Source organism: Panthera uncia, assembly GCF_023721935.1.
Source record: "Panthera uncia isolate 11264 chromosome B2 unlocalized genomic scaffold, Puncia_PCG_1.0 HiC_scaffold_24, whole genome shotgun sequence".
Classification (NCBI taxonomy): domain Eukaryota; kingdom Metazoa; phylum Chordata; class Mammalia; order Carnivora; family Felidae; genus Panthera; species Panthera uncia.
The window spans coordinates 69229640-69517997 of record NW_026057580.1 but is presented as its reverse complement, the minus strand read 5'-3'; the positions used below and the strand labels follow the sequence as shown (position 1 = coordinate 69517997).

General features: G+C 39.2%; 3 protein-coding genes, 1 long non-coding RNA gene and 1 other non-coding gene across 13 annotated transcripts in view; 3 read left to right on the top strand and 2 right to left on the bottom strand.

Moving 5' to 3' along the window:
• Positions 1–56884, top strand: part of REV3L (REV3 like, DNA directed polymerase zeta catalytic subunit) — a 174418-nt gene extending 117534 nt beyond the window's left edge. For 3 of the 4 annotated variants that reach the window (XM_049654182.1, XM_049654185.1, XM_049654184.1), the window contains 14 exons: positions 5911–6026; positions 8704–8822; positions 15426–15544; positions 24394–24535; positions 26424–26668; positions 28126–28234; positions 30053–30259; positions 38909–39018; positions 43788–43902; positions 48245–48382; positions 49312–49502; positions 50377–50623; positions 52265–52474; positions 55977–56884. In XM_049654182.1, the coding sequence (XP_049510139.1) occupies positions 5911–6026; positions 8704–8822; positions 15426–15544; positions 24394–24535; positions 26424–26668; positions 28126–28234; positions 30053–30259; positions 38909–39018; positions 43788–43902; positions 48245–48382; positions 49312–49502; positions 50377–50623; positions 52265–52474; positions 55977–56117 (2209 nt within the window). In that variant the 3' untranslated portion in view covers positions 56118–56884. Of the gene's footprint in view, positions 1–5910; positions 6027–8703; positions 8823–15425; positions 15545–24393; positions 24536–26423; positions 26669–28125; positions 28235–29472; positions 30260–38908; positions 39019–43787; positions 43903–48244; positions 48383–49311; positions 49503–50376; positions 50624–52264; positions 52475–55976 lie in introns of those variants that run through there. The other variant, XM_049654186.1, reaches the window with a different exon arrangement.
• A 30608-nt stretch (positions 56885–87492) lies between these two features.
• On the bottom strand, positions 87493–93960 carry MFSD4B (major facilitator superfamily domain containing 4B). Its single transcript, XM_049654190.1, is given in 5 exon segments — positions 87493–87554; positions 87556–88760; positions 89977–90093; positions 91792–91960; positions 93564–93960. Coding segments are annotated over 5 exon segments (1578 nt in total). The 5' UTR covers positions 93615–93960; the 3' UTR covers positions 87493–87518.
• A 71-nt stretch (positions 93961–94031) lies between these two features.
• On the top strand, positions 94032–152247 carry LOC125938811 (uncharacterized). Of its 6 annotated transcripts, none has more exons than XR_007462823.1 (9): positions 94124–94212; positions 117017–117176; positions 127790–127864; positions 127992–128217; positions 134590–134743; positions 135098–135161; positions 140595–140736; positions 141346–141474; positions 152062–152247. It is a non-coding gene; the product is annotated as an uncharacterized LOC125938811 (long non-coding RNA). The 6 variants fall into 6 exon arrangements; XR_007462819.1 differs by having other exon boundaries at positions 141297–141474; XR_007462824.1 differs by lacking the exon at positions 117017–117176 and having other exon boundaries at positions 94123–94212; positions 141297–141474.
• SLC16A10 (solute carrier family 16 member 10) lies at positions 122327–236742 on the bottom strand. The gene is made up of 6 exons (XM_049654191.1): positions 235903–236742; positions 163830–163974; positions 161183–161648; positions 134564–134707; positions 126259–126487; positions 122327–123462 (listed from the first exon to the last, which is right to left on the bottom strand). Exons 1-6 carry the CDS (start codon positions 236234–236236, stop codon positions 123230–123232), a joined length of 1551 nt encoding a protein of 516 aa, XP_049510148.1. The 5' UTR covers positions 236237–236742; the 3' UTR covers positions 122327–123229.
• A 23856-nt stretch (positions 236743–260598) lies between these two features.
• LOC125939225 (small nucleolar RNA SNORA42/SNORA80 family) lies at positions 260599–260728 on the top strand. Its single transcript, XR_007462977.1, has one exon. It is a non-coding gene; the product is annotated as a small nucleolar RNA SNORA42/SNORA80 family (small nucleolar RNA).
• Positions 260729–288358: the final 27630 nt, after the last annotated feature.

Below are 288358 nucleotides of genomic sequence, written 5' to 3'. Positions count from 1 at the left end.
ATTTCCAGCAGACTAGGGACGGCAAAACAATATTCTGTTCTCAAGATTGAAGAAGAAATATTGGTTTAGCAACTCTGGCTTTCCCAGTTGGATTTTAGTGTGATTTTTCTATGGTAGTGAAATAATGGGGAACTGTACTAAACTTAAATTGTATTATTCATTAAATAGGCTTCTACCTTGGGAGTCAGCCACATTTCAATACATTTTTTTTTTATGTTTTCTGAGTTCTAAACCAATGTTTTCAAAAAGTGTTAGTATGCAATCTATTCGTAAATCTAGGATTATGTGGTCCATACTCTTTTGTAATACATAGTTCCTTAAAAATCTCTTTTGATCATTTGATGGTTGGCCTGGATGATTGATAGTAGAATCTTGTCAAATTTATGAAAAGGATTTTTTAAAACAGAAGTATTTTAATTTAAAAATAATTAAGTGAATCTTTTGCATTTTCTAAAGACTATAACTTTTGGTAACTATGGACCCTTCTGTTAAAGGCTTCATTTTTCCAGGCACTTAAAATTTCTGCCTATTGCTAGGCTTAGGTTTTTAAATACCTAAAGCAGGCTGGAAAATAGCCTTTGTATCTTTATGTGTGGATAAAAGCTCTCCTTGAGCGTGTCGTTACACTCACCCCTTTCTGTTTTGCTTTCTGTGGTTTGCTTTCTGTAGTTGAACTCTTTCCTGTAGAACTGAGACAGTATTCTGCATGAAAGATCAAGATGATATCCTACAGACTGAATATCTGATTCAGTCCCACCCAGATGCGTTAGCATAAACCATTTTGAAATTTAGAAAACCAGAACATGTTTTCAACAAAACAAAATTAAATGTCAGGACGTCAAAAATAATGCACTGCTTACCCACCACTCTAGGGAGGAAACAAGAGAAAAATATTTTTACTCTTTATAGTACTGGTGACTGGATGGATTCCGATCCATTTGAGTCTTGCCATTGTCATTCCTACCTTTTATCTTCTCACAGAGGTTGTCATCAACATGTCAGATGCTTCAGTGCCCACACTTTTATTTCTGCAAGCAGCTTAGCAAAAAGAACATGCAGAGTTTTAGTCAATACCATTTTGTGTGCCAGCACATGTTCAATAATGTCCCTGGGCTTTGTATGCTTGTGTACTCCTTGTTAGATATATTCCCAACAACAGCTTATCTGCCAACATTGAGAATTTTAGCAATCATTTGCAAGTGTAGTAACTTTCTTCATGTCCATAACATGAATTATATTAGTCATTAAGAAAAATGTAGTAAACAAAATAAAACTAATTTCTGGTTCTTACACTAGAAGATCATATGGTTATTAAGTGCCTAAATAACAACATTTCAGTTCTGTAATGTCCTTTATAATTATTCTAAACGGGCCCCTAAAAGATTATTTTATTCTTTCAGCCCCTTTGTTGAGTACCTACTCAACACAGGCTTTGTTAACAACATAGATTTTGGTTTGGGTTTTTTTTTTTTTTTTTTTTTTTTTTTGAAAATTAACAAATACATTTATTTTTTTTTTTATTACTTTTTTTCAATATATGAAATTTATTGTCAAATTGGTTTCCATACAACACCCAGTGCTCATCCCAAAAGGTGCCCTCCTCAATACCCATCACCCACCCTTCTCTCCCTCCCACCCCCCATCAACCCTCAGTTTGTTCTCAGTTTTTAAGAGTTTTAAGAGTCTCTTATGCTTTGGCTCTCTCCCACTCTAACCTCTCTTTTTTTTTTTTTCTTCCCCTCCCCCATGGGTTTCTGTTAAGTTTCTCAGGATCCACATAAGAGTGAAAACATATGGTATCTGTCTTTCTAAGTATGGCTTATTTCACTTAGCATAACACTCTCCAGTTCCATCCACATTGCTACAAAGAGCCATATTTCATTCTTTCTCATTGCCATGTAGTACTCCATTGTGTATATAAACAACAATTTCTTTATTTATTCATCAGTTGATGGACATTTAGGCTCTTTCCATAATTTGGCTATTAACAACATAGATTTTGAAGTCAGCCAGCTCTGTTTGTTTTTTTTTTTTTAAGAATATGGCTATTTTATATGCTTCTGCATCTATATTTTAAACTTATATATCTTAATGAATGGAAGATGTTACTGGAAGGACAGGGTTTTTTTTAAGTTTTTATTTTAATTTCCAGTTCGTTAATATATGGTGTAATATTAATTTCAGGTGTACAATATAGTGATTCCATAGTTCAGTACATCATCCCTTGCTCATCACAGCAAGTGCGTTCTTTAGTCCCCATCACCTATTTCCCCCATTGCCCCACCCACCTTCCTTCCACTAATCATCAGTTCTCTATAGCTAAGAGTCCATTTCTTGGTTTGTCTCTTTTTTTCCCCCCTTTTTTCATTTGCTTTTGTTTCTTAAAGTCCACGTGTGAGTGAAATCATGTAGTGTTTGTCTTTCTCTGACTGACTTATTTTGCTTAGCATAATACTCTGTAGCTCCAAGTCATTGCATATGTTTTTTTTTTGTCTTGAGCAAGTTACTTATCTCTCTAAGCTTTAGTTTCCTCATCTGTAAAATGGGTAATAGATATGAAAATTAAATGAGATAATGCACATAAAACTCTTAGCCTGGTCAGTACATAAATGTTAACTCTGAGTGTAAGGTATAATAGTAGGTGCTAAATTATAAAATTGAATAAAATATAGATGCACACTTTAAGAGTTTTATTGTTTGTATTTTTCCATTCTTAATATTATATGTCCTCAAATGGCAAACATAAAAAGTAGTATGAAATTATATTAGACAAGTAAAACCAAATCCATTGTGTTGTCACAATCATTTTTTTCCTCTGTATTTCCTTGAACTTATTAATAATTTTCCATTTTCCCCAGCCTTCCTAACTTGGATATAAGCTTTGATTTCTTCCTTTTTCTCTTTCCTGCATGCATATATTACATTTATCTAACCTCAGAATTATGTTTCAAGATCATTCCTTTCCCCCACCTCACCCTGCCATTGCCACTGCCTAGTTAAAACCCCCTCATCTCTCTTCTGTACAGATGTTAATGGGTTATTTAAAATTTTAGTTGCGGAAACAGCTTTTTTTTTTTTTTTTTTTGCCTAAGCAAGTAAATCATTTTCATATTTCTGCTGCTTCTGTTTTCTCCAGTTTTATTTTTTCCTTCACCACTAATCCCATCTACCCAACCTTGTTCTTTCCATAACTTTTAGAAACCAGGTAGAGTTGATAAAAGTCACCAAAATTGAAGAACAAGTCACAAAGATTTTGTTATTGTCACCAAATGTTTTCACAGAAGAGATGAAATTCTTGTGGTTTTGAACTTGAGTTGAGACCTGTCTTATCAGCCTTAAGAGTCTCTTTAGATGAAATGGCCTCTAGGTCAAAAAATAAATATACATAATAGATCTGGAAAATATTGAAAGGACTAAAATCTAATCAGTTAAGAGAAGCAGAGTGTTTTCTGGTTTTTTATTTTTTCAGCAGTCATCTCTGAGCAGTAGCAGTTTATAAAATAGACAACTTTTAAAAATATACATATTTTTTCAAAACATCAGAAAGTAAGTGTACTTAAAGAACTCTGTTAGGTGCTGCAACATAGCAAATAGCTAACTGGAATAATAATCCTTGCAGTAATAAGATATTTTATGAATCTGGGAAATTCAGATAAAGAAGTCAGAACTGCCTTTATAGAAGAAGAAGGGCTCTGTAACCATCTGGCATCTTCTTCATGTACCTGTGCTTAGAAATATATGCAGTAGGCACTCCAGCAACCTTCCACATTCTTAAGATCAAGGCCAACTGTGGCCATGTTGTAATGCCTGTTCTGGTCGTTCTTGGTATTGAGGCAGTCAACTGCATGGGTTCTGGTATATGTGTATGGGAATCCTTCAAATCTCCTATCCCTGATAATCCTTAGAGCCACTTGATACAGTATTTCTGCCCCAATTTCTAAAATTTAGACGGTGCATAGTTTTCAGGAAGATGCACTTGTCTGTCAGATAACTGCCCTGAAGAGAGTTTAACTTAATTGAAGAATTGATGAAATTGCTATCAACAAAGATATGTTAACCTATTAGATGTTATGTTAGAAGACTAATGAGCAGGAAGAGTGTTGAGAGACTTCTGTTTTCTTGGGTCCCCTAGGATCTTTCTGGACTTTTTGTTTAAGAATTAGTCTACCTTTTTAGCTTTTAATCTCTGAGATTAAATATTTGCCTCATTGTTGCTTATTGCCTTATTTTCCTTTGCTTCCCCGTACTCATGTCTTACCCCTGCCCTTTGTTCCAGAATTGCCAGCCATGAGGCACTTTCTTCCAAGAAAACACTTTTTTGTAGGTTGGTGAAAAGGTCCATTTGGCTGTTCTGTTAAATTGATCAAGTGGTTTTCTCAGAAATTTCAACCCTATTTGTATAGAGAAAAACACATGGATAATATATACATTATCTTTTTCTCCTGACAAGTTTGAGAGCTATTCTGTAAGTTCATGGTATAATAGCAGGTCACAAGCAGATTACCAGATATTGAAATTTATATTATAGAATGTATTTTGATAGGGCCTTTAAGGGATGGAGAAAATAAAAAGAATGATGTTGCAAATGTTTGAACCTAATTCTTTTGACATCAGCCATTTAAATATACTCCAGGATTAAAAATGAGACATTTTTGTGACATTCTTGTATTCGTTGACTAAGTGAAAACTAAAGCCATTCAACCCCATCATTTTAAGAAAGCAGTTATGGAAATATGGTAAACTATTAGCAAACCTGTTCTAAAAATAGATCTCATGATCTGCTTATGATTCATTGTTATACCAGAGACTTCCAGAGTAGCCATTTATAGCTTGCATCAGTAAATTAGTAGGATCCTACTACTAGGATACTTTGAGTGATACTTCAGGTGTTAAATAATACAATATGGACAGGCTGCACATTCCCCAATTCAGAGTGACTATAACCAATGAGGTAAAACCCAAATTTATAGGTTTTTACGATTTTTCACTCTGCTTTTTGGCTTTTATCAATAAGAAAATAATCAGTAATTTAGAGCTTCTAATTGGGAGCATAATCATAGCTTTTGCTCTCAAAGTTTTTGTTCTCATACAATTTTTCCATCGAAGTAAATCTTCAAGTTTATTTTTCCTTGCACTGTAACCAAACATTTTTCTGTGGTGGTCACTATGAAAGTCCTAAGAGGAGCCACAAAGAGGCTCTTTCTGAGTTGGATGCACATTATCAGTGCAGTTTTACCAGTGCAACTGTGTGACTGCAGTGAGCACCTTTTTCCCTAGTTTCTGTTGCTTAGCTTCCCCACATTAATCTCACCCCTGTTAATATTTCATTCTTCCATTAAGCTGAGTCACCTTCTTAAGTTTAGAGGACAAACTTGTCATTACCAAGGCCTTACTTCCTGTAAGGAACAAGTCATTAATTAAGTGGGAAAAGGAAGATGTTTTCATTTTCTTTCTCAGCATTAAAACTGTTTAAGGACAATATAGGTTAGAGGGGTAGAGAAGTAGCAACAAAATGACCTGGGGGGGATCTTTTTCAAAACATGTGTCCACACATGCCCTCACACTTCACCCTGCCCCTACCCTCATGATATTCTCAATCATTCTCTCATTCTTGTACTTCAGTGGTAATGCCTCTCTCGTCCCAATTTCTATCAGCTTCTTTCCTAAGTCATATCAAATGAATATGTAGTCTCAGTAAAAACTATGTTTGCTTTATAAAAGTAGCTTCCAATCAGAAACTCTAATCTATTCCTTCTTATATAGAAAGTGTATAGGTGCCATTGTACCATCCCTTCTCCATCTGAGAAACCGAATAGATTTTTATCTTTTGCACTTTATATCACAAAGAAACAATTCTTCTGATTAAAGCTTCAAATGTGTGGTCCTTCTTCAATTTTTTCATTCCTTTAGGTATGATCCTGATATTCTGCTAGGATATGAAATTCAGATGCATTCCTGGGGTTACCTCTTACAAAGGGCTGCTGCCTTAAGTGTTGATTTATGTCAGATGATCTCTCGGGTGCCAGGTACGAAGCCTTGTGAATATTTTATGGTTCAACCACAGAGTAAATTACAAAGTGAATAAAGACAAGGTGTTAAAAAGTACTATTGTTCTAGCCTGATTTTAATACTAAATTATGTAAGCTCTAGATGTATCGTAACTCCATTATGGACAAATTCAAAAATCAAGAAAAAAGAAAAAACACCTCCATGTTGCTGTTATATATGCTGTTAATATATTTGTTGGTATCTTTTCTTTCAGTCATTTTTCATATACATATGTAAGCCTCTTTTATATAACTTTAGTCACATATTTCTCCCATTTTTATTATGCTTCTTTCATCTAGTATCTTGTGAGTATTTTTCTGTATTCTGAGATAGTCTTCATAATCATTATGAAGCACACAACATTTCTTTGGTTGATGTACCATAATTTTATTTTGTCTGGTTCTATGTTTTATGCTTTTGGTTGGAACGCTGTTTATTTTTATTTGGGTATCAGGCTAAAAAATTTGCATGAATTTTGAAGGCTGTTTCCCACAAGTCTGATTCTGTTCGAAGGAGGGAGGCAATAACATTCATACAAAAATTAAAGTTGATAAAGCACCTTTCAGAGTTATGTTTTTCCTTATAACTGTAGAATTTTTAATAACTTGGTTTTAAAGTCACAAGTCTGACTAGGACAACAGCATATACTTTGGGTATATTGATGAAAACTAATCAAGAGAACTCCTGGGAGAGGTTATGACTTCAGTACAATGTCTTAAGTGTTAGTAATTTTAAAGGGAAAGGCTGAAGCTAGAAGATTCAAAGACCATAAATATTTTGAACTATGCAAAAAGCTTGGAATAAAAAGGCAGAGATAATTTTGGGTTTTCACTGCATAAATTTCTTGTAGCTTTTGTGTCCCTTGGATGCTAGGAATAGTGTGGTATATCTCAATTTTCTCAACATTCATTTGGGATAGGTTTCTGAATATTCAGGAGAGGCAGCATGAATGTTCAGGTGTACATATTAGTTTAATTAGCTGTAACAGGTAAGGTATATGACTTAAGATCAGAAGAGTGAATGAAAGCTCGTCCTTTATTTATACACACACACACACACACACACATATATATGTATATATATACACACATATATAGACACACATATATATACACGTGTGTGTGTGTGTGTGTGTATATATACATTTTTTTTTTTTTTTTTAAGTAGGCTCCATACCCAGTGTGGGGCTTGAACTCACAACCTTGAGATCAAGAGCCCCATGCCCTACTGACTGAGCCAGCCAGGAGCCTCAAGGTCTTGTCCTTTAAGAATACCACAGAAGACATTTTTATGAGGCAACATGGTACAGTAGAAAGGGGATGGTTAGGAAGGCAGTAAAGAGCACAGATTCTGGAGAAGGACTAGCTAGGTTCAAATCCTGGTGATCCTGCTAACTAGCTATGTGATGTCAAACAAGTTACTTAACCTATTTATACTTCAGTTTGTTCAGCTGTAAAACGAGAATGATAATACAACTTATCTCATAGAGCAATTGTGAAGTACTTAGAACAGTGCCTAAGACCACAGTAAACATTATGTAAGTGTTAGATGAAAAAAACTTGTAAACATCATCTCTTTAAATTAAAGAAGAGGGATGAATGTGTGTACATGGTCTCTCTGGAATCAGGTAACCCTGGTTTATAGTACTGGTTCTGTTTCTGTATGACCTGGGACAAGATATAACATTTCTGAGTAAAATTTACTACAATGCAAAATGCAAATTATACTAACATAATAAAGTGGCTAGGTTAAAGTAAAAGAAACAATAAAGTTCTTAGAACATAATAGACATTCAGCATATAGTAAATATATTTATTATTCCAGATCCTCTAATGAACAACATTTGTATATATCCAGTGTCATATAAGAGAAACACATTTTAATTTCTATTCTAGGTAAAGTCATCACCTAAGAAACTAGACTTAGAACTCTACTCTTCATCTAGTGGTCCATGCAAAGTTAGAATTTCATTCTGAATAGGAATGTCATTAATTGATGTCAACAAATTTTCAGAGAGGTTAGGTTAAAAACTCTACCATGTTTTCCAGGAAGTGACCAGTGTAGCTATAAACATATTCATCCTAATACTAAAGGAATGCTTTAGTGTTAGGTGTTCATAAAAATGGCACCAAAAATTAACCAAATTTAAAGTAAAAAGAGTATTATTTTTAAAATATGTGTGTATACACATTTTTATTATTTAAAAATATATAATTTTCAATTACATTTCACAAAATTCCTTCATAACTTAGAGTCTTTTTTAAGTTTCATTTGTTAGAGCATGAGCAGGGGATGGGCAGAGAGAGGGAAAGATCACATCCAAAGAGGGAGAGATTTTGCCAAGAGAGTCCGCTGATAGTGTTGAGCCCAGTGCGGGGCTTGAACTCACAAACCATGAGATCATGACTCGATCTAAAATCAAGTCAGAAACTCAACCAACTGAGCCACACAGGCTCCCACTTTCATAACTTAGAGGAAAGAAAATTGTTTTATTAATCAAAATAGTGATTATTCACTCTCTAAGTCTAATACAAAATAGTGAATTATGTTTCGTCTTTAATCTTTCTCTTTCATTTTTATTCTCATTTTATTTGGCATAATTTGCTTGGAAATTTGGTTTCTGTGAGTCCTGATACAGTCTATTCATTTCTGTAGATGACAAAGTTGAGAACAGATTTGCACCTGAAAGGGATGACTATGGATCAGAAACAATGAGTGAGATAAATATTGTTGGCCGAATTACACTAAACCTTTGGAGAATCATGAGAAATGAGGTAAGGTGCTTCATCTAAAATTTCATTGGAAATAAGAGATTAGGTCAGTATAACTGTTTCATTTATTGTAGAGTATTAGTATAGTCCGCTATGTAATTTATGCTTCTTTGTGAATTATTTTTATTATACTTAAGTAGAGTTACAAAAATAAATACTACCTTCTAAAATGCAAAGCTACAAGAGTATTTAATGTTGTTGATGTGTTAATTTTTTTTTCCATTTGTGTCTAAGGTAGCAGTAGCTAGGAAAGTCTACAACTATCATGAGGTATTATGTTGTATGTGTCAAATGTTATATAGTTTCATCATTTTTTTCACTTAATACCAGATAAATTCAGCTTGGCCTTTCTGATTTATTAAGTAAGAAAAATTTAGTTTACACATAAGAAGGAACTAAGGATATTTAAAAACTGGGTCAGACGAAGAAGGTAAATTGGAGAGACAGTGCTTGGAAATAGTTAATAGCAGCTTCCAAGTGAGGCTTTGGGGGTCCAGATAAGGATTTTTCGTAGTATAAATTTCAACAAATTATCTCATTAGTTTGCAGTCACTCAGAAAAATAATTCTTTCACCAAAAATGTAAGATCATAGGATCTTAAAGTATGTTTGCATTCTTGAAGTTGCTTGAATGTAAACTTCTATTAAAATGTAAATGTAAAAAATGTAAAAATGTAAAAAATTTTATTAAATGTAAAAAAGGATACCTACTGTAAATTGGTCTATTCTCAAATTTTGGACTTTAGGTAATATTAATACAGAATGTTTATATTTAAAAGAAAGCTGTGTTCTTCAGTCGCTTCTCTTTGAAACTACTTTCTCATTATATACTTTTATTATATACTCATCATTAACTATGATTTTTCTGACTCTTCTAGATTTACATAAAACATTTGACTTTCCAAACATGCCCTCTGCAGTTCTTTTGGGCACCAAGACACAGTAATCCTTTCACATAAAGAAATATATTCTTTATATAAAATTCAGGTGTCCTTATTTTTCTTATTTCCTCTCTATACCGTGAACCTAACATTATTCTCACATTTCATCCAATTTGAAAATGTTTAATATATGTAACTGCTTGAGGATGATTTTATGTTATTTTCTTTTCAAAATATTATCAGAGCATAAGAATCCCTAATGACTTCAAAATAGCTCCTAATGACACAGCATAGGATATGGAAGGTACAAGAGATTGTGGTGTATTTGGTTTGTTTATTCCATTATATAATTTAAACTGTGGTCTCTGATATTGTCTGTGATGAACACATAAATTATGTAAACACAAAATTAAATTCTTGAATCTTAGTTTTATCCTTGAAGATCCAAAAGGCAGCTATACAGTTATTCACTATTAGCTTAAAATCAGAAATTGGAGAGTAATTTTTTTTTTTTTAATGTACAGCTTTCTTTAGTCCTTTCAGAGGCCTCCTCTAATTTTAATCTGATCTTTATTTGTAAATAAGGGAACGACTGTGAGAAAGTATGAATTGGATAATTTCCTAGATGGGCCAAACTGCCAAACCGGATAGTCGTTTTTGTGTTTTTGTTTTTTTTTTTTTTGCTAATCCAAAGTATTCCTGATAATTTGGAAATTTCCGGGAAATCCTGAATGAACCTGTGGGAAGTACTATCTTATAACTTAAATTGTTTTGGAACTTTAAGGGTTATGACTTTGGACAGAAGCTGGCCCTGAGAACTTTCATATTAGAGATCCTCAAACTATTTTTTTCTGGATTTAAACAGTTCCAGAAACTCCTTTTTTTAATCTTTATTTCTTTTATCTATATCTTCCTCATGACACTTAGCAGTTTCTAACTAATTGATTATAATATGCTTTTTATTAAAAATAATTTGTATCCACTATTAAAACAAAATGAATGCAGACAAGTATGCAAAATGAAAGTGAAATCCTTTTGTCTCTCTAGGACATCTCCTCAACTGTTACACTCCCCTGATATAGTTTACAGTTGAATGAATATCTTTGCTTATATGCCTAGTTTGAGTTTTTTAAATTTTATTTTTTAATATAATAGTTTTCACTCTCCTGCTAACTTTAACATAAAATTACTGCTAGACTTTGAATCCTCAGTAACAAACACAGTGCCTCTTAAATAGTGCTCATGACGTACTTGTTGATTGCTTGAATAAAAGAATAAATGAGTCTTTCCCCAGAAGATGGTGTTTAGAGGCCTTCTGGATATCAACTGAATCTAGACCTTTCAAGAAATTGCCACCAGATACTTATTACATGCCATCTCTACAGCCCAAATTTGAGCCAGGGGTTAGATCAATTAAGAGCTTCCTCTATTTTAATAGGCAGAGAGGCATGTTATATGGATGCAGATGTTGGTAGGTGGGTAGATGTAGCAATGTGTGGAAGTTCTCTTCTGACTGCTTCAATTTCCTCAGTGAAATAGCAGTCATGGTTCTCAACTGAGAGTGAGCATAGTGGAGGGACTTGATGGGTTTGAGGGGAGAAGAAGAGTATGAACTAGTTATCTAGGAGAATTTGAGGATAGTTATTTAAGAAAATAAAGTATAAAAGCTAGGCAGTGTGGACAGCACATTTGAGATTCACATCAGAAAATTAAAGTGATACCTGCCAGCTATGTTCAGATTCACAGATACAAGCGTAGATAAGACAGGGTTAGATTCAACCACCACTCATAAGCAAAGGATTATGACTTTGTGAAAAAGTAATTAATTAATTGCAGAGCAGGTGAGGGGCAAAGAAGGAAATAGTAGTGGAAGGTTGTGATTATGATTGTGCAAATTGAGCTAGATGGGAGCTCGGGGTACTAGAGGGAGTAAACTAGAAGGATGAGAGATGGTGGTCAGAGAATGGGATGAGGAGGGGGTAGTTATTGGTAATAATAGAACTTGGAGTATGATCATGGGAGTGGATGGCTAAGGTGGGATGGAGGCAGTGACAGGTGAATTTGCCTCATACCTCGCTCTCTGGTAGCAGTATGGAAGGGGACAAGAACAGAGGTAAGGAAACCAGGGAGAAGATTATTGGGGTAGCTCAAATGAAAGTTGGCAGTTGTGTAAGGATTTAAAAAACAATTTAGAGGATAAATCCACAAGAAAAAGATGAAGAGGAGGAGGTGTCAAGAATGAGGATCAGGGTTCTGACATAGATCATGTTTAGGTGGGAAAATGATTTAAGAATATAGAGCATGAGATATCAGTCAGATAACCAGGTGAAGGAAGATGCGCAGCAGGCATATACCTAAGTCCCAAGTATGGGGTAGAAGTCTAGATTAGAGATCTGATCTTGGAAGTCACATCAGAGTAGATGTGCTCACAAAGAAGCAAATACAGGGAGTGATCGAAATTGAGCCAAGGACATTTTTGTGAATGAAACCCTTTGAGTAGACAGAGGAATCGGCTCCTAAGAAATAGTCATAAGATGAAGAACCTGGAGAGAACATTCCTAGCAGAGCCACTAAGGAAGTCTGATGTTTCCACATAAGCATGTAAGCCTCCCATTATCTCAATTTGGCAACATCAGAATCTGTTTGTAATATGTCCTATTAAAATCTCAGTCTGTCAATAAGCATGTCAGGTGCTTTTAAAAATGTTTTTTAACATTTTATTTATTTTTGAGAGACAGAGAGCACAAGCTAAGGAGGGACAGAGAGAGGGAGACACAGAATCTGAAGCAGGCTCCAGGCTCTGAACTACTAGCACAGAGCTTGACATGGAGCTTGAACCCATGAACTGTGAGATCATAACCTGAGCCAAAGTCAGATGCTTAACCGACTGAGCCACACAGACGCGCCCAGCCTGTCGGGTGCTTTTAAATAAGACAATGTGATGGGCAATGAAGATTAGGTAGAAGTAAAATAATATACTTGCTACCATTCATATATTGTTTTATCATTTATAAGGCATTTTTTACAGACTTGTCACTTTTACATTTTGCTACAAACTTGTGGTATAAATAAGACAACAGAGTAGTGAGGTACTATTCCAGATAGAGAAAACTGAAATTTACGGAGGTTAAGTGACTCGTCGAAAGCCTCATACCTAGTAAGGGGTCGAGACTCAGACTCATTGTAGGCATGCTGTCTGTCTTTAGAGAGCTTAGTGTACATTTTATTTTTAAATATAAATATGTATAAAATATAAAATAAAATATAAGCTCTCTGAAGATAGCCTTCCAGTGTCCTAGAAATTTCTTACATCTTCATATTGGTACTGGTTACATGGTTGTGTGTGTGTGTGTGTGTATAAATGTGTGAGTTGTTCACTTTAAATTTTAATACAATTCTTTATATAAAGTATGTGTCAGTCAAAAAAATTTTAAATTGGAGACTCAGGAAATGAGCAACTGAGGGAATAAAGTGATGGAGGATATAGGGCACAGGTGCTTGCTTATGATCTTCCATTTTTCTTTGATTTCATCTTTATTTCCTCTATTCCCCTTAACTAATTCTCTGCCTCTCCCAGTTCTGAGTAAGTTTATTTCTAAAGTGATTAACCATTGTGTTATGCACATTGACTCTGTGAATGGATAAGTGTAACCCACCTCTGTCAGACCATTACCTACCAATAAATAAATGGACAAGCATTGTAACACTTTATTTATATCAGTTCTGACTTTGATCTACATATTACATTTATTCAGTGTTGAAGTTACTTAGATTTCCCCTGAAAACAAGTTGCAAACTCCTACTTCATATTTCTGGATTCATGTTCCAACTTCCAGAGTAAATCACTCTCTATAGATTAGAATATTCCAAAGATAGATCATCTTAGAGTTCACGTTTCCTTCCTTTAGTTTTACTCACAGCTGAGATTATATAGCTAAGTATATTTATGTTCCTATGAACACCAGGAAGACTCAAAGTAGAGTGGGTGTCATAAAGTTATATTTGTGTAGTCTTAATTCAGTTTGTGAAATTGTTCTATTTGAAATAAAATCAATCCAGAACATAGATCTGCCATCTGCCTCAGATATTGGGGACCAGTTTCTTAAGATTTTAAGTTTACTTTGAGTCACAGAATCCCCTAGTTAGTACTTATAGGTCAACCTACATGGCAAGCTTCAAAATGTTCCCTAATGAGAGAGCTACAGGACAAGAGGACCTTTTCTGAAGAGGTTTCTTTCTTTCTTTCTTTTCTTTCTTTCTTTCTTTCTTTCCTTCTTTTTTTTTTTTTTTTTTTTGATTGCTTGTGTTAATGAGGATATATACTCCAGCAGAAGTTTAGATTTGTTCTAAAGTGATATATGTGTATTAGGTAATCATGTAACTACCTGAAATCAGATGTTTGGCTACATTTTGTATAACATTAAATGGGAATTTTTTTAAAAAACAAAAACCAAATGAAAATATTCACTAGAAAGTAGAAGAGTCACTCAAATATGGGGATTTAATAATAAAAGGAGTTATTCATTTATTTTTGAAAGAAATATTCCAGGTCATTACTGATTGTTGAAAAAAATGATTAACTTCCAAGGTGATGGGTTAGTATCTGCTTTATACTGGTGACTGTGTGTGTGTGTGTGTGTGTGTTTGCAAGTATACTAATTCCAGTGCTGTTGAAGTAAGACCAAAGATCTTTTGATTCTTTTGGAGATGAGCTTTTAAAATTCAGTCCCTGTTTTACACCTGCTGGGTTATAGAAGTGGAAAAGAAAATATTTTAAAATTATAATACACAAATGTGAAGTGCTTCTGAACTATTCCTCAGAATCCCAAGCTGACCTGAGAATGAGGACTGCTGATTCCTCAGTTTCCATTATGCATTGAAATACCTGCCATTGTCTAGATTGCTTCTGTCCTATAGGTATTTTTGAGACATTGTCTAGGTAGAGGTATGTTTCATGAATTTGGACTTTTTTAAAAAAAGTATTCTTTTCCCATTAACATACTTTTCCCTACATATTTTGAAGATGGGGAAACATTTCTGCCATTTCCTTTCATCTTTTGCTTTTGGAATGAAATTAACTGACTCTATAATGTCCACGTATTGGGTCTTAGTACCAGTGTAATTCTTGGAAGCAGAATGAATGCCTGCCCTTAACTAGATAATTCATTCTTGAATCTGTGGAATTCTGTTAATCAGCATGTCATCACAGACCAAAAAGTAGGTGTGCAAAAAACAGAAAATTAGTGTGTTTAAAAATGCTTCTTAATGTAAGAGGCGCCTGACTGGCTCAGTGGGAAGAGCATTCAGTTCTTGATCTTGGGGTCATGCATTCAAGCACCACATTGGGTATAGAGTGCTAAAAAGGATAAACTTAAAAAAAAAAATTTAATGCTTCTGTCAGTATTTGCATTGGTATAGAGTATAAAAAGAAGTGATGAAAACTGAGATCTCTGAAGTATGTCATGACCAAGTTGAACTCATCAGGTGTGATTGTTTTCCAATTAAATGGTAATTAACTCTAGACAGAATATTTCTCTCTAGAAGGCTATATATATGTAGTTTTAAACTATTTATAGTTCACTTGTAACATTTTTGCAGGTAGCTTTCATGCCTAGTATGAAAAGCTTCAAGTACTATTTTGGATTTCTTAGAACCAAATTTGCTTGTAAATACAAACATTATTATAATGAAGTCTTGGTTCTTTTGGTTTTTTGTTTTTTTTTTAGGTGGCTTTAACTAACTACACCTTTGAAAATGTGAGCTTTCATGTTCTTCATCAGCGTTTTCCCCTCTTTACCTTTCGAGTCTTATCAGATTGGTTTGATAACAAGACAGATCTGTACAGGTAATGTTTTATAACTCTGAAGAGGATAATAACTCTTTGTTAGTAAAATCAATATCATTAGAGTATGATTTACATATAATAAAATGCACACATTTAAATTGTATTGTGCAATGACTTTAAAAAAATGTATACACCCTGTAGCCACTACCCCAATCTAGACAGTGAACATTTCGAACACCCAGAAAATTCCATTGTGAGCTTTGCAGTCAACCTACCTATCCATTAATCACCCAGGTAAGTGCTAATTGAATTTCTGTTACGATAGATCTGTTTTGCCAATTCTACAACTTCATATAAATAGAGTTATTTACAATCTACCACTTTTTGTCTGGCTTATTTCAAGAACTCAGCATGCTCTGTTTTGAGATTCAGCCTTGTTGCTGTGTAAACCAGTAATTTGTTCAGTTTTATTAAGAAGTAATACTCCATTGTGTGGATATACCACAGTTTATCCAGTCACCTATTGATGGACAATTGAGTTGTGTCTTGTTTGAGGCTATTAAGAATAAAACTATGTGCAAGTCTTTGTGTGAACATACATTTTCATCTCTCAAGGAGTGAAATTGCAGGGTCCCATGGTTAGTGTGTTTAACATTTTAAGAAACTGCTAAATTGTTTTCTTTGGCAATTCTTCTAGTGCAAGTCCGCTGGCAAGAAATTCTCTCAGCCTTTATCTGTAAATATCTTTATCACAACCTTATTTTTGAAGGATATTTTCAGTGTCTAATTCTGGAGTTGAGTTTTTGTTTTTTGTTTTTTGTTTTTTTTTTCTTTCACCATTTTAAAGATTTCACTCCTTTTTTTTTTTTTTCTGGCCTCCATTGTTTCTAATGAGAAATCAACAGTCATGCTCCTCATTTTTCCAGTGTATGCAAACAGAAGGAATTACTCAGCTCTCCTGGTCCAGAGTCAGGTTTTAGAAGTTTCTATTCTCCTGAGGCTCAGGGATGAGTCTTTCTCAACATTCCTGCACTTCCCACAGTGCAATGGACTTCTGCTTTGTACCCTTGCCAGGTCTTGGCCCCAAGCAGACTTCTGACTCTCCCCCAGGGGGAGAGTCCTTCTCTCCTTCCTCAGCAGCGCTGTTTCTTTGCCTGGAATCTATGATGGGAGGGTCTCCTGCCTCTTTTCCAGTGGTAGACAGCTGCTGCTTGTTACTTAGTACAAGGTACACAGTTGGAACAGGGGAGGTTGCCTGCCCTTCCCAGCATTAGACATCTTTTGCATTTATTCTTTCCCCAGAGATAGTGGATCTCTGCTTAAATCCTGAGGATTAGAGTTTCTTGCCAGTCCCATAGCACCTCAAGCCTTTGCTTCATATGAGAGGTGAGTCAGAGGAAGATTTCAATCCTTTGTGCCCTGCCCCCAGTTTTCATGGGGGGCCCATGGAAAACTACTCTTCTGGTATCTGGGGTTCCTAGTGATTCTAAACTATCATGCATCCCATGCATGACCTTTAAGAATTTATTAATATTTTAACTTTCATTCTTAAATGATTTTATGGCAGCTGCCTTGGCTGCCAGTGCTCTGCCAAAGATGAAATAAGTTATGTGTCCTCAGATGTGTTTGTCACCCTGTGAAATTTAGTTCACCTGATTCTCTTGTAACCGCAACTGTCAGATGGCTTCCAGAAAACATGATTGTGTAGATTTTCTTGCTTTTTATTATTGTTAGACTGGAGTGATGTACTTTATAGCTTTCAATATCTGAAGCAGAATTCTGTAATTTTTTTTTCCTGGCTGCTTTCAAAGTTTTTCTCTTTGCTTTTGGTTTTCAATAATTTCACTATTGTGAAATTTTAAAAATTTACTTACCTTTCTTGGTGTTTGCTGTGCTTCCTAGAGATTTAAGTTGATGTTTTTCATCAAATTTAGGAAATTTTTGGCTATTTCTTTAAATAATTTTTCTGTCCCAATCTCACTCTTTTGTAAGACTCCAATTACACGTGCGTTAAACTATTTGACAGTGTCCCACAGATTTTTGAGGCACTGTACAGTTTTCTTCAGTCTTTCTCTAACGACCTATCTGTCATCAACTTCTGTCATCACCAGTCTGCTGTTAAGGCCAGCGAATAACCTTTTTGAATTTCAGTTACTGTATTTTTAGTTTCCAAATTCTCACTTGGTTCTTTCTTTTCAGAGTTTCCATATTTTGTTTCCCTATTCATTTGCTCATTAAGACCTTATTTTTCTTTTAATTTTTTGAATATTTTTTTCCTTAGATTCCTGAACATACTTGTAATAGTTACTAAATACAACATCTGGCTCTCTCTGTATTAGCTTCTGTTTAACTGCTTATTCTCCTAACTGTGGATCATATTTTTGTTTGTTTCTTTGCATAATTATGTAATGGATATTTTTGATGTTCTGTTGTACAGATTCTGGAGATTTATTATCTTCCTGTGAAGCATGTTTATATTTGCTCTAGTTTGCAATTCAGTTATTGGCTGATCACTTATTGAACTTATGCAAACCTAGTTTTTATTTGTTAAGGTGGTTTTCTGGAAAGCCAAGGTGTTTCCTACATCCCTCAAACTTGGCAGGACTCTGTCTCCAAACTCTATCCTGTTGGCATGTTGCTAGTGCTTAGTTTGAGGTTTGTCTAAAGTAGGCCTTGCTCTAGGACAAAGGCCTCCGAAGGCACGGTTTTTCTGGGCTCTCAGCTGGGTGCCCAATTGTTAATAAAGGGATAATGACATCTCTCCTCTGGCATTGCTAGCCCTCCAAACCCAGCACTGTCTGAATAGTTTAATTCCAAACCCAAGCCCACAGCAGCTCTCCTTAGTAAGCTTCATATGGTTTCATCTTCCTCATTTTCAGTGCAGCCCTGGGCCAGTCACTCACAGGAACCCCCCACCTGGATTACTGACTGCTAACCTCTGCTTCTTGCACATATACCCTGTCCCATAGATTCCAGCTACAAACTACATAACTCTAATCTCTGTCTCCGTGGCTTAGCAAGACAGCCACACTATACTTAGACTGTAGTATACTGCAGTATATTTTAGGAAGTTTTCTCCTCGTGGGCTAGGGTTCACCTCATGGGTTTTTCTTCTCTCGAGAAGCACAATCTTGCATTGCCTATTGTTTGTTGCCCAGAAACAATCATCTCAACTGTTATATCAAAGCAGCTTCAGACTAGTCCAGTACCAGTTGTTCTGTCATAGTCAGAAGTGAAAGTTCCCACCTCTACTTTTCCTTAAGTTGAAAGTAAAATGATAGTAATAAGCTTAAAAAATAGCTATATAAAGAAAAAAAGCCATGAAATTAATGCGTCTGATGTTTGAAAGGAATGAAGCTCTGCTTATTGAATTGGAAGGCCACATGATGATGAGGCTGGAAAGATGTAGCCTTAGAAATAACTTGATGTGTTTAGGGGAACTGCTTTCTGAGCATGTCATCTGCAGTCTCCTTTGAGGAATCTCAAGTAAACTGAAATCACAGAAAGCACTAAGCTTATAATGAAAGCCTTATGGAAACAGAAGTTTAGAAGAAGTTATCTACCCGTAAATAAAATGAAACTTTTATTATTTTTTTAATGTGTATTTTGGGGAGAGTGTGCATGTGAGTGGGGGAAGGGCAGAGAGAGGGAGCCAGAGGATTCCAAGTGGGCTCTGCGCTGACAGTTCAAACTCCCGAACCGTGAGATCATGACCTAAGCCAAAGTCAGATGCTTAATCGACTGAGCCACACAGGCACCCCTAAAGTGAAACTTTTAATGGTAATATTAAAGTTACCATTGAAAACTACATTTATTGGTTTATTTTTAAGCCCTAAAGTGCTGTAAATGCATGTTTTGCTACCTCTAATTAGGATGATAAATAATTGCTCTTGCCAAGTGAAATCAAGAGCTGGACCTAACATATTACATAAGGGACTTGAACTAGACATTAGACCATTTATGTTAGATGGCTTGTGTTACATGGAGAGTCCATACAGTCTTTCTTTGGAGATACTTTGGAAGATCTCACAATTTTATTTTAAAAATTTAAGTGGATTTTTACCAACAAAGTGAGTCATACTCTTTAATTTGCATTTGCTTTGTACAATATATATGTAAATATATATATATTTGTAAATATATACATATTTTATAAATGGTCTCAGAAATTAGAGTAACTTGCTAGTCAAGAATTTCTTGTATTAAATCTGTTTGTAAAGCTTGGAGGAGCCCTGATTATTATCACTTTGTTTTTATGAATTCACATTCAGTCTCCTGAAAACCCTTGATTTATATAAACAAGTTATGTTCCTGAAGTTTTGTTGTTTGGGACTTAGAATGTATTTTTCCATAAAATATTATGTTTCGTGATTAGATTCCTCTATCAGTCTATAAAACCTCTCCTAATCCCTAATATTACTGATCTAGAGAACTCATAGTAGCATTCTGATTTCATCTGCTTTCCAAGCAATAGTTATTAAATACTATCCCAGTTTCTGAGGTAGGAGCTCTGTGTTGGTAGTAGAGTTACGTAGCTCAAGAAGATAACGTTCAAAATGTTTTTCTTCATTTCCTGGATGTAGATAGAGCCAATCCAAAGAAAAAAGTTCAGAATAAGAAATCTGTACTTAGAATTCTTAAATCTCCTTTTTTTGTCACCTTCTTACATGCCCTGTCCCAAAAAATACCCTGTACCCTCAAGATGCTCTAAGTTCACCACCTACCCAGGCCTGTCATGAATAGCTTATACTTTATATTTCCCTTCCTCTTCCTCTTTTGTGTTGCCTATCACACTTGAGTTTCACAAAGTGTTAGGAGGATGGCATAATTCTTTAACGACAACAACAAAATTACCTAACAGAATTCTGCATTGTCACACTATGTTTATTTTTTTTTTAAGTCCACAGTGTAATTCCATTCTCTTTTTATATCACTTGGCTAACCAAATAGGTCTAGAAGTTAGGGATGAAGGTGATTTTATGTTAAAAAGATTGCTTTTTTAATTTAAAAAGTCCACTTTTTAAATACTTTAAAAATATACATTAGGAAAGATACAGAGTGACATCAGCAAGATGGTAGAGTAGGAAATCCTGGGCCCTCCTTCCCCTATAAACACACTGATTCAGCAACGCTTCACAGACAGATTCCCTTTATGAGAAATCCAGAAACTGATTGAAAGATTCTTGCACCCTGGGTGAATGCAGGACCAGACTCAACAAAGCTGGTTGGAAGATTTGGGACACCCTCTTGCCAGGGACCCTGCCTCTGGCGCAGAGCCATATGATCAGGAAAAGGCCCCTAGCTTCTCTAAGGGAAGGGTATGGGAGGGTGGTTTGCATGTCCAGCACCCCAACTTTTCCAAGGAGTTTCTAACAACCAGCACAGTCTAGCTGGCAGAGCCGAATGGAGATGGTGGTATGGGCTGGTAGATGCCATAGATCCTTCCCCCTGCCCACAGAGTGAGTGGATGAAAAATCCTACCTCTCAGCTTACCCCTGGGGAGAGAAAGAGATACATGCATCCAGTGCCCCAACTCCTCCACAGCTACACAAAGAACTTCCATCTGTCTTTCTAGTCTTAGAGCTCTGACAAGTAGAACATGGTCCAGCTGACCAGAGGAGAACAAAGATAGTGGTTTGGACTAGCAGATAACATAACTCCCCCTTCTCAGCACAGTGGATGAACAGAAACCACAGCTGCCTGCTTCTTCCTGGGAAGGGAAAGAGTTGGTAGAGTTCCTCAGAATCTCTGGCAGGGATGATTGGACTATAAGGCTAGTCCATGAAGACTGGGAGAAACGCCTGCTTTGTCTAATGTTGGACACCAACATAAAGAGTCAAGGAAAATGAAGAATCAGGCAAAGATGCTCCAAACAAAGGAAGAAAATAAATTTCCAGAAACTGACCATAATGAAACAGAGCTATATGATTTACCTGACAGATGTCAAAATAGCAGTCATAAAGATGCTCACCAAGGTCAAGAGAACAGTACATGAGCAAAGTAAGAATTTTATCAGAGATAGAAAATATTTAAAAGTACTAAAGAGAAATCATGGAACTGAAGAACATAGTAACTGAACTGAAAAATTTATTAGAGGGGTCCAACAGTAGACCAGACTAAGCAGAAAAAAGAATCTGGGAACTCAGCAGGTCATTGACCATCCATGACCACAGAACGCATGAGTCATTAGATCTATTTTGTTTTATTTTAAAGGGACTGACTGAATCCACATATAATGTGTTATCTCAGATTCACATTTGCCAAATCTGTATTATTGAAGGATTACCTTAATCTGAAACAAAATACATTAAAATGTGATACAATTTTTTTGCCTATAAACTAGTAATAACTTAAAAAACTATAATCCCCAGTATTGACAGAGATGCAAGAAAACAAGTACTTTATCATCTCTAGTTTGAATGTAAATTATTAAAACCCTCTGGAAAGTAGTGTGAGACTAATATTAAAAACAAAATCAGGGTTCCTGGGTGGCTCAGTCCGTTGATCCTGATTTTGGCTCAGGCCATGATCCAAGGTTGTGGGATCAAGTCCTGCATTGGGCTGAGCATGAAGCCCACTTAAGATTATCTCTCCCTCTTCTGCCCCTCTCCCCTGCTTGTGCATGCTCTGTCCCTCCTTCCCTCCCTCAAATAAAAACTTTAAAGAATTTAAAAACTAAATCATAGCAGACCTTTGACCATATTTAGGCATTTATTTTAAGGAAATATTTCAGCATTTGTACAAAGACTCAACTGCAAAGATATTCATTATAGCATTGCTTATAGTAATAAAAGATACTCAAAACCAAGCCACTAAATTATAAATGATGTAATAGTCATGTAAATATCATAAACTCATATAATAGTCAATAGCTATAAAATACATAAATATGGGGAAACAGTCACAATATATTAGGTTAGAAATACAAGTTATAGAATAGTATTTCTGTTTATTTTATTTAAAAATTGAATAATTATATAAAGTTTTTAGGATAGGTTTTTGTTATTTCTTTTTAGCTGTTATTCAGATACAATTCACATACCATATAATTCACCCATTTAAAGTGTACATACATTTAGGGGTGGTGAGCGACTCAGTTGGTTAAGCACCCAACTCTTGGTCTCAGCTCAGGTCTTGATATCAGGGTTTTGAGTTCAAGCCACGTGTTGGGCTCTGTGCTGGGCGTGAAGCCTATTTATGAATAGATAGATAGATAGTACAGTTAGATGCTGTTCGTATATTCAGTTGTGCAACCATTACCGCAATAAATCTTAATATTTGCATTATTCCAAAAAGAAATCCTGCATCTCCTAGCCATCACCCTCCAGTCTTCCCTTCTCTACCCCCACCCCTACTAATCTACTTTCTGTCTCCATAGATTTGCCTATTTTGGACATTTCTTATCAATGGAATCATATAATGTGTTGCCTTTTGTGACTGACTGCTTTCAGTTTATGTTGTCCAGATTAATTCATATTGTAGCATGTGTCAGTACTTCATTTCCTTTTGTTGCCAAGTAACAATTCCATTGTATGAGTGTAATACCACATTTTATTTATTCATCACTTGATGTATACTTGGGTTATTTCCACTTTTTGGCTATGAATAGTGCTGTTAAGAACATTCATGTACAAGTTTTTGTGTAGATGTATGTTTTCACTCCTCTTGGATGTATACTAAGGAGTGGAATTGGTGAATTACATGGTAACTCTATGTTTAACAATTTGAGGAATTTCCAGACCATTTGCCAATGCAACTGCGCTATTTTACATCTAGTTTTTCTACATGTATGAATCATGTATCATGACTTTTAAAACTTTATTGAACAGTTATGACTATTCTAAAAGGTATACTTAAAGGTTGCAATATATTTGAACCTTAATAATCATTAAATGAATAAATTTTATTCTTTAAAACTTCTGTTTATGGCTTTGGGGGAAGGTTTATTGTTGTTATTTGTTTTCTTAACAAAAAAGGTAAGGAAGGAGCACCTGGCTGGCTCAGTCGGTAGAGCATGTGACTCTTAACCTCGGGGTTGTTAGTTTGAACCCCACGTTGGGCTTGGAGTCTATTTAATTAAAAAAAAAAAAACATGTTAGGGTAAAGAGTTTAATTTTTGTAAAGGTTTAAATCAAAGAACAGAATATTAGTATTTTCATAGAAAATACTGATTTGACATATTTACCCCATGTATAACCTCACTAAAGCTATTTTCCTAACTCACCAAATTATTGTATTTTTTCCCATTAACAGACAATGCATGCTGTTAGACTGGTAGTTACGGTGATATCCCAAAGCCCTTTTTTTAAATTATTTTTTAATGTTTTTATTTATTTTTGAGAGAGAGCGCAAGTGGGGAAGGTCCACAGGAGAGGGAGACACAGAAACTGAAGCAGGCTCCAGGCTCTGAGCTGTCAGCACAGAGCCCTACGCAGGGCTCAAACTCAGAAACCACAAGATCATGACCTGAGCCGACGTTGGACACTTAACCGACTGAGCCACCCAGGCACCGCCCCAGCCTTCATGTTCTTTAAGAACGTATATGTGATAAATTATAATTGTGTAATTATTGCATCAGCAGCAGTGGCATCTAAGAGAGAATGTTAATTTTTTATAACAAAAATAGAGCAACATCAAGCAAAATACTGAAAATAATTACCCTTAATCTTACCACCTTATCACAAGTACTGTTTTAAACTTTGATATTTTCACTAGGTTTTATGCCCTTGAAGTATATGAAATTTTCTAATGTTTAACTCCTTTACATATTTTGCTAAAGACTCACACCATGACTCCCTCCTTAAATCCTCATTTTTAATGTGTAGGTTTTGGTAAGAATTAAAACAGTACTAGTTTTCAAGTGTCCAAATTTTTTCCTCATGTTCATAGCATGGATTCTCTTTTAACAGATGGAAAATGGTTGATCACTACATTAGCCGTGTCCGTGGAAATCTCCAAATGTTAGAACAGCTGGACTTGATTGGGAAAACCAGTGAAATGGCTAGACTCTTTGGCATTCAGTTTTTACATGTACTCACAAGGGGTTCACAGGTAGGAAATCAGTTTTCCCTATATACCACGAAAGTTATGTGTGAGTGATAACTTGTGAGATGTTTGAGGTGATTTGATATTTTGAACTTTCTATGTGGTACGAACTAATATATAACTGGTTAATCATATCTTGTAATTTATTTTCTGGAAAAGCTTTAATTTCACTTAACAGCTCCACTTTTTATTTTCTCTCCATACCAACTTTCTGGCTACTGCTAAGTTTTTTATGCTGTTGAAAAACTCAATGGCTGTGTCCGTGAGAATATTTGTGCCTGAATAATATCAGTGTCATCAGGGATGCCTTCAAAGGCCCCTTAAAACTAGGGAAGCATCAAAGAAAGTCAGCCTCTCTTTTGTTTTATATTCCTAATTTCAACGTCTCCTATTTCCCAACAAATAAGTTTGTGTTTTTGTTTTTTTTTTAAGTTTATTTATTTTGAGAGAGAGAGAGAGAGAGAAAATCTCAAGCAAGCTCTGTGCTGCCAGCACAGAGCCCAATGCAGGGCTCAAACTCACAAACCCATGAGGTCATGATCTAAGCTGAAATCCGGAGTCAAACACTTAACCGACTGAGCCACCCAGGCGCCCCACAAATAAGTTTAATATAAAAATAAAGAAGAGGATTTGGGATCAATATAAGTGGCTGTATCACTTTTTTAAGAAGTTAAAAATAGGATCATAAAGTCATTTAATTCATATCTTTTTAATTAATTTCCCAGGGATATGAGAGATTTCGTCAGATGCATCACCCAAAAGGATTTCATGCATTCATTCAACAAATACTGATTTGAATACCTTTAGTGTGTTAAATAAACACTGTGCTAGACATCAGGGATACTACATTAATTCACTTAGGTTCCTTAACCCCACAGAGCTCTAATTTGGCGTGTTTATTAATAAACAAGTATGTTTATGGGGCGCCTGACTGTCTGACTTCGGCTGAGGTCATGATCTCACAGCTTGTGAGTTTGAGCCCCGCATTGCGCTTTGCACTGACAGCTCAGAGCCTGGATGGAGCCTGCTTTGGATTTTGTATCTCCGTCTCTCTCTCTCTGCCCCTCCCTGACTCGCACTGTGTCTGTCTGTCTGTCTGTCTCTCTCTCTCTCTCTCTGTCTCTCTCAAAAATAAAATAAACATTAAAAACGTAAAATAAACATGTTTGTTTATTTAACTGTATTGCTTATAAGCTTTTTTTTTTTAATTTATATCCCCACACAAGTTTTAATAACAATTTGAAAAGGCAAAGATACCTTAAAACCACATGAGAACATTTCTGTGATCCATGCTGGTTCTTGTGAGTGCTTTCTTTTTCTAATACTCCAAACTATCTGCTTATTGGTGGATGTTACAAACAGTCAGTAATTGCTTGATTCAGCTTTGTGAGGGACCATATTAATCTGACTACTGTTCAATCCTTGTGTTTCCTTCCTTCTCGGAAAATTGGAGTAACTTGAGATTTATCCATCTCAAGTCTCCTGACTTTCACTCTCTAACTTTCTCAAATCTGTCAAAGACCACTGGCCAACTTTTCAAATGAAATTGTTAAACTATACAGTCTTTCCTGTATCTGTTTATTATTAAATAGATGTATTTAAATATAAGAAGAAATCTAATTGTGTCTCTTTCCAAAATTGACTTATAAGATATTTAATGTATTTTACAGTTTTTATAAAAGTTATAGGACTACGAGAAAAGGATTTATGAATGCCTTCTCTGGCACCTGAAAGCTGACTAAGTAACCTATATTATATAACTGCATTGTAAGAAAGCAGCCTTCTTCTGAAGAGCAAAACATCCCCTTAAATAATTATCAGATATTCAGAGACCAATATATTTTTATTTAAACTGTTTCTTCTTTTCTTCCTACTTCCACCTCTCTGCCTGCAGTACCGTGTGGAATCAATGATGTTGCGTATTGCTAAACCAATGAACTATATTCCTGTGACACCTAGTGTTCAGCAAAGATCCCAAATGAGAGCCCCTCAGTGTGTTCCCCTAATTATGGAGCCTGAATCCCGCTTCTACAGCAATTCTGTTCTCGTTTTGGATTTCCAGTCACTATATCCTTCGATTGTGATTGCATATAACTACTGCTTTTCCACCTGCCTTGGCCATGTGGAGAACTTGGGAAAGTAAGTTTTTTTTTTCATATTTATAATTATGTTGTGCTTGTACTTCTTACTAAAATTAGACTTTCTTTGAGTGTCTCTTTGCATTTAAGACTTTCCTTTTGAGCAAGGTGAATGGGCTGTAGCATAGCTAATTCATTCTTTGTTGTTACCTTACTAATTGACCTGGATTTGGGTAACTGTATGACTAATTCAGCATCAAGAATGGATAATTCATATGAAGAAGATTATGAATAGATCAGTCTTGCAGCTCATTTGTTTCATTCTCTGTGCATATCTATGCATGCTCTCTCTCTCTTTTTTTTTTTTTTTTTTTTTTTTGAGAGAGAGAGTGTGAGCAGGGGAGTGGCAGAGAGAGAGAGAGGAGAGAGAGAGAGACTCTTAAGCAGGCTCCACACTTAGTGCAGAGCCCGACACGGGGCTGAATCTCACCACCACGAGATCACCACCTGAGCAAAAATCATGCTTAACTGACTGAGCCAGCCAGACGCCCCCTGTGGTCTCTTCAAATGAGAGTTAAATTTAATTTGTTGATATAAATCACTTTTCAGTGGAACAGTGTAAGGATTATGATCTTCTGTCTCCAGCTATCACCTCTTCTTGACTTTTCTTAAAAATAGTCTATGATTGGGGCACCTGGGTGGCGCAGTCGGTTAAGCGTCCGACTTCAGCCAGGTCACGATCTCGCGGTCCGTGAGTTCGAGCCCCGCGTCAGGCTCTGGGCTGATGGCTCGGAGCCTGGAGCCTGTTTCCGATTCTGTGTCTCCCTCTCTCTCTGCCCCTCCCCCGTTCATGCTCTGTCTCTCTCTGTCCCAAAAATAAATTTTAAAAAATGTTGAAAAAAAAAAAAATTTAAAAATAGTCTATGATTTTTTTTAAGTTAAATTGTTAAATGTTAGGTTTTATATATTCATGTCAACTGAATTGTATACTGAATGAGAATAACATTTTTAATACTCAAAGGAGTATGTATTTTTCTCATATAAGAAATAGTCTTCCTTTATAATGATTATTGTATGTGTAAAACCAAGCATTGTAGTGTTAACCTAGAGTATACTCATTCCTTTCTAGAAAGCATTTGTGGAAATTATATTGGTAATCCTGTCTTTTTATTAAGAACAGAATTTGGAAAAGTTATTTATAATCTTTTTATTTAAGGCTTAAAATTTTTCTTTAAGGAACTTAGTGTAAGGTGATCATATGTTGAGTTGAAATCTGGTATTTCAATATAGATTACCCATAAATTTTAGGATAATGCCATTTAAGAAATGTTTCTTTTAATAATTTGTGAAAATTTGAAGAACTGCTATTTGGTAATTAAATAACGATATTGCTAAGTAAATAAATTCATGCTTAGATACTTGAAAATGAATTTCTAATGGAATCAGATTCCTAAAATTGTCTAGTATCGCTATTCTATGATTTGAGAAGTATTTGCTTAATGTTTTCTTTCTTAATAGGTATGATGAGTTCAAATTTGGCTGTACCTCTCTAAGAGTACCTCCAGATTTACTTTACCAAATTAGGCATGATATCACAGTGTCCCCCAATGGAATAGCTTTTGTCAAGGTAATACTCTCTTATAAGTGAAAGGTATCAACTGTGGCTTAACCTTTGGAGAGCTAATGCTTTAGATGCTGTTGGCATATAATACAAAGAAAAAAGCCCAAGTCTGCTTGAATATCTTATCTTAAAAAGTAAAGATTATAGGAATTTTCTAAGAAATTATTTTTTAAAAACCAGTTGTCTTATTTTGCATGAATTTAGATTTAAAGTCTTTTGTTAGAATTTAGTTTTTAATAAAATACTGAAAGAAATGTGCATATGTGCCTTCTGACCTCTATTAGAATCTGAGACTAGCTAATTGACGATCACAACAATGTTAAAAGATTTAAATTGCTCTAATATGTAAATTCTAATTGTCCTACAGTATTTTAAAGTAAGACTGCCTTAGAAATGATACTCTAATATATTTACTGATTGCATTTTTAAGATACCCAAACCAGTAATAGGATCTCTTTTTTTCTAGCCCTAATCTCCCCATAAAAGAGACAAAGAAGAGCCTCATAAATGAATAAATTAAAGACAAATAGGAGAGATTCTAGGAGAAGAGTATATTGCCTCTTTTATGCCAACTTCATTCCTTTTTTGTTCTATTTCCTTAGCAGTGAGTCTGTATTAGAATCACGGTACAGTAGGATGGTTGATGGTAGCATGGACCCCACAAGCCCTCAGATTCATTCTGGTGTACTTAGCAAAAGTAGCATCATTTTCTACCAGTAAGAGGATGCTGTGTTTAAAGAGTACCTAAAAATTAGCTATTTAGATAGGAGAAAAATTCTCACCAGACTCATGACATACTCCTCTTTGAAAAATATTACCTCTTTAACATGACATATATTACATCTTAACAAAAACATTGTGACTGCTTCATAAGGTACACAGAATGAATTAGAGGTTAGAATATGTTTTCGTTGTCACATATGTAGTGGCTTGTTATATTATCTCCCTTTAACAGCATTTTTAAAACTTGCATCTACATTTTGACCCAATATGTAAAGCTTAATAAAACTAAGATTTTTTAATATTCAGGAGTGTGATTATCCTATACCTAAGGTTTTAATTGTTCAGTCCGACATGCATTACCTTGCACGTGTCTGTGAATCATCTTCAAAGTTAATACTGTTTTGTGGTTTTCATTCCTACTGGAGTTCTCATAAATTCTCCCTAGTCTTGATTAATACAAATGATTTTTTTTTTTTGGCATCAACAAATTTTATCACCTCACTATTCATCCCCTCTTCCAGATTGCTAATAAATATAGGCCGGAGGGGATGGCTTAGTGGTCTAAGCATCAGATTTGAAATACCTAGAGTCCCTGGAACTGCAGGTTTGAATGTCAGCAGAGTCAACCCAGCTCATCATTCTTCCAAGGTAGATAAATGGAGTTCCATGCAGATTACTGTGTGGGGTCATTAGGATGAGATCTTTAAAAACTGAGGTTTGTTATGAGTGATACAAATCCCGTGTATCTTTCTGAAAGAGTGGGGGTTTGGATCAAATTTTTGGACAAAATTTCCCTCTGAACTTGTTGTATGATCTCTTATGCGCTAGCTTGACATCCTCCTTTCTGGAGGTCTCTGAACTCACATAATAGTGCTACATTAGATTTATAAACATTATAGGAACCTTTTAGGAAAAAAGTGCTCTTCAAAAGAAGGAAAATGTGATGATTTTGTATTGATGGCCACTGGCCCTGTGGCCACTCAATTGTTAGTATGTTTCAGTTCATGACAGTTGGCCATTGTTATACTTTGTACTTCCTTCTTAATTATCTAAATCTATAACTATTAAGGGATTTTAAATATTCCTTTTTCTTTACAATAGCCTTCAGTAAGAAAGGGTGTGCTACCAAGAATGCTTGAAGAAATTTTGAAGACTAGACTCATGGTGAAACAGTCCATGAAGGCTTACAAGCAGGACAGAGCCCTTTCACGAATGCTCGATGCACGTCAGCTAGGACTTAAGCTTATAGCAAATGTCACATTTGGCTATACAGCTGCAAATTTTTCTGGGAGAATGCCATGCATTGAGGTAAGTCATAGAAATCTGTAGTTTTTTCAAGATACTAAAGCAGCATTAAATGAATATCTGTTCATTAAAGTATTTTGTTTTATTTTAAAACTTGAAAGGTTTTCATTTCCGTGACATAAGATCAGCTTTTCTCAAACTGGAACTTGTATACATAAAAAAATCTTCTGAGTTTTGGGCTTTTCTCTATGAGAACTCTTTATCATACATCTATTTCTACATAGCTCGATGAGCATACTGTAGCAAACTATTATGAGATTTTAGTGCTGCATTTATAGCAGTGTTTACAACAACCTTGGTACTGAATAATTCCTTTTAATGTGTTGACAAATCTGATGTTAGGTTGGCTTCTCCAAATGTCAGAATGACCAAACATTCCATGTTTAATAATGTACCTACCAATAGATGTAAAACAAAACCTTTCTTTTGCCGAGGTAGTTGCAATTGAAAGATACTTTTCATAGAATAAGGCTAATTTCTTGCTACTCACTAAATTAGGGTGTAAATTTAACATGAATACAATATAGTGTGACAGAGTAATGCAATAACTTACTAGTGATTGAGAAAAGAACAGAGTAGTATTATTTTATTGGTGCTCTTTTTATGCCAGATGAAAGCTAGAACATTGCAGTATACCATGTTAGTAGTTCAGGAAGGGAAAAGCAGTGGAAGGATAAAGTCCCACATAGCCCACAATAGGCAGAATAAACTTCAAAAACTTGTGCAAGGGACTTTCAATTTCAGGTCCAGCATATAAGAAACTCAGAGGAGCCACTCTCTCCCCACAAGTAAAAAGCTGAACATACTAAAAAATCAACCATTCTGAGATCTGTCAGAAGTGAGGTCACAGGGCAAAGTACTACCCCCAAAATTGAAAAGACCCAACAGGTAAATACAAAGAAGCACAGCTCACAAGAGCAGAAACCTCTGCAGGAACCAGTGCTTGAGGTAGGGAAACATCAACTGATGAATTGCTGGAAGTTCAGTGTGGACAAATCTGAGAGACTAAGACTCCAAGGGACCTAGTCATCAGGGCCCCCACACTTTTGTGAGTCTTACCTCTAGGAGCTCAACCAAGTTCTCACAAGTTTTCTCTCACACAAGAAAAATTCCCTTGTGCTTCTGACACGGAGAGGGGAAAGGAACCATTTTGAAATACACCAGAGCATCCTGTCCTTAACACGGTCTGCCTTCAGGAGAAACTTTAACTGGAGCCTAACCTGCTAGCGTTCTGTCAGAGCCTAACTGACCTGAGAGAAGGGAAATACCCAGCTCCGAGTGCTCTGGCCTTCCATGTGGAGGAAGGGAAATACTCCAGCCTCTTCTAGCCATCCTGTCCCACCAAAGGTGGGGAAAAAGACTGAGAAGCACATGTAAAGTACATAGTCCAGAGGTACAGTTTCACTGAAAGACTTAAGTCTTACTCCTAGAACTATAGAAGACTTCCCCTCCCCCCGCACAGATTACCACCGTATTACTAAAGGCCTATTTCTAGCAATTCCTTTTTACTTGATACTTCATGTCTAGCTGTCAAAAAAAAAAAAAAATTACAAGACATCTCTAAAGTAAAAGACACAGTTTGAAGAGACAGAGCAAGCATCAGAACCAAACTTAGATGTGGCAGAGATGTTGGAATTATTAGACTCCAAATTTAAAACAACTATGATTAAGGTGCAAAGAGCTCTAATGGATAAAGTACACAGCATGCAAGAACAGATGGGCAATGTAAGCAGAGAGATGCAGATTCTAAGAAAGAACAAAAAAGAAATGCTAAAGATGAAAAACACTTGAACAGAAATGAAGAATGCCTTTGATGGGCTTATTAGCAGACTAGACATGGCTGAAAAAAGAATCTCTGAATTTGAAGAAATCTCAACCCAAACTGCTAAAACTGAGAAGCAATGAGAAAACAGACTAAAAAAAAAAAAAAAAAAAAAAAAAAAAAAAAACAGAATATTCTAAAACTGGGACAACTACAGAAGTTATAACATACGTGTAGTAGGGATTCCAGAAGGAGAAGAAAGAAAGGAAGGAACAGAAAAATATTGCAAACAATAGTGACTGACAGTGTCCCCCAAATTAGTGTCAGACACCAAACCACAGATCCAGGAAGTTCAAAGAACACCAAACAGTGCAAAAAAATAAACCTAGGGATATCATTTTCAGACTACAGAAAATCAGTAAAAAAATGTTAGATCCTGAAAGAAGATGGGGGTCAGGGATAACTTACCTATGCAGAAACAAAGATAAGAATTACATCCAGCTTCTTTCCTGAAACCATGCAAGCAAGAAGAGAATGGAGTGAAATATTTAAAGTGTTGAGAGGAAAAAGTACTCCAACCTGGAATTCTGTACCCTGAAAAATTACTGTTCAGAAGCAAAGGAGAAATGAAGACTTTCTCAGACAAACAAAAATTGAGGGAATTTGTGGCAGCAGAACTGCCTTGCAAGAAATGTTGTAAGAAGCTCTTTAGAAAGAAGGAAAATAATATAGGTCAGAAACTCAGATCTACATAAAGAACAAAAGATCCTCAGAGAAGGAATAAGTGAAGGTAAAGTAAAATAAATACTTTTATTTCTCATTCCCTTTTTCTTTTTTTTTTTTAAGCTTATTTGAGAGAGAGAAGGGTAGGGGCAGAGAGAGAAGGAAAGGGAGAATCCCAAACAGGCTCCACACTGTCAGTGCAGAGCCCGACATGGGCCTTGATCTCACAAACTAAGATCATGACCTCAACCAAAAAAAAGAGTTGGACATTCAGCCGGCTGAGGCACCCCTGTTTTTCTTATTTTTAATTGATCTAACAGATAACAATTTGTTCAAAATGATAATAGCAACAATGAATTGGATTAGGTATATATATGCATATGCTTATGTATAAGTAAAATGAGTGACAGAAATGACATAAAGGCTGGAAGTAATTAGAATTATTTCATCATTATGAAGTACTTGCCCTGCTGTGAAGTGGTATAGTGGTATTTCACAGTGGTATATTGAAAGTAAATGTATTATAGCAAAATTGAAGGCAACCACTTTTACAAAAAATAAAAAGAAATGTGATTGATGTGTAAGAAAAGAGAAAAATGGAATCCTATCAAATAGAACCACAAGAGGAAGAAAAAGAGAAGAAAACAAAAATAGGAACAAAAAACAAGGGCAACAAACAGGAAAAAATAAGCAAAATCAGTAAGAATGTAGTTGAACTCAGCAAGACAACCAAATGAATATAGTGGGCATTTATATATAGACTACTTCATTCAACACCGGAAAATGCATTCTTCTCAAGCTTGCATGGAACATGCACCAAGACGGATCTCATTCTGGGTCATAAAACACACCTTAACAAATTTGAAAGAATATGAATCGTATAATGTCTGCTCTCAAATCATGTTGCAGTTGATAGGCTAGATATCAATAACAGAAAGACAGCTGGAAAATCCCCAAATGCCTAGAGACATTCTAAAAGAAATTTTAAAATATTTTGAACTAAATGAAAACACAGTTATCACAATTGGTGGAAATCAGCAAAAGCAGGTGTAGAGTGAAATTTTTATAATATTGAATCCATTATTAGAAAAAAAAAAAAAAGAGAAAGATCTAAAACTAATCCTCTAAGCTTCCACCTTAGGAAACTAGAAAATAAATTCAAAGTGAACTGAAAAAAAGTAATAATAAAAATTATATCAGAAATCAGTGGAATTAAATTGAGAAAAATCAAAGAACCCAAAAGCTAGGTTTTTTTAAAGAATAATAAAATCAATAAGCCTTTAGCCAGCCTAAGGAAAAAAAAGAAAGAAGACACAAATTACTAATATTAGAAATAAAAGAGGAGACATCACTTCAGGCCCCATAGGACATTAAGAAGATAATAAAAGAATACTATGTACACATATTTGATACCCTAGATGAAATGAACCAATTATTTAAAGGACATAATCTGCCAAAACTCACACAGGAAGAAATAGCCTGAATAGGCTTTATCTATTAAAGAAATTGAATCAGTAATTAATAACCTCCAAAATAGAAGGCACCAGGCCCAGATGGGTTCCCTGGTAAGTAAATTCTACCAAACATTTATGGAAAAAATTATACCAATTCTCTACAATCTCTTTCAGAAAATACAAGCAGAGGAAATACTTTCTAAGTCATTCTGTGAGGCCAGCGTAATCATAATACCGAAACCAGGAAAAGACATTACAAGAAACTATACACCAATATCTCTCATGAACATAGATGCAAAAATTTTCAACAAATATTAGCAATTCAAATCCAACAATATATAAAAACAATTACACACCACAACCAAGTGGGATTTATCCCAGGCATGCAAGGCTGGTTTAACCTTTGAAAATCAATTAGTGAGATCCATCACATCACATGCAGGGAAAAGCCACATGATCTTAACAATAGATGCAGAAAGAGCATTTGCAGAATCCAATATCCATTCATCATAAAAAGCCCTCTGTAAACTAGGAAGAGGGGAACTTTCTCAACTTCATAAAGAATATCTACAAAAAAACCTACAGCTAATACCATACTTAGCTATGAAAAACTTGAAGCTTCCCTACTAAGATCAGGTACAAGGCAAGGATGACCCCTCTCACCACTGCTTTTCAACATCATAGAAGAACTGGAAGTTCTAGCTAATGCAGTAAGACAAGTAAAGGGCATAAAAAATACACAGATTGGGAAGAAAGAAATAAAACTGTCTTTGTTACATATGACACAATCCTCTATATAGAAAATCCAAAAGAATTAGCAGAAAATCTCCTAGAACTAATAAGCAATTATAGCAGGGTTGCAGGATGCAGGATTAATACACAGAAGTCAGTTGCTTTCCTATATACCAGCAATGAACAAATGAAATTTGAAATTAAAACTGTATCACTGTTTATATTAGCACCCCACAAAATGAAATATTTGTTATAAATCTAACAAAGTATGTATAAGATCTGTATGAGGAAAACTGTACAGCTGGTGAAAGAAATGAAAAAGCTAAATAAATGGAAAGATATTCCATGTTGATAGATAAGACGATTCAGTATTGTCAAGATGACAGTTCATCCCAGGGCACCTGGGTGGCTCAGTCGGTGAAGCATCCAACTTCGGCTCAGGTCATGATCTTGCGGTTCATGAGTTCCAGCCCAGCATTGGGCTCTGTACTGACAGCCTGGAGCCTGCTTCAGATTTTGTCTCCCTCTCTCTAACCCTCCCCTGCTTGTGCGCTCGCTCTCTCTCTCGCGCGCTCTCTCTCTCTCTCTCTCTCTCTCTCTCAGTAATAAATAATAAACATTAAAAATTTAAAAAAAAAGTCAGTTCATCCCAAATTGATGTATAGATTGAATGCAATCCTAGTCAAAATCCCAGCAAGTTACTTTGTGGATATTAACACACTGATCTTAAAGTTTATGTGAAAGGTAAAAGACCTAGAAAAACAATACAATTTTGAAGAGTAAACTCAGAGAACTGACAGTACCTGACTTTAAGCCTTACTGTAAAGCTACGGTAATCAAGGTAGTGTAGTATTGGCCAAAGAATAGACAAATGTATTAGTGAAACAGAATAGAGGTTACAGAAATAGACCCACGTAAATATAGTTAATTGATCTTTAACAGAGGAGCAAAGGCAACACAATGGAGAAAAGCAGAAGATAGTCTTTTCAATAAATGGTGCTGAGATAACTGGATATCCACAAGCAAAATAAGTGAATCTAGACACAGACCTTACACCCTTCACAAAAATTAACTCAAATTGGATCACAAACCTAACTATAAAACACAAAACTATAAAACTCCTAGAAGATAACATAGGAAAAAATCTAGATGACCTTGAATTTGGTAATGCTTTTTACTTGGCAACACTAGAAGCATGATTTATAAAAGAAAGAAAGAATTGATAAGCTGGACCTCATTAAAATAATTTTCAGCTCTGCAAAAGACAGTCAAGGGTGAAAAGACAAGCCACAGACTTGGAGAATGCAGGAATTAGGGGCACTGACCCTCCCCACAGAGTTGAAAATCCACATATAACTTTTGACTCCCCAAAACTTAACTATAAATAGTCTACTACTGATTAGTAGCCTTACTGATAACATGAACAATTAACACATATTTTGTATGTTGTGTATATTATATGCTGTATTCTTACAATTAAGTTAGAGAAAAGAAAATGTTACTAAAATCATAAGAGAAAACACATTTACCATACTATACTGTATTTATTGAAAAAATCCACATATAAGTGGACCCATACAATTCAAACCTGTATCATTCCAGATGATTTTCTTTGTGCATTCATCTGTCAGTGGCCACTTTGGTTGCTTCCATGTCTTAGCTGTTGTAAATAATGCTGCAGTGAACATAGTGGTGCATATATCTTTTACAGTTCGTGTTTTCATTTCCTTCAGATATATACCCAGTAGTGGAATTGCTGGATCATAATGGTATTTCTATTTTTAATTTTTTGACGAACTTCCATATTGTTTTCCATGTTAGCTGCACCAATTTGCACTCCCACCAGTGGTGCACGAGAGTTCCCTTTATTCTTCATTCTTACTAACACTCTACTTATTTTTAGAAATTTTGTACTTAAATATTTTTCTTATTATGACTTTTCAGGATCCCAACCATTGCCTAAACTGTAAAACCAGTTCCTTTCCTCTTTTTAAATCTAATCTCTTAGCCCTATAGTGGAGTAATGTTCAAATTAGGAACCATGGCACATAGTAGCAGAATCACTTTTAATTTAATTATCACTCCTTCCTTCTTCCATCTCCCACCACTAAATCCTTCACAATGCAAGGTCTTCGGGACAGCTGCAAGAGTTCTCTTTAAGAACAAGAGTTCTGTTCTTCCAGGTGTAACTTAAATGGGCCAGAGTAGGTAGCAGGAGGCAGACATTTAGGGTCAGTATGTGTATTTATTCATATGTGTGTAGCTTAAAAGCATATTTGATTCTGACACTAGATGGTTCACCCTTCCAGCTATTTGCCATCACATATTTTTAAAGTTTATCTTGTTTTGAAAGTGGCAACAGATGACAAATTGACCATTTTATTCAAACATGAGTTTCAATTAGATAACATGACTTTTTTTAATGTGTCAGGATATATATAGTTTACATTCTCAAGGTTTTCTGATATACTAAAGGTCTCCATAGAATTCATGGTTCTTAATTTAAACCCAATAAGTTTCTGCTACCAGTTTAAATCTATTCCTTTGTTCATTTAACATTTCCTTTGTAAAGCAACTATAAAGAGCCTTTTAAACACTTACTCAGTCCTACATTTAGTTCAGGTGATTCAAATTTTACAGTAAAAAGAGAAAGATCATTATAACTGTTGTTGGCTTCTTAATACAAAGAAAAAGTGCATAATTCTTACTTTAAAATTTTAAAAGGAATGCTCCATTTATGCCAAATGGCAGTTTTCCCCAGCCCTTAGTTTTAATGAGTTTAGTAAATGGAGGCACCTGGCTGGCTCAGTCTGTAGAGGATGTGACCCTTGATCTTGGGGCTGTGAGTTCGAGCCCCACGTTGGATGTAGAGATCACTTAATATATATATAAAGCAAGCAATAGTCCTATGCTGGTCTCCTTAATTTACTTAACTATAAAATATAATTAGCTTGTTGTATTTGTCAAGATCTATCATCTTTTTGTTTTGTCATTATGCCATGATCTTTGTTTAAACTCACTAATCACCAATGAAACTGTCCTTGTTAGGAGAGCCTTGTTGGCTCAGTTGGTAGAGCATGCAACTCTTGATCTGGAGGTCACGAGTTCAAGTCCCATGTTGGATGGAGACATTACTCAAAAAAAAAAAAAAAAAAAAAAAAAGAAGTATTCTTGTTAGACATATCTGTGTACTTGATTTAAATTGAACACTTATATTTTCCATCATAGAATTATACATTTTTCATTATATTCTGTATTATCTAAAAATTATGTATAGCCAATCACTAGGATTGAAGTTCACCATTAACTTTAATGATATTAAAAGAAATTATCCTAATACTCCAATAGAAGAATTTTGAAAGATATACACACACATACTCATGCACATACACAGTGTAATTTCCTTCTGAATTGGTTATAAAAGCATATATGAGGGGCACCTGGGTGGTTCAGTTGATGAGGTGTCTGACCTCAGCTCAGGTCATGATCTCACGGGTTGTGAGTTCGAGCCCTGTGTCTGGCTCTGTGCTGACAGTGCAGAGCCTACCTGGTTCCCCTGCCTCCCTCTCTTTCTGCCCTTCCCTCACTAGTTTGTGTGCCCTTTCTCTCTCCTCAAAAATAAACATTTTTTGGAAAAAAAAAATATATATATATATGAAAGTCCTTGAATAAACCAGACTTATTCTTCCAGGAATCAGATGTAACTGTATACCTTGTATAAAGTATAATCCATTGTACTTACTGATACACTCACAGGTGAGTCTATATATCGATTGATTCCTTTCTTTATATTCTTCACCTCATTTTCTTCATGAGTACTTGTAGAAAGAACTGACACTAATGACTGTTTTCTTTTTTATGTTCTTTTCTCCTTGTTTCGTATTTAGAAATAGTAGTGAAAATTAAGTATTATATGTTAAAGTCTACTGATATATACTAAGCTGTGTTAAGAAATTACTTCCAATGTGTTTGTACCAACAGGTTGGTGATAGTATTGTTCACAAAGCCAGAGAGACTTTGGAACGAGCTATTAAACTGGTGAATGATACCAAGAAATGGGGTGCCAGGGTTGTATATGGAGATACTGACAGGTGATTAACTTCCTACTTTATAGTTGTCTTTTTGCATCTCTTCAGATATTCATTTCAGTGTTTGAAATGGCTTAAGGGTAATCCTTCCTAAAAACAGAGTTCTACTTAAGTCTTCCTCAGTCCTTATGATCTTGTGATCAGAAGTAGCACAAGTCCTGAATTACCAGATATGATCTTAAGAGACAGAAATTTTAAGTGTCCTGAGCCACAGACTTATGGAGATTCCCATGGCATGCCTGCAGGTAGCAAAGTAGATAGTGATCTGCAAAAAACTGTATACACAGGGGTCTAGTCTAGTCTTTTTAAAAAACAATAGCTCTTAATGTAAATGATTCTTCATATAGCTTCAGCTCTGTGAATTTAAATACATATCTTAACTTTGGAAGATACCTGCCAAAGCTATGAGTGTTAACTTTCCTTGGCCCAAAATATTTTTGACCTTCTGCAAAAAGTGCATGTAGGCAGATACAATTTTCCATTTGATTCCAGAGGGCTCACAGACTTCCTGAAGTCCATCATCCATGGGCTGACAAAGAATAGGACTGCCTCTGGGTCCTGAATTAATAACCTCAGCTTGGTTGCCTGCCTTGGTATTTTTTAGGGCCCAGTTATTGATGTAACATCTTATTTGTATGACTTCATAAATTCTTCTAGATTATAAGTATTATGCAGATTTCTTAGAGTCTGATATTTTTCATATTGAAGGCTTAGATTCACAGTGTGATCATGCTTAGAGCACTTGCCTCAGGACCTCTGATGACTTTACAGCCCAATGAAGCTGTAGGACATAATGCTTCTAATCATTAAAAATAGCTTCTAGGTAATCTTTGAAGAGCACTTAATCTTCTCCAGTTCTTTAATGCACGTATAATCAGCATAATCATATTAATGCTGAATGAGACTTGTCTCATACAGCAGCTGTTTCATTACTAACAGGTGGGTATACTTTCAAGTTATCCAGGCCCCAGCTATCCATAGTGTCTACTGTTCCCCATCAAAAGCGACTCTTCAGCTTGACTTTAGTATTTCACTGCTCTGTAAAACCACTTCTGCTGAGTAGTCTAGCAAAATAAAAGTTACTAGAACATGGTTTTGTACCTTGTTAGCAGACCTCCTTGCAAAAAATTTAGGGAAGAGGAAAAAATTAAACATTGAATTGTTGAGTTTAATTCAGGGTCATACATGTCATGGTTGATGACACACACAATCAGAAGTTGGCATGGTTCTCATTGTAGTTATCTTTGTTTAGCATATAAGATCTTTAAGAATTCAAACCAAAAAAACACAGACGCACAGAATGTCATAACTGAAAGACAGCTTTGGTGCTATTTAGGTCAGCAGTTTTCACACTGCTGGAGGGAACCCTTAGAAGCATATTCTTATGTGCTGCTTAAAAGCACATTTCCCTAAGATAAGAAACTTGTCTAAGATCACCTGACTAGTCAGCAGTGGAGCCATAAATTAGTATTCAGTGTTTTTTGATTCCTAGCTGGTACTGTTTCATTACATCAGAATTCACAGGTGTTTTATGATTCCAGTCAAAGAATTTGCAATATTATTAGAACTTTTGCTCTCCATTCACTAATTCATTCAACAAATGATAATTGAAATATACTGTATGAGGGCAGTTCATTCTTGAGCATGCATTATCAATGGTAACAGTATCACCCTAACCCAGTACAAATTGGTTCTCAGGGAGCAAAACCTGTACTATCTAAGTGGATAGTACAATGGATTTTTGGCCCTACAAAGTTCAACCACCCAACAATATTTTATTTCTTAATAATTACTTTCTCTTATTAAATTTACTTTTGGGGCACCTGGGTGGCTCAGTCAGTTAAGCATCTGACTTTGGCTCAGGTCGTGATCTCATAGTTTGTGGGTTTGAGCCCAATGTCAGGTTCTATGCTGACAGTGCAGAGCCTGGAGCCTGCTTCAAGTTCTGTGTCTCCCTCTCTCTTTGCCCCTCTCCTGCTCACTCGCGCGCTCTCTCTCTCTCAAAAATAAAATATTAAAAAAATCTTAAGTTAAAAAAATTTTTTTAAATAAATAAAAATAAATTTTAACTTTTTTGAGAGAACGATAATGATAAAAGATTGAGAAATACTGCTTTAGGGATAATAGATAATGCTTGGTGAAATGAAAAAGTTCTTAACTGAGAGGAGATCTGGATTTGCTTTCTAGCTATACATCTATTCGATGCATGGCCATTAACAAGTCTTTTAGCTTCTCTGAGGCTCAGTTGCCTCATGATCAGAATAAAGGAAATCTGATAGATGATGGTGAATGATCATTGCCTCCCTCCGATTTCAAGACTGCTGATTTTATGAATCTTGGGATCTAGCTAAGGGCAATCAGTTACCAAAGCATCATAATTACTGTTACAGAAAGGTGTTTCTGTCTCTAAAGCAGTTATGCATTATTGTCCATTTAGAAAGTATAATAAACACACTATTTCTTTTTTCAATTAAATGATATTTTTTATTAAAATATAACTGGGAGTGCTTGGGTGGCTCAGTTGGTTAAGCATCTGACCCTTTTTTTTCCCCCCACATTTATTCATTTTTGAGAGACGGAGCATAAGCGGGGGAGCGGCAGAGAGAGAGAGGGAAACAGAATCTGAAGCAGGCTCTAGGCTGTGACTGTCAGCACAGAGCCTGACGCAGGGCTTGAACCCACAAACCGTGAGATCATGACCTGACCCAAAGTCAGATGCTTAACGGACTGAGCCGCCCAGGCGCCCCAGGTGTCTGACTCTTGATTACAGCTCAGGTCATGGTCTCATGGTTCATGAGTTCAAGCCCCATGTTGGGCTCAAGCCCCACGTCATACTACACACTGACAGTGCAGAACCTACTTGAGGTTCTCTTTTCCTCTCTCTGCTCCTTTCCTACTCATGTACTCTTGCTCTCTCAAAAATAAACTTTAAAAAATAAAATTGATATACAGTATTAGTTTCAGGTATACAATACAGTGATATGACCATTATATACATTACAAAATGCTCACCATGATAAGTATAGCTACCAGCTATCACCATACAAAGTTATAATATTACTGACAAGTGGTTTAAACAGTTATTTTATAGAAGAGTGGTTCTCAGTCATATTTACTACACCCTAGTGGAATATGACCTACTCCCATCAGTTATAGGAATTCTCTATGGTAGTGGTAATAGCTCTTATATAGAGTGGCAGCAGAAGAGTGGTGTGGAGCTAGAATCCGAATGTCTAGAAAAAGTCACCTGAGTATAATTGAGAAAGGCTTTCTAGGTTGTTCTAATATCCCCACTCACGCCCTACTATGTGAAAGTCACACTCTGTATGTGTGCTTGGATCTCTCAACCCAAAGATGATTGTTACTTAACTAGATTAAAAGCACCAGTGACAGAGAAACTTATTTTAAAACAGTCTTTCTCTTTTTGTAGGATAGTCACCTCCATTCTGTTAAGTGATCAAAAATGTCCATTAATCTTGGCCAGCAGTCTTGAAGCTTAGCTCCAAATAAAACTGGCCAAAGCAACATAGATGGACTCAAACCCACTAACTACTGGGTAAAATCTCATATATGTAGCCTATAATAATATTTTTTAAGATATCAACTTCATTGAGGTATAATTTTTAACAAAACACATAATTTTAAAAAATGTAATGTTTGTGTTTGAGAGAGAGACACACACAGACCATGTGAGCAGGGGAGGGGTGGAGAGAGAGAAGGAGACACAGAATCCCAGCAGGCTCCAGGTTCTGAGCTATCAGCACAGAGCCCGACATGGGGCTCAAACCCACAAGCCTTGAGATCATGACCTGAGCCCAAGTCAGACATTTAACTGGCTGAGCCACTCAGGCACCCCAGAAATCCTTCCGTCTTGACCTGCATATACTGCTGGTGGAATTGTACATCAGAAATTTCTTTCTGGAATTCAGTTTGACAGTATCTTTCAAAAAATATTTTTAGAGTATACCATTTACCCAGAAATTTCACTGATAGAAATTTGTTCTAAGGATACAACCAGAGGTGTGCCAAATTATTATATGTGAAATATTAGCAAAAAAAATTTTAAGTAACCTAAATTTCCAGTGATTGAGGTTTGGTTAAATTATGATACATCTGTACATTGAAATACAGTACAACTGTTAAAATAATGTAAAAGAACTAAGCAGTGTGAGAAAATGTTATGATGTACAATTAAATGAAAGAAGAAAGTTATCCAACAATCTGATCTGTGATCCCGAAGGAGAAGAGATTTACAGATATACAGAAAGGTTTGTAGTGCCTATTTTCTGAATGGTCAGATTAGGGGGCTGTTTTCTTCTTTGTGCTTTATGTTTTCTGACATTGTCTTCAGTGAACATATATTACAAAATATATGTGTGTCTTTTTTAAGTTGGGTGGTTCTGGAAGGAAATTTCCTCCCATATCACAAGTAAATTTTTCATTTCTTTATAATCACATTTTCTTTTATTTTATGACTGATGTAATGGTGCATCATATAAAGCCATTATTGTCTAGGAATGACCCAAGACCTTCTTGGCATCTCTGACAGCTGAGCTGGTCTGTGTGAAGCTAAACTAGAAATATTAGATGTTTTTTAAAATCTGTAATAATACAAGGAAAGTATGATAAAGCAAGAAAGCTTAAACAGGAAGCAACTTCATAAGGAAAAGGGGCGAAAAAGCTTTCTTTGGTATTAGGGTATTATCCAGGAAAGTAAAGTTACTCTTGATGAAATTTTTTTGTTACAACGATCTCGTTTTTAACCCTCTTAGTATGTTTGTGCTACTGAAAGGAGCTACTAAGGAGCAGTCTTTTAAGATTGGTCAGGAAATTGCTGAAGCTGTAACTGCTACCAATCCTAAACCAGTGAAATTGAAGTTTGAAAAGGTAAGAGAAATATAATTAATACTGGAAATAACAGATGAAATGCACATACCTTCTGGAGATTTTGGTCTTGTATAATACATTTTCAGAATCAGTAACAGTATAATGCCTATAAAGTGTTGTATTTAAAATATTTTCCCTGAGTTTTGTATAATTTTCTCAAAAAAAACCCCTTTTGTTCCAATTAACTATTGCTGTGTAACAGACCCCCCCCCCAAACTTAATGATATACAACAGCCACTCTTTTATTATGCTTATGGATTTTATGGGTCAGGAATTCAGAAGAGGTGCAGCGAGGACGCATGTCTCCGCTCCACAGTGTCTAGATTCTTAGCTGGGAAACTTAATGGCTGAAGGTGATACAACTTGAAGCCTGCTCACTCTGCTGTCTGGGGGTTGATGCTGGCTGCTGTTGGGAACATCAGCTGGGGCTGTCAGCTGGAACACCTACATTTGGCCTTTCCCTGGGATTATTTGTTCTTCCTCACAGCATGATGGCGCTGAGTTCCAGGAATGAACATCCCAAAGAAAAATAGACAAAAGCAGTTCTGTTTTTTATGACCTAGTCTCAAAGTCACACCACATCACAGCCTGTCTAGATTTAAGAGAGAGCATAGATTCCCATCTCTTAATGGGAAGAATGTCCCATTATCACATTGTAAGGTCATGTGGAATGGCAGATATTATTTATTTGGACAGTACAGTCTGCCATAAGGACCTTATTAGACTCTTTTCACTTTACCTTCCATATCATATATGTATTTAGTTCTTTCCATATAAAAGCTACTAAGCTAGGAGAGGTGTGGAATGCAAAGAAGCATAAGACACAGTCCCACTAAGAGCCAATAATCATGAGAGCAGTCTCCCTAAACACTGTAAGAGCACAAAGAAAAGGAGGTATTATGTCATCTTGGGCTGGATGAGGAGACTCCATGGAGGAGTACTTCCATGAGGAGGTAATATTGCACTGTGTCTCAGAAAATGGTTAGAATTTCAATGGGCAGCCATGGGGCTGCAGTCATTCTGCATAGAAGAAAATGGCATGTAGGAGGATAGGGAGTTGGAAAAGCACAATATGGGAATATAGTGGGAGAGAACTCTAGAAAATAAACTTAAGACCAGATTATAGAGTGTCTTGAATACCAAACTAAAATGTTCAAACCTGATTCAGAAAAGTGTATCAAACAAGAACATGACATGATCAGAGCTGTTTGGGGAGGATTAGTCTCACAGTGGTATACAAGATGGTTTGGGAAGGGGAGAAGCTCAGGACAGGATGCAGCCTGTATAACCTGAACTAGGGAAGATAAAGAGCAATTCAGGAGATACTGAGAAAGAAGGATCCGTAGGAATTAGAAATGGTTGATTTAAGAAAACGGGTGTGGAAAAAAAAAAAAAGAAAAGAAAAGAAAACGGGTGTGGAAAGGATAAAAGTACCTACTTTGAAGCAAGAATTGTCATAGAAGAGATTCAAAGAGGACTCAGATATGGTATCTGCCCTGAAGAGTGAGCATTCTGATTGGGGCAGAGATGGGGAGAACAGTTAGAAAACAAAGTAAGAATGAAGTACATGTATGGTACTATGGACACAACCCATCTGGCACAAATGAAGAGTATGGCCTGCTTAGAAAATAGCACCAGACATGAAAACTTACCTGAAATAGATCACAGACCGAAACATAAAAGCAAAAAACTGCAAAACTTCTTAAAGAGAATAAACATTAGTTAAGAATTGTGATGTATAGGTTCATGATGAATATTGTAGTTTTTTTCTTGTATTGTCTTTGGCTTTGGGACAAAAAAAGGAGGGGCTGGTTTCATAAAATGAGTTGGCAATATTCCCATCTTATTTTCTGGAAAAAAAAAAATAAGATTAGTACAATTATTTCTCTTAAAAGTGGTTGATAGAATTCATCAGTGAAGCTCTCCAGTCCTGACATTTTATTGGGGGAAAGGGTGGGTCATAGATTTTTAATTACAAATTAAACATCCTTGATAAATATTGAAATATTCAGGTTTTCTTATATCAGTGTTGATAACTTGTGGTTGTCAGCGAATTTGTCCATTTCTCCTAGATTGTCAGATTTGTTGGCATGAATTATACTTCCTTAATGTCATTTTGATATCTGTAAGATCCTTAGTGATCTCCCTCCTTTCATTTTTGATATTGATAATTTTTTTTTGTTTTTTTCCCCACAATCCTCTACCTAAAGGTTTATCCATTTACTGAACTTTTTGAAGAACCATTTCTTCAATTTCCACTCTTTATTCTTTCCTTCCTTATACTTACTTTGGGTTTAGTTTGCTTTTATTTTCCTGTCTTCTTAATTTAGAAGCTTGAATCTTTGATATTAAACAAATATTTTTTAATGTAAGTGTTTAAAGATATAAATTTCCCTCTAAATACTACTTTAGCTTTGGGGCGCCTGGGTGGCTCAGTCGATTGAGTGTCCTACTTCGGCTCAGGTCATGATCTCGCAGTCCTTGAGTTCGAGCCCCGCATCAGGCTCTGTGCTGACAGCTCGGAGCCTGGAGCCTGTTTCAGATTCTGTATCTGTCTCTCTGCCTCTCTCTCTCAAAAATAAGTAAACATTAAAAAAAAATTTTTAAATAAATAAATACTACTTTAGCTTCAATTTTTGGTATCTTGTATTTCCATTATTATTCATTTGTTTCAGTGATAAAGACCCATACATCATTTAGACTTGTGTTAAGTTCCAAATATTTAAGGATATTCCAGAAATAATACCATTATTTCTAATTTAATTCCATTGTGGTCAAAGAAGACACTCCGTATGATTTTAATGCTTTTATTAAGTTTATTGAAATTTGTCATTTGGCCCAGCCAGTGGTCTATCTTAGTGATTATACCCATGTGACCTTAAAAGCTTTCTGTATCCAGCTTTTTGGAATGTCCTATAAATGTCACTTAGGTTAAGGTAATAGTGATGTTGTTGAAGCCTTCTGTATTCTTAATGATTTCCTGTCAATTTCTAAGGGAGAGGTGCTGAAGTTTCCAAATATAATCATAGATTTGCCTTTTTCTTCCTTTTAGTTCTGCCAGTTTCTATTTCAGATATTTTGAAGTTTTCTTTCTAGGTACATACACATTTAGGATTATGTATCTTCTTGATAAATTGTTATTTTTATCTTTGATAATACTTGTCTTGAAATCTACTTTTTTCTGATGATAAAACACTCTTGTTTTGATTAGTGTTAGCATGTGTATCTTCCATTTTTTATTTTTAACCTTTTTATGTCCTTGTATTTGAAGTGGATTTCTAGTAGTTTATTGCTTTGTTTCATTTTTTGATCAGATCCAATCTGATCACTTCTGCCTTTTAATTGGGATGTTTAGACCATTTTATACTTAGTATAATTATTGATAATGTTTGAGGACAGAAGAAAGGACCAGTTTGGTAGGTCCATTGGACCCTTAATCTAGGAATTCAACTTCAGGGAATTCAGTAGATTAATCCATGCAAGATTGTTCACTGGAACACTATTTGTAATAACAAAAGATTGGAAACATCCTAAATGACCCACAGTAGTATGTAACTGGTTACATAAATTGTGATATCCTCCCATCATGGACTACTATACCTACAAAATAAAAGGAGCTTTCTGTACAAGGATGGAATATTCTCCAAGATAAATTATTAAAATAAGCAAAGTACAAAATGATGTATACGGTAAGCTACCATTCATATGTATAAATATCTCTGGAAGGCTATACAGGAAATCAATAGAGGATGCCTCTAGGCATCTCTAGGTCAAAGACAGTAGAGGCTGGGGGATGAGGGCTTTTCATTATATAGTCTCTTATAACTGTTAATGTTGTACTTATTAACTTTTAAATATATAAGTGTTATTTAAAGTGATTTTTAATTTTTAATAGACTTTTGAGAGAGTAGCATCAGTTGCAGTAGGGACAGAATTTGATAGTGCAAACAAAGGAGTTGAGTGGGAAGGAAATAAAGACAACTAACTAATTTTGTGTGCTTTATGTTTAAATGTTATATCATGAATTTCATTGGTGCTAAGCAATATTTAATGGGGGTTTTTGGAATTGATTTTTTATTAATTTGGTTAAAGAGAGAAAAAGGGTGCCTGGGTAGCTCAGTTGGTTAAGGATCTGACTGCCTCAGGCCATGATCTCATGGATCATGAGTTCAAGCCCCACATTGGGCTCTCTGCTATTAGCACAGAGCCTGCTTCAGATCCTCTGTCTCCCTCTCCCTCTGTCTCAAAAATAAACATTTTTAAAAAAGAAAAAGACATAAAAATAAGATATTCATGGTAGGGAAAAATGGTTATTTAGAAGCGTTTTGTTAATCCATCACAGGTATATTTGCCCTGTGTCTTACAAACAAAAAAGAGGTATGTGGGTTACATGTATGAAACACTGGATCAAAAGGACCCGGTATTTGATGCAAAAGGAATAGAAACCGTCAGAAGAGATTCCTGCCCTGCCGTTTCTAAGGTAAGGTTTATCTATCTTGTGTTCATCTTTAAGAAATAAGTAGGATTTTCACCAGATTCTTTATCTTAAACACACATGAGGTGGTCCTCCTAGTCTCTTTGTGTGTAACTATCAGTGGAGGAACTATATGATTTTGAGAATTTCATTTCTAATGAAAATGACTTATTTGATTTTAGTCCTTAGTTTCTGACTTCTTCCCTCACCTTACCTTTTATCACAATTACTGAAAAACAACACATGAACTTGACAAGAATTTCCTGCCTATCACCTGGATGATGATATGTTATCATATAACAACACCCAAAAGCTAGGGAGCAGGATAAAGAAAACTAGCAATGGAAAAATTTTATAAGTAATCCATTCTAGATAAACTGAGTTATTAACACAAGTTAGAAAGATTTCTGAACAGTGGTACCATAAATTACCTAAATTTCTCAACCACGGTAATTTTACCCATAGTATTTTATATTTTTTATTTACTCAGGTCCAGACTCCTGTAACAAACTAAAAATAAATGGTATAAATGGGAATAGTACTCTACACACTGAGTTTTTTAAGAGCATAAAAAGCGTAATAGATGGACTATTGTCAGTGTGTCAGTATGTTATGCTATATATGTAATGTTATGTGAACTTGAGATATTATTTAATACTGGTCCTTGGAAGAGAAATCCACTGCATTCTTTCTCCAAGGGTAGAATTGTGCTTAAGCTAAATTAGCAAACTTAATGAGTAAATATATATTGGTTCCAGTATTCACAAAATACAGAACTTTCACCCAGAACTAATTTAAATTCAATCCATTCCATAAATCCACTGCATGTCAGTCATTTCCTAGTAGAAATATTTCCAGAAAATATAGCAACAGTGATTAAATATACTAGGGGGTATTTTATCTTTATGAATGTATCCTTTTTTTTTTTTTTTAAGATACTTGAGCGTTCTCTAAAGCTGCTATTTGAAACAAGAGACATAAGTTTAATTAAACAGTATGTTCAGCGACAGTGTATGAAGCTTCTAGAAGGAAAAGCCAGCATCCAAGATTTTATCTTTGCCAAGGAATACAGAGGAAGTTCCTCTTATAAACCTGGAGCTTGTGTGCCAGCCCTTGAACTTACAAGGTAATGATGGGGGCACCTGGGTGGCTCATTTGGTTGAGCATCTGTCTTAGCTCAGGTCATGATCTCACAGTTCATGGGTTCAAGCCCCATGTTGGGCTCTGCACTGACAGTGCAGATCCTACTTCGGATTTTCTGTTTCCCTCTCTCTCTACCCATACCCTGCTCATGCTCGCTCACTCTCAAACAAACATTAAAAGGTGGGGTGGGGGGGGCAGTAATGATGCATACAACAGCACAACTCTGTACCTAACAAGTGTTGTCCTAGGATGCTGAGTGGTTTGAAATAGATGAAAAGATACCTAGTCCACAGGCACATAATTGTTTCTTCACCTGCCCCAATGAAGCCTCACTAATGGTAAATAGATGCTCCCCCATACTTTGTAAGCTCTGAAGAGGAAGAAGGAACTCCTTTTCTGGGCTTCTCTTGGGAAACTAAATTCAGTGAAATTTTAATCTTGTACAGAGCTTGAATTGTCATTTTCCCACATCAAAATCCCTAGGTGGTCCTTAATAGGGATCTACCAAAGCACTTAGATGGCATCATTCTAGAGTCAGATCATCTAACGAGCTAAATTTCTCTTTCACTGTTGGATTTATGATCATTCTGACTCTTAGGAGATAGAAATTAATACATTTTAAGCTAGTTGATATATGGCAACTCATGTTGTTTTTCACAGCAATGATTTACAGATCAAGTTTTAAACTCTTAACATTATATCCATTTGGTGCTGAGTCAAATGTATATAGCTCTCAAGAAAGTTGTAACTTGAAGTTGTAATCTCGTGGTTTCATAATTATTTCACTCTCCCTTAATCTGCTAGTAAGATGCCTTCCATAACAGCCTTTGAGTGAATATTTATGTGGTTTTAAATAGGAAAATGCTTACTTATGATCGGCGCTCTGAGCCTCGAGTTGGAGAGCGAGTGCCATACGTCATCATTTATGGGGCTCCTGGAATACCACTTATCCAGTTGGTGAAGCGCCCAGTGGAAGTGCTGCAGGACCCGACTCTGAGACTGAATGCCACTTACTATATCACCAAGCAGATCCTTCCACCCCTGGCAAGAATCTTCTCACTTATTGGTATTGATGTCTTCAGCTGGTATCATGAATTACCCAGGGTAAGCCTACTAAATAGTATATACCTGTGCTGTGACTGTAGAGAGAATTCACTTGCAATTTCTAGTAGAACTAAAGATTTTAGTTCTGTGCTATGAGAGGCAATGTGGATACTCTATTATCCTAAACTGACAAAGGTGCCACACTCTTCTGGTTTCCTAAAAAAAAAAAAAAAAAAAAAACTTTTAAGTTTTCTACAAACACCTTCCCAGTTTCTGTCAGACTAGCCAGATTGTAGAATATTAAAATAAATCCCACCACTATGTCAGTAGTAAATACTTAATAAACCAGCTAATAAATAAATGGAGAACCAAAATTCCTTAAAAGTGGGTGTTTAGTATATAGAATACAATGTCTAGACATAGTGCTGAAGAAATAAAACTAAAGAAGTAATGTTAAAATAGCATTATACTAAAGTAAAACATGGAATGTGGAATCTTAGCAAAGGGAGTTTTGCTTGAACTCTTCTTAGTTAGCTCATTGGAAGCCTGAAGGAACTATAGGTGATTGTGTAATAATCTGCGCTACATTAGTCGAGGAGAGGAGCAGTTTCAGTCTGCTGTTGAGAATTAGATCTGCTCAGTCATTTGCTATTATCTCAGACTGTGAAAGACTGATGGTATTCAGGGAAACTGGTGAAAGTTGATCTTCAAATTACTTTTACTTTCTCAGCAAGCACATATGGCCTCAAGGAAACTAATACTGAGGTTGAGGCTGTGCTTCAGAGAAGCTGTGCTGGCCAACATCTGTGATGCTGTATCCTGGCTTTGCACTGGAACGCTGTTACTGATTTTCATTTCGTCAGCAGGAAGAATGTTAAACCAATGGCATTTGTTAACAGACTGACATAATAATCTCTATGAAGAGTGATTTGTAAGATACAGGAGGAGACACCAAGGGTATAATAACCACATGATAATGTTATTTCAGTGTAAAAACAGTTCCAGAAGTCAAGTCTCTGAAACTAGTATTAGCTTCAAATGAAGAATGCTTAGGTGACACAGCCTAATTACATTTGAAATTCTCCAGGTTTACTTTTGCTTGAATTTTGCACCCTACTGCCTACCAAGTTACTTTTAACCCTTTTCTTGCCTTGTTTCCATGGCCCAGTTGTGCAGCCTTAAACAGTATCCACTCTCAATGTGGATTTCTTCCATTGCCCTCTCCAGTCTCCAGTGCCCTGGATGATCTCACACATCTATGTATCTCAACCAAAAAACTGAGTGGCAGGAGACTGTTTTTTTCCCAAAAGAAAAAAAGAAAAACATCATATCTGACGATATTAACACATAAGCTCTGTAAAAAGGATTTAGTCCATTTCTGTAGCCCCATTATCTAGAACAGTACCTGACATAGAGTAGCTACTTAGTACTTGTTGGAAGAAGGAAATAGTGCCTTCGTAAACCTGCAGTTAGCATGAGAGCAGTGGCTCTGTGAAGCTGGATCAGAGTTTCATTAACTTTTTAAATTTTTATTCCACTATAGTTAACATACAGTGTTCTTTTATTTCAGGTGTACAATATAGTGACTCAACAATCCCATACATTACTCAGTGCTCATCATGATAAGTGTGCCCTTAATCCCCATCACCCACCCCCCCCCCCACTTCTCCAAAACTTATTTCTGAATTAATGTTTTCATAGATACAGAAAGCCACCAGCTCCTCTCGAAGCGAACTTGAAGGGCGGAAAGGCACTATTTCACAGTATTTCACTACTTTGCACTGTCCTGTGTGTGATGACCTGACTCAGCATGGCATCTGTGGTAAATGTCGGAGCCAGCCTCAGCATGTTGCAGTCATCCTCAACCAAGAAATTCGGGAGTTGGAACGTAAACAGGAGCAACTTGTAAAGGTACGGCCTTCTTTGCTAGACCTTTCCGGGAAATATCATCAACCCTTGAGGTATAGTTTGAGATACGAAACTGGTATGAAAAGTAGGAGTAAAGATTCTAGTATCAAAATATATAATTTGATTATAATATATAATCAAAATATCAAAAATATAATTGAACTAAATTACTTAAAGATGGCTTGGTAAAGATTTTGGATACTAACCCTTTATCAGATATGTAATTTGCAAATATCTTCTCCTGGTCCATACATTGTCTTTTAGTTTTGTTTTCACTATTTTTGTTTTTATGGAATAGTGTATTGTTTATTAAAACCTAGAACTACAATGTACCTCTACCCAATTTCTTTTATAATATTTACCAGTTTCTCTATCATGTCTATTTACCATTCTCATAAAAATCTGGTTGTCCTAGAGAATTGCTGGTAAACTTGAAAGGTTCACAGTCTAAGAGTCTAGATAGAAAATTAATAGTTAACATGATTGAGTCTTATATGCTAGAGACCTCTTACAAATGAGTAAACAGACACAAGAGGGCTAAGTATTTGCCCTATGTTATGCTGCTGATAAGTAGCCAGGCTGGGATACAGACATAAAATACAGAGATGCTTTTTCAAATGTGGGAATTCTACCAGTAATAAACAGCAGAAACCTCTTTAAGTTGGAAAATGAAATCTGAGGAAACATTATCCTAGCACATTAAAAAAAAAAAAGTATTTCTTAAAGGAGCGATTGTACCTTTTAAACCATTGTATTGCCAGTACATTTTTTGCTTTCAGGCTAGAGAAGAACAACTTCGGAGTGAAGTTTATTTTGTGTTTATTTTGTGTTATAAGAGCAATATATAAAGTTATTGAAATGTTTAAAAACCAACCAGATAATTGAGAGGCAGTATGATTTAGTGGAAAATGAACCATAGGGCGCCTGGGTGGCTCAGTCGGTTAAGCGTCCAACTTTGGCTCAGGTCATGATCTTGCAGTCCCGTGAGTTTAAGCCCCGCATCGGGCTCTGTGCTGACAGCTCAGAGCCTGGAGCCTGCTTCAGATTCTGTGTCTTTCTCAAAAATAAACATTAAAAAAAAAAGGAAAAAAATGAACCATGCTGATAATAAGGAGGGACATCAGGATTCTAGTCTGGACTTCATTATACTGGACTTGTCCTTCCTTGGTTTTATCAGAGTTCTTTCACGGGTCCTGTCTACTTCCGACGTTGTAAATTCTCTTATAAAATCATTCCTCACAGTCCTAATAGAATTCAAACCAGGATGTGAAGGCCAGCCTCTGCACCTTGTCCTCAAGGTAAAGAAGCTTTTGAACCAAGACAGAGTATCAAACTTAGCTGCCATGAAGGTGAACAGGGAGAGAAACCATGTCTTAGGAGACTAGGCTCTTAAAAAATTTGAGCATCATATGAAGATGATTAAGGATTGATAAAGCATAGACTATTTGCTCTGTACCATTCTAGCTGCCACATTTTGTACTAGCAAAATTGTTAAGTTTTAGAGAATATACCCAGTCATCTAGAATTCATTAAACATTTCATTAAGGATGGTAGAATCTTAAAGGTATGATTATTTTGATGCAACCACAGAAACCTAGCTGTTGAAATAAGTTGATTTTTTTCCCCCTCTCCCCTTTCATCTCCTATATACTTCTTAAATACCCTCACTTTTCTCCTTCCTTTCTTTTATCATCCTAGTCCAAACCACCATCCTCTCTGCCCTAAACTCCTGCAGCAGCTTCCTAGCCTGACCCCCTGCCGCTGTCTCCATTCTTAAAAAAATAGATCATTCTAGCCAGCGTTAAGTTTATTTTACCTATTTGGGGGGGGGGGGGGGGGGGGGCCTAGAATCCCAAGCAGGCTTTGCACTGTCGGCGTGAAGTCCAATGTGGGGCTCGAACTCAAACTGTGAGATCATGACCTGAAGAAATCAAGAGATGGATGCGTAACCAACTGAGACACCGAGGCGCCCCTAAAATTACATTTTAAAAGTACAAGTCTGGTACTTTCTCTTTCTGTCTGATAAAATTCAAACTCTTTAGTATGCTTTATTAGTCTTTCTCCATTCTAGCACCTACGTGCTACCTTTCGGTCCATTGCTTAACCTTCTCCCTGTTACACTCTTCAATACAATGCTATAAAGCTAGAAATTCATTATAAACTCAAAACAAAATGATTGTTGCCACTTGGGGAAATTTTAACTCCCAATTAAACACTACACGTAAGATTCTAGACAGCCATAGCAAATCTCAGAGAAAATTTCCATCACCTCAAACACTTTTAATAATAAACAGAAAAGAATAAGGAATGAAATAAGCATCTGATTGGCTTATTTTTTCAAAAATTTTCAGAGGATAGCAAAAAGAAAGACTAAAGCAGCCTTTTTTTTTTTTTTTTTTTAAATGAGCTAAGTAGGTATCCCGGTTGTGGTGTTTTGAGTTTTTAAACATAAGCTGAATTTAGCTATAGTGCTCAGGGTTGAAATCACCAGTAACAGATCTTGAAACTCAACATTGAGTTAAATTTAAAGAAGCAAGTAATTCCATCCTGGCTTATTTATCAGACAAGCACAGAGAGTTGCATAAACATTTATCAGTTTGTCCTGACACCTGAATATATCTGCAGTACGTATAGCCTCAATACAGAACTTCTGTATTTGGGGATAGTTTTGAGTCTCGTGGCAGAGATCTCCTTAGTGAAAGACTTCATAGAAGAACAGCATACTTTGTCATCAGAGAACACAGAGTAAGTACACAGTTTCTCAGCAGTTTGTTTGGACAGCATCATAATAATTGGTACAGTAACCTCAGGAAAACTCCTCTTCACTTGACTAATACAGATGAGAGAATGAACTAGAGCAGTTTGATTTTTCTCTCAAAAGACAAATCTAGAGCAGAAGCAGCTATTTGGTATCCCCTTTGGATAACTTTTTTATTGGCGTCTGAAAAGATAAATCTGAGTAATGTGAGAAAAGATTGTTTATGGCTCATTTAAAAGACGGTCTTTAATGGTAATTGGGTAGCTTATTATATGAATCTTAATATACCCTATGAGCTACATAGGAGTTAGGGGTAACTACTCTCTCCTAGACAAAAATCCACATATGAATTTTGACTGTCCAAAAATTTAACTAATAGCCTGCTGTTGACCGGAAGGCTTACTAATAACAAACAGCTGAGGAACAATATTTGTATGTTACATGGATTATACACTGTATTTTTTCAATAAAGTAAGCTAGAAAAATCATAAGTTAGAGAAAAAACATTTATAGTACTGTACTGAGTTTATTGAAAAGAAATCCATGTATCAGTACTTACCTGTTAGAAATGCCTCAACATAGGGTAGGTGAGGCTTCAGGGATGAAAAGTAATGAAACTTCTTGTAATAAGTGTTATTTGTCTGCCAGTAATCTGTGGTGGGTCAGAGAGGAGGGACTATAAAAGTTTGTTAACACATATACATAGGACCTCTCCTATTGTTTTATGTATTCCTCTTATACTTTCAGATATGCAAGAACTGTACAGGGTGCTTTGATCGACATATCCCGTGTGTATCTCTGAATTGCCCCGTACATTTCAAACTCTCCCGAGTAAATAGAGAATTATCCAAGGCACCATATCTCCGGCAATTACTAGACCAGTTTTAAATTGTCAGTATCACAGAATTCCAGGTGCTATTTTTTCAGTGTTTACCACTAAACTGTTGTGCATGGTGCTTTTTCAACTTTCATCGAGTCAAGTATGTTCACTGTCTATTATCTGAAGACTATGAAGGCTTTTATGCTAACTGAATTAAAAATTGTTCTTATCGATCTCTGAATAGCTCACTTCTTACAATGTACAAAGTCTCCATCCTTACACCTTTTTAACATTGTTTTATAACGTATGTGTTGAATTTGCTCCGGTATGTGTAACATCTTGTAAATCCATTTGCGTAGATCATACTGACTTCCCTGTGGAAGGAGCACTGAAAACCTCTTTAAAAAAAAACAAAACAAGACAAAAGAAAAAAAAAAAAAAAACCCATTCGTGTGTTTTCCTTGAACTGTCTGTATCAAGACGTGTTACTTAGAGATACTCATTCACTTTATAATTTTGACTGCGAAATATTTTGTAAATACACTTTTTTACTTTTCAGACAACTGAGTAAAATAATGTGCAATGAATTTTATACAAATGATTTTCAAGTTGTTAGGTATATTTCCTCTAGGTTTTGCTTGGCTCAGAGTAGAGTTGTTATTTTGATCAAACTGTGCAAACAATAGTACCATGTGTAGCATTTTGAAACCTTATTTTCTAAAACCGCTGTCTTGCTTTAGCTATTAATGGGGCATTGTGAGGAACTGTGCAAAGACATTTTTGTTACAAACCTGTGGGCCTGTTGCAATACTTTAAAAATAAAAATTTTATTCCATTTTTGCTTGTTTTGTATAGACATTTCTATTGCTTCTAAATATGCTTAAAATATTTTCTTTCCTTATGTACTGTACAGTTAATCTTATTTGCCATCATCTTGAACACAAAATGTGTATTTAGAATATTTGTATAACTGTATAAAATTAAAAAGGAATTATGTGGTCAGTGCATTGTTTTCTAAACTGGAAATCATTTTGTTTTAAAAGTTAATAATGGAAACCATATTAAAATTGAATAAAATATGAAATATGGCAGTGTGATTTTATCTTGGTCTAAGTGGTATTTCTCCACCTGTTGTATTAGCCTGTGATGGTTGCATCTTAGTAATGAGGTAAACTTAATTCATTGTTATATTCCAATTGATGCTACAAATTCCTTCACCAAACCATGCAGATTAAAAGGGAGGAGGGCAGCACAAGTAGTCTAGTCTAGCTCTCATCCTTTTATAGTTGTAAGAAGCTACTTGTTTGGGTTTCTGTGTACATTTTCATTTAGATATGACTAGTGTTGAAGCCAGGACTTTGCAGAGGGAAAACAATAATTACATTATTCCTTTTAAAAAAATTAAACACCAATTTTTTTCAATAGAAAACAATATGGAAATAAGAATTACTTTCTCTTTTCTAAGTTCTGTGCTATTAGGATTCCCACTCACATCAGCTTTCCCCTTGAAACTGGACATAGTATTCTCAACAGAATAACCATTCTTAATATCTTTATTAACTGAACACTTTATAACTGAACACAACCAAACTAATCGTTGTTAAACCACAAGTGCCCAAAGCTAGCTAGGTTTACATTCTTCCCCTATCTCTGGATCCCTTTTCGGTAGGGAAGTATGTCCCTTGTAACACCGTCCTCCGAGTCTGTTAGACTACCTTTTTAAAGGAGACCCCTTTGCTGTTTAGTAACTGTCACCTGTGAGGGTACTGAAACTTGGACTTCTTTAACCAAAAAAATATTTTGCAAGAAGCTTGCGGCATACTTTCCTAATTACTTTCCCTGCCTTTTTGATCAGCTGTTAATACAAGTTTTGTATTTCACCCAGACCACAAAAAGAAAACATTCGAGTAATGCTGGAGAGTGAATGTCATTAACATTGGCTTAAGTTTGCCCACTTCCCACCAGTGTGTTCCTTTCCCTAGATGTGAACTCTTAACAAAAGTTACCCACAACTGTCTCTCTTCCCCATTCCCACAGCCCAGTCAAGAGTGGGAAACAGGCAAATGCTGAACCTATAATACTCCATTCTGTATGAACTTCAGTTTCCTTAGTGTTTGTGAAGAAGGCTAAGACACTGGGAAAAACTGATAAAAATGTGAACAGAGAGCAAATTGGAGAATTTTGAGAGGAGGTAGTCCTGTGAGGGCTGAAGCAGGCCACCCAGAGAGTCTGTGGACTCTATTCAGCCCTAATTGTCACAGGTACATCTCCATTAGTCTCAGGAGGCACACAGTCCCTGCCAGCAATCACACTGCGCTGATGACCTAAAGGTCTCTTCCAGAGCTGTATTTTATCCAAGTAAAGTCTTATAGCTATGTAATCTTTATCCTTCCATTTCTGTTGTTTACCTTTTCAAAATAACTATAGGGATATTCCTTGAGAGCCTATCAAATAAGCTTTCAAATTGATTTCTCAATTTCAGAACAGTATTTCTTAAAATATACATATGTTTGATTTTATAAAGTAAAACACTTGGCTACAAATGACATTAGGGCTCTGCCATGAACAGAGGGAAGGCAGTGGTACACCAGTAGCTATTTTTAAGCTACATGTGTTCCATTCTCTCTCAGCAAGACCTACATCTCTTAGAGTACAGTCTGCCTAGGGCACCCCATATGATGAGACATGTTACCTCTAGCCATTTGGGGTTTTATAAAAGTGAATGAAATCTAATACCATTAATGCCCCTGGGTTCTGTTCACAATTGCTCTATATAGGAAAATTGTCATGGATTGCTTCTAGCATTTGAGATCTCAAGAAGTCGTCAAAAGACAGCACTGAGTCCACTGTGTCTTCCTCGCCCATACCTATAGCTGTTTTCTCACTTTGGCAAAGCTCCAAGGGGGGCTAAAAAGCAAAATATCTTGTAGAGGAGCTCTCGGGTTTATAAAATCAGGTTTCTGCGTATATTTGGGGAGACGAGAATGTGACCAGGAAGATAGTCGAGGCATTGTTAAATCAAAATACCATCTTATTGGCTCAGAGTCTTTACCTGACTTGCTATTAATACCATCACAGGTGCCTTTGTTGGAGGGAAGCACTGGGAGGTTCCAGGAAAATAATATGCTTGGAGTAAAGAAACCCCATGCTCTGGTCTTTCTCATGATTGCTACTGGAAATGCAGCCCTTTTGAAAAGCTACGAATTTGGTCATAGAGATTAAGAAGCTTAAAAATAATCATTCTTTCGGACTTCAAGCTGTATTACAAAGCTGTAACCATCAAGACAGTATGGTACTGGCACAAAAACACATGCAGATCAATGGAATAGAACAGAGAACCCAGAAATGGACCCAAAAACGTACAGCCAACTAATCTTTGCCAAAGCAGGAAAGAATATCCAATGGAATAAAGAACAGCCTCTTTAGCAAGTGGTGCTGGGGAAACTGGACAGCAACATGCAAAAAAATGAACCTAGACCACTTTTCTTACACCATACACAAAAATAAACTCAAAATGGATGAAAGACCTAAATTTAAGACAGGAAGCCATCAAAATCCTCGGGAAAGCAGGCAAAAAATGTCTTTGACCTTGGTCGCAGCAACTTCTTAACACGTTTCAGGAAGCAAGGGAAACAAAAGCAAAAGTGAACTATTGGTACCTCATCAAAATAAAAACTTCTGCACAGCGAAGGAAACCATCAGCAAAACTAAAAGGCAACCGACAGAATGGGAGAAGATATTTGCAAATGACGTATCAGATAAAGGGTTAGTATCCAAAATCTATAAAGAACTTATCAACCTCAACACCCAAAAAACAATCCAGTGAAGAAATGGGCAAAAGACATGAGTAGACACTTCTCTGAAGAAGACATCCAGATGGCCAACCGACACATGAAAAAAATGCTCAACATCACTCATCATCAGGGAAATACAAATCAAAACCACAATGAGATACCACCTCACACCTGTCAGAATGGCTAACATTAACAACTCAGGCAACAACAGATGTTGGCAAGGATGCAGAGAAAGAGAATCTCTTTTGCACTGGGGGTGGGAATGCAAACTGGTGCAGCCACTCTGGAAAACAGTAGGGGGAGGTTCCTCAAAAAAATAAAAATAGAACTACCCTACGACCCAGCAATGGCACTGCTAGGTATTTATCCAAGGGATACAGGTATGCTGCTTCAAAGAGGCACATGCACCCCAATGTTTATAGCAGCACTATGGACAATAGCCAAAGTATGGAAGAAACTTAAGTGTCCATCAGTGGATGAATGGATAAAGAAGATGTGATATATATATACACACACACACACACACACACACACGCACACACACAATGGAGTATTACTTGGCAATCAGAAAGAATGAGATCTTGCCATTTTGCAACTACATGGATGAAACTAGAGGGTATTATGCTAAGCAAGATTAGTCAGAGAAAGACATCATATGACTTCACTCATGAGGACTTTAAGATACAAAACAGATGAACGTAAGGGAAGGGAAGCAAAAATAATATAAAAACATGGAGGGGAACAAAACCTGAGACTCTTAAATATAGAGAACAGGTTTACTGGAGGGTTTGTGGGAAGGGGGAATGGGCTAAATGGGTAAGGGGCATTAAGGAATGTACTCCTGAAATCAGTTGCACTATATGCTAACTTTAAATGTAAATTGAAAAATAAACAAAAAGAATAAGTGAAGCCAAAAGAAAAAAAAAGCGACATGAGATATCACTCCATACTTCTTAGAATGACCAATATCCAGAAAACTGACACTACATCCTGGTGAGGATGTGGAGTGACAGGAACTCTCATTCGTTGCTGGTGGGACTGTAAAAATGGCACTGCTACTTTGGAAGACACTTCAGCAGTTTCTTACAACGCTAAACAATACTCTTACCTACAATCCAGCAATTGCACTACTTGGTATCTACCTAAAGTTGAAAAATAAAACCCACACAAAAACCTTCAAGTGGATGTACATAGCAGCTTTATTCATAATTGCCAAAGTGTGGAAGGAATATACCCAGACAATGGAATGTTATTCAGCACTAAAATTAAATGAGCTATAAAGCCATGAAAAGACACAGAAGAACCTTAAATGCATATTACTAAGTGAAAGAATACAATTTGGAAAGGCTACAAACTGTATGATTCTAATTATATGACAATTTAGAAAAGTTGGGGCACCTGGGTGGCTCAGTCGGCTAAGCATCCAACTTCAGCTCAGGTCACGATCTCGCGGTTCGTGGGTTCGAGCCCCGCGTCGGGCTCTGTGCTGACAGCTCAGAGCCTGGAGCCTGTTTCAGATTCTGTGTCTCCCTCTCTCTCTGACCCTCCCCCGTTCATCCTCTATCTCTCTCTGTCTCAAAAATAAATAAACGTTAAAAAAAAAAAAAAAAGAAAAGGTAAAACCATGGAGGCAATAAAGACCAGTTGTTGCCAGGTTGGGAGGAGAAGGGGATGAATAGGTGGTGCAAGGAAGATTTTTAGGGCAGTGGAACTACCCTGTATGATACTACAATGGTATATATGTATGTCATTATACATTTGTCCCAATCCATAGAATGTACAACAGCAAGAGTGAACCCTAATGTAAACTATGCACTTTAGGTGATAATGATGTGTCAATGTAGGTTCATCAGTTGTAACAAATGCACCACTCTGGTGGGAGCTGTTGAAAATAGGTAGCTATGCATGTGTATGGGGCAGGGGATACATGGGAAATCTCTTTACCTTCCACTCAATTTTGCTGTGAACCTACAATTGCTCTAAAAATAAGGTTGCTGTACACACACACACACACACACACACACACACACAATCAGTCTTTGAAAAAACACCTTCTGCCCTGATTACTTGATGAGGCTTTATGAAGGGGAATATGAGTGAATGCAAAGATTTACACAAATGTAAATTATTAGCTGTTCAGTAAATATTTATTGAGCACCTAAGTTGTGCCCTGCATTTTGCTCATTTAAAGATACCAAAGTAACCCACTGCATCAAGTATGTCACACTATTGGGAGAGATAGATAAGTAATGACATTATTTTCAAGATGATGACATAAAGATGTTTTTGTCTCTTCCTCTTCTGTTGGATGAACCCAAAAATAAGAAAGAGAAAGCCAGCATTAGAGAACTCCAGAAAAGTTTAGGAACAGAAGACCCCAGATGTGAACTAATTATTTATTTATTTATTTATTTATTTATTTATTTATTTTTTATTTTTGGGACAGAGAGAGACAGAGCATGAACGGGGGAGGGGCAGAGAGAGAGGGAGACACAGAATCGGAAACAGGCTCCAGGCTCCGAGCCATCGGCCCAGAGCCTGATGCGGGGCTCGAACTCACGGGCCGCGAGATCGTGACCTGGCTGAAGTCGGACGCTTAACCGACTGCGCCACCCAGGCGCCCCAAGAACTAATTATTTAAAGGGAGAAGTTAGACCTCACAGATCACCTAGACTCCACATACTCAGGTGACCACACCCTACCCCCCCCCACCCCCCGCCACACACACACACAGTTGACTTTAGTCCTACTCTATAGCAAATGAGAACCAGAGAGGCACTGAACTTGAGGATGCTGGGCACTGACGGGGACAGGACTAGGTATATACCACTAAGAACAGGGAGATGAAGTCTGAAGTGAGACCCTCTGCCCCACACCTCGCCAAGGTGCAAAATACCGAAAGCCAAGTCCACGCTCCCATATCACTGTGTGCTTCTTTGGCTTATAATAATTACAGTTGCTTATTTATACCAACTTTTGATATCAGTCTCTCCATTAAATTCTATATATCATGAAGTCAGAGATCATGTCTGATATGCTCCCCAACATAACCCACCACCAGCATAACACCCTCATATTACTGATAAATAACAGTGAATTGAAGGGTTTAAAATGCCCATCTGGTGAAAAACTGACAGTATTTCCCCTACTGTTATTCAGCAGAGTACTGGAAGTCCTAGCCACAGCAGACAAGAGGAAGGAATAAAAGACATCCAAATTGGTAAGGAAGAAGTAAAACTTTCACTGTTTGCAGATGACATGATGCTATATATACAAAACTCCACCCAAAAAAAAAAAAGAAAAGAAAGTAAAAAATAAATATTAAAAACAAAAAAAATTTTTTTAAATAAACTCCACCAAAAAAACCACTGAAACTGATAAATTCAGTAGGGTTCCAGGATACAAAATCAATATACAGAAATCCATTGTATTTCTATACACGAATAAAGGAGCAGAAAGAGAAATTAAGAAAATACTATTTATAACTGAGTCAGAAGTAATAAACCACCTGGGGATGAACTGAACCAAGAAGGTAAAAGACCTGTACTCTGAAAACTATAATGTTGATGAAAGAAATTGAAGATAACACAAATAAAAAGATATTTCATGCTCATGGATTGGAAAAACAAATACTATTAATGTGGCTATACTACCAAAACCAATCTACAGATTTAATGCAATCCCTATCAAAATGCCAATAGCATTTTTTCACAGAACTAGAATAATCATAAAATTTGTATGGAACCACAAAGGACCTCAAAGAGCCAAAGCAATCTTCAAAAAGAACAAAACTGGAGGTATCACAATCCCAGATTATAAGGCATACTACAAAGCTGTAGCAATCAAAACAGTATGGCACTGGCACAAAAATAGACATATAGATCAAGAGAACAGAACGGAGAGCCCAGAAATAAATCCCCCATTATGTGGTCAACTAATCTTCTAAGAAGTCAAGAATATTTAATGGGAAAAAGCCTCAACAAATGGTGCTGGGAAAACTGGAGAGCTACATGCAACAGAATGAATCTGGACCACTTTCTCACACCATACACAAAAATAAACACAAAATGGATTAAAGACCTAAATGTGAAACCTGAGCCATAAAAATCCTACAAGACAACACAGGTAGTAATTTCTCCAATAATGGTCATACCAACATCTTTCTAGATATGTCTCATGAGGCAAGAGAAATAAAAGCAAAAATTGTTGGGACTACATCAAAATAAAAAAGCTTCTACACAGCAAAGGAAACAATCCATCAAACTAAAACACAGCTTACTGAATGGAAGAAGATATTTGCAAATGACATATCCCATTAAGAGTTAGTATCCAAAATACATAAGGAATTTATATAACAACACCAAAACAAAGAAATCCAATTAAAAAATGGGCATCAAACATGAACAGACATTTTTCCAAAGAAGACATCCCCATGGCCAATAGACACATGAAAACGTTCTCATCACTCATCATCAGTGAAATACAAATCAGGGGTGCCTGGGTGGCTCAGTCAGTCAAGCATCTGATTATTGATTTGGTCTCAGGTCATGATCTCACAGTCATGAGATCAAGCCCCAGATTGGGCTCTGTGCTGACAGCGTGGAACCTGCTTGAGATTCTCTCTTGCTCTCCCTTTCTCCCCTCTCTCTCTTCCCCCTCTCCTGCTGTCTCTCTCTCAAATAAACATTTTTAAAAAATTAAAGAAACAGCAAGTGTTGGCAAGGATGTGGAGAAAAAAGAATTCTCATGATCTGTTGGTGAGAATGCGAACTGGTGCAGCTGCTGTGGAAAACAGTATGGAAGTTCCTCAAAAAGTTAAAAATAGAATTACTATTTGACTGGGTAATTTATCCAAAGACTGCAAAAACACTAATCTGAAAAGATAAATGCCCCCCTGTTTATTGCAGCATTATTTACAATAGGCAAATTATGGAAGCAACCCAAGTGTCCATCAATACATGAATGGATAAAGAAGTACATACATACATATATACAGACATATACACACACATATACCTACAATGGAATATTATTCAGTCAAAAAAAGAATGAAATTTTCCCATTTGCAACAACATGGATGGAGCTAGATAGTATAATGCTAACTGAAATACGTCAGTCAGAGAAAAACATATGATTTCACTTATATGTAGAATTTAAGAAACAAAGAAAGAAAGAAAAGAAAAGGGTCAAAAAACCAGCGGGAGGAAGGGAGGGTGAGAGAGAATCCTAAATGTATAGAACCGCTGGTTACCCGAAGGGAATAAACTGGTGGGGGAATGGGTGAAATGGGTGAAGGGGATTAAGATTACACTTAATGTGATGAGCAGTGAATAATGTATACAGTTGTTGAATCACTGTATTGTACACCTGAAACTAATGTAACACTGTATGTTAACTGACAACCAAGGCCTAGGAAGGGTTGAACAGTAAAGATCATCTCCTACAGGAGACCACCCCTTTAAGAAGTGGCTGTTTTATCTAGAAACCAACACAGAGAGTCAAGGAACATGGAAAATCAGAGAAATGTGTTCCTAACAAAAGAACAAGGCAAAACCCCAGAAAAAGTCATGAAACAGATGAATGATTTACCTTGTAAGGAGTTACAATAACAGTCATAAAGATGCTCACCAAGATCAAGAGAATAATGCATGAACAGAGAATTTCAACAAAAAGATACAAAATGTAAGAAAGTACCAAACAGAAGTCACAGAACAAAAGAATACAATAACTGAACTGAAAAATACATTTAGAGGGGTTCAATAACAGACTAGATGAAGCTGAAAAAGAATCAGCTCAAAGACACAGCAATGTAATCCATCCAATTACAGTAGCAAAAAGTAAAAAGAATGAAAAACAGTGAAGCTAGTTAGACTGATGAGACAACATCAAGAAGACTAATATTTGCAGTACGGGGAGGAGGAGGGAGGGGTCCAGAAAGAGGAGAGAAAGAAAGGAACAGAAAATTCATTTAAAGAAACCATGGTTGAAAACTTCCTTAACCTGGGGAAGGAAAAAGATATCCAGGTCCAGAAATCACAGAGAGTTCCAAATAACATGAACTCAAACAGACCCCACACCAAAACACATTATACTTAAATTGTCAAAAGTTAAAGACAAGGAGAGGATCTTAAAAGCAGCAAGAGAAAAACTTGTTATGTATAAGGACATCCTACTAAGACTAAAAGCGGATTTTTCAGCAGAGACTTTGCAGGCCAGAAGGGAGTGGCATGACACAAAATGCTCAAAGGAAAAAAAAAAAAAAACTGCCATACAAGAATCCTCTACCCAGTAAAGTTGTCCTTCAGAATTGAATGAGAGATAAAGAGTCATCCACACAAGCAAAAGCCAAAGGAGTCGGCAACACTAGACCAACCTTACAAGAAAATTTAAAGGGACTTCTTCAAGCTGAGATGAGGGGGTACTAATTAGTAAGAAAAAATATATATGAAAGTATAAATTTCAGTAGTAAAGATAAATATACAGTTAAATTCAGAATAATCTAATGTGATGGTGATAGGCTAATCATTTGTAAACCTAGTATAAAGGTTAAAAGACAAATATAGTAAAAATAATTATAACTACAATAATTTGTCAATGGGTACACAAGATAAAAAGATTTAAACTATAGGGCACCTGGATGGGTTAGTCAGTTAAGCATTCAACTTCAGCTGAGGTCATGATCTCACAGTTTGTGGGTTCAAGCCCTATGTGGGGCTCTGTTCTGACAGCTCAGAGCCTGGAGTCTGCTTTGGATTCTGTGTCTCACTCTCTCTGCCCCTCCCCCACTCATGCTCTGTCTCTCTCTCTCTCTCTCTCTCTCTCTCTCTCGAAAATAAACATTTAAATTTTTTTTTTTTTAAGATTTAAACTGTGACATCAAAAACAAATGTGGGATAGGGAGAGTAAAAATATAGAGCTCTAAAATGCATTCAAATGAGACTTAGAGGGGAAGACGGTGGCACAGTAGGAAGACCTTGGCTCACCCTGTCCCACAAATACAACTAGACAACTATCAAATCATCCTTAAATACCCCAGAAACTGATCTGAAGATTGCCAAATCTCTACAACTAAAGATAGAGAAGAGGCCACATCAAAGAAGGTAGGAAGTGTGGGGATGGGGCTTAGGAGAGAAATAGATTATGGCCGCTGTGGTGGGAAGGGAGCCACAGTCATGGAAAAGGGCAAGAGGTAGTCTAACACACAGGGAAGTACATGGGGGAAATAGAACCCACAGCACTGGCTTAGAAAGCAAGAGGGGCCAAATTTTTTGAGTTCTTGAAACCAGTGGGGCATAAAGCCTGGAGTTTTAAAGGTCAGCATGCTTGCCTGTGGGAGAACTTGGAAGACATTGGGGCTGCTCTTGGAGAAAAGGCAGGGCAAACAGCCCAGGGACTGGGAAACATGGAAACAGCAATCTGAAGGGCACCTGTTGCACACAGTGGGGAGGTTAGTTGCCCATCTTGGAGCATGTCCCAGAGAGGCAGCATTCACAGAGAGATCTCTCTGGGATCAAAAGGACTGGCAGGTGCTATTTCCCTTCCCTGCCCCTCAGCATAAATAGAGCCATCCGTGGGAGCCATCAGAGGGCCAACACTCACTACCTAACTTGCTTACACCAAACCCGCCCCACTGCACTCCAGAAGAACCATGGTTCCCAGTCATGTTTGCCTCAGTCCCAGCATGACTGGATCCTTCCCCGAGAAGACCAGCCCAACCCCTGCCAACACTACATCCCCTGACTGGGGAGTTTTGCAAGGCTTCAGTTCCAGTGGCAGTGGCAGCAGGTCTCATTTCACAAGCAGACCAGAGCACACCTATTTAAAACGTACCACATTCAGGTCAGGGACCAAACACTGCCCATAGCAGGCATCTGTAGATGACTGGCCTGAAGGATAAAAAGGCCAGGACATAACAGTAGAGTGTAGGCAGCACACATTAAAGACACTCCCAGAATTGCCAGGGCCTGGAGAATAGCAAACACTACACAGAAAGGCACTATAGAACCTCTTCTTCACAAAGCCATTACCCTTGGGGTGCCTAGATAGCTCAGTTGGTTAAGCATCTAACTCTTGATTTCAGCTCAGGTCATGAGTTCACAGTTGTGAGATCAAGCCCTCTGTCGGGCTCCACGTTGGGCACAGAGTCTGCATAAGATTCTCTCTCTCCCTCCCTCTCAAAAAAAAAAAACAAAAACCAAAACCAAAACACCCAAAGCCTTTATCCTCAAGAACAGGAGACATAGCTGACTTTCCTAACACAGAGAAACAGGCACAGAGACTTAGACAAAAGGAGAAGACAAAGGAATTTGTCCTAAATGAAAAAACAGGGTAAGGCCACAGCTGAAGATCTATAAGGACACTACAAGAAAAGAAAATTACAGGCCAATATTCCTGATGAATGTAATTACAAAAACTCATTAATATTTTTTTTTCTTTTTTTAAAGCAAGGGTGTGCCTGAGTGGCTCAGTCAGTTAAACGTCTGATTTCAGCTCAGGTCATGATCTCGTGGTTCATGAATTTGAACCCCTCATCAGGCTACATGCTGCCAGCTTGAAACCTAGAGCCTGCTTCGGATCTGTACCTCCCTCTCTCTGCCTCTCTCCTCCTTGTGCTCTTTCTCTCTCTCAAAAATAAACATTACAAAAATTTTTTTAGCAAATTGAATTCAACAGCACATTAAAAGGATTATACACCATGACCAATGTACCTATCAAGTGGGAGGCAAGGATAGTTCATCATGTGCAAATTGATCAATGCAATACACCACATTAGCAAAATGAACGATGAGAATTATATGATCATCCCAATAGAAACAGAAGTATCTGACAGTTCAACATTCATTCATGATAAAAACTCTCAACAAAGTGGGTACGGAAGGAACATACCTCAACAGAGTAAAGGCAATATATGACAAGTCCGTGACTAACATCATACTCAATGGTGAAAAACTGAAAGCTTTTCCTCTAAGATCAGGAACAAGACAAAAGATATCCATTCCCACCACATACTACTGGAAGTCTTAGGCAGAACCATTAGGCAAGACATAAAAGTCATCCAAATCAGAAAGGGAAAGTAAAACCATCTCTATTTGCAGATAATATACTGTAGAAAACCCTAGACTCCACCAAAAAACTGTTAGAACTAATAAATGAATTCAGTAAAGTTGCAGGATACAAAATCAATACACAGAAATGTGTTGCATTTCTATATACTAATAATGAACTTTTAGAAAAAGAAATTAAGAAAGCAATCCCATTTACAATTGCACCAAAAAAAATAAAATACTTAGGAATAAGTTTAACCAAGGAGGTGAAAGACCTACTCTCTGAAAACTGTAAGACATTGATGAAAGAAATTGAAAAAGACACAATAAATGTACAGATATTTCATGCTCATGTGTTGGAAGAATTAATAATGTTAAAATGTCCATATTACCCAAAGCAATATAAAGATTCAATGCAATCCTGAATTCCACATATGGCATTTTCACAGAACTAGAACAAAGAATGCTAAAATTTGATAGAACTGCAAATAGCCAAAACAATCTTGAGAAAGAACAAAACCAGGGGAATCATGATCCCTGATTTCAAACTATTTTACAAATCTGTAGTAATCAAAACAATATGGTATTGCCATAAAATCAGACACATCAGTCAATAGAACAGAGAAGGAGCCAAGGTGGCAGAACAGCATGGAAGTTGTTGGGATTTTTTGTTTTTTGTTTTTTGTGTGTGTGTCTCATGCCTGAAATGCAGCCAGATCAACACTAAACCATCTTGCACACTTAGAAAACTGATTTGAGGATTAACACAACAATCTTCACAACCTGAACCACAGAACTCAGCAGGTACATGGTGCAGAGAGGTGAACTGGGGGAGAGAGAAGCCACGGAGGGCAGGGAGATGTTTTTGCTTGTGGAGAGAGGATGGAGATGGGGGGAGAGTATGAGAAAAGCAACCCCCCCAAAAGCAGCTGGAGAGAAAGTGGGAAATGGAAACAGCCACAGGGACTGAACTAAAAAGAGAGAAAGGAGAGAGTTTAAATTCCATTAAGACTCTATAAACAGGAGGAGTGCAGAGTCTGGAACTCCACAGCTCGATACCTGGCAGTGCTCTGGTGGGAAAAGCAAATCACCAGGAGCAGAGAGCGAGTTCCGAGGGGTCCTCCGGCCACACGGGGAGAGGTGGTTTCCCTGCTGGGAGGGCATTTGGAGAGGCTGTGTGACCTCCTCACAGGCAAAGGTCCCAGCGGACCCCAGAGAACAACCACATTCACTGGTGTTGGAACAAGGACGTAAAAGGTGAAGCCTGGTGCCAGATGTGTGTTGTCATTTGCCATAATCCCTGAAATGCTGTAGCTACATGATCACAAGAACTTTTTCTGGGATGGGCTGGAACCCACCCACAGTCTCGGCATCAGCAGCAGCACAGTCTTGTGAACGTTCCTGGGGGTGGGCTGGTACCCAGCCATTGCTCAGCGAAACCCTCCCCCAGAGGGTCTGAGTGTGTCAAAGCTGCAGTCCCTCAGAAGTGAGAGGTTGGGAAACACAGCTGCATCTGAGATAAAACTCAGGAGGGAGGTGCCACCTAGCAGACTGACAGCCTGGTCACAGACAAAGTAGAAGCAAGAAGGAGATGGGAAGCCAGAGACAAAGGAGGGGTGCTTGATTGCCAGTCGGGGAGAGCACAAGAGTTCTGATACTAGAGACTGGGTAGCTGGGTGACGCCATTTTCACCCCCCCATGCATGTGCATACATGCCTACAGGCACCACAACAATTGACCCCAGTAAGTTAAGCAGCACTATATAGTGGAGAATGGAGCCATTACACTAAGGCCCGCCCAACTGGGCCAACCAGACTCTTAAGGAACACCACAAGTCTCTCTGCCTGCTTAGTTTATGGACTATAAAGTGCTTCATAGTCTGACTTCTAAGGGAAACCAGATGTAATCTCAATTGTATTTCATTCTTTTAGCTGGTCAATCTATTCAATAGTTTTTTTTTCTTTCTTATTCTTGAATACAGAAAGAAAAAATTTTTATTTTACATTTTTATTAAAACTATTTTTGTTTTCTACTATATTTTTTACTTTTTTGTAAAAATTTTAAATTCTATTTTACTTCTATTATTTCATTTTATTCTATTTTATCATATTCATTTTTGCAAATTTTCAAACGTTTTCCCTTCCCCCCTTTTTTTCCTTATCTTTCCCTTTTTTCTCTAATCTATCAAGCTTATTTCAACAACCAGACCAAAACACACCTAGGACCTAGCATCATTTATTGATTTTTTTTGTGCTGTTTTTAATTTTTAATTTTTTTTACTTTATTAATTCCTTTTGTTCCTTCAAAATGACAAAATAAAGGAATTCACCCCAAAGAAAAAACAGGAAGAAATGACAGGGATTTAATCAACACAGATACAAGCAAGATGTCTGAACCAGAATTTATAATTATGATAATAAGAATACTAGCTGGGGTTGAAAATAGATTAAAATCCCTTTCTGCAGAGATAAAAGAAGTAAAAGCTACTCAGGATGAAATAAAAAATGCTATGATGGAGCTGCAATCTCGACTGGATGCCATAGTAGCAAGGATGGATAAAGCAGAGCAGCGAATCAGTGATGTAGAGGACAAACTTATGGAGAACAATGAAGCAGAAAAAAAAGGGGGACACTAAGGCAAAAGAGCAGATATAAGAATTAGAGAACTCAATGACTCATTAAAAAGGAGTAACATCAGAGTCATAGGGGTCCCAGAAGATGAAGAGAGAGAAAAAGTGTAGAAGGTTTATCTGAGCAAATCATAGCAGAAAACTTTCCTAACCTGGGGAAAGACAAAGATATCAAAATCCAGGAAGCACAGAGGACTCCCATTAGATTAAAAAAAAAAACAACCATCAACAAGGCATATCATAGTCAATTTCACAAAAATACTCAGGCAAGGAAAGAATCATGAAAGCAGCAAGGGAAAAAAAATCCTTAACCTACAAGGGAAGACAGATCAGGTTCGCAGCAGACCTATCCACAGAAACTTGGCAGGCCAGAAAGGAGTGGCAGGATATATTCAATGTGCTGAGTTGGAAAAATATGCAGCCAAGAATTCTTTATCCAGCAAAGCTGTCATTCAAAATAGAAGAAGAGATTAAAAGTTTCCCAGACAAACAAAAATTAAAGGAGTGTGTGACCACTTAACCAGCTCTGCAAAAAATTTTAAGGGGAACTCTCTGAGGGGAGAAAAGATGAAAAACAAAAACAGAAAGACTAAAAGCAACAAACTCTAGAAAAGACCACAGAACATCACAAGAAACTTCAACTCTGCAGGCAACACAATGGCAATAAATTCATATCTTTCAGTACTCACTTTAAACATCAATGGACTAAACGCTTCAATCAATAGACAGAAGGTAACAGAATGAATAAGAAAATAAGATCCATCTATATGCTCTTTACAAGAGACCCATTTTAGACCTAAAGTCACCTTTAGATGGAAAGTAAGGGGCTGGAGAACCATCTGTCATGCTAATGGTCGCCAAAAGAAAGCCAGAGTAGCCATACCTATATCAGACAATCTAAATTTTATTTTATTTTTTTAATTTTTTTAACGTTTATTTATTTTTGAGACAGAGAGAGACAGAGCATGAACAGGGGAGGGGCAGAGAGAGAGGGAGACCCAGAATCTGAAACAGGCTCCAGGCTCTGAGCTGTCAACACAGAGCCCGACGCGGGGCCTGAACTCACGGACCGAGAGATCATGACCTGAGCTGAAGTCGGACACTTAACCGACCAAGCCACCCAGGCGCCCCAGACAATCTAAATTTTAAAATAAAGACTGTAACAAGAGATAAAGAAGGGCATTATATCATAATTAGCAGTCTATCCACCAAGAAGATCTAACAATTATAAACATTTATGCTGCAAACGTGGCACCATCCAAATATGTAAATCAATTAATCACAAACATAAAGAATCCATTGATAATACCATAGTAGTAGGGGACTTCCAACACCTCATTTACAGCAATGGACAGATCATCTAAACAGAAAAGCAACCAGGAAACGATGGCTTTGAATGACACACTGGACTGGATGGACTTAACAGACATATTCAAAACATTTCATCCTAAAGCAGCAGGATATGCATTCTTCTCCAGTGCACATGGAACATTCTCCAGAATAGATCACATACTGGGCCACAAATCAGCCCTCAACAAGTACAAAAAGATCGAGATCATACTGTGCATATTTTCAAACCACAACGCAATGAAACTTGAAATCAAGCAAAGAAAAAATTTGGAAAGATAACAAATACTTGGAGACTAAACAACATCCTACTAAAGAATGAATGGGATAACAAGAAGTTAAAGAGAAAATTAAAAAGTACATGGAAGCCAATGAAAATGATAACACCACAGCCCAAAACCTCTGGGATGCAGCAAAGATGGTCATAAGAGGGAAGTACAGAGCAATCCACGCCTTCCTAAAGAAGGAAGAAAGGTCTCATATATACAACCTAACCTTACACCTTAAAGAGGTGGAAAAAGAAGAGCAAATAAAACCCCAAAACAGCAGAAGATAGGAAATGATAAAGATTAGAGCAGAAATCAATGCTATCGAAACCAAAAAAACCAGTAGAACAGATCAATGAAACCAAGAGCTTGTTCTTTGAAAGAATTAACAAAATTGATAAACCCCTAGCCAGTTTGATCAAAAAGAAAAAGGAAAGGGCCCTAATAAATAAAATCAAGAATGAAAGAGGAGAGATCACAACCAACACAGCAGATATACAAACAATAATAAGAGAATATTATAAGTAATTATATGCCAATAAAATGGGCAATCTGGAAGAAATGGACAAACTCCTAGAAACATATACACTACCAAAACTGAAACAGGAAGAAAAAGAAAATTTGAACCAATTCATAACCAGTAAAGACATCAATTTAGTAATCAAAAATCTTACAAAAAACAAGGTCCAGGGCCAGATGACTTTCCAGGGGAATTCTACCAAACATTTAAAGAAGAGTTAACACCTATTCTTTCGAAGCTGTTCCAAAAAATAGAAATGGAAGGAAAACTTCCAAACTCATTCTATGAAGCCAGCATTACCTTGATTCCAAAACCAGACAAAGACCACACTAAAATGGAGAACTTAAGGCCAATTTCTCTGATGAACATGGATGCAAAAATTCTCAACAAAATGCTAGCCAACCAGATCCAACAATACATTAAAAGAATTATTCACCACAAGCAAGTGGGATTTATAACTGGGGTGCTGGGCTGGTTCAATATCTGCAAAATAATTAATGTGATACATCACATCAATAAAAGAAAGGACAGGAAGCACATGATCCTCTCAACAGATGCAGAGAAAGTATTTGACAAAATACAGCATTCTTTCTTGATAAAAACCCTCAAGAAAGTAGGGATAGAAGGCTCAAACCTCAAGATCATAAAAGCCATATATGAAAGACCCACTGCTAGTATTATCTTCAATGGTGAAAAACTAAGACCTTTCTCCCTAAGGTCAGGAACACGACAGGGATGTCCACTCTCGCCATTGCTATTCAACACAGTATTGGAAGTCCTAGCCTCAGCAGTCAGACAACACAAAGGAATAAAAGGCATCCAAATCAGCCAGGAGGAAGTCAAACTTTCACTCTTCGCAGACGACATGATACTCTGTGTGGAAAACCCAAAAGATTCCACCAAAAAACTGCTAGAACTGATCCATGAATTCAGCAAAGTCGCAGGATATAAAATCAATGCACAGAAATCAGTTGCGTTACTATACACCAATAATGAAGCAACAGAAAGAGATATCAAGGAATCAATCCCACTTACAATTCCACCAAAAACCATAAAATATCTAGGAATAAATATAACCAAAGAGGTGAAAAATCTATATACTGAAAACTATAGAAAGCTTATGAAAGAAATTGAAGACACAAAAAATGGAAAAATATTCCATGCTCCTGGATAGGAAGAACAAATATTCTTAAAATGTCAATACTATCCACAGCAATCTACATATTCAATGCAATCTCTATCAAAATAACACCAGCATTCTTCACAGAGCTAGAACAAACAATCCTAAAATTGTATGGAACCAGAAAAGTCCCACATAGCCAAAACAATCTTGAAAAAGAAAACCAAAGCTGGAGGCATCGCAATCCCAGACTTTAGCCTCTACTACAAAGCTGTAATCATGAAGACAGTATGGTGCTGGCACAAAAACAGACACATAGATCAGTGGAACAGAATAGAGAACCCAGAAATGGACTCACAAATGTATGGCTACCTAATCTTTGACAAAGCAAGAAAGAATATCCAGTGGAATAAAGACAGTCTCTTCAGCAAATGGTGCTGGGAAAACTAGACAGCAACACGCAGAAAAATGAACCTGGACCACTTTCTTCCACCATACACAAAAATAAACTCAAAATGGATGAAAGACCGAAACATAAGACAGGAAGCCATCAAAATCCTAGAGGAGAAAGCAGCCAAATACCTCTTTGACCTTGGCCGCAGCAACTTCTTACTCAACACGTCTCCAGAGGCAAGGGAAAATCAAAGCAATAATGAACTATTGGGACTTCATCAAGATAAAAATCTTCTGCACAGCAAAGGAAACAATCAGCAAAACTAAAAGGCAACCGACAGAATGGGAGAAGATATTTGCAAACGACATATCAGATAAAGGGTTAGTATCCAAAATCTATAAAGAACTTACCAAACTCAACACCAAAAAACCAAATAATCCAGTGAATAAATGGGCAAAAGACATGAATAGACACTTCTCCAAAGAAGACATCCCAATGACTAATAGACACATGAAGAAATGCTCAATGTTACTCATCATCAAAGAAATATAAATCAAAACCACAATGAGATAACATCTCACACCAATCAGAATGGCTAACATTAACAACTCTGGCAACAACAGATGTTGGTGAGGATGCAGAGAATAAGGTTCTCTTTTGCACTGCTGGTGGGAATGCAAACTGGTGCAATCATTCTGGAAAACAGTATGGAGGTTCCTCAAAAAAAAAAAAAAAAAAAAAATAGAACTACCCTATGACCCGGCAATTGCACTACTAGGTATTTATTTGAGGGCTACAGGTATGCTGTTTTGAAAGGGCACATGCACCCCAATGTTTCTTTTTTAATTAAAAAAATTGTTTTAAATATTTGAGAGAGCAAGCAAGCATGATCAGGGGAGGGGCAGAGAGAGAGAGGGAGACACAGAATCCAAAGCCGGCTCCAGGCCCTGAGTGGTCAGCACTCAGCTTGACCTGCGAGGCTCGAACCCATGTACCATGAGATCATGACCTGAGCCGAAGTCAGATGCTTAACCAACTGAACCACCCAGGCACCTCACCTCAATGTTTATAGCAGCATTATTGACAATGGCCAAAGTATGGAAAGAGCCCAAATGTCCACTGATGGATGAATGGATAAAGAAGATGTGGTACATACATTCAATGGAGTATTACTTGGCAATCTAAAAGAATGAAATCTTGCCATTTGCAACTATGTGGATGGAACTAGAGGGTATTATGCTAAGTGAAATTAGTCAGAGAAAGACAAAAATCATATGACTTCACTCATATGAGGACTTTAAGATATGAAACAGATGAACATAAGGGAAAGGAAGCAAAAATAATATAAAAACAGGGAGGGGAACAAAACATAAGAGGCTCTTAAATATGGAGAACAAACAGAGGGTTGCTGTAGGGGTTGTGGGAGGGGGAATGGGCTAAATGGATAAGGGGCATTAAGGAATGTACTCCTGAAATTATTGTTGTACTATATGCTAACTTGGATGTAAATTTAAAAATTAAATAAATAAAATAGAACAGAACAGAGCCCCCCCCCCAAAAAAAAATACCACTCATATTGTCAAGTAATATACAATAAAGGAGCCAAAAAGATACAGTGAGGAAAGGACAGTTTCTTTAATAAATGGTGCTGGGAAAACTGGACAGCCACCTGCAGAAGAATGAAACTGTGCCACTATCTTATACCATACACAAAAAGCAACTCAAAATATATTAAAGACTTAAACCTAAGACCTGAAACCATAAAATGTCTCAAAGAAAAAATAGGTGGTAAACCCCTAAACGTCAGTCTTAGTGATGATTTTTTAAATTTGACACCAAAAGCAAAAATAATCAAGTGGGACTACATCAAAGTATAAAAGCTTATGCACAAGAAAGGAAACCATAAGCAAAATGAAAAGGCCATCTATAGGTTTAGAACTCATCTCTCAATGACAGAAAGTATTTACAAATCATATATCTGATAGGGGGTTAATATCCAAAATACATAAAGAACTTGTACAATTCAATAAAAAAAAGCAAAAAAAAAAAATCTAATTTAAAAAATGGGCAGAAGATCAGAGAATCTGAATCGACATTTTTCCAAAGAACACACATGATGGCCAACCAGTACATGAAAAGATGCTCAACATCATTAATCATCAGGGAAATGCAAATCAAAACCACAAGATATCATCTCATACCTGCTCAAATGGCTGTTATCAAAAAGACAAGAAATAACAAGTATTGACAAGGATGTGGAGGAAAGGGAATCCTTATGGTGGGAATGTACTTTGGTACAGCCAGTGCGGAAAACAGTATGGAGGTTCCTCACAAAATTAAAAATAGAACTACCATATGACCCAGCAATTTCACTTCTGGGTATTTCTCCAAAAGAAATGAAATCACTTTCTCAATACTTAAGTATTGTGTACAATAGCCAAGACATGGAAAGTGTCCATTGACAAATGGGTAAAGAAAATGTGATACAGACACACACACACACACACACACACACACACACACACACACGGAATATTAGCCATAAAAGTAAGGAAATCCTGCCATGTCATACATGAATGAAACTTGAAGGCATTATGGTAAGTGAAATAAGTCAGATAGGGAAAGACATATCCTGCACAATAAATCCCTTTTATATGCAATCTAAAAAAAACGAAAAAGCAAAGCCAAAAAACTCCTGAACTCAGAGAACAGATTAGTGGTTGCCAAAGGTAAGGGTCAGGGTTGTGTAAAATGAGTGAAGGTGGTCATTTCAGAATGCATACATATATCAAATTATGTTGTACATCTAAAACTAATACAGTGTTACATGTCAATTACTTCTCAATAAAAATAAAGCAGAATATATATTCATTTTATATATGTGCATATAAACACTTTTTTGTATATGCACAGATATCTCTAGATGATGCACAAAAAGGACAGTAAGAGTGGTTGCCTTAATGAGGGTTGGGGTCAAGGGTGAATAAGATCTACTTTTAATTTACCTTTGTATTGTTACTGATTCTATTACTGTACACGTGCATTCTCCATTAAAAATAATTGTGTGCTTTTGCTGTTTCTCACTCTTTTATTGCCAGGGGCCCCATTTACCTTAGCTATTTGGTCAGGTCCAAGAAAGTCCATCCTTGGCATAGTACCTAAGCAGAGAGCTCCCAAGGCCAGGTGTGTGAACTCTCAGCCACCTGTCTTCTTACTGGTGTGGCAGGACAACTAAATAAATGTTCTTGTGACCCATACCTTGTTAGCTTAGTTAGGGTGTCCAACCTGGCCTTCCCAACCACAGTTATTAAGAATTCTTATCATTTCCATTTTGTTGGTGGTCTCTTTTACTAATCTAGTGAATATTCCTTTATGAATAAAATTCCCCATTTGTGGCTGCTTTATTTTTTCTTTTGGCTTAGTGGTTTGGAAACAATAATAATAAAAATAGTAATAGTAACTAACCTTCACTGTGTACTTATTATGTGTATTAGTTCACTGGGGGTGCCATAACAAAGTACCACAGAGTAGGGTGTCTTAACAGAAATCTTTCCCACAATTCTGGAGGCTAGGAGCCTGAGATCAAGGTATTGGAGGGCTGGTTTCCTCTGTGGCCTCTCTCCTTGGCTTGTAGATGGCAGTCTTCTCCCTGTGTCTTGACATAGTCTTCTGTGCCTGTGTCCAAATTTCCTCCTCTTATAAGGATACCAATCACGTTGGATTAGGGCCCAGCTTAATAACCTCATTGTAGCTTAATTGCCTTCTTAAAGACCCCATTTCCAAATATTCAGTCTGGGATACTGGAGGTTAGGACTTCAACATACAGATTGGGGTGGGGGTGGGGGGCGCGGGCACAGTTCAACTTGTAAATGTATGTATGATGCAGTATACTAGATGCATTCAAGTCTCACTGCCTACCCCATGAAAGAAAATAGAGGCCAAGAGATCGAGTAGTGTGACAAAGGTAGTAGGTGGCAGTCAGAATTCAAATCCAGGCTGACAGACTCCAGATTCCACACTTAACCATTACACTACACATGAACTTTTTTCGTGTGCTCTATAGGATCCATTCAAGTTTCCCAAAGGACAGAGAATGAAACAGTTGCTATAGTGAGCAAATAGAAAAATTCCATCCCCCAAGCCATTATCTTTTCCAGTGGGTGGTAGCAAGAGCCCCATGTCTGTGTCCTTGTAAACCACATCTCTCACCCTATCCTTCCCGCCCAGGGAACACTTAAGAGCGGGTGCTGTGGCCATTTAATCCATTCTCATGCCCAACCAAATCCATGGAAGATGAAGTAGGAGTGGAACTATAAATGAAGCCCCTGCTTCATCAGGGAAAGCATTGGGGACCCTGGATATCACCGCCAGTTCACTTGAAATCCTATCCTATCTGGCCCAATGCCAAGGCTTCTAGAGTTTTGTATTTAGGAGGAGTCAGAAAAGGCTAAGCTTTGCCCAGAGTCCCCGGCATGATGCAAAGGTACAAGATCCCTGCCCAGGGCAAAGTGCACAGCTGTAAACTTAGATCACCGAAAGCTGAGATGGCAGGAGTCAAATGAGGACACCTACGGTGTCATTACTAACTGCTCAGATAAGACCAGGGAGAGTGTGCCATTTAGTTTCTCTCAGCTCAAATGCTCCCACTTTAAAAACGATCTTTTCCCAAAGACTCCAGTAAAGTGTGAGGGGATGGGGAGGCTGCTATACAACCGAATCACACTCTAAGTGAGAAGCATTTAACCAGATCACCACCACAGTTGTTTTAAACAAGACAAAAAGGGCTGTGGTCACTAACAGCGGGCTTTCAGCTGCAGGGCCCTGTATGAACGAGAAGCAAGGAGAAGCACCCCCGTCTCTGCTTGACGCACAATTCTGAAGACCTTTTTCCCATTCTGAGACAGAGATAGAACTGTAATCATCTTAATTAGGGGATTATTCTTCAAATAAAATATTAATGAAGAAAAAAATATTAACAAAGATATCCAGCTAGCAATAGCTTCTTTGGTGGACTTGGAAATTTAGAAATTGGATCATAGGGGCGCCTGGGTGGCTCAGCTGGGAAGCGCCGGACTCGAGCTCGGGTCACCATCCCACAGTTCGTGGGTTTGAGTCCTGTGTCGGGCTCTGTGCTGACAACTCAGAGCCTGGAGCCTGCTTCGGATTCTGTGTCTCCCTCTCTCTCTGCCCCTCCCCCCCATGCACTCGGTCTCTCTCTCAAAAATAAATAAATGTTAAAAAATTAGAAAAAAAAAAAGAAATTGGATCATAAACCTAAGAGAAGCTGAAGGGCCAGAAATGTTAGACATTATCAAAAGATGTTAGGTGTCATTTCTAAAATATCCACGTGAAGTGAAAAAATACATACTACTCACATTTTAGGAACTCAATACAACTACCGTATACGTTTTGGAGCACTCACAATCTGAAGTCTGGCAATATTCTTGACTAATCTCTGGAAATGCCAAATTCATTCTTAAGCATCCATGAAATGAAACACCAATCTTATCTGAAGCCAACATTAGCATTTATTTATATCAATATTTTATTCAAATAAGCTTTACATTGTACAAAGCCATGTAAGTAGTGAGCAGTCTTAAATACAGAGGTACTCAATTTACAAGGTCATCCCTACCACTTCAAGCCCCCCAAATCAAAACTAGTGAAAATCTGTCTAGAAGGGCAACCTCCAAAAGGTCCAGGTTTGGTTTCATTTCAGGCAGGATTTCAAACAAAGAGGCTCTCAAACACTTAGTCAATGACTGAATAATAAAAAAAAAAAAAAAATTCTGAAGTAGAGATAACAAAACTTTGAGGTAGATGTCTGATAGAATCTTCCATCTACTCAGGATGTGGGTGATACTAACTTGATTATAACGGGCTAGAAGTCTGCCTAGAGTTTGAACCCGTACTAACAAAAGCATGGGTTTCTCTATCCTCTTTCCTATAGTTGGTTTCTTCTGAAAAACAGATATCTAAGCCAAATAATGAAAGCACCCAAAAAAATCAAAAACAGAACTACCATATAATCCAGCAATCATACTTGTGGGGACACCCAAAAGAATTACAAGCAGAAATTCAAACAGATATTTGTACATCAATTTCCATAGCAGCATTATTCACAATTGCCAAAAGGTGGAAACCCCAGAGTCTATATAATAGATACACGGATAAACAAAATATGCACTCAAAAGACTATCCCTTAGCCTTACAAAGGAAATTCTCACACATGCTACAACATGGATGAAACCTGAAGACATTATGCTAAGTGAAATAAGCAAGCCATAAAAGGACAAATACTGTATGATGCCATTTATATGAGGTACTTAGAGACAAATACTGTGTGATGCATATATGAGGTGTGTAGAGTAGTGAAATTTGTAGAGATAGAAAATAGAATGATCGTTTTCACGGCTGGGAGGAGGGTGGAATAGGGAGTTAGAGCATTTAATGGGTTACAGAGTTTCAGTTTTGTGAACGATGGCAGTGATGGTTGCACAATAATGTGAACGTACTTAATTAAAAATAAATAACTTTTAAAAAGCACCCTATAATCTCAACAAATTGTTCAGAGGCTAAAATGCCTTAAGTCACTCATGTCATCTGATAACTTCAACGTTATTTATTAATATATATAAACACATCAAAGGCAATTTGCCATAAACTTAGAGACCAGACATGAAAGGCATTCTGCAATTAAAAATACAAGCCAAAAGGAAGACAATATATGAGAATTGACAGCCACAGTGTAAGAAACTAAGGGACCTTCTCTGCAAGAATTAAAAGAAATAAACAAGGCAGAAATCGAGGACATGAGAACACATAGTTAAGACAATTACCCAAAAAATGCTGGAATATATAGAAAAATTATCTCTGCAAAAATTCAATGTTATGAAACTTTAGAACTTATTAAATATGAAACTATTTATAGCTAAATAAAAATCCAAGTCAAGTTCAACTTAGCTCAAATGCATTCAGTGGGAGGAGCTTCAATCCTCCTGGCCACCAACATGACCCAGCCTCGGTTTGCTTCCTTAACACACATGGAAAGATAAACCTCTTTTAGATCACTGAACACCACTGTCTACCACTATAACCCATTAAAACCAGGCCTTTCCTAAGTGCCATGATAATTTACATTATGCCGTTTGAGAAGGTATCTATGACAACTTTTCTGACCCCAAATAGTTGTTAATTTCTAATATAACAGAAAACAAAATCTTCCTGGAAACATCTTGTGTGATGTTTCTCCCACTTGTTTCTCCCACTATACCTGTGTTATCAAATATGGAAGCCACCAGCTAATGTAGACACTTATATTAAAAATTCACTTTCTATGTCTTACGTGCCATATTTCAAGGGCTCAATTCACCAAATGTGGCCAGTGGCTACTGGGCAGCGCAGATGTAAAACGTTCTCCTCATTATGGAAAACTCTACTGGACAGTACTGCCTTAGAGGCTAAGTTCCACGGAGGGAGGAACCTCCTGATCTCACCCGTGTACACATAGCATCTCCCCCAGAGACTGCCAAATAGGAGGCATTCAACAGACATAAGGAATAAATATTCAACAGCGAATACAGTAAACAGAGAGGACTGGAGAGAATTCAGAACAGAGTCCTAGAGAGTGTGTGTGTGAGAAAGAGGAGGGAGTACATGGGGACTATAGACTCCTACAGATTTAAGGTCAGATTTAGAGAAGCCAAAACAAAAACAAACTGAATTCCCCAACGCAGTAAAGAATTTGACATTCCCAAAAAGTGAATCTTGCAACCCAAAGTGGTCGGTCCCCAGGCCAATAGCTCCCTATCTCCTAAGAGTTTGTTAGAAATGTAGACTCTCAGCCCCTATCCCAGGCAGTACTGAATTCGAATCTGCATTTTAACAAGCAACTCAAATGCACATTACAGTTTGAGAAGCGCTAGTCTAGTGCTCTACCCTTGCAGACTGAGAAAAGGATCCCTCACTCAGGAAATGTGAAAACAAAAAACAAAGAGCCACTACGTACAACTGCATGAAAATCTGTAATAATCACGATAAAAATTTCAGTTAAAAAAAAGGAACGTTTCTGGGCGCCTGGGTGGCTCAGCCAGTTGAGTGTCTGACTCTTGATTTTGGCTCAGGTCACGATCCCAGGGTTGTGGGATCAGGCTCTGTGCTGAGCATGGAGCCTGCTTAAGATTCTCTCCCCTTCATGCTCTCCAAAAAAAAAAAAAAAAAAGGAACATCTCTAACAAACTTGGAATCATACCTCAAGCTTTTTTGTATCCCTTCTCTGCCAACTCTACCCCCACTGCACCCCCAGAGTATAGGAAAATATCAAACCCACATGATATCTGTGAGTTCACATATGCAAACACACACACATTCACAGCACTGTGAACAAAACAACTGGCCCTTAACACACACAGATACAGGGTATCCCAGAAGAACAGATGTTCTTCCATTAAGAGCTTTAAGCTTGATTTTAGTGATAACTTTTAAGTGGCAAGACTGAGTGATACGTTGCTATGGTTTTATTTATTTATTTTTTTTATAAATAAATTACAAGTCTTCAAACTGACAACCAGTCCATCAACTATAGTGTCCATGTACTGTGGACACAAAATTCAAGTTGTTTCTGAAACTTTATCTGGTAGGAGGAAATTCTCTTTTTACCTCTTTACCCAGGAAATTACATTGATGAGAAATTAAGAACTTTTTTAGGTGTTTAAAATTATAAATTACTTATACAGGCCTGGCTGGTGCAGTCAGTAGAGCATAAGACTCTTGATCGCAGAGTCCTAAGTCTAAGCCCCACGTTGGGCACAGAGATTACTTTTAAAAAATAAATTAAATAAAAACTATATAAATTACTTACACTTGTCCCTTACATTTTTATGTACTTCCCTAATCTTCCAGCATGACCTTTCTTTGTATAAATTACTTATACTTGACTCTCATTACTTTTATATAATAAAAACTGATTTTTAGGGGCACCTGGGTGGCTCAGTCAGTTGAGCGTCTGACTTCAGCTCAGGTCATGATCTCACGCTAGTGAGTTCGAGCCCCGTGTTGGGCTCTGTGCTGACAGCTCAGAGCCTGGAGCCTGCTTCGGATTCTGTGTCTCCCTCTCTCTCTGCCCCTAACCCATTCACATTCTGTCTGTGTCTCTCAAAAATAAATAAACATTAAAAAAATTTACAAAAACTGATTTTTAAAAACAATTTTTCTTTAAAAAATAAGAGTAACTGAAAAATGCTCTCAACGTCTTCTTGGACTTTACTATGAAAATACAATTAAACTGAAATTCACCTATTTCCCTCATAGTAAGCTGCATTTGAACAGGCTAAAAGCATAGTGGTAAAGGACATAAAATAAAATGTCAAGGGAAAAAAAGGCGTAACTCGGAGTTAGCCTATCCAGTGCTCCACAAACAAAAAGATTCTCCCCTATCGGGTTTGTTGGCCTGGCCTATGGGGAACCTTCCATCCCCACATTAGTTCACTCGGTTTGGTACCTATATCACTTTCAATGACTTCTGAGGGTTTCTTTTTCCCAGCTCAAACTTTTTAGTTCTCTTAAACCTTGGTTCTATAGGTACCAGAGCGTAGCAAACACACTCTAAGGCGACCCCCTATGAGTCACATCTCTGTATTAGCCTCTCCCCTGGAGTTTGGGTAGAATTTATGACTTGCTTCCCGCCAAGCGCAGATGGCAAAGGTGATGGGAGGTCACTCCTGTGATTATGTTATAGAAGATTCCAGCAGAGTGGACTCAGGTGAGAGGTTCTCCTGCTGGCTTTGAAGAAATAGGCTGCCATGTTGTGAGAGGATCTACAGAGGCCTGCTTGGCAAAAAAAAAAAAAACCCAAGAAAACCCGTGGGAGGTTCTGGGAATTGGTGCCGGTGCTGGCTGACAGCAAAACAACAGAGACCTCAGCCTACCACAGCAAGGAACTGAGGATTGTCAACCATCGCACACATGGCCCCGGAAGAGAACCCTATGCTCCAGAAAGCAGCACAGCCCTACCCGACGACTTGACCGCAGCCCCACGAGACCCTGAGCAGAGGATCCGGGGAAGTCATGCCCAAATTCCTGACCCAAGAAACTGTGAGATAATAAATGTCCAAACTGCTAAATCTGCTCTTCAGCAAGAGAGAGCTTCACTCTTGGTTACTCACAGATCAACAGACACTTACCTAAGAACTGCTTAGGATGAATGCTAATTCTTGGAATTGTACTAAGTCTTATCCTTCCAATATGGAAATACATCATCAAACTTTCACAATGCCTATAATCTCACATGGCCATTCACATTTTGGTTTGTGGAACTCTAGTGGATTTTCCAGTTTGGATTTCCAAATTTGCTGCCATGTTCTTATTACCATCCTTCTCTCCTCGAGCTGCATCTTCTACCCCTTAAATGTAGAGGCTGCAGACAGAATCCCTGTTCCAGCAAGCCTCCCGGCTGCCAAACAGTAGCAACTGCCTAAATTCCACCAACCTGAGAAAACGCACTAAATGCAGCAGTGGTGGTCTCCAAGTTCCAGCTGGAAGTACAACATAAAAAGAGCAAGAATAGGCGTTTTACTGTACATTTCTCCACCAGCCTTCTCCAAAAGTGCTAGATTATTAACATAAACGATTATCGCAGCAGGTAGAGAAGGTGAGTGGGCAGTGGTTAAGAAAGATACCGTATTTCGCTTAGGAAAAAACAAAGGCAAAATCATAGAAATGAGATAAGAGAAAGCAAACATACCGCAATCGAGTAGAAATTAACTGTTATTCACCATAAAACTAACAAAAACTATCATCAGTGCTAGTCATTTGCCACGCTCCTATGAAGTACCCTTTGTGATCTCTGGACCCCTAAGCTATCAAGCCACTTTCTACTCATTATTTTGGCTTCCCAGATATTTCAAACTCAGAAAGGAAGAGCCCTAGATGGGTGATACAAATATTCCCAACACTGGAAAAGACTGCGCCTCTTTGTAAATTAAACTAGCAGCCTAGTTTACGGTGTTAACAACGTGATTACCAGCCAGACTCAACGAGGAGCGAGTCCTGGAAATGCAAGGCTCAGACCCAGAGCCTGTTGCTAAGGTAGACACTGTCCACAGCTGTACTAACATAGTAACTCTGAAGAAACAGCTTTTCAAGTCGGAACATCGCGCCTCCAAATCCTGCTTGAACATCAAGAAAGTCAGCATATAAAAATAACTTTTCTCTTTAAAATATCTGTAAAAATAGTAAAATCTCCATAACTGAATGGATTACTGTTTAAGACACTGATTGTAACATGCAACATTACTTCGTATATGTACATGGACAACCATCAGTTAAATTTTGTCAGTGTTAAGAGACTACTGACTGTAAGACAAAGTCCGATTTCAGAGATGTTAAAAATGTGAAAATAAATGTGAAAAAAAGGTGCATCTTAGAATGGATGAAATACTAAAAATGTGTTTTGCAAATCATTATTAAACATGGAGTCTCTTAAACGGACACGTATTCACAATTGGTACTATGCTTAAAACTATCAACTTTGCTTCATTTCTCATTTGAAAGGAAGAATGGATGGCACTTATATTAATTTCTAACAGACATCTTGCACAAACGTTTTTTTCTTTCCCCTTGCATATACTTTAAATAAAAAACCTTATGGATTCCTAGTTTGAAAACCACCTCAGTTTCACTTTTGGAATCACAGGTCAGGAGAGAAGATAAATGAGGCCTGCGTAAGTTGAGTGACTGAGTGCAGGACCAGATAAGTAGGAAGCAGCAGTCAAGGTTTGAAGCCAGGTCTCTCGGGTCCCATTCTGTGTTCTCTTCATAGAAATCAGAAATCAGAGATCAGAAATCAGAAATCAGAAATCAAACGAGGATTAGCGTTTTCTGGTGCACTACTACAGAGAGGGCAAAGCAATGAAAAAAATCCCTGTCCACTTGCAAAGTTGCTCTTTTATGAAACGACGCTCGTCAACTTCCCTGGCAGAATACTGATGACTGATCATTTGTTCGGCTCATCGGTTCAACTGCTAGACGGTTTCACACGCTATTAGAATGGCACCCAACCTCTCAACAACAAACACCTTCTTTGCACGCTCTGAGGGATGGAGACCATAAAACATTACTGACTCAGCCACGTGCCAAACACTAGCCTCACAACAAGATCCTGCTGCATGAGACCATTTGTTCTTTATGGAAAACTCTGGGAATTACAGAACCTCCCAAAACGTTTTAGCATTTGCTAAATGTACTCAGAGCTAGAAATTTTGATTCCCCAAAGCATGTTGAAAATCCGTTAATGCTCTGCTCTGGCTTCTTTAGAACTGGAGACTATTCAAGGAGGTCAGTAAATAATCCATCTTCTCTAGGTGTTAGTCCCTTTTAGCCTGGTTTCTTGCAAGGTGATTCACAGGGGACTTGCCAGTATTAACTGGAGAGGACTCCAACACCACCGCACTGGAGTGGGAGTGACTGGAGACTTCAGCTAAGGGCTCCGTCAGAATATTTCTAGATGTCTCTATTACGGAATTCCTCATTGTATCATTCATTTCAATCACTTCAAAATCCATTTCGTTCCATTTTTCCGCATCTTCTTCTTCATTGTCTTCCTCGTAGTCATTTAGCTCAGAACTAGAAAGCAAAGCTTTCTGGTCCTCGCTTTTTCTGTGTTCTTTCCGTTGATCGAGAGGTGAGGTGGCGAGTTTATAGAGCACAGGAAATAAAACAGCAGTGGCTATCGATGCCCCCAAAGAGGTATACAAAACTACAGGCAAATCAGGGTATTCTCCCTGAAGAATTCCAATTACCGCAGGAATAGCCATTTCTCCCAGGGCAGCACCAACTACAAAAAAAGCTGCGGATTTCCCATGGATAGTGGTGTATTGCTCAATCCAAGAAACACCGCTGGGAAACGTGGTTGCCATCGAGGCCCCATACACTGACGTTGCTATCCAGAGACAAACTGGGCTCTTGTCGAAAAGCACCAGCAGTAAAGATGACCCCAGGCTGCCGATGTTGCTTAACACAATCATGGTTCCAGGTTGTAAACACGTAGCAAAGAAGATTGCCAGGCCCCTGCAGGCCGCAAAGGTCCCCCAGAAGATGGAGTTCAACCCAGCTGCTTCACTCTCCTTCATGCCGGCGTGGGTGGTCGCGAACGAGAAAACGTAAGAGCCATAGGTTACCTCGGCCCCCACATAAAAAAAGAAGAACAGAAAAAGCAGACACAGAAGGGCGTTGTGATATTTCGCTCTTCGAGACCTCTGAGCTGATGCTTTGGTTTTTTCCTGCCTTGAGCTTTTCTTCAAAAACAGAGCCAAAAAAAAGACAGAAACTACAAAAATGTAGGTACCGATAACAGCGTAAGCCCACAGTAAATTCAGATTGTCAGGTACTCCAAGTAGAGATTCTGAGTCAGCTTCAGACGACTGGTTGAGAGAACTGTGAGAGTCAGCTTCTGTGTGGTTGTCAGCAGACCCCATCGTGCCCAATGCCAGTTTAGCCAGTAGTGGAGCCAAGAAGGCACCCAAGGCAAAACTGAAGTGTAAGGCCTGCATATGTGGGGCTCCTCTGTCCCCCCATATAGCCAAGATTAGGACGTTACCACCTACCAATGAAAGATGAGGAAAATGATTTAATCACAGAAACTTGGCAAAAACCCGTTTCATTACTATCAGAAAGAGGAAGAGCCTACTTTACGTGGCACTAGGTTTATATAACATTCTAAATGATCAGATGTTACAACTCGCTCAATTCTGTGATTAAGGCACTCTAACCTCCCACCACCAGAGAACTGGAAGCAGTGTAACATCACATACTCACAAATGGATTCCTCAAGCTAGTAAACCACTCCCTCCTAGAGCTAGGGACATTAGCCCAAGGCTTTTTATAACACAGTTCTAATACCAGGGTGGCAGGACGAGGGTGGATATGTATTTATAAACATTTTAAGTATATATTATCACTTGGTCCAATATGACTTTGGTCAAATTACCAAGCAGCCAGTTGAGGGAAATGATTCATGTATATAACAGATGCAAAACACATGTTCAGAAACCTGAACACTATAGAGTTCTGCTGTGCCCATGACAGGTAACAAGGATACCTCCTCTACAAGGTGAAAGGCAAGAAGCATCAAGTCTTGGGTTTTCTTTCTGTTGTTGTTGTTTTTTTTTTAAACCAAACGAAGCCTAAAGTACAAAACATCCCCGATCTATTAAGTAACAGTAGAGCAAGGGATAAGAGTTGCTTTTAGGGGTGGACAAAAATGCCAAGCATATTATTTAGTAGGTTTTTAAAAGATACCAAGACCCATGGAGAGGATCTCCTGCAAGAAGGCAGGAGGTTTTGAGAGTAAACAAAAGAGCAGGAAAATAATACAGAGCACAGGTTGCTCAGAAAGGCAGAGTGCTTTTTAAAACTGGATAGCCGCTTCTAGGATTCCTCAGCCAGCTGGTTCAACCTAGTAACCCATCAATTCCTCCCATACTACACTGATAAAGTTCTATCCCAAAATGAAAGCCCCTTCACCTGCACCATAGTTACCCACGTGGCGGACCCTTTCCTGTTTGGATACCATAAAGCAATAATCCCTCACTGAACAAAGTTCTTTAAATTCACTCCATGGTTGGCTGCTCAAAAACAGGTACCCTACTTGGCAAGAAGAGTAGTTGCCAAAAGGGTGGTTCTGACTGGGTGACCCCAGGAGCAATTCAGTAGGCTGGTGTCATTTTACACTGCAAATAACCATTTGGTGTCATCCATTCTACTTTTTCTAATAGGAAGTCCCCACTCCCAGACAGGACACTGAAGGGCTCACCGACCTGTATCCAGAATGCCAATTGAAACACCAAAGATGGACATCATGACAATCAGTAATCCCGCTGTCTTACAGAATGGAACAAGATAGAGACCAACTGTGGTGGCCAACATTGACAGCCCTGAGAAGAAAGGTAAACGTCAGCTATAAAAAACAATATCCGCGAATCAAGTCAACATCATAAAAACTATAAATAGAAGTAGGTGAAATTACAATTAAGTAATAGTAAGTGGATGAGAGGTTCAGCATCTACAAATGGTTATTTCCTTTACAAGCTTCCATAATCTTTATGGACTATAAAATCTAAGTTGTCCTAACAGGAGTTCATTTCTGGCAACGCTAATAATCAAATTAGATACCATAAGGCAAAGTTTGATAGCAAACCAGAGAGCTCAAGAGAACCTAGAGGGATTTTTAGATAGGAGGTAAGAAATTAAAAAGAGAAAAATAAGATGCAATGACTATAGTTTATTGTAGAATTGTATTAAATAATTAGGTAGGGAATAGGGAGGGAAATACCACACAGATATGTGTTCTCAACCCACTTTGGAAATCTGAGTGGTTATTCATTTATTCATCAATAACAGTAAATTATTCTCCTTACTTCCAAAGCAGTTTTATCACATTAATCCAAATTATTTTATTTTATTTTTGAAAGAGAGAGAGAGAGAGAGAACGCAAGCAGGGGAGGGGCAGAGAGAGAGACACACACACACAGAATCTGAAGCAAGCTCCAGGCTCTGAGCTGTCAACACAGAGCCCAACGCGGGGCTCGAACTCACAAACCATGTGATCATGACCTGAGTTAAAGTCGGATGCCCAAATGACTAAGCCACCAAGGTGCCCCAATCCAGATTTTCTTTAAACATATCTATTTATTCAGGGGCGCCTGGATGGCTCAGTCAGATAAGCATCTGACTCTTGATTTTGGCTCAGGTCATGATCTCACAGTTTGTGGGTTTCGAGCCCTGCACTGGCTCTGTGCTGACAGTGCAGAGCCTGCTTGAGATCCTGTCCCCCTGTCCCTCTGCCCTTCCCCCACTCGTGCTCTTTCTCTCTCAAAAAATAAACTTTAAACATATCTATTCATTCAAAAAGAGTAAGTTAAAAGCTTTGCCATCTATTCTGAGGGTGGGGTAGAGAGGTCTGGAGTCACCATTAACATGGGGCGGCAGGGACAAAAATTTAGCCTGTGTCATTTCACCCACCGTTCTCTCCCACCTTCATGCTCAGTCCAGGGTCTAGCCTAGGCAGGGTCAAGGAATTCATTCTGATCTATGGTGGCCCTAGGAGATCTGCCCTAAGCCCTGACAAGCCAAGATCTTTGGACAACTGGTATGTTGGCTGGTGGATCCAGGGGTGGTGCCTAAATTACAGTGATGGTCAGGAAGGCGAAGGACGGGTAGCACACCCTGGGGCTAATCTAAATTTCCAGAGGGGCCCAGCACAGATTCCCTATAACTGCAAAGATGAAAACAGGCATGCACCCATTTGAGTCGTCAACCACTCTGCAAGCTAGTATATTTCATGGTTTTTTTTTTTTAACGTTTATTTATTTTTGAGACAGAGAGCATGAACGGGGGAGGGGCAGAGAGAGAGGGAGACACAGAATCGGAAACAGGCTCCAGGCTCTGAGCCATCAGCCCAGAGCCTGACGCGGGGCTCAAACTCACGGACTCACAGACCGTGAGATCGTGACCTGAGCCGAAGTCGGACGCTTAACCGACTGAGCCACCCAGGCGCCCCTATATTTCATGTTTTAAAACAAACTGCAAATTCCATAAAAGTTGCAAAGAGCTACAATTGGTGTTGTACTTACCCAAGAGTAGAAAATGATTCATGGCGTCAAGAAGAACTCCGCCAATCACAGAGCCACTCAAATATCCAAAGGCACGGCCCACAAAAATCAGAGAAAGACTGCTAATATTGCGGTTCACGTTTGTTGCCAGATCTTGAAATGTGGGTCCCAGTATAGCAACACTCATTCCCTAAAATTTAAAAAGACGAAATCTCTTACTTGCAGCCATTAAAATAATGTCTACGTGGTAGCTTTCTTCCCTATTAAAAAGACAGGAGGGGATTTCAATGTAACGTAGGGGAATATTTTAAGTCTTACAGCCAGGAAAATTTCAGGACGACAGTACTAGTTTACTGGAGCTTCAGGCTCCTTGTATCTGATGTGTCAAATCCTATTGGTTTTCTAGTTTTGACAACTCTCAAGTTTAAAAAAATATATATTTAATTTTTTTGGCTCTTTGCTGCAGTTTTGTTTCCTTTTCGAATAATACCACAGAAGACTCTGTTGTACCAACGGTAAAATGTAACATTAAAATAATTTTTGTCTTGGCATTTCAATATACTAGATTATATACAAATAATAGGAACTTAGAGGTTAAAAAATTTAATTATCAAGACATATTGTAATATTGTTCCTGTTTTTTTGATGTTGTTAAAACAGAGCAATATTTCTGGATGCACTTGGGGGTCCTTCCTCTGACACAACATCCGCAGGAGATAAGCAATTTAAATGTCTGAGTCTACATTTTTCTTCAAAGAAAACCCCGAGCCATCAGAGGATAGTTGCTAGACACATAAAAAAATGTTTCTATCGGTCTAGGCTTCAAGGTTAATTGATTCTAATTGGACTGCTCTGCTCTAAAACTTGGGTGTGCCTCTTGCCCCAGCCAGAGCAGTCCCAGACTAAGGGCAGAGTGAGCACCTGGTATATGGAGGGAAGGCTGAGCTTCATCTCCAATCAAATTACTTCCCGCCTGCCAAGCGCTTAAAACAGGACCTGGCGCAAGGTGAGGACTCCCCAAGCGTCCGCAATGATTTTTCCTTTTTCCACATCAAAACATTCTAAGAATCCGTTGTGACTCCAGAGAAAGACGCTAAGTGACCAGAAGCGACTCTCCTCAGAGAACTCACCCTACCAAATCCCCAAGATCCCAATATTCCAGACAAGTGACCAGACGGAGAGGTCCAGAAATAAGGTAATGGCTGGAAGGTCAAGGGGTTGGTCAAAAGGCTCTTCTGGCCTTGCAGTTTACTCTTAAGAAAAACACCGAAGGATCTACGGGTTTGTTTTACATAAGATTGTGGGCAGAATAAGAGACACATTATTCCTGGCTCTACCACTTAAAGCCAGCTGTGTGGTCTGGAAAAGGCATTTTCCCTCTCTGGGTCTATTTCCCCATCTGCAAAAATAAGGAGGTGGCTATATTTTGTCAGACGAGGAAGAAGAGATCCCAGAAAAGCAGCTTTGTGTAATAATATGGGGTCTGTGTGGGCGCGAGGGGCAGGGGCTATAAACCTGGCAAACCCCCTTGCAGCTCCCCACCCCACGTAGGAGAAGGAGGACGGTTGGCTGGAGCTGGAAAATATATTAGGAAAATCACTTGACAATAACCCTCCAAGATTAGAACCGTGCCCATTTTTCGGATTAGGAAACTAAGTCTGGGGGCAGATGAATGCGCCCAAGGTCGCAGTTTGCAAGAGGCAGAGGCGAGACTCGAACTCGGAAGACAGCGTTCTCTGCAGGACGCCTGCTCACGCCCCCGGCCTGGGAGGATTCCAGCCCCCGGCTCTCACCAGACCCAGGAAGGCGGCACACAGGATCACGGTGATGAACCAGCGCAGCATGCTTCCCGCCCGGCGGCTCCGCCGGGAACCCGCCACCGCCTCATTCTCCGCCGCGGCCTCGGCCTGGAGGAGCCGCTGCCCGGCACCCGGGGCCCCGGCCCCGCGGAGTTCCAGCTCCAGCTCCAGCTCGGCGGCTCGGGAGAAGCAGTCCTGCTGCCGCCCGGCTTCTCAGCCGAGCCTCGGGAACTGGGAGCTGAGCCAGGGCCCCGCCCCTCCAGGCCCGGCCGTCCCCGCTGGCGCCACCTCCCCACCTTCCTGGCCCCCTTCAGGGCCGGGAAGTCCAACTTCGGAACTAGCCGGAGGTTGCAGGCCCGCGACGCGCGCCCTTCAGCCCTCAAGGTGCCTGGCGTGGGGGTCACGTGGCGGAAATGTGGCCTCTCGCCAACCCCAGCCTGCCTCAAACCGGAAGTTTATGTGGTTGCCTGGGAGACCGGACTTCGCCCTAGGGCCTGGGCATCACACACAGCTGAGCCCACAGAGGCCCCGCGAGCGGGCGCCGCGTGGCGGAGTGAGCTGAAGCTGCAGCTTGGGACCCGATCGATCGTGAGGAAAGACGCGGCCACACTGTCCCGAGGAAATGCGGACCGAGGTTTGCAAGGTATGGCTTTGCGACCGCTCCCTGGGTCTCCTCGCTGGGCAAAGGAAGCCCGGAGGTCTGTGTCTTAGCTCCCTAGAATTGCTGCCCTCGTGCCTTTGAACTATGTCGTCCATCTGTCACTCCACAGCATTTGTTGAACCTCATGGAAGCGTTCACGGGTATCATCTCAATTAACGCTCATAACAACACTCCAAATTCCATGTTATCCTCGTTTTACAGAGAGGAGAATTAAGTCATAGAGAATAAGTAGAAACTTGCCCAAGGTCAGTCAGCGAATAAGGGGCTGTACATACACAGTGTAACAATAGCTCAAGAGAAATCTGGACCCAAAGCCGAGGTTTCAAGCACACTCTGGCTTCAATCCCTGCGAAGAATACCGTTGTTGTAAGAAAGCGGAGCAGGACGTGGGTTTTCAGGATCCCTGAGTAAAAGGTATGCCGCCGGAGGAGGAAAGGCCTTGTCTTTATCCGATTCCAGCTTTTTGATTCCTTTTGCCCTTTGACCGGACCACAGCCTCAAAACGCGTAAATATTGTTCTTTATTGTCTATTGGAAATGCTCTTTTGCACCTGGTTTCTTTTACCCACTTAGGCTCCCGGACTACAAACCTGAGCCTCCTCATCATTTCCCTTCCAACCCATCTCTCCAGCCCCATCCATTTGGTCATTAAGCCCTTCCCAATTTACCTCAAAGTACAGATGCTGTGATTTAAGGGAACCTGTTTTAGATTGCAGAGTCCGGGAAGGCCTCTGAGAAGAGTTTGCTGTGGTTGAAGCAAAAGGGATGCGCATTAAAGAGAATAGAGGATGATAGAAGAGGTAGGTTAGGTGCACATTACCCAGGGTCTTGTACGCCATCCAGAGGAATTTGGTCTTGAGCTCCATGCTTCAACTCACTGAGATTTAATATATTCTGTAGGAATTCAAGCTTCACAATATTTTATCTTTATCACCTGAAACCGAACTCCTCCTTTTCCTAAAGAAATCTGCTCCTGCTCTGGGATACTCCATGCTGATACCACCAGCCGCCTGGCGATCTTTGTAAGGAATGTGAGATCCTGCCTTGCTGCTTCCTTCTTTCTCCTCGGTTTATCTCCAAGTCCTGCCAGTTTTATTTCCACAGATATTTCTAAAACTATGCTATGATCACAGCCTACTTTTATTTTTTTTTAACGTTTTTATTTATTTTTGAGACAGAGAGAGAGAGAGAGAGACAGAGCATGAACGGGGGAGGGGCAGAGAGAGAGGGAGACACAGAATCGGAAGCAGGCTCCAGGCTCCGAGTCATCGGCTCAGAGCCCGACGCGGGGTCGAACCCACGGACCGCGAGATCGTGACCTGAGCCGAAGTCGGACGCCCAACCAACTGAGCCACCCAGGCGCCCCAATCACAGCCTACTTTTAAAACTTGATCACCTCTCACCAAAACTATCCCCCTAAGCTCCTAATTAGGTTTCTCTCCGCTAGTCTTCTGTTCTCCCATCTTTCACCCCTGAGTAGTTCAGTGAAATGAAAATCTGCGGTATAAAACCCTTCAACTCCTCAAGAATAAAATCCATCTTCCTCTGCCGCAACCCACCTCTCTAGCTTTATCGCATTATTTACATTCCAAGAGCATCAAAATTGCTATTAGCTCTTTACATGTTTTTTCTCTCTTCCATACCTTTGATCATATTGTCCCCTCTTGTCCAAAATGTCTTCCTCTTTCACCTGCTGCAGGAGAGGCTGCTAGCTATGCATCAAAATCCATTTGCCTTTTCTTCCTAAGTAACGAAGCTATAACCCAGTGTGTGCCTCCCCCAGCTCCACTACATCTCCCAGCTGAATTTGTAGTTAGGATGCCATTAGAATGTGAGCAGAAAGGCCAGAGACAATGCCTCCCTCTGTGATATGAGAGAAAAAACCTGTTTTTTAAAATCACTGAATTTTTGTTACAGCACCTTAGTCTCCTGTAACTAAGAGCATCTGCCTTATTCCTGCCTGTCTTCTCAATAATCATACTTATTTTAAAGAATTTAAGAGAGAGGCACCTGGCTGGCTCAGTTGGTTAAGTGTCTGACTCCTGATCTCAGCTCAGTTCTCAATCTGTGACTTGCAGCCCAGCATTGGGCTCCACGCTGGGTGTGAAACCTACTTAAAAAAAAAAAAAGAATTTAATATAAAAAAATAAGGATTTTTATATTAACCTAGATAGTTAGATTTGCTGCTGCTCCTCCTTCATTCCTAAACATCCACGTTTCCTTCTGGGTATCCTTTTCCTTCATCCTCAGCGTTTTTTAGGGCAGGTCTACTGACAGCAGCTTTTTAAGTTTTCCTTCATCTAGGAATGTCTGTATTTCACCTTCATTACTGAAAATGTTTTCACTGGATATAGGCTTCTGATTCTTGTACTTTACTTTCCACACCTAGAGGTGTTGTTCCAGTGTCTTCCGGCTACCCTGAGCTCTGCAGTCATTTGATCTTTGCTCTTTATGTAGTGTTTCATTTTTCTCTGGCTGCTTTCAAGATTTTTTCTTTATCGCCGTCTTTCAGTAGTTTGATTTTGAGAGATCTAGGCCTGATTGTGTTTGAATTTAAGTGTTGGAGTCCACCAAATTTCTGGAATCTGTAGATACGCCCTTTACCAAATTTGGGAAGTTTCTAGCCATTACTTTTTCACATGATTTTTTTCTCAGCCTCCTTCACCTGTCTTTCTGGGACTCGAATGACTTATACGTTAGATCTTTTGATGTTGTTGCACAGGTCCCTGATGCTCCTGTGTTCGGTTTTTTTCCCCAGGCTTTTTATCCCCTTCTCTTCAGTTTAGATAATTTCTGTTGACTTATCTATGTTCAAGTTCACTGCTGCTTTCTTCCATCATCTCCATTCTGATATTGTACCCATCTAGTGAATTTGTTTCTTTCACATTCTGTACTTTTCAGTTCAAAATTTCCACTCAGTTCTTTTTTATACTTTCTCTGCTGAAAATGTCTTTACATTTGTATCACGTGTGTTTATCTTTACCTCCTGCAACATGTAATAGCTGCTTTAGAGTCTTTGTCTGAAAACTCCAACACCTGTGTTATCTTGGGGTTGTTATGGTGATTGTCTTTTCCCCAAGGATTTGGCCACAGCTTCCTGGTTTTTTGTGTGACAGGTGTTAACCTTAAAACTAAAACAGCCAGTTGTTTTACCAGCAAAAAAAAAAAAAAAAAAGGACTTATTTGTGACTAGCATAGAATTGCAGTCTGGAACAGGAAGCTACCACAAAACCATTGGCAAGTCCAGAGAACAAAGGGGAGGAATACTCATAGAGGAAAGAGGAGAGTTGGGAGAATTATTATGAACAAAATGTCCACTGGAGTAAACCGGGAATTCACAGTATGCTGGATTTTCATTGGCTGACTTGTGACATTCTGTCATTGGCAGGGCTGTTGCCAGAGGAGGAGGAAAACCTCTCTTCCTTCTTGCTAGGATAGTCAGGTAGTATTTAGAAGTAGTCCCCAACTTACTATGCAGCAAGGTATGTCTCCTGCTGTTGGATCTGCAATTAAGGATGAGTGGTGGGGTGAAAGAGCTCCCCCTGCTGGCCTCTTGACTCTATTTTATTTATTTTATTTTATTTTATTTTATTTTATTTTATTTTATTTTATTTTATTTTATTTTATTTTATTTTATGTATTTATTATTGAGAGAGAGAGAGAGAGGGAGTGAGAGCACAAGCTGGGGAGGGGCAGAGAGAGAGAGAGAGGGAGACTCAGAATCTGAAGCAGGCTCCAGGCTGAGCGCTCAGCGCAGAGCCCAATGCAGGGCTCGAATTCACCAACCGTGAGATCATGACCTGAGTGGAGGTCGGACACTTAACCGACTGTCCTTGACTCCATTTTAAACAAAGTTTCCTTCCATTAATTTTTACACAGGTTGTTTTCTATCGTATCGTGGACATTGTGACAGTTAACATGGTGCTGCCCTTGGATCCTGTTAAAATCCTCCTCTGGAGAATATATGTTTGTTTAAGCAGACTTTCAACCTGGTTGAGTTCACATTACAGGTTTTGTATCACCTTCTGTGGGTGAGGATTTCATTCTCAGTTCGGTTTTCAAAGCCTCTGCTCCGTTGCTCTGGGTCTGTCCTGAACATGTACCGCTCAGGGGTTAGTCTGAGATTTTGCCTGTGGTTTGACTCAGTTGTCAAAGCCTTTGCTTTGCTGCTTTAGCTAAAAACAAGTGCAACTCAGCAGTGAACGAACCTAAGACTTAAAGTGGTTCCTACACAAAGTTAGGAATCACCTTCTGTAACCCTGTCCTCTCCCCCCTCCCTCCTCACTTTCCAACTCACAGGGGAACCTTTTCTCAGTATCCCTGGATACAGGACAGTGTTTCTCTCAGAGTTTTAGCTACTCAGGCAGCCGAACAGTTCCCTGGGGAACTGGGGCCTCCCCTCAGGACAAAATCACAAGAGAAAGGAAAAAAAGGCCACGAAACCCATCCCCCTTGCAGGTTTCTTTTTCAAGCTGTGCCTCTCCTTCACAGTCTTTTACTTTTCAGAATCCTCAGGCAGTTGCTGCCTGTATTTTGTGATGAGTTTTTAGTTGTAATCGGTGGGAGAGATGGACGAGAGTAGACTTACGATGCCAAAGCCATCCCAGAACTCTCCCTACCTTTAAGAACCTGCTGGGGTGCCTGGGTGGCGCAGTGGGTTAAGCGTCTGACTTCAGCTCAGGTCACGATCTCGCGGTCCGTGAGTTCGAGCCCCGCGTCGGGCTCTGGGCTGATGGCTCAGAGCCTGGAGCCTGCTTCCGATTCTGTGTCTCCTTCTCTCTCTGCCCCTCCCCCCTTCATGCTCTGTCTCTCTCTGTCTCAAAAATAAATAAAAACGTTAAAAAAAAAAATTAAAAAAAAAAAAAAGAACCTGCTTAGGTGTTCCCTCCTCTCCATCTCGAGGCTGTTTTAGTTTCCCTCCTTTGTGCATACTTTCTAAGAGCCCACCTACGGAATGTTCCTCTTTATGTATCATCTTTTCTACCCGTGCTCAGAGTGTCCGAAGGGCCGGTACTGTGTCTTATTTATCCTTCAGCACAGTGCCCGGCACACAGTGGGTCTTCAGTAAATATTGAACGTAGACTTTCTTTGGTTGCCCTAACCAAATATCTGAATTCCTGTGTAGCCATGCCGCTCCTCAGTTTTCTCACACGTTCTAGCTTGTGTTATAAATATTTTAGCACTTACCTTTAGTTTCCTGGGTAGATTGTAAGCTCAGAAGGTTTTGCTTCTCTATCTCCCGTGTAACATGTATTATATACTCAATAAATATTACTTAATTGAGGATCACTGAACTGATTTTAAAGTGTTTAAATTTTTTTTTTAACGTTTATTTATTATTGAGAGACAGAGACAGAGCATGAGCAGGGGAGGGGCAGAGAGAGGAGGAGACACAGAATCCGAAACAGACTCCGGGCTCTAGGCTCTGAGCTGTCAGCACAGAGCCCCATACGGGGCTCAAACCCACAAACTGCGAGATCACGACCTGAGCCGAAGTCTGTCGCTTAACCGGCTGAGCCACCCAGGTACCCCTCAAGTTAAATGTTTTAATTCATCATGATTAAACTTTCAAAAACAAACCTCCTCTAAATGGAAGGATCTATTTTCTAATTCTACCCCCACCCCGCCCTTTCACTCCTAAAAATAGCAGGATATTTTTTCCAATTGCCTCCAGAGGTCACTCACCACCTTTTAAGAAAAAAAAAAAAAAAAAAAAAAAAAAAGGGTGTAAAATGGAGTATCGCTTCATGCAGTTTTCTCTCTAGGCCAATTTGTGAGAATAACTTCTGTGCGAGACAATTCAGGAGAAATAAAAATATTGAAGGGCTCTTTTTTTCAGTTGAAAATAAATATAGCTTTATTGTTTCCTTGAAAAAATTGGTATTTTACAATCTACATGATAATGTATCAGAAAGGAAAATATCTGGACCTTAGTCATTAATATGGTACTATATTGGCGTATTTGTGAAATGGCAACAAGGAGGGAGATTTTTTCATTTAAAAAAATTTTTTTACATTTATTTATTTTTGAGAGACAGCATGAGCAGGGGAGAAGCACAGAGAGAGGGAGACACAGAATCTGAAGCAGCCTCCAGGCTCTGAGCTATCAGCACAGAGCCCGACACGGGACTCAAACCCACGAACCATGAGATCATGACCTGAGCTGAAGTCAGACATTTGACTGAGCCACCCAGGAGCCCTGGATTTTTCATCTTTTAACTTGAAATTTTATCTTGAGTAAGAGTGAGACGTTAGACGGATCATGCTTGGGGACTGCACATCACTGTTAGGACCTATTCAATCTATATTCTCTGGAGGGACCATTCTTTTTACTTTATCAAATAATATCTAATTAGTCCTTAAAGCACATCATGGAAAAACGAGGTGTCATTAACTATTTCTATCAGTATGCTAAATTGTGGTGTCTGGGGCACCTGGGTGGCTCAGTTGGTTAAGCGTCTCTTGACTTCAGCCCAGGTCATGATCTCATGGTGCATCACCTGAGGCAGAACAAATGTGATAGAAGTTTATTGAATACATTGCAAGGGAGCGGCAGGCAGGACAGCAGAGGAGAGACTTCAACGAGGTGTGGTGGGGGGCTGTACCTAAAGGGGGAAGATGAGAAGATATGGTGATGTATGGAATTCTCCCTTTTTTGGTAACTGCCTGGTTGTAAGTAGCCCCTTGGTCAGTTGTGGCCTATGGATATTTTGAGGTGGGTCATCTGCCGTGCCTGTCTGTATTTAGCCAGGGGGTCACTGTGGGCCCTTTCTACATTCCATTCATTGCTCAAGCCTGTTGCCTAAAAGCAGCCTCTATGTAAACGATCATTCTTTAACTTTAGCATTAAAAACCCAGTCTAGGTTTGCCTGGGTGGCTCAGTTGGTTAAGTGTCTGACTTTGGCTCAGGTCATGATCTTGCAGTTTGTAAGTTTGAGCCCCACGTCAGGCTCTGTGCTGACAGCTCAGACCCTGGAGCCTGCTTCAGATTCTGTCGCTCTCTCTGCCCCTCCCCCCTCTTAAAAATAAACAAACATTAAAAAAAAAAAAAAGTCTGTTACAACCAACTCTCAGAAAGATTTAATTTCAGCAAAATAACTTTTGTTTGTACTATATAGTTTGAAAAGTTTAAAATAATACTGAAAGGATCTGACTTCGGTGTCTGGAATTTTTTATCTCATTAAAAATAAAAACTTACTGATTTTTAAATTTCCTTTTTTTTAAAAAAAAAATCAAAACTTAGAATTTCCTTTAGTTGGATTCATTGTAACATTCAAGGCTATAGAACTCTTTGATCTACCATCATAATGGTCTCCTATGCCGTTTAGATCAGATAAAACCTTCAGCATACTGTACTGTTATTAGCCAAACTCAGCTTATCAGGAGAATAAAAGCAACCCATGGGGCGCCTGGGTGGCTCCGTCAGTTAAGCGTCCGACTTCAGCTCAGGTCACGATCTCACGGTCTGTGAGTCCGTGAGTTCGAGCCCCGCGTCGGGCTCTGGGCTGATGGCTCAGAGCCTGCAGCCTGCTTCCGATTCTGTGTCTCCCTCTCTCTCTGCCCCTCCCCCGTTCATGCTCTGTCTCTGTCTCAAAAATAAATAAACGTTAAAAAAAAAAAATTAAAAAAAAAAAGCAACCCAAAGTTGAGAGCTTGCCTACTATAGGCTTAAATAGAAACGGACTAACATTTCTTAATGTACTAAGTGCTTCAGGAGCAATTAGAGTTGTCTGCATAAAAAAGGAAACTACTTTAGGGCTTTAAGTGCTCTGTAAGAAATATGATCTTCCCTGTGTCTGTACACAGAGGCAGCCACTTATCCAGAGCTGGATACTACTCTACTCCAGAGCAAAGCCATTCTTGTTTAATCTCTGCCATCTAATATCACACTAGCTACTACCTGCTTGGAAAAAATCCAGCTCCTTTGCAGAAATCCCTACAATGACAGGGACTATTGTGTTGCTAAACTAGGAACAAACACCAGGAACAGTATTTTTTTTTTTTAATTTATAAGCAAACTAAATAAAAGCCCACCTCATCATTGATTTAGTCATTAAATAGTTATTAAATAGCTAGTCCGTGCCAGGCATTGATCTAACAGTGAAAAAACAGACAAAAATTCTCGCCCTCATGGACAAGGTAGAAAATGAACAAAGGCGTTTGTAATGTGTTGATAGTGATAGTAACCTACCGAAGAACAAAGAATAAAGGGGATAGAGAGTGATTGAGAGGGTGTATTTTTAACTAAGGTAGTGTTGCAGAAGGCTTCTGGGAGTGACATTTGGACAGAACCCTAACTGAAGTGAGAGAACCAGCCATGCCGAGCATACCAGAGAGAACAGCAGGGACAAGCCTCCAGGAGCAGGAGCCAGCTTGGTGTGTTTGAGAAGTAAAAAGTCTGGTGTGGCTGGAGCCATATGAATGAAGGGAGAGTTGGTAGAAAATGAGGACAGAGCAAGCAGGGTTCCTGGGTACACACCCAAGCCTTATGTTAAGGACTTTCTGGATGTGTTGAAAGAATACACTAGAAAGGAGCAGGATGGAGAGCCGAGAGAATGGAGGTCTAATTGAGAGGTTATTTGGTTAGGTGCAGATACTTGTATTTGTGAGAGTGGTCAGATTTGGGAAGTTACTGAAGCTAAAAACAGTAGTATTTGCTAATTGTTAGAAATAAGCCCATCGACCCATCAAAGGAGGGATGCGGAGACTTGGAGCACAGTGAAGCGAGGCTTTAATCAACGTTCTTGCGAGAGTGGGTGTCTGATGGACAGGCACACTCAGGCAGTCACAGCAGACAGTTTATCTCCTAGCATGCAAGTCCCTCCCCTGGTTGCTCATTGGCTGAGCACTACAGAGCTTACAGCCTTACCCAGAAGTCACCTATGCCCATATAAGACAAAAAGTAGTCTGATCGGAACAAGTGTACCTTCCCTGAGATGATGCAGAGACTTTCAGTCCCTCCTTTGTTCTTTGGAGCATGCTCATTGCAAAGCCCATGAAAATAAGCCTGCAAAATGGAGAGGGGAAGAAGAACCAGGAAGGGAAGTGTCTAAGGGTTTGGGACTCCATTGTGGGGGTTTGTACATATTTCCAATAGGGTGTAAACCTACTGTTAATTAGCACAGCTTTTATTTAGTATGTCTGAAAATGAATCATCTGCCTTACTTCTCACACTAATGGACTGGGTATGTGAGACAAAGAATATACAAAGTATAAAAAAATGACTGCAAGGATTTTTACTTATGTCAAAGACAAACTAGAGCTGAATAGTAGTTGAAGCCATAAAAACAGATTTTACTCAGGGACTATTGCAATAGGGGGAAAGTATAGAACTGGGCTCAATTTTATTTATTATTATTTTTAATGTTTATCTTTGAGAGACAGAGACAGAGAGAACATGAGGGGGCGGAGAAGGGCAGAGAGAGAGGGAGACACAGAATCGGAAGCAAGCTCCAGGCTCTGAGCTGTCAGCACAGAGCCTGATGTGGGGCTCCAACTCACAAACCATGAGATTATGACCTGAGCCAAAGTCTGATGCTTAACCAACTGTGCCACCCAGGCACCCAGAACTGGGCTCAATTTTAAATACAAGGAAAAGTGGGAATCTATAGCCAAGGGGCTGGGTGCAGGAGGAGGTTAGAAAATTACTAGGAGGAAACATCAGGGGTAAGGGGGGATTCTGGCTAAACCAACCTTACAGGATTCTTGATGAAGGCAGGCCAGGGTGATCAGACATCACCAAGGGAACCGTAGAGGTTGACGGACCCAATCAGATGCCAACAGGATTCTGGCTAAAGTTGGGCAATTCAAAGATGGACACAGAAGTCCAAAGTCCAGGCCTTATTGGGAAGAGAATTCAGAAGAGCCTGACTAAAATTTGGTCAAGAGACTGTTCACTAAGCTACTGGTGAATAATAGTCCTCTTTATTCACATGGAGAAGATTGTGGAAGGAGCACAAATTCTCCTGGGACATGGAAGAAAATCAAGAATTCTGGCTGAATGTGTTAAGATTATATTTGTATAATTAAATGAAGGCATCAAGTGGGCAGCCAGATATTCCACTCAATAGAAGGAGGAAACACTAGATATAAACTGGGAGTTAGCACGTAGATGGCATTTAATCCTATGTAACTGGGTAAGATTGCCTCAGTTGTGAGTATAGACCAAAGAGGGCCAGGGACTCAGTAATCCCTGAGGCCACGCCACGTGTAAAGGTAGGGAAGGTGAGGAGCTTCCCGCAAAGGAGCCTAAGAGAAGAGGAAAATTAGGAGAGTGTGTGGTTTTAAAACCCAAGTGATCACCTGTAATTCCTGTGGAGAATACACTGGAGCTAAAGAATCACAGTCATGTTGGATAATTATGTAATTTTCCTCAGCCTCCCTTTCCAAATGCATGGGTTAAAGTAGATAGCTCTGAGGTCCCTTGTAATTCTGACTTTGAGAAGAGCAGCAAATAACCCGTTTAAAACCATTTCTTACTCATTTTTGTCCCAATAGTAAGAAAGCAGCTTGAAACTGGTATACCAGTAGTATTGTTACTCCCTTCTTCAAACCTTCAGACTGTAGGTTATTATAAAAAGGGATTGTCTTAGGTGCTGTGTTTTGATAATTCTTTAACAAAATTGTTATAACCCAAGCTACAATATAAAGAGAGTCACTGAAAACTTCCATTGTAGACATCTAGGAAGAATTAATTGAGTGTGAACCCTGCATCGGTGAAGGAAGGATTCGATGAAGTCTGAGGCAAACAAATTATTCAAAGTATGCCAAAGTAAAGAGTTGAGGCAGAAGAAGCTTGGGAATTTGGATAGAGGAATCATGGTGGAGTAGCTGAAGGGCCAAGAGAAAAGCAAGCATTGCGTGCACCAGGCCGTGTGGCAGGGGTTCAGGAGACATGTGCGATTTGAGTCAGGATTGAGCTCGGAAACGGCATGAAGAGAGGCTCAAAGGTGAGGACCGTCTAAAGTGAGTTTAAAAATAGTGAGTTGACCACCTTTACTAAGTGGAAAGTTCTCTGAGAGTAATAGGTAAGTCTGGAAAGGCATTTGGGGGCTAGATTGTGAAGAACTTTGAAAACCAACTGAAGACATAATCTTTTGATCATGGTTTGACTCCAGGAAGCTGTAAAAGGTTTCTGAGTAGTAAGAATATCACGTGAATGCGGAGGACTAAGAACATGAGCAGGCAGTATTGGCCAGTTGAACTGGAGTAGGAAGGATCTAGAGAAAGGGAGATAGCTTTAGTGGTTTTATTACATAGATTAGCAAGGCGATCATTATATTTGCACCAGAGTGGTTTGGTGAGGATGGAAAGGTGGGTATGGGGGCAACGGTTCCCATGACCGTGTGTGTGTGTGTGCACATGTGTGCCCATGTGAAAGCGTGTATTTTCTTCTGCACATACATGCTCAGTGGTGGCTCCAGAATTTCTATAGAAGAAGGTGTAAGGTAGGGCTCCTGAGAGCTTCAGGTCGGTTCAGCATCTGACTCTTGATTTTGGCTCAGGTCATGGTCCCAGGATCTTAAGATCTAGCTCCGAGTCAGGCTCTGCGCTGAGTGTGGAACTTAAGATGTATTCTCATTCTCTCTCTCTCTCTCTCTCTCTCTCTCTCTCTCTCTCTCCCTCACTCCCCCTCTCCCCTTCTCCCCCCTTCTCCCCCCTTCTCCCTCCCTCCCTCCCTCCCTCCCTCCGCCTGATTCTCTCTCTCTCTCCTTCTGCCCCACTCATGTGCCCCTGTCTCTCTAAAATGATAAGATAGATAAAATTTTTTAAAAAAGAAGGTGTAAGGTAACAATCCGATTGGAAGGTGGGGAGAGTTTGGGGACTTGTATTCAAGATAAACCATTTTTGGGGCCCTGGGTGGCTCAGTCAGTTGAGCATGTGACCCTTGACTTCGGCTCAGGTGGTGGTCCCGTGATTGTGGGATGGAGCCCCGCCTCAGCTCTGTGCTGAGTGCGAAGCCTGCTTGGCATTCTGTCTTTGTCTCCCTCTGCCATTCTCCCCACTTGCTCTCTCTCACTCTAAAATTAAAAATATATACATATAAAACATTTTCACTTCAATTGTAGCTTTATTTAGAGTGGCTGAAGGTAAGGAGCTAAAGGAAATTTTAAGTGAGCTAAACTGTCCCTGTCCCACTCCAAGCCACCCTTTGCTACTAATCGTAATACAGGGAAGGCTCAAATGATGTAAAAAAATATGGCCCTAAGATCCTAGGTCTAGCTTTGAGGGCTCTTCAAAGAGAGAAATTATGCATAGTGGAAAATGTTCATCCAACCCAGGCTGGGTCAGGGTCAGCTCTGACCATTAACTTGAGATGGAAATGCTTCTTATCTATTATTTCAGTGGGTTAGACCTATTGGGAACCCAGGGAAGGGAGCCAAAATAGTCAAAATCCATGAGAATGAGTCGAACTGAGTCATTAAGCAAAAGGGTCTAGTGTAGAATAGGAGCTAAACTGATAAGCCAAAACAAGGGGCTTGTGAAGCCATAAGAATGAGTTAAGGCATGCCAAAATAGCATATTCCTAAAGCCCAGCTTCTATCTGGTTTATACATCAGTTACCACCAATAGTTTATCATTTTACTATCTTCCTTGACAATTAGGGAACATTAATTACACACTCAAAACCATTACTGAGTAATTATTTATTGGAGCTCCTCGGTTAGGTTTTCAACTCTTTCAGGGCCTCTTTGATGACAATTTCATAAAGAAACAAAAATAATCTGCTATGGACTAAATTGTATTCCTTCCCTGCAAAGTTATGTTGATAACCTAATCCCTCTGTGCTAGTAGTTGGAGGTAGGCTGTTTGGGAGGTAAGTAGGTTTAGATGAGGTCATGATGGTAGGGCCCCATGATGGGATTAGTTTCCTTATAAGAAGAGGAAGAGAGACCAGAGCCAGTGAGCTCTCTTGTGAGGACACAAAGAAGGCAACCTTCTGAAATCCTGGAAGAATGCCTTCCCAAGGAACTGAATTAGCACCTTGATCTTAGACTTCCCAGCCTTTGGAACTATGAAGAATAAATACCTGTTAAGACATCCAGTCTGTGGTATTTAGTTATGGCAGCCCAAGATGACGAAAATATAATCTTTCATAATACTTTGTGTTTTTAATGCAGATAACAACTCTTCATGATAATAGCTGAATTGTTAAAACTGAATATTTTCTCTTATACATATAGACTGATTACTAAACCTAAAGAAAAGCCTGTTTGGTTAGTAGTACATATTAAATGTTATTAATAATAAAAATAAAAATTAGTATATTGGTGCTGTCATTTAGAGATGGTGAAAAGAGGAAGAGAGATTGAGAGGGAGGGAGGGAGGGAGACAGAGAGAGAGAGAGAGAGAGAGAGAATAGTAAATGAATGAGACAGATGAGCTACTCAGGCCAGACCCCAAGGTCACGTCTCTTCAGAGATCAACTTTTCAAGGTTAAGAACTAAACTGTTAGTTCATGCAGAATGGATCAGTTCCCAGAAAACTGACTGATATGACCACACCCAAAGATGCTAATCTGTAAACAGAGCGATATGCCCTGCATCTAGTATTCCCAAGGCACCCCTTCCCAACTAGTTGGACCAGTCTGGTCAGATCAATGATAGGTTAGGTAAGAGGTCAGCAAACTGAAGCCCACAGGCCATATCTGGCCACATCCTGTTTTTGTAAATAAAGTTTTACTGGAACACAGCCACATGTATTTATTTACCCATTATGTATGGTCTGGATTTGCACTACAGTGACCAAATTGAGTAGTTGTGACAGAGACCCCCAGGGCCCGAAAAGCCTGAAATATTTACCATCTGGCCCTTTACAGAGAAAGTTTGCTGACCGCTATATTTCTTTCTTTTTTTTTTAATGTTTATTTATTTTTGAGACAGATAAAGACAGAGTGTGAATGGGGGAGGGTCAGAGAGAGGGAGACACAGAATCTGAAGCAGGCCCCAGGCTCTGAGCTGTCAGCACGGAGCCCGACGCGGGGCTCGAACTCGTGGAGTGTGAGATCATGAACTGAGCCAAAGTCGGATGCTTAACTGACTGAGCCATCCAGGTGCCCCCTGTACTGCTATATTTCAAGTTTCTCTATTATAGCAAAAGATGGAGGAGAAGGAATTTCTATATGTCCTTAGAACTTTAGAACCAGATAAATTGCCCTTTTCCACTGTCAGGCTAATTTTTTGGCTGTATTAGCAAAATCAGAATCGTAGAAGTATTGGGGATGTAGGGACAAATTGTTACCCTCTAAAGCTCTTTTTAACAATATCCTTGACTTCTGAGTTGAGTCTTCCTATCAGTTTAGCCCTGATTGTTAGGATTTTAGATTTCTATCTTTCCTTTCAGGGAGATGACCTGGACCTGTCTGAGATTTAGATTGTACCCTACTTTTATCAGCAGCATCTTTATAAATCCTTACTCTGGTATGTTATTTTCACAGAAGATTTCCGCAGATAGCTACTCCTATCCATTTAAGGTCGATTCTTTTTAGTTCCAAAATATAAATCCCCCCCCTCCTTCCACTTTAGGGGTGAGATTTTCTGACTTGGTCCACAAATTCTCAGAATGGGTTACATTTGTGGCTGTCAGATCAAGGGTATCCCACAGCATGTACTGACCCTCTGAGTTTCTCAATATTTAATCATAAAAGGAAACTAATTCTCCTGTAGGTCAAAAGGCTGAAATGAGCAGTTATTGGTAGCTTTTAGCATCATGTCAACTAGTTATCAACTGATTGCCTCTGAGCTCCACATTCACCCTCAAGGACCTGCCCTGCACTAACAGACTAGACTCAGGCATTTCTCTTTTACTGTGAAGCGCACTGTTAAACCTCTCTGGAGCGGGCGCTGGAGGGACATTGTAGGAGGAAGGGGGCGGGCGTCTTCTCCTGGTTCCTCTTTGTTGCATTTTGCTTTCTCTTGCCCTTGTTGCACAGTCTAACAGCCGTGAGCATGAGATTGGGGGGTAGCCCCGCAAGTGGTGCTCTGCCGCCACTGTGCATAGTCCCTTGGCTACGGCAGTGGCACAGACCCGGCCTGGGCCCAGTGACCGACCACCTTCTCCCGGTCTTCCCAGAAGCAGACCCCAGGCCTCAGGCTAGCAGTAGCTTGCGACCTCTGTTTGCACATCTACCCGCCAGCCTTGGCTCATTTGGTCCCCGGAAGATTGTTTTCTGCTGCCCTCCTGACATAGACCTCGTCTACCCCCAGGCCACACCAGCCTGCCAGCAAGCCGACCCCTGAAGCCTTCTGTGTCCACCTACCCTTGGGTTTATCAGTGAAGCTGTAAGTTAAAATATAAAAATATTTAAATCCACTAAAGTTTTTTTGTTTTGTTTTGTTTTGTTTTGTTTTTTTTATCATGTGATGAGAATGCACGCATTTGCATCATGTTTAGTATCCATTATTTAGATCGAAAACCTCAGGGGCTCCTGGGTGGCTCAGTCAGTTAAGCATCCAACTTCAGCTCAGGTCATGATCTCACGGCTCATGGGTTGGAGCCCCACGTCAGGCTCTGTGCCGACAGTGCAGAGCCTGGAGCCTGCTTCGGATTCTGTGTCTCCCTCTCTCTCTGCCCCTTTCCTGCTCATGCTCTGTCTCTCAAAAATAAACATTTAAAACAAAAAATTTAGATTGAAAACCTCAGGAACCACATATGCATTAAAAAATGTAAGTATTCATTCATCTTACCTTAGTAATCCCATTCTGGGAAACCCAGTTTAAGAAAATTATCAGGAATGTAGAAGAAAATTTACATTAAAGTGGTCACAGCAGCATTCTGGTTTTTGTTGCTTGTTTTTTTAAGTAAACTCCATGCCACAGGTGGGGCTCAAACTCAGCAATGGCATGATTCGACCCTAGATTCTGCCATATCTGATGTCAGATGATACCTGAACTTTTCATTCTTTTGCTTGAAGCAGTTTTCATTTTTTGTCACCAAAAACAAGAACATGAGAAGATATTTACAAACACCAAGTGAAAAAAACATTTTGCAAAAAATTGCATGTTTAGTATTTCTTCACTTTTGCGAAACATTTCTGTAGATATAGTCTTAAGGGATACATTCTGTAATTATAAAGGCAATTAATTATCTCTGGATGACGGATTGGGGTATTTTCTTCTTCTTTAATGTCTGAAAACAAGCTTTTCTCTTCCTATAAAATTAGGAAGTACTGTAAGATTTCCATGAGTGTCCCGTTCAGCTCCATTATGCTAGCGTTGCATTTTACATTAAATACAAGGACGTCTATTTAGCTGAGTATCTGCCTTCTGAGTCCCTGCTGTTACAAGGTCGAATATGGAGGTATACTCATGGCTCCTGGAATATCATTGCTTCTAGGCCCTCTAGAGGGGCCTGGAGGGGCAGAGGTAGGAAGTAGACGTATGAGCACATGTGTATCCCTGCCCCCAGCACAAGTGCACACATAACACACATATTCATACCACATTTTCCAGTTCCAGTCCATCACCACAGCACCATGTTGGAAGCCTCCCTTCTCCAACCGTGGAAACCTCAATCTATTCACTTATCTGTTCAAGCCCGATATATGGCATTAATCTCCTGACTGTGTAGGCCCTCTCCTTGGCCTTGGGGCAGCCATGCCAGCCAAGCTATCCTCAGTCCTGATCCTGATCTTGCCAACTCACTCCAGCTGCACTGGCTGAGTTCTCTAGGGGAATGTTCCCAAGATGGAGAAAGTCAATATTATAGTGTTGACAAGTTTGGAAACCATGTAGTCAACAAATAATTATTGAGCACCTTCTCTATGCCAGGCGTTTTTCTTTCATTGTCTTAATTTTTTAAAGATTTTATTTTTATCTTATTTTTATTTTTTATTATTTTTATTTTAGAGCAGGGGAGAGGGGCAGAGGGAGGAAGAAAGAGAGAGAATCCCAAGCAGGCTCCACACTCGGTACAGAACCTGACATGGGGCTTGATCCCACAACCCTGGGGTCATGACCTAAGCCAAAACCAAGAGTTGGACACTCAGCTGACTGAGCCAGTCACCCCTGCCAGGCATTTTTCTAAGTGCTAGAGATAAAACAATAGACAACAACCTTACCCTTGTGGAACTTACAGTCTAGTGTAAAAGCCAGACAATAAAGAAGATAAAGCATAAATGACTAGTGATAACTGCTAGCTAAGGAGAAAAAAATTAACTTGGGAAGCAGGATAAGGAAGTGTCGGGGAGGGGGAATTAAATTTAAAAAAATTTTTTTGTTTAATGTTTATTTACTTTAGAGAGAGACAGAGACAGAGCACGAGCAGGGGAGGGGCAGAGAGGGAGAGACAGAATCTGAAACAGGCTCCAAGCTGTCAGCACAGGGCCTGAGGCCAGGCCGAACTCACAAACCTCAACATCATGACCTGAGCCATCCAGGTGCCCTGGGGGTGGGGGGGAATTAAATTTTAAATAGTTAGGGAAGGCCTCACGGAGAAGACTTTTCAGTAAAGCCCTAAAGGACGTGACAGAACAATGCAGGTGGAAGGAACAGTCCAGCCAGAGGAAGAGCAGCCTGGGCAAGGGGCAGCAATGTAAGGATGGAAGTGGAAGGAGGCAGGTGGTTCAGGAGGAGAGAGCAGGAGATGCAGTCAGAGACATAACAGGTGCCAGAACACGTGGAGCTTTGCCGGTGATGGCAAGGACTTCGGCTTTTTCTGAGAGAGAGAGAGGGAGCCACGGGAGGCTTCTGAACAGAGGACTGACTTCACCTGACACATTTTGACTGGGTCATGCTGGCTGTTCTACAGAGAAGAGACAGAGGAGAAGCACCTCTGGGAACAAAGAACAGAAGAGATCATCCAGTTAGAGGTGTTAGGTTGGCAGTTGAATCTAAGGTCTGAAGTTCAAGGGTGATGAGGTATGTGCTCCAACAGCCTCTAGGTAACAACTCGAGTTGTGAGCCAGGGTGGTCACCTAGGGAGAGCATGTAGGTAGAATAGAGAAGGGGTTCCAAAACTAAGCTACGATGTGCTCCCAGTGTTTAGGGGTGGGAGACTGGGAAGGAGTGGCTAGAAAGAATGGAGGAACACCAGGTATGTGTGTGGCACCGGGAGCCTGATTCAGGGATCAGGGATTGAATCCTGTGCTGAGTGCTGCTGGTCATTCAAATAAAATGAGGACTGAAAAATGACGATTTCATTTAGTGACGTGGTGGCCAATGGTACCCTTGAGAAGGGCAGTTTCAGCAGAGTGGTGGGGGGGTAAAATCCTAACGGAGAGGACTTAAAAGCGAATAGGAGATAAAATCGAAGAGGGTGAGTAGAAATTTTTTCAAAGTTTTGTTTTTGGCCTTTTTTTTTTTTTTTTTTTTTTGGCCTTTTCTAAATGGATGGAAAGAAATGAGATAGTAGCTGCAGGGGGCATGCGAGTTTAAAAGAAGTCTTTTTTCCCTCAAGATGGGAGAAATCATAGCAGGTATATAATGATGATGGAAATGATCCAGTAGAGGGGGAAAAATTGACACAGGACAGTTGAGGAAGCTAGAAGTGTTTAATGTGAGGAGTGGGGGGTGTAGGGGGAACTAGTGAGCTGAATATTCGGAGAGCTGTTTGGCGGTTTTTAGATCCCCGGAGTAAGGGTAGGGAATAGACAGAGGGAACAGATCTGGTAAATTGAGAGGGAGTGGAGATTGGGAGAGAATGGAGTCAACGGGAAGATGAGCTCGGAGTTGAAGAGCAGGTCAAATGGAAGCGAGAAAGGGTTCCATTAACGTGACACTAAGTCATGAGAAGAGAGAGGGATGTTGATATTTGAGATTTCAAAGATGAAGGGCGCCCGGGTAGCTCAGTTGGTTGAGCATCCGACTCTTGATTTCGGCTCAGGTCGTGATCTCGAAGTTCATGAGTTCAAGCCCCACGTTGGGCTCCATGCTGACAGTATGGAGACTGATTGGGATTCTCTCTCTCCCCTCCGTCTCTGTCTCCCAAAATAAATAAATAAACTTAAAAAAAAAAAAGACTTGAGGCATCTGGGTGGCTTAGTTGGTTAAGCATCTGACTCAGGTCATTATCTCACGTTTCGTGAGTTCAGGCTCCGCGTCGGGCTCTCTGCTGTCAGCACGGAGCCTGCTTCGGATTCTGTATCTCCTTCTCTCTCTGCCCCTTCCCTACTTGTTCTCTCTCTCTGTCAAAAATAAATAAACATTAAAAACAAACAAAAAAAGACTTCATAGATGAAGCCACTTCCAGAGATGACAAGGTTTCAAGTGTTGCTTTTGGGTGTGAGTGGAAATAAATTTGCTCCCCATAAATACTGGCCATTTGCTGGAATCAGTAACTGACAGAAGTCCAAGAGTGGCGAGGGAGGTGGTTAAGCTGGGACAAGGGGACAAGGACAGGTGGTTAAGCTAAATGGGGTGACTGTGGGAAGCAAAGGGCCCAGCTACAGAAGAGACCACCATTTGGGGTGGGGGTAGTGAGCTTCCTATCCCTGGAAGGGTTCAAGAAGACACCGGTGACTCAGAGTTTAAAAAAAGAACTCTTCAATCTAAAGTTTTAGGTTCATTAGCAGGAGATTTGAGAACTTTCTAGCCTAAGTCGGATACAGTAATTATTTGATTTGAGCTATGCCTCTAGAAAAATGAAGTTTTCTATATACATTAGAAATTGTTTTCTGTAAAAATTATTTTCCCGGGAGAGTGAATTTTATCCTACTTAAGATCAGTAACAATCTGTCATACCTAGTCCCTCACGGTTCTCTCAAAAGGCTTCCGATGGCCTGCACATTCTGGCACCTATGTGCAGGCATGTAAATAATTTTGGAGTAAGTGATACATCACAGATCCCATATTCTCGAGTTTAATGTATACATTCTCTTTAGCACCATTAAATGTAAATAATGATTGGCTTTGTAGTTAGGGCACATCAAACAATACATAACCCTTGACTACAGAGTCAGTTTTTCTCTAAGTGGGTCTCCACCAAAATGCCAGCCTGTTCTGGATCATCCCTTGAAAGTGTCAGCGAGGCAGGGGTCTCAAGTACCAGCTGAATGTAATACGTTTCATCAGTTTAAGTAAAACAGTAATGTAATTCAAACTACAAAAAAAGAGTGTCAAAGAGAACTACTTTGGGGACTAGCCAGTGCTTTGGGATTATTTCTATCCGTGTCGCTTACCAAGGAGGAATAACAATACCCAAACACACTTGGAATACGTGTATGCAGCTTAAAAAGCACACAGCTTATTTTTCTTTTATTCAACACAGACAGTTTCCTTCACCTCAGTAATTTTTCCTTCCCTCATCTCCCCGGGGAACTCTGTAAGTATAATCACAAAGCCTTAAAGAAATTTGCTAGAATTTTTTTATTGTATTTACTGAGAATATCACATTGTTCCACAGTAAATGATTTTCTTCTCCAAATGATTACAAAGCTCTTTTCATTAAAAAGGATTTGCTTATCTATATGAAATTGCACATTATAAAAAAAAAATCAATTATAAATTATACTCCTTAAAAAGAAAAAAACAGTCTTTAAAGGCAAATGCTAAAATACTGCATACTGATCAAATCCAGCATAATCATTTCACATAGTGATCTACACTTAAAACAACTGTGCCAAAAATGGCATCCTGTGTAGGTAGAGAAGCAGAGCCACGCTCTGGTGCGCAGTGTGCACTTGGAATAATTTGGTTTTGAGGTCTAAGATACAGCATGTTTTTCTAACCTTGAAAACATGCACATAATTTACAAATTACTTTTTGAGATAAACATTAAAATAAGGTGACATGAAAAATGTCACATTATATGAGGAGATACTTAAAATATCCAAGCTGTCTCTTAAAACTGTAGGGTTCTGTTTATTGTGGCTCCAACTTTCAGGCTAAAATAAACCGATCGGAGAACGAACTGACAAAATGCAAATTTATCAAGCATTGTGCAGTGCCTTTGCAAAGCGTACAGTTCTCCAATCACAATAAACTAAGTTACATCAGAAGTTACTAAAGGGATATTTAATCTCACTGGACAGTGACTTCTGATGAACAAGTCCCCATTCTCCCCTCCACATTTAACTCATGTTAACAGTAGAAAGGAGTTATCATTAGTTAGCAGAGAATCCGGTATACTCTAGTATGGTCTTCCTAATTTTCTATAGTGCACCATTTTCCTAATTTACATTTATAAAATCCTCATAGTTAAGGCAGTCTACAAAAGTCAGCAGGATTAAATAAAAACCTGTTGTCCTCACTTCATCTGAATCCTACTTACGAGACATTAAAACTCAGAGATCCATGTGGAATTTTAGGTGGGTGTCATACAATTGGCTACAACCATGACATGCTGAGAACCCTTAATAAACCATAGATCTGAGGTTTGCTGACACCCAGATGTGGTCCTTACTCACTCAATTCTTTGTTAAATCTGAAAGACGAACGATGATACTTTCAGTGAGAATTTTTTTTAATGTAACTCATTGTCCAAGTTTTGAGATTGATGACTCCCCAAACTCGAATTTTAGCCTGAAAAATAGCTTAAAATATCTACTTAAAATAAGCTTATTAGAAAGCTATTTTGTACATATGTAAATATAGATACACGATGAAACATACATAAAATTTTCTCTGTACCCTCTCAGAGTTACAGGATACTTTGAATAGCTAACTTTGTGTTAGAAACATTGATAAGGGACTTTTGTATTTTTTAACTGAGATATAATTGACATATAGCATTGCACGGGACCTCTTCCTTAAAGTTATTACCTTGGGAGGCAATGTTCATTACTAAGTTTTCATTTAGTGATTATTTTCGTACCAGTTTTACACTTGGAAGCCTTATGTGTTAACAAAAATCATATACCTCTAAGTAGATACTGGTTTTTAGGGGAGGTTTTTTTTCCTTAGATGTATATACAAAATACAACATGCATAATACTGCTGGATCTACACCTCTCCTATTGTGTTATATTTAAAAAGGAAAAATAATTTTGAAAGGAACATAAAATTTAGCACCAGTTTTGACCTAATCTTTCTTTGGTAGGAAAAAAAGGCACCAAATATATAGTGTGCTCATTGTACGGGATCCAAAAACAGCACTCATGAAACTCTCAGTCCCTGACATACTCTTCCAATATAGACTGAACTATGAAAGATACTTTGACCCATTAACTTTCTAGCATATTAGAACATACTACAGAAGACTACATTTAGAGAATATCATAACAGAAAATGTTTTTGTGCTTACCCACATTTAAGATATTTAACGGAATGACTCTTCTAATACGGACAGATACTGAAAAGTATTATCTGGTAAAGAATAAAAGTTATACATCAGAGTCTCCAAAATATTATCACAGACTTAGTTAGATTTACAAGTGTTAATTTATATCGATAGTTCCTACAATATGCATGGTTAGTGACATTCAACTCCAAAATACTTTTCTTACAACATGCATACTGAAAGGCTAGAAACATCTTTAATTAGATTAGGAACTTGGGAGTTAACTCCTTCACTGTTGCCACACTCAACGACAGCATTTTTAAAAACTCCAGTGGTCCCTGTTCCACTAGGAAAGGGGTGCCTCTGACAGGAGTTTAATATGTAAGCTGTAAGGTTAAGTAAGGCACAAGCATATAATCTGTTGTCAGTGATCATCCATTTTCCTGCCAAAGAAAACACAAATGAAAACAAGAGTTCATCGTCAAGCTGCCAGTATAATTTGAAAAGCCACTAGTGAAGCATTTTAGTAAGTGTTCATTATTATATAGCAATTATAAATTTCTCCAGTTTTTCTGTTTCAGATTATCCACAGGGCACATTAGTTAATATTCCTTTTTTTGTTCTTCTTATAGCCACTTGTCAGAACAAAGCACTTAGGAAATTTTACTGATATCGTGGCCCCCTTTACTACTTGGACTCCCTTGCCTTTCGATCTCAGAATCACCACTAGCTCCCTTCTGATTAAGCAAGAATTGATTAAGCGGGGCTTTTAGTTGGACACTGAAAGCTGAGGTAGGTGGACCATCAGGATCAAGTACTTAGAAAGGTTTTATTTCATTCCCAATGTCTTTCTAACATACTAACAAAAATTTGAAATCATCTGTTTTGTAAATGAGGTAGCCTCCTATATTGTATCCTGTCAAGAAACCATGAGGATTTCCTTGAGTGTATAGATGTCAAGATGATTAATGTTTACTCTTTCAAAACTGACAATTTTAAAAAGGACACGCTAAGTAAACTATGTCCCAAGTTTCAAGGTTTCTTTGAGTGATTCAGAGATGTGACGTAAATTGTTTTCTGGGTCTTTATTGTCTCAGGAGTCATCTAAAGTCATCATCTGATCAAGTCCACATTTATGTAAGTTCAGTAACTGTGGTTCTAAGTTGTATGCGGTTTTCACATTTAGCTATGGGCATTTGGCCCTTTATCTTTGACACTGTAACCTATCACTCTATAGTGTATTTATAAAACAAAGTGTTAGTGTTTGCCAACAAATCAACTGATAAAAATGGCTGTGACTATAAGATTATAGTGAGCCCAGGAGCTCTCTGTTGCTCTCCTCGTTCTTCTTTGCCCCGTGAACCAGTCTCAAACTCAGCTCTAGATGGTCTTTTTAGCTCCTTTACACCAAAGTATCAACAAAACTCAGTTACTGTAATATGAGCAGAATTAATGATTGTCAGCCTTCCTTGTCTCCTGTGTCCTTATTTCACATTACCACATCACCGTTAACAAATGGCCAACTTGTTCTTCTGTTTTAATAACAAGGCACAGTTTTGTTTTTAAGAGTTAATTGAATTATGATGGATGATACATTTTTCTCTTAGCCAAGATACCACTTATCTTTCAAATTAAAGAATATAAATGTACGGGTGCCTGGGTGGCTCAGTCGTTTAAGTGTCTAACTCCTGATTTTGGCTCAGTTCATGATCTCACAGTTCATGGGTTCGAGCCCCATGTGGGGCTCTGTGCTGACAGTGCAGAGCCTGCTTGGGATTCTCTCTCTCTCACCTCTCTCTGGCCCCTCCCCTGCTTGTGTTCTCTTTCTCAAATAAATAAAAACTTAAAAAAAATTTTTTTAAAGAATATAAATGTAAAATAATGTTTCACTTCCTTCTCCTTTTCACACATGGGAAAAAGCAACAATTTTTAGCCTAATGCAAAAAATGCTCCTTAATGTTTATGCCAGCAATGATGAAGTTTTCAATTAGAAATTTCCTAAGGAGTCTAAAACTTAAATTGTTTACATATTTAAAAAAAATTGTTTTAATGTTTTTATTTTGAGAGAGAGAGAAAGACAGATTGTGAGTGGGGGAGGAACAGAGAGAGAGGGAGACACAGAATCCAAAGCAGGCTCCAGGCTCTGAGCTGTCAGCACAGAGCTCGAACTCACAAATTGTGAGATCGTGATCTGAGCTGAAGTTGGACGCTCAACCAACTGAGCCACCCAGGCGCCCCTGATTGTTTACATTTTTTTTTAAAGTTTATTTTATTTATTTTGAGAAAGAGGTGGGGGGCAGGCAGAGGGAGAGAGAGAATCCCAAGCAGGCTCTGCACTGTCAGCACAGAACCTGATGCTGGGCTCAATCCTATGAACTGCAAGATCATGACCTGAGCTGAAACCAAGAGGCGGATTAACTGACTGAACCACCCTGTTTACAGGGCATCCCTTTTTACCTATTTTTTAAACTAGAGCTAATTAACTTATCCTTTCCACTTGTAGACTAGACTCTGGGAATTTAACACCCTTTACCATAAAGTATCAGCCTGCAGCAGATTTCATTAGGAGCCGTCTCTGAGAGGCCACTACATTCCACAGCATCCTCCATGATGTGCTCTCAATGGAATATGAAAATCAAAGTAAAAAATTATGCTGTCTGAAAATATTTGAGAACTTGATCTTTTCTCTGAAAGCATTAAACATTTAAATAAAGTTTTATATATTAGCACAAAAGATGCCAAATATATAACACCTATCACTTCCTCCCCAAATTTTAATCACACAATTAAACAATTTTTTCAACGGAGACCAATAGAACTCTAAGTTGAAGGCTGAGAGCAAGCTATTCTACCAGGTGACAGGTGACGTGAAACTGGATGCGATTTCATCCTGTGAAGCCATAGGGACCAGTAAGTAGTGCAACTAAACAGCCAGTGGAACTAAGCAAGGATGTCAATGGACTCTTGAGCAGGTTTTTGAAAGACAGAGGGAAGTAAAGGGGGAAAGAATGATAAGGATAAAGATAATAGGAAGAGGAAACAAATGAGGCCTAAGAAAGGGTAGGGGGGGTGCCTTGGTGGCTCAGTTGGTTAAGCATCCGACTTCAGCTCAGGTCATGATCTTGAGGTCTGTGGGTTCAAGCCCCACCCCCACATCAGGCTCTCTGCTTGTCAGCAGGGAGCTCACTTCAGATTCTCTGTCCCCCCCCCACCTCAAAAATGGATAAATATTAAAAAAAAAAAAAGGTGGAAAAGTGCATGGCCAGGAACTTCCCTTATGCTACCCATGCTGGAGGTTGCCTACCCCTAATCGCATTTTCTATTCAGTTTTCTATTCACTTAAGCACAAAAGTCATTTGGACATAAAGTGGTTTGTAAATAACAATGGTACAAATTAAAATATTCTTAAATGCAGTTGAAAGGATTAGAATTACCATAAGTAAAGACAAACCTATGTTTATTTACAATTAGGTGTACATTTACTTTAAAAGTGTGGAAAGTTGAAGCCAACAGAGTTAAGGTTTTCTTCATACTTGGGAGGGGATCTTCTGCAAACATGTATAAACAGATACAATGGATCAGGAAGTACAAATGAAGTCTTGTTTCTATTTACGGATAGAATTTGAAGCTTAATGCAAGCATGATGCAACTTCCAGTGGATATTACAAGTCTTGTCGTAGGACTGTAGACTAAGGATTTTAACTGGGATCAAAGAAATTTATAAATTTTGAATAAAGTATTGATCTGGGTGGTTTATTACTACTGAAATGGATGGATCCTAATAACGTCTACCACAGTAAAATTTAACTGCAATGTTTCTGGAAGATCCATAGGCAACAGTACCTGATCCAGAGTCTCTGTAAAGGGAGCAAACAGTTGCTCCCTTTATGTTGTTGGCCTCAAATACCAGAACCTTTGAATTTGAGAATTTGCTGAGTTTTATCAGAATTAGCATGATGAGATAGAAAGCAGAGTTCTGACTCTATTCTTTTCCTCTCAAAAAAGTGTCTGGATTGAACCAAAAAATTTAGGCCCATCGAGTCACTTTATTGCAATAGTAACGCTCTGTTCAGAGATTACAAAGGATTTACTTTGAAAGATTATGGTACTATTTCTTGTCTAAAACACAAATCCTTATGAATATTAGTATTTTTCATTTTATCTTTAAACTTCAGACTTCTAGAACTTTTTGTAGCAAACAACATGTTATGAAATATGCATTTTATAGAATTCAGCATCGTTTATACTTTTTAACTTTATATTATTACAGCACAGACCTCCCCATAACAGTCTATTATAGTGGAGCTCTTTCAGTATCATAGATCCCATTTAATTCATTCCATTAGACTGAAAGCTGCATATGTGTAATACTGTACACAAAATATTCTGAGATCTAAATACTATACTAAATACTATTAATACTTCAGTCACTTTGCTCTTTTATTATGGAAACTAACCAAGCAAGAGCAAGTCAGATTGTTACTTTTTTTTCTTTCTAAAATCAGCCAAATTTTGAAAGGGAAAACATTTTGGAGGTCTTTACAGAGCAAATTTTCTCTTTTAGAATTCTTTCTGTAAAAAGGGGGTGAGGCAGTCTTAGGAGTCTATGCTAAAACTATCAAAAAAAAATGTTTCTAATGGCAAGTTTGATGATTGATCTTAGTTGTATGTTCTCAAAAGTACTGATAATAATCAGGAAATAATGTTTTATGTAACTGGGTGTGAATAAATGAATCCAATAATATCTTACATTATCATTTCTAAGTCATTTTCTAAAAGCTTTAAAATAAGAATATGAAAGGGCAGTATGGTCAAAATATAGTTGTTCTTTTAAGCAACAGAACCTTCCAAAAAACAAATTCCCCAAGTTTCCTAAATATGAAATATAGAAGTACTGGAAGTTGCAACCATCTGTATGTAGTAAATGGCTAAGTGATGTCTTCACAATAAAAAAATCACTTAAAATCCTATTAAAAATAAATTCCGCATTCAGCATTCCTATTTTGAACTTTGGGGTTTTTCTAGCTGTTTAATTAACTGCCTCGCTTCCCTCCAGCCCCCTGTGTGCCCTGCCCCACCCCCGTCAACAACTACAAATTCATATGCTCTTCAGGTACCTATATCCTCAGCTAGAGGCAAAGAAACAATAGAAGCTGAAAAGAAAAGCAGGGAGATAATAGATTAAGTTTCTGTCCATCCAGAGAAGTTAGAAACCTATGGATCCTGAAGGTGCTTTAGAAAAAGACAGCATTCTTCCCAAGTGAACAAGCTACGTTTGAAGAAGCTCTAATACACATTTATACTTAGGAATTAAATATACTTTGCATATTATTAATTTTCAAAGACATAAATAAGAAACATGTGGTACTAAAGTATAGTTTCAGGATGAGGAAATTGTTCTTAGTTTTTTGTAGACGAGTATAGGTCATGGCATGACTTCGGTTTTAATGTTTAGGTCCTTAAAACTTTAATAGCTTTCATACAAGTGTTTTTGTATAAATAGAAAAAATATTGGGAATGTTAATGGGGAGCATGCTAGGATAAATACTGATGAGTGCAAATTTTTGCCAGAAAGTTTGAGAAATACAGAAGTTATTTCTCTTTATAAGTGCTTTTAACCTTTCAAGACCCATTAATTTTATAAACCAATTTGAGCAATTATTTCCACCAGAAATACCTTCTGCATGATTAAAAGATTTTTTTCGCCATTTGCACCTGAAACTGCAACTTGATAACATGCTCGGTAAGACTCTGCTGAAATGTCAAGTCTAGTGCCAACAAAGTCAGAAGTCAGAAAAATTCTATGTTAAAACTGCCAGAATCTCTTTCATTCATTCTATTTTACTTTATTGTTAACATTGAAACAATTTCAGAAATTTGGGGTGTTTCTGGCTACCTGAGTAAAACATACTGCAAACCAAAAGAGAACAAAAAGTAAGTGGAAGAAGCGCCTGATTTCCAAATTGCTCTGCCCTAATGAACAGGATCCTTTTCATCTCACATGTACTGAATCTGAACACAGTGTTACCATCAGCACCAAGAAGTTCCCCTGACACCGAAGCAAGTCAGGATAACTTAATTTCGTATCTTACTTAACAGCAGGCAAGCAGCTTTAACATAGACTTGAGGTTTAGGTAGGTCTGACATTATCTAGAATCCAGACTTAAAGGTAAAAAGTTTCCAAATAGCAGAAGAAATTAAAACGGAGATACCAGAACTAAAAACACCATGTGAGACGATAAACGTTATTTCCAGTCCTAACCAAATTGCAACCCTTTCAGTATAGCGTGAGGTATTTTTTTTTAATTTTTTTTAAAACATTTATTTATTTTTGAGAGAGAGAGAGAGACAGAGTGCAAGCAGGGGAGGGGCAGAGAGAGGGAGACACAGAATCCGAAGCAGGCTCCAGGCTCCGAGCTGTCAGCACAGAGCCTGATGCGGGGCTTGAACCCACGAACAGCAAGAACACGACCTGAGCCGAACAAAGTCGGACGCTCAACCAACTGAGCCACCCAGGCGCCCCGAGGTATTTTTAAATATTTGTATAAGCTTATTAGCATTCACAGTTTCCAAAGTTGCTTTGGAATAGCTTCAATTCTCTTAATATTTGACTTTCAGACATGTTTTCATATACCATAGTCTCTGCCCCCAAACTCATGGAAATATCAAACAGCTAGCTATTCAGTGGCAGAAATGGTTCTTGTAGTAATAAGGGTTCTATTTCCCAATTATTGTGCTATTCTTAAGATGTAATTAAAAAAATAGGAAATTTGCAATTCATATAAAAGGGAAACTTGCTTAAACTTCCAAAAGCAAGTCCAGTCTGGTTGGAGGTATATAAGACATTAAATAACAGAGTCAGATTCTTTCTTAAAGATTCCAGGTGAGCTTGACAGCAGAGAGTTCTGGTTCTCCAACATTTTCTCCATCTTTTCTCCTCCAGTGGTTTTACCAATCTCTCTTTGCTTCTTACTGTGGATCCATGGGATAAAACAAAGAACAGCACCTCCAATAAGGGGAGGGATTCCAGCGAGGTAGAATGCCACATCGTAGGAGCCCAGCTTGTCACGAAGTAACCCTGGGAAGGGAAAAAACTGTCACCAAGAGAGAACCAAGTGTGGCTTTTAGGGGTCTCAGATCAATCACACTGATGGCCTCCTCCTAAGCTAACAACTTCATCTCAGCAGGACTAGTTCAACCATCTCAAATATCAGACATTGCCTAGGAAATGGGTCTGAGGTATAAACCTTTCCTGATAGGAGGAAGGAAAAGATCTTAGATCTTTAATCTTGTCACAGACTACAAGCCTATGGGTTTTTACACCAAGTTATTACATGGAAAAAAATATTTGCAACCAAGCTTTGGCTTTCTCAAAACTATTCAAAGGCCATTTGGGGTATTCTGACCTTTGGTGTAATGGTCCTTACAACGTCTACATTTCACATCTTTCTTAGGCCTATTTGTTTATGAAATAACATGAAACTATATTTAAAATTATGATCCGAAATCGTAACAAAAATTATAGATCTAAGAGGATGAAAAAGACTGTTACATACATTTATCAGCACGTGGGAGTAAAACATGTATTCTTATGTTTTTTGCTTAAAACATAAAACAGAGATCCTTGGGCTCTGCTTCTAAAAACGGTTATTTTGAATACTCCTTATTTCTAATTTCTCTAACAAAATCCAGGTTTTTTAAAAAAGATTTTATTCTTGGGGTGCCTGGGTGGCTTAGTTGGTAAAATGTCTGACTTCAGCTCAGGTCATGATCTCGTAGTTCATTAGTTCCAGCCCCCCGTCGGGCTCTGTGCTGACAGCTTAGAGCATAGAGCCTGCTTCAGATTCTGCGTCTCCCTCTCTCTCTGCTGCTCCCCCACATGTGCTCTGTCTCTGTCAAAAATAAATAAAAACATTAAAAAAAATTTTTTTAAGATTTTATTTTTTAAGTAACCTTTACACCCAGCATGGGGCTCGAACTTATAACCCCAAGATCAAGAGTCACATACTCTACCAACTGAGCCAGCCAGACACCCCACAAAATCCAGATTTTAAAAGTTATCCTAGTGGTTTTTTTTTTTAACGTTTATTTATTTATTTTCGAGAGAGAGAGAGCGCGCACACGTGCGCAGGGGAGGGGCAGAGAGAGAGAATCCCAAGCAGGCTCCTCAGTGTCAGTGTAGAACCCAGTGGGGCTTGAACCCACAAACCGCGAGACCATGACCCAAGCGAAAACCAAGAGCCGGACACTTAAGCAAATGAGTCACCCAGGTGCCCCTATCTTAGTGTTTTTAAACTTTTGTAACTTTTACCATAAGACCTAAGTTATCAGAAATGTCCAGGGAACAAACTGTATGGAGTATCTGACTTTTCTAAATAAACAGCTGAGAATCTGTCAAGTACCGACACATGAAGTGTGCATTTATTCTCGATAGAAACATAAAATATACAATATATCTAAATCTACAATTTTCTTATCTTCTGAGTCAGAATATTCCTTATATACTGACCCTTTCCTTCCTTATGAACACCAGTCATCATGTTTGGACTGTAATACTATGATCCATCAGAAGCTCCTGAGGAGTCAAGAGCTTTCTGCTGCCAGTTGCTGGGTGCTGTTCTGCCAACTTAGGAAGTTTCCAGTTATCTCCTTATTCTTGGTCTGTTATCAGTTATTTCTAGTTGCAAACACCATTCCTACCAAAGTGCTGCTTATTATCTGCTTTTGACTTGGAAACCCTAGAAATCTACGTTTGTAAGGTGTAAAAATAGTGTGAATAGTCTATTACCTGCAGGCAGGGAAAGAAGGGCTGGAGGGTTCTCCTGCTACAGGGAGACTGTGACCTTTAGTGACTCTGTGTGCTTGATTCGTGACTAGGTTCCCAGCGGGAAAAGTTGCTAGATATGTGCGATTCTGGACACGAGAATGAACTTTCTCTGAGCCCCTTACGTGCCAAACACCAACGATAATAAATACATTTGAATTTTATCCTAATTTTATCAGATTCTAATCTAATCACTGGCACCCCAGTGATATTGAACATGAGACAATTTTATGCTATTGAGAAGATTTCTAAAGGTGAAATGCATCATAACATAAATTAACCATTTCTGTGGCACTTACCACATTCAGAGTGTTGTATAACCGCCACCTCTATCTAGTCCCCAGATATTTTTATCACACCAGAAGGAAATGCCATACCCGTTAAGCAGTTATTCCCTACTCCCCCTTCCCTCCAGCCCCTGGAGACCACCAATCTGCTCTCTGCCTCTGTGGATTTACCTATTCTGGATATTTCATATCAATAAAATCATACAGTATGTGACCTTTTGTATTTGTGCTTCTTTCACTTAGCATAATGTTCTCAAGGTTCATCACCTGGTAGCATGTATTGGTACAATACTTCATTCCTTTTTATGGCCGAATAATATCCCATTATGGCTGCACCACATTTTGTTTGTCCATTCATCCACTGATGAACACTTGAGTTGTTTCCACTAAATGGTATTTTTCATTAATTATTTCTAGGGGGGATACGATCTCTTGCCCAAAGCATACATATTTAGAAATCTTTTAGAATCTTCACCTCTTTTTTTTAAAGAAACTATGTTCCCATTTCTCCAAAACACATACTAAGTGAAATACAGGAATTGTAAAAGCTTAAAGCCCAGAAGATTGCAATTACACATTTTACTGAGTGTGTCAGATTATCAATAAGGATAAGAGAGACTCCTCAGCAAACTTTTTCAACATGCCATCTACAGCTGGTCTTATTAAAAATGTTATCAATAAGGCACATACAAAAGCAAAAGACCACCAACCAATAAATCATAATATATTTTACATATAATTACTGGAGAACCATTACATTTACCTGCAATAGGTGGGCCCACAGTCATGGGTATAGACATGAATCCAAGTAGAAATCCAATTGCTTGAGAAACATCCTGGGCACCAACTAACTCAAAGGCAATGGGAGCCATAATGGAAATGAAGCATCCATCGAAGAGACCCATGATGAGACAGACAGCAATGAGGGCCCCAAAGACACCACACAGGGGAATCATCATGGACATCAGACCAATGAAGAAAAAGGAGAGTACCTAGAATAAGACACCACCACAATGTCAACTCTGCTCTCAGGAAAAGTATATGTTGCAATTACTGAGCAACATGCATGCCTAGGAATATTAACTGACTCCTCCCTGGAAGAGTTGCCTCCCTGGCCCAATTCACCTTGATTTTATGTAATCAATCCCCATAATCATCTCCCCTAAGTTCCCCTAGCACTTTCTTAAAATTTCCATTAAGAATAAAGTAAGTATTTTTACATATTTACGTTCCCCTCCAGCCTGTAAGTTCTTTGAGGTCAGAATCTGTACAAGTCCTCTTTGGACTAGATATTCTAAGGTTTAAGAATCTTGCACCTGGTCAGCACTCAATAAATATCTGTTCTTTGAGTATTGGCTCAAATTCATTAATCAAACATCTGATTTTGAAATTATACTCTACTGGTGTTAGTCCTTTGCAAACGGAAAATATGCCAGGAAGATCAGATCAGATCACAAAGCTTCCAATTCGGGGAATGCAATGATGTAAGGTTTAGATATTTAAATAATTTAGAATACATTGCCTGCCAATATTCCAGACATATTCCAGATATTCAGACCAAGTGAGAGATTAAAATAAGTAACTATGATTTGATAGGTATTATACAAATATGTACTGAATTTTGATTATTCAAATTCTAATTAAATTCTGACGGTCATAGGAAATATGTATAATATGCAATGAAAAACAAATTATTCTGCTATAACATTGAAGAACTAAATTTTCTAATCCTATTTTACTTGATAGTGTAAATCAATATGATTATCAAATGATACTTTCAAACACTGTTTTCTGGTGATACAGCATAGGTATATCCTATTTAAGCCTCCAGAGTTAAGGTCTGGAAATATTTTGAGCCACGGAATACTTTCATTTTAACGTTAGAGTAGTTAATAGAACCGAACACTTAATTTTGCCTGCCATTTGGTAGCTCTGTGCCGTGTGCTATGTGAATAATACCTGGTCCCTACCCTTGGGCTGTGGGGAGATGAACACGTGAAACAAGTGCAAATCAAGTGTTCTAGATGTTGCCATAGTTGTATATTCCAAGTATGGTGAACACAAAAAAAGAAGCAAACAATTCAATAACTTTCTTTAGGCAAAGAACGAATTAAAACTGGACAATTCACTAGGCAGCAGAAGAAATGTTTCAAAATGCATCAAGCTTTTGAAAAATATGCATATAATAGCAGCTATCATTTCTTGTTTATTAAATGCCAGGCACTGTTCTAAGCACTTTAATAATCTCCTAACAACTTTATGAAGTGGATACTAATATTGTGCCCATTTTACAGATGCAGATAGTGATTCTGGAAGAGGGGTAGTAATGCGCCCAAACGTGCCCATCCTGGAACCCTTGGTCTACACAGGTAGTAGTAGAGAGCAGAAGGAACTACTGTTCCTAGAGGATACCCTTCAGTGACGGGGGCGGGGGGAAGGGAAAGACCATGAAGCAGCCATCTGGATCATCATCTTTGCCTATTCTGTTTTTCCTAGGACCCACTAGGCACACCTACAGCGTACCAAGCTCGGTAGCTCACCTCAGGGCAGCCCCTCACAACCTAGTACACATCAGGATTACCTGAGGAGTTCCTGAAGCTGCAGACTGAGTGAAGGGATACAGGAATAGCAGTCTGGCCAAGCTCTCCAGATGACTTTAACACAAGTGGTCCACTGACCCCACAATAAGAAACATGCTCTTGAAAAAAGTTTCAAACTCCAGGTTAGATCTCTTTTCGACACCATCACACCATGCAACTGAAAATTTTTCTTCATGGTTAAAACATGGCTTTATGGTATAATGATTAGTATAAGACTCCGAGTTGGTTGTTGAAAAATAAGCCTGGCACCCACATTTTCCAAAGAACACAATCTCCCATTCTCCTGATTTTTCATTTTCTACTTAAACATCTTCGTCTCTACCCCAACTTCAATGAAACCACATACAGAATTTCTTGCATGGATATTATTGGGCTTGCGGCCTGATAGGTTGGAAAGAACTAAAGGCCCAGAGGAACAAGACCAGGTTCCAGCATTCTGTGACCTTGAGCCAGTAAAAAGGCTTCCTGATGCTTTCCATCTATACAAACAGATCTAAAAATAAATCAAAATGTAGAAAGTGGGTTGAAGTTCATAAGTAGGTAAAGATTTCAGGAGTTATTGATAAAATAACCATATAATAGTCTTAATTGTATATGCATTTTTTAACTCTACCTGCAAAACATAAAAGGAGATAAACATGGAAAGTCATTTGAATCTTAGAAACTTATCTCTATTATCACAAACTCCAGAGGATCTACAATAAAACTTCAGGACACTGTGAGGCCACATTGCCACAGACCAAACATTCACAACCATGCCACTGTAACTATGCTATGTGTTAGCTTTCAAGAATATTCTTTTCTTTGAATGTTTCCTGTTCTTTTACTATTTTGTTTAGTACAAATCTCTTCCAAGATAAGAGAACCAGAGTGAATTAGTGAAATCCTAGCATACTACTTAGCACAAAGTCAACTGTGCTCAATAAATGAATGTTTTTCTTGAACAAACTTATGTAACATGAGACCCAGGTGCTTTACTTTTGGTGGTTATCCTGATTTTTCTATACATCGTTGGCCCCTTGCAATTTTTGTTCTTTGGTAAGTTTTGTAAAAAATCATTCACTTAAGAGTTTTGAATTTATTACTATATATTTGAACCATATCATTTCTTAATACTTTACCTGACTACAAGTTCTCCTCAATCCAAACTATATTATCTTCTTTTTTAATTACTTGGCAGTAATTGTTAGTTATTATTTGAAACTGTTAAATTTTAATAACTTAAATAGAAATTTTTATTTAAAAGTAAAATTTCTTGGTTTTTCTTTAAGAATGGAGTTCACAGGAATTTACACATTTATTCTTTAGCATTTCTCAGAAAATAGCTTGCAAACTGTTCATATGAGAGGTTCCATACTTCATCACTTCCCCAAATAAGTACTGATCCACGGGTACCTGCCTGGCCCAGTCAGAAGAGCATGCAACTCTTGATCTCAGGGTCGTGAGTTTGAGCCCCATGTTAGGTGTAGAGATTGCTAAATAAATTAAACCTATTAAAAAATATATTGATCCATACATCAAATATTGATTTGTAGATGCCCCATTTTGAAAGATGAATAAATTTGGTATTACTACAGTCTGTTTTCCTCTCCTCAAACACAGCAACTCTGGTTAGATTTAAATAAGGTATTCAGAGGCTCCTAATTCTCCTCTAATCTCTGGCAATGACATTTAATTTAATAAGGCATTGACAGTTGAGATGTATTTCTTGCTTTTGTTTTCTTAAAACCATCCAAGGAAGTATCTTCTGTCACAATATTATAGGCTTTAGAAGAATAACCCCTTGCTTGAGTTAGTTTACATACTTTAAGAACAAAAAAAAAAATTGTTTTTTTTATATTACCCTTCCCTATTTCTATCACAAAGAGAACATTCTTGGAGAAATGTCAGTTTAAGTTCTGCTCAGGAATCTAAGTATAGCTCAAGAGGAAAAATGAGCTGCACCTGAATAAGCAGGAGGCATTTTCAGAGGCAGACATACAGCTGGCCACAGTTAGGTTCAAGTGTTGCTCCTACAAATTTATTCAATATAAAGTTTCCAGACTTTCAGGGCCTCTGGCTAGGAACCCAGAGCAGAAAGACTTTCACCATTATAATTCCATATAATGCAATTCAGTCATCTCTTCAGCATTTAAAACTGTTAGGCTGGGGGCGCCTGGGTGGCTCAGTTAAGTGTCTGACTCTTGATTTCAGCTCAGGTCATGATCTCACAGTTCATGAGTCTGAGCCCCACATTGGGCTCTGTGCTGACAGTGTGGATTCTCTCTCTCTCCCTCTCTCTCTGTTCCTCCCCCCCGCCTTGTGCTCTCTCTCTGTCCCTCTCTCTCTCAAAAGAAATAATAAAAAACAAAATGTTAGCTGAAAATACCTGGAAACCAGGACCTTGATAGAGTTTAAATTCAGAACTCTTAAGCAAAATGTAAGTGATCTATAAGCTAAGTGATCTATAAGCAAAGATCTCTAGTTCAGGATAACCAAAGTCTTCTTTCTTAAGATCTGTTCCAAATCAGGATTTGCTTCAGTATTTGATGAAATAAAAAGGGGACGCCTGGGTTGCTTAGTTGGTTAAGCATCTGACTCTTGATTTTGGCTCAGGTCATGATCTCACGGTTTCGTGAGTTCGAGCCCTGCGTTGGGCTCTGTGCTGGCAGCTTGGAGCCTGCTTGGGATTCTCCCCCTGTCTGCCCCTCGCCAACCACACAATAAAAGGAAGGATGCATTAATCCTCCACTCTGGGCTGGCACTTTACATAAGCTGTCACCATGAATCCTTACCACAGCCCTCTGCCAGTTCTGAACACGGCTGGTGCAAGGACTGGGCTGAACTCGTGTCTCCAGAGCCTGTGTGCTTTTCTGCTGCACAGCCTCCCAAACCCAAGATGCCTGTGACCAGAAATTAGACCGTGTGGGAGGCTGTGAGGTGTGATCTGTGCCCAGCTGCTAGGAGACAGGGAGGAGTTGGGCTATAACAGACAAAAGCAGGCAGTGGGCATGTCTGCACCACCAACGACAGCAAGGTAAGGAGTGGGAGCATTCCAACTTTTAAAGGCTAGGCCAAAAGGCAGCCAGCCATTGAGGGAAAGAGAAAGAGGAGGAAGCAAACAGAGCTGGAGCTGGCAACAGCAGAGAACAGCCAAGAATCAAAAGCCACACCGAATGGTTGGCAGGTGGGCAGGGAAGCCAGGAAAAAGGAGAGACAGAGGAGGGGAGTGATACAAAGGAGTGAGTCCAGTAGCCACACGGGCAAGGCCTGTGTTGGCTCCTGTGCCACTGTGTTCACAGGAGGAGCGCACTCCCAGCAGCCACAGGACACACAGGACACACTGAAGGCCTTTTTTCTCCTTCACAGGCTCTCTGAAATGCAGTCATGTCACTCGTGACTCAGCATATGCTGCTGTGGAGAATGGATTACTGCTTCCACCCCAGTAACCTATCCTCCAGAGACAGAACCACCACAGTGACTTAAAATGTGAAATCAGACCACTTCATTCTCCAACAAAGACCCACAACACTTAAAGCAAAATCTCTTCAATTTGACTTTCAAGGCCCTGTATAATCTGGCCCCTCCTAGCTTTCCAACCTCTTCCCTTGTCACTCTCCCTGTCTTCCTGAGTTCTTCATTTTTCCTGCCTCCAGTATTGCTCCAGGAACTCAGGGACCACGTGTGTCTTGTTTGTATCATCCCACCAAGGTCTAGGCTGGAACACAGTAGACACAATCCTTTGCATGAATGAAAGGAAGCTGAAAGTCTGTAATACAGGGGCGCCTGGGTGGCTCAGTCAGTTAAGTGTCTGACTCTTGATTTCGGCTCAGGTCATGATTTCACAGTGTGTGAGTTCAAGCCCCATGTCAGGCTCTGCACTGACAGCGTAGAGCCTACTTAGGATTCTCTCTCTCTCTCCCTCTCTCTCTTTGCCCCTCCCCTCCCTGCTTGTGTGCTCTCTTTCTCAAAATAAGTATTTTTAAGTCTGTAATGCATCGAATGTCCATTAGAGGGTTCTCTTGACACTTGAGAACAAAACCAAATGTTCCACAAGAATACCCACAGTTAGGTCCTAAAAAAGGGGGGAACGATCATAATACAGTAAATACTTGTAAAAGTAGCACTCTACCAGCTGTCTACTCTCCCTTCTGCTATGTGACCAGACTCCTTTCTGCAGCTGGCTGCCGGGACCTCCACACAGACACCCACAGTGAGTCAGCCTCTGTTCCTTAGGGTTCGTACCTCTGAGTGGAAATAACAACGATACTTTCCTCTTAGGGCTGGTGCAAGGAACAAGGGAGATTGCATGTGGGGCACTTAGTTCATTGTCTGGCACATGGAAGTACTCAATAAATGGCAGCTGGGTTATTTCAAATCATCTAATGGAAGCTTCTTTATCTGTAATGAATGCCTTTTCTAATCATTTTCCTGCACCTAAATCCCAGCTCTACTTCAAAGCCCAGCTCAAATACTGCCTCCCATCTATACAGTGAGCTGGCACGCTCAATTCCCCGATCCCAAATTGCCCCCTTCCCCGGGCTCCCCTTCACTGTCCTCCCACAGCCAAGCTGTTAGGCAGAGTAGTCTACGTTTCCATTTTTTCAGCTAATCATGATCAGTCTTTAGCACCTGCCATGCCACTGAAACTCTGTTGCTAAATGCAATGAAAACCTTTTAGCCTTTAATGTGCTTGCCCTGTCACTAGCTACCGACACTGCTGACCACTGCTGTCCCTGAAACACTCTGTGCCCTGCTTCTTTCCCACTAAGCTGGCCACTCCCTTCAGTCTTCATGCACATCCCTCGTCCTCCGCTTACCCATACAGCCCACGAATGCCAAAGTCCCACAGGTCCCTTGGGATCTCTCAGGAGCTCCAGACGCAACATGGCTCTCCCATGAGCACCAAAAATTTAACATGGCAAAAGTGAACTCCACATCTTACTCCGATTTACTGAAATGACTCATCTTAAACGCAATAGCACAACCATCCATTCTGTTACCGGAGCCACAAATCTCAGACCCAGCTTTGGTGGCTCCGTCAAACTCTTACTCCCATATCCCTATTTTACTGTTTGATGCCAGTGTTTCTGCCTTGGTTCCTCCTGCCTAGACTGCTTCAATGGTCTCCAGCTAGTACCCCTGCTTCCACTCTGTTGTTGTTGTTGTTGTTGTTTTTAATAACAGCTTGATAGAGATAAATTCACATACCATAAAATTCACCCATTTAAAGTAAATAATTCAGTACGTTTTACTGAATTTACAAAGTTGTACAACTATCACTACTGCCTAACTTTGGAATATATCACCCCAGGAAGAACCCCCAGAGCCTGTAGCAGTTACTCCCCACAGCCCCCCCACCCCCACCCCCGCCCACCCCGGGCCACCAGGAATCCACTCTGTCTCTGTGGCACTGCCTATTCTGGCCACTCCACCAAAACAGAGCTGCACAACATGTCGCCTTTTGTGACTGCCTGAGCTCCTGCCCTCCCACGTCATCCACCCTTCACAGCCACTGCATTAAGCTTAATAAAATACAACTGTCATGTCACTCCCTCAGTTAAAACCCTCTAGTGGCTCCTGGTAGATTTCAGGATAGTGTTATCCTTCTCCTAACCCGGCTCCTGCCTCTCCCCACCTCCCTCTCCACCCCACTCCCCGCCCCCCAGCCAGTCAGTTTATCGCTCTCCCTTTATCCCATTCAAACACTCAGTTTCACAGACATAATATACTATGTCACACCTCCACCTCTTTGCCCATGTGGTTTCCTCTGCTTGGAACACACTTCTCTATCTTCCTTCTCTTTCTGACTGCCACTCACCTATTAATACCACACCAGCCCAGGAAGCCTGCTCAGAGCCTCACTAGTGATTCAGATAGTTGGTGCCTATGTTTCTAGCACCCGTCTAGCATAGCCATTATTCCACTTTGCTGCAACTCTGTCTCCCCATGAGACCATTAGCGACTAACTGAGGGCACAGACCATGTTTCATGCTTCATCTGCAGCATTTAGCACAGTGTCTGGCACGGAGGAGTCATTTAAGTGCTTGTCAAGTGAGTGTCCGTGTGAGCTTGGAATTAGCATTTGCGTAGTGCACAGCCCTCAACACCCAGGAGGCAATCTGCAGTAAAAAAGTTCAAAATAAACAGGCCCCTGAATTTCACAAGGTGGTGCAAAAGGCACATGACTAAGAGAACTGTGCCAGAAATAAAACATTCTTCTTAGAAAAAGCAGTGGGCAAAAACCATCTTGATTTGGTGGAGTGCCGTGACAAAACAAGTAAGCTTGTTGTGTGATCGCCAATTTCTCATGTTGAAAACCCAAAATTCATAACTGAGTTTGGCCTTGAAAAACTGCTGGTAGAAGTTAGGTTCTAGAAAACATTTGTAATTTTTACAGAAGAATTTAAGCAAACACATACATACATATAATGAGACATGAGGTGACAAAGATAATTCTGCTGGGGGAAAAGCAGCTTAAGAAAGTACCTGAAGATAAACCTTCTTCACACCAGGCATATAATCTGCGATCCGGCCAAAGAGCAGCCGTCCGACTCCTGAAGTGATGCCAATGCACATGAGAACCACCTCTTTATTTTTTCCATCTTGAAATCTTTCATTCACATATTTCATCTGTGGACCATCAAGAAAGAAGCAACACTAAATACGGTAGGAAAAACTGACAAGTTTTGACACAAAATGCCTTTGTGTCTGCACAATGTTATGGATTCTCACCCCCTTCCAGTTCCAAATATGTATACAATTTCTTCTGTGATAATTGTTCATCAGAACATACGAAGACAAAGCTAACATGATTTAGCTTGCACAAAAGAAGAATTGTTAGGAGAGGTCCTATTTCAAAAAAATGACGAATGTACATTTTATAAGTTAACCTTGAGCCATTAGCTAAAGGAAGAGAACATACTTTGAACACACCATACAGCCTTCTCCTCTCAAGGTCACCCCAGGACCCAATTATCTGTTCTCCTTACAGGCTATTTAAGGCAGTTTTATCTCTTGTAGGAGGACCTGAACCAAACTGACACCCCTGAAACAGCTGGAGTGGAGCTTCCAGGATAAAGCAGAAGTAAGGTTCCCTACCTGTGAATTTGCCTATCTGTGTGACATCAGAACAGACAGATACACAGTTTAACACAGCGGTTAAGAGAAAAGCCTCTTAGACTGCATGGGTTCAAGTCTTGGTTCCATCCCTTATCAGCCTTGTGACCTTGAGTAATTTCTTAACCTTTAGGTCCTCAGTTGCCTTGTCTGTAAAATGGAGATAGCAATAGTACCTCAAGTATTTTAAATATACGACCTATCACTGATACACATATCCATTGTAAAAAGATCCCCCCCCACCATCAAATTAGTTAATACATCTATCACCTAACATATTTACCTTTTTTGGGGGAGGGGGGGTGAGAACACTTTCTATTCTCTTGCAAATTTCAGTTACACAATACACTGTTGCCAACTATAATCAACAATGTAATTAGATCCTCAGACCTTATTTATAACTGAAAATTTTAATTTTAGCCTTCTTTTAAAGTTTATTTATTTTGAGAGAGTGTACGTGCGAGCAGGGGAGGGGCAGTGAGGGAGGGAGAGAGACAATTCCAGGCAGGCTCCACGCTCAATGCAGAACTCGAAGCAGGGCTTGATGTCATGACCAACCAACCGACCATGTGATCATGACCTGGGCTGAAATCAAGAATCAGTTGGTTGGGGCACCTGACCTGAGTGGCTCAGTTAAGTGTCCGACTTCAGCTCAGGTCATGATCTCATGGTTCATGAGTGCAAGCCCCGCATCAGGCTCTGTGCTGTCAGCTCAGAGCCTGGAGCCTGCTTTGGATTCTGTGTCTCCCTCTTTCTGTCTCTGTCTCTCTCAAAAATAAATAAACATTAAAAAAAAAAAAAAAAAGAATCAGTTGGTTAAATGACTGAGCCACCCAGGCACCAGGCACCCAATTTTAGCCTGTCTTTTTTCAAGGACCTTTTCCCTCTATTTGCAGTGTACTTAATGACTGTAAAACAACAACCTGACTATGTTTTAAAAGGAAGTGTGGCCAGGCAGTTGTTATACTGGGTGAAAGAAAAATACACAGCAACTCAGCACCCACTAACATAAGCTTTGCTCCCACAGCCCCCAAGTTTCATCCCTATCTTAGCACTTCCCTTTTCTCAATGATCATCTATCTGTGCTCACAAGGAAAAAAAAGCATGTCTCTACTCCCACTGTTTTCTCTGCAATCGCAGAGATGTTTTAACTAACCCAAACAATTGTTTCAAACAATCAGACTTGCCGTTCCCTATACCAAACTTTGGCCTGAATTCTAGAAGCCTGCAAAGCAAATTACCTAGCAAACTCAATGGCCCATTGATTCCCAAGTGTTCCTAGTAGCCTGTAGGGATGACGTCTTCTTAAGAGACTTCCATTTCACGTTTTTAGGCCCACTTGGATATGCCAACACCAGCACTCTGTCTTTTCCCTTCCCAAACTGGTAACTGTCCTCCCTAACTTCTCTATTTCCACACTGCTCCGGAATAATTCTTCTAAATAGGACTTTAATCTGATCAATCCCTCATCCATTAGTTACCCACCACTGACATTTATATTCGGTTTGGTATTAAAAGCCCTTCATAACCTGTCACCAGTCGTCTTTGTGCCTTTATTACCTATTGATCCTTGACTCAAAAGCAGAAAACTCAAATATCTACAGGACTCAGGCAAGTAGCATGAAGGAGTGAAAGAGACTTCCTGGAGAGAGGGAACACATACTCCAAGCCCCCTTTTATTTTAAAGGGAAGTCAGAAATTTTTTGTGGAAATGTTGGCACCTACCTTAATTTTACAACACAGCAGGATCCAACCCCATGCCAGTCTGCAAACTGCATTAGGCTAGCTTTGATCTCAGCCCTAATCCCATCTGGCCCAGCGGGACAGGTTTATTCAAATAGTGTTGCTTAAACACATCTCATACTTTGTTACCTCTCTACATTTCTGCTGTCTCTTCTTTGACTTTCTGAATCCTACCCATTCTTTAAGACTCTGCTCAAATCCCACCTTTTCTATAAAGCTGTCCTTGATGACCTCCACCTTATATCCCATTCTTGTTATTGCCTAAAGTTTTCATTGGCACCTTAAGTATTGCATGTTCCTACCCAGCCTTTCTAGCTTCTAAGGCTACACATTCTGTTGTATAAACTCTTGCATGTCACCCTAGGCCTATCTACCCGTCTGTTCCAAAGACACCTCAAAGTGAATATGACTCATGCTGAACTCCTCTCCCCCTCACAATCTGCCTTCTCTCCACTACTACTTTTGGCCCAACTCTCCAAGGGAGAAACCTGAAAAGCATCCTAGATTGCAGATGCAGGAGTCACCGCCAAATTCTGCTGATTTTACCTCCTCCCCCTCTCAGACACACTTCTTTTGGTCTGTGTTCCCTGTGTCTCAGTTCAGGCTCCCATCACTCACTTAGACAACAACAGCCTCCTAGCATGCTTCTGGCTTGAGCCCCCCACTCCTGCATCTTTAAATTCCCTGAGACCACCAGACTAAGTTCAAAACGAAAAACACTTCTCTGAGATCCTTTGACGGTTCCCACAGCCTTCAGGATAAAGCTCCCACTCCCGCTTTCATAGATAAAAGCTTTGCTACTGCAGCCTCACTTCCAGCTGCCTCCTCACACACACGCTGTTAACACTGTGCTGTTCAATGTGGTAGCTGCTAGCCACACAGAGGCTACTGAGCACTTAAAAAGTAGCTACTTCAAATTGAGATGTGCTCGAAGTGCAAAATACAGAAAATTTAGAAGACTTGGTGGAAAAACATGCAAAATATCTCAGTAATTTAAAAATTGATTCCATGCTGAAATAATATTTTGGCTACATTAAATAAAATATATTGTATATATCATGAAACTAGTTCCATTTGTTGTTAATTTTTTTCATGTTTATTTAGTTTTGAGAGAGAGAGAGAGAAACAGCATGAGCAGGGTAGGGGCAGAGAGAGGCAGAGACCCAGAATTTGAAGCAGGCTCCAGGCTCTGAGCTGTTAGCACAGAGCCCGACGTAGGGCTTGAGCTCACAAGCTGTGAGATCATGACCTGAGCTGAAGTCAATGCTTAACCGAATGAGCTGCCCGGACGCCCCTGTTTTTAATTCTTTTAAATATGGGAAGTAGAGGGACGCCTGCGTGGCTCAGTAGGTTGGGTGTCCGACTTCGGCTCAGGTCATGACCTCGCGGTTGGTGGGTTTGAGGCCCGCATCGGGCTCTGTGCTGACAGCTCGGAGCCTGGAAGCCCTGCTTTGGATACTGTGTCTCCCTCTCTCTCTCTCTGCCCCTCTCCCCACTCGCACTCTGTCTCTCTCAAAAATAAATGGACATAAAAAAATTTTTTTTTAACTATGGAAAGTAGAACATTATAAATTATATGGCTTACATTACATTTCTATTGAACAGTGCTGGTCTAAGAAATCCATTTGTGGCTGCAAAGATAAGGTAGCTGTTGATAAAGGTGACCTCAAACTGGCTTATTCCTCCAGGCCTTTATCACTGTTGGTAAGTGAAATTAGACAAAGTGGAAAGATGGATTCCAGCTCAATTCCGAAGAAAATGAATAAACTGATTTAAGGCACGTAGAATATAATTATGTGTATTCATCAACTTATTTAGAATTTGAATCCAGACTTAATGTATTAATCTACTTCAGTAAGTACCCAAAGGATCTAACTTTTTTTTAAATTTTTTTTTTAACGTTTATTTATTTTTGAGACAGAGAGAGACAGAGCATGAACGGGGGAGGGGCAGAGAGAGAGGGAGACACAGAATCGGAAGCAGGCTCCAGGCTCTGAGCCATCAGCCCAGAGCCCGACGCGGGGCTCGAACTCACGGACCACGAGATCGTGACCTGAGCCGAAGTCGGACGCTTAACCAACGGAGCCACCCAGGCGCCCCGAATCTAACTTTTCAAAAGATATTGTTCAGTATTAAAACAAACAAACAAACAAACAAACAAACAAACAAAAAAAAACCAAAAAAAACTAAACTAAACTTACCAGTCATTCTTTTGATGAAACTAAGAACACTTGCCTGCCAAACTGCTATTTTCATTAGTGGTTTAGTTTAGTTTTCCCCCTGCTCTACTTTAAGATCCTTAAAATGGATAATCAGGTGAATTGTTTTGAGCCTTTTGAAAGTGGGTGAGTTTGTTAAGTCCAAATTATGCTTAAGTGGAAACTTATTTCTTCAACTATGAGGGGTGTTATTTCATTGAAATGTGTTGCTGTTGTTGCTGTTGAAATAAAACAAGAACTTCAGCTTCCAATACACCTCCTCACCCTCGGCCCAAATCTGCAAGCTCAAAAACAGTCGGTAAGTATGGGAATCTAGGGGGTGGGGTTGGGGGGGTTGGAGAACAGAGTCTAGGGATGCTAGTCTCTGGGTCCTAGAGATCCTTCCTTATGAGGTAGCAGTTCCCTGGAGATCTGGTGCGTTCTACTTCAGCCTGGTCTCCCATGATTGCTGCAGGCTATTTGATGAATCTCTGCCAATGTCTCATGCTCTGGAGACTGCCATGCACTTTAATTTAGCGGAAAGCATGACTATTAGGCCAAATTCGTATCTCTCAAAAAGCGTTACATGGATAAGGACATGAAAATGTTGGGTAGATGTTTCCCTATTTAACCTAACTTTATAAACGAACACAGAGCTTACAACAGAGGCCACTATCTACGTAAAAAATAACATCATTTTGTAGAGCAGTTGTTTCAAGTTGACTTTATCTGAATGTATTTTCAGGGTAGGAATTAGTCCTTTATTTAGGTCCTCAAACATCGGTTTACTCCAGGGCTGCACGCCTGTCAGGGATTACCAAAACCTTGCTGACAACTTGAATGCTGCCTGCTCCTAAAACATTTTTTATCATTCAAGCAACATTTGCTACCCATAGAAGCCATTTGTGGGTTGTGTGAAACCCTTTTATTGTTTTGTCATCCAAGAACTCATATCCAAAGATATCTGTTCATTCTACATCATGCATGAAAGAAAGAAAGAAAAAGAACAGTTCACAGTTTCCCCTTCCTCCCAACCATCCCCACTTCCAAGTAAACGGCGGTTCAACCGTTCATTCATCTATGGATGACATGTTTCTGACCAGCCAAAAGGAGAGGTTCCTCTCCCCTCCCTAGAGCCTAGATGCGGATTCCCTTTTGAGAGGCTGAGGTAGGAGCCTGACAAAGTCATCTTGTGGGACGCCTGGGTGGCTCAGTCAGTTAAGCGTCCTAAGCATCCAACTCTTGGTTCCAGCTCAGGTCATGACCTTATGGCTCATGGGTTCAAGACTCACATTGGACTCTGTGCTGACAGCACAGAGCCCGCTTGGGATTCTTTCTTTTTCCCTCTCTCTCTGCCCCTTCCCTGCTCTCTCGCTCTCTCTCTCAAAAACAAACATTAAAAAAGAGAAAAAGTCATCTTGCTGCGTTGGCTTCTTCCCTCTCTACCTCTTCCTCTTCAGAGGAGTGACAGTGCCAGACACAGGGAGACATCAGACAGTGTTTTTCCATGGAGAACCCAGCCCAAGTCCTCTGGCTTTTAGTCAACCATGAAGAAAATTAAATGGGTGACCACAGAATAAAAACAGCTCCTATAAAACTGATGTAAGTGCAGCAGAAACTCAAGTTTCTCCTTGACAAATAGTTGCACGATAGAATACCCAGCAGAAGGGAACCCTACATCACTTTACTTACAGAAGAAACCCTTAAAACCCAATGGTGGTACACACCAGCAAAGCAAGGAGGTCACTGGCCAAAAGAGGTCCAATAATGATCCACAGTATTTTATAAAATTGCGGTATTAGCCATTACTATGATGGTCTTCAGCCTCAACTGCCCTTGCCTCCAGCGTTTTAAGGGGATGGGTGGTTTGAGCTTAGTGTCTTTTATGTAACATATATATAATTTATTACATAAAGAATATGATAAAACTTTTGTACATAGAAGTTAAACTATATATCTTTGGGGAATAATTAATTAAACAAGAGGGACTACAGGCTACTTAAAGATGTGGACTTGAAGTAACAGCTGCTGACTCCACTATGGAGTGCTTAAAAAAAAAAAAAAAAGGCAGTAACTTCGGGAGGCCAGGAAAGCAAGACAAAAACAGCTTCACCAGAGCATTGCAGGCTCTGGAACTGGTAGAACTTCAACTACCTTTGCAGAACTGAGCAGGCAAAAATCAACAACAGTTATCATCCACGGCTGTTGCAGTTACTGTGCCCTCTGAGAGATAAACAGATTCCCGTAATGCAGTCATCAACTGTCCTTGCCTGTGAAGATTTTGATTTCCTGATCTCCTGCCCTTCCTCTTCAGATACACATCGTCAAGCTGGACACCAGGTAAACATCAGCACCCATTTTGTCGCTAGAAGAATAAACTCTGCTGGGCAGGTCAGGAGACCTGTAACTTTTACGTTTACATGCTATATCCAAAAACGGAGTAACAAATGCGACACGGTATTTTCAGTGGTTTTGTAATAAAGAATGATTTCTGCAGCTCCCTACTTTCCAGCAGGGATATGAAGTTCAGAGCAGTTTCACTCACTTGCTATTCACTCCAAAGATCATTAGCAGCTTCAACCTGTTGCCTCTGATTCACCTGCAGGTTAGAGTAGGTTTCTGATACATCCATTCAACATTTGAAAAGCTATTCCATCAACTCTAAAAGATCATTCTTATTAAAATACATTTTTTAAAAGATAAACTCAAAGAAAAGAGCCTGGCCCCTTTAAAAATTAGATGCACATTTGAAAGGAAATAGAAAGCTTGCTAGAGTAGTTAATGGATAATCTTAGAATTTGTTGCAAATCAAAACTTTACACTACCCTTTGACTTCAAAGTAAGATGAACAGAACTCTGAATGGAATGAGGGTTTGGTCTGGGTCCTTTTTTTTTTCCTGTCTTTTTTAAACAAGTATGTTTTCTCTACCTCTGTTTTTGCTAAGAAAAAAAAGTAAAACAAGTGGGGCATTCACTTAGAAAGTTTTTTCACAAGTACATTGTACACCAGCAAACCCAGTGAGGCGATCAAATGTGGAAGAAAACTAAACTCCTAGATTTGGGTACATAAAAATTAAGCCCTTTACACCATATAATATTGAAATAGGACTTTATGGCTATTAAGATAGATATTCCTTGATTAGGTCAGCCTCAAATGCCATTTTAGCTTGTTAAATCTGATCAACTGTGCTCTCAGAATAAAGCTCTAAGATGTGTTTGAAATGAAAACATAAAATTCTTTGCCCACTAACATTTTTAAGAACATCTTAAGGCAGCCCAGTGTCTACCTACTAATAAGATGTCTCCATCATGACTAAACTTGTGGAGCAGGTGCCCCCCTGCCTCCAGCAGCTGACCAGGTAGAGAGCAGAGCAGACCTTTGACCTAACAGGGCCATTAGAGGTACAAGGAGCTGGCTCTGCATGGTTTCTTAAATGGCCAGTCTTTCCATTTCATGAAGATGGGCTTCCACATGGCACTGTTAAGACACGTAAAGGTAGGGACTCAGAAAAAAGAGGGAAGGGTTTCCAGAGTAAAGATTACTTAAAGGCCACTAAGGGACAGAAAAAGAAAAGTTCAGAAGGATGAAAGATGGCTGATGGCTCAAAAAACCCTGGTCTAATTTTAAAAACATTTTCTAAGATTTCTTTAAAAAATTTGTTATTTTTCTGTTTTTTTGTTTGTTTGTTTGTTTTTAATGATTTCCCTTGGGGCACCTGGGTGGCTCAGTTCGTTGAGCATCCTCTGGCTCTTGATTTTGACTCAGGGCATGATCCCACAGTTGATAAGTTCAAGCCTCTACATCGGGCTCACTGCTGTCAGCTCAAAGCCTGGAGCCTGCTTTGAATTCTGTTTCCTCTCCCTCTGCCCCTCCCCGATGTGTGCATGTGCGCTCTCTCTCTCTCTTAAAAATAAACATTTTTTCAAAAATTTCCATTAGGGGTGCCCGGGTGGTTCAGTCAGGTGAGCGTCCAACTTTGGCTCAGGTCATGATCTCATAGTTCTTGAGATCTCATAGTTCTTGAGCCCAGTGTTGGGCTCTGTGCTGACAGCTCAGAGCCTGGAGCCTGCTTAGGATTCTGTGTCTCCTCTCCCTGCCCCTCTCCTGCTCATACTCTGTCTCTCTCTCTCTCAAAAATAAACATTAAAAAAAAATTTTTTCCCCTTAGGTTAAAAAAAAAAAGGCAAAACAAAACAAAAGTCCATTCTTGACATAGCATTATTTTTTTTAATTAAAAAAAATTTTTTTTAATTTTATTTATTTTGAGACAGGGAAGGGGCAGCGAGAGAGGGAGAGAGTGAATCCCAAGCAGGCTCTGAGCTATCGGTACAGAGCTCAACACGGGGCTCCATCTCACGAACTGTGAGACCATGACCTGAGCTGAAATTAAGAGTTGAATGCTTGGGGAGCCTGGGTGGCTCAGTCGGTTAGGCATTGAACTTCAGCTCAGGTCATGATCTCACAGTTCATGGGTTTGAGCCCTGTGTTGGGCTCTGTGCTGACAGCTCAGATCCTAGAGCCTGTTTCCGATTCTGTGTCTCCCTCTCTCTTTGCCCCTTCCCTGCTCGCACTCGTGTGTCTCTCTCAAAACTAAACATAAAATTTTTTTTAAAAGAGTTGGATGCTTAACCGACTGAGCCACCCAGGCGCCCTTGACATAGCATTATTTAGATCAGATCTAGATTTGGCAAAATGTTCTATTGGAATTATCAAAACCAATTTGGATTTAGATGACAGTTCGTATAATCCTGCATTTTAGAAGATGGACTTCAACTTAAAATAGAAAATAAGGGCACTTGGATGGCTCAGTCAGTCAAGCGTTGGACTTCAACTCAGGTCATGATCTTGCGGTTCATGGGTTCAAGCCCCACGTTGGGCTCCATGCTGACAGCCCGGACCCTGGAGCCTGCTTCAGATTCTGTGTCTCCTGCTCTCTCTGTCCCTCTCCCACTCATGCTGTGTCTCTGTTTCTCTCTCAAAAATAAGTAAACTTAAAAAAAATTGTTTAAAAAAATCTCTAGGATTTTGAGGTAACTTGAAATTTAGTGACCCTGACAATTTCTATGCCAGATATTTCACAAATTACCAAAAATTGTTCTAGTCTTTCCTGAACAATGAAAGATGTTTAATCTGTTGGTTTATTTTAATTTTTATTCATTCTACCTAAATCCAAATTTGATTCTGAACAGTTTCCTTCTTGGAGTCTCATTCTTGGCATAGATTCAGCACTCTCTCAGATCCTTGGTTCCTGGCTAGTTTGGATGAACACCATGAACTGTGAATTTAGACAGTATCTGTCTTTGAAGGAGTTAGACTACCACCTCCCTCCCTTCTGGTAAGATGGTTCCAGAGGGCTTAGCCACTGTCCACAGTCTGCATGCATAACCAATACTTGAAAGAGCACTCTGAAAATACATTGTGGCCACAAAAGCTTTGCAGATGTGGATCCTGTTTGTGATGAATGCTCTTTTTCGGGGCATCATGTTTCCATGTTTGTATTTCTTTAGAAAAGGGGATATGTCTCCTCTCCTTCAGTCTTTGTAAGGCATACAGGGATGAGTCTTCTGTCAATTCTAAGAGTTATCTAATTGCTAACCTTCTCCCTAGTATCACATCAAAGTAAAAAAAAAAAAAGAAAAAAAATGTATCTGAATTGTTAGGATTGAGCCTAGGTCAATTTTCTTCCCGCTGTTGTCATTTCCATATACATATTTCTGAGATTGTCTACCCCCATTTTTTTTTCAATTTTCTTAAGAAATAAGCCTATTTCAGAGTTTTGGGGTAGGTGGAGGGGGTGTGCGATTAACAGTATTTTAAACATGTTCAGCTCTGTCTTGTGATTTTAAAGGTTTCAGGAAGAAAAAAAGCACACCCCTTTAGGAGGATAGGTAAGAAAATGGAGGCCCTGAGTGGTCTGGATTAAGGATGCCAGCATAGCAGTGAGAAACTTGTGTGACTGAGAATTGGAAGGCTGAGTTGAATTATGAGCACTACTCCTTACTGATTTTAAGATCTTGGCATCAGTTTCCTGATCTGAAGCAAATACTGCACATTGGCTCACAGCATCTTTTCATGTGTCTGTTAGCCATCTGGATGTCTTCTTTGGAAAACTGTCTGTTCATGTCTTCTGCCCATTTCTTCACTGGATTATTTGTTTTTTGGGTGTTGAGTTTGATAAGTTCTTTACAGATTTTGGATACTAACCCTTTATCTGATATGTCATTTGCAAATATCTTCTCCCATTCCGTCGGTTGCCTTTTAGTTTTGCTGATTGTTTCCTTTGCTGTGCAGAGGCTTTTTATCTTGATGAGGTTCCAATAGTTCATTTTTGCATTTGTTTCCCTTGCCTCCAGAGACATGTTTAGTAAGAAGTTGCTGAGGCTGAGGTCAAAGAGGTTGCTGCCTGTTTTCTCCTGTAGGATTTTGATGGATTCCTGTCTCACATTTAGGTCTTGCATTCATTTTGAGTTTATTTTTGTGTATGGTGTAAGAAAGTGGCCCAGGTTCATTCCACTGCATGTCACTGTCCAGTTTTCCCAACACCATTTGCTGAAGAGACTTTTTTTCCATTGGATATTTTTTCCTGCTTTGTCAAAGATTAGTTGGCCATTCATTTATAGGTCCATTTCTGCGTTCTCTATTCTGTTCCATTGATCGATGTGTCTGTTTTTGTGCCAGTACCATCCTGCCGTGATGATTACAGCTTTGTAATACAGCTCGAAGTCCAATTGTGATGGCTCCAGCTTTGGTTTTCTTTTTCAGGATTGCTTTGGCTACTCGGGGTCTTTTCTGGTTCTATACAAATTTTAGAATTGCTTATTGTAGCTCTGTGAAGAATGCTAGTGTTACTTTGGTAGGGATTGCACTGAATACGTAGATTGCTTTGGGTAGAATAGACATTTTAACAATATTTGTTCTTCCAATCCATAAGCATGGAATGCTTTTCCATTTTTCTTTGTGTCTTCTTCAATTTCTTTCATAAGCTGTCTATAGTTTTCAGCGTACAGATCTTTTACCTCTTTGGTTAGGTTTATTCATAGTATCTTATGGTTTTTGGTGCAGTTGTAAATGGGACTGATTCCTTGATTTCTCTTTCTGTTGCTTCATTATTGGTGTATAGAAATGCAACCAATTTCTGTACATTGATTTTATATCCTGTGACTTTGCTGAATTCATGGATCAGTTCTAGCAGTTTTTTGGTGGAGTCTTTTGAGTTTTCTACGTAGAACATCGTGTCATGTGAAATTTGACTTCTTCCTTGCCAATTTGTATGCCTTTTATTTCTTTATGTTGTCTGATTGCTAAGGCTAGGACTTCCAGGACTGTGTTGAACAACAGTACCATTTTTACTATTTTTTAAGTATACACTTGAGTGGCATTAAATACATTCACTCTCTCTGCAGCCATCACCACCATCCATTTCCAGAACTTCCTCATTTTCCCAGGCTGACACACTATACCCATTAAACACTAATTTCCCATTTTGCTAAAGCCCTGGCAACCACCATTCTACTTTGTTTCTATGGATGTGACTACTTTAGGTCCTCATCTAGGTGGAATCACACAGTGTTTGACCTTCTATGGCTTATTTCACTTAGCATAATGTCTTCAGGTTTCATCCATGTTGTAGCATGTGTCCCAAGCATTAACAATAGAGGCTCCTAGTAGGCAATAGGCTTGAGCAATGGAAATTGAGCAAGGCAAAAAGACCTACAGCGACCACCAAGCTGAATGCAAACAGGTTCATTAAGCAACCAACCCTGAAATAGCCATAGGCCCTAACTGACCAATAATAACCAGGCACAGCTCCTAAGATTACCAAAAAAGGGAAAAATCTAGAAGTCCCCATACTTCCTCACTCTGCCCTAGAACTGTGGCCCCTCACCACCACCTCATCACGGACAGTCTCTCCCTTTGCTGTCCTGCCTGCTGCTCCCTTGTGGGGTATTCAGTAAACTCCTATCTTTTTTGTTCTGCCTTGGATAAATTCTTTCACTGCCTGCGCCACTGACCCCCCCACCCAATTGGGATGCCCCACATTTGGTGCCCCCCATCCAATTGGAGCACCCCACATTAACTTTTAAAATACATATGATTTTTTTAAAAAATTACTTCCTTTATTTTTTTTTTTATGTTAAAAGTAAGGTATTATTTTTTTAAATTATGTGTATGGGTAGTTTTTATGAACTAGATATTTTATTTCAGAAGACAAAAGGAGGTCCTGGGTCTGACATATTACTCTAGATATGTGACAGGGTTGTTGTGAAGGTAAACATGATATCGAACTTAGAAAGCACCCTCACGAGGAAGAGGACAGGGACAGAGTAATCCTGATCCCAGGATTGAGAATGTCCTGCAAGCTCAAGAGCATGAGCAAGAGACATGTGGCAAGACCTGTGAAAAATCCCTGCGGCAGCTCCTGAGTAAGAAATATAAAAGAAAAAACCACGTGTTCACATAAGTAGAGATACAGTTAAGTAGGGACAGGAACACCTGATTTATGTTGAGGCTATTAAAATGCCTCATAAATTCAATAATCAATATATGGTGATATTTTAAACTCCACAGATGTATGTGGGGGTCAAGAGTGGCACGGCCATCTGTTAGCCTACTTTCTGGGCTGTGGTTACCCTCAGTGATCCCAATCTTCTGGAAGCAGCTAGGAGAAGGTACAAGGCATAGGAGGTAACGTCTTGCCTCAACACGGTTAACTATGTACTTCTTACCACCCATTTCCAGATCTTCCCATTACTCCACATTGAAACTAGATAAGGGTACTTTTCTATTATATAAACCTCACCCTGTCACTATATGTGCGTGATCAGAGAAAGTCTCTAAACCAGCTAATGCCTTTCCATGTAAGATGGAGATAAAACTGTTGTCACCTTCAAGGTTTATATAGTGAAGACCAAAAGAAAGAAAGAACTTAAAGAACATAAAGTGCTATTAGAATAAGAAGTAAGCATAAGTAGACAAATTAGTAGAACTCATACTTTAGCAATTCAACCAATCTATAAGCTCAGGGTGGAAATGGTCAAAAAATATTTTGAGTGCCAGGCACAGGCTAGGTGCTGGGGATGGAGCAGCAAAGAGGGGGCTCTGTCCCTACCCTTTGAAGTATCCAGTCTACTTTACCCATTTATTCTTTGCCATTTCCTGAGGTATGAAGACAATTCCCACACAGAACTCCCCAGTGTATTTTGTAGAAAAACTCAGTTTTCATCAATAAAATCAATTATGTTGTATAGTATAAGGGCTTGACAAAAATACACTATTGCTGGTTTTCAGTTAAAGTTAAAACTAGGTATTTAAAAATGCCTCTTGAGGGGCGCCTGGGTGGCTTGGTCGGTTAAGCGTCCGACTTCGGCTCAGGTCATGATCTCACGGTCCATGGGTTCGAGCCCCGCGTCGGGCTCTGGGCTGACAGCTCAGAGCCTGGAGCCTGTTTCAGATTCTGTGTCTCCCTCTCTCTCTGCCCCTCCCCTGTTCATGCTCTGTCTCTCTCTGTCTCAAAAATAAATAAATGTTAAAAAAAAAAAATTTAAAAAAAAATGTCTGTGGATTTTTTTTTTCTCCCCCACAATTTCAAAAGCTCTTAGCAGTTTGGAATCTACATTCTAGGGATAATTTTCGTACTGAATATAAATTATGCATCACTCCTAAAAACTAATTGAATTACCTATACACACTTGTCTTTGTCTAAATATAATTTGGAATACATGATAACTTATTGTCTTACTAAAAGCAGCAGCTCTACCTTAGTTTACTTCTTTGTAAATGATCAGTATTCTGTCCTGTCAAGTTCCTATGTTAGCATATTACAGTTTGGAAGAGAAAAAACACACACACACACAAAAGAAACTAAAAAGCAGACAAACAAACCAAACCCAACTAGCTTGTTTTGATGAGAGTGTTCTGTAGTTCTTTAACTTCTGCCATTAATGAAGTAGAAGCGCCCGAAGTAAAGATCCTTATTCATCTTCAGTAGGAGAATACTGGTGAATACTGCCTAAGGCACAAAACTGATAAGTGAGCAAATTTTCACTAACCTGAGTGGTCAAATTGCAGCAGATGTTGAGATCTGCAGGGAAATAAGTGCAAGGTTAGAAGGGCAAGAAAAGCAGAGACACCATTGGAAAAAATCTGGAAGAAGAGGAGATAAAGTGAAGGAGAGAAGATGTCTCATCATTAATGTAATAACCACAAGGACTGAGGAAGAGTAGTGTAGTTTTAGAAAATATACATAGTGAGTAAAGTATCTGAAGAAAAAGCAATCGTTGGGCCCTATGCAAGATTTTAAAATTTTCAACATGCAGATTTCAATATAATACACCGGATAAAAAGTTGGCTAAAAAAAGTCATCAATCATTGGCTGGCCTTAAAGATAGAAACTAGAGGGATTCTATGTCCTAGGCTTCCCAAGCGCAATAGGAAGCAATCTTGCTTTTATATTTATTCTCTAATTTACTGTCACCTCAAAGTTGTCGCTGAAGTGACCTTCCACCATTACCTTTCATCTCTTTTTATTTTCCTCAAAGAAAACATCACTATTTGAAAACTACCTTGTTTATGTGTTTATGTGTGTACTTATCTATCAAGCTGTTCTCACCACTGCATCCCCACACCTAGAATGCTAATGGCACCCAGCAGGTACCCAGTATTTGTCAAATGAATGAATGCTTGAATCTGTTCAACTGAGCTGTAATTAGAGGAAGCCACACACATGCAAGGGAAAAAAAAAAAAAAAACTGGCAGAATAATGGGAATAACCTATTCTAATTCTAGTAACACCCCTTCCACTACTGTGCTACCTTGAGCAAATAAAACCTCTGATCCTCAAGGTTCTTAATCTATTCAACATCAGTACTGCTTTCCTCCCAAAAGGTTGCTGTGAAAAATGAATCAAAAAGCGTATGTTTGTGGGGCACCTGGCTGGCTCAGTTGGTAGAGCTTATGACTCTTGATCTCAGGGTCATGAGTTCAAGCCCCATGTTGGGTTGTAGAGATTGCTTAATAAATGGAAATTTTAAAAAAGCCTCTTAAGAGAAAATACATTTACAGTACTATACTCTATTTATTGAAAAACATCTGTGTATAAATGGACCCACACAGTTCAAACCCATGTTGTTCAAGGGTCAAATGTAATTTTTGTTTTATTTTTCATTTTAAAACAGGCTTATAAATTTGACACAAGAATATCTCTTTACATTTCTTGTGAGTTTTTTTGTTATGTGGTCTGTTATGTGGCCCTTCTCTTAACAATTTTCTTAATATTTTCTCTAGCTTATTTTATTGTAAGAATACATTATATAACACATGTAACATATAATATGTCTTAACTGGCTGCTTATTATCAGTAAAGCTTCCTGTCAATGGGGGGCTATTAGTAAAGTTTTGGAGAAGCCAAAAGTTATCTGCAGATTTCTGACCGCATGGGGGTCCAGTACCCCTAACCCCTGCATTGGTCAAGTGTCAGCTGTACTTAAATTAGAAAACTTGGGGTTGCCTGGGTGGCTCAGTCAGTTAAGTGTCCAACTTCGGCTCAGGTCATTATCTTGTGGTCAGTGAGTTCGAGCCCCACATCGGGCTCTGTGCCGACAGCTCAGAGACTGCAGCCTGCTTCTGATTCTGTGTCTCCCTCTCTGTCTGCCACCTCCCCCCACCCAACCCCCACGCTCACGCGTGTGCTCTCTCTCACAAAAAATAAACATTAAAAAAAGTTTTTTTAAAGGAAAATTTGGTGGAAAAACAATGTGATTACTTTTTATTCTGCAAAGTACCAAAACATTCTGCATAGCTAATAAATGTCAAAGTAACAATCAACATAAAGATAATTAGAATAAACCAAAACCAAGAATAAAAGAAGGAAGAAAATTAAAATGTTAGCCCGTAGTATTTAGTCTCTATTGTTTTAGCCTCTAGACTAAAAACAAAATTCAAATATTAACTCCGTATCAGCAATCTGATTATAGTGCAAGCAAGACTGACAGGGAAACTCTTCAGATTATACAATTCCATCGTAAATCAGTTTTAAAATGTTTCCAAAGCACAGCAACCGTCACCCACATGGCTGTAATGAGCCCCAAGGCTTTTCTCCTGTCAGAACCTTACCGTGATCAGTGATCAATGCAGCAGGAGAGATCAGCTCAGCAGCCCAGTCCTGGCCCAAAGCACAATAACCTTTGGTTTATAAGGATCCTACTGTGAAGTCTGCATTCTCTGCACTCTCTGGGCTCAACAACCTCGACCCTGAGCTCCAAATAGATCAGCAAAAGAAAAAAATAAAACAAAACCAGGATAACTGCCATTGGCAACTTTGAAGAACTGAAATGTGTCAAAATGGCAAAGGAACCCCGGACTAGGAAATGAATCCTATGAGTTGACTAGGGTTACATTTCGTGAGAAAACTATGTCATTCCTCTAAAAATTCTGTTTCTGGGGCGCCTGGGTGGCTCAGTCGGTTAAGCGTCTGACTTTGGCTCAGGTCATGATCTCACGGTCTGTGAGTTTGAGCCCTGTGTCGGGCTCTGTGCTGACAGCTCAGAGCCTGGAGCCTGCTTCCAATTCTGTGTCTCCCTCTCTCTCTCTCCCACCGCTTACACTCTGTCTCCCTCTCTCAAAAATAAATAAACGTTAAAAAAAAAAAAAACTAAAAAACATTTTTTTAATAAATAAAAATAAATAAATAAAAATTCTATTTCTACTATATACACATTTATATTTTAGGCTATAATAGGCATCCACTTATTTTCTATGGATACTCCTGGATGTTATTACAGTGGTTCTGCAGCTTTATAACGATGTGACTTTTGGCAAGCAACTTAACCTTTCTGTGCTTTAGTTCCTTACCAGTCTCATTAAAAAAGTGCAACTAAATCACCCATACGATGCCTTTCAACTCGTAAATGACTGTTATATCTTTGCAGGTACATAAATATCTTATTTAAAAGTCACACTCTTCAGAGGAGCCAGGCTCAAGCCCTGGCCATACCAGCTACCAGCCTTGCATGATTGCCTATCTCACAGTGTGGCCCTGAGACTCCAGTGAAAGATAACGTTTGTGGGAACTTCTTGTATGTCAAACGTCAATAAAAATGTGGGAAATCAGTAAATGTTGCATTTGTTTAAGAAACTGGTGGTTTTAAGCAAATCCTTCCATGGCCGTGAGGACTGGACACGCTGAATCCTAAACCACATGCTCGGGAGCTCTGGACGCGGCAGCTGTTCCTGCCATGTTACTCCAAGAATGAATCTGTGCAATTAGACATGGGTGCAGACACAGCTGGCCTGTGGACCTGCACACCAGCTGTCCATGTTTGCAGTTCTGCCTCCACATGGCAGGCACTGCCTACCAGTAAATGGGCTTTTCTCCAATTTGTTACAAAGGAATAGAAACTTCCTGATTATGAGTGAGCTGTAAAAAACTAGATACAGATAACGGGGACAGAAAGCAGGAAAAGCAAAGGGGAAATGGACAGTGGCATGGGCAGTCCGGGAACTAATACATAAGAGATGTGCATCCCTCAAACTTGCTTTGGGCACTAAAGACTCTTCCCTTCAGGACAAATATATAACTAAGGCCTATTCTGCTCTGTAATCCTGGAGTTAGTGTCTACAATGGCTTCTCCAAAAGAGATGCTCCAGAATTTGGAGATAAGGATAAATTAGCAGAAATGTACTCTCAACGGATCAGACAACTCTGTCCACCTGCCAGAATCACCCAGTAAATATGGGGTAAAGCCAATGTCCAAGTATAGCCTCACAAAGGGAAGATTCTTCAAATAATATTTTTATTTCTATTCATCTTCTAATTGATATAAAAACCACAATAGGACGCTCACCAGCTAATTTAGGTCCTTCAAACTTCAACAAACTTTAATTTGATACTAATCCAACCAATTGAGGGATAAGCAAATATCCACATAATGGTTAAATTTTGAAATTATTCAAAAGTATATTTTAACAAATAAAACCTGAGATACTTAAAAACAAAACAAAAACCCTGGTGACACTAGACATTAACAAGAGAGAGGGAACAGCTTTCCAACACCAGGACTCTTTAGGGCCTTCTCAGGACACTAATGATCAGTGATGGACGGATACTTTATAACTCTAAAATATAAGCAATTTACTTTTTTTCCATTTTCCTGTAATAGTACTTATGTTAACCAAAAGAGGCCGGATCTTGTAAATTTTTACATTTGTCCATTTTTTTCTTCTGCTATGCTTAATGTTTATTGTAGAACTCAAAACCTAATGCAAAACTGTGTATATTCCCTATTCTGCTTGTCACAGGTTGTGAAAAGCGATTCAGTTTTCTCATACTGACAATGTAGTAGAGATGAGAAGAGTTGACGTACAGCTGGAAATACGGTTACATGACACCCTCTCCTTTACATCACATCAGAACAGAGAAGCCTGTTTCCTCCACAGTCCTGTCCATGGCTGCACAGCAGGCTCTGAGAGCTGCACTGGCCCAGCAATGCCTCTGTTCTTAGTTCTGAGAATGGAAGGGAAACTTCCAAGGCAAAGGAAACTTGGCCTGATAACAGGCAGCACTCCATCTGTGGGGTGACTTGATGAAGGGACAGCAGACTCTTTCATAAAAAGAACATGAGACTTAGACTCCAACACTTGGGTTCAAATCCCAGCTCTGAGCATAACTCAGTGAGTGACGTTGAACTCAGCACAGTCATTTCCTTAGCCCTAACTTTGTAATTAATTATTACACTTGATACACTCATCCTTGTGATGGTTATGTGAGATTTTGTGAAAATGCCTGATACATTATGGATTCTCCCTGAATCTCCCTCTGAGGAAGCCTCAAACTGATGAAAGCATGTATGCTGTTCTTGTTTACATGGCTCAGCACCCTGAGGTCTGGTTTACAGAATTCCTGCTTTCACAATATGAAGAGAAGGGCCCTGGCCAGTGAGGTCTAACAGTGACATTTCTGTATTGGCCCATGAGAACATCTGGCATTAATCAAAGCTATAAAATGTCTCTTGAGGTACTATATGCCCTGTTTATTGGCATATTGGTCTCAAAATTTCACTCCTAGTTTAAAAATATAAATTGTTTGTCCCCAACTACCACTGGACTTGGTGTCCACTTAATTGTCCTGTCAGCATTCAAATGACCGTGTCTTTGATCACAGTATCAGATACACGGGTCTTTCTACAGATCAAAGTTTCTTTTGAGAACAATTACTTTCTGACACAAAACTGACACATTCCTATCTTATCATAAAGTTTTGAAAACAGGCTAATCAACACATATATTGCAGATTACGACACGAGTCAGTCATCTTCTCCCTGATAGAGAACTATGTGGGTCGAAAGCTTAAACACTAAAACTCAACCCCACTACCATGTTCTAGAGTCAAAGAACACAGGTACTAAATAGCTGCTTTTCAAGATGAGTAGTGGTGGAGAGATGTGAAAGTAATTAAAACTAAATCATGATCCTCGTATTGAGGATGGAGCACTTCATGTTACCTAGAAAAGTTACATTATCATTGTCATTCTTAGGCATTTATCAGTCATCTGACTGACGTGGCCCTGTGTCTTGCCAAAGTTACGTAGACCTGTGGTCAGACTATGGCTCCTGCATGCAACCCTGTTCCAACACGCACCACCCAAGGCTCTTTAAGATTTTCGGTCACTACACAGTAGGGCAGACACCAACTGTCTAGCTTTCCTAGTTAATGGGGATGGCTACCAAGCGTTCCTATTCTCTCCTTCCACATACTTACAGTAGTGACAAAGACACAGAAATTCCTCCTATTTATCAAGTTATAATTTCAACATAATGCATATAAAGATGTGGGTCAGGGCAAAACACATAAATTACTTTCTCCGTTAAAATATGGCACTTGGAGTGGTGCCTGGGTGGCTCAGTCGGTTGGGCGTCCAATTTCGGCTCAGGTCATGATCTCGCAGTTCGTGAGTTCGAGCCCCGTGTCGGGCCCTGTGTTGACAGCTCAGAGCCTGGAGCCTGCCTCCGATTCTGGGTCTCCTTCCCTCTCTCTCCGCTCCTCCCCCTCTAGCATTCTGTCTCTCTCTCAAAAATAAATAAAAAACATTACAAAAAAAATTTTTTTGAACCAAATTAAAGATGGCACTGGGGTACCTGAGTGGCTCAGTCAGTTGAGCGTCCAAATCTTGATTTTGGCTCAGGTCATGATCTCATGGTTTGTAAGTTCAAGCCCCGCTTTCGGCTCTGCGCTGACAGTGCAGAGCCTGCTTGAGATTCTGTCTCTCCCCTTCTCTCTGCCCCTCCCCCCACTTGTTTTCTCTCTCTTTTTCTCTCTCAAATAAATAAACTTTAAAGAAAGATGGCATGAGTGTTAATTATTCTGAAGTTTGCTGAGTTTGAGTTATTAACTGTTTAATGAATATGAATACTATCATGTCCTATAAAATGAGAAAAATATATAAACGTATGTGAAAAATCATTATGGCATCAAATAGGGAATTTTAAAGATCAAAATGGTGAGAAAATGAATTGCTTATATAATGTCGCTTTAGACTTATATATTCAGTCACTGGACAAATACTTAAGCACCCAATGTGCTTTGTGCTAGGTGTCTAGGATCTATCGCTGAACAAAACAAAAAAGACCCTTGGCTTCATGAGGTTTATATTCTAGCAGATACATATATACAGATAGCCAAAAATAATCATAATAATTAAATTATGTAATATGTTAGAAGGTATTGGGTGCTATGAAAAAAGGAAAAGCAGTGTGAGGGTGTTTGGAAATGCTGTGGAGGGGAGAAGGAAGGAGGGAGTTGTAACCAGGTGGTCAGGGTATGTCTCATTAAAAGGTGAAGAGCGGGACGCTGGCTGGCTCAGTTGGAAGAACGCGCGACTCTTGATCTCAGGGTTGTGGGTTCGAGCCCCATGATGGGTATAGAAATTATTTAAAAATAAAATCTTAAAAAAAAAAAAGGGTAAATAACGAAAAGGACAGTGTGGCAGGAGCAGAGTGAGCAAGGGGGGCAAAGATACAAGATGAGATCAGAGAGGCAGGAGGGGCCAGATCATGGAGTACCTTGTAGGCCACTATAAGGACATTAGTTTTTACTCTCAAAGAAATGGAGGGCCATTGAAGGATTCTGAGCAGAGTGAATTATGTATTGAAGGAACCCTGGTGGCTTCTGTGTACAGAACAGACTGCAGCAGGCAGGGAAGGTAGCAGGGAAACCAGTTGTGAGGCAACCGCAGTGATCCAGGCTGGGGATGTTGGCCTGGTCTAAGGTGTAGTAGTGAGGATAATGAAAGGTGGCCAGATCCTGGATATATTTTGAAAGGAGAACCACCAGCATTTCCAGACCGGATCAGGAGTGTAATATGAAAGAAAGAAGAGCCAAGGATGACTCCAAGGTTTGGGGCCCAATCACTTAGAAAGATGAAATTGCCATCTCCTGAGATGGAGACTGCTGGGGGGCAGAGAAGTTTTGTGAGGGGGTAAGATCAGGACTTTAGGGTTGGACATATTAAATCTCAAACAGGTAGCAGTCATTCAAGTGGAGATACTAAGTAGGCAGTTGGTTCTCAAAGCCCGGCAGAGTATTCAGGAAAGAGGTCTGGGTGAGAAATACAAATTTAGAGTCCCTGGCATAGATAAGATGTTTGAACTCTGGAGACTGGAAGAAACCACCAATGGAATGAGTAGATAAAAAGATCAGGGACAGGCCCTGGAACACACTGATATGAAGAGTCAGGGTGGAAAAGGAACCAGCAAAGAAACTAAAGAGTGATGGAGAAGTAGGACGAAAACTAAGAGTGTTATACTTTTGGAAGCTAAGAACTGGATAAGGAGAAACCATAAATATGTAGCCCAGAAAATAACATAAAACAACTCTCAGGCAAAAGGGACAAATAATAAAAACTGAAGCAGCTGCCAATAGGAATGTTTATTTAGAAAGTTAGGCCTCACTTAAACTGATCTAGAAGATTTGTACCCTCACAGTGGAGACTGTAAGTGGGTAGGCCTAAAAGAGAAATCATTTGACAGCTTTCAGGAAACAATAGGATTCCTCATCTTTAAAAGTCAACTACTGGGGCACCTGGGTGGCTCAGTCGGTTGGGCGTCTGACTTCAGCTCAGAGGGTCATGATTTCGCTGTCTGTGAGTTCAAGCCCTGCATCGGGCTCTGTGCTGACAGCTGGGAGCCTGGAGCCTGTTTCAGATTCTGTGTCTCCCTCTCTCTCTGCCCCTCCCCCGCTTGTGCTCTGTCTCTGTCAAAAATAAACGTTAAAAAAATAAAGAAATAAAAGTCAACTACTAAAAGAGAAAACCTCCAACCCTGCTTCAAGAGCAAGACTGACACAGAGCGTGCATATTTTCTCTCAAGTCTCGTGTACAGCCTAGCAGGTAAAAATCTTAAGAGTTTTTAACCTAACCACTTCATTGTACTTCTGGATCTTCAAAGAAGACCTAGATAAATTAATTCCCTGCTTGATTAGGGATCTGAATTTAACACCAACCTCAAGCTCAAGGGCCAACTCCAATCCTGGGAAGCTTTTACTAAGCCCTTTTCCAAATGGGTATCATCTCTCTCCTTTGACTCTTCTATAGCCCTCACTTAAAGCCACTCAATCAGCAATCACATTGTCTTTAAATTAATTCTCATTTTTATACCAGGACTGGATAGATGCTTTACATACATTTTTTTTCTAATCCTTACAACTCTACACAATTGGGTTTATCCCTATTTTATAGATGAAGAAACTGATGCTCACAGGAATTACTCAAGGTCATGCAACTAGTTAGGGACAAAACCCAGATGTGTCTTACTGCAGAGCCCTTACCTTGACCCAATATACACTACTGCTTCTGGAATAGAAATGCCACACCAGTAATTACTAGTAACTATTTCTGTGACCCTAGACAAGTTTTTAAATCTCTTGGTGCCTCAGTCTTTTTATCAGTGAAATGAAGATGTTGCATCACAAGTACTCCCTGTTGTGAAGATGAAATAAGATAATATATGTAAAAGTTGTAAACTATATAACAGCTCTTATTATTATATTTACTAGATTTTATCCTCCTTCGACAGGTTCTTATACCTCCTGTGTATTCCCTTCAATACACAACAGAGGGTTTAATGTGAATTGAATATCATCTACTTGTATTTGGAAAGATGTAAGACATTTTTCCTCCTCTAAGGGGAAGGCTGGATCCATGAAGCCTGGATTAAGCAAGTATCCACAATCCAAACCTTAATTTACAACACGAGCAAGCAACTTGGTGCACCCATTAAACACGAGACTTCAACAGGCTGCATGGCAACAGCCCGCAACTGTCTGGTGTTTCCTCTCCAACACAGCTTTTAGTGTTATAACTGTTCGACAATGCGAAAAATCACAAATGAAAAATATCAATACATTTTCTAAGAAAACATGCCTGGAAGGAAGGAGAGCAGAAAAAAGACCTGGTTTGTTATTGGAGTTAACAGAGACCCTATTGTTTTGTGTACTATCTGATTTACAGCCTCCTGATGACAATAATATCTAGAATACCATCTAACTCATCACTCACTATGAAATTTGATTTACTTTAAGGTTAGAGAGGGAGGGAGCTAAAACATAAGAGACTCTTAAAAACTGAGAATAAACTGAGGGTTGATGGGGGGGTGGGAGGGCAAGGAGGGTAGGTGATGGGTTCTGAGGAGGGCACCTGTTGGGATGAGCACTGGGTGTTGTATGGAAACCAATTTGACAATAAATTTCATATAAAAAAAAGAGAAAAAGACCAATAATATATTTATTAAATTTCCTTAGGCATACTCACTTCACTTAACATCTTTGAATATGAAGAAGTCACTTAACATCTTTGCTAATGATGGATCTGTTTTCCAACCTACACAGTAAGGACTAATATTATTTTGCCTATGTCACAGGTTTTTTGTAAAGGTCAGATGAAAGAACATATGTAAAATTAATTTACAAATTATAAATGTTACAAGAATAACTAGACAGTCACCCACCACTTGCCCTTTGGTAAATGTCTGGTATTAACAAAACAGGGGTGCCTGGGTGGCTCAGTTGGTTAAACGTCTGACTTCAGCTCAGGTCATGATCTCACAGCTCATGGGTTGGAGCCCTGCATCAGGCTCTGTGCTGACAGCTCAGAGCCTGGAACCTGCTTCAGATTCTGTGTCTCCCTCTTTCTCTGCCCCTTGCCTGCCCACGCTCTGCCTCTCTCTCTCAAAAATAAACATTAAAAAAAAAAATCAGTCATAAGTTGCAGACAACCTTTATTTAAAAAAAAAACAAAACTGAGATACTGATTTCTCTGTGTGCGCTCACTTTGTAGTACCTAAGAGAATTTTTAAGTTTTTTTAATGTTTATTTATTTGAGAGAGAGAGAAAGAGCGTGACCAGGGGAGAGGCAGAGAGAGAAGGAGACACAGAATCCAAAGCAGGCTCCAGGCTCTGAGAAGTCAGCACAGAGCCCGACACAGGGGCTCGAACTCATGAACCATGAGGTCATGACCTGAGCTGAAGTCGGATGCTTAACTGACTGAGCCACCCAGGCACCCCCCTAAGAGAATTTCTTTTAAAAAATCTATTCATCTTTGAAAAGGACACCACAAATGTTTTAACTCTAGAAGCTATAGAAGAGATGGTAAAGTAGATCCTCCCACAACAGATCCAAATTCCAACAACAACAAAAAAGCTTCAGATGGTTCAGATATGCCTTCCTAAAAGGGTAAAAATGGACTGTGAAGTCAGAATGTAGCCACATACTAAAAAAAAAAAAAAAAAAAAAAAAAAAAAAGATGTAGTCACACACTACATATGTGACAGGTGTCACATACGAGGTCATTTTATCTACTACCTCAGTCTCTGCAAAATGCCGAGTGACTCAGAGTACTAAAAACCAGTCCTTTTCCCTGCCTCCCATTGGTTACCCCAGTGCTTCTTCAACACCTCTGGCAAAACAGGAATTAGGAGAATAGAGAAATCAAAATTAGTTCTAGATCCAGGACTGCTTACCATTTCTCTTCCTGTTTCCTTGACTTAATTCTTTTCTGGACTAAGCATAGGAACCCACAAAGGACTGATGTCATAGCTTACAAGCTGACCGCTTGAGCCCAAAAATCCTTGAGCTGTGTTACCAACTTCCACCAAAACTTTAATGAAAAGTTACACAAATATCCAAAAGTAGACTAAGTGCTAGAAAAGATCCAAGTTCTTACACAGTATACATACCACAGAAGAATGTACCTTTGCATCATTTTGCTTGTCACTTATCAACTATGTTGAACTATAAATATATTTTTAGCCACAATAGGAAGAAAAAAGGAAGGGACGTAATAAGCACTTTAGAGCAAATTTTGCCAGGGGCAGATACTTTAGACACTGCCTATTCTTGTTTCAGTATGAAGAGGCTTAAATTTGCCTTTGTGATAGAAATAAACAAAACAAATTGCTTGAGTACTTGAATTCTAAATCTCCTATGAAATCCTTGCCCTCCCCTCATTTGAAATTGCTAACATTTCTCAAATAATCCTCTGAATAAAATCCCCACTTTCCCAGAAGTATCCCACAAGTAGGTGTAATGCTTCTTCGTGTCAAGACCATTTGGTTTTTACAGCCTACCTAATTTCTGTACCATTCTGTCAAAAAATAATTTATTGATGTGGGCAAAATCATTGCCCCATCTTTGTCCCTGATTATGATTTGTAAGCTACTTAAAGAAAAAGTGACCAACTAAGTTTTTTGTATTGATGACATTTGTTCCGGTATTTTAGCCTTCCTTTTTTTTTTTTTTTTTTTAAAGTTTTTTTTTCCATTTTTTACGGTTTGGCAATTTTTTAAATTCCAAAAGCACACCACGAAACCTATCCTCTATTTAATGATCTGATGGATGTGTTGACCTTGTCTTAAGGGACCTTGAATTTCAAGAGTCCCTGAATTACAACCAGGATAATGTTTAAGACCAACCTCAACGTGATCTATCTTGCTCTTCTAAGAAATTTTCCTGTATGAAATAACAATACCCGTTACCAGCAAAGCCGGAGAAGCATACTCACCAAGTGAACATAAGGCACAAAGTATCCAAAAAGTGCAAGCGGTATTCCAACTGCCCAAACCGCATAGGCTGTCACCTTGAAGAGGGCAAAATTGAAAAATTTTTTTGGAGGACTAAACTTCCTCCTGGAAAAGAGGGAGAATCTGTTCTTGCCTCCTTTGGTTCCACCCTCTTTATCTTTGGCACTTGGAGAAAGAGGTCGGTACGTAAAGCTAGCCAGAAAGAGAACAAACATGAAGATGCAGAGGACCCTCAGTGTGTGAAAGAGGCCCACGGTGTCGGTCAGAACCCTTAAGAGGAAAGGCAGCAAAATTGTGAAGATGCTGCTGCCGGCGGTGACAATGCCATTCACCAGTCCAAGGCGCTTCTTGAAATAGTGTCCCAAAATGACCAGCGAAGGCTGGTATGCAAAGGAGCAGCCACAAGCAAATATGATTCCATAGGTAAGGTACAGAGGCTCGATGGAGCTGTGGGGAGATGAAACAGAGAGAAAGCAGCTTTCATTATTTTTATCAAGTGCTTGGCAGAATAAAACCTTCTAGTAAGAGTGGGTTTTAGCTCTTCAACCGATTTTACACAAATAAAAATTTAACAGAAAGAGGTGAAAAACTCAACAAGCTAAGAATATGACACTAAAAATATTTTCACGTCATCTGAACGGATAATAAAATGCCTCAGCTATGTGAAAAATGACCATTAAGGCCATCAGTGATTTTGTTCCTCTTCCTCTTTTCATGGATTTCAGGTGAACCGTACAGCACTCAGTCAGAACTGTTGTGCTCACCACAACTCAGAAAGGACAGTGCCAGGAAGGGCTTCAGTAAAATGACAGTGATTAAACTAACGAACAAAAAAACCTAGTCTCAATAAAAGCTTTCGAAAATTATAATTTTACTACAAAAACTCATTATTTTATTGAGACTTCCCAGACACTTGCTAAGCAATCTATTCAAGGGAAAAGCTGCATTTGATATTTTCTCCCCAAGGTTATTTCAGAAACATTTGCACAGAGAAGCAGTTGTGTCTCATTTCTGCTGGCCTAACGGCTGTGGACCAACCTTCGCCCCTGTACTGCACGGCTCTCAGCATTGTGCAAGACAGCAAAAGACCATGTTCTGACTGCCGGAAGACGAGGGGAAGTGTGTTATTAGTGATCCCACCTTGTAAGTTTTAAGGCCACGTATGCCTCAAAACAATAATAAAGGATTAAGAATTGTATAGTTTAACCAAATAACTTAATTACATATCTCTTAGGAACATCAAGGATATTATTACATTCTTTGAAACAATTAAGGTAAGGAGTAAAAGAATACTAAATTTTTTTCTTTTTGAAAAGCCCAATTCAAAAGGCTGTATCTCAGTAGCAAAGGCAAATTATTTATTAGAAACTAAGACAGATAAAGTTGGTTAATAATTAAAATTTGAACAATAACACCAGTCTAGCAATATGCTAAGGTAATCATAAGGAACTCTAGAATCTGATAAAATCAAGGCATGTTGGCAATCTTCTCTGAGATGCCCTTCCCCCATTATTAGTCCACAGCAAGCACAATCTCCAAATGAGGCTCAAGAGTCACTCCTAGGTTTTCCCAGGTTAATTTTACTTCACTCTGATCACCCTCTACTCAATCTCCACTCTATTCCATAAACATATATTCAGCAGCCATAGGTTCCAGGTACTTGACGAAAAAAATATTAAACATGTAAAAAACACCCTATTCATAATCTTTGTGAAACAAGACATCTACCCAAACAATATAGAACAAAATACTTCATTCAGACTGCCTCAGTGCCTCAGTTTTTCCACATAAGTAGTTTTCAAGATAACTGCAACTTACTTCTTAAGGTGCTATTTTTATTTAAAAATTTTAAAGGAAAAATCTAAATCCACTGTACATTTCTCTTTTTCAAAGCATATATTAAAAACAGTATTGACAACACGGTACAATCATGGACACCTGTATCTATACAATATGTCACAGTACTGTAAATCTGTCAGTTGGAAAACCTGAGAGCCATGGATATAAACTGGAAACATTCTCTTGGGCACTATTTTAAATACTAAGTGCTGCGTGATATTAAGCTTTGTATGTCTCCTACAGAGTAAAGCGCATAAGCACAAATGATGGCATTTTCAATGCTGCTCAGCATCTTTCACTTCTAAATTTTCACCTCAGTAACAGCTGGTTCAAATCGTTGAAGTTTGACAACTGGAAAAGTGCAGTGTACATCAGTAAATATCAACCATGTGTGTAAAGAGGATCCCGAGAAGGGATGTGATGTGACCTGGAGTTGCCAGAGAAGGCTTTCCTAAGAAAGCTGAACTTGAACTATAGGAAAGTGAGTCCATTGTTCGACACCTGGAATTTATACCACGTGACCCCTCGCTCCCCTTACAGCTTGATAGCTTTTGATCAGTGGGTTAAAAAAAATGCAACTGAATAAAAAATATGAGAGAGGTACAAACAAAAGCATTCAAATTATGAAGCTCTGACTTGCTGCCATGGATAACACTGTGTAAGTCATAGTGCTTAAAGCTTACGCAATGAAAAGAGGATTTTTTCCTTGTAAACAGCAAAGTTTCTGAAAGCACAACTTTATGGTATCTAACAGTTCTTGAAAAGCAGCATGAAGAACCAAGTCCTTACCTTACAAAAGAACTGGACAGGAGTCCAATGAATCCAACAGCAGCACCCACAACAGCTGTCTTCTGACAACCAAACGTGTCTGTGAAGACGCTGGCTATTGGGCAGCAAAAGAAAATCATCCCCATGGACAGAGAACTTACCCACGCTGTAAAAGAGGGACAAAAGGGACATTATGTTATGGCAAACTGCATCTGTAGTTATCCCATAGGATATATAATATAAATTTAGAATAACATTAGTGCAAAAAAGCTACTACTTTTTTGGAATGGGAAGAAATTGGAATAAATTAGAAACAGATCTGAATCACAGCCCAAAGGACTGGCCAATACTAATTATAACTGGCACAGCAATTATTTGTGTTTAACTGAATTCTTAGTTTGTTTCCGTAATCAAATCAAACAGTCTTCTATGACCCAAACTCTATTAATCTCTAACCTGGTATCTATGGTTTTAAGCAACTTCTAGTCTATGGAAAGAAAGTCATTAAAAAAAAATTAGATACATTTACTAATGCATGCTTAGGTGGTCAAACTGCGAAGAAATGATGACCACTGGAAGTCAGGATAGTGGTTAACGCTTAGGGGGAAGAAACAGAATTATAATCATTTGGAACCAATAGTTAAGAACTGAACATCTGCCTAGAGTCTGGGCTTAGTTCTTGTGCTAAGGCAATCAAGTCATACACAGGTAGACTATCTGTTGACCTGGATAATAGTTACTGGGTATCCCTTTATTGATGAAACCACACACACATTTTATCTTCTTTCCCGAAAGTATGTTATCTTTCACAATTAAAAATAAAAACAAAACTTAAGAATCAGAAGTCATGGGGCGCCTGGGTGGCGCAGTCGGTTAAGCGTCCGACTTCAGCCAGGTCACGATCTCGCGGTCCGTGAGTTCGAGCCCCGCGTCAGGCTCTGGGCTGATGGCTCGGAGCCTGGAGCCTGTTTCCGATTCTGTGTGTCCCTCTCTCTCTGCCCCTCCCCCGTTCATGCTCTGTCTCTCCCTGTCCCAAAAATAAATAAAAAACGTTGAAAAAAAAAAATTTAAAAAAAAAAAAAAAAAAAAAAAAAGAATCAGAAGTCACGGGGCACCTGAATGGTTCGGTCAGTTAGGCGTCTGACTTTTGATTTTGGCTCATGTCGTGATCTCGCGGTTTGTGGGTTTGAGCCCTGCATAGGGCTCTTCATTGATGGTGTGCAACCTGCTTGTGATTCTCTCTCCCTCTGTCCTTCTCCCACTTGCATGTGCACACTCTCTCAAAATAAATAAACATAAAACATTTTGAATCAAAAGTCATAATTTCCTGTTCTGATTCTGTAAAAGCCAAAACAAAAGGGAACCAATAACAGAGAAATACTGAATATAAATTATAATTTTGTGCCAAAGAAACAAGTGATCTCACAAGATACTAAGTCTATAAATTCTAATTAAAAAGTATAATAAACTAATGGGACCTAAGTGCATGGGCTAAAAAACAGACAGATTTGGGTCCAAATCCCTTGGCCCTATAACTACAATACATCCTTAGGCAAGTCACTTCTGCTTAGTCTGTTTTCTTATCTCAAAAGGGGATCTAACACATACCTTTCCAGAATCATTAAGAATTAGGGAAAATGTATCTAAACCTCAATATCTAGCACAGAAGACCTTAATGATTTAGAGTTTTAACAACAACAAACTGTCTGTCTTATACATTGGAACAAATGATCTCTAAAGCTCCCTCCTCTAAACTGAAAGCTTACTAGTTAGTATATTTCCTCAGCAAAGGAAGTAAGTCCAGACCCTATGCAAATGATCACTTCTTAATAATGGGGTACAAAAAGAAGAATTTATCAGGCTAACAATTTAATGCTTTGCCTTCTTACATTTTAAATTATTCATATTTTAATCAGCCATATTTTGATCTTCCTAACCTTACCAGAAAGGAGACTATGTTCTTAAAACACAACGAAAAGACTGTACAAAGCAATATTTTTTTTAAATTTAAGAATAATTAACATACAGTGTTCTATTAATTTCAGGTGTACAACATAATGATTCAATAATTTTATACATTACTCAGGATTCATCATGATAAGTGTATTCTTTTTTTTTAATATGAAATTTATTGTCAAATTGGTTTCCATACAACACCCAGTGCTCATCCCAAAAGGTGCCCTCCTCAATACCCATCACCCACGCCCCCTTGCTCCCACCCCCCATCAACCCTCAGTTTGTTCTCAGATTTTAAGAGTCTCTTATGCTTTGGCACTCTCCCTCTCTAACCTCTTTTTTTTTTTTTTTAATTCCCCTCCCCCATAGACTTCTGTTAAGTTTCTCAGGATCCACATAAGAGTGAAAACGTATGGTATCTGTCTTTTTCTGCCTGAATTATTTCACTTAACACTCTCCAGTTCCATCCACATTGCTACAAAGGGCCATATTTCATTCTTTCTCAGTGCCACATAGTATTCCATGTGTATATAAACCACAATTTCTTTATCCATTAGTCAGTTGATGGACATTTAGGCTCTTTCCATAATTTGGCTATTGTTCAGAGTGCTGCTATAAACATTGGGGTACAAGTGCCCCTATGCATCAGTACTCCTATATCCCTTGGGTAAATTCCTAGCAGTGCTATTGCTGGGTCATAGGGTAGGTCTATTTTTAATTTTTTGAGGAACCTCCACACTGTTTTCCAGAGCAGCTGCACCAGTTTGCATTCCCACCAACAGTGCAAGAGGGTTCCTGTTTCTCCACATCCTCTCCAGCATCTATAGTCTCCTGATTTGTTCATTTTAGCCACTCTGACTGTCATGAGGTGATATCTGAGTGTGGTTTGATTTGTATTTCCCTGATGAGGAGCGACATTGAGCATCTTTTCATGTGCCTGTTGGCCATCTGGATGTCTTCTTTAGAGAAGTGTCTATTCATGTTTTCTGCCCATTTCTTCACTGGATTATTTGTTTTTCGGGTGTGGAGTTTGGTGAGTTCTTTATAGATTTTGGATACTAGCCCTTTGTCTGATATGTCATTTGCAAATATCTTTTCCCGTTCTGTTGGTTGCCTTTTAGTTTTGCTGATTGTTTCCTTTGCTGTGCAGAAGCTTTTTATCTTCATGAGGTCCCAATAGTTCATTTTTGCTTTTAATTCCCTTGCCCTTGGGGATGTGTCAAGTAAGAAACTGCTGCGACTGAGGTCAGAGAGGTTTTTTCCTGCTTTCTCCTCTAGGGTTTTGATGGTTTCCTGTCTCACATTAAGGTCCTTCATCCATTTTGAGTTTGTTTTTGTGAATGGTATAACCAAGTGGTCTAGTTTCATTCTTCTGCATGTTGCTGTCCAGTTCTCCCAACACCATTTGTTAAAGAGACTGTCTTTTTTTCCATTGGATATTCTTTCCTGTTTTGTCAAAGATTAGTTGGCCATACTTTTGTGGGTCTAGTTCTGGGGTTTCTATTCTATTCCATTGGTCTATGTGTCTGTTTTTGTGCCAATACCATGTTGTCTTGATGATTATAGCTTTGTAGTAGAGGCTAAAATCTGGGATTGTGATGCCTCCTGCTTTGGTCTTCTTCAAAATTACTTTGGCTATTCCATATGAATTTTAGGATTCCATATGAATTTTAGGATTCATATGAATTTTGGATTCCATATGAATTTTAGGATTGTTTGTTCTAGCTTCGAGAAGAATGCTGGTGCAATTTTGATTGGGATTGCATTGAATGTGCAGATAGCTTTGGGTAGTATTGACATTTTTACAACATTTATTCTTCCAATCCATGAGCACGGAATGTTTTTCCATTTCTTTATATCTTCTTCAATTTCCTTCATAAGATTTCTATAGTTTTCAGCACACAGATCTTTTACATCTTTGGTTAGGTTTATTCCTAGGTATTTTATGCTTCCTGGTACAATTGTGAATGGGATCAGTTTCTTTATTTGTCTTTCTGTTGCTTCATTATTAGTGTATAAGAATGCAACTGATTTCTGTAGCCTGCAACTTTGCTGAATTCATGTATCAGTCCTAGCAGACTTTTGGTGGAGTCTATCGGATTTTCCATATATAATATCATGTCATCTGCAAAAAGTGAAAGCTTGACTTCATCTTTGCCAATTTTGATGCCTTTGATTTCCTTTTGTTGTCTGATTGCTGATGCTAGAACTTCCAACACTATGTTAAACAACAGCGGTGAGAGTGGACATCCCTGTCGTGTTCCTGATCTCAGGGAGAAAGCTCTCAGTTTTTCCCCATTGAGGATGATATTAGCTGTGGGCTTTTCATAAATGGCTTTTATGATGTTTAAGTATATTCCTTCTATCCCGACTTTCTCGAGGGTTTTAATTAAGAAAGGATGCTGAATTTTGTCAAATGCTTTTTCTGCGTCGATTGACAGGATCATGTGGCTATTTTATTTTATTTTATTTTATTTATTAATGTGATGTATCACATTGATTGATTTACGAATGTTGAACCAGCCCTGCAGCCCAGGAATGAATCCCACTTGATCATGGTGAATAATTCTTTTTATATGCTGTTGAATTCGATTAGCTAGTATCTTATTGAGAATTTTTGCATCCATATTCATCAGGGATATTGGCCTGTAGTTCTCTTTTTTTACTGGGTCTCTGTCTGGTTTAGGAATCAAAGTAATGCTGACTTCACAGAATGAGTCTGGAAGTTTTCCTTCCCTTTCTAATTTTTGGAATAGCTTAAGAAGGATAGGGATTATTTCTTCTTTAAATGTCTGGTAGAATTCTCCTGGGAAGCCATCTGGTCCTGGACTCTTATTTGTTGGGAGATTTTTGATAACTGACTCAATTTCTTAGTTGGTTATGGGTCTGTTCAAGCTTTCTATTTCTTCCTGTTTGAGTTTTGGGAGTGTGTGGGTGTTTAGGAATTTGTCCATTTCTTCCAGGTTGTCCAGTTTGTTGGCATATAATTTTTCATAGTATTCCCTAATAATTGCTTGTATTTCTGAAGGATTCATTGTAATAATTCCATTTTCACTCATGATTTTATCTATTTGGGTCATCTCCCTTTTCTTTTTGAGAAGCCTGGCTAGAGGTTTATCAATTTTGTTTAATTTTTCAAAAAACCAACTCTTGGTTTCATTGATCTGCTCTACAGTTTTTTTTAGATTCTATATTGTTTATTTCTGCTCTGATCTTTATTATTTCTCTTCTGCTGGGCTTGGGGTGTCTTTGCTGTTCTGCTTCTATTTCCTTTAGGTGTGCTGTTAGATTTTGTATTTGGATTTTTCTTGTTTCTTGAGATAGGTACCTGGATTGCAATGTATTTTCCTCTCAGGACTGCCTTCGCTGCATCCAAAAGTGTTTGGATTGTTGTATTTTCATTTTTGTTTGTTTCCATATATTTTTTAATTTCTTCTCTAATTGCCTGGTTGACCCATTCATTCTTTAGTAGGGTGTTCTTTAACCTCCATGCTTTTGGAGGTTTTCCAGACTTTTTCCTGTGGTTGATTTCAAGCTTCATAGCATTGTGGTCTGAAAGTATGCATGGTATGATCTCAATTCTTATATACTTATGAAGGGCTGTTTCGTGACCCAGTATGTGACCTATCTTGGAGAATGTTCCACGTGCACTGGAGAAGAAAGTATATTCTGTTGCTTTGGGACGCAGAGTTCTAAATACATCTGTCAAGTCCATCTGATCCAGTGTATCATTCAGGGCCCTTGTTTCTTTATTGACCGTGTGTCTAGATGATCTATCCATTGTTGTAAGTGGAGTATTAAAGTCCCCTGCAATTACCACATTCTTATCAATAAGGCTGCTTATGTTTGTGAGTAATTGTTTTATATATTTGGGGGCTCCCGTATTTGGCGCATAGACATTTATAATTGTTGGCTCTTCCTGATGGATAGACCCTGTAATTATTATATAATGTCCTTCTTCATCTCTTGTTACAGATTTTAATTTAAAGTCTAGTTTGTCTGATATAAGTATGGCTACTCCAGCTTTCTTTTGACTTCCAGTAGCATGATGGATAGTTCTCCATCCCCTCACTTTCAATCTGAAGGTGTCCTCAGGTCTAAAATGAGTCTCCTGTAGACAGCAAATAGATGGGGCCTGTTTTTTTATCCATTCTGATACTCTATGTCTTTTTGGTTGGTTGGAGCATTTAGTCCATTTATGTTAGTGTTATTATAGAAAGATATGGGTTTAGAGTCATTGTGATGTTTGTAGGTTTCATGCTTGTAGTGATGTCTCTGGTACCTTGTCTCACAGGATCTCTTGTAGGGCTGGTTCAGTGGTGATGAATTCCTTCAGTTTTTGTTTGTTTGGGAAGACCTTTATCTCTCCTTCTATTCTAAATGACAGACTTGCTGGATAAAGGATTCTCGGCTGCATATTTTTTCTGTTTACCACATTGACGATATCCTGCCATTCCTTTCTAGCCTGCCAAGTCTCAGTAGATAAATCCGTCACTAGTCTTATCAGTCTCCCTTTATATGTTAGAGCATGTTCATCCCTAGCTGCTTTCAGAATTTTCTCTTTATCCTTGTATTTTGCCAGTTTGACTATGATATGTTGTGCAGAAGATCGATTCAAGTTACATCTGAAGGCAGTTCTCTGTGCCTCTTGGATTTCAATGCCTTTTTCCTTCCCCAGATCAGGGAAGTTCTCAGCTATGATTTCTTCAAGTACACCTTCAGCACCTTTCCCTCTCTCTTCCTCCTCTGGATCCCAATTATGCATATGTTATTACGTTTAATTGTGTCACTTAGTTCTCTAATTCTCCCCTCATACTCCTGGATTTTTTTATCTTTTTCTCAGCTTCCTCTTTTTCCATAATTTTATCTCCTAATTCACCTATTTTCTCCTCTGCCTCTTCAATCCGAGCTGTGGTCACCTCCATTTTATTTTGCAGCTCATTTATAGCATTTTTTAGCTCCTCCTGACTGTTTCTTAGTCCCTTGATCTCTGTAGCAATAGATTCTCTGCTGTCCTCTATACTTTTTTCAAGCCCAATGATTAATTTTATGACTATTATTTTAAATTCATTTTCTGTTACATTGCTTAAATCGTTTTTGATCAGTTCGTTAGCTGTCGCTACTTCCTGGAGTTTCTTTTGAGGAGAATTCTTCCGTTTCATCATTTTGGATAGTCCCTGGAGTGTCGCGGAACTGCAGGGCACTTCCCCTGTGCTGTCTGGAGTAACTTGCATTGGTGGGTGGGGCGCAGTCAGACCTGATGTCTACCCTCAGCCCACCTCTGGGGCCACAGTCAGACTGGTGTGTACCTCATCGTCCCCTCTCCCAGGGACAGGACTCACTGTGGAGTGGTGTGGGCCCTGTTTGGGCTACTTGCACACTGCCAGGCTTGTGGTGCTACTTCGATGGGATCTGGTGTATTAGCCGGGGTGGATCCGCAAGGTGCACAGGGGCAGGAGGGGCAGACTCAGCTCGCTTTGTCTTTGGTGGTCCACTTCGGGAGGGGCCCTGTGGCACTGGGAGGGAGGCAGACCCATTGGAGGGATGGATACGCAGAAGCATAGCGTTGGGTGTTTGTGCGGTGCAAGCAAGTTCCCTGATGGGAACTGGTTCCCTTTGGGATTTTGGCTGGGGGATGGGCAAGGGAGATGGCGCTGGCGAGCACCTTTGTTCCCCACCAAGCTGAACTCTGTCCTCCGGGGCTCAACAACTCGCCCTCCTGTTGTCCTCTAGCCCTCCCGCTCTCAGAGCAGAGCTGTTGACTTATAACATTCCAGATGTTAAGTCCCGCTGACTGTCAGAACACACTCCATCCAGCCCCTCTGCTTTTGCAAGCCAGACTCGGGGGGCTCTGCCTTGATGGGCAGGCTGCCCCTCCACCACCCCAGCTCCCTCCCGCCAATCTGTGTAGCACGCACCACCTCTCTGCCTTTCCTACCCTCTTCCATGGGTCCCTCGTCTATGCTTGGCTCTGGAGTGTCCGTTCTGCTAGTCTTCTTGTGGTTTTCTGGGTTATTTAGGCAGATGTGGGTGGAATCTAAGTGCTCAGCAGGACACGGTGAGCCCAGCATCCTCCTACGCTGCCATCTTCCTCCAGAAAGATGATAAGTGTATTCTTAATGCCCTTTATTTCACCCATCCCTCCACCCACCTCCTTTCTGGCAACTACCACTCTGTTTTCTGTATTTAAGAGTCTGGGTTTTGGTCTATCTGTTCATTTGTTGTTGTTTTTTTTTTTCTTAAATTCCACACATTAGTGAAATCATATGGTATTTGTCTTTCTCTATCAGACTTATTTCACTTAGCATAATACCCTCTAGTTCCATTTGTGTTGTTGCAAATGGCAAGATCTTATTCTTTTTTAGGGCTAATATTCCATTGTGTGTGTATACATGTTGTATATGTATGTATACATGTATGTGTATATATGTTTATACATATAACCTACATCTTCTCTATCCATTCATCTACGGATGGACACTGGGGTTGCTTCCATCTCAAATAATGCAATCTTGACTTAGATGTTGGTAGTGGGGGATTCAGAAGTGGAGAGTACAAGGAAGAGACTGGCCAGATTAGGTCTCTAGGTGGATTAGAAGATAATAGGTGAATGAGAAGATAAAATTATGGAAAAAGAGTTAGTGCAACCCCAGCCCAGGTGGGCAGAGCTGTTCAGTATGGGTCTACTTCAGGAGAATTAAGAATTTTTTAACCTACTATCTTATATAAAAATGTCACTGATTAACAATAATTCAATCTAACTTAAAAAGTTCAGTCATCTATCGTGTTTTTTTCATGAAATAATCTAAACAATCTAGGCAAAATAGAAGAATAACATCCTGACATTTATTTTTGGATAAAGGCACTTTTACAACAAAGTAAAATGTCAACACTAAATAGGATCCCACATTAAAAAATCCAAAAGCATACACTTACATTGTGTGTAATGTTCATATAAATCAAAGTGTTTTTAAGAATAAAAACGAGTCTTAGAGCACCTGGGTAGCTCAGTCAGTTAAGTGTCTTGATTTCGGCTTAGGTCATGATCTCATAGTTCATGAGATCGAGCTCCACTGTGGCTCCACACTGACAGCATGGATCCTGCTTGAGATTCTCTCTCCCCTGCTCATACTCTCTCACTTAAAATAAATAAATAAACTTAAAAAAAAATACAAGTCTTTACTCATTTAAAAAAATGCATCATTGTTTAGATTTGGATGCTATACCAAACATGAAAAATTTTACAGATTTTGATGTCCATTGAACAAGCACTAACTGCAGGATATAATCAAATACAACTTTATTTTTGTCCCAACTATCCTCTTAAAACTTATGTGGGGGAAAAATGTTACCTTGCAACTGGATGACCACTTCAGCAGGTCCATATAATTCTTCTAGCCAATGTTAAATAACAGAAAGGCCTAAGTTCACTTTCGGTAACAAACCAATCTTCACTTGGTTATCAAATCTTTTTCTCCAGCTCCAGCTTTGTCTCTTTTCCATGACCTCTTCTCCACTTCCCTAGCTGCCATATTCTCTAAAGTAGGCATGGGAAAGAGGGAAGCTGGGACAAGGAAGGTAAGGAGATTTTTCTCCCTTCCACTTAAAAGTGCCTATATGTTCTAGGCACTATCCTAGGCTACTGAGAATACAAAAACAACTAAGAGATTTCTCTACCTTTCAATAATTTTCAGTCTAGTAACATATATGCAAATAGAGGTCCAACAAGACCACCACATAGAAGGTGATAAATGCCTTAAGAGATATAGATGTCAAAAAATGCATAATAGGGACGCCTTGGTGGCTCAGTCGGTTGAGCATCCAACTTCGGCTCAGGTCATGATCTTGCTGTCTGTGAGTTCAAGCCCCACATCAGGCTCTGTGCTGACAGCTCAGAGCCTGGAGCCTGTTTCTGATTCTGTGTCTCCCTCTCTCTGCCCCTCCCCCGCTCATGCTCTATCTCTGTCTCTCTCTCTCTCTGTCAAAAATAAACATTTTTTTTAAATGTATAATAAAGAAACTCTTTAAAATGTGTTTGTATACTCTTATTTGAATATATGTATGTGTATGTGATATTATAGAAAGAGACATCCAAGAAAGGCCATGCTGGGGAATCTTTGTCAAAAAATACTAAGTAGCTTTCCAATTTCCCCAACCAGATCCTTTGTTTCCTCCTCCATATGGAGAACAAATCCTCAGCTTTCAGTATATGGCCAAAGGAGAATGCAAATCACTGAAAGGAAGTGGTTAGGTTTAATATATAAGATTTTCCTGCATATTAAATAAAATAAAGGTGTTATAATAATGCAGACATAAATGATTGCAAGGGCAAAGTATTTACAAATGAAAATACTCAAAGAGAGAACTACTGTGGTTAGTTTAAGGTTGATATTCTTTTACCCTTTTTTGGTAGTTCCAACCCTCATTTTCACTTGATCTTGGCCTCTTTTCAAGACATCTTTGCTTTCTAATATCTCAACATTGTTTTAATAGCTTCAAATAAAATGAAATAATACCAAACTGAGATTAGAATGCAAAATATCATTCAATAAAGTTCCCATGACTCTTGGGGCATAGAGCTATCTGGCAACTACACAAAAATTCAAGAATGAGTAGACTGTACTTGACCATTTCCTTGCCACCCTAAATGTTATTTCAGAGTTATACTTCCACTAACGAGGGGTTTTTTTTAATTACTTGCTATCAACTTCTGTTAATAGCATCAGAGTGAAATGGTCAAGCAAACCCTCCTGCAGAGAACAATTATGGCATGTGTGCACTGGAAAAAAAAAAAGTATTTAAACACACTGGAAAATGTCTAAAGCAGATAGAAGGTGGAGGAGAGTTTACCTTTGAAAAGCTGAAACTGAAACTAAAAACTGTAAGTCTGTGGGATTTTTTGAGGATCAAGACACAATACAAGTGCTGGATAGACTAGTTAGGGGCCATACTAAAGACAAGTAACAGCTAGAGAAAAAAGAAAAGCAGTAGCTGAAGGCTGTAAGAACTGAGCAGAGATTATCAGCTGCTGTACATCACAGAGTGACAGTTTGCAGGAGTCCAGGCAAGCTAACTGCCTACTAGGAACAAAAACTCAATAACCTTGGAAGAATACAATAGAATCAGAGTTACTTCAAAATAGTATCTATAACGGGGCGCCTGGGTGGCGCAGTCGGTTAAGCGTCCGACTTCAGCCAGGTCACGATCTCGCGGTCCGTGAGTTCGAGCCCCGCGTCAGGCTCTGGGCTGATGGCTCGGAGCCTGGAGCCTGTTTCCGATTCTGTGTCTCCCTCTCTCTCTGCCCCTCCCCCGTTCATGCTCTGTCTCTCTCTGTCCCAAAAATAAATAAAAAACGTTGAAAAAAAAAAAATTTAAAAAAAAAAAACAAAATAGTATCTATAACATCCATGTTTCAACCTAAGATTATCAGACATTCAAAGAAATAATATTAATGGACTCTGAATGTGCTCAGATATTGCATTTAGCAAAGATTTCAAAAACCTGTTATAAATGTTAGAAGTATTAGAGGATACCATTTGAAATAATTAAATGTAAATATAATCTTATTCAGTGTGCAGATAGGGAATCTCAACAGTGAAATGCAAACTACAAAAAAATGGAAACTCTATAGTGATGAAAAGTACAATAACTGAAGAATGCATTCATAGGCTCACTAGACTGATAACAAAAGATAAAAAAGTATATGGAAATTTGAAGACAGGAAATACCCAACCTCAAGAACAGAGAGAAAAATATTTTTTAAAAAGGTACAAAGTGTTAAAGGTCTGTGAGACAAAAATCCAAAGGACCAACATGTGTATGACTGAAGTCCTAGAAAGGAAAAACAGGGGCAGAAAATATATATGAAGAAATAATGAAACCCCAAAATCACATATTATGTGAAAAACTAACTTACAGATCTAAGAAGCTCAAAGAACCTCCTTAAGCAAACCACTCCTAAACACACCATAAACTTCAGAATGTCAAAGATAAAGAGAAAAATTTGAAAGTAGAGAAAAAAGATAACCTATTATATACAAGGAAAACAATGATATCATTATCAGTTGGCTGCTCATAAGAAATAATGAAGGATAGAAAACACTGGACCAGTGTTATTTAATGGGCTGAAAGAGGAAAAAACTGTCTACTGTGGATTCAATATCCAGCTAAACTACCCTTCAAAAAATTAAGGCAAAATAAAAACATTTTTAGATAATGAAAACAGAGAATTTGTCACTGGGAGATTTCCACTACAAGAAATATTAAAGAAAGTGTTTCAGGCTAAACAGAAATGATACCAGCTGGCAACATGGGTGCAAAGGAGGACTGAAATACATATACACATGCTTTTTCTTTATAATTTCTTTACAAGAACTTATATGACCATTTAAAGCAAATTATAACACTGTTATATAGGTGTAGTATATAATAATAAAAAAACTAAAAATGGAGATAGATGCTACATACTATTGCAAGTTTCCTATATTTCACCTGTGGCAATCCTATATTAATTTAAGATGCATTTGGACAACTTAAAGATGCATATTATAAACCCTAGAGAAAGCATTAAAAATAATGCAAAGAAATATAGATTAAAAGTCAACAGAGAAACTAGAATTGATTACTAAAATTCTTTGACTAGTACAAAGGAAGGCAGAAGAGAGGAACAGAAGAACAAAAAATGGATGAGACAAATAGAAAACAAATAGCAAAATGTCAGACCTGAATATGACCATATCAGTAATTACATTAAATAAAAGTAGACTAAAGACTCTCATCAAATGAGAAAGATTTTCTGACTAGATTAAAAAAATCAAGAACCAATTATATCCTGTTTAAAAAGATGCACTTTAGGGGCGCCTGGGTGGCGCAGTCGGTTAAGCGTCCGACTTCAGCCAGGTCACGATCTCGCGGTCCGTGAGTTCGAGCCCCGCGTCAGGCTCTGGGCTGATGGCTCGGAGCCTGGAGCCTGTTTCCGATTCTGTGTCTCCCTCTCTCTCTGCCCCTCCCCCGTTCATGCTCTGTCTCTCTCTGTCCCAAAAATAAATAAAAAACGTTGGAAAAAAAAATTTAAAAAAAATAAATAAATAAAAATAAAAATAAAAAAATAAAAAGATGCACTTTAAATACAAATACACAAGTTGAAAATAAAAAGATGGAAAAAGATATGCCATATAAATAACCCTAAGAAGAATGGAGTGGCTCTACTCAGTTTAGACAAAACCGGCTGAAGACAAAAAGTATTACTAGAAACACAGAGGGATATTTTATAATGATAAAAGTATCAATGTATCAGGAAGATATAACAATGATAACTTTATACACATTTCATAACAGAGCTTCACAGATACAGGAAACATTAAAATTTGATCCCTACTTACACCATCTTTAAAAATTACCACAAAAAGGATTATAAAACTTAAATGTGAAACTGAAAACTTTTAAAATTTCTGGAAGAGAACATTGGAGAAATCTTTGCAACCTTAAATTAGGCAAAGATTTCTCAAATACAATACTAAAAGCAATCTATAAAGTAAACCTCACAAAACTAAGAATTTCTCCTTGAAAGACACTGTTAAGGGGCACCTGGGTGTCTCAGGGAGTTAAGCATCCAAGTTTTTTTTTTTGTTTTTTTTTTTTTTTACACATTTAGTTTTATTGTAACAAAGCAACTTGTACACTTTTAACATTTGAAACTAAGCATCATCTTTCCTTTCTAGTGAAACAAAAGGAAAATTTTTAAATAAACAGGAACAAAATTACAAGAGAATGTCCATTCTAAATACGAACTTACAGATTCTGCTGATTGTCCCATAGAGTGGCAGGGAAGTAGTCATCATTACGAGGGAATTTCATTTTAAAAGTGTCATCTTCAAGGATGTCCATTAAACATCACAATTAAACATGCCAAAGGAGAAGCCATGTTGTTAAAATGCCCACTTAACCCACCCAAACATTTCAAATCCACCCATAAGCATCCGACTCTTGATCTCAGCTCAGGTCTTGTTCTCAGGGGCATGAGTTCAAGTCCAGTATGGAGCCCACTTAAAAAACAACAACAACAACAAAAAATAAAAGACACTGTTAAGAGGATAAAAAGAAAGTCACACACTAGGCAGAAAGATTTGCAAATGATGTATCTAATAAAAAACCTGTACCCAGATTATATAAAGAATTCTCAAAACTCCATGAAAACCATACAACCCAATTAGAAACCAGGCAAAATATTTGAAAAATCACTTCACAAAAAAAGATATGCAAATGGAAAATGTGCATATGAAAAGATGCTCAACATCATTAGTCATAAGGGAAATGTAAATTAAAATAATAATTAAAAAACCACACATCTATTAGAAAGGCTAAAAGGAAAAGGATTAATCATATAAGTGCTAATGAGGTCATAGAGCAATTGGAACCATCACACGCTGCCACAGGGAATATAAAATTGTTCAACCACTTTGGAAAACAGTTTAGGAATTTTTTTTTTTTTAAGTTAAACATACCCCTACCATATGACCTAGCCATTCCACTCCTAGGTATTTACCTAAGAGAAACAAGTAACTTGTAAACAGCCACTTATAGCTGCTTTATTTCTAATAGTCAAAAACTAAAAAGAATCTAAGTGTCCAGAAAGAAGTGACTATATAAACAAATTAAGGTGTATTTATATAATGGAATACAACCCAGCCATATATACAGGAGTGAACTCCTGATAAATATAACATGGATGAATACCAAAATAATTATACTCAGTGAAAGAAGATCAACAGAGCACATAAAGCATGATTCCATTTATAAAAAAATACAAATTAGGGGCACCTGGGTGGCTCAGTCAGTTGAACATCAGACTCTTGATTTTGGCTCAGGTCATGATCCCAGGGTCAAGGGATCGAGCCCCACATCGGACTCTGTTCTGATGTGGAGGCTGCTTAAGATATTCTCTTTCTCTTTTTCTCTCCCCCCGCCGCCACCCCAGTCACACACTCTCGCTTTAAAATTAAAAAAAAAAAATACAAATTAATCTATAGTGACAGGAGGCACATCAGTGTTTACCTAGAAGGTAGGAAGGAGCTGGAAAGAGGGATTACCAAGGGACAAAGAAACCTTTGAGGGTGATGGTTATGTTCATTAGTTTGACTGTAGTAGTGGCTTCATTGGCATATACATGTGACAAAACTCATCAAATTACATACTTTAAACATGCAGCTTATTACATGTCAATTACACCTCAATAACACTGATTAAGAAATGAACTTATATGGAAGATTTCAACAACAACAAAAAAATAGATGTCATAAAAAACAAATACACAAAACTAACAAAACTAGACAAATCCACAATCATAGCCATATATTTAGCACATCTGTCTCAGTAATTAATAGAAATGAAAAGACCAAAAAAAGTATTAAAATATAAAAGTTTGGATGACACTATAAACCATCTTAACCTAATGACATTTACAGAACACTATATCCAACAATGACTGCAAAGAATTGTCTGCTCTGCCAGGAAAAATGTTAATCACTGGTGAGGGTGGGGTGGGGACAGACGGGAAAGAGAACATTTCTGGAATGTCTCCTAATCCTTGGAAAGGACCTGCACAGAATTGTCATTAGCTCCTCAGGCAATCTTGTGAGGAATTATCTTCATTTTAAAGATGGGGAAGAAGAGATTAGAGGTCCTAGGTAACTTGCCAAGGTTATGCAACATTGGTGGGATTCGAACTAAATATCCAGGGTGGAAACAGGAATAAGAAGACATGTCCAAGAGTCCTTGATTAAAAAACAGACACTGGGCACCCACCGCTAGGCGCCATGTTTGATGTTGTTGATAAAAAGTTTGCCCTTCCTGGGGTGCCTGGGTGGCTCAGTCAGTTGGATGTCATCATGATTTCAACTTAGGTCACGATCTCACAGTTGTGAGACTGGGCTCCACGTGGGGCTCTGCACTGGGCTTGAAGCCTGCTTAGGATTCTCTCTCTCCTCCTCTGTCCCTCCCCAGCATGGGCATTCACACACTCTCTCTCTCTAAAAAAAAAAAAAAAAAAAAGAAAAGAAAAAAGAAAAAGAAAAAGAAAAAAAAATGTAATTTAAAAAGTTATCCCTTCCTGGAGAAGCTCACAATCTAGGTAAATTAAGACAAAATCCAAATCTCAATCAAGGTGCACAGTGAATTCAAGTTCCATGTATCATCCTCTGTTCCAAACACAAAATAATGATAGAATTAGAATATACATATAGATTTTTCAAAAGATACCAAAAAAACCTGGTCATGGGCTACAGACTACCTGCAAAAAGGAACGGACTAAGTTGGGCCTGTCTAATGGAGTCCAGGTCCGTAAGCAGATACTAGGCATTGTTAAGAGGACTAAAAGTACTCCCTGTGAAACAGAAAAAAGCCAAGCTCACTGACTGAGCCCAGAGCTGGAACTCCCCCCATACACCTGCAAAAGGAGACTGGAGAAGGCAAGAGTGAGCTAGATGGGATTTTAGTAATGTTTCCTTTTTAAATTTTTATTTAAATTCTAGTTATTAAGGTATTTTAGTGATTTCTATCCAGATTAAAGATTCAGAACTCTACAAACTTCTAGGGGAAGGAGAATACAGACTCAGCCTCATGACTAGGCCTGAAATAAGGTCCTCACTGGCTCTCTGGCTGGCCTGTGAGATTTTTAGTGCTACTGTGGAACAAGAAGCTTAAAAGACCTTATTCTGAAACTGGGAATTCAGGGAGCCTAACAGAAGACCCGTTAGGGAGGGAAGGTGAAGAAGGAGAAAACAAAACAATATACCTCCCACTAAGAATGATTCTGTAAACTCAAATTCCAAGAATTGAAGTCAGTCCAATGCTAACCAAGACAGCTAACAAATCACCAATTAGCAAATATAGTCACTCCAGATGAAATTAATTCTGTAGACCAGTGTAACCACCACTCCAAAATGAGTATATTTAGAACTTTCAAAGAAATAAAATGAAAGAATATTTTCATTTAAAAAAAAAAAAACTATGAAACAAGCAAAAATAAAACAAGGGCAAGTGTGTTTAAAAAAGAGTATTAATTAGAAATCCTGGATATTAAAAATTGTCACTGAGATTAAAAAAAAATTCAATAGAGAAAACTTTTTATCCCCAGAATACAAACCTAAAATATAAAAAAAAATTACACATCTTAAAAAAAGAATATCTTGAACTCATGATAGAAAAGTATTTCCAGACATAAGCACAAACCATGAAGAAAAACATGGATAAAATTTACAATTCCTAGGCAAAAAAAGACACTAGAACCAAAGCAAAAAGAGACAAGCCACAGAATGGGAGATCACTGCAGGGCATATAAACAGTAAATTATTATCATCTTGCATTTGTAAAGATAGGCTATAAATCAACAGGACAAAGAAGACAACCCAACTGAAAAATGGACAAAAGAGTTCAGAGGAAATACACAGAAAAGAAAACCCAGTGGCCAAGTGACATTTGGCTCAGATGCTCATTAGTAGAAAAATGCAAATTAAAAGAATAATAAATGACCATAATTTGGCAACAAATAAGAAGTCTGAGTTTTAGTGAGACAATGGGAAAATGGGAATTCCTACGCATACCAGCATAAATAGAAATAACCATTGTGAGTAGCCATTTGGCAACATCTAGGAAAGCCAAGGATACGCATACTCCATATTCTTGCAATTCCACTCCCAGTTATGTACTCCAGAGAAATTTTATGCAAAAGAACACATGAGTAAGAATGTTTACTGACACATTGTTTGTAATAGTGGTTAAAAAAAAAAAAAAAAAGCAACAACCTAAATATCCATCAGCATTTGAAAAGAAATGTTGGTATTGACATCCAATGGAATATGGATTCACACATCTGTAGTAATAGTATAAAACATGATGGGACTCATACGTGGATCCTGAGAAACTTAACAGAAGACCATGGGGGAGGCGAAGGGGGGAAAAAGTTACAGAGAGGGAGGGAGGCAAACCATTGGAGACTCTTAAATACTGATAACAAACTGAGGGTTGATGGGAGCGGTGGAAAGAGGGTGACGGGCATTGAGGAGGGCACCTGTTGGGATGAACACTGGGTGTTGTATGGAAACCAATCATACAATAAATTATATATAAAAAATAATAAAATAAAATAAAACATGATGGGAATAACAAAAGCCAGTAAGGCATAGTTATTACCTCTAGGAAGACATGGATGAAGAAGGGGACACAGGTGACTACAACTGAGTCTAATGTTTTGCGTTCTATTTATTTATTTATTTATTTATAATTCAAATTCAAGTTAGCTAACATATAGTATAATAATAATTTCAGGAATATAATTTAGTGATTCATCAATTCCATATAACACCCCATGCTCATCCCAACAAGTGCACTCCTTAACGCCCCTCACCCACCCAACACCCCACCAGCAATCCTCATTTTGTTCTCTGTATTTCAGAGTCTCTTACAGTTTTTCTCCCTGTTTTTATATTATTTTTGCTTCCTTTCCCTTATGATCATCTGTTTTGTATCTTAAATTCCACATATGAGTGAAATCATATGATATTTGTCTTTCTCTGACTTATTTTGCTTAACATAATATACTCTAGTTCCATCCACAGTGTTGCAAATGGCAAGATTTCATTCTTTTTGATGGCTGAGTAACATTCCATTATATATATATGCCACATCTTCTTTACCCATTCATTAGTTGATGGACATTTGAGCTCTTTCCACATTTCGGCTATTGTTGACAGTGTTGCTATAAACGTTGGGGTGCGTGTGCCCCTTCGAATCAGCATTCCTGTATCCTTTGGATAAATATCTAGTAATGCAATTGCTGGATCATAGGGTGGTTCTATTTTTAATTTTTTGAGGAACCTCCATGCTGCTTTCCAGTGTGGCTGCACCAGTTTACATTCCTACCAGCAGTGAAAAAGAGTTCTTCCCCTTTCTCTGCATTCTCTAATATTCCGTGTTTTAGAAAGAAAATCTTAGAATCTGAGTACTGAGTAGTAGTTATACAGTAACGTATATATAGTAGTTATAGTAGTAAATTATATGGTAGTTATATAAACCATGCATTTGTTATCTTATTTTTGAGAGAAAGACAGAGCATGAGCAGGGGAGGGGCAGAGAGAGAAAGAGAGGAGACACAGAATCTGAAGCAGGCTCCAGCCTCTGAGCTATCTGCACAGAGCCCAACATGGGGCTTGAACCCATGAACCACAAGATCATGACCTGAGCTGAAGTTAGATGCTTAACTGACCAAGCCACCCAGGTGCCCATGTAAAGAAAGAACTTTAAAGCAACACTAAGTTCATGCAAATGTAAAGTGAACTAAAGCTTCACTTCCCGGTATCTCCAGGTCCTGGCATACATAGAAAATATTAACACTTGTACAGCTCACTAAGGTAAAATGGACAAGGTTGCTCACGGCTGCAGACAATGGCTCAGAAACTTGGGACTCAGGAGGTGATCAACACTTATGCTCACCTGTAACCATTCACCTCACTTGGGAAGCACTAAAGTGAAGTAACAGCTACAGAGATTTCTGGAGCCTAACAACTACAGAGATTTCTGGAATCATGTATCACATACTATTCCAAAAATATGAAAATTAACAAAGTCCAAGGTTTAAAAATTCACAATACATCATACCCATACCAATTGCTGGGGTCTTCAGGGTTCATCTTTAATTTATAGCTCTCAGAAATCCAAAGTAGCATATAAGTAGTTCTGAGTTTGTGTGATTTTTTTTTTTTTACTCCTAAACATAGATTCACAGTTCCTGTCTCTAATGCAAAGCTCCTCACCCCAATTTATTGAAACTCACACTAAGAGTAACGAACATTTTAATCTTGCCATTGTTCAAAGTAGAAGATAAAATCCCCCAGCCCACATCCATAATGCAGTGTGCTACTCATACACTAAATGTGAGTCTGCTAAGGCCTCTCAATTTCCATGAGAAGATGCCAACCTGACAGTCTGCTAGTTTGATCTCTAAGGGAGATAAATCCAGTGTGACTCTACAATAAAATACCCACAATACAAGTCCTAAACTCCTGGGCAGCCCTTATCAAACTCCCTGTTGAAAGCAATGATATCTAAAGATGGGGAAACTGTGTATTACAGTCTCCACATTACCCTTGGATTAGGCTAGACTTGGAACCTGTAAACTTGGTCAGATCACACTGGCCCCTGATAGAACTGCTTTCAGAGTTGTCTCTCGATGTCATAAACTCAACTGTCATCAAGAGACACTTACAGAAACTGTCTAATGAAATCTATTATTACATCTACCATAAGGGTAATGCTAACATCCATTCGTTCATTCATTCATTCCTCAGTGCTCCCTACAAGAAGCTAAGGGTTAGGAAACACTTTACTTTACACTTTACTTCCTAGAGTAATAAGTAAATTTCCTCTTTAACCACCTCCATCATGCCTCCCTTTTCACTTTGGTTTCCAGGAAGCTTAGAGTCATTTATGTTATTGTATTATAACAATACAGACCCTTAATGGTTTATGTATTAATTAGGTACTATTTTCCCATACTATTAACCACATACCATATTTTTTTAATGTTCTGATTTCTTATTTTCTGCTCCTATCTTACCATTTTATTTGTGTAGTATTCCATGCTTCTGAAAACCACCTCAAATCCTTTGTGGAATGAGGTAACATAAGTTAATACACATTTAATCCTATTGTTACTATAGTTGTTTAAACTCTACAATAATGACAGGGTTAATGGCCTATAGTGGGCAACTTAGTTAAAGAGAATTTTTTACAACATTCTTATAGAAGATATTGAAAAATATTCTCCAAAAGAAAACAAACAACTATTCTTTCCCTGAATATCATTTTCTTATAAGACTCTATGATGTAATTTTAAATTCTAGGCCATCAAGAAAAATAATTTTCTAATTAGATCCCCTTCAAACATCCATTCTTTCTATACCCACTTCTGTGTTCCTCTTCCCCACCATGGCGAACTTTTCTCTTTTTTTAGCTGCAAGAACCATATAGATCATAGCTATTAAATCATAATCATACCTAATAACTGTCAGTAGGAACACTAAAAAATTACTCAGGACAAGCATCTTATCTTTGTAAGGAGAAAGGAAAACTAACATTCAGTGAGCACTACCATGTGGCAGACAATATGTGGGGTACTTTATATACACCACTTTATTCAATCTTTGAGGCAACCCCACGATTTGGACAATATCCCTGTATTACAGTGTCTGAAATAGCCCAAAGCACAGAGATTAAGTGATTTGCCTAAGGGTGCTCAGCTCTTTAAGTGGAAGCCTCTAGATTTATACCCCATACTGCCTGGTTTAAAGCTCTGCTCTGTCCATTCTTTCACCCCTTATAAACAACCACACTGCTTTTATAAACTCTTGTCAGTGCACCTAAGCCAGGGAACATTTTTAAGGTGGGAGAACAAGTTAGAAACCTTCAACAGGATGATAAGGACCCAAAAAAGCTACTTAGCATGCTTCTGTGGAGGAATAGGTCAGAACCTAGCTCTTTCAATTGGCCTTTGGTGTTCTTTCCCTCCTCTGCTCTTCTGCAGCAACTTCTAGTTGGTGCCACTCACTGTCACTGACCCAAGGTTCTTTACCTTGTCTGTGCATTGTCTACACACACACACACACGTCTCTCCAAGTCTCAATTCCTTAAATGCCACCACCAGAGGTGCTGAGTGGCTTAGTCAGTTACGCATCCAACTTCAGCTCAGGTCATGATCTCATGGTTCATGGGTTTGAACCCCACATCAGGCTCTGTGCTGACAGCGCAGAGCCTGGAGCTTGCTTCGGATTCTGTGTCTCCCTCTCTTTCTGCCCCTGCCCCGCTTGCCCTCTGTCTCTCTCTCAAAAATGAAAATAAACATTAAAAAAAAGCCACCACCATGCCTTACATATGCTTTCCCCTTCCATTCTCCATATTATAGTAGGCAATCAAATAGTTATCAAATAAGTGAATGGGAACATTCAATCGTTGAGAAGGAAGTTATTGCTAGATATGCAATGTTAGTTATCTCAAAGAGGGCTGGATCCAAATCTACCTCCTTTGTCCAGAGTAAGATGTTCCTCCCTTACTGCAGCAGAATGCTGAGAAGTCAGAAAAGAGTTCTTACAAGTATAGCTGAAACTACTTACAGCCCAGTATCAACAATTTCTATACTACTTTACTTCTCCCACGATGAAACAGTCCTGATTCATTAACACTTTTCTTGAAAAAGTCTGTTCTGCTGTAAGATTCACAAAACTAAGTCCTACATAATAGTGAAAGAGGTTTTTTTTGAGTTATCTCTAATAAAAACGTTAAAAAGAACATAATCGAGGGAAGGGCCAAGACATGAAAGGAAACATAAGTTCCATTAATCAGATTTGTAAGTGACACATTCATTCATTCAATATTTATTGAATGCCTATAACATATATATACTGCTGCTGTTTTAGGTGCTGAGGAGATAGAGCAATGATCAAAACAAACCCCTGTCCTCAGAGCCGCTCTTCCACTGGGGGGACAAAAAGCTAGGGAGAATGGTTGATATACTGGTTGGCAAAACGAGGACTTGAAATCAATATAAAGAGAAGACCAAAAGCAACAAAATCAAGTTTAATAGAGAAAAAATATATAGTACTTTACATGTAGAGTCCAGGGAATTAAATGGACAAATACGAATGCGAAGAGGATATACAGCTTTATACTAGGCCCTGGAGACCTCAAGTCCCAATCTCCAGAAGCTCATAATCAGGAGAGACAGACAGACAAGGATTGATCAGTGTGCAGTGTGATAACGGGCCAAGGTATGAACCATGTATTATGGGACCACGTAAGAGAGGTACCCACACCAGGAGGGAAGGAGCTGTCAGGCACTCTTTCCTCAGGGTAACACCCGAAGTGTCTTACAGGATGAACAGGTCTTAACCAGACAAGGATTGGGGAAAAGAGGCAGGAACACTCCATGCAGAAGGAACGGCATATACAAAATTAGTATCTATAAGTGGTTGTCTAAAGGTACAGCCAGAATCAGTGTACGGCTTTGCCATTCTAAGAAATGCAGACTCCATCCATTAGATGTTAAGGAGTCATTGTTAGGTTTTAACCTGGGAATTACATGATCAGATGATATTTTAGACACTCCACTCTGTGAACAGAGTGGACTATTGATGGGGGAGATTGGGAGGGAGGCAGCTGAACACTGCTACAAGTAGCAAATGACAATGGTCTGAACTCAGAAGTGGCAAGGTAGCCACAGGGACAGATCAGAGATGTGAGTGGTAGAATCAACAGAACTTATGATTCATTAGTTATAAAGAAATGAAGGGAGTAGCAGTAAGGTCTGCTCTTAAGAGATCTGGCTAGGCGACAAAATGAAGGGGAAACAGAGGCAGAGTCTAAGAATAAGGAAAATGAACGGGTTTGGGGAACAGGGAAAGGAGAAGAGCAGTTTGTTTGAAAATGCCAGCAACTAACTCAATATGCAAGTTTCTTCTTCCAAAACTGTTCCTTGGAAATAACTGAAATAATCGCCTTATGTTAAAGCAATAATTGCTTTATACTAAATTCTTTCAGGAGTTTCCGTATCATGGGGCACTTTCTCAATTTCTATTTTGAACAAATTATTGTTAGGGAAATTACAAATAAGCCTCGAACTACCTCAACTACCTACTGTTGTTGGTTTTAGATACTACTACGGGTCACCTGATGGACAGAACTGGTTAAAAAATAAAAAAGGGGTACCTGGGTGGCTCAGCTGAGCGTCTGACTCTTGATTTCAGCTCAGGTCATGATCCCAAGGTCGTGGGATCTGAACTGAGCTCCACACTAAGCATGGAGCCTGCTTGAGATTCATTCTCTCTCTCTCTCTCTCTCTCTCTCTCTCTCTCTCTTTCCTCTGTCCCTCTCCCCCACTCACATTCTCTCTCTTTAAAAAAAAAAAGGAATAAAAAAAATTCACACACATTTATATATTTTCCTGGGAGCATACTTCACACTTGCATGTTTGGATGTTACAAATTTCCAAAAGCAACATAGTGAGTAAGCAGTTATGTTGTAGAGATCACAAATATGCACCCACAGGACAAAACATCTGTCCTAATAAAGCTCCAGTAGAGACTTGCCACAGGAAACCTTCTGCATTCCCTGGCCTCTTGTTTCCATTCAAGGACTTCCCAGTGGAGACAACTCAAGGCCTGTCTCCACCTCCTCGGCAACTTCTCCTGGGGAAGAGGACTGTTTGCTTGGTGCCTTTAGTGGGAGGAACTGAGCATGCTCAGCCAGCCCCTTCTGGGGTTCAGTCCTCAGTCCTGGCCTGTCCTCAAGAGGTCCAAATTCTCTGATCATCCATGATCGGAGCTTACAGGGCAAATCCTGTAGGAAAGATTTACAGCTGACCTGTAACTACAATGCCAGCCCTATTCTTTAAATGCAGGGGGAGATATTAGGTGGCCATAGATCATAATAATACTGATGAGGATGACAACTAGAATTTACTTCAAATTCACCATGTGCCAGACACTCTACATGCTTCACATATATTAAGTCATTTAATATCCACAGCAAACCCATGAGGTAGGTTATTCCTGAGAAAGCTGAGACACCGAGATTTAAAAACTTGTTAAAAATCACATAAATCTAGTAGGTGGAAAGGCTAGAATTTGAGCCCAAAGCCCTCACTCTTAGTCACTATGCTATATTGCCTCTGAAATGATTTAACCAAAATTCATAATATTAAGAGGATAAGAAAAAGGGGTAGTATAAAAGAGTCGTATCTTCAGCCTCCACAGAAAGAAGTCTGCAGGTAAGTTTGAAAATTCAAAATATAGCCATGTAGGCATTTTGTTTAGAAATATGAAGATAACCATAAGACACTGCTAAGCAAGTTAAAAGCAATGCCTTTGGGGGCGCCTGGGTGGCTCAGTCGGTTAAGTGTCCAACTTCGGCTCAGGTCATGATCTCACAGTTTGTGGGTCCAAGCCCTGCATCAGGCTCTGTGCTGACAGCTCAGAGCCTGGAGCCTGCTTCAGATCCTGTGTCTCCCTCTCTCTCTGCCCCTCCCCAGCTCGCACTCTGTCTCTCTCTCTCTCTCTCAAAAATAAACATTTAAAAAAAATTTTTTTAAAGCAATGCCTTTGGAACAGGGTACTCAGGATAAGGGGGAGTGGGACAGGGGAATGCTACCTTCTATTATAAGACTCACAGAAGTCTTTTATACTATATACATATATGCCTGATCATAAAAATTAATTTTAGAAAACTGATACCAAACTTTGTTAGAATTAATCAGGGCATATATCTAGCCTGCTTTTAAAAATCGTATGACCCCATTATGATGGAATAACTTCACAAAACTACCCCGCAAACAGCCTAAGCTGAGAAGATACCACTGGGAATAGGAGGGTCATAATGGCGGTGTGGCCTGGCTCACGATTTGAGAACTCTAAGACAAATTCCAAAGGAGAGATGAAATCTGTGGGTCAGATACCAAAGATAAAGGTAGATTCTCTAAGCCCAGTCAAAACACAGCTTGTCATGATTGGAGGTTGAAGGGGTAACAAGAAATTGTCTTATGCTTGTAACTAGTTTTATCTGAGCTAAAAACCCAGTTCAGTCACTAACTTGCTAGAACATCTAATCCTGGAAAGCATAAAGTCAACCATCCTTCCTTTAACAACAAGAATATTTGTCATGTGAAAGGGAAATGGAGGGTGAAAGTGATTGCCACAAAGCAAACCAGAGAAGAGTCCTGACTATGAATAGGCTGCCTTGCCCGGAAACGTCAACTCTTCAAAGGAAGGTAATAGTAGAGACAATTATTTAAAAAAAGAAAAAAAAGTCCCTTGTGAGATTTGGGAGAATCTGAAATCATAAAGCTTTATTTTGCTATTTAATACTTAATAGCAGCATGTATTGTTTTAAAAGTCAAAAAGGAATATTATACCTCATAGAGCTGAGTAACAAAGGTCATTCTAGACAGCTACAGTATCTCCATTCCCTGCAAGAGGGAAGAAAGACCTGTTTACTCCTTTCAAAGGGGTTTATCTGAGTACAAGTAGTTTAGGTAAGTCTAGGACAAACTCCAAGGTAAAATTTCCAGTTAATGTCACATCATCACCACTTCAGTGGCCCAGAACTTTGTATACATTTCCTATGGAGTTTGGCACTAAGTAACATTTATTAAGTGCTTGTTCTGTGCCAAGAACTTGTACATGCTTTATCCTTACAACAACACTGACTGAGGTCATACTATCCCTGTATAATAGAGGAAACTGAGGCAAAGAATGGTTAAAAAACTTACGGGGCGCCTGGGTGGCGCAGTCGGTTAAGCGTCCGACTTCAGCCAGGTCACGATCTCGCGGTCCGTGAGTTCGAGCCCCGCGTCAGGCTCTGGGCTGATGGCTCGGAGCCTGGAGCCTGTTTCCGATTCTGTGTCTCCCTCTCTCTCTGCCCCTCCCCCGTTCATGCTCTGTCTCTCTCTGTCCCAAAAATAAATAAAAAACGTTGAAAAAAAAAAATTTAAAAAAAAAAAAAAACTTGCCCAAGGCCACAAAGACAGAGAGTGGAGGAAGGGAACCCAGACAGTCTGGATGCCATGTTCTTAGCCACCCCACAGTACCCACTAAGAATCCAAAAAGAGCTATAACAAACCTTTTGAAAACACAGGGAAGCACCTCCTACAACTGTCATGTACAAACAAGCCTTGATATTCTAAGAAAGCATCAACCCACACACGTAAGTTTGTACCTAACAGATAGATTTCTGTCTTGGTGAATCAAATGCCTCCTTGCCCTGCCCTAAGTACCAACTAAACAAAGATGCTCTGATAAGAGCCTTCCTAGCCACAAGTAATCCTGCCAGGGAGTTATTTACTACTGAAGAGCAGGAAATTAAGAGAGAACTTAAACCGACAAGGTAAACCACAAACTGCATATAGACGCTGGGTTGCAAGCCAAGACTCTCACATTCCTCCCTGACTGGATTTAGGACTTAGATCGTCTTTTATATAAAGGATTTATAAAGACACGTTGAATTGATAAATGATTGAGAAAAAAAAATAGCTTAGAAGGATACCAAAACCATTCAGCCTTTGCTTGTTCTACTATGTTTAGAAATCTTGATCTTGCCATAACATAAAAGGAAAGATTAGTCTTAGCCAAGTCTAAATTATCTCTGCCATTCTGTTTAATCTTAAAATCAAATTTAAATAATAAGCATCTGCTGAAAGTATTAACAGTGAAAAAGCAGACTCATGATCAAGTAAGGCCTAAAGAGGGGTATGATAAGATCAGAAGCAGTCCCTTAGAGCCCCACAAGAGGGACCCCTGCCCTAGACCCCTGCAGATCACACACTCCCGTGTGCATACAAATCTCATTAAAGAATACACAGGTGCTCAATCTTGACACAGTGAGACTTGTAACTCTAAACATGTGCTCTTGTCCAGGCCTCAGAGAAGCACATCTCTATATCTGTTGTCCTATGCCCACATAACAAAGGGGACCTCATCTAAATGCCATGAAGTTGAAGCCGTGCCACTGCAAAAGCACTTAGATAAGAGAAAAACAAATTAACTTATCAAATCTTCTAAGAGGACATGAATGCAATGAATTCTTGCATAATAAAGTTTCACTTCCAAGTAGAGCTAGCTGTTCATTTTCTTGCTTTTCTTCCTATTCCAATTCATGGTTCTGGTGGTACTCACTAATTAGCACTAAATTCACAGCTATTACACGTGGAGAGAAACATTTTGCAGCATTAAACAATTCCTATTACTCCTAAATACATACATATGTTAGTGGATCTAATATGAGTGAAACATGACCCTGATTATTTATATTGGGAATTAATAGACACTAAATGTTAGAACAATTTTGATTTTACAAAACTATTTAGTAAGACTTTATTAAATTTCAAAAATAAATCAAATTCAACTATAAATACTTTGTATTTAAAATTAAAACTCGCGGGGTGCCAAGGTGGCTCAGTTGGTTGCGCATCTGACTTCAGCTCAGGTCGTGATCTCACAGCTCGTGCGTTCAAGCCCCATGTCAGGCTCTCTGCTGTCAGCACAGAGCCCATTTTGGACCCTCTGTTTCCTCTCTCTCTGCCACCTCTCCCACTCATGCTCTCTCTCAAAAATAAACAAACATGAAAAGAAAATTAAAACTTGATTTATATTCTGTATTTTGTCTTGATTTTTCTCATGTAACTATTTTAATGAGATACAATTCACATACCATAAAACTTGACCTTTTAAAATATACAACTCAGTGGTGTTTAGTATGTTCAAAAAGTTGTGCAGTCATCATTATCTTATTACAGAACATTTTCCTCACCCTAAAAAGAAACTCTGTACCCATTAGCAGTCACTTCTATTCTTTCCTCTACTCAGCCCATCTTCATGGAATTGCCTATTCTGAATATTTTGTATAATGGAAGTACAAAATACACTTCCATTTTGTGTCCAGCTTCTTTCATTTAGTATAATGTTTTCAAAGCTCATCCTTGTAGCATGCATTAGTACTTTGTTCCTTTTTGTGTTTAAGTAATATTCCACTTATGGATAAACCACATTTTGTTTACCCATTCATTCACTGATGGACATTTGGGTCGTTTCCACTTTTTGCTTATTATGAATAAAGCTATGCTGAATGTTTCTACACAAAGTTCTGCATTCACATAGCTTTTCAATTCTCCTGGGTAGAACGGCTGTGCCATATAGTAACTTTTTAAGGAACTGCCAGACTGTTTGCCTAGGTGGCTGCACCATTTTACATTCTTACCAGTAATAAATGAAGGTTCTAATTTTTCCACATCCTTCCCAACATTTGTTACTATTCATCTTTTTTTATGATAGTTAGCCTAATGGGAATGAAATAGTATTTCACTGTGATTTCTATTTGCATGTCCCTAATTATTAGTGATATTGAGTGTCTTTTCATATGCTCATTGGCCATCTATAGATCTTCTCTGGAGAAATGCCCATTCAAATCTGTTGCTCACTTTTATTATTTTTTTTAATGTTTATTTATTGATTTTGACAAAGAGAGACAGAGAGAGAAAGAGAGAGAGAGAGCACACATGAGCAGGGGAGGGGCAGAAAGATAGATAGAGAGAGAGAGAGAGAGAGAGAGAGAGAGAGAATCCCAAGCAGGCTCCACACTGTCAGCACAGAGCCCAATGCAGGGCTCAGTCCCACGAACCGTGAGATCATGACCTGAGCCAAAATCAAGAGTCAGACATTTAACCAGCTGAACTATCCAGGTGCCCCCATTGCCCATTTTTAAATTGTGTTCCTCAGGGGTGCCTGGGTGGCTCAGTCAGTTGGGCGGCCAACTAAGGCTCAGGTGATGATCTCATGGTCTGTGAGTTCGAGCCCCGCATCGGGCTCTGTGCTGACAGCTCAGAACCTGGAGCCTGCTTCCGATTCTGTGTCTCCCTCTCTCTCTGCCCCTTCCCTGCTTGCTCTCTCTCTCTCTCGCTCAAAAATAGTAAACATTAAAAAAAAAATTAAATTGTGTTCCTTGCCTTTTCATCGTTGACTTGTAAGAGTTCTTGATATATTCTGGACACTAGTCCTTTAACATATGATTTGCAGAACACTTCCTCCCATTCTGTGGGTTCTTTCTTTTACTGTCTTGATGGTGTCCTTCAAAACAGAAGTTTTTAGTTCTGATGAAACTCAATGTATCTATTTTTTCTTTTTGCTGTTTGTGTTTCTGATGTCATATCTAAAAAACCACTACCTAATCTGAGGTCATGAAGATGTATGCCTATGCTTTTTTCTGACAGTTTTACAATTTTAGCTCTTACATTTAGATCTTTGATCCATTTTTAATTAATTTTTGTATAGGATGTGAGATAAAGATGCAACTTCATTCTTCCTCATGTAGTTATCTAGTTGTCCCAACATCTTTAGTCAAAAAGACTATTCCGTCTTGGCTTGCTTTTTTATCTCAATAGTTTTTACTACGCAGGAGAAGACGAATAACATTTTCAAAACAAAATTTTCATTTTTTATAATTTTACAGATGAATTGTTATGCAATGTACTGCACATAAAGTGCTCAATGGGAAGCTTTGGCAGCTGTACCCATGACTGCTACAATTAAGACAATGAATATTTCTATTCCTTCAAAAGTTTCCTCATTCCCCAGTGTAATTCCTCAGTCCTGCCCCTTCCCAAACAACTGCTGATTCATTTTCTGTCACTATAGATTAGTTTGCATTTTCTAGACTTTTCCATAAATGGAATAATACAGTATGTATTTTGTTTCTTACTTTTACATTTGCTTTAATTTACACCTTTGTTGAAAAGTATTCAAATATTGTGGTTCAAACACAATCACCTTATTTTTTAATCCTTAAATCATCACTGTGACTACATCTTGCTGCCAATACACCAAAATATCTTGATTATACTAGCATGCAATTTTGCTGAAATAAAAGGTAAGTTATTTTATAGAATTATAGTAATTTGTGAATATATTTTACTTTATTAGTTTTATTACTGAACCAAACATTACAGGCCTAGCAAAGTATACAAAATATATGAAATAATAATGGAATTCAGCCATCTTTGGTATTTTGCTAACATTCAATTAAAACCATAACTTTAGAGGAGCACCTGGGTGGTTCAGCTGGTTAAGCAACCAATTTCGGCTCAGGTCATGATCTCACAGTTTTTGAGTTCAGTGCAGAGCCCGCTTCAGAGCCTCTGCCCACCACCCCCGTGTCTCCCCCGCTCACGTGCGCACTTTCTCCCTCTCAAAAATAAACTTCAGGGGCGCCTGGGTGGCTCAGTCGGTTAAGCGGCCAACTTTGGCTCAGGTCACGATCTCGCGGTCCGTGGGTTCGAGCCCCGCGTCAGGCTCTGTGCTGACAGCTCAGAGCCTGGAGCCTGTTTCAGATTCTGTGTCCCCCTCTCTCTGACCCTCCCCCATTCATGCTCTGTCTCTCTCTGTCTCAAAAATAAATAAATGTTAAAAAAATAAAATAAAATAAATAAATAAACTTTAAAAAACCATAACTTAAAATATCTCTTAAATCTTTTACTAGGAGGGTTTATTTTTCAAGATACAGAGAATATTTTAACAGTTTTTAGACATAAGGTATATAGGATTCCATTTGCACTTTAGAAGCAGGCTGGGCTGGTAATATTCTGTTTCTTTATAAGGGTGTTCATAATTATCGTTTATAGGTATGTTTTACACCATTCTATATATAGGTTATATTTCACAGTGAAAGGAAGAGAAAAAGGAACAGGAAAAAGCATCCCAGAAGGTCACTATATGTGACTCTGATAGATGCTATGAATCTTCCAACCAACTTGGTATAAAGTATGGGTGAAGTGGAGTCAGTTCGCTCACTTTGTTCTTATATGAATTCAGCTTTTGGAGGATCTGAGTCAAGCCATAGAACTCTCCAGGATCCTTGCTCCCTCAGGCAACTAGGGACTTTTGATATGCATCACCTCCAATATGGTCAGAAGAGCTGGGAAGGAATCAAGAGAAAAGAACATCCAAATGGTACTCTGGTAGGCCAGGCATAGGGCCAAGGGCTTTACATACTCGTGTTATTTAATCCTTGCAGTAACTCTGCCAGACAGGGAGTACTGACTCCATTTCACTGATAGGAAAGTTGAGGCTTACAAAGATTAAGTAATTCTCCAAAGGTCATATAACTAGTTAGTAAGGCATGGGCTCAAGGCCATTTTGCTGAAAATTCATTCATCAAATATACCAAATTTATTAATTCATCAAAGGTGAAAGAAAGATCTAGAAATGAGAGAAACAAGAACACCATCATGATGAATAAGACAACCGGTCTAGGAGTTCAAAGACCAGATCTACACTTCCCTGCCTGAAATACACTCCTGCCATCCTGACTATCCCATTTATTTATTATTCCCACTCTTACTAAGTAATAAAAAATTCTCCAAGTTTTATAATTAGAAAACAAAGTATAGGGGTGCCTGGGTGGTTCAGTCACTTAGGCTCCCAACTCTTGACTTCAGCTCGTGTCATGATCGCACAGTTCATGAGATCAGGCCCCGAGTCCAGCTCTGAGCTGCTTGGGATTCTCTCCCTCCGCCTCTCCCCAAACCCTTGCACACTCATGTGCTCTCTCTCAAATAAACTTAAAAAAAAAAAAAAAAAAAGTATTGGGGCACCTGGATGGCTCAGTCAGTTAAGCGTCTGACTTTAGCTCAGGTCATGATCTCACAGTTCATGAGTTTGAGCCCTTTGTCAGGCTCTGTGCTGGCAGCTCAGAGCCTGGAGCCTGCTTCGAATTCTGTGTCTGCCTCTCTCTGACACTCCCCCGCTCGCTCTGTCTCCCTCTCTCTCAAGAATAAACAAACATTTAAAAAAAAAAGTATTTCTTTTACTTTATGTTCATATAATGTTTACCATATGCTAGACACAGTCTTGTTTTATAAATATTAACTCATTTAATCCTCATAACAACCCCATGAGCAGAGCATTATTAGTATACCCTTTTTACCTAAGGAAACCAAGTAACTTATTTGAGATTACATAGCTAGCAAGTAACCCAGACAGGATTCAAATACAGTTTGGATCGTGCTCTTAACTACTACACATTTCTGCCTATTAAAAAAAAACCAGGTTATTCTTATAGGAAAAAGCTATTTTATTATCCTAATGAATTCCATCAGAGCAGAGATGGGCAGGTGGGAGCGTGGATGATGGCCAAATGGAACCCAAGTCTGGGGCCCAGGGAGGGAGCGGGTAGTGTGTGCACTCACAGACACAGAGGTACCTGGCAAACGGCAACAGCAAAACGTGAGAGGCCTTTCTGCCTGGGAAGGCTGCAGCCTCCCTGAGGGCAGATGTAATGTTTACCAAGCCAAAATGCAGCTCTACACACAACCACACAACAGGATGTCCGGTGCTGAGAGTACAATAGTGGTCATTCAACTAGAGCACTCAAAAACAGGTAGAGACAACAAAAAAGAACAGCTCATGAAAAGATGCTTTTTTCTAGACACCGTTTAAATGTAAACACAAAGGAAATGGCCATATGCCAGTGAACAGGTTCACTGAAGACTGTCGCATAAATAAGTTTCTGTAGTAGAGAAGAAAGCCTTTATGTGAATTTAACAGAAAGACCCGCTCCCCCAGAAATTAAACTGTGCTGACTCCACTGTAGTGGCATTTTCTTTAGAACGCATTCCTCACCGCGCCCCCCCCCCCCAACCTATATAGTGCTCCAGTGCCCACACTTACCTCAAATTCTTGTTATGACAGAAAGGGAGAGATGTCTTAGAGAATATACAAAGAAATGTTTCAAAGCAAACTATATATTCTGATATAATGATGTGTCCCATAATTAAATATTCCAGTTCATAACTCAAATACAGGCATCCTTACATTGTAATGGCATGAATTTAACATAAAACCTGACTTTGGAATTCTCGTTTGTATAAATTTTTTTCCCAGGGATTTGCTGTGTGAGGTGACTTCAATCAGATCAAACGAAATGTGCCAAAGCCCAAAAATCATCATGATACTTCGAATTTTACTTGTTTTATAAAGGAGAAAAGCGGAAACAAGTATCTCTACCAATTGTCTCAGGCCTTGTCCGAACAGGTTTAACAGGATTTCTACTTTGTCCCATTGCCTTTCACTCAAGTTACCTCTTGTCACACCCAGGAGGCACAAGAGAAAAAGGCCAATTTGGATAAGGGAACTTTCAGGAAAGATCCTGAATATGGGATTTCATCCTTCAGGACATCTGGAGCTTGAACATGGAGGCTTCTGAATGCATGTAGCTGGTCTACAGTTAACACAAATTTGAAAGTTGAAAACCACTTTGAATTAAACTGAATTTACAGAATAACAGCTTTATCACTAAAATAGCATTTATCAAGAACTCTGTTCTTCCACTCTGATGAAACTAGATGTGTGACCAATAAGTAACTATTAAAGCCCCTGCAAAGAGCAAAATATTGATAATTTTGACAAACCATGACGCATTCCCTACCCACTAAGGTTTGGCTGTCATTTAAAGTACCGTATCAGGTAAGGACTGTTTTTCCTCTTTCCCAACACAGAACTCAATCAGCTTGTTACTTTCACATGGGCTCCAAATCACTGTATTTTTCCATCCCCCCCCGACTGGCTTTCTTGGAAGCCTGACAGACTACATGGAAAGATGAAGACTTTCCAAGGTCCCACACACAGTTGCTCTTTCCAAGGCCAGCTCCAAAACTGACGTTGCTGGCTTGGTAGGCATGACCCCAATCGATCATTAATGCCTTGCAGCCTTTCCTGTTCCAATCTTTTCCTTTTTACTGGAGAGACTTACGGCCTAACTTAATAACACATTATAATATAAAATTAAATGAAAAGTATTCTAGAACTGTGTACAAATTATATACAAATAAACAAGAACTAGAAGTGCATGTGAAAAGGTAAAAACAGTTAATCTGTTGAGGTAAAGATTTTTCTTGATTTACAAATTATTTTTTATTATATTGTTTGTGCAATTAAAAGCCACTAAAGAGGTAATAATCACAATCTGTCACTGGTAAGCCCCTTCTTTAAGGGACAATACATCCTCTTTTGAAGAAACACAGGTACCAGTTCTCTCCTCAATAAGCAGCCTTCCCAAATGCTTGTCATTTCATGTGGGTGGTATACAGGTGAAATTCTTCAGAATAGAAAGGCTTATAGTATGGTGCTATGGAATTAACTTCCATATTTCTTAATTTTTTTTTTAACGTTTATTTATTTTTTGAGACAGAGAGAGACAGAGCATGAACGGGGGAGGGTCACAGAGAGAGGGAGACAAAGAATCTGAAACAGGCTCCAGGCTCCGAGCTGTCAGCACAGAGCCCGACGCGGGGCTCGAACCCACCGACCGCGAGATCGTGACCTGAGCCGAAGTCGGACGCTTAACCGACCAAGCCACCCAGGTGCCCCAACTTCCATATTTCTTAAAACCAACTGGTATTGTCTTCATTAAGTAGACTACATTTTCCAGTAGAAGAACATCACCCCCCCTTTTCAGACCATTAATAATCAATAAGTAACTATTAAATATGTAACAGTGTGCAGAAGCAACTAAGAGTATCATGTCTACTCTAAAATTAAGCATAGGTTTGAACCCTGGGCTTCAATTACCTGCTCTGGGACCACACGTAGATAATTAACCTCTCTGTGCTTCATTTTCCTCATCAGTAACAATGGAAGGTTAGTAGCACCTACCTCAGAGGGTTTCAGGATTAGCAGAATAATGTAGGTAAAAGAGCCTATAACTAACTTTTAGTAAGTACTTAGTAAGTATAGTGGCTAAATGTTAGCCAATATAATAATTACATATGACCATTATGTTAATTGATCGATTATCATAGCTAAACTGATGGAATGACTCAAAGAAATAAACTCCCAAGGGAAGAGTACCTTGTTGTAAGAAGAAAACACAAGGGTATCACTGCACCTTTTGGCCTCAGTGGAGATGAGGAAAACTACTAACAATCTCAGGCTAGAGAATCAAAGCAGCAGCATCTGGGCTGCCCTGCCTGGATTCATGATGAACCTGGGAGAGACACGGCCCAGCCAGTACAGACTCACACATGCTACCTCAGGAAGCCACAGGTTAAACAGCATCCCTCACCTCCATGCTTTTTCCTTCACTCCCCTACTTCCTAATCTCTATTTCATATCCATTGTTCAGAAATAGTCTTTTTATCATTTCCCCCCACTTTGTCACAACCCCCCCCCCCCATGCCCTTCAGACTTAGAGAAACAGATTCACCGACAGATAACACAAACCATAATGTCACCTGAGAGGTGACTGCTGTGAGAACACATGATAATAAATAGCATCCATTATCAGATTAGGAGACACCAGCAGGAACACTGGGTGTGTGCTGCTCTAACTGCTAATCTGCCATGTGCTAGTTTTATGACACAGAAGACTCTAAAGGACAATAGCAGTGTTTCATCTATAACTCTATTTCTTGGCACCTCCCTACTGCTTGCTCAAAATTGTACATATCCCTCCCCTGCTCAAAAACCCAACACTTAGAAGAAACCCAAGCTCTTTTCCCTGGCATACAAACCCTATACAATCCAGCGCTCCACCTCTCCATGCTGGACAATGTCTCTCTGTTCTGTAATGCCCTTACCCTGCCTCTGTTTGCACTGTTTTTCTCCTCCTAGAAAGCTATTTCCCTGGATCTGCACACAGCTATGGTCACTTGGGTCTCAGATCAAATGCCACTTTCTCCAACAAGACCGTCCAACTAAGAATGCCCTCTCAAGCATTGTCCATTTTACTTTCCTCAAAGTTCGTGTCACATCATGAAGTTCTCATTGACTCATTTACCGTTTCTACTACTAAAACATAAATTCTCTTGGAGTAAGGACTATATTTGTCTAGTTCACCATCATGTACCTGATGCCTAGCCCAGCGATTGGCACAGAAAAGGGACTCTCAATTTTTGTTGAGTTAAATAAATAATAACCTCTGAAGATGATAATGCTACCTAATATTTATTGATTCTAAATAGTGTATACCCATTATCTCTTTTAAACCCTCCAGCAAGCTCACAAGGTCCTCCATTTTACAGATTAGAAAACCAAGGCTTAGAAAGAGTAACGTGCTACAAGGTCATGCAGGTAGTAATTGGCAGAGCCAGGGTTCTGGTCTGATTCATAAAAGAATATATAAAAAATATATACTCCTAACCATGGTGCTATACTATCTTTAAGTCCTATTTCTTCATTTGTAATATGATAATAACCATGTCATCTCACTTGACTCAAATTTATTGTGAGGAGTACATATATAAAAACAGGTTAAAAAGTATATAAAGTGCTATGCAATGTATTACAGTATCTTAAAATAATCACAGACTGCCTAACATGAATCTAACTAGGTCAAAAAAAAATGAGTAAGCAATAAAATTCTTTAATCTCACACTTCATCTCTGGTGCAGCTGGCAGTAGTAGTGTGAATCTGACACTTCTAGATATATTTTTTAACCTTTTTTTAAAAGGTTAACCTTTTTTAAAGGTTTATTTATTTCGAGAGAGAGAGAGAGAGAGAGAGAGAAAGGACACACAAGCGGGGGAGGGGCAGACAGAGAGGGAGACACCTTGAGATCATGACCTGAGCCAAAATTAAGAGTCAGACGCTTAACAGATGGAGCCACCAGGTGCCCCTAGATATATTTTAATATAAGTCGATTCCTGTTCTGTCTACTTATCCTTCAGCTGCAACTGCATAAATATGAAATACGGGAAGAAGCTAACCAAAAGACTGGCATCAGAAAGAGGACATACAAATACCAAGAAAATACTTATCTTTATAACCAAACACCAACACACCAGCTCCTCATTCATCACACGAAAAAAAAAAAAAAAAAAAAAAAGAGATAACACCCAATTTGGAACACTGCTTTGAACAGTCTCCAAAATCTTAATACCTTTTATTCTAAGGATTTCACATAATTCCCACTAAAATAGTAAGTGGTTCTCAACTATAAATCTAAAAATAAGGCACTATTGATTATAATTCTGACATTTATGACAAATATTACATACATATAAACACCTACCATAAAATATGCATGTGCCTGTGTCTGAACAAAGCCACTATTGATTTAAGTTACTAATTTCCGTGACTGTCTTCACTAAGAATTTATAATGTAAATCAGTGTACAACGGTATCCAGTATAGAACAGTAGAAGGAACACGGAGTTTGGAGTCCAGAGATCCAGGTTTCAGACACCTCCTGTTTGATCTAGTTAACCTGAGCCTCAGTTTCCTCATCTGTAACCATGAGGATAATAATAATACCACCATCCTACATGTTGGTCATGTTAGGATAAGGGATGTTATTTTTGTAAAAATATATTAGAAAGTGTAAAGCAGTAAAACAGATTTACATTTGTTATACGGCAATTGACTGCAATTCTAATAGTAAATATATGCAGTATACATATAAAGTTTTACTGATATTCATGTTAAAGACAGTTGTAGGAAACATTAATTTGACCACAGAAATATCCAAGAAATTACATTCTCTTATTCAGACTGTCTAGAAAAACTTAACAGAGGCAAAGGGATTTCAAGGACAGTTTGATGAGATATGGAAAGAGTAGTTTTTGGAGAACTCAAGTCAGATGGTTTTTCAATAAGTCTTAATCGTAACATCTTACTGTAAATGTGTCCCAGTTTCCCAGAAATTTCTTGGGAGGTAAGTGATAACCACTCCATGCCCATATATATTTATCAAAATATACTACCATTTCTAGAAAGATTTGCCCCAAACTGCTCCCATTAGCCCTGAAGATGATCTAATAAATTATCTCTAATTTAATAACACTGTTTTTAATGCCGATAATGTGATCTTTAGTGTGGTTAATTATAGAAGCAAAAAGATCTTTGAACTAAAATAAGTCTGCAGATTTCACGATCTACTTGAGGAATTTAGAAACACAAATGAAACCAAGGGTAAAATTAGATTTACTAACAAAACTTAAGATACTTTCATAAAATATTTTTCTAATTGTATTTATCCTTCCAGTATAACAGTACTAAGGTTAAAGGATGACTACCTTTAATGAATTGTGCCATTTAGCCATCAGGACTTAGGATTCAAAGTCTTACTAATTAACAGTGAGGAAAATTTCCATATACTGTGCAATGAACTGAATTTGAACTCTGACAGTCATTAGTGGATAAAATTACAGAGGTAGGAAAAACAAACAGTTGATAAGCAGAGTTTATAAACATTTGTTTTTCCTATAGAGAGTCTATAAAGAACATTTTCTACTTCATGTTTCCAGAGATTTATTTTTACATCATACTAAAGATCACACTAAAAATTATTATACTCTTGCATTCCCACTCAATAACCTAAGCCAGAATTAAATTTTAGGGATTCAGTGAAGGAAAAGCACTCTGTTGGAGAAAACAAAACACTTAAAAATATTTTTTCAGGGGCAGCTAGGTGGCTCCATCAGTTAAGCATCTGCCTCTTGATTTTGGCTCAGGTCATGATCTCACGGTCTGTGAGATCAAGTCCCGCGCCAGGCTCTGTGCTGACAGTGCAGAGCCTGCCTGGGATTCTCTCTCTCCCTCTCTGTGTCCCTCCCCTACCCGTGCTCACTCTCTCTCTCTGTCTCTGTCTCAAAATAAATAAATAAACTTAAAAAAATATATTTTTCAAACTGTAAGTACAAAATAAAAGTCCACTTCTTAGCCATCAACCAAACCCAAATAATTAGGTTCAGAATGAGCAGATAAAAGGCCCTAACTTAAGAAGAGTTGAAAGCATAGGGTCGTTTTTATTCTATGGCCAATCTCATCACCCAGAGTTTACTTACTTTGTGGCAACTAAAAAGCCCACTGCTAATCAAGAACCCCTTCATCTTGGGGCCCCTAGGTGGCTCAGTCAGTTAAGCATCTGACTTCAGCTCAGGTCATGATCTCAGGTTGGTGAGTTCGAGCCCTATTTTGGGCTCTGTGCTGACAGCTCAGAGCCCGGAGCCTGCTTTAGATTCTGCGTCTCCCTCTCTCTCTCTCTGCCCCTCCCCCCCTCACGCTCTGTCTCTCTCTCTCCCTCTCTCTAAAAAATAAACATAAAAAAAGAAAAAGAAAAGAACCCCTCCATCTTATGTCTTAGAATGAAATTATCTTGGATTCAGGGCAATTTTCTCTTAGGACCTCAGAGTGTTTGGTTTGCTCTTAATGCAGCCTCTGAACACACCCTGGAGTAGATACTGGAGCCTGTGGCCTCTTCCCACCTCTGAGTGGCCTACTTTCCTGCTTCTTCTGATCCAGTCCTGACCCCCCAGTTCTGGGACTTCCTGGAGATTTGAACGGGAAAAAATGGGGAGAAGGCGGGATTTAAGCCAGTGTCTCCCTAATGGTAACATAACGTAAACCCTACTGCCCTTTGACTGAGGAATATCAGTGCTACTTCAGGAGGGCATTTAGGTAAGAAAAGGCCCCTTGAGCTGAGTGAGGGTCACAAAAGTTAGTATGAAGGACAAAGACTCAAATCCAGGCCCTCTGGGAAACTATCTCTGATGAGGGGCTCCAATTCAGACTTGTATTTGCCCCTTAGACCTATATCAGAATATTCTGGATCTTTTACTAGTTATTAGTCTACTGGAACACAACAGAATCAGACAACGATTACTCCCTGGCTCTAGGGCTCAGACAGGGAACCCTATTTAACCGAGGGAGCAGTGCATCTCAGCCAACAGGTCTCCCTATTTAGGCACTAAATTAGACACTGAGGAGGAGGCTAATATCAGGCACTGATCCTTCTCCAGAGGGAGTCACAGTCTCGGAGCTACACTAACACATACCTGAGCATGGACATGAATTACACAAGTAAATAATTGATCCAGTAAGCTATGAGAGGCTGAAATGGAAAGGATTCTTTTACGCTGTAGTAATCTGAAGAGACCTCCTTGCAAGCATTAAAACATCCTGGGCTGTGGCCTTTACACCAGGATTATCAGGCACAGTTGCTCATGAGAGAATTGTATTTGACAGGGAAGGTAAGAGTAGGTAGGATGAAGAGATAAAACCCCAAAAGCAAAGTTACTAACCAGGCTGAATCAGCCTGACAGGATGATGACAAGTAAGAGGTATGGGCTAGAGTCCAAAGAAGCACCTGATGATAAAAACATACACGAGGAGTAATAAGATCCAGATCACACCAGGCTCCAAGATCACGCTGATCTTCTCAGAAGGAAAGTTAATATGTGACATGTGAGTGAAAAGCAAGTGTAAAAATATTATGCCATGAACAGGTGAGGCAATGTTTATCTTCCAAATGGAATGATTGTCAGTAATGATGAACTGGCAGTAAATAAAATACCAACAGCAGTATCTAGTGATCACACTCAGCGCCCCTCTCCCAGGAGATGGGTGACAGCCGGCAATTGAGGGTGAACTCCAGCCACACAGAACAGCCTGAAGCAGAACCCACCAGTTCTCTCCGGGGAAGCAGGAAGCAGGAGCCGTACTGAGTGTGCTAAGAACCTTGATAAAAGCTGGGTAACAAGAGCCCTTGCCTAAACCAGGTGCTAAGTCTGCATGGAAAAGCTGCGCCTAAATGACTGATCTCAATCGTGCCTTGGACACTTTCAAGAAAACAGTGAGAAAAATGCCGGACTTCCTCCCTAGCCAGCCCCCTGTGGAGGAAGAAGTTCTCGATGGTAGGCAGTTCAAGAATTAAAGCTTCTCTTGCCTGGAAAATCAGTGACCCAGTGCTGCCAGAATCTGAACTCCTTTGTGATAGCATATTGGGTTCCATGTTTAAAATCTCGGGGCGCCTGGGTGGCTCAGCCGGTTAAGCGTCCGACTTCGGCTCAGCTCATGATCTCACGGTCCGTGAGTTCAAGCCCCGCGTCGGGCTCTGTGCTGACAGCTCAGAGCCTGGAGCCTGTTTCGGATTCTGTGTCTCCCTCTCTCTGACCCTCCCCAGTTCATGCTCTGTCTCTCCCTGTCTCAAAAATAAATAAACGTTAAAAATAAATAAATAAATAAATAATAAAATAAAAAATAAATAAAATAAAATCCCAAAGCATCTCCTTGTCTATGCAGCCAAAGTGAGTTTCTAGGGCATGCTGAGAAGCAAACTAGACTAAAGCCAAAGGGCAGAGTCAGGTCCAAGTTCAGGACACAAAAAAGCAAGACACAGGAGGCTGTCAGTGAGGGGAAGGAATGAATGAAGGGCCATATCTTCAAGGCCAGGGGACTCACAGGCAAAAATAAGGCCAAGCCATAGTCAAAAAACCCACGGGCTCCCAAAGTCAGAAACTAGGAAGCTGACAGACACAGGGACAGTAAAGAAACTCAGTTCAGAGCAGAAATCATCCTTGGCATTACATGCTCACATAAAAACCACATGCTTAATGAAAGATGTGTTCTGTCAGAACATACCATATATAGTAAAAATACAGTAAATTGAGTAGGATTACTCTTCTGACCAAAAAGCCTCACGGGTCCAGTTTATCACACATCAGATTTCATATATGTTTGTATAATCCAACTTGAAGAGGGCTTATCTTTCTATCTGAAACATTTTAAGAGAGGCCACTGATGCTGTGCAGTCACAGTAAAGAAAAATAAAATGCCATTATTAGCATGAATTTCATCATCATTTTTATACCGTGCAGTGCTAGTCTTAAGTATAAATACAAGAGCATTTAGCTCATATGCAGAATCACTGAAATTCCAAAATTTATATTTCATGGCTTGTTCCCAGAGGGTACCTCAAGCCAGGCAGAAGAGACAAATTCAAGCCAGACTCAAGAAGGTTGGAAGGAGGGGGCGCCTGGGTGGCTCAGTCGGTTAAGCAGCCGACTTCGGCTCAGGTCATGATCTCGCGGTCCGTGAGCTCGAGCCCCGCGTCGGGCTCTGTGCTGACAGCTCAGAGCCTGGAGCCTGTTTCAGATTCTGTGTCTCCCTCTCTCTCTGATCCTCACCCGTTCATGCTCTGTCTCTCGCTGTCTCAAAAATAAATAAACGTTAAAAAAAAAAATTAAAAAAAAAAAAAAAGGTTGGAAGGAGGAAGAAAGGGTGCCTCAGGCTACCCAAAGGAGCACTCCTTCGAGCATAAAAATATTCAAGGGAAAAGTACAGACCTTTAACGGGGGAGGGGGACTGCAAGTATATGCTTAGGCCTGATGGCTGTTGGGTTTTCTCTTCTGACCACCCACTAGACTGAGGGGAAGGAGAGCCAGGCATTTCCCCTATTGGCCAGCCACCAGAATCCATGGCAAGTGATGCCCACGGGTTTTTAAACCTCTGCACCCGGACATACTCGATACCTAGACTGGGGGTAAGCTAAACACTGACCCACTAAACGCGCCAGTGTGCTGCCAGCCAGGGGCAGGGCTGGCCACCACCACTCCCCACAACACTATGAGATATAGGTAACCAACCCCAACCATCCCCAAGCCTGCACCCAGGCCAAGCAGAAGCCGGAGAGTAACAGCAGAACATCAGCCTCCTCCTCCCTAACACGACCCACTTACGACCCCAGATGAAGAGCGGAGGCAGACATGGGGCAGTGGCTGGGAAGGGGAAGCATAACAGGGTCTGGGGAGGTAGAAAGGCAAAACTGTAGAGCCAAGGTCCCAAACCCCCAGCACAGGCTCCATTGTCCCATCGGACTTCATGTACCAAACAAGATCAAATACAACAAGATGTTGACAGCAAAGCATTAAACCAAACATGGGATCCTTCTGAGCACAAAGCCCTGTACAACTGCATACGCGATATGCCCAGGAAGCTGAGGCTTGCTTGCCTGGTTCTCTACTATAACATGAAAATCAAAGGTAAAGGAGGTTAGTCTGTAGCTTTCTACAAATGGAAAGCTTCTTGAAATTATGCTTTAAATGGAAATAGAATAACATGGAATTTCTCTAAAAACTATGTTCTTCCAAATACGACGAAATCTTGATAATGCTGGTGTCAAAGAACTAAACTAATCCAGATCTATGGGGTAACCATGCTGCCTCAAATCCTCCAACAGAGGATGGGAAGCATGTGTGCCATATTATATGTTATTTTTTTTGTTTTTATTTAAAAAAAATTTTTTTAATGTTTTTATTCATTTTTGAGACAGAGAGGTAGAGGGAGAGAGAGAGAGAGACAGAGACAGAGACAGAGACAGAGACAGAGATAGCACCCGAGCAGGAGAGGGGCAGAGAGTGAGGCAGACACAGAATCAGAAGCAGGCTGCAGTCTCTGAGCTGTCCGCACAGAGCTCGACGCGGGGCTCGAACTCACAAACTGCGAGATCATGATCTGAAGTGAAGTCGGATGCTTAACTGGCTGAGCCACCCAGGCGCCCCTTTCTTTCTTTCCATTATTGACTTTTGTCACCATTACTGACTTTTGTGGGTTGTTTTTTTTTTTTTTGAGAGCCAGAGTTAACAGCCATGGCACAGTGAGGTTAGTAACAATTATTTAAGGATGAAATAAATGTGTCCCATTTTATTTGGTTTACTCACCCCTTATCCTGAGGTGAAAACCTGCCTCTTCCTTTCTTATACTGCTTTCCCAATACCCTAAACACACTTGTGGATTTGATTATGAAATCTAAATATAATACAAAATAGTCACAGTTCATCCCACCAGTACATCACGCTTTCAAAATACCCCAAATACAAACAATCAGGAACAATAACGAATACCATAAACAAAAACAAAAAACAAATGACAAACTGGGAAGAGTACTTGCAACTCATATCACCGACAAATGGCTGAGGTTCTGAACAAATCAGAAATTCCTACTCATCTATAAAAGAAAGCCAACATCCCAGTAGAAAAATAAACAAAGGATGTAACAGTTCACAAAAAAGAAATACAAATAAGTAACACTTTTTACACAAGAGAAGATCCTCAACTTTACTCATTATATAAGAGAAATGCAAGTTGTGACATAGTACCATTCTTTCCCTAACAGTCAAAATGCATTAAAATAATTGTGTTGGTGAAGTTGAGGGCACATGGCACATTCTCATGTATTACTTTAAGGAAAGTAAAGTGGCAATATGGAAACAATCTGGTAATTGTTATTAAAATTAGAAGTACAGACCAAAAAGGACATTATTGGGTCAAATGACAAAATTGGAATATGGGTTATATATTTTGAAGAAATGTATTGTATCTATGTTCAACTTACTGCAGTTGATAACTTATTGTAGTTATATAAGAGAGTATCCTTATTTTGAGGAAATATACACTTAAGCATTTAGAAGGAAAAGGCCATAAGATATTCGACTTATTTTTTTCAGCTAATTCTTAAATGGTTCAGAAAAAAAATTTTTTCTCAAATATATGTGGATGTATGTGCATACATATACACAAACACAACACCAGAAAGAGAAAGTGTACAGGTATACACAAATGATAAAGCAAATGGAATAAAATATTAGGAGGTAATAAAGGGTTTACAGGGATTTTGATACTATTCTTATTCTTGTAACTTTATTGCTAAATAAAAAGTTTTTTGGTTTTTTTTTAATTTTTTTTTTAACGTTTTATTTATTTTTGAGAGAGGGAGAGACAGAGCATGAATGGGGGAGGGTCAGAGAGAGAGGGAGACACAGAATCTGAAACAGGCTCCAGGTTCTGAGCAGTCAGCACAGAGCCCGACGCGGGGCTCGAACTCACGGACAGTGAGATCGTGACCTGAGCCGAAGTCGGATGCTTAACCGCTTAACCGACTGAGCCACCCAGGCGCCCCAAATAAAAAGTTTTTAAAAGTGAAAAACTGCACACATACTTTGACCCAGAGCTTTCACTTTTAGGAATGTATCTACAAATGTACTAACATAGGTTAATACTTTGTATATATAAAAATATTCATTACAACATTGTTTGTAAAAGCAAAAGACTGAAAGCCACTTATGGTCCATCAGTGGGAATCAGTTAATTATGGGACATCCATACAATGGAACGTTGCAGAGAAGCATACAGAAGGAGCCACTGAGCCCTTAAACCTAATACTCAATTCAGTTACTGGAAAACTTTTAAGTATGTTTGGAACAAATCATGTATGCAAATCTGTTTCTCCCAACTGTCCATTTTAAGAAACCTAAATACAAAATCAGTATCAAGCATCCAAGTTGAAACGTGCTATAAATGTAAAGAACACAAAGGATTTCAAAGGCTTATTATGGAAAAAAAGAATGCTAAATATCTCACTAACTTTAACGTTGATTACATATTGAAATAATAGCATTGAGCTATGTTAAAATATAATATTAATTTTCCCTGTTGCTACCTTTTAAAATATGGCTACTAGAAGATCTTGATTTACATATACGGCTTGTGTTCTATTTCCACTGGCAGGGCTGCTACAGGGCAGCGGTAAACAAACCACTGCCTGGGGGCCAGATTTGGCCGGTTGCCTGTTTCTACACAGCCCCAAAGCTAAAAATGGTTTTTACATATTCAAATGGTTGGAAAAAGTGAAAAGAAGACTATGTCATAACAAATTATTATATAAAACTCAAACGTCAGTATCCAACAATGCTTTACCGAAACACAGTCATACCCATTCATTTACATGCTGTGTATGGCTGCTTTTGTGCGACAACAGGAGCACAGTTGAGTAGCTGTGAAAGAGACTGTTTGGCCTACACTAAAATATGTATCATACAGTCCTTTACAGAGATCATTTGCCCACTCTTGCTACAGAATGAAAAAGGATGAGGCATTTCTATATGGACTGATTGGGCCCACCTCTAAAATATATAATTTAGTTAAAAAGCAACACTGAATGTTATTTTTACCCTGCTCACTTCCAAATGGGATTTGAGGGGAGCTATTTTTGTGTCAGTAATATTAAAATATTAAGTTCAATCCTCTTATCAGAACTCCTGGGCTGGTTTAGCCCAGATGATAAGGTCTGTTCAGAGATGTGGCACATGGTTGCCAAGGACAGATAACCCACTCAGCCCCCTTACTTGGCTTCAGAAAACCACACTCGGCTTCAGAGTTACAACACAGTCCAACCCCTGTCTTCAGTATGACATCCTCCAATAACTAGACTTTGGTCCCTTTCCTATTTTGATGATTCTCTTTCCTTGGCTTTGTCTTCCTGGGGCTCTGCAGTAATTTTCTGAGGAGGGATGAGGACATCCATTTAGTCAGATATGCGCCAGCTTCTCTATTTGTATAGGGCACGGAAGGAAAGGAAAATTAGGTACGGATACCTAGTCTCAACTGTTTTGAGCCCTTCACAGCTTTCTTCCTAGTGGTTCATGGTCTGCAAACACCACCTGAGTAATTCATCTACAGATGCCAGATAGGATCGAATGAATGAGTAAAAAGAAATTTAAAGCTACCACAACTTTTCATGAAATTCATTGACCAGGTTGTCTTCATCTTTTACCACTTGCACTGCATTTTCTTCCATTTATTTCCTAAAATTAGAATAGATTGTCAACAAAAAGCCCTGTAAGGCCAATGGTCTTTTTTTGCATTTGAGAGAGAGAAAGCACAAGAGTGCAAGTGGGGCAGGGGCAGAGGGAGAGGGAAAGAGAGAGAATCCCAAGCCAGCTCCATGCTCAATGCAGAGTCCATGTGATGCAGGGCTCAACCTCAAGACTGTGAGACATGACCCAAGCTGAAATCAAGAGTCAGATGCTTAACCCGCTGAGCCATCCAGGCACCCTGCCAATGATCTTAATAATAACTTTTGTATGTAAATTTTTTACCTTGAGGTAGCAATATGCATTTATCATTTGCACTTTTTAATTATGGCTGCATGTTTTTTCATTTTTATTATACTCCTTCTTTGATGAATTGTCTAGTCATGTCTTTTACCCATTTTTGTTTTGGGGTGTTTTTGTAAAAACTATAACTAAAATGATAATGACATCAGGTCCAATGTTCTTTCCTTCCTGAAAAAGTAGCCCCTAAAATGTCAATAATTTGGCTCTGCTCTCCCTTTCCCTCCTTGGATAATAGAAAGGGTACTAGATAGATATGAAGTCCTAAGACCTATAGGTTCACTGAGGATTCCCTGGTACTCACTTAACTGTAAATGAGGATGCTGGATTAATTGCTTAACAAGGCACTAAAGGTCTAAAACTGTTTCGGTCTATTAGTACTATTCTATCCTCTCATCAGTCCCACAGCCCCAATCTACCTATGATGGCAAGATGGTTTAACCATGCATTAATCATGGGACCTTTTTTGGTAACTATAAATCTGTGGTTATGTAAAAATCAAAAACAAGAAGTACAAAGAAAAGAAATGATCCATCGTGTCCTCAAAAGATTCAGTTTCTATATAAATGATAAAATTAGTTAAGATTCTACCATCTCAGGGGCACCTGGGTGGCTCAGTCGGTTGAGCGTCCGACTTCAGCTCAGGTCACGATCTCGCGGTCCGTGAGTTCGAGCCCTGCGTCGGGCTCTGGGCTGATGGCTCAGAGCCTGGAGCCTGTTTCAGATTCTGTGTCTCCCTCTCTCTCTCTGCCCCTCCCCCGTTCATGCTCTGTCTCTCTCTGTCTCAAAAATAAATAAACGTTAAAAAAAAAAAAAGATTCTACCATCTCAGGGTCAGACTATGGCTCTTGTGAGGATGCTAACGGCATTAGTGCAAACAAATAGCTTCAAAGCAAATAACCAAACAATGACTAAAGCAGACACAGTCCAAAAATTTATTTGGTAGTGCAAAAGAATAAGCCAGTCACATTGGCTTTGATCCTCCCACTTCTTTTTGCCAATCTTCTGCAATATTCTGATTTCCACACAATTGTACTAGGCCAACTTACTTCGAAAAGACAAAATTAAATAATCAATATTTGCGAAAGCAAACCTGGTTTAAAATGTTTTAGTTTTATCTTCAAAAGGGCTGCTACTTTTAGTTTCCTAGTATCCTCAAACCTACCATCTGCTGTTTTCTTAAAGAGAAATTTAAATTTTTCTTTAAAGGATCTGACCCACACACACACAAAAAAGAAGTACAAATATTTTTACAAATGGTGAGAGAAGAAATCCACTCAAAATTCTACCATTTTAATACAACTATTTTGTCGTTGTTGCTTTTTCCATATTCCCTTCATCTTTGTTCACATTCACATACGTTTCTAGAGTCACATCATGGTACATCTGCTCTTTTCACCATCGAACATTTTCTATGTTGCTACATAGCACTCATTATCATTTACGGTTGCAATATAATCCATCAAACAAGATTGTCATCATTTATTTACCATTTCTAGAATTGGGGACATTTAAATGGACTCCGAAGTTTCACTTTTTTACACTCATGGTAGAGAGGAAAGCTTCTGCATATAGTTTTTTCTTTCTTGTGAGTCATTAGGCAAGATTTTAGGGAATGAGATTCTGGGTATTTGGCACTTTTTTATAGATTTTGCCAAATTTTATTTTAATCAAACAGTAAGGACTACTAAATACCTAAGTGTGATAGTAAAATAATATTATGGGATATGAAAAACAGTCCTTCACGGAGGTAGAAGGCTAAGGACCCCGAAGGGTAGTGTGATAACACAATGCCCCTTTCGGCCCTACTCTCCTCACCACTGGGAAAATAATCAAACACCCTACTGCAGCCCTTTCACCTGGTGGCAGCAGGGCAAAACCGAAATACTTCTTAGGTTTCAGTAAAAGGATTATAAAGAGTTCATGAGCTTCAAGGCCCTATTTTAAAAGTCTCTTTATCAGATTTCTAGGCGTGATAGTATTTTTTTGTTAAGTAAGCTCTACATCCAACGTGGGGCTGGAACTCACAACCCCAAGATCAAGAGTGGCACACTCCACAGACTGACTCAGCCAAATGCCCTGAGAGTACTAACTTTTGTTCAACTTGTACAATTCTCATTCTTAGGACCTGACCTCAACAGACACCTTACCGCAAAGAACAAGGGAGCAACCAGAAAAATGGTTTCAAAGAAATGAAAAATGGAAACATTTTCTTGCTCCTTATTAAAACCAAGAAATAATGCCAGCCAAGTCTATTCATTCTGTGACATCTTTAAAATTTTGCCCTTTTTATCATTATTAGGCAATACACGGTATGTCTTTTAATTCATACACAAAAATGAAAATGCAGAAAGGCCCAGCCTTCCCACAACAGCAGCAACAACAACAAAACCTGCTATGGTGTGACAGACGTAGGAAAAAGTCTGAAAAAACACAAAATCAAATACTGCTAGAAGGTAAAATAGGATCCACTATATGTAGAATTTTGCAACTTGCTTTTTTGTAGCTTTTAAGTACATATTTTTCATTATGAAATAATATTTATAGCATACAGAAAATTACAGAAATTCACCAACCAGCTTTGTCTAATCTTAACTTTTTGAAATATTCGATTTGGATTTTTAAAAATAAATTATTGGGACACCTGGGTGGCTCAGTCGGTTGCATCCAACTTCAGCTCAGGTCATGATACTCATGGTTTGTGAGTTTGAGCCCCACGTTGGGCTCTGTGCTGACAGCTCAGAGCCTGGAGCCTGCTTCGGATTCTGTGTCTCCTTTTCTCTCTGCCCCTTCCTCACTTGCACTCTATCTCTTGTGTGTGTGTCTCTCTCTCTCAAAAATAAATAAATATTTTTAAAAAAATTTTTAAGGGGCACCTGGGTGGCTCAGTCGGTTAGGCGTCCGACTTCGCTCAAGTCATGATCTCACGGTCCGTGAGTTCGAGCCCCGCGTTGGGCTCTGTGCTGACAGCCCAGAGCCTGGAGCCTGCTTCAGATTCTGTGTCTCTCTCTCTGCCTGACCCTCCCCTGTTCATGCTCTATCTCTCTCTGTCTCAAAAATAAACAAACATTAAAAAAAAAAATTTTTTTTAAGAAATTATAGCATTGAAGCCCCTTATGTGGCCCTGTCCTCTACATTCCTCCCTCCCTTCATAGAGATAAACTAGAGATCCTGAATTGGCTATATATATCATTTCTATGCATGTTTTTATATTTTTATTATATAAATACATTTCAATAAGGTGTATCTATCTTACCTCTTCAATTCTAAGATGCTTTTTTTTTCATATTAAAACATCTATAAAGGGGCACCTGGGTGGCTCAGTCAGTTAAGCGTCCGACTTCGGCTCAGGTCATGATCTTGTGGTTCATTAGTGTGAGCCCCTCGTTGGGCTCTGTGCTGACAGCCTGGAGCCTGGAGCCTGCTTCAGATTCTGTGTCTCCCCTCTCTCTCTGCCCCACTCCTGCTTGTGTTCTGTCTCTTTCTGTCATTCAGAAATGAATAAACATTAAAAAAAATTTTTTTTAAAAGAAACCATCTATAAACTGGGGGCACCTGGGTGGCTCGGTCAGTTAAGCATCCGACTTCGGCTCAGGTCATGATATCGTGGTTTGTGAGTTTGAGCCCCGCATCGGGCTCTGTGCTGACAGCTTGGAGCCTGGAGTCTGCTTCGGATTCTGTGTCTCTTTCTCTCTTTGCCCCTCCCCCGCTCACACTCTATGTTCTCTCAAAAAAATGAATAAATGTAAAAAAAAAATTTTTAAAAATCTACAAACTGGGATGCATCTTACAATAAATTCAGCGTATGTAAAATAATGGTGCATCTTAGCATCAATAGCGTTTTAGATTCTAGGAAATGTATTGTTTTACATGTTTTCAAATGAAATGTAAACTGTATCACATTAAACACTCTACAACTTCATATTTTCACTCAATACTATCTTCTGGAGATTTCCCAATGTTACTACATGATGCAACATCTTTAAATGTCTTAGGTCACCATTGCACACCACAGGAGTAGGAGTCAATCAGGTAAGGAGGAAGTCCTATGCTTGCTAGTGGAAATGGGAAGCGCTATGTTTAAATGCCTGTGCTTGACTAAATTAAAGGAGTAGCAGACAAGATAGAAATAAGAAAAAAAGGAAGGAAAGGCGAGCAACAGAAGAAGCTGCCTGCTTCATTCCTAAGTAACTGGCAATACTAGACATCTGAATAACTAAACACGATGATTCAGAAATAAAAATGATGACAGGAAGGTTTGTTTCCTGGAAATTTGTGCCGTTGCTACCCCAGAGCCCAGCCGGAGATGCAACCTGCTTATGTCAGCCTAGCAGGCACTAAGACCCCAGATCCCGCCTTCACACAGCAGACTTCGCTCGCTCCCACATAGCGGGCAGAACACCAGAATAGGATGGGGCAGGCCTCAGTGATGAAGACATTTACACAACCAAACCTGGAGCCTCAGTCTTTGTTTCCTCTGATTCTGCTCCTCCTTCCCCACCCACCCCTCCCTCACTCCTGCCCTTTCTATTACTTCAGTGGAGGAAATCCATTTCAAAGACCTAGGTCTCTTGTCTATCTACATGCACACATACCACAATAAAAAGCCATAGTAATCACTCAGGACTAGATTTCGCAGATGATATATAAGAAAATTTCCATTATTGTCTCTAAAACCAAACTCCAGTTTAGCTCACTGAGAGTTTAAAAAGGGTAAAAAAATTCTAGAACTATAGCTCCTAATAGCTTTTCTATTCTCCTTCATTATGATCCAAAAAATATCTTGCTGGAGGCAGATTTTGTGTTTTTAAAAGGGCCTCAGTGGGTTTTTCTACACACACAGAGAGCCCTTACCTTTTGGAATCAGAGGACATACTGTGATTATTCTTATAGGGATGTCATTATATTGCTAATTAATTCTTATATGTGTATTTTGCCCCTTTATATACACTTAAACATATGCCAGTTGGAAAAAAAGACTTTAATACCAGTTAACACAGAAATGTCTATATTTGTGCATATTTCTTAAAGTTTTACTGAATCCATTAATAAATGGAACTGTAAAAAAATACAATTCCTAATTTATTAATACATTAACTATATATTTTTATCTTTAACAAAGGGAATTATTTTAAACCCTAGTGTATTTTATTTAATACAAAGTAATAGTACCAAATAGCCCCAAACAATTTTATTGGTTTTTCTTTCTCCAAAACATTACTATAAGCCATAAAATCCACACTGGTATTTTGCCGTTTTGGAGTATTCTGCCACTAAAGTTCCTGTAACCTGCTGATATATTTGAAGTGTGTGTGAACATAAATTATTGGAACATTCTTTCAACTCTCAAATTTGATTAACTCACTTTCTGTCAAGTTATCCTAATTAACCTACAGCCTTCAAGCTTTGGGATTATTGCTGCCAATTCTGTACAACCATTTGTTTAATGCACAATCTACTCTAATACTTCCAAGGTGAAACTGCAAATATAAACCCTTTTTGATTTCTACTAATTAACTAGACATTGGAATGTGGCATGCCCTATAATCTGTATTAATGTGAATACAAGTTTTACTTACTTTATAGGAAGCATGTAGAAAGAACTTATTAAACTAAAGTAAATTCTTTCAGCAAAGGACTTCCAAGTGTTTAAAAACTTCACTGATGGGGCGCCTGGGTGGCTCAGTCGGTTAAGCATCCCACTTTGGCTCAGGTCATGATCTCTCAGTTCGTGGGTTTGAGCCCCACGTCAGGCTCTGTGCTGACAGCTCAGAGTCTAGAGCCCGCTTCAGATTCTGTGTCTTCCTTTCTCTCTGCCCCTCCCCCACTCATGCTCTGTCTCTCAAAAATAAACAAACATTGAAAAAATGAAAACAAAAAAAACTTCACTGAATGCCTACTATGTGTCAAGCACTATGCCAGACAGTACAGATATCATTGTGAACAAGACAGACATAGATAGCCTCTGCACTCACAGACCTTACAAGCCTAGTAAGGCAGATAGACATTAACAAATAATTACAACTAAATATCAAGAAAGTTAATGCCACCATTTGGGCCTTGCACAGCACCTGCCAAAATTAAGCTCAGTACCTACTGTTGTTAATATCTCAATTTCAAAAATACCAATCGTGTACCCAGTAAAGGACTATGTTGAATTTATAGGTCAGGAGTAACAGAAAGGGAGAAAAGAGATGACCGAGTCATGCCTCAAATTAAAATTGTAGGATAGTGACGGGTGCACAACATTGTAAATGTACTTAATGCCACTCAAGTGTACACTTAATAGTGGTTAAAATGGTAAATTTTACATTATACAGATTTTATCACAATTTAAAAAAACGTAAAAAACTGCATTTGGTTGTCAGATGTTTAATCAACTTTACCAAAAAGATGAGGTGTATAAAAGGTGAAGAGAAGAGGAAGCCACACAGCATAGAGCTGAAAAGAGACAAAAAATGTAAAATCATTTTGCTTCAATTCTCTTCCAACCTTATATCAATTGTTCAGTTCATCTTCCCTGTTCACTTATCAGGCTGCAGAGGACGGTAAGTTGGAGGCGGGGAGGGGGGGGGGTGGGCACAATCTTGGAGACTGATTTCACCACAAATTCACATTTTCCAATCTTGGTGGAGTTCTCAGAGCTGTTATCAATCCTTCTCCTGCTCACTACTCAGCCCCCAAACCTCTGCCACTCTCTTCATATCTACTACTCCACCCCAATACAGTACACTTAACAAATACCTTCCCAGACAAAACAAAGGCCCCCTCCGCTTCCTGATCCTCAGCAATCCCACCTCCCCTTGCTCCTGTTCTTTCTTCTCTCCAGATCCTGAATAGATGCCACCCCTGGCAAACTCCCCTCACCCCGCCCCTGCCACCAGCAGTGCTCTGGATTCCTTATCTGACTTGCTCATGAACCTTATCTATTAATTAGCCACTTGCTGACTTCACCTTCTTCCTCGCTACAGGCTCCCTCTCCTCAAGCTACTCCCATCTTTTAGAAAATTAATGATTACTCTCCCTTGATGCTGATCCTACTCTAGCTACCACCATATTTCTCCTCTTGTCACTTCTTCAGTTCTCAGCCTACACCCCCATCTCTACTCCCCATTCACTGCTCCACAAACTAATCAGGCCCCACTTACCTCCACCCACACCAGTGAGGTGACTTCCCACGGACTCATTCCAATGGACCCTCTTCAGTCTTTTTTAAAAATAGGAAATATTTGACTCAGCCATATTTGACTCTCTTGATCGGGAGTACCATTCACCCAATCACCCAAGTGAAAAATCTATCAGTCCTCCACTTACTATTTCACCTCCTCATTCAGTCACAATTTCTTTTAATTAAAAAAAAAAAAAATACAGGGGCACCTGGGTGGCTCAGTCGGTGAAGCATCCGACTCTTCATCTCACCTTAGGTCTTGATCTCAGGGTCGTGAGTTCAAGCCCTGTACTGGGCTCCACACTGGGCATGAAACCTACTTAACAAAAAAATGCATAGTATCATCTTCTTATGTAATTTAAAAATATAGATAAGCATATAGAATAAAATTCACATTAAAATAAGGTGCACAGGAGACATGAAAACACAGGTAACTACATACAAATGTTCAAAGCAGCACAATTCATAACAGGCAAAAACTAGAAACAACTCAAATGTCCATCAACGTGTAAATGGATAAAAAATTGTAGCATAGGCAATAATGGAATACTATTCAGCAATAAAAAGGAATGAACTACTAATATATGAAACATGGGTGAATCTTCAAAATGATCAAGCTGAGTGAAAGCTAGAAACAAGAGAAAAATACTGTATGATTCCATTTATACAAAGTTTTAGAGCAAGCCAAACTATAGGGACAATGCTGATCAATGGTTGCCAGGGGCCAGGGTCTAGGCGAAGATTAACTGCAAAGAGATACAAGAACATCTTGGGGTGATGGAAAGGCTCTATCATGATTGTGATGGTGGTTTAAGACTGTGCATTTGTCAGAATTCATCAAATTGTAGACTTAAAATTGGTGAATTTTGTATGAAATTATCTCTCAATAGAGTTGGATTTTAAAAATTAAATTGAGCTTTCTAAAATGTGTCCTAGTTAAGATTTCTAAACCTTCAACTGTTTTCTAAAGTCCAAATTTATATTTTAGTTCTAAAGTCAGTCCCATATACAGTATTAGGTTTCTCATAATGACACAAATCTTTCTCTATTGATTGGAAACAATACTTAGCAGAATTCTGCTTTGTTTCCAGAAACCTTAGAAAAGCAATAATTTGTAACATACGCAAGTGAATTTTATTATCAAAATCATTACTTTGTGATAAATAAGCAATATATCTCTGATTCCACCTACATAACAATCTCATTTACTCTTAAATATAAAGATTCATTGGGAACCTCATGAATGATGACCTCAAACTCCAAAAGTGAATACTAGTCTGCATTTGAGACACTGTACCCATGCTAAAAACACAAGGCTAGGACTTCCTCCTTTTTTATTCTTTTGGAATTGAAATGTATACCTTTCTTTATTCCTATCCCCATCCCTAGCATCTAGTAAGTACAGTACCTAAACAATGTTGACTCCTTCAAAATATTTATTTAATGCACAAGTAAATGGAATTGCTGTCCCCAAAAGACTTACTTCTTAACAACCTATAGTCAAGCCAATTTTATAACGTAATTAACTTGCCTAATTCTAAAAACCAAAACCATATACACAGGTCACAAGCCTTTACCTGTTATGGCAACTTTGTTAATCCTGAACTAACAGGCTTTGAAGGCCCACCTGAAAACCACAAGGTAGTATATTAATATATTCTCCCTGTTGGTCCATATACAATGTCCGGAGTTATAGAAGGATCATGCTACAATACAGGGGAGAAAGGGTTGCAGGCAACTAGTTTCTATTCACTTATTATTAGACTTAGAAAAGCTGATTAATTTTGACAGTTCTACTAACTCACTGACTTGCTTTCCAAAAAACTAAGGATATTTCCAGTTAAATAGAGTAATTATCCAAAGATTAGTGACCAGTGATTAATTTATCCTCTTAAGTGACCATAAATAATGAGGATTACATTGCCTTGACATTTTTCCATAACCCATTCTCAGTTGCTCCCAGACACCTGAAGTCATCGCAATGAATCAGAGGAAGAAGACAGATTAATTGGATTAAGCATTACTTTTACTAGATTTTTTCCCAAAAAGAGTAATAGTCTGCCTTTTGATTTAAGTGGCTCATGATTTGTTTCTAATCAAAGTTAAAAAAACAACTACCACATACACACAAAACTGTAACAGCATACATATAACAAATGAACATTAAACTATAGAAAACAGTGTGTTTTGAAGTCAATACCAAAAACTTACAGTGCTCTTTTGTGATTCCTGACCTTTGCTATTAGCAAGTCTTTTTCTGCCTGTAATGTTGGCATGGGATTTAAAAGATTACATGGCTTCTGTTTATCAAACTCTGAGGAAAAAATGCTTCAGTTGGACTTCCCTTTTCCTCCTCTCTCCGTAACTGTCAGATATCAAATTTACTTGTCAGCAAGCCAGGACTTCAATTCATCCCAGCAAGCACAACAGGAGACAAGCATGGTCAAAAAATACTGCCTTAAATCCTGACATGTGCTTTAATACACAACTTGTAAATGAAGCCAAATGATATGAAAAGATAAAACAGTTACTGCAAAGGTAAGAGTATCTTACAAAAAAAAAAAAAAAAAGGCAGATACCCTCTTCTTACACAACTATCAATTGCCTTTCATCCACCCCCTGCTTTTACAGGTTCTTCCTCCAGGGTCACTGCACTTCCAACACCTTCAACCGGGCTTCGATCACAAGAGAGCAATTCAGGACCTGAGTTCTAAAAGATTACCGCACAGCATGTGAGTCAACACACACCCCCCATATATAGGCACTATGCCAAGCTGCTCAATAACAACATTGTTTGACATATCTGTGCTGTTTTACGCATCCAAAAGCACTTTGACATTCTATTATCTTGCTTGAGTCTCACTGTTACACTATGTGACAGGAAACTGAGGCAAAATATACCTGAGCATAGCCAGACGTCCAGTTATTATCTGAATTGCAACCAACTCCATTCCCAGTCAGCAAGCACATGAGGACACCTCCTCCTCCCACTGCCAGACCTCAGATATCTAGTGTGACGAACTTGGAAAAGTCAATCATGTTTCTTAAACAAATGTGCAATATTCCACCCTAGTGCTAGTCAGAGAACTTAAATTCATTTATTCTGATTTCCTAGTTTTCCTAGATAATTTTTTAAAAAGTCAGCCTACACTAAAGAGTTAGCTATTTTCATTATGAATTGTAAATGAAGTAGCTGACTCAGTTACTACACCCTGAAAACTGATCTACAAGATAACATTTGCCTGTTGAACGGGTTTTCCACCACTGTCAATACTTTACATTTCAATTTGAAATACATAAATGAATTAAAACTAAACATCTTGAAAATAAGACTTACAGACTGGCTTAATTACATCATGCTTGAAAGAAAGAGTAAATGTCAATAGCCTTAGAGATTATGCTAAACTACAGGGAAAAAATAATTCTCAGGACTACGTTTTGGAAATACTTAAGACAATGATAGTAAAAAAAACAATTCTGACCTTTGGGAAGTTGCAGATCTGAATTAGAGAAATCTAAATGCTAGAAAGACTTTAAGGAACGAAGTTTTGTTAATTTTAAATAAGACGATTTCAAGGGACACTAACTAAACTACCTAGGAGAAGCCCCCAGGTCTGCTTGAGACAGAATTTCTGGGTTTCTATTATCAACATCATGTTCCTCTTAGAGACACATGGTCTTTCCAAAGCTCTACCTCTAGCTTCAGCTTCATTCTGAGGCTCCGGGTTTACATTTCCAGTTATCTGATATCCATCCCCTGATGTCCTGCTGGCATTTAACATTCAAATGTCTAACATCTGAGTCAATCTTTCCCTGTCAATTCCTCCTCCTCAAGTCCTGACAATGGCACCATCCAGAACTGTCTACATAATATGTAGCACTGGTACAGAATGAAAATGTGGGGCTCCCAGTTTAAAAAGTACTAAGACATACTCTTTAACAAATGGTGCTGGGAGAACTAGACAGCAACATGCAAAAGAATGAAACTAGACCACTTTCTTACACCATTCACAAAAATAGACTCAAAATGGATGAAGGAATGAGACAGGAAACCATCAAAACCCTGGAGGAGAAAGCAGGAAAAAACTTCTCTGACCTCAGTCGCAGCAGTTTCTTACTTGACACATCCCCAAGGGCAAGGGAATTAAAAGCAAAAATGAACTACTGCGATCTCATCAAGATAAAAAGCTTCTGCACTGCAAAGGAAACAATCAACAAAACTAACAGGCAACCAACAGAATGGGAAAAGATATTTGCAAATGACATATCAGATAGTATCCAAAATCTATAAAGAACTCACCAAACTCCACACCCAAAAAACAAATAATCCAGTGAAGAATTGGGCAGAAGACATGAACAGACACTTCTCTAAAGACATCCAGGTGGCCAACAGACACATGAAAAGATGCTCAACATCACTCCTCATCAGGGAAATACAAATCAAAACCACACTGAGATACCACCTCACGCCGGTCAGAGTGGCTAAAATGAACAAATCAGGAGACTATAGATGCTGGCGAGGATGTGGAGAAACGGGAACCCTCTTGCACTGTTGGTGGGAATGCAAACTGATGCAGCCGCTCTGGAAAACAGTGTGGAGGTTCCTCAAAAAATTAAAAATAGACCTACCCAGCAACAGCACTGCTAGGAATCTACCCAAGGGATACAGGAGTGCTGATGCCTAGGGGCTCATGTACCCCAATGTTTATAACAGCACTTTCAACAATAGCCAAATTATGGAAAGAGCCTAAATGTCCATCAACTGACTAATGGATAAAGAAGATGTGGTTTATACATACAATGGAGTACTACTTGGCAATGAGAAAGAATGAAATCTGGCCATTTGCAGCAACATGGATGGAATTGAAAGGTATTATGCTAAGTGAAATAAGTCAGGCAGAAAAAGATACTGTATATTTTCACTCATATGTGGATCCTGAGAAACTTAACAGAAGACCACAGGGGAGGGGAAGGGGGGGAAAAAGTTACAGAGAGGGAGGGAGGCAAACCATCAGACACTCTTAAATACTGAGAACAAACTGAGAGTTGATGATGAGGGGTGGGAGAGAGGGGAAAGTGGGTGATGGGCATTGAGGAGGGCACTTGTTGTGATGAGCACTAGGTATTGTATGGAAACCAATTTGACAATAAATTATATTGTCAAAATATATACATCTTCATATTATATATATATATAATATAATATATATATATATAATATAACTTTATATATATATATATATAAAGTATTAAGACATAGACTCCAGACATAGGCATCATCTCTGCTTCCATGCCATGTCACAGTCTACACCCATCATTTGCTAAAGTTCCCTCAGTCTATCCTTTAAAATGTTTCTCATCGGTCCCTTCCTTCCCATTTCAACAACTGTGGCCTCAAATCTCACCCAGCTCTCAGCCAACAATTTTGTAATTGGCGTTCCTCCTAAGTATTTCCCTCTGCAACCCAGTCACATCTTTTTAAGGCACACTTCAGACACCTTCAATATCTCCCCATTGCTTATTATCCAAACTTCTTAACCTGGCATTCAAACATTCTGTTCCCCAGCTCCCTCATTCTTTTCCAGCCTTATCCTCTGCGACTTTCCTTACATATATACCCTGGCCCTAGGCAAACCAAACACCTTGCATTCACTTAATAAGTCCAGTGTGTACTCAGGTATAAAGAGCCTGGGTCCTAATGCAAGAGACTTAAGTTCAAATGCAGCTCCACTGCTCACTAGCCTTAGCTGCCCATCTAAAGCAGGACAATCATAATAGCAGTTATATCATATGATTACTGGATAGATAAAACAAGATAAAATATAGACTAAAGCACAAAAAAAATCCCTTATTAGGCTGCCTCCTAGCCCTTGCCTAGGCCTTGCACTCCACCTGAAACACCTTTTTCTGCTATATCTGCTGAGGAAAAGTCTACCAATACTTTAAAGCCTAACTCAAAAGCTATCGCCATGAAGCCTTCCCTGATCAGCTCAGTTAGAAAACATTTTGCCTTCCTTTAAAATCCTAGATCTTATGTATACTGCACTCAAATGAGTGTAGCATATTGCATTAGAGTTATTTATGTACATGGCATTTTGCTTCAAGAAGTCAAATTTGTTTGTTTCTTGCATGACCCCTAGTACATGGTTTGTATTCAATAAAGGATTTCTAGATCTTTTTAAAACTAAAAGCAAAACAACAACAACAACAACCGTAACACACATACACCCAAATTAATTAATTAAAGCTATCTTTAACCAAACTGGCTGGGTCTGGAGAAGGTTGAGGCAAGACGATAGCACAGAGAAGGAGACAGGGCTGCTCATGCAGACTTGATCCTCTGAAGGATTAGGTGCCACCTGGAAGAGTCAGGAAGTACTTCTGGCCAAGTCTCCAGATGGTTAGTTTCCATCCCCACTTCTAATCCCATAGAAGGCCCTGATCAACACCTGTGCTGAGAAAAGATGAATGGGAACAAGGGTGTGCCCCACCTAGCAAGGTGTGTCAGGTGAGACTAAAAACGAGAATAATCTCAGGACTTCCTAGCATTCCCACCCATGGTAACAAAGTTTTACTCTAAGATATTTACTGCTATATGCCCCCTTGTATTTCCAGATATTACATATAACTGCCAAACCATGTTGCTGCTTCTAAAGAGCTCAAAAACTGGGAAAACACATAGCCCTAAAAGCAATGAAATATAATCTAAAGCTGCTTTTTAAAAATAGCATTGGCACTTATCGAATTAGCAAATATTAATAAAAATAAAACACTGGTAGGATTTTCAGGTAACCAATATATTGCTAGTACACAGTAACCTGGCTCAAGTTCTCTAAAGAACAACCTGGCAATGTGTAACAAGTGTTATAAAGTTGGTCATACCCTTTGAACCAGTAATCTTACTTTTACATATACCCTAAGGAAGCAATTCACAGGAGAAAAAACAATTTGTTCAAAGATGTATATAGATATGATACTTATACTGCATAGCACTGCCTACAATTCAAACATCCAGTCAAAGGGGCTGGTTAGTAATCTAGGATAGACCAGTACAGCAGAAGAACACGCTTACTGAAAACCTTAAGTAGGTACACTATGTGATACAGAAAAATGTACCTTAAAAAGAATGTTTACTGAGAAACCAAAAACAGAAGTAAATATTTTTTAATGTTTATTTAATTTTGAGAGAGAGAGACACAGAGCATGAGCAAGAGAGACAGGCAGAGAGAGAGGCAGACACAGAATCCAAAGCAGCTTCCAGGCTCTGAGCTGTCAGCACAGAGCTGGACAGGGGACTTGAACTCATGAACCGTGAGATCATGACCAAAGCAGAAGTCGATCACCCAACCGACTGAGCCACCCAGGTGCCCCAACAAAAGTAAATATTTACATGTAAATCTACAATTCCGTATTGGCAATTCTGAAATCCCAAACCCAAAGTTTTTTGTATGATGATATCAACACTCACTTGGAAGCAAAATATAACCTGGGGGGGGCGCCTGGGTGGCTCAGTTGGTTAAGCGTCCGATTCATCTAGGTCATGATCTCCCAGTTCGTGAGTTCAAGCCCCACATCAGGTTCTGTGCTGACAGCTCAGAGCCTGGATCCTGCTTTGGATTCTGTTGTCTCCCTCTCTCTCTGCCCCTCCGCCATTCATGCTCTGTCTCTCTCTGTCTCAAAAATAAATAAACACTAAAAGAAAACTTAAAAAAAAAAAACAAAACTGAACTGACATGAAACTATGGCCTTTATTTGTCCCATTTGCTCTGAATACTCATAGATTTTGCTGCAGAACTATCAAGGTATCTGACTATGGGGCCCTGCCTCAAACCCCCCTGTAGGGATTGTGGCTCCATACTAATGACATCTATACACATGTAAGAACACTGGTATATATGCATCCATTATAAATTTGAAGAGTTAACATTTAGTATTCATTGGCTTTCCATTTCCAGACTATTCCATAATTAACATTTTTCTCTTGAGTAGGAGACAAAACATAACACCTAAAACTAAAATTCCACACATATAGGGGCGCCTGGGTGGCTCGGCTGGTTAAGCAGCAGGCTCTTGGTTTCGGCTCAGGTCATGATCTCACAGTTTGTGAGTTCAAGCCTCTTGTGGGGCTCCTCACTGGCAGTACAGAGCCTGCTTAGGATTCCCTCTACTCCCTCTCTCTCTGCCCCTCCCCTGCTTACTCTCTCACTCACTCTCAAAATGAATAAATAAGCTTAAAAAAAAAAAAAAAACAGGGACACCTGGGTAGCTCAGTCGTTGAGCGTCCAGCTTTGGTCAAGGCCATGATTTCATGGTTCATGAGTTTGAGCCCCACGTCAGGCTCTGTGCTGACAGCTCAGATCCTGGAGCCTGCTTCAGATTCTGTGTCTCCCTCTCTCTCTCTGTCCCTCCCCTGCTCATGTTCTCTCTCTCTCAAAACTAAATAAAAACATTTTAAAAAATCAAAAATTAAAAAAGAAACCCTCATACATCTATCATTTATTCCTATAGAACATCTTATTCTTAGGGCAAGTTTACTACTATAGTCATGAAAGTTAGTATTTCTAATGCTAATGGTGAATTATTTTTAATATTAATATTTTTATTATTATAAAAGTAATACTTATTCAACATGGAAAACTTAGAGGCCACAGATAAACTAATAGAAAGTAAGAAATCCGGGGCGCCTGGGTGGCGCAGTCGGTTAAGCGTCCGACTTCAGCCAGGTCACGATCTCGCGGTCCGTGAGTTCGAGCCCCGCGTCAGGCTCTGGGCTGATGGCTCAGAGCCTGGAGCCTGTTTCCGATTCTGTGTCTCCCTCTCTCTCTGCCCCTCCCCCGTTCATGCTCTGTCTCTCTCTGTCCCAAAAATAAAATAAAAAAAAACGCTGGAAAAAAAAAAAAAAAAAAGAAAGTAAGAAATCCAAAATCCTGGCACTGAGGGAGAAGTATGAAGTTAAGGATATTGCTGCCAAAGTTTGAGTGTTGCATTAGTATAGAGCAACAATGGCAACTTTCTGCCCCCGACTGCACTAAAACATCAATTAACTTTGTGGAATGTCGTTTAAACAACTATTGACAAATGTGAATCCTTTGAGATGCTGCCATTTGAAAAAATGGAACATGAAGTCAAAACTAATAAAAAGGATAATTAAGCAAGATGAAAAGGTTTTTACTATTAAAAGGCCACCAGACTAACCCACTCGACTTGGCATTAATACCAATCTACCCAGAAGAGTCAAGAAATACCTCCATTTAATGAATAGTGGTTTACTGCTTTTATAAAGCATATCAGAGAATTGGTTTTGAATCCAGTCTAAGTTTGTCACAAGAATAAATTTTGACTTTCTGAATACACACAGAACACTGCTGATGCAATTTACTTTAGCAAAGGAAAAAAAAAAAAGTAATAGCTGAACAGCATACCAATGCATAAACTCTAGTCAGTGATTCTCTTCCTTATGGGGGAGCAGTGTTTCTGGCCAACTTTGTTCCCTCTTGATAAACACAGAAGTCTCATAATCCTTGATGCACACCTCTAAGGGTAGTTTACCTTTTGAATGAGTAGCCATAATATTCAAAAGATAAAGCCATGCTTCTGTATTTATCCACCAGCTAAGATTTTGTCACTTTTGGTTGTATTATGGAAATAATTAGATTCTTTTGTTTTTCGCATACAGAATTATAATCTTGACTATCCTTTTGTAAATTAAATGTGCTTCTCTGGAACTTCTGATATGCTCCTCGTGGTGGTGGGGGGGGTGTGGATCTGGGCTGCCTTCTCAGACTCATATATCTTTCCAGAATTAACTTAAGCAGAAACACTGCTTTGGTCCATATACATTATTTCACATCTGTATTTCATATGTATCCCCATAATTAAAAATTATTGAAATGAAAAAATACTTGCAACTTGGAAATAAGGCATGTCATTGTCTTAGTTCTTTTAGCTCTGGTTCCTATATTCAAGGTAGGGAATTATTTCTGCTGTTAATGAAGATACCTTAGCATTACTTTAGCATTTGGTACATGTACATGTACATCTGAAAGCACTGCTTTCCTCCATAACTACAGTCTCAGAAGAACTGGCTATGGTGTGGTGGGTTTGTATAGCTCCCAGGAGTGCTGGAGTTGCTCATTCTGAATCACTGCCAATAAAAACACCATCGTTCATGGGTGGCACCAGGCTAGGCTAATGCTCAGAGCCATGGTGAGCCAACTTTTCAAGTAGTGTTTGGGGTTTGGTTTGTTTTTGTCAAGGTTTGTTTGTTTAATCTGAATATGAGATCAGATCTCTAATTGGATTGTAATAACTCTAAATAGAATTCTATTCCAAAAGCAACTTCCCAGGATTTCTGATATCTTGGGTACAAGACACTATTAAAGTTCTAGAGAATATATAGGGAAATAAGCAGAAAATAGTTTCAAGGAAGAAAATAGGCAAGGTTCTACATTTCAGGACAACTTTAACATAAGCACAAATTTTTACACAGCTGAAAAGATGCTCTTAAATTCAACTTGAAAAATATAAACACTGATATCATGTGCCCCAACCCAAAACTGTGCAAGTTAAAACTTTCTTATCTGTGAATGGAGGTAACAGCACACTACAAGGCTACTCTAAAAAAATAATGTTAATGTGTATGAAAGCTCTTTATTTATGATAAAGGACTGTGCAAATTATCACTTAAATATGGATTCTCTTTAAAATACCATTCACAGAATGCTAGATTAGAATAGACTGCAATTACATTCTCGGTCTTCCACTTTAAGTCTTTTTTAAGAATAATCTCTATCCTCAACATGGGGCTCAAACTCACCACCCAGAGATCCTCCTCCCCCTCCCCTTCCCTTCCCATACTCTACTGACTGAGCCAGCCAGGCACCTGCTCTGTCTTCCACTTTAAATTTAATTCCTAACTCATTTGAATTCATGTTACTCCCAAAACATTCCAATTGCATCAAAAATGTAACAACACTTGCATAAAATCATTGTTTTCTCCCATGGTTGTGACAAAAGGAATAAAATGGCTAACCATTTCATCAGAATCTTACAAGGACTAACAACTACATTGAAGAGAGGAGAGGCACACATAAAGGCATAGAGGCAAAAGATAGTAGGATAAATTTGGAAAAGCACAAGGCTTTCAGCTTGGCCAAAACACAAAGAACAAGAAGGAACAGAGGTGAGAGACAAGGCTAACGGGTCAGGCAAGGGCCAGAACTTGAAGTCCTTTGGTGTATGGAGCTCAACGTTTTCCTAGAAGTAATGAGTTTCACTGCAGGCTTTTAAACAGAAAAATGATATGGCCCTAAGTTTTAGAGAAGTCACTCAAGTGTATAACTGAGGACAGGTGGACCAGTTAAAGCATTATGACAATAATTGAGGCCAAAATTAATGAAGGCATGAATTAAGACAGTACTAAAGGAAAAGAAGGGGATTGATTTATGAGACATTAAGGAGGTCAATGCAAAAGGACTGTGTCTGATTTAACAAAATAGGAAAGGAAAAGGCAGAAATAAGAAATTAAGATGAATTCCAGGTTTCTGACTCAAGCAACCAGAGGCGTCATGCACGGAGAATTCAGAAGGAAGGATATGTCTATTTGCAAGTGGGCTATTCTTTTTGGTGGAGATATATATATATATATATATATATATATATATATATATATAATATGGGGTGGCTAAAAAATGAGTTCATTTTAGTTGAGTATGATATACCTGTGTATCCACATGGAACTGTCCCAATATAATGAATACGGGTCAGGAACACATTAAAGAAATTTGGAAATAACAACCCCAAGATAGTGCCTGGAGCCATAGGGTGTATGAGACACACAGGAAGGTAGGAAAAGTGAAGTACATGGCCTAGGATGAAGCCTCAAGGAACTGCAACACAGATTCAACAAGAACCCATCCAAAAGATATAGCAAATCACATCAGGAGCACAGAGTATAATTTATTCAAAAAGATATCTCAAAACCCCTCCTGACATAATTCTGGTATCCATTTATTTTTGATTGATTTTGTTCTTTGAGCAGTTAATTTTTTTTTAAGTTTACTTATTTTGAGAGAGAAAGAGTGTGCGCACAAGTTGGGGCGGGGTGGGGGGGGATGGTGGGCGTGGCAGGGACGGGGGGGGGGGGGGGGGGGGGGGGTCAAACCCACAAACCCCGTGATATCCTGACCTGGCCTGAAGTTAGTCGCTTAACTGACTGAGCCACCCGGGTGCCTGGAAAACTTTTTTTTTTTTTAAACCTTCAGGAACATGAACTGACTTGAAGTTTGAGAGGTGCTAGTAGGATTATACTGAAAGATCTAACAAGATGTATTGCTCCTTAAGTGCTATTGAAAATCCTACTTTGTGATTTTTAACTGTCTAAAGAGTGATCTACCTCCACACAGAGAAGGCAGAGTTGCATTAAAGATTGTAGACAAAGAGCCTCCCTTTTGGAACCTTTTTAATAATCTACTTCTCTTTAAAACTACTGAATTTTTAACACCTTGATTTCTACTTTAAATATCCAAGAAAGGAGGATAATGCGCCGTGTTTCCCAAACTTGTTTAACCACAGACCTCCACTTTGAAGAAGGTTATTAAAGAACACATTTTGGGAATTACTGAAAGAAGCCTCTGGAATTCCCAAAGAAGCCTTCAGAATTTACTTGACCAAGACTCTGGACCACAAAGATATCCTATCTCCAAAAGAATATCATTAACTACTCTGAATACTGATTCTGAAAACATACTTGTTTTAAATAAATATATTTAAAAAGTGAATATGCCATTAAAATATTTCTTTCTCCAGGAAGAAAGCAGGGAAGTAAACTAGATTAATACCCTCGTAAGATCCCAGAGTGTCCACAGCACTGTGTCTGAAAAGTACCCTTGACTCTTTATCAATTCCATGAAGGAACCAAAAATGGGTTTTCCAATATCCAGCCAAGTAGTGATTTCTAAGGGAAAATAATGTTCCAGTTAGTGGTAGTAATTATTTTCGTGTTCCCAAAAGCATCAGATTTGCCTGTGCACATGTGAACCAGTAAAAGTTCAACTGAAAAGAGACCACTCGAGCCCAGCTTGTTTCCTCTGATGCAGCAGGAGGTGTGAGGCAGACCTCTGAGTACCATGTCATCAGCAGCCAGGGTAACACAGTGGGGCTGGGATACACTCAACACTTTCCATTAGTTCTACTGCCTAACTTGCAGTTCAGCTTGCTTGCCCTTTCCAAAGTCTCAAATTAATAAAGTAAGATTTATTACCATAGAGAAAGAGGCCATCAAATGCCTTTCTCAGCCCTCACCATTCACTGGAATTCCCTTAGAATTTCAGCTTTTTAAAATAAGATTGAGCACGGATATATTGCAAATGCCTCAGGGAAGTATTCTGTTTACTCATTTGTATCCCACAGAAGATCAAAAAATCCTTGGGAACAGCTGACCTTGTTTCTCTCAATTACCATCTCTAGTGCCCAGCACAGAGTGTCAGAAACTTGGTAAACAGTTGAAGAATGAATAAGGAGTAACACGAAGATGTATAAACTAACCTATATCTTCGTGTGAATGAATTTCTTCAGGGCCTTTCCTGAGAAATTTTGGGTGGATCATCAGTTGTATCGGAAGAGGTTTTTTGGTTGGTTTTTTTGTTGTTGGGTTTTTTTGTTTTGTTTTGTTTTTGTTTTGCATAGGAAGAGTTAAGATAGCCTGAAAAGAAGTAAGCCTGAGAAAGGCTCCTTTTCAGTTCTGTCTGGAAACATCATCCTACCGTGGATCAATCTAAAGGAACATGGTTCTTCAAAGGAAACCCCAGATTTTTGCTTAAATGCCATATGAAATTATCTTGTTTCTCCATAGAAGTCCCTCTACAAAAATCTATTTCAATGAGACATTAACAATTGGCAATCGTTTATTGATAGCAAAGTAAGATCAAGAAACAGGCACCCTAATCTTTCAGACTTTTTAAGCCTTTTCTTTATTTTGAAAGAGACAGAGAGTGAGAAATTGCTCCAGTGCACACACAGGAGAGGGGTAGAGACAGACAAAATCCCAAGCAGACCCTGTGCTGTCAGCAAGGAGCCTGACTTGGGGCTCCAACTCACAAACTGTGAGATCATGACCTTTCAGACTTCTTTTCCAACCCTAGAATGCCTGGAATAGTGCTCAATTAATGCTTGAATTGATATACAACATAAAGAATACTGAATTAGCAGGGGCGCCTGGGTGGCTCAGTCAGTTAAGCGTCTGACTTCTGCTCAGATCATAATCTCATGGTTCACAAATTCAAGCCCTGAATCGGGCTCTGTGCTGACAGCTCAGAGCCTGCTTCATTCAGATCTTGTGTCTCCCCCTCTCTCTCTCTCTCTCTCTGCCCCTCCCTTGCTTGCATTCTCTCTCTCTCTCTCTCTCTCTCTCAAAAATAAATAAACGTTGGGGTGCCTGGGTGGCTCAGTAAGTTAAGCATCCAACTTCGACTCAGGTCACGATCTCGCACTCTGTGAGTTCAAGCCCGCATCGGGCCCTGTGCTGATGGCTCAAAGCCTGGAGCCTGCTTCAGATTCTGTGTCTCCCCTCTCTCTGCCCCCCCCCCCCCCCCATGCTCTGTCTCTCTCACTCTCAAAAATGAGTAAATGTTTAAAAAAAATTGTTTAATAAATAAATAAATGTTTAAAAAAATTTTAAGAACACTGAATTAGCAAAAGTTATCTACTCAATGCAATATGATCAATCATTAAAAACCCCATTTCTAGAGACATAAGCCTGAGGCTGAATCCTGGCTCCACTGCTTACTTAAACTCTGTAAGCCTGAGTTTCCACATCTGAAAAGAAAGATGTTTAAGCCAATATCGTGGACTTGTTGTAATGTTTAAATAGGAATGCAGGCACTGGGCCTGGCACATAGGTAGTTCTCAAGAAAAGTGAACTATCATTTAGAAACCTCAATTTGCATTCCATCACTACCTCCCTATGTGCCCTAGGGCTCATCACTATGAAGAAACCAATGAAAACATGGAGACAGAATTAAATGCTCTCTAATGCTGAGATTATCAATCATGAATAACAGTAATAAAAAATGGACCAAAAGTTTGAAAAATAAAAGCCTTAAACAATTCAGATATTTTTTGTATTGTACTTGAAGCTTGCATCTGTTTGATCACAGATGACTCAGCATTAGAATATCAAAATAAAGAAGCCTGAACAGTCAAACTTCAGGTATTCTCAAATACTTTAATACCTGCTGTGAAGGATGGACTATGAAACACCTGCGTGTGTGTGTGTGTGTGTGTGTGTGCGCGTGTGTGTGTGTGTGTGTGTGTTGGGCTGGCACAGGGGGTGGGTAGGTCTCAGTAGTAACTGGCTTAAAGAGTATCTTGTTACCATTTTTTCACAGATGAGATTAAATCTTTGTTCTTCCTTAGACCTTAAATTGTATCAGTTATCAGCTCTGTATCACATAGTATCCAAGTAAAGATTCAATGTAGCTGCTATGTCATACAGGGCCATTACAAGTATATAGGCGGGCACCCAGAGCACAGGCTGGTTTTCAGGCACCACTTACCCTGAGTTGGGCACCTTTGTGCAAGGGCACAACCATACATGGGAGTCATGTGCAGAAGTAAAAAGATTTTCAGTATTTAGCTGGCATATTTGGATAACTATTTATACAATATACACCCACATATACACAAACATGACTGAAAATCGTCAAGGATTCAACTGAGTAAATGGAGAAGGATATTCATCAAAACTGAAAATAGCTTCAAAAAGCTCAAGAGAGCAGGTTCCTGTCCCCTCCATCCCCCCTCAGGTGGCCTGTGTTGGAACATTGTAGCCAACAGGAACTTTGGGGATGGAAGATAGGTCAAGGCTGCGACACAGTAAAACTCTGGCCCTCCTATGGTTTTTCCCCCATAGTTGCTCACTCACACACTCTCACTCTCATAAAATGAAGGAGAAAAAATCCACAGATAGAAAGGACCTACTCACCTGAGTTGGCAGAAACACTGGTAAACAAAAGACTTTTGTCTTGCTATCTTGACTGCATTAAAAATCTGTAATCCTAGTCAAGAATATGCTAAATGCTAAAGGAACCAGTCTTAAAATGTTGACTCTACCAATTCCATCTGCCTCCTTGAGCTTCTCCCTACCAGATACCCATGCTCATATAAAAAAAAATTTTTTTTGTTCAGTATTGCACATGCATATCAATCCTGCTAGACTTTCAACAGTTGCCTTCCATAAAAATAAGTATAGGATATTACATTAGCCTAATACTAGCCCTGTGACCTGCGTAACACAGTAGTTCAAGAGCTACTGTTTAAGGAACAGAAATTCCAGATTAAATATGGTACATTATCACATATGCAAAGAGAATATTCATTGCAGCATTATTTATATTAAGTTTGGAAGTAATCTAAACGTTTATTAAAGGGAGAATGCATTAGTAAAGTATAATATATTCATACAATGGAAAACCTGGAGCTAAAATGTAAAGAATTTAAGCTACCAGTTCAAGTTGAGATATTATGTGGATAAATTGCAAACAATGCAGAGTAGAAGAAAAGCACACTCCAGAATGATACATACAGTATAACAGTATTTATAAAAGGTTTTAAAACTCCCAACATTACCTCTGCCTTAGAATTTGTTAGAACAGTCTCTTGCATGTTCTTTGCATGCACACTAAAGTCCTAAGGAACAGTCACTCTAAAAATAGAAAATTAAGGTTTAAAAAAAGACTATTAATCATATAAAGTTCCTCAAATGGCAGGGAGGAGCCTTATTTAGTCATGGAAATCCCTTAGCCCTTTAAGTCATAAGATGTGTGTTCTATCTCCATTCTGCTACTCACGAAGACACTATTTTACCAAGCTTCAGTTTTCTCTCCTAAATAAGGCTGATAACACCTGCCTTGCAGGTTGAAGTACAATAATGTATGTAACAGTTATATACAAAAGGTCTTGGACTTGTTTTTTGCCTGTCAAGAGATCACATTATAAGTCTCTACAGGGAAAAAAAATGTTGAGTCTGCACTTTCTCATCTAGTCTAGTATATGGTTAAATATGACAACACAACAGGAAAGGGCAACCCTTCACCTTCCTCCTCCCGGTCCCTGATCTGGCTGCCTCCTATGCTTTCTATATTTAGCACACAGTGCCCCCCCCCCCCAAAACAAGCAAACAAACAAACAAACCACGAAACCAGGGCTCTTGGCAGAGCTCCCTTGGGGAACTCCCCTTGACCTTGGAATAAATCTCTTTAATCTCGCCAACCCTGCCTCCCCTCAGCACACACGCCCCTCTGCAGCCCCGGAGGCACATGAACGAAAACCCAACGGTCACGGTCTCATAAGAGACTGCAAAAATCACAGTGCGGTGTCGTTGGGTTCGGAAGGTTGTTTGCTCTCGACAATTAAGAGGAAAGTATACGTAGACTCTTAAACCCTACTCTTGCTTATTGGGAAATAAGTTCTGCGGCTTGTTTCCAAACACACTGTGCCCAAATCTGTATTCACTACAAAGCCAGGCACACCGAGGCCCCTGGAGCGACAGGCTGCATTTGCGATGGGACAGACCCACCTCTCTCACGCTCTCCCACACACAGGGACCCACCGAGGCGCACAAGCCGGCGCGGGCACACTCCGCACGCGGGATGCGCTCAGGGGCCCCATGCCCGTTCTCCCCCTACCCCGGGCTGGCCCCGGCCGGCTCCGCGCCTCACCTGTCTTGAAGACCATCTTGTCATCGTCCGTGGACCCAAAGGTCTTCAGCATGGACACGAAGAGCACCCCGCAGGCGTTCTGGATGCCGAACACCGACCCGTTGCACCACATGGCCGCCAGCATCACCAGCCAGCCCCAGCCGCCCTCGGGAGGCTGAGGGGGCTCAGCGCCCGCCGGTCCTGCCAGCTCTACCTCCACCTTCTCGACGACCGCCTCGGGGCCGTCCGAGGGTCTCGGGCCCGGCAGCGGAGCTGCCCCGGTGGGCGCGGGGCCCGGCGGCTGCGCCTCGCTCGTCCCCCGCGCGGCGGCGGGCTCCTCGGGGAAGGGCACCATGGCCCGAGGCGGCCCCCTCGGGAGCCAGGGGAGCGCGAGGGGTGCGAGTTCCCGGCGGGCTCACGGAGGAGCCGCCGAGCGCCCGGCCAGCGGGCTGGTGAGGCCGAGGAGAGGGCGGTGGAGCCCCCGGTGGGACGGCGGCGCAGGGCACGGAGGCTGCCGCGAGGAGGAAGGCGGAGGCGAGCCGGCACCCCAGAGCACAGCACTCAGGCCTCCAGCCCACAGCCCCGCACCCCCTACTGCGTCGGGGGCCGGCCGGCCGGCTCTTAAAGACGCCCCCCGCCCCGCAGGCTGGGGGCGTGGCCGGCGCGGGACGTACCCCAGACTCTCCAGATGATTGGGCTTCGGTAGATCGGAGGCGGGGCCCCCCGCCTAGCTGAGCCCGGAGCCAGGTGTCCGCGGGTGGCGGTCTGTGCGCGCGCGCCTGCGGCAAGGCCTCCTCCAACCTAGTTGGGGGGTCACGGATGTGTGGGTTACCTCGTCTCCAAGTATTAAAGGAAGGGGCGCGAATCTTCCTAAGTACAGTCTGGGTGTGTCATCACAAAGCAGTATGAGATCTTTAGCCTCAGCTGACAGCGTCACAACCAAACTAACATTGTCTCTTTGCTTTGTTTCTGTTTTGCTTTTTGACATGCACCTCTTATTACTAACCATAATATTTGGGGTACATAATGCCCCCTGCTTACTTAAAAGAAAGTCAGAAGTATAAGGGGCCTTATGTAATCGTTTCGTTTCTCCTGCTTTCATATACAATTTCCTATAAATACTTGGCACATTAAAATGCCCATTTTGTAAGACACTGTAATACCAAAGCCTTCCAGTAACATTTTTGACAGACAGCTGGAAAACATTACATTTAAACTACAGCACAGTTATTTGCACTTTAAACAAAAACTAGCACCTATATTCAACTCCCTGAAGCATGTAGCAACAACAATATATGTGAAAGAAAGGAAGAATAGCCATGAAATTGAGCCCAGTTAAATGTGTCAGTTACTCAGGTTCTTCGCTTCCAAGTCAAAATATACTAGTTATTTTATGGGCTCATCACTGCAATGGAGGACACAGATGAGTGTGATTGGTCTCACTTCTTCTTCTGCCCATTAATAAAGTACCCAGGAAAAAGTCCTGGGATAAAACAGGAGGCTCAGATGGTGAGTATTATAATACATACACAACAAAGAGAAGTAGGATGGAACCATAAAATTCTCTTCAAAACACTACAGAAGAGCTTCTACAGCAAGATGCCTTGGAGCTGAGCCCTGAATCAAATAGGGAAATTGAGTGGGCAAAGATAGCAGAAGAGCATTCTCGGTAGAGAAAACCGCCTAAGCTACAGAACGCAGTGTATAGTTGAAGAAAGGGAACATAGCTCAGGTATAATGAATGTGTCTTAGAGATGGGGTTAGAATAATATACTAAAAATAGTCACACGAGTGCACAAAAATGATCGCACAAGGATGTTATTTCAGCATTGTTGGAAATAAGGAAAAAGTGACGGGTTGATTAAATACATACTGCATAACCTCTAAATGTTGTTCACCTCTGTTGACTTCGAAAGCTGTCCACATTTTACTTAGCCATGAAAGTACATTTTTAAAAAGGCATGGATTAGAACGCAAAATATAAAGTAAATATCCATGAGTCAATATCGATATAAGCAAATGATTAAGTATATTAAGTCTTCCTCTCAAGACCCATAATCCCAGTCTAATCATTAAAAAAAAAAACAAAACCAGACGGTGCCTGGATGGCTCAGTCAGTGAAGAGTCTGACTGTGGCTAAGGTCATGATTTCTGAATTGAGACCCTGGGTCTCTGCTGTCAGCGCAAAACCTACTTCAGATCCTCTGCCCCATCTTCTCTCTCTGCCCCTCCCCCACTCACTCTCTCTGTCTCTCTCAAAATAAATAAATAAACTTAAAAAAATTTTTTTAAAAATACTAAACAAATCCCAACTGAGGGACATTCTATAAAACAACTGACAAGTACTTGTCAATACTGTTAAGGTCATGAAAAACAAGGAAAGTCTGCGAAACTGTCACATCCAAGAGGAACTGAAGGCAGCTGAATAACTAAATGTAATGTGGCATCCTAGATGGGATCCTGGAACAGAAAAAGGACATTAGGAAAAAAATAAGGAAATCTAGGGGAAGGATGGCTCAGTTGGTTGAGTGTCCGACTCTTGATTTCACCTCAGGTCACGATCTCATAATTCATGAGATTGCACCCCACATCTGGCTCCATGCTGCACATAGAGTCTGCTTGGGATTCTCTCTCTCCCTCTCCCTCTGCCCCTACCCCACTCAGGCGCCCTTGTTCTCTCTCCCTCTAAATAAATAAATAAATAAATAAATAAATAAATAAATAAGGAAATCTGAATAAAATACAGACTTCAGTTAATTATTAATATTGGCTTATTAATTGTAATGAGTGTGGAATGTGAATTAAGATGTTAATAATAGGAGAAAATGGGTGAAGAGGGTGAAAAGGGATGGGAACTCTGTACTATCTTTGCAATATTTCTATAAATCTAAAACACTTCTAAATATAAAATGTATTTAAAAAAAATCTTTAAGCTCTAGGCTCAGTGTGGAGCTTGAATTCATGACCCTGAGATCAAGAGTCATATGCTAAAAAGAAAAGAAAAGAAAAGAAAGAAAGAAAGAAAGAAAGAAAGAAAGAAAGAAAGAAAGAAAGAAAGGAGCGCCTGGGTGGCTCAGTCGGTTAAGCATCCAACTTCAGCTCAGGTCATGATCGCATGGTCTGTGAGTTCGAGCCCCACGTCGGGCTCTGTGCTGACAGCTCAGGGCCTGGAGCCTGCTTCGGATTCTGTGTCTCCCTCTCTCTCTGACTCTCCCCCATTCATGCTCTGTCTCTCTCTGTCTCAAAAGTAAATAAATAAACATTAAGAAAAAAAAAAAGAGTCATATGCTATACCAGCTGAGCCAGCCAGGCACCCCTAAAGTTTTTTAAAAGTTTATGTATCATGAACCCATTCTTGTAAAAATACATACATGAGTACATAGCAATGTATTAAATATGATACAGTTTAAGTTTTACTTTATATATAATTGTTACACATACCATATATATAACATTATTTCTAAGCATTATATAGTGTATTTTATTTTCAGATTAAAGTTTGACATTTTTTATGCAGATTGATTTAGGAATAGCTCTGACTTAAGGGATTAAAAAGTTAATGCCCACAGACCACTTAGCATGGTGACTGGTGCACAGCAAGTTCTTAGGAAATGTTAGCAGTTACTACCATTATTATTACTATTGATGACATCATTGTTTCTGTCTAGGGACTCGGAATCGAGCGATTTAAATGGATGTTTACATTTTTATAAACACCTTTATTTAATCACAAATATATCAGGTTAGGAAATTAAAATATGAAAATATTTGAATTTAGGAGCTTAGACATCCCTGTCCTCAACTATTATGTTGTCTATTCCTTAAAGAGAAATTTATTTTCCACCACTCACTGTTTCCCTAACTCACAAAATGCACCCCTTACAAAACCCAATACAAAGTCTACAACACAAATAAATGGGAAGATATTCCATGCTCGTAGAATGAAAGAATATTGTTAAAATGTACATACTACCCAAAACAATCTACGGATTCAATGCAATCTCCATCAAAATACCAATGGCATTTTTCATAGAACTAGAACAAATACTCCTAAGATTTGTATGGAACTAAAAACATGCTGAATAGCCAAAGCAATCATGAGAAAGAAGCACAAAGCTCTCTAATTTCAAACTATACTACAAAGCTATAGTAATCAAAACAGTAGGATACTGGCACAAAAACAGACACATAGATTAATAGAATAGAATAGAATAGAATAGAAAGCCCAGAAAAGTCACATAAAGTTCAATTAATCTATGACAAATGAGGCAAGAATATACAATAGGGAAAAAACAGTCTCTTCAATAAATGGTGTTAGGAAAACTGAACAGTTACATACAAAAGAAAAAAACTGGACCCTATCTTACACCATATACAAAAATAAGTTCAGTGTGGATTAAAGATCTAAGTATAGGACCTGAAATCATAAAAGTCCTAGAAGAAAATGTAGGCAATAAGTTCTTTGACACTAGTTTAGCAATATATTTTGGACCCATCTCCTCAGGCAGGGCAACGAAAGCTAAAATAAACAAATAGAATTACCTCAAACTGGGGCAACTGTGTGGCTTAGTCAGTTGAGCATCCAACTCTTGATTTCAGCTCAGGTCATGATCCCAGAGTCACGGGATCAAGACCCATGTGGGGCTCTGCACTGAGCATAGAGCCTGCTTAAGATTCTCTCTGTCTCTCTGTCTCTCTCTGTCTCTCTCTCTCTCTCTCTCTCTCTCCTTCTACCCCTCTCCCACACTCTTTCTCTCTCTCTCTCTAAAATGAAAAAGAAAAAGAAAGATAAAATTGTTACATCAAACTGAAAACCTTTTGCACAATGAAGTAAACCATCAACAAAATGAAAAGGGAACCTGCTGAGTGGGACAAGATATTTGTAAATCATACATCCACTAAGGAGTTAATATCCAAAATATATAAAGAATTTGTACAAGTTAATACCAAAAAAACACATAACCCAATTTAAAAATGGGCAGAGGACTTGAATATACATTTTTCCAGTGAAGATACACAGGTGGCCAACAGACACATGAAAAGATGGTCAACATCACTAATCACTAATCAAGGAAATGCAAATCAAAACCACAATGAGATATCACCTCACATCTATCAGACTATTATCAAAAAGACAATAAGTATTGGCAACGATGTGGAGAAAAGGGAATCGTCATACACTGTTGGTTAGAATGTAAATTGGTACAGCCACTATGGAAAACAGTATGGAGATTCCTCAAAAAATTAAAAATAGAACTACCATACAATCTAGCAACTCCACTTCTAAATATTTATCCAAAAAAAACAAAAACATCGATTCAAAAAGATATATGCATCCCTATGTGATGAAGCATTACTTACAAAACCAAGATATGGAAGCAACCTAAAGGTCCATCAATAGCTGAATGGGTAAAAAAGTTGTAATATATCGATGTAATAGAATATTACTCAGCCATGAAAAAAAATGAATCTTACCATTTGCAACAACATAAATGGACCTAGAGGGTATTATGCTAGGTGAAATAAGCCATACAGAGAAATAAAAATACTATATTATTTCACGTATATGTGAAACCTAAAAATAAGTGAACAAACAAAACAAAACAGAAACACACTCGTAGATGGGAGAAACAAATTGTTATTATCAGGGTGGGGAGCAGCTGGGGGTTGAAGAATGGCAGAAATAGGTGAAGGGAATTAAGAGGTACAAACTTCCAGTTATAATACAAATAAGTCATGATGATGTAATGTATAGCATAGGGAAGATAGTAATATTATAATAACTGCATGGTGACAGATGGTAACAAGACTTATGGTGTAGGTCATTCATAATGTATAATAATATTGAATCCTGGGGCGCCTGGATGGTGCAGTCGGTTAAGCGTCCGACTTCAGCCAGGTCACGATCTCGCGGTCCGTGAGTTCGAGCCCCGCGTCAGGCTCTGGGCTGATGGCTCGGAGCCTGGAGCCTGTTTCCGATTCTGTGTCTCCCTCTCTCTCTCTGCCCCTCCCCCGTTCATGCTCTTTCCCCTTTCCCACAAAAAAATAAAAAAAAAAAAAAAAAAAAAAAAACGTTGAAAAAAAAATAATATTGAATCATTATGATGCACACCTGGAACCAATAGGATATATTATGTCAATTATACTTCAATTAAAAAAATAATCAAGGGGCGCCTGGGTGGCTCAGTCAGTTGAGCATCCGACTTCGGCTCAGGGCATGATCTCGCAGTCTGTGAGTTCAAGCCCCGCGTCGGGCTCTGGGCTGACGGCTCAGAGCCTGGAGCCTGTTTCCGATTCTGTGTCTCCCTCTCTCTCTGCCCCTTCCCTGCTCATGCTCTGTCTCTCTCTGTCTCAAAAATAAATAAAAACATTAAAAAATTTTTAATATAAAAATAATAATAATAATCTGATATGGGGTGCCTGGGTGACTCAGTTGGATAAGTGTCCAACTTCGGCGCAGGTCAGGATATGGTTCGTGAGTTCGAGCCCCACATCAGGTTCGGTGCTGACAGCTCAGTCTGAAGCCTGCTTCAGATTGTGTCTCCCTCTCTCTCTGCCCCTTCCCTGCTCACACTCTGTCTCTCTCCCTTTCAAAAATAAACATTTAAAAAAAATTTTTTTAATAATAATCTGATACAAAATCTCTCTCTCCCATTACTAACTAGATCTGTTTGGAACAATTGGTTCATTTACTCAGAGCAAAGTATTCTTCTAGACTATGGTCTGAGTGAAGGGCATATACTGAAGTTTACCAATAAAAACAGAAGTTCCATTCTAGTTAAGCCACAAGTTGGCTTTGCCTTCACCTTCACGGCTTTCCTTTGCCTTTCTCAAATTTCTAAGTTGGTGAAAGAAAAGATGTCATGATGTGAAATGAAAAAATAAAACACTTTAAAAATAATAAGGTGCCTTAAACATTAAGAATCAAGAGTTATTTTAGGTTTCCATGCTCTTTGGAAAAGATATTCTAGACCCCAAATTGGATTCTGGGCTGAAATCATATTAAATCAGGCAAGTTTGTGTTTAGCATTTTGTTTTGCTGTATCAAAGGGGGAAACTTAAATCAGATTTTCTTATTTGAATGTTTTTTACAAGAAAGCTTTTAACTTATAAATGCCAATAAGCCACCTACTGAAGCAAAGTTTTGGGTGTGAAGAGAAACTATGTTCTATTTCTACATCCAAACCTGCCACTAACTTACATTGTATACGTTGACTTCTTGCCTCACCTTCTCCATCTGAAAATATGAAACTGTTTATATATAACTACCTCATAATAATGGTATATTCCTTAATGGGTTCCTATTTATTAAGCACTTTGTGATCATGAGATAGAAGGATTTATAAACATAAAACACAGGGTACCTGGTGGCTCAGTTGGTTGAACATCTGACTGTTGATTTTGGCTCATGTCTTGATCCCAGAGTCATAGGATAGAGCCCCGTGTCAGGCTCTGTGCTGAGTGTGGAGCCTGCTTAAGATTCTTTCTCTCTCCCCCTGCTTCACTCCCCTGCTCACACTCTCTCTCTCAGTAAAATATATATATATAACCGATAAAATATATTTGAACAACATATAAAGAACAATATGTTCTTTAACTCTAAATGCCAGCAGTAACTTCACAGTAAGGCCTTTTCACCTGTAGTTTGTATTAAACCTATTATTTATAAAAACTTTTTTAATTTTCATTTATTTCTGACAGAGACAGAGAGAGAGACAGAGCATGAGCAGGGGAGGGGCAGAGAGAGAGGGAGACACAGAATCCGAAGCGGGCTCCCCAGGCTCTGAGTTGTCAGCACAGAGCCCGACGCGGGGCTCAAACTCACAGACCTCGAGATCATGACCTGAGCCGAAGTCGGACGCTCAACCGGCTGAGCCACCCAGGCACCCCAAACCTATTATTTATAAACTAACTACTTATTAAAGTATCCTTACTTGACTCCTCACTGTATCCTGAGATGCCATTCTTTCCTATTTAGAAGAGTCTCATTTTTTAGCTAAACATTAACACTTTCCACTCTCCAAGAAATGTTCTCCATCTAGTCCGGTTCAGCATAAATACTCTTTAAACATCTAAGTTGAACTGAATATACTAAATACTAAATTACTAAGTTATGCGGTCATGGATTTCCAGCTATGTTCTATGTAATCCAGTACATAATACCTGCTTTGATACCATTTTAATTACTGTTTTAAATCTAGTGGCCAACAGTAGCTTTCTACTGCTTTTGTGGCTATGGACAAATTCTAATGCCTAATCTTTCTAAGTGTCTATTCTCCAAGTCACAAAATAGGAATAGTACTATCATGGTGATTATTTGGGAGAAGATGGAGTATTAGTGAACTGCTACAATAAAATCAAATTTAAACACACACACACACACACACAACCTAGACATTTTATTGTGAATGTTTTGATTAAAAACATATGCATAGAGATTCTTCAATATTGACTTGCACAAGTGATAAATGAGGATTTTGATGCTTAAAACTGCACTTTATAAGTGACACTGGATTAACTCTCTGACTTCCACTTCCTCACTTTTAAAAATCCCTTCAATCTGCTCTTCCCCTAGAATCCCGGGCACCTGGGTGGCTCAGTCGGTTAAGCGTCTGACTTCCGCTCAGGTCATGATCTCTCAGTTCATGGGTTCGAGCCCTGCGTCGAGCTCTGTGCTGACAGGTCAGAGCCTGGAGCCTTCTTCGGATTCTGCATTTCCTGTTCTCTTTGTCCCTCCCCCACTCACGCTCTCTCTCACAAAAATAAATAAGCATTAAAAAATTTTTAATAAAAAAACTTAAAAAAAGAAAAATCCCTTCCCTATACTAAGAAGTAAAAAACAACAACAAAAATCCTTATCACCAGAGACAGGTACTTTAAAGTTCAGAAGCCAGAGAAGCAAACCTTGTTACTAATCCACTGCCTCAGCCCAAATTCCACTTAGAATTCCTTACTAATTAAAGATCCCAAACACCTGTTTTCTTTATCCTGTAAATTCCTCGCAAAAAAAAAAAAAAAAACAAACTACCTGACCCGGTCATTTCTTTGGGTCTCATTTTCATTACTGGGCCTCCATGTGCACATAATAAAACTTAGCTTTTTTCCCCCCTATTAATAAATCTCATGTAAATTGAATTCTTACCCCAGCTGAAAGAACACCTAGTTCCCTCAAATATAATCCAGCCAATTCCAACTCCAGAAGATCTTCTGACTGGCCCCCTGCCTTCCATCTAGCTGCTGGTTCCCTAATGATTCCTTCTCATTTCACATGGACCATCACAGTGACCTTCTAATTAGTCTTGTTGCCAAAAATTTCTGCCTCCACCAATTCATCCTCTACCCTATCTCTGCCCAATTTCTACTCTCCAGGCTTAAGACCTGCTCCTTATTTCAAGAACAGGTATAAACAGCTCTATGCCTGCCGTCCTATGGCCCCTCATCTTACAAGTGAAAAACTGATGCTAGGAAAAAGGAAAATGACTGTGTTTTGACTATTCCATGAACACACATACATCAAAGCCATGATAGTGACAAGACTCCAGCCCTTGTGATCCTAATTCTGCAACTTAAGTGGATAAGTTTTTTGTTTTTTTTTTCTGATAGAGAACCATTTGCTTAAAGTGGATAAGTTTTAACTGTGGTTTTCATTTACCCATTTTACATTTCTAATTGAAAATAACTTTAACATTTCCTTTTTTTCTAATACAACTTTTTTGTTTAGTTATTAAAGATTTAAAAAAATGTTTTTAATGTTTATTTATTTTTGAAAGAGAGAGAGTGCAAGCTGGGGAGGGGCAGAGAGAAAGGGAGTCACAGAATCCAAAGCAGGCTCCAGGCTCTGAGTTGTCAGCACAGAACCCAATGCGGGGCTCAAACCCACAAATTGTGAGATCATGACCTGAGCCAAAGTGGAATGCTTAACCGACTGAGCCACCCAGACACTCCTGTTTGTTTGTTTGTTTGTTTGTTTATTGAGAGTTAGTGAGTATGAGTGGGGGAGGGGCAGAGAGAGAGGGAGGGAGACAGAGAGAATCCCAAGCAGGCTCCATGCTGTAAGTGTGGAGCCCCACGAGGGGCTCGATCCCACAAACCATGAGATGATAACCTGAGCCAAAACCAAGAGTAGGCTGCTCAACCGACTGAGCCACCCAGATGTCCCTAATGTAACAACTTTTAACACCATGATTTGTCTCCAGATATTTTTGGTTCTTATATATATTTTATAAAGCAAAATATTTTGCATCGATGTTTATACTGTTAACTGTTCCAACAGCCTTCTCAAACTCTGTGCTATGGTGTTCTATAGGACAGGACAGAGACTGGCCTGGGGTTCACTGGACACTGCTCAGGCTAGAGTCTGAACACCTGCACCTTGGGGGTGCAATGTAGATCCAGAGTCTGGTCTTCAACTCTGTGTTCCAGAATTCAATTATTTCCCCTCACTGGGGTCATTTGTCTTTTAGAGAGTGAGTCAGTCAAACTAAATCCACAATAAAACTAATTAAGAACACAGGATATAGTTTTTAAATGTAATTTCATATACTTTCAGGCCAACTTGGATATTCTAATGGTTTTGTACAGTGTCTTGTTTTCCCAGAGGGAAAAATCTGCATGACAAAACCTATTACTACCCAAAGGCTGTTAGGAGATCCTACACCAGGTTAAGAAGGTTGAATAATCTTCAGAGAAAATGTTCAAGCCTATGCTACCCTTATGCCCCCTAACTCCACTACAGAACACACAGGCTATCACAGCAAGAACACTTGGAATTAGAAAATGAGCTTCTGTCACTTCACCATCTGAATGACCTTGTTCTGGTCATTTGCTTTCAAGAGCTTATCTGCAGGTCAGTGCTGGAGACCCAAATACAATTCCTCAGCATCTAACCCAATTCACTCACCCAACATACTCCATCCTTCCAGTATGACAGCATTACCTCAGTCATGCTACAGCTTATCATAGGTATATTTTAGTATCATAAAAGATGATTGGGGAAACCCATTCTTCCCCCCCTTTTCCTTCCTTTCTTCCTTCCTTCCTTTTATTTTCTTTCTTTCTTTCTTTCTTTCTTTCTTTCTTTCTTTCTTTCTTTTTCTTTCTCCTTTCTTTCTTTCTTTCTTTCTTTCTTTTTCTTTCTTTCCTTCTTTCTTTTCTTCTTTCCTTCTTTCCTAAATTTAGGAGTGTGCCCTAGCGGTGGCCTGTGCTCCCCATGCCTAGTTCATCTATACCAAGTGTCCCCAAAGTATGGGTGCTCAACAAAAATCTCTTGAGTGCAGCATCCCACCTTTAGCACAGGCCCTGCTAATGTTTGTTGAATTGTACTCAGTAGAATTACATTTAGTGACATGAGAAGAAAAAACATATTTGATCACTTAAATTTGATAACAATAATCCCTCTGCATGTGGTACAGTAGAATTCTAGACAGTTTTGGAGGAAAGAGATTTGAATTCAAGCCCAGGCTTGCCCTCTCAAAAGCTGCCAACCTAAGACCCCAGGACTGTTGAGATGGAGTGGGATAATAAGCTCTGTGACCTATGCCTCATTGCACAGGGACTGATGTCATTATTGATATTAGAAGAGTGTCCTTAGTTATGAGTATTTATTGAAATTTTGTATTCATGGAATCATACAATATTACCTCTAGAGAGGGGATCCTATTATTTTGTACAACTTCCTGCTTAAAGCAAGAATATCTTTTTTTAATGTTTTATTTATTTATTTATTTATTTATTTATTTATTTATTTATTTAGAGAGAGCAAGCAGAGAAGGGGCAGAGAGAGAGAGGGAGACAGAGAATCCCAAGCAGGCTCTGCTCTGTCAGAGCAGAGCCTGAAGTGGGGCTCAAACTCATGAACTGTGAGATCGTGACCTGAGCCAAAAACAAGAGTCGGAAGCCTAACCGACTGAACCATCCACGCACCCCAAGAAACAATCTCTTCTAAGCATTGTAGTGAAACCAAAGGGGCTACAATATGCAAGAAATCCAATTAAAACCCTCAAGATGTCATGGAATCAGCATTGTTTAACAATATGGCTCCCAGTTATACCTCAGCCTCTTCTCACCTTCTGAGTTGCCTGTGTCTGTCACAGTCTCAGTACAGAGACTTGCTTGCTTGGGTTGAGGGTGTGGAATGACATCATGGAAACGTATTCTCCGACCTCACCATGAAGGTAAAGCCCCAAGGAATACTTTTTGCAGACACAGAGAAACCAAAAATACGAGGCTAAAGGAACCTCAGCAGTCATGAATTCCTATGTTTTTAAAACATTTTTTACTGTGATCCACAGTTAGAAACGCGTTTAATGTAATAGCCCAGTACACACACACACACACACACACACACACACACAAATTGGAACAAAAGTTTAACAAAACAATATTTACTTTACAAAGTACAACAGCACATTCTGATCTCTTTTATTTCATCTTTTAAAAAGCTTTGCTAATCTTAAAAATAAAACAGCCAGTTATTTTACCAGCAAATGACCTTACTCAGGGATAGGAGAGAATTTGCAATTTGGGACATACAAGCTATGGCAAAACCATTGGCAAGTCCAGGGAACAAAGAAGAGAGACACTTTTATAGAGGAAAGGGGGGAGTTGGGAGGGGCTATTATAAACAGAGTCCATTGGAGTAAACTGGGATTTTAAAGTGTGGTGGCTTTTCACTGGCTGAGGTGAGGCAATCTCTCATTGGTTGGGCAAGGGAAAAACTGCTTCCCTCCTGCTGGGGTAGTTAAGTATAGGTTTCTTCTTCTTGGGTCTGCAAGGAGCTGAGGAGGAGTGGTAGGGTGGGAGAACTTCTGCTGGTCTCCTGACTCCATTTTAAATAAGGTTTCCCTTTATTAATTTTCACAATCTGCCAGTGAAAATTCTAAATTGATTTTAAAACCTACTAATGAATTCAGATTTGAGGTTTGAAAAACACTGATCCAATCCAATGCTCTCATCTTACAAGTGAAAAACTGATGCTAGGAAAAAAGGAAAATGACTGTGTTTTGACTATTCCATGAACACACATACATCAAAGTCATGATAGTGACAAGACTCCAGCCCTTGTGATTCTCATCACGGCCTTCCCTCAGAACTTCCTATTACTTCTCCTGTCTTATGTATAGAGACAAATTTCCTCTATTTTAAGAGCCATTTAAACTTTAAATAATTAAAGCTAAATAAAATTTAAAATTCAGTTCCTCATGCTCATTAATCACAGTTCAGATGCCCAATAACTACATGTGGCTAGTGACTACCATATTGGACAGCACAGAAATAGAACATTTTTTCCATCATAACAGAAACTTCTGCTGGGCAGCACTGATCTAATGAGCAAGGTGATAGTACCGTTCCTCTCTGATTCTTTCAGTCAGTCCTGGGCATTCCTTTTCAAATCAAACACAGACAAAGAGGGAAAAGAAAAAACCAGAACATAACCACAAAGCTAAAAGACATCATTTGGCAAGGAATTCAAAGAAACAGAGTTTAGTCTGACAAGAGGAAAACCCACTGTAAATGTGAAGATTATCTTTAAATATTGAAGGACTGTCATATAAAAAAAATTAATATTGTTCCATGACTTGAGGAATAGAATTAAACCCATGAGTCAGAGTTAGAGGAGAAAAGATTCTGGCTCAACAGAAGGAGAAACTTCTTCCATGTCAGAGCTTCCCTGTCAGTCCATCCCAAAGACAGAATGGACTGCCTCATAGAGGAGTGAGCTCTCCATCCTGGGGGTGTTCAAGCAAAGGTTGAGCATATGCCTACCACACAGATATTAAAAAAAAAAAAAAAAAAACTGATGGAAGAAAGGAAGTTATTTGTCATGCACATCAGGGAGAAGGTATGAATTCAAACATAAGTGGGTAGTTGGAATTGATGATCTTTGAAACCTCCTTAAACTCTGAGAATCTCTGACTCCTCTGATTGGTTTTCAGCCTATGGGTGAGAAATTCTGGAAAAGGTAAAGTAGGGAGTGTCTAGACTATTTTGAGCAAAATCAGGTAGAAACTCAAGCATATAATACAGTGAGGGGTGCCTGGCTGGCTCAGTCAATAGAGCATGCAACTCTTGATCTCAGGGTCATGAGTTTGAGACACACATCGGGCTTAAAAAAAAAAAAGGAATATGACGGTGACAGAAGGCTCCAGAGAAACCGAGAGGAAGAAGGGGGATGAGTAAGCAATTTAACTTCAATTAAATGGAATAGGGGGACAGAAAAGAAAGTGCATGAGGAAAAGAGGATTGTGAGAAAAAGAAAAAGAAAGAATTGGGATGGGGTGAAAGAATGAGATGTTTGTAAGAGGTCTGTGATAAAAGACACAAATAGAAGCTTCAATTTTGACTCTCCCTGACTCAGTAAGTGACCTAATAAGTTTGCTTAGATAGCAGTAGAAAAAATATGATAAAGGGAAGGACAAAAACAGATAAATATAATACAAAACACTACCTTTTGAAACCCTGAAGTGGAAAATACTTAACCACCCCACAGAGCCAAAAGGATTTCTTCCACTGCTACCTATCCACCCTCCAGCTCTTCAAGAATATGATAAAAAATAATACAACTATTGTGAAATGAAGACTGTATTCGTTTCTCTTACTACTACAACAAATTATCACAAATTTGGTGGCTTAAAATACTAGTGATTTAAACAAATTGATTCTCTCACAGCTTTGGAGATCAGAAGTCTGAAATGAATCTTACTGACCTAAAATCAAGATATCAGGGCTGGCTCCTTCTGGAGCCTCCAGGAAAAAATCTGTCCCTTTCCTCTTCCAACTTCTAGAAGATGCCTGCATTCCTTGGCTCATGGTGACATCACTCCAATCCTTGGCTTCTGTGATCATATCTCCTTTTCTAACACTGACATTCCTGACTCCTCTTGTAAGGACTCTTGTGATTACTTTGGATCTTCCAGATAATTTAGGATAATCTAATCTCCCATCTCAAAATACTTAATCACATTTGCAAAAGCCTTTCTACCATGTAAGGTAACATATCCCCAAGGTTCTTAAGATCAGGATGTGGACTCCTTGGAAGGCCATTATTCCATCTACCATAAGGGTGGTAAGCATTTGCATTTCTTAGTTAAAAATATTATATGAAAGTATTCCAAATTAAGGTCACTGATCCAGTATTTGTAGGACATATGCTATTAGGGAGCATGGTAGTGGAAAATGCAATGAATCAGGATTCAGGGGTCCCAGGTTCTAGTCCTACCTCTACCATTAGCTAGCTCAATGACTCTATGAAAAGTCACTCCCTTTTCTCTGGAATTCCCCTTGCCTATGAAATAAACTATCATTCTCTTCTGGGGAATTGTCAAATTAGTATTCTTGGCCTATTTTTTTTCTTCATTGTGTAAAAGGACATAAATCTTTCCTAAAAGTTATCAGTTCATTCATTATGGCCATAAAGCAAATTTTTCTCTTAGTAATCAAATGGTCTGGGATTCTAGACAAGCTCTAGCACACTTTATGAAGTGTGGCACTTAGTCTCTGCCATAGTGTCAATCTGTACATTGTGTGTGTCAATTAAGTCTCTTAAATCAATATTCTGAAGTTTGTTAAGATAAGACCTGTGAGGGGCACCTGGGTGGCTCAGTTGGTTAAGCGTCCAACTTCAGCTCAGGTCATGATCTCCCAGTTCATGGGTTCGAGCCCCATGTTGGGCTCTGTGCTGACAGCTGAAAGCCCGGAGCCTGCTTCGGATTCTGTGTCTCCCTTTCTCTCTGCCCTTCCCCTTCTTGCGCTCTGTCTCTCAAAAATAAATAAACATTAAAAAATGTTTTAAAAAAGAAAAAGGTGAAACCTATGAATTCCATGTGAGTTCAGCATCCTAGACTTGTCCTCTCAAACAGTGATTGAAACTATTATTTAAACACATACATTCACTTTAACAAATATTCATTGAGGGACGCCTGGGCGGCTGGGTCAGTTGAGCGTCCGACTTCGGCTCAGGTCATGATCTCGCAGTTCGTGAGTTCAAGCCCCGCATCGGACTCTGTGCTGACAGCTCAGAGCCTGGAGCCTGCTTCAAATTCTGTGTCTCCCTCTCTCTCTGCCCCTCCCCCACTCATGCTCTGTCTGCCTCAGAAATAAATAAAAAACATTTTTAAAAAAACCCACAAATATTCATTGAGCACACTGAGTACTGCAAAGCACTGTGCCAGGCTGACTCCCAGCAAACTTGGTTCTTGATTATAATAAAGACTACTATAACCTAATAGAGTAAGTGGAACACTTGAACATTACTACTTAGCAAACAACTCAAAAAACACTTATTAGGACAAAGCACAGGAAATCAGGAACTCAAGTTCTCTGACCTCAAGTAATACCATACAAATATAATATGAAGCAATATATTAAATATGCCTCAAGATTAGTGTTTTTTCCCCAAAGTTTTCATTTTCCTTTGTATATACAATTTATTTTTTTTTAAGTCAGCCTCCACCTCCACTCCTTTCCAGGTGCTGCTTCTCCTAGTACAGAAATATGAGTGTAGACTTTTGATCTTAGGTTCTGAGTATTTTTCCAGTTACAAATAGTATAATCCCATTTTTTTAATTTCAAGAAGTATGTGTGAGGGCGCCTGGCTGGCTCAGTAGGTTGAGCGTCTGCCTCTTGGTTTCCGCTCAGGTCATGATCTCACAGTTCATGGGTTTGAGCCCCACATCATGCTCTGCGCTGACAGCAGGTAGCTTGGTTGGGATTCTCTGTCTCCCCTTCTCTTTGCCCCTCCCCCCTTGCGCTCTCCCTCTCCCTCCCTCTCTCTTAAAAATAAATAAACATTTTTTTTTAAAGTATGTGTGTGTTTTTCCCTTCAGGATAGGAATTTGAGGGTTTCCCCCCCTGTTTTGTTTATCCACATTTTCTAACTTTTCAGTAGTGAACATTTATTAATCATATAATGAAATACATCATAATGTTTTAATAGAAAATAGATCCTTACCACTTATGATAAACCTACTGTCAAAATGATCTCTGTTGGAAAACTTAGAAGTACTACTCAATTTCCACAATAGTAGTTAGTGCGTGTCTATGCCACCTGATAGCTTCAAGTAATAATTGTAGTCATAAAGCACTTATGAGATTGTAAGATTAAATTTTGGCTCCTCTCTGACTCATTCTGGAACTCGGAGAACTGTTAAATTTCTCTGCACTGTGGTTTCTGGCCACATTTCACTCTGGGCATTCTTCTCTAACCTGGCACAAATGAAGAATGATACAGGCTTTGATGGTCAAACAGCCTTTGAAAGCTTTCTATTTATTATATTTATATGTGCTAATGGTCATTTAATGTTATAAAAAATTGAGGGAATTAATTTGGCACAAATTATAAATCTCTCAAAACTTGCCCAGCTAATTAATTTCCAAATTAGATACTAAATCCTCATTGCAGCTTCCTGAAGGTCAACAGGTGAAAGACAGAAGCTAACGTAAGCACCAGCGTAAGGTTATAATTTAACCAGTGGCTCCCGTTTGAGATGACCACATTCCTACACAGAAAAGGAAATGTTTGTTCAACAGTTTTATCTGTTTTCTTCCATGGGATTTGGAGGGATTTACAACTGAGAATCAGTAACGTATTATTCTAACTCCAGCTACTTTCTTCAACAAACTTCAGGATGGAGCTCAATTCACAAATAAAGCACATCAAAGGTGGTAGTCCGAAATTTGATTGTACTCCTTGACTCAACCCCAGAAAGATTAAGTCACCCAAGGTCACATAGTTATGAGAAGAGGAGGGATTAGAACATTGAGTTCCCGGGGCGCCTGGGTGGCTCAGTTGGTTAAGTGTCCAACTTCAGCTCAGGTCATGATCTCACAGCTTGTGAGTTCGAGCCCCACATCGGGCTGTGTGCTGACAGCTCGAAGCCTGGAGCCTGCTTCGGATTCTGTGTCTCCCTCTCTCTCTGCCCCTCCCCTCTCATGCTCTGTCTCTCTCTCCTTCAAAAATAAATAAACATTTAAAAAAAAAAAAAGAACATTGAGTTCCCAGTCTCCGGAATAATCAAGGAGACCTGTTTCGTGTTTTATTGAATCATGCAATTCCCGTTTTAGGTTCCAACCACAACAGTCTCCAGTTCTCACATATCACAGCTTGTTGTTTCAGCCCCTCATCTTATTCCTTCAGTCAACAGCCATTTTGAGCACCTGCTCCATACCAGTCACTGTATTAAGCACTGATAGGATAACCAACACATTATAGTGTTGTGCTGTTTACAAGACACTTTCACAAACACCATAACATTTGGTCATGTAATTTGACCTATCCAAAGTCAAGAACCAAGACTCATTCATCCTTGTATCATCTGGGACTTAGTTCACTGCCTGCACAATGCACCGAACATTCACTGAATAGATGAATAAATGCAGGAGACAATGAAGGAGTGACTGAATATAGAAGGCCTCATATCTCTGGCCTATAACATTTTTTGTTTTCATAGGATGGGCAAACATTAACTTTTCTCCTTAATCTTTCTTCCTTTGGAAAAGCTTCTTCTTTCCTATCCATTTCTTTCTCTCCTGTAGAGCAACACCTCCTAATCATGCTCAGAGGCAAACCCCAGGTCCCCAGAAGTCCCTAAAACTCCTACCTTTGTCCCTTGGCCAGGACCCTTGCCATTAGCTGCTATAAATCTGGGTGAGAGGACGCCCACTCTAGTCTGTTTTTATTTTATTTAAAATAAAAAATAAATTTATTTTTATTTTATTTTATTTTTAAAATTTTTTAATGTTTATTTATTTTTAAGAGTGAGAGCAAGCAGGGGAGGGGCAGAGAGAAGGGGACAGAGAATCCAAAACGGGTTCTGTGCTGACAGCAGTGAGCCCAGTATGAGGCTCAAACCCACAAACCTCGAGATGATGACCTGAGCCAAGTCGGAAGCTCAACCAACTGAGCCACCCAGATGCCCCTCTAGCCTGTTTTTTTTTTTAACTTTATTTATTTTGAGAGAGAGAGAAAGCATGAGCAGGGGAGGAGCAGAGAGAGGGAGAGAGAGAGAATCCTAAGCAGGCTCAGCACTGTCAGTGTAGAGCCCGATGGGGGGCTTGAACTCATGAACCGTGAGATCATGAGCTGAGCCAAAATCAGGAGTCAGACACTTAACTGACTGTGCCACCTAAGCACCTTCTAGTTTGTTTTTAAAATTGACCAACTTGTATAAAGAGTTTGGCAATTGGATTATAATACAAATTCTTGTCACTTGTCTTCCTACTGTAGAATTATTTTAATTGGGATAAAAACCTGTGTAACTAGATTTGCCTTATAAGATTTAGAAACCTGGAAAGCAACAAGTCAAGAAACCTAGAAAGCAATGGTGGGGGTGCCTGGGTGGCTCAGTCAGTTGAGCACCTGGCTCTTGATTTGGGTGCAGGTCATGATCTCATGGTTTGTGACTTCGAGCCCCACATTGGGTTCTGTGCTAACAATGTGGAGCTTGCTTGGGATTCTCTCTTTCCCTCTCTCTCTGCCTCTTCCCTAACTGTGCTGCCTCTATCTCTCCCAAAATGAACAAATAAACAGAAAGAAAGAAAGAAAGAAAGAAAGAAAGAAAGAAAGAAAGAAAGAAAAAGAAAGCAATGGTAGAAACCACAAGCTAAGCTGATGTGCAGTTAGTGCTCAGGGTGAGGTCAACAGACAGAATCAGGAAGTGGATTGGGCCCAGGGATTGCTAAAAAGACTTCAAGCAATTATCTACTAGTCTCACTAATAGACAGCCTTTTTTTCCCTATGTTTTTGACATACTTTCCAGATCACCCCAACTTTTAAAAACTTCTCAGGGCATCATCTTGAAAAAAGCCCTGAAGACAGGTAAGACCCCAAGAAAACCAAGTTCACCTTTCCCTTCTAAAGTGGCAATGGTCAACTTCCAGGGATGATGGCAGAGTAGGAGGATCCAAGGCTCACCTCGTCCCATGGATTCACCTAGATAACACCCACATTAGTGTAAATAACCCATAAAATGGCTCACAGACTGGAAGAACACAGTCTCCACAGCTAAATGGAGAGAAAAGGTCACACTGAAGAGGGTAGGAAGGGGGAAGACATGGTCAGGAGTCAAACAGACCCACAGGACTGTCCACAGGAGGGAGGGATCCACTGGTCATGGAGAGGGGAGAGTAGAACCCATCCCAAGCAGGGGGCACCCACACTGGGAAGACAAATTGCCATAACATTTGGCTTTGAAAACCAGAGAGGCCTAACTTCATGAATTCTTACAATCAGTGAGGCTTAACACTTGGAAATTTAAAAATCAGTGGGCTCAGCTCTGGGAGAGCCAGAGGGCAACAGGAAACCAAGTCCCCACCCTTAAAGAGACAGGACAACAAACAGCTCTGCTGAGATACAGCACAGAAGCAGCAGTTTGAAAGATTCCTCGGGTGTATGGAGGGAGATTTATTTCCTAATCTAGAGGCCTGTGGGGAAGGGGCAGGGATCTTTGGGAGACTTCCCCAAGAACACAAGAGTTGGCAGGCATCATTTCCCTCCTCACATCCAGCTTAGATACGCGGACACCTGTGAGAATCAACAGATCACAGTGCCAACACTTTCCACCTAGCTTCCTAACAGTATGCCCCACCCCCTGGAAGAGGACTGGCTCCCTCCAGCCAACCTCCTCCCATAGCAGACATGCAAACTTTGCTAACACTGCAGTCTCGCCCCTGCATTCTCTTGTGGACTTGTTCCCTCCAATACACCCTTGGTAGGAGTCCATCCAAAGTTTGCACCACAGCTGTCAGCAAGCAGCCCCAACAGGGATCAGCATCACCCCAAATTGACTCCTCCTACCCAGGGAGAGAGGAAGAGAACCACACATACCAGTTTGACTGTGGTCCCAGCAGTGGGCTGGGGACAGACAACTGGTCTGACCGCAGACCTCAGCAACCAATAATAGCTTCTCAGGAGACAAAACAGAGAGAGCACCCTATGGTTCAGTGCTGCCACAGTTCTGGCAAAAGCCTTATCTGACCCAACTCAAGCACAAGGTGGCCCCAGACTGGCACACTAACAACACAGGGACCAAACCCTGCCCACAATAGGCAAAGAGAGCCATTGCAGGTGACTGGACTGAAAGCAAATGCAGCTCAGCCACAATAATAGGATGCACACTACACACATAGAAGACTCTCCTGAAGCACCAGGTTCTGGTTAACAGGGGACATGCAGAGCACTATAAGACCTCTTCTTCATAGGCAACTACATTCAAGAGCAGAAGGCACAGCTGACTTTCCTAAAACAGAGAAACAGACACAGAAAGTTAAACAAAATGAGGAGGCAGAGAAACATGTCCCAAATGAAAGAACAGGGCAAAATCACAGAAAGAGAGCTAAAGGAAAGGAAGATATGTAAGATACCAATGGTCATAAACTTAGTCATGGAACTTCAGAAAAGAGTGGAGGACCTCAGTGAGATTCTGAACAAAGAGATAGAAAACATAAAAAAAGAAACAATCAAAGATGAACTCAATAACTGAAATTAAAAATACACTAGAGGGAGGGTGCACCTGGGTGGCTCAGTTGGTTGAACTTCCAACTCTTGATTTTAGTTTTTGTCATGATCCCAGGCTTGTGGGATCGAGCCCCACATCAGGCTCCTCACTAAGCATGGATCCTACTTGGGATTCTCTTTCTCTCTCTCTCTCTGCCGCTCCTCCCCCTACCCATCAAAAAAAAAAACAAAAAAAACACTAGTGGGAATAAATAGTAGACTAGAGGAAGCAGAAGAATGGATCAGCAACCTGGAGTATACATTAATGGAAAGTAATCAGGTTGAATAAGAGAGAGAAAAAAGAATAATAAAAAATGAAAATAGACAAAGAAAACTCAGTGACACCATCTAGAGTAATAACATTTGTGAGGCATCTGGGTAGCTTAGTTGGTTCAGCGTCCAACTCTTGATCTTGGTTCAAGTCATGATCTCACAGTTTGTGAGTTTGAGTCCCACATCAGGCTCTTCACTCACAGTGCAAAGCCTGCTTGGGATTCTCTCTCTCCCCCTCTCTCTCTCTCTCTCTCTTTCTCTGCCCCCTCCTCCACTCTGCACTCTCTTTCTCTCAAAATAAATAAATAAACATTAAAAAAAAGAGAGTGATAATATTTGTATATAAGGATCCTAGAAGGAGAAGAGAAAGAAAGGGGAGCTGAAAATTTATTTGAAGAAATAGTAGCTGAAAGCTTCCTGAATCTGGGGAAGAAAACAGATATCCAGATCCAGGAAGCACAGAGAGTTCCCAACAAAATCAATCCAAGGAGGTCCACACCAAGACACATAGTAACTGAAATGACAAAAAGTAGTGATAAAGAGGATTTTTAAAGCATTAAGAGAGAATAAAATAGTTACATACAAGGGAAACCCCTTAAGGTCATCAGCTTATTTTTCAGCAGAAACTTTGCAGGCCACAAGGGAAGGGAATGGTATATAAAAACTGCTGAAAGAAAAAATCTCTGCAACCAAGAATACTCTATAGCAAGAATACTCTGACATTCAGAATAGAGATAGTTTCCCAGACAAACTAAAGTTAAAGGAATTCATCATCACTAAATCAGATCTACAAGAAATGTTAAAGGGGATTCTTTGAGCAGAAAGGAAAGACTAAAAGCAAGAGTAAGAAAAGTAAGAAGCACAAAAGCAGTAAAATTAAGTATATCTATAAAAATCAGTCAGGGGATTCACAAATTGAAAGATATAAAATATGACACCATATACTTAAACATGGGGGGAGAGGAGTAAAAATTTAGTGCTTTTAGAATGGGTTCACACTTAAGCAACCATCAACTTAAGATACACTGTTATGATATATATGCATAAGACGATAAATATAAATCTAATGGTGACCACAAATAAAAAAAACCAGACATGCAAAAAGAGAGAGAGAGAGACAGAGAGAGAAAGGAATCCATGTATATTATTAAAGAAAGCCAACAAACTGTGAGAAAAGAGAGCAAGAGAAGATAGGAATATAGAGGAACTACAAAAACAACCATAAAACAAATGACAAAATGGCAATAAGTACAGACCTGTCAGTAATTACTTTGGATGTAAATGGACTAAGCACTCGAATCAAAAGACATAGGGGGATGGAATGAATAAAAAACAAAACCTATCTATTTGTTGCCTACAAGAGACTCATTTCAAACCTAAAGACACATGCAGATTGAAGGTGAAGGGATGGAAAGGCATTTATGCAAATGGCAATAAAAAGAAAGATGGGGTAACAATACTTATATCAGACAAAATAGACTTTGTTCTATTTAGATAGGATTTTTTTTTTTTAATTTCAGAGAAATAGAGAGAGTGAGTGGGGGAGAGGGGCAGAGAGAGAATCTTACACAGGCTCCACACTCAGCACAGAGCCCAACACAGGACTCAATCCCACAATCCTGGGATCGTGACCTAGGTCAAAATCAAGAGTCAGACACTCAACCGACTGAGAGACCCAGGCACCCCTTGGACAAAATAGAATTTAAAACAGACACTGATAAAAAGAGACAAATAAAGACACTATTATAATCATAAAGGGAACAACCTAACAATAATATATAACAATTATAAATATTTATGCACCCAACGTGAAAGCACCAAAATACTTAAAGCAACTAATAACAAACGTAAAGAAAGTAACTGATAGTAAAACAATAATAGCAGGGGACTTTAACACCCACTTACATCAGTGGATAGATCATCCAAACAGAAAATCAATAAGGAAACAGTGGTTTTGAATGACACATTGGACCTAATAATGACACATTGGATCCAATAAATATGTATTTCAGAACATTCCATCCTAAAACAGCAGAATACACATTCTTTTGAGTGCACATGGAATATTCTCCAGGATACATCACATGTTAGGCCACAAAAAAAGTTTCAACATATTCAAAAAGATTGAATTCATAGCATCTATCATGTCTAACCACAATACTATGAAACTAGAAATCAACCACAAGAAAAAATCTGGAAATAACACAAATATATGGAGGTTAAATAACATGCTACTAAACAATAGATGGGTCAGCCAAGAAATCAAAGTGAAAATCAAAAAATACATGGAGAAAAATGAAAATGAAAACACAATGTTTCAAAATCATTAGGATGCAGCAAAAGCTGCTCTAAGAGGGAAGTTTATGACAATACAAGCCTACCCCAAGAAGCAAGAAAAATCTCAAATAAATAACCTAAACTTACACCTAAAGGAGTTAGAAAAAGAAGAACAAACAAAACCCAAGAACAGTAGAAAGAAGTAAATAAGAAAGATTAGAGTAAAAATAAATTAAATAGAAATCAAAAAACAACATCAACAAAAAAACAATAGAACGGATCAATGAAACCAAGGGCTGGTTCTTTGAAAAGATCTACAAAATTGATAAACCTTTAGCCAGACTCATAAAAAGAGAGAGAGAGAGGACTCAAATAAACAAAATAAAAAATGAAAGAGGAGAAATAACAACCAACACCACAGAAATACAAAGGATTAACAGAGAATATATGAAAAAATTATATGCCAACAAATTGGACAACCTAGAAGAAATGGATAAATCCCTAGAAACATGAAAGCTCCCAAAACTGAATCAGAAAGAAATAGAAAATTTTAACATATCAATTATAAGCAATGAAATTGAAGCAGTGATCAAAAAAACTCCCAACAAACAAGAGTCTGGGATCAGATGGCTTCACCATTTGGTGAACTCTACCAAACATTTACAGAATAATTTAGTGCACGGTGATGGACTGATGACAGCCCTTCTCTGTGGGCCTTTCATAGTGTGCCAGTGCCAGAGATGCATGCAAACCATTGCCCAGCCTTCTCACCAGTGGGCTGTGAGCACTGAAGGGAGCTGTACAGTGTGAAAAAGTGACAACAAAAATAAAACATAGAATTAATATGTATTCTTCTTAAACTATTCCAAAAAATAGAAGAGGAAGGAAACCTTCCAAGTTCATTCTATGAGACAAGCATTACCCTGATACCAAAACCAGATAAAGACACTACCAAAAAAAGACAACTACAGGCCAATATCTCTGATGAACATAATTAAAAAATCCTCACTGAAGTATTAGCAAACCAAATCCAACAATACACTAAAAATCATCCACTATGATCAAGTGAGATATATTTATTCCTGGGACCCAAGGGTGGTTCAATATTCACAAATCGATCAACATGATACATCATATCAAAAAGAGAAAGGACAGGGGCACTTGAGTGGCTCAGTCAATTGAAAGTCCAATTCTTGATTTCAACTCAGGTCATGGTCTCATAGTTCATGGGTTTGAGCCCTCCATAGGGCTCTGTGCTGATGGCGTGGAGCCTGCTTGGGATTCTCCCTCTCTCTGTGCCCCTCCCCAGCTTACACTCTCTTGGTCACTCCTACAATAAATAAACTTTTAAAAAAAATTTCTTAATTTAGTAAGAGAAAGGATAAAAACCATATGATCATTCAATAGATGCAGGAAAAGCATTTGACAAAGTACTACATGTATTCATAATAAAACTCCCTCAACATAGTAGTTTTAGACAGAACATATCTCAACATAATAAAGGCCACATATGAAAAACCCACAGCTAACATCATACTCAATGGTGACAAACTGAGAGCTTTTGCCATAAGATCAGGAATAAGACAAGGACATCCACTCTTACCACTTTTATTCAGCATACTACTGGAAGTCCTAGCTATAGCAATCAGACAAGAAAAAGAAATAAAAGGCATCCAAACTGGTAAAAGAAGTAAAATTTTCATTATATGTAGATGATATGATACTCTATATAGAAAACCCTAAAGACTCCACCAAAAAACTACTGGAACTGATAAATGAATTCAGTAAAGTTGCAGGATACAAAATCAATTTACAGAAATCTATTGCATTTCTATATACTAATAATTAAAGCGCAGAAAGAGAAATTGAAAAAAAAAATCCAATTTACAGTTTCACCAAAAATAATAAGATACCCAGGAATATATTTAATCAAAGAGATGAAAGACTGCACTCTGAAAAACTATAAAACTCTGATGAAAGAAATTGAAGATGACACAAACAAATGGAAAGATATTCCATGCTCATGGACTGGAAGAACAAATATTGTTAAAATGCCCATACTACTCAAAGCAATCTACAGATTTAATGCAATCCCAATCAAAATACCAACAGTGTTCTTTCACAGAACTGGAACAAATAATCCTAAAATTTGAATGGAACCACAAGACTCCACATAGCCAAAGCAATCTTGAAAAAGAAGGTAAAAACTGGAGGTATCACAGAGGCACCTGGCTAGCTCAGTCGGTAGATCATGCAACTCTTGATCTTGGGGTTGTGAGTTCTGCCCCCATGTTGGGCATAGTGTTTACTTAAAACAAACAAAGATTTTAAGAAAAACCTGGAGGTCTCACAATGCCATTTTTCCAGACATACTACAAAGCTATAGTAATCAAGACAATATGGTACTAGCACAAAAATAGACATATAGACCAATAGAACAGAATAGAGAGCCCAGAAATAAATCCTTGATCATATGGTCAATTAATCTTCAGCAAAGGAGGCAAGACTATGCAATGAGAAAAGGACAGTCTCTTCAACAAATGGTGCTGGGAAAACTGGACAGCTACATACAAAATAATGAAATTGGACCACTTTCTTATACCTTATACAAAATAAACTCAAAATGGATTAAAGATCTAAATGTGAGGCCTGAAACAGTAAAAATCTTAGAAGAGAGCACAGGCAGTAATTTCTCTGACATCAGCTGTAGCAACATTTCTCTAGATATGTTTCCTGAGGCAAGGGAAATAAAAGCAAAAATAAACTATTAGAACTACATCAAAAGAAAAGTTTATGCACAGGAAAGAAAACAACAACAGGAAAAAAAAAAAAACCTAGTGAATGGGGAGAAGATATTTGCAAATGACATTTCCAATAAAGGGTTAATATCCAAAATATATGCAGAACTTTTACAACTCACACCAATAAAACCAAACAACCCAATTTTTCTTTTTTTCTTTTTTTTTCAATATATGAAGTTTATTGTCAAATTGGTTTCCATACAACACCCAGTGCTCATCCCAAAAGGTGCCCTCCTCAATACCCATCACCCACCCTCCCCTCCCTCCCACCCCCCATCAACCCTCAGTTTGTTCTCAGTTTTTAAGAGTCTCTTATGCTTTGGCTCTCTTCCACTCTAACCTCTTTTTTTTTTTTTTCCTTCCCCTCTCCCATGGGTTTCTGTTAAGTATCTCAGGATCCACATAAGAGTAAAAACATATGGTATCTGTCTTCCTCTGTATGGCTTATTTCACTTAGCATCACACTCTCCAGTTCCATCCATGTTGCTACAAAGGGCCATATTTCATTCTTTCTCATTGCCACGTAGTACTCCATTGTGTACATAAACCACAATTTCTTTATCCATTCGTCAGTTGATGGACATTTAGGCTTTTTCCGCAATTTGGCTATTGTTGAGAGTGCTGCTATAAACATTGGGGTACAAGTGCCCCTATGCATCAGCACTCCTGTATCCCTTGGGTAAATTCCTAGCAGTGCTACAAACAATCCAGTTTTAAAAATGAGCAGAAGAGGGGCACCTGGATGGTTTAGTCGGTTGAACATCTGACTCTTGATTTTGGCTGGGGTCATTATCTCACTGTTCATGGGATTGAGCCCCACGTCGGGCTCTGCACTGGCAGCACAGAGCAAGCTTAGGATTCTCTCTATTCCTCTCTCTCTCTCTGCCCCTCCCCATCTCTCTTTCTCTTTCAAAATAAATGAATAAACATTTAAGAAAAAAATGGGCAGAATACGTGAATAGGCATTTCTCCAAAGAAGACATCCAGATGGCTAACAGACACATGAAAAGATGCTCAACACACTCATCATCAGGGAAATGCAAATCAAAACTATAATGAAATAACCACCTCACACTTGTCAGAATGGCTAAAATCCACAACACAAGAAACAGTAAGTGTTGACGAGGATGTGGAGAAAAAGGAACCTTCATGCAACTTCCAACTATTGTTGGGAAACTGGTGCAGCCACCATGGAAAACAATATGGAGGTTCCTCAAAAAATTAAAAATAGAATTACCATATGACTTAGTAATTCCACTACTGGGAATTTACCCAGAGAATACAAAAACACTAATTTGAAAACGTATGTGTACCCCTATGTTTATTGCAGTATTATTTACAATAGGCAAGTTATGAAAGCAACCCAAGTGTTCATCGATAGATGACTGGATAAAGATGTGATATATACATATATATTGGGGGGGCAGGCTTGCAGCCAGGCCAAGTGCCTAGCTGCATATATATATATACACATATGTATGCATGTGTGTGTGTGTGTGTATATATATATATATATATATATATATATTCAATGGAGTATTATTCAGCCATAAAAAAGAATGATATCTTGGCATTTGCAACAACATGGATGGATCTAGAGCATATAATGCTAAGTGAAATAAGTCAGTCAAACAAAGACAAATATATATTTCATTCATATGTGGAATTTAAAAACCAAAACAAATAAAGAAAAAAAGAGGAAGAAAAAGACTCTCCACTATAGAGAACAAACTGATGGTTACCAGAGGGGAGGTGGGTGGGGGATGGGTGAAATACTTGAAGGAGATTAAGAGTACACTTAAGGGAATGAGCACTGGGTGATGTACGGAATTATTGAATCACTATATGGTATACCGGACACTAATATAACACTGTGTTAATTATACTGGAAATTTTAAAAATAAATAAAAATTAAAAATAATCAAAAAACAAAGTAGCAACGGTCCAGTTCCTTTGTGCACTTTTTCAACAACAATCTATTGAACATCTATTTGTCAAGCAGTCTTAGGGACATAGTGTTTAAAACAAAACAAAACAAAACAACAGACAAATGAGGACCCTTCTGGGTGGTCAGGGAAAGAAATGACACTTCAATTCATCCCTGAAGCACATGCAAAAGGTTCTGGCCTGTTCCCCCAGCCAGAGACCAGGAAAGGAGAGGGTACGAGACAAGATCTATAATGGAGGCAGATGAAGAAGGGCCTGAAGTCAGAGGAGGCAGCTCAGTTTTATTCTGAGTACGCTGGAGAGCCATAAGAGAAGAGAAGTGGCAGGTTGTGATGTGTTTTTATTTGTACCACATTCAGTGGCAAGACCTTTAAGGTAAAATGGCCATCCAAAGGGGCACAGAAGTTTTTGACTATCCCTTTGCCTCATTTATTTGGATGCCACTTTAGAGGATTGGCTATGCCAATATGTTTTGTTACTTTACTAAACACTTCCCTTTTTAATAAAGATTGTGCCAGGTTTTATCCAAATTATCACATTAAATCTTCATGAAAACTTGCTTTATGTCAAAACCACTTGCCACTCTTTGACAACAGCTTTCTAAGACTTCCCCATCCTGGAGTACCTACTTGGGCTATGCCTTGTTGGCATGATATTCCAATAAGGCAGGGGAAGAGAGTCCAGATGAGGATCTGCTTCTGCAATAACTTTCACCACCAGGGCAAATACATCTGCTTGTAGATTTTGATCAGGAGCAAATGTTTATTTCCTCACTCAGCACATACTTATGGGCACTAAAGATATGCAAGGGGGAAAACATAAGCCAGATCCTGTCCTAAGAAGGAGAGGATCTAGTAAGAGCTCAGGTCTGTTGCCCTCCTTTTCACTGCTCCCCTGTCCACCTACACCCCTCATGCATTTCCATGATGGGTAACAGAACAGGGCTCCCGGACAAGCCACAGGGGAAGAGGGAGAATTGTGTCCCTCAGGCAGCTCACACCTTGTAAATGCACCACTGAAACATTAGGCCTGAGATCAGGTGAAAATTGAGATCAAGGTTGGCCTTCGGAGAAAAGAAGACAGGCTGGTGGAGTTGCCACAAGCATGAACTCTGCATCATCCAGGCCAGGGCTTGGGGAGTGGTCTGCCACTAATAGCAGGACTCTATGCAAGTTACTTAACCTCTTTACGTCTTTATTTCTCACCTGGAAAATGGGAAACAATAGTACCTACCTCACTGGATTGCAGTAAGGACTAGAGGAAGTGGTAAAATGGTATAGGAAACACCTACCTCAGAGCCTCACATGTGCGTGTTTAATAATCGGTGACTAATATTGCCTTGGAGAATATAGCAGAGACCTGGATGTGGAGAGGAGAGGTTGTCCCATGGCTGTACCGTGTGATGGGCTGGCAAGGACTGGGCCCACAAAGCCACACATGATGGGAAATGCATGCCTCCTAGGCCACCTTGTGCACATGTAAACTCAGGTCAGAAGAGAGATAAGCAGGGTATTGGCACCAATGGGAGGGCTGCCTTCTCAGTCCCCTTCCCTCTTTCCTTGCCCAAGTCACCACTGTTCACGGAAGGCAGCAGCAGCAGCAGCCACAGGGAAGAGACCTTGGGAAACGGAAACTGTTTACATGTTCTGTTAAGTTTCTGTCTCCCTCAGCCCATGAGGCCCACTCCATTCATCCAGCCACAAGGAGGAAAACAAACACAATGTGGCCCAGAACCAGCTGCCTTCATAGCCTTTACATGTACCATATAGAGTTACATGATGCCTGTAACATTCACCCTGCTCTGAATCTGGAAGACAGGATGACACCAAACAGGACAGGCACAAACAGAACTTTGGGGTTTAGAGGAAGGAGGAAGGGAGGAGGGATCACATCCCACTGAGGGGCCTGGGATGCTCCATGAAACAAATGGCTTCTGTGGGAATGGAAAGGGAGGGTGTGTGTAGATCACAGACACAATTATTCAAGCACCTTAGCTAATGAGAGAGAGAGAAGGAGAGAGAGAGAGAGAAGCCCCAGGGTGTGGGGGAAGGTATACAGAGAAGAGAGAGAAGTCATTAACTAGGAAGAAAGAAGATCAGAGAGAGGAAAGGGTGTGTGTTCTTTTTTTTTAATGTTTATTTTGTGAGAGAGAGAGAGAGAAAGAGAGAGAGAGAGAGAGCTCAAGGGAGAGAGGGGCAGAGAGAGGGAGAGAGAATCCCAAAGTAGCCTCAGCCGCTGTTAGCACAGAGCCCGACATGGGCTGGATCTCACAAACTGTGAGATCAGGACCTGAGCCAAAATCAAGAGTCAGGACACCCAACCAGTTGAGCCACCAGGTGCCCTGAGGGAGTGTGTTCTTAGACCCACATGGCTTGAGCATGGGTGTAGGCTGAGGGAGGGAGCCAGGATGGCTGAAGGAGCAAGCTCCCAGAGGGCTGTGAGGGGCTTGGACTGGCCTGAGCAGAGAGGGCAGCTTACCTTGTGACATGAGGAGAGGAGAGGAGAGGAGAGGAGATTAGTTGTAAATGTTGGTAAAACAGAGAAGGGACAGGCTGTTTAGGTCCTGGAAGCTTCGTGGCTCAATTTTCTCAGTGAAGTAGAGTTAATTCCTGAGACTAAAGGAGGGTCGGTCAGGTGGGGCTTGGGGAGAGAGGTGAGGCAAGAGTCACTGAAGACTGCTAATTGGCCTGGAAGGCCCAGCTGCAGCTGGAGACAGAGATTTCCCTGCGACCATAGTCCTCACAGGTGCACAGTTTCCTTTAACAAATGAGAAAAGCCTGTGTGTCCCCAAGTAGGCAGCCTACAGAGGGAGCAACAGAAAGTTGGAAGAAGGGGCAAGTCATTAACTGTGTGGTCCAATCTGGATAGAAAATCAGACGTCAACAGAAGACAGACACACTGGGACAAAGTAGGGAGACCATGAAACTGGAGGACCCTATGAGGAGAAAGAGAAAGGTTGGTGTAGGGAGATTCTGAGAGTTGGAAAAACTGTGTCCGGGGTTGAACAGCGTCTTCCAAAAGTCCATGTCCACTAGAACCTCAGAACGTGACCTTATTTGGAAATACAATCTTTGCAGATGTAATTAGTTAACATGAAGGTGGGTCCTAAGTCCAGTAACTGTTGTCTTTATGAGAAAACAGAAACACAGAGCTATACACACACACAGAGGAGAATGCCCTAGAAAAACAGAGGCGGAGACTGGAGTGTTGCATCCACAAACCAAGGAATGCCCAGGATTGCTGGCAACTCCCAGAAGCTAGGAGAACAACATGAAACAGACCCTCCTGAAGAGACTCTAGAAGGCAACTACCCTGCCCACACCTTGATTTTGGACTTCTAGCCGTCCGAACTATGAGACAATAAATTTCTGTTGTTTTAAGGCACTCAGTCTGTGCTATTTGCTATAGCAACTCTAGGACATTAATACAGACGGGAAGAAGGTCATGGTGTGAAAGTTGGAATTGACAGATATCAGCATCCCCACTCCCACTCTTGCACTCTGTCATGGCAGTGAGGATGAAGAGGACTGGTAGGTGCTAGAGAGATCCTGCAGAAGTGAACTCGGTGACCTTGGCAACTCCTTAGATGATGGGCAGGGGAGGGGGACAGGATGTGCACAAAAGGGGCAAAGGTGACCAAGGTTTCACAGCCAATAAATGAGATACCACTTTCCCCTGATCTTGTTCTGTGAATAGCACTACTCTTCTCCCAGAGAAAAACAGGATATGGTCTGAGAAGATTCAGGAGTCTTGGTGTCACCTCGGGAAAGAAGTGGAGGAGGGGGCCACACTGCAAAGGGATGAGGAAGTTTGTGACGAGGAAATGGAAGTGGTTAGAAGGGATGAAGTTGGCAGATGTTCAGGAATGAAAGAGGAAGCTCAAGTAGCTTCCTGGGCTAGAAAAGATATGTTCTTCAGACATTGGTGTGGTTTGTCTGCTAAAGGGTTATCTTGGGCTAAGAAAAATTAGTATTGCTCTCATTTTTCTCTCCCACCCCATACAGATGCATAGATATAGAATATATGTTAAATCGGACCACATCTCTGCATCATAGTCCCAGTCTATACAACCTTGTACTTGAGTCAGTCACAGATGATGAAACACAATTAGAAGGAGACTCAAAGAGTGCATGCTAGTGACCGTGTTGTCAGCAGGTAGAGATTGAGGACACAGGGAGTGATGAGAGACAGTGCCCTTTGGTACATTGGTGTTGTTCTCTTCTGAGATGGTGGCTCCCACCCCCACTGTCCCCACTCTACCTACGTGGTGGTCTCCCTCTGGAGGAGTGGTGATAGTGGCTGCCTTTAAGAAGTTCTGTGCCAGGGGCGCCTGGGTAGCTCAGTGGGTTAAGTGTATGACTCTTGATTTCAGTTCAGGTCATGATCTCAGGGTTCATGGGTTCGAGCCCCCCATCAGGCTCTGCGTTGATGGTGCAAAGCCTGCTTGGGATTCTCTCTCTCCCTCTCTATGCACCTCCATTGCTCATGCTTGCGCCCTCTCTTTCTCTCTCTCTCAAAAATAAATAAATTAAAAAAAAAAAAAAGTCCTGGGTCTCCTGGTCAGCAGGGGCTGTGGCTCAGGGGAAGCTTGGAAATTACCTCCTCCCCTGTTTCTAGATCACAGCTAAGGTTTCTTCTGCTTGTATTTCTGCTAGATAAGGGCCCATCTCCTAAGGTTATTATATGTCTGACTCTGACAGCAATTTGTTGTTGTTACTCTTTATTGCTTCTAAGTAGGACCCCTTGGCATCCATTCCTGGCACAGAAACAAAGAGCTGGTTAAAGCTAATACCTTATTCTAGTGGAGCCCTGGAGATCAAAGCCAGAGGACGGGGGTGGGCAGCTCTCTTCCAAAAGCCTGATAGGCATCTCCCTTGCAGTGCAATTTTCAATTTTCGTGCACCCCTTTCCTCTGTTTGCTCAGATGATTCTTCACCGTAATATAGTTCTTTTGCTCCACTTGCAGTCCGATGCCAAGGGGAATTCACACTTATTTATTAAAACTTGACAAAGAACAGAGTTGAGAAGGATGAAAATTAAGAACAGAATCAAATCAAAGGCATAGGTGTTTTATTATGCATACCACCACCCACACTGAGTCTGCTGATTGAGAGATAAGGGGGAAAGGGCTAAAGGGGAAGAGCCAGGGAAATTGGTGAAGGAAAGTTTTCTTTATGAATAGCTCCTCTAGGCCACAGCTCTGTGTGACCCAGTGATAGGACAACATTTGACAATATTTGAGGGCCAGAATAACATCATAGAAACACGGAAGAAATGCAAACCTTTGATTAATTCATTCAAGGTTTTGAGCACCTACTGTGTGCTAGGCATTGTGCAAGGAAGACTCAGGGGATATAACAATCCTTGGTCTTGTGTAGTGGCAAGGATTAGGGATTAAGGCCTAGACAACACACACAAGAAGGGAGTTGCCGATACCGCTTAGGGAAGTTGGGAAGGCTTCAGGGAGAAGGTGATAATTCAGGCAATTCTGTGAGGATGAGTAGGAGATTAGCTACATTAGAAACAGCATATACTAAAGTACAGAGTTATGGAGAATGTATTTTGTTCAAGGAACATTAAGAAGCTGAAGGCAGGGGCGCCTGGGTGGCTCAGGCGGTTAAGCTTCCAACTTCGGCTCAAGTCATGATCTCACGGTTCATGGGTTTGAGCCCCACATCGGGCTCTGTGCTGACAGCTGGGAGCCTGGAGACTATTTCGGATTCTGTGTCTCCCTCTCCCTCTGCCGCTCCCTGACTTGCACTCTGTCTAAAAATAAATAAACATTAAAAAAAAAAAAAAAAAAAGAAGAAGCTGAAGGCAATGGTAGGGGATGTGGCCAGAGAGGCAAGCTAGGAACATCCTGTGAAGAACCCATTCTACTACACAAGAAATGTGGATTTTATGTGAATGGAATTCTGCCGAGAGTATTTAAGTAGGAAAGCTGCTTGGTGAGAATTTCATTTTAAAATGATAGATTGACCAAAAGCAATGAGATACCTAAAAATAAACCTAACTAAAGAGGTAAGAGATCTGTATTCTGAAAACCACAGAACACTTATGAAAGAAATTGAAGAGGTCACAAATAAATGGACAAGCATCCCGTGCTCATGGATCAGAAGAACAAACATTGTAAAATGTCTATACTACCCAAGGCAATCTACACATTTAATGCAATCCCTATCAAAATGCCACCAGCATTTCTCTCAAAGCTAGAATAAACAATCCTAAAATTTGTATGGAACCACAAAAGACCCCGAATAGCCAAAGCAATCCTGAAAAAGTAAAACAAAACTGGAGGCATCACGATTCCAGATTTCAAGCCATACTGCAAAGCTGTAATCATCAAGACAGAATGGTACTGGCACAAAAACAGACACATAGGTCAGTGGAGTAGAATAGAAAACCCAGAAATGGACGCACAACTACATGGGCAACTAACATTCAACAAAGCAGGAGGGAATATCCAATGGAAAAAAAACCTCTTCAACAAATGGAAAACTGGACAGCAACATGCAGGAGAATGAAACTGAACCACTGTCTTACACCATACACAAAATAAAATCAAAATGTATGAAAGAGATAAATGTGAGACAGGACACCATCAAAATCCTAGAAGAGAACACAGGCAGCAACCTCTCTGAGCTTGGCTGCAGCGACTTCTTACTAGACACATCTCCAGAGGCAAGGGAAACAAAAGCAAATAGAAACTACTGGGACCTCATCAAGAAAAAAATCTTCTGCACAGTGAAGCAAACAGTCAACAAAACTAAAAGGCAGCCAACGGAATGGTAGAAGATATTTGCAAATGGCATATCCGATAAAGGGCTAGTATCCAAAATCTATAAAGAACTTACCAAACTCAACACTGAAAAAACAAATAACCCAGTGAAGAAATGAGCAGAAGACATGATTAGACACTTTTTCACGGAAGATATCCAGATGGCTAACAGACACATGAAAAAATGCTCAACATCACTCATCATCAGGGAAAGAGAAATCAAAACCGCAATGAGATGCCATCCCACACCTGTCAGAATGGCTGAAATGAACAACCCCAAAACAACAGGTGTTGGCAAGGATGTGGAGACAGGGAAATACCCTTCCACTGTTGGTGGGAATGCAAACTGGTGTAGCCACTCTGGAGAACAGTGTGAAGGTTTCTCAAAAAACTAGAAATAGAACTACCTGACAATCCAGCCATTACACTATTAGGTGATTCCTCAAAGAATGCAAAAATACAGATTTGAAGAGGTACATGCATACCAATGTTTATAGTAGCACTATTGACAATAGCCAAACTATGGAGAAAACCCAAATGTCCATCAACTGATGAATGGATAAAGAAGATGTGGTACACATATACGATGGAATGTTATTCAGCCATTGAAAAGAATGAAATCTTGCTATTTGCAATGACGTGGATGGACCTAGAGTGTATTATGCTAAGCAAGGTAAGTCAAACACAGAAAGACAAATATCGTATGATTTCACTCATGTGGAATTTAAGAAACAAGACAGATGAACATACGGGAAGGGACGATGGAGAGGAGAGAGGGAAACAAGTGACAAGAGACTCTTAACCGTGGAAAACAAGCTGAGAGTTGATGGAGGTCGGTGGGTAAGGGATGAGCTAGATGGGTGATGAGTATTAAGGAGGGCACTTGTGATGAGCACTGGGTATTGTATGTAAGTGATAAATCACTGAATTCTCCTCCTAAAACCAATCTTGCACTGTATTTTGGCTAACTACAATTTAAATAAAGAAATAAAAATAAAATGACAGGTTAGGTGGGATGCCTGGCTGTCTCAGTGGGTAGAACATGCAACTCTTGATCTAGGGGTTGTGAGTTCAAGCCCCATTCTGGGCATACAGTTTACTTAAAAATTAATAATTAAATGATGGCTTGGACTAAAGGCTGGGGGACTTAACGGCTGGTGAGCCAGGAGACCCCTGGGGGGGATGAGAGTGCTATTAACAGACAAAGAGATTATATGGCAGGCAGCAGGTTTGTCAGAGGGAGCCACACATGCCCTTCATACCTACTGAATGCGCTAGATGTTCTCCAGGAGAAGATATCTTGGAGGCAGTTAATAATATGAGACTGTGAGGGCCACCTGGCTGGCTCAGTCAGTTGAGCATCCTACTTTGGTTCAGGTCATGATCTCACAGTTCATGAGTTTGAGCCCCCACATTGGGTCTGCTGCTGTCAGCATGGAGCCTGGAGCCTGCTTCAGACACTCTGTCCCTCCCTCTCTCTCGCTGCATCCCCCCCCCACTCATGCTTTATCTCTCAAAAATAAATAAACATTTAAATCATAAGGAACTCAGAAGAACCGGTGATCCAAGGGGTGAAAGCCTAGCAGATGGCGAGAGCTTTAATGAGTAGATGTATCTAGCCCAGAACACCTGACTCTCCCACATTTGGCAAACATCCGTGGTGAAGGTGAAGAAAATTCCTCAGGTGGAAGGCAGCTGAAATCTTCCTGTCTTTTCCTTTGTTTGACGCTGCCTCTCACCTCACCCTCCTCTCTAGTCGCAATCTAACCCACTTGCCACAAGCGGAATCAAGACCATGTGGACAGGTCAGCCCGGTGACAGCTTGGTTGCTGCAACCTGGGAAGGAAAAGCAGTTTATCTTCTCGGTTATAAGATTTGTTTATTTTTTCACCATGATTAAATAAGATACAGTAAAAGAAAATTTGGAAATAATGAAAAAAAGAATGCCTCTACTTTCAGAAACCACCTTTTAAACTTATGGTGTATCACTTTCAAAGTCTTTTTCTACATACACAGGGATTTTGCTTATTGTTATTTTTGTTTGTATTATATATACTATAATGGTTCATTTAAAATAATATTTTAAGCTGTGTTCTCATACATATTTCATAAATATCACTTTTAGGGGCTGCATAGATTGCTTTGATTGGAAATAATAATTTATTTCAACAGGGTAAAACATGTACGTGGTAAAATATTCAAAATGCAGAAAGAATACATGTGAAAAATAAGTCTCTCTCCCATCCCTATCTCCCAGCCACCCAGTCGTCCTCAAACATAGTAACAGTTCTAGTCTGTTGTGTGTTCTTCCACAGATATTCTACATATGTACAAATATGCATTTACAAATAAATATCCTTCTAGCTTCTCCCTCTGAGGGTAGCTCACATACACACTGTCTACACTTAGTTTTTTCACTTCTCAGTGTATCTTGGAGCCTATTCCAGATTGCCAAATTAAAGCTGCCTTCTTCTTTTCATTCAAAAAGCAATTTCTTAGCCGGCAACAAATGGTGGCTCTCCCAAGAGCCACCAGACCCTCCCTTGAGCCCAAGTGACAGGAGTCTGCCTGCCAGGTTTGCTCATGTGAGCCAGGAATGTCAAGTCTGAGATTTCCATTTCCCACCCACAGAGTGGTGGCACTCAGAAGCCAAGGAGACAGTAGTGTCTCCTGTTAATAAATGAAGACAGCAAATACAGAGAAAACAAGACAGGAAGAGTGAAGTTTGCTCAAGAAATAAGGTTGTTTTCTGTCTCCCATTCACTAGCTTGTGCAAGTACACATGTTCCAGGAAACCTCCCCAGACCTCCCCAGCCTTCAACCTCTCCAATGCTTCAAACACAGATGGGCTGCTCCAAGACTGGTGTGATAACCTGGCCCACAAACGTCCCCCCATCTCCTTACCATGGCTCTTTTCTCTTAGTTTTCTTGAAATCTCCCAGTTAGAGGAACAGCCTTCTCTCCTAGCTTTATCCTGCTAGCATTTTAGGGTGTGTTATTACCTTACCAAATCAACTAGTCTACGCATTAAATACTCAGAAAGACAACAAAAATCTAAGGTTTGTTATAATAATAATAATAATAATAATAACAACAGTATCAATGGCACAAAAACAGACACTCAGATCAATGGAACAGAATAGAGAACCCAGGAATGGACCCACAAACATATGGCCAACTAATCTTTGACAAAGCAAGAAAGAGTGTCCAATGGAATAAAGACAGTCTCTTCAGCAAGTGGTGCTGGGAAAACTGGACAGTGACATGCAGAAAAATGAACCTGGACCACTTTCTTACACCATACACATAAATAAACTCAAAATGGATGAAAGACCTAAATGTAAGACAGGAAGCCATCAAAATCCTCCAGGAGAAAGCAGGGAAAAACCTCTTTGAACTTGCCTGCAGTAACTTCTTACTCAACACGTCTCCGGAGGCAAGGGAAACAAAAGCAAAAATGAACTACTGGGACCTCATCAAAATAAAAAGCGAAGAAAACAATCAGCACAGTGAAGGAAACAATCAGCAAAAGTAAAAGGCAAGTGACGGAATGGGAGAAGATATTTGCAAACAACATATCAGATAAAGGGTTAGTATCCAAAATCTATAAAGAACTTATCAAATTCAACACCCCCCCAAAAAATAATCCAGTGAAGAAATGGGCAAAAGACATGAATAAACACTTCTCCAAAGAAGACATCCAATCATAAAAGACATTTATGAAAAGCCCACAGCTAATATCATCCTCAATGGGAAAAAACTGAGAGCTTTCCCCTGAGATCAGGGACATGACAGGGATGTCCACTCTCACCGCTGTTGTTTAACATAGTGTTGGAAGTTCTAGCATCAGCAATCAGACAACAAAAGGAAATCAAAGGCATCAAAATTGGCAAAGATGAAGTCAAGCTTTCACTTTTTGCAGATGACATGATACTATATATGGAAAACCCCACAGACTCCACCAAAAGTCTGCTAGAACTGATACGTGAATTCAGCAAAGTTGCAGGATACAAAATCAATGTACAGAAATCAGTTGCATTCTTATACACTAATAATGAAGCAACAGAAAGACAAATAAAGAAACTGATCCCATTCACAATGCACCAAGAAGCATAAAATACCTAGGAATAAACCTAACCAAAGGTGTAAAAGATATGTATGCTGAAAACTATAGAAAGCTTATGAAGGAAATTGAAGAAGATATAAAGAAATGGAAAAACATTCCGTGCTCATGGATTGGAAGAATACATATTGTTAAGATGTCAATATTACCCAAAGCAATCTACACATTCAATGCAATCCCAATCAAAATTGCACTAGCATTCTTCTCAAAGCTAGAACAAGCAATCCTAAAATTTGTATGGAACCACAAAAGACCCTGAATAGCTAAAATAATATTGAAGAAGAAGACCAAAGTGGGAGGCATCACAATCCCAGACTTTAGCCTCTACTACAAAGCTGTAATCATTAAGACAGCATGGTATTGGCACAAAAACAGACACATAGACCAATGGAATACAGACTCCAGAATTGGACCCACAAACTTATGGCCAACTAATCTTTGACAAAGCAGGAAAGAACATCCAATGGAAAAAAGACAGTCTCTTTAACAAATGGTGCTGGGAGAACTGGACAGCACCATGCAAAAGAATGACACTAGACCACTTTCTTATACCACTCATAAAAATAAACTCAAAATGGATGAAGGACCTTAATGTGAGACAGGAAACCATCAAAACCCTAGAGGAGAAAGCAGGAAAAAAACCTCTCTGACCTCAGCCACGGCAATTTCTTACTTGACACATCTCCAAAGGCAAGAGAATTAAAAGCAAAAATGAACTATTGGGACCTCATGAAGATAAAAAGCTTCTGCATTGCAAAGGAAACAATCAACAAAACTAAAAGGCAACCAATGGAATGGGAAAAGATATTTGCAAATGACATATCAGACAAAGGGCTAGTATCCAAAATCTATAAAGAGCTCACCAAACTCTACACCCGAAAAACAAATAATCCAGTGAAGAAATGGGCAGAAAACATGAATAGACACTTCTCTAAAGAAGACATCTGGATGGCCAACAGGCACATGAAAAGATGCTCAATGTCGCTCCTCATCAGGGAAATACAAATCAAAACCACACTGAGATATCACCTCACGCCAGTCAGAGTCGCCAAAATGAACAAATCAGGAGACTATAGATGCTGGAGAGGATGTGGAGAAATGGGAACCCTCTTGCACTGTTGGTGGGAATGCAAACTGGAGCAGCCACTCTGGAAAATAGTGTGGAGGTTCCTTGAAAAATTAAAAATAGATCTACCCTATGACCCAGCAATAGCACTGCTAGGAATTTACCCAAGGGATACAGGAGTGCTGATGCATAGGGTCACTTATACCCCAATGTTTGTAGCAGCGCTTTCAACAATAGCCAAATTATGGAAAGAGCCTAAATGTCCATCAATTGATGAATGGATAAATAAATTGTGGTTTATATATATAATGGAATACTACTTGGCAATGAGAAAGAATGAAACCTGGCCTCTTCTAGCAATGTGGATGGAACTGGAGGGTATTATGCTAAGTGAAATAATTCAGGCAGAAAAAGACAGATACCATATGTTTTCACTCTTATGTGGATCCTGAGAAACTTAACAGAAGACCACGGGGGAGGGAAAAGGGGGGTAAAACGTTACAGAGAGGGAAGGGAGCAAACCAGAAGAGACTATTAAAAACTGAGAATAAACTGAGGGTTGATAGGGGGGCGGGTGGGAGGGGAAAGTGGGTGATGGGCATTGAGGAGGGCACCTGTTGGGATGAGCACTGGGTGTTGTATGGAAACCAATTTGACAATAAATTTCATATTAAAAAAAAGAAGACATCCAGATGGCCAACCAACACATGAAAAAATGCTCAACATCATTCATCATCAGGGAAATACAAATCAAAACCCCAATGAGATATCACCTCACACCTGTCAGAATGGCTAATATTAACAACTCATACAACAACAGATGTTGGCAAGATTGCAGAAAAAGAGGATCTCTTTTGCATTGCTGGCAGGAATGCAAGCTGGTGCAGCCACCCTGGAAAACAGTACAGAGATTCCTCAAAAAATTAATAATAGAACTACCGTATGACCCAATAATTGCACTACTAGGCATTTATCCAAGGGATACAGGTATACTGTTTCAAAGGGATACATGCACCCCAATGTTTATAGCAGCACTATCAACAATAGCCAAAGTATGGAAAGAGCCCAAATGTCCATCGATGGATGAATGGATAAAGAAGATGTGGTATACATATACAATGGAGTATTACTCGGCAATCAAAAAGAATGAAATCTTGCCATTTCCAACGATATGAATGGAACTAGAGGGTATTATGTTAAGTGAAATTAGTCAGAGAAAGACAAATATCTTATGACTTCACTCATATGAGGACTTTAAGATACAAAATAGATGAACATAAGGGAATGGAAGCAAAAATAATATAAAAACAGAGACAGGTACAAAACATAAGAGAATCTTAAATATAGAGAACAAACAGAGGGTTACTGGAGGGGTTGTGGGAGGGAGGATGGGCTGAATGGGTAAGGGGAATTAAGGAATCTACTCCTGAAATCATTGTTGCACTATATGCTAACTAATTTGGTCATAAGTTAAGAAAATTTAAAAAAGGCTAAAAACCAAAATAATAATAATAATAATAATAATAATAATATTGAGTCCTAAAAAGAAAGACATTACTTAAGAGAAGTGGACGGCAGCCTGAAGCAGCTGTTCCTATTTTCCTGAACTTCTATGACCTACCCAACCACAGACAAATGGAAAGAATGGTTTATCATGTTTACAGTAACAAGGAGACCCAAAATTCCATATTACATGGCTCTTGATCTCAAAGAGTATATAATCCACTATATGCCAAGCACTGTGCTAGGCATTATGGACAGATACAAAAACAAGGTAAGGAGAAGATCATGGTCCAGATGGTAAGACAAGACATTGTCATGAAAAGTCAAGTATCAGTGCAAGAGATACCACTGGGTGGTAAAAATAAGTGTCAAAACAATTACTTATTTTTTTATTTTTTTATTTAATTTTTTATTTTGTTTAATTTGCATCCAAATCAGTTAGCATATGATGCAACAATGATTTCAGGATTAGATTCCTTAGTGCCCCTTACCCATTTAGCCCATCCCCCCTCCCACAACCCCTCCAGTAACCCTCAGTTTGTTCTCCATATTTATGAGTCTCTTCTGTTTTGTCCCCCTCCCTGTTCTTATATTATTTTTGTTTCCCTTCCCTTATGTTCATCTGTTTTGTCTCTTAAAGTCCTCATATGAGTGAAGTCATATGATTTTTGTCTTCCTCTGACTGACTAATTTCACTTAGCATAATACCCTCCAGTTCCATCCACATAGTTGCAAATGGCAAGATTTCATTCTTTTTGATTGCCGAGTAATACTCCAGTGTGTGTGTGTGTGTGTGTGTGTGTGTGTGTGTGTGTGTGTGTGTATACCACATCTTATTTATCCATTCATCCATCGATGGACATTTAGCCTCTTTCCATACTTTGGCTATTGTTGAAAGTACTGCTATAAACACGGGGGTGCATGTGTCCCTTCGAAACAGCACGCCTGTATCCCTTGGATAAATGCCTAGTAGTGCAATTGATGGGTCGTAGGGTAATTCTATTTCTAGTTTTTTGAGGAACCTCCATACTGTTTTCCAGAGTGGCTGCACCGGCTTGCATTCCCAATAACTTATTTTTTTAAACGTTAATTTTTCTGAAAGAGAGAGAGAGCGAGTGAGTGAGAGCAGGGAGGGAGAGAGAGAGAGGGTGACGGAGGATTGGAAGCGGGCTATTAGCTGACAGCAGAGAGCTTGATGAAGGGCTTGAACTCATGAACTGTAAGATCGTGACCTGAGCCAAAGTCTGACGCTTAACCAACTAAGCCACCCTGGTGCCCCAAAACAATAATTTAGATCAAATTTTCAAACTATGGTTCTTAATTCCTCACTGGATCATGAAAGCAAATTTAGTGGGTGGTGTATGTGACCAGAATCTTTTCAGTTAATGGAGCAGAATAGAATGTGTGGCACATATTTTGATTACTGCTTTGTAATACTTCTTTTTTCAGCTATATATCTGTATGTATGTATATGTGTGTATATATCTATATATCTGCCTCTATCTATCTATCTATCTATCTACCTATATCTGTATATATCTTTTTTTTTTCAGTTACATGTGTTCTGGCCATGATACAAAATATATTTATTACTGTGGATTATAGAATAAAGTGAAAACAACTGACTTCACAGGAAGAAATGATCAGTGTACCTTTGAGTAGCCAGGGAAGAATTCCTCAAAACTACAAGAGCTAGCACAAAGTAGGTATACCAAAATGTTTATTGAGGCTGTACATGCTACAAGACTTTAAGAAAAGGCCAAATAAAGCAAGTTTGGGCTCAATGGTCCTGGATAAGTAAGGGAAAATTCTTGGTGTTCACATGGGTGCTGCTCAGGCAATGTACCTTGTTTCTGGAATTCGTCCACTCTGCTCCAACTCCATTACTGCCATTCTAATCCAGGCCCTTATTATCTCTGGTCTGGACTTTGGCAAAGGCCTCCGAACTGGCATGCCTTCTTCTGGTCCAGACCTCTGTATCAGTTAGGAATGTGTTCAGCTGTAACAGGAATCCCTGCTTCAGTGGCTTAAACAAGTAGGGAGCAAAGTGTGGCTGTAAGCTAACCAGAGCTTATATAGCTGCACAAAGGTGTCATCTGAAAACCAAGCTCCTTTTATGTGCCAGCTCTATATCCCCGGCATAAAACCTTCATCTTGACGGGTGCAAGATGGCTGCTGTGTCTCCAGGCATTGTAAGCTTTACCCAGGTAGGAAAAAGAAGGAACAGTGAAGGCCAAAGGGACATGCATGCCTTTACATCAGTAAAACAAGCCATTCCTGAGACTACTGAATTCCACTCAGTAGACCTCCAAATTGTATCCATTAGGCACATGTAACACTGTCACATGACCACCTCTTGTGCCAAAAGAACCAGTCGATTTGCATTTTTGGCTGAACACATCAATGCCTTGAGCAAAAAACAAGGTTTGGTTGGCAAAAAATTAATATCTAAAAGCATTTGCTACATCTCCTTGAACATACTCTTCCTCATACCCCTTCCTCAAACTCTTCAATGGTTTTCCACCACTCTTAAGAGCAAATCTGAAATCCTTAAAGTTATGCTGTTATGGACTGAATTATGCCCCTGAAAATTCATATGTGGAAGCCCTATCCCCCTGTGAAAAGATAAACTGAGGTATATTCAAATTTTTAAGGGTTTATTTAAGCAAAAGTCAACTCCAATTGGGCAGCACCCAATCTAGCAGACAGAAAGGGACTCTAAGGAGCTGTACAAAATCAAAGACTTTCATAGCCAGAAGGGAACAGGAACAAGGAAGTTCTACTAAGCAAAAAGGCAGTTGTTTGTTATAAGATTACTTTCTTTTAGGGGATGGGGGGGGTGCTATCGGACAGATCACCTAACTAGCACTGATCAGGCGATTCCCAATTGGTGTAAGTTTCCATTCCTGGGAGAAATGAAACTGTCTTAAGTCTTAGTTTGGTGATGGGAGGCTTGGCACTAGCAATTCCATTTGGGGCCTGTGTCTTGGTTTTAAGACCCCAATATTTCAGAATGTAACTGTATTTGGAGATGGCCCTTTATAGAGGTCATTAAGTGAAAATGATGCCAGTGGCCAGGGATTCCATCAATCATGCCAAAGTAATGAAGCCTACATAAAGCCTCAAAGGGACCAGTTCAGAGAGCTTCCAGGTCATTGAACACGTGGAGATTTGGGAAGAGTGGTGCATCCAGACAGCATGGGATCTCCGTGCCCTTTCCCCATAACTTCCCTATGCATCTCTTCCATATGGCTCTTCCTGGGTTGTATTCTTTTATAGTAAACCAGTGATCCAGCAAGTAAAATGTTTCTCTGAGTTCTATGAGCCACTCTAAGTTAATCAAACCTAAGGAAAGGGTTGTTGGAACCTCCAATCTATAGCCAAGTTGGTCAGAGCACAGGTGACAACTTGGAATTGGCCGTTGGCATCTGGAAGGTGAAGGGATGGGGCAGTCTTTTAAGACCAAGCCCTTAACCTGTAGGATCTGATGCTGCCACCAGATAAATAGTGTCAGAACTGGGTTAATTGCTTAGTGTGTGGGGAACAAAACATATATCCTATAGCCCTAGCAAACTAATACAGTTGCTTAAAAGAGCTGAGTATAGCCTGGATTCCCACTAACCTTGGGCTCCCTCTGATGCCATTCTCCCTTGCTTGCTGCCTTCCAGCCAGGCTGGCCTTCTCTAGTTACCAGAACAGGTGAGACTTGTTCCAGGCTCTGAGCCTTTGCATGTACTATTCCTTTTCTCTAGGACTCTGTTCACCCTGCTTTTTAAGTGACTAACTCCTTGTCCCACAGATTTCAGCTAACATATCACTTCCTCAGAGATGCCTCCTTGACCACCTTGTCTAATGAAGGTGGTTCGTTGATATTCTCTATCCCAGACCATGGTATATTTCTTTCTTCATAGATCTTATGAAAGATTACTGTGACTTGTAGTAACTTAATTTGTTTACTTTTGTCATCGTGTCTTTTATTTGTCTTTTCCAGTAAAATACCTCAAACTCTATCAGGGCAGGAACAGGTCTAGTTCATAGATGTGTCCCTGTGGCCTAGCCTATCCTATACTTCCAATAAGTAATTTCTGAAAGAGTGAACAGGATGTATGTTATCTGATATTTCCTGTTGGTTAAATTTATTTTTAACTACGTCTGAATGAGAAGAGGAAGAGCCAGGCTGGCCTTTCTAAATGGAAGATGGGTAGCAGTTGGATATAATCACCACCCACAGATATGCCCTTGGGGTTTGGGGGATAACACTCTCCTGCCTCCTGATTCCTTTGAGCCATTTAATGCTTTTTACTGACTTCATTGGCATGGGGTGAAGCTGATCTTCCAAAAGCGTTGCTTAGTGATACTAGTAACAGCTTGGTGAAGAAGAAGTTTGGAAGTAATTGTATGACTTAAAATTGGTCCGAATTTCATGAACTGTAGCAAATTCTCCTCCAACTCTTCTCTAAACTCTACCTAACTCATTAAATGAATGCTTCCAAATACATTCAGGCCCTGGGATGCCTGAGTGGCTCAGTCAGTTAAGCATCTGACTTCAGCTCAGGTCATGATCTTGCAGTTCATGAGTTAAAACCCCATATCGGGCTCTGTGCTGACTGACAGCTCAGAGCCTGGAGAATGATTCTGTGTCTCCCTCTCTTTCTCTGCCCCTCCCCCACTTGTGCGCGCGCTCTCTCTCTCTCTCTCTCTCTTTCAAAAATAAATAAACATTAAATATATATATATATATATATATATATATATATATATATTTTCAAACCTTTATGTGCTCCCTTTGCAACAATCTAGCAACAAAAAACAAAACCCAAGCTATTTTAAGTTTTGTAGAAGGGAAGATTATTCCAACCATCACATATTACAAAGGTTGAACTGTTCCACAAAGACTACCAGTGGAAACTGGAATCTGCTCCAAGTCTTTAGCAATGAGACAGGAGTAAAAAGAGTCTGTTATGGTCTCTACATCTAACTTGAAACCTCAAGATTTAGAACAGTGATTGCCCTGCCTCAGCTGACCATAAATATCTTCTTGTCTGAAAATTCCATGCCTGCCAGATTGTTGGGACAATGCAATATTATTTCAAAACACCTCAGTTTGGTGCAAAAAGCAAAAGGACTAACTAACCAAAAATAAGGATCTAATAAAAGTCACTGGAGTTCCATTAATAAAATTTATTTCAAAAGGTGTTTATAGTTTCTGGCCCAAAGGTTTCTGGGCCTCAGAACATGTTTGAGGGAAACAAAAATATTACTTTTGCATGTTTATGCAATGAATAAAATATGGACAGAGTTGGTCAATCGTCAATAATTAGATCAGGGTTTTACCTCTAAAAGAAATCCAAATATTAGTTTTCCCATTTTTCTCATTTTATAACCATAGGTGTACCTTATTTGAAAGGACCATTGTGCTCCTGGAAGGTTATGTGCAAATAATATTTTTGGAAACGGAATCATGTAATACCTAAAGATGCCAACTATTTTAGAGATCCTTATAGTGAATTTTGCTTGAAATATTAATAACTTAGTCATTAATATTGACTAAGTTTGTAATGAAAATACTCACTTTTTAATTCTTCCATCTTTGAAAAGCAGAATTTAGAGGCTCAGATTTGTCTTCTAGGAATAGTATTTATCCCATGAATGCAAGATTGGCTTAACACAAAACATCCAAAATACATCACATTAATAGAATAAAGGTCAAAACCCCACAGGATCCTTTAGTAGATGCAGAATAGCACATGACAAAATTCAAGACCCCTTCATGATAAAAACACTCAACAAACTAGGAATAGAAGGAAAATTACTCAACCAGATAGAGGGCATCTACAAAAAACCCACAGCTAACATCATACTTAAAGTGATAGATTGGTTGCCTTTCCCCTAAGATGAGAAACTAGACTCCACTTCTATTCGACATTGTACAGGACATTATAGCCAAGGCAAGCAGACTAGAATAAGACAAGAAGGCATCCAGATTAAAAAGGAAGAAGTAAAACTATCCTATTAACTGATGATGTGATTTTGCATAAAGAAATCCTAAAAAAGAAAAAAAAAAAAGAAATCCTAAGGAAGGGGCACCTGGGTTGCTTAGTTGGTTAAACTTCCAACTCTTGATTTTGGCTCAGGTCATGATATCACAGTTTGCGATTTCAAGCCCCACATCAGACTCTGTGCTGACAGCATGGAGCCTGCTTGGGATTCTCTCTCTCCCTCTCTCTGCCCCTCCCCTGCTCACACACCCATGCTCTCTCTCTTTCTCTCAAAATAAATAAACATTAAAAAAAAAAAGGAAGCCACGAAAAACCTACTAGAACTAATAATCAGGTTCAGCAAGTTTGCAGAATACAAGATTAATATACAAATATAAATTGTATTTCTACACAATAGTTACAATGAACAACCAAAAAAATGAAATAAAGAATTCTACTTATAATGCAGTGCCTGGATGGCTCAGTCTGTTGAGCATCTAACTTAGGCTCAGGTCATGATCTCATGGTTCATGGGTTCGAGCCCTGTGACAGGCTCTGAGCTGAGGGCTCAGAGCCTAGAGCCTGCTTCAGATTCTGTGTCTCCCTCTCTCTCTGCCACTCCCCTGCTCTCATTCTCTCTTTCTCTCAAAAATAAACAAATATTAAATAAACAAATAAAATAAAAATAAATTTTTTAATTTTTAAAAAAGAAGACCTACATAAATGGAGAGACATCATATGTTCATGAATTTAAAACTTAAAATTGTTGAAATCTTGCTAAGGAAAATAAGTCAGTCAGAAAAAAACAAAATACCATATGATTTCACTCATGTGGGCTTTAAGAAACAAAATAAATGAACATAGGGGGACAAAAAAGAGAGGAAAACCAAGAAACAGACTTTTTTTTTAACTTTATTTTATTTTTATTTTTTTGAGGCAGGGAGGGGCAGAGAAAGAGGGAGAGAGAATCTTAAGCAGACTCCATGCCCAGCGCGAAGCCTGATGCAGTCTCACAACTGTGAGCCGAAATCAAGAGTTGAATGCTTAACTGACTGAGCCACCCAGGATTCCCCAGGAAACGGACTCTTAACTACAGAAAACAAAGTGATGGTTACCAGACAAAAGGTGGGGTTGGGGGGAGGGCAGTGTTAAATAGGTGATGAGGATTAAGGAGGGCACTTATTGTGATAAGCGTCCGGTGTTGTATGTAAGTATTGAATCACTAAATTCTGCATCTGAAACTAATATTATACTGTATGTTAACTACCTGGAACTTAAACCAAATCTTGGAGAAACAAGCAGGCAGGCAAAAAACCCTTAAAATTGTTAAGACGGAAATACACTTCAAACTCATCTACAGATTCGGCACAGACCCTATCAAAATCACAGCTGAGTTCTTTTCAGAAATTGGCAAGCTACTAAAATTCATGTAAAAATTCAAAAGACCCAGAATAACCAAAATAATCCTGAAGAAGAACAAGGTTGGAAGACTCACATTTCTCTATTTCAAAACTTACTACAAAGCTATAGTAGTCAAGACATTTGTGGTACTGGCATAAGGAAAGACATAGAGGCCAATGGAATAGAATCAAGAGTCTAGAGATAAACCCTCATACTAACTGCCAATTGATTTTTTACTAGGGTGAAAGACCATTCAATTGGAAAGGAATAATCTTTTCAACAAATAATGCTGGGATACTGGATATCCACATGCAAAATAATGAAGTTGGACCCCCTACCTCACACCATACAAAAATTAAGTCAAATGGATCAAAGACCTAAATGTAAGAGTTAAAACTCTACAAGTCTTCAAAGAAAACATAGGAGTAGGTCTTTGTGACATTGGAATAGGCAACGGACTCTTAGATTTGACACCAAAACACAGCAAAAGAAAAAACTGATAAGTTGGACTTCATCAAAATGTAAATTTTTCGTACTTCAAAGGATATCATCAAGAAACTGAAAAGACAACTCACAGAATATGAGAAAATATTTGCAAGTCATATATCTCATAAAGGACTTGTGTATCTAGGATATATTTTTAAAAACTTTACAACTCAGTAAAAAAAGACAAATAACCCAATTTAAAGTGTATAAAATAAAAAGCATCCAAAAACCCCCCACACAATAGACATTTCTCTAAGGAAGATATACAAATAGCCAATATGTGCATGAAAAGATGCTTACATCACTGGTCATCAGGGAAATGCTAATCGGAACAACAATGAAAAGCACATCTGCCTGAAAACAGCATATGACAACCTGTTATTTACTGACAAAGAAGTATCCCTTTTAGTTGGCAGATGAAATAAAAGGCATCCAGAAAACACACAATGAAACAGCATTTCACATCTATTAGGATGGCTATAACAAAAAAGTAAGACAACAAGTGTTGGTGAGAAGGTGGGAAATTGAAACCCTGGTACATTGCTGGTGAGAATGTAAAATAAAATAGTACAATGGCTGTGGCAATAGTGCGGAGATGTCTCAAAAAGTTAAACAGAGAATTAACCACACGATCAAGGATTCATTTGTCCCACTCCTAGTTATATACTCAGAAGAATTAAAAACAGGTATTCAAACAAATACACGTACATGAATATTCATAGCCACGTTGTTCCCAATAGCTGAGTGGTGAAAACAATTCAAATGTTCATCAACAGATGAATAGGTAAATAAAATGGGGTAAATCCATACAATGGAATATTATTTGGCAATAAACATTAATGAAGTGTTGATACATTGCACAGAATGGATGAACTTCAAAAACATTATGCTAGGGCCCCTGTGCAAGGATGGCATACAAATTCATGAAGCATTCCATATTTTTACAAAACTAAGTTCAAGGGGTGCCTGGGGGACTCAGTCGTTGAACATCCAACTTCAGCCCAGGTTATGATCTCACAGTTCATGGGTTCAAGCCCCTCAGTGGGCTCTGTGCTGACAGCTCAGAGCCTGGAGCCTGCTTTGGATTCTTATCTCACTCTCTCTCTGCATCTTCCCTGCTTTCACTCTGTCTCTATCTCTCAAACCTAAATAAATGTTAAAAAAAAAATTAAAGAAAAAACAACTAAGTTAAAAATGGATGGAAGACCTAAATGTAAGACAGAAAACGATCAAAATCCTAAGGAAAACACAGGCAGCAATCTCTTTGACCTCAGCCGCAGCAACTTCTTACTAGACTTGTCTCAGGAGGCAAAGGAAATAAAAGCAAAAATGAACTATGAGACATCATCAAGATAAAAATCATCTGCACAGTGAAGGAAACAACAAATCTAAAAGGCAACCGATGGAATGGGAGAAGACATCTGCAAATGACATATCAGATAATGGGTTAGTATCCAAAATCTATAAAGAACTTACTAAACTCAACACCCAAAAAACAAATAATCCAATGATGAAATGGGCAGAAGACCTGAATAGACACTTTTCCAAAGAAGACATCCAGATAGCTAACAGACACATGAAAAGATGCTCAACATCACTCATCAAAAGAGAAATACAAATCAAAACACAATGAGACACCACCTCACACCTGTCAGAATGACTAAAATTAACAACACAGGAAACAACAGATGTTGGCAAGGATGCGGATAAAGGGGAACCGCACTGCACTGTCAGTGGGAATGCAACTGGTGTAGCCACTCTGGAAAATAGTATGGAGTTTCCTCAAAAAATTAAAACTAGAACTACCCTATGATCCAGCAATTGCACTACCAGGTATTTATCCAAAGGATACAAAAATGCTGATTTGAAGGGGCACATGCACCCCAATGTTTATAGCAGCACTATCAACAATAGCCAAATTATGGAAAGAGCTCAAATGTCCATTGACTGATGAATGGATAAAGAAAATGTGGGGTGTGTGTGTGTGTGTGTGTGTGTGTGTGTGATGGAATACTACTCGGCAATCAAAAAGTATGAAATCTTGCAGTGCCTGGGTGGCTCAGTTGCTTAAGTGTCCAACTTTAGCTCAGGTCATGATCTCACAGCTCATGAGTTAGAGCCCTGCGTCAGGCTCAGTGCTGACAGCGCAGAGCCTGGAGCCTGCTTCGAATTCTGTGTCCCCCTCTCTCTCTGCCCCTCCCCTCCTCATGCTGTCTCTCAAAAATAGATAAACATTAAAAAATTTTTTTTGAAAAAAGTATGAATTCTTGCCATTTGTAACAACGTGGATGGAACTAGAGTGCATTATGCTAAGCGGAATAAGTCAGGCAGAGAAAAACAAATATGTTATTTCA

What these genes read in the sequence shown, in the direction of transcription:
- SLC16A10 (XM_049654191.1), bottom strand. Translation starts at nt 236,236, where the DNA reads ATGGTGCCCTTCCCCGAGGAGCCCGCCGCCGCGCGGGGGACGAGCGAG. An exon ending in CTGTCCAGTTCTTTTGTAAG is followed by an intron (nt 161,649 to 163,829) that starts GTAAGGACTTGG and finishes ATCTCCCCACAG; the next exon opens with CTCCATCGAGCCTCTGTACC. An exon ending in TGAAGAAGGTTTATCTTCAG is followed by an intron (nt 126,488 to 134,563) that starts GTACTTTCTTAA and finishes GTCTTATTCTAG; the next exon opens with GTACTCTCCTTTTTCTTCAT.